Source organism: Mastacembelus armatus, chromosome 19, assembly GCF_900324485.2.
Source record: "Mastacembelus armatus chromosome 19, fMasArm1.2, whole genome shotgun sequence".
NCBI lineage: Eukaryota > Metazoa > Chordata > Actinopteri > Synbranchiformes > Mastacembelidae > Mastacembelus > Mastacembelus armatus.
In genome coordinates this window covers 12,934,253-13,222,610 of record NC_046651.1, presented here as the reverse complement: position 1 = coordinate 13,222,610, position 288,358 = coordinate 12,934,253, and the positions used below count along the sequence as shown (strand labels likewise).

Below are 288,358 nucleotides of genomic sequence, written 5' to 3'. Positions count from 1 at the left end.
GAAGTTATTATCTCACTCCCTCATTGCATTAATGTTGCTGTTTCATTAATTCAATTTTCTTGTTAGTCCTTGTAACCCCTGAATGTCTGCTCATCATGAAAGATTGCTTTCACTGGTTGACAGTTCAGAGCAAAATAGTAACCCTATTATCCCCTGGACATTGATAAGCACTGAGGTATGTGTGTGTGTGTGTGTGTACTGTAAGTGTGTGCCTTGTGCTTCATGATCTAAGGGCAATAATGACCCCAGGGCAGCAGGTACAATCTTGTTTACCTCAATCCCCTGTAGACTCACACCTTTCTGTCCCTTGAGCCCTGATCTGACTTCTTTATCCTCACCTCAGTCACCTACCTGGTCCCTTTCTCTAATCACAAACCATCTCGCCGCTCTAAAGCTCCACGTTATCTGGAAGGGCAAGGCCTGTGATACTAGCTGCAATTAACCTGGGGCCTTGTTACCAAAACACTCAGTACAGCGAGTCAGTCTCCATGGGCAAATAGTACAAATGAGGCCTTGCTACCTCACATCCATTAATGATGTTACTAGTGATGACAAAGACTCTAGATAACACAAACACACCTTACAGCACCTACAGTACTTGCATATTTCTTACACATCACCGAAAGTGGAAGCTAAACCCTTAATAAAAACATAAATTGCATTTTCTCCATCCAAAACAGCAGGGTCAGGTGACATTTCGACATAATGTTACAAAATGACACAGACATTATTTTAAATCCCTTTTCCAAAGGTGGAAGGATTGCAAACAGAGGCTCCTGCAGCTATCTCTCCTCACAGCCAATCCACTGAATGACAACAGACAACTACAGTGATGCAGAGACAGGCAGACAGAGATGGATGGATCGATAGACGACTGCATATGCAGACGTGCCTATTGATAAACTCCTGCTGACAACGGGCGAACACTTTGGGCTCATCAGTGGAAATGTCAGTCATGCTGACCATTAGTTTGCATGCATTTCAGGTTGGATGTCCTCAACCTGTGACCGTGGGGTACCAAGGCCAGCCCACAAGGCCCGTAACATGCCAAAACACTTTTCTATCACTTGTCAGATTGCATTCCACTTGGTGTCAGTCCAGGCTTCTCTACTGCTGTATGTGACAAAGACTAAGACAGACAATGATGAAAACATAATGTATGTGAGCAACTGAAATTGGTCTGATGCTGCACTTCCATGAACTCAAAGGACAACAAAATGAAAAATATTTTTGAATTACAGCTGCAAGTAATAATTATATTTATCAGCAACTTATACACAGTTGATATCAACTTCTATTAAACCACCATTTATTTACTAAGACATTTCAAAGTGAAAAATGCCACTGACCAGTTTAATTCTGGGGGCATCTTAAAATTTGTTATGTCTGACAGAGCAAATCCCAAAGATGTTCCATTCACAGCGATATAAATAGAGAATCTGAAAATCTTCATAGTTTAAGCCCATGCATGCTTTGTATTTTGCTCTTGCTAAAGTAGCTATAGCCAATACCAGTTATATTAACAATTAACTAAATGACTGTAATTTGAAGGGGGACATTTGAAGTGACAAACCCATAGCATCTAAATAATCAGACTGCTCCCTCAGGAGCTGCTGGAGACTAAAACCAGATATAAGGATTTTAACTTTGATTCAGCACATGGCCAGAAACTCAAATCCAAACAAATGTGAATGTTGTTTAGTATCAGATCTTCACTAACAAGTTCGCTATATCGGCTTAAAAAGAGATGATTGTCAGTGTTCCATTTACAGTTTATTTTTGCTAATAACAATTGTCCAAAAAAAAAAATCTGTTATTGTATTTTGTCTTCATTTGGTCAATATCTTAAATACTAGCAGCACACACCATACTTTAAGGTGTCACTGTAAATATACAATAAAATACCAGCATTGTCTTTTTATATGTCAGGTAATGCAGCATGCATTTCTACTCAGCACTATGTTGTACTTGACAAATCAGCGTAAACCGACGGCCGTGCTCTAACAGCTGACAGGTAATGGCTCATCATTGTAAGCACTCCCAACTAGCTCCAGAGAGAAGTCATGTTTGTATTCTAACAAGGCCATTCTGGGTTGGGAATGGCAGTCAAATCTAAATTCTGCTCAGGGAGCACAGAGAAAAATGCCTGATGAATTTGTCAATACTGCAGGAGTGATGGACCTCATATGTGTGTAATGGACTGGATGCTTCTCAGTACAGATTGCCTGTCGAGATAGGAAACTATAATGAATGGCACGGAGGAGTATGGTTGTAAAAAGATAAGGCTTTTTACCTTCATTTGAAATACACAACATTATTTGTTAAAGTCCCTATTCTTTTTTGTTTTTAAACCGCAAACCTTTAAGGGTAATTTACCGGTAGAATACAGTTTGTGTACTATTGTTCTAATTGATAATAACTGGAAGAAATACAGGTCTAAACAAAGCAATACAAAACGTTAAAATACTGCAGAGACCAAACCAAGTGGTTTTTACCTCCTATTATAAAACCACTGATATAAAAAAACCTTTTAGAGTACAAGAAAATATATCCAACTTAGATTTGGATACTGTGCAGAATTAGTCCCTTAATTTAAAAAACTAAACTAAACTAAAAAAAAAAACCAAAACTAATCCTTCTAGAGACTTTGGTGTGTTTTGAATTGGGGATGGGGTTTCTTTACATCATGTACCTTCAAGAACAGTGCTATCTAAAGTTTATTGACAAAGCAATTAAATGTAGCAAAATTCTTCAAATGTAGCATAAATTTTACACAAAGAGCATAATAACTGGATTAATATCAGAATCAAACACTGAATGACTTCATGGTTACAGTTTTTGTAGCAAGGTTTAACAGGGGCAAGTCTGTGAAAGGTAGTTTTAGTAAAAACCTTGGATGAATAATAGACTGCTTCCCAAGCAGCAGCACTCTTGGTGGTAGGAGGTTAATATTCTCACATGTCATTAGGTCTGCTGGCTCGACTGATGGCTCATTGAATCAGGCAGCAAATGATTTCCTTATGCTGCAGAGGACAGAGCACTTCAAAGGGAAGGGGCTGAGGTCAGGACAGCACTCCGCTTTGATTAATGACCGGGGCTCAGCAGAGGTTGCCTGTAGGTAAGAATGTGCCTGTGAATTGGATGTGAAGGGGACCGACTTTTAAGCTAGATTTGACCCACCTCCAGAAAAACTTGCAGATACCATCACATGGGGTGCATTGATGGTTTATGACTGAAAAGCTTGCTGGCCCTCTGGCTTATACAATAATAAAAATGAGAGTTGCTGGCTGACAGGCTTACCTGACATCACAGTTGTATTAAATCATGTATTAGCTGAATAATGAACACTGAAAAAGGAGCCATCAGATTTACTGTAAATTTCAATGTGAATAATTTAACTTTTAGAGCATTCAGTTAAGTGACAGAATTATTTCTATTTTCCTTCATGAAATAAAATGTATTATTACAGGCAGTATATTGTACAAGTTGATTCTTAGAAAAATAAGTGAGAATTGAATCGTCTGATTGTTTAACTGGAATTAGGTTTTAGGGGGATTAAACACACCACCACCTGGGTTGTCATTCTCCCGGGCCCCATTATCACCCTCCTTATTAGTTTTTGACTCAGCAGAACAAAACGTGACCGCCTCAAACTTTGATCTCTCACGCGCTGACACAAATCCTTTCAAGCCTCCTGACGTTACTCTGCTAATTAGCACTAATTAAAAGGTCTCCAGCTGCCTTGTGTGCATTTTTTTTGTTCTTCAAAAACACATTGTCCTCACAGGTGCATTTCCTATGTTTACTGCGGGCATGTCACTCACATTCCTTCCCAATTGTTCACAAAGCATGATCAAGGAGATTATAACTATTGCTTAGGGATAATAAAGGAGTGCAGTGGCCAACTTATTGCCAATGGGAATCCATTATAGAAGTTCAACACATCAGGGAAAAGCTTTTGGTTGACTCAGCCAAGGCAAAGGTCATGCATGACAAAAGAGTGAGTTTGACAAAAACTACAATTTTATCTCTGTTTTAACAGAATAATAAGCTTGTTTCTCCATCACTTCTGCAAATGTCGTTATAAATGTTTCATTTTTCTCCAGAATCTGTACATACGAGATACTGGAAAACTTTCTATATTGTTTTATCTTTCATGACAACTTAATTCACGCTACCAATGTGGCTATATGTGAACTTCCTGGATGACAGACATCTTCCTGCTGCCTTACCTCTCCTTTATTTCTAAAAACTGATAGCCATATGAGAGTCGATCTTGCAAATTCACTTGCAAGTCAAGGAGCTCATAAACATCATTAACCATCATTTCCCAGCCCACTTCAGTTGCATGCGAAGTGTTCTTTATTGTGTAATGAGCCAAGAATCTGAAAAGATTGCCACTTCAAAGCCTCTCTTGAAAGATGTCGCCCATGCAGCCTGCTGACATGTCAAGCTGGGATTAAACGTCCCCCCATAATCATTTCTTTGTTTTCAAATGAGCCTATTGTTTATCTGCACCTTGGGTGACAGCCATCAAGGGCGCACTGCACAGCAGAGGCATGGAAGTGGCAAAATAGATACTTCATGTGTTTTTTGGAGATTCACTGCAGCCCATATTCAAAGTTTTTTGTTTTTTTTTTAGTTTGCAGATGTTTTTAGCTCTTGTAAATTCTAATTTACAATTTGTAGTGCAGCCAGGATTTTCTGCCAAAGTAAAGGCAGTTTAGGAGATTTAGGAGAAGAAAATTTTGATATGCATATAATTTTATCCTTCCATCACATTCCATTTCTTGGAGCCTAAAGGAAAGTGTAAAAAAAAAAAAAAATCTGTGCAAAACTCTTTTGTCTTTTCCAAACCTATTTATGCTCAATTTAAAGCACACAGGAGTGGCTGTAAGTCTCATTCAAGTCTTTGCTCAATTGTTATGCAGGGAGATGGTCTTGTCTTAGAAAAACTGGCCTTTGTCCGAGACCAGCAGTGTGTCATCAGCAATGGGCCTCTAGTGAGGAAGGGACATTGAGCCTGGGGAGCAGGGGGGACTCTTCTCAGGGCCTTTAAGAACTACAGTAAATCTTCAAACAATTTATCCAAACAAAGGCCGCTGTGTAAGGAGGGAGAAAAGACACAGGAAACAGATGAATAAGCAACATCAATTACCAGGCCCTGACCTTGAGAGCCCTAGACCAAAGCACATATTTCACACCAAATAACTGCAGATTGGGGCTGACAAGTCTGGAGTGGAGGTTACCCACCATGTATTTCTTTAGGGCCAGGGCAAGTAGGGAAAGAAAGGGAAGAGGACACAAAAGGGAGATGGAGATGGGAAGAAAGGGAGCTATGAATGAAAGATCACCATAATAGATGTCAGTTTATTTTAAAATGAGACTAAATGGCTCAGTCTGAGCGCATCGCCTGACGAAGTGAAAGATACAAGTGGACTGCCAAATCAGTTGATCAAAAGGAAAAATAATTCAGAGGAAAACCACTGGGACCACTCAGATTTGAAAGAGCCTCTGAGAAAAGCTGTCCTCATAACTTATGCTTCATTTATACAATACCATCCAGAGGGTAGATATGAGCGGTCGTAAAACACTTACAGCACATTAGGCTCAAATTTGCAATTAAGAGATGAAGAAATGGCAAATATTCTAAATTTTTACAATAAAAAGTCATATGGTGAAAGTAGTAACACTCAGGAAATGTATCCTGGGTGAAAATGCTTTTTGGAAGTTGTAGTAACACAATTTGGCCACTATGGCTAAATTGCTTCACATGCCAGGAGCACTCCTATGAGCTTGGAAACAACAGGCTGATATTAAACCACTGAATGGCCTATTAATGCTCTTTGTAAACACTATATAAACAAACTGACTAACAACACACCGTCCATGTTGCCATGCAGTCATACTGAACAAAACAAGACATTCATGCTTTTTACATATCAAACAGGGCACATCACTTCAATTTGAATCATGCCCAGTTAGACAGTGACGCAGAGGTGCAAACCCTAATGTGACTACTACTGCCGGTAAAGTACAGTAAAAGAGTATACCTCGATGATGCATTATTGTTTTATGTCAGAATTACAGTAGTAAAAGAATTTGTCAATTAACAGATTAATTTACAGTGGGTACGGAAAGTATTCAGACCCCTTTAAATTTTTCACTCTTTGTGTCATTGCAGCCATTTGCCAAAATCAAAAAAGTTCATTTTATTTCTCATTAATGTACACTCAGCACCCCATCTTGACAGAAAAAAACAGAAATGTAGAAATTTTTGCAAATTTATTAAAAAAGAAAAACTGAAATATCACATGGTCATAAGTATTCAGACCCTGTGCTCAGTATTGAGTAGAAGCACCCTTTTGAGCTAGTACAGCCATGAGTCTTCTTGGGAATGATGCAACAAGTTTTTCACACCTGGATTTGGGGATCCTCTGCCATTCTTCCTTGCAGATCCTCTCCAGTTCTGTCAGGCTGGATGGTGAACGTTGGTGGACAGCCATTTTCAGGTCTCTCCAGAGAGACAGTTGGGTTTAGGTCAGGGCTCTAGCTGGGCCAGTCAAGAACGGTCACAGAGTTGTTCCGAAGCCACTCCTTTGTTATTTTAGCTGTGTGCTTAGGGTCATTGTCCTGTTGAAAGGTGAACCTTCGGCCCAGTCTGAGGTCCTGAGCACTCTGGAAGAGGTTTTCTTCCAGGATTTCTCTGTACTTGGCCGCATTCATCTTTCCTTCAATTGCAACCAGTCGTCCTGTCCCTGCAGCTGAAAAACACCCCCACAACATGATGCTCCCACCACCATGTTTCACTGTAGGGATTGTATTGGGCAGGTGATGAGCAGTGCCTGGTTTTCTCCACACATACCGCTTAGAATTAACGCCAAAAAGTTCAATCTTGGTCTCATCAGACCAGAGAATCTTATTTCTCATAGTCTGGGAGTCCTTCATGTGTTTTTTGGCAAACTCTATGCAGGCTTTCATGTGTCTTGCACTGAGGAGAGGCTTCCGTCGGGCCACTCTACCATAATGCCCCGACTGGTGGAGGGCTGCAGTGATAGTTGACTTTGTGGAACTTTCTCCCATCTCCCTACTGCATCTCTGGAGCTCAGCCACAGTGATCTTTGGGTTCTTCTTTACCTCTCTCACCAAGGCTCTTCCCCCACGTTTGCTCAGTTTGGCTGGACGGCCAGGTCTAGGAAGAGTTCTGGTCATCCCAAACTTTTTCCATTTGAGGATTATGGAGGCCACTGTGCTCTTAGGAACCTTGAGTGCTGCAGAAATTCTTTTGTAACCTTGGCCAGATCTGTGCCTTGCCACAATTCTGTCTCTGAGCTCCTTGGGCAGTTCCTTCGACCTCATGATTCTCATTTGCTGTAACATGCACTGTGAGCTGTAAGGTCTTATATTGACAGGTGTGTGCCTTTCCTAATCAAGTCCAATCAGTTTAATTAAACACAGCTGGACTCCAATGAAGGAGCAGAACCATCTCAAGGAGGATCAGAAGAAATGGACAGCATGTGAGTTAAATATGAGTGTCACTGCAAAGGGTCTGAATACTTATGACCATGTGATATTTCAGTTTTTCTTTTTTAATAAATTTGCAAAAATTTCTACATTTCTGTTTTTTTCTGTCAAGATGGGGTGCTGAGTGTACATTAATGAGAAATAAAATGAACTTTTTTGATTTTGGCAAATGGCTGCAATGACACAAAGAGTGAAAAATTTAAAGGGGTCTGAATACTTTCCGTACCCACTGTATTTGCTGTTAAAAAAAATGCCACACACTCATCGACTCTGCCTTCTCAACAATGACTATTTGTTGTCATTAGCAATGTATCATTGTAAATTAAATACTTAATGTAACTTAAGTTTTGGGCTGTGTAGCAGACAAAAAGTATTTAGCATCGCATTGGACTCGGACAAATTGTGACAGTTAACAGTTAATAGATTAATCAAAAAAATAAGTGACATTAATGCAGCCCTACTGACTAGTTAATAGTTTATGAACAATTTAATTAATAAGAATAATCAATAGATTAATTATCTATTTTCTAGTATGCATAGCTCAACAGTTTCTGTATTGATTGTTTTTGAGTTATAGCAGTAATGCTCAATGAACTGCTAATAAAGTACCTGAGCACTGCAACTAAACCTGAGGCTATTAACAAAGCCTTTGCTCCCCAGGAGCGTAACTGAACACTGACTGAATTAGTATCACTCTTTAATTACAAACCACCTTAAATCAGTCTTGAATCTCAGTGAACTTTTATGCTGCGCAGGCCCTCGTCTAACAATTTGTGTGAAAAACTAAATTAACAACTGCCTGGTTCTGCACTGATTGTCAAAACATTAACAGAGGCCCTGGACATTCTATCGCTGGAGGGGTCCAAAGTGTAAGGCATTACTCACAATAATGCATAGGTTAGAATCATACAGAACTTACTTAAAATTCAATCCACTTTGGCATCATTATCATGTATCAACATAATGAATGACTCCTTCAGAGTATGGTAATTATAATTTGATAAATCATCAGCAGAAAATTAACTAGATGTCAAAACATTCATTGGGAAGGGTGATGAATCGAGGATGATTGTGGTGATGAATTGTGTTAATCTGCACAGTATGTATCCAGTGAAATGGCTAAACAGCCTAAGATAGATGGGGCACACAAGCTGCAAGGTCAGACCACAAAGCTGCAAGAAGGGTATAATAAAAAAAAAAAAAAAAAAAAAAAAACTGTGGCTGTGTGCATGTTTTACTTTAGTAATATCTTTCCCTAGATTAGTATTGGCGTCATAAATACCTAATTAGTATTTGCTCCATAAATTCTAATCTGTTGAGGTGTGTGCAGTTGAGTGATCCACTGGTGAACTGAGAAAATTCGTGAATGTTTTCTGATACCCAATTGACACTGATAAACATTATAAATGGCAAACATGAGGATTTGCTGGATGTGTTTAACTGAATGTGACTTTGGACTGCTGGTCAGTCAAATAAGCAGTTTAAAATACAAACAGTGATCTTAGAACCTGCAATGGACATTTCTTTACTATTTTCAGATATTTAGAAAAGCACTGGATTAATGTATTAATCAGTATTTTGCTGGCCACTCATCTTTGCTGCACTAGTACCTTAAAACATTGACAAAATACTGGTTCTGTAACCTCCTGTCTACACACCCATAACCAAGATGAAAATGTGTCTGAGAGTTCAAATATGAGTCTAGATATTTATCACATGTGCCAAAACCAGATGGAGGCAATGCATTCATCACCGCCATGGGTCAATGAGGTAATATGTGTTCCCCACAAAAAAGCATCTCCCTCTTCCTAGCATGTGAACTGGCCTCAAGTGGTGTTTGCAGCAACCACCTTTATCACCTCACTTCACTCCTCCTGCCTCTCACCTACTGTAGTTATTTTTAAAACTTTTGCTTTTATCAATACTTTCCACTCTGCAGCTGAGGGAGATATTAAAACCACAGCAGGGCAAAGAAGGGCGTTTCTGACACTTGCACTCTCATTTTTCAGGCCCCTTCATAGGCCCCTTCATTGACAATGAAAAGATTTCACAATAGCACCAGGCAGAAACTCATTCCACCAGTCATCCATCATGCTCAGCCCAGCGGCCGCTCTACTGACCTAATCGGTAATGCCTGGCTGCATGCTGGAGACTTCTTAAAGCCCCACCTCCCTTCATTAGGCATAGTTAGAATGAGACAAGTCACGGGCCTAAACTGTGGTACTGGGTGGGACCTACATGCTTTCAACCCGTTTCCATTTGAACAATATGATCTACATTGTTGTTTTTAAAGAGGCTGATGTCCATGGCCCTCAATCCCAGGAGAGACTGAAGTATTTCCATCCACACATCGAGATGCTGTTGGAAAGGCATTAGGAATTTCAGATTTTTCATGATAAAAAGATTTATCCTTTCATGTATCCTTAGGGAAAAAAAGAGTACAACAAACGGGCAGAAAATACACACCATTAACTATCCAATATACAAACGGCACATAAAACCACACCAACTGAAACAACAGCAATAAATATTTCACGGCGCTCCCAACAGAGATAATTTGTGTTTCATTTCAAAGTTATATTTTTTCTGGGAGGGGGGTACATATGCCTAAATCAGTCTCTCGCTGGCTCAGAGGACTTCTTCAGCAGTTTTCCCACTGAGGGGCTGTAGGTAGAGGTTCAGCCAGGTCGCAGAGCTGCTGAGAGTTTAGATCCCACTCTGTGGCTCTGCCAGCCCTGAGTTCAAGCAGCACTCTAGTGAGTATTAGTTAATGCAGAGTGGAGGGGTGGGCAGGGGGTCTGGGAGTGCTCTCTGACCCTACACTGGCTGTTATAGTGAGATTATTCCCTAACCCCTACAGCTGAGTTTTCTGGCACATTTCTCTGCATTGCTCCTTTTGCTTCATCTAGTACAGCTGTCTAATGTGACCTGTCTCTAAGTCACTGATCTTTCCAACATTAGGGTCAAATTAAGTTTCAACTGAGATCTTCATTGTCTTATACTTGAAAAGAATGCAAAACATACAAGATGTATTCTCCTAATGTGGTGCCAATACCATTAGGAAAGGAAATCAAGAAGCACTTGGGGCAATGGTAGTTTACATAAATACTCAACTTTGGCTTTTTCTTTCTAACTAATTGGGCTGAATGTCTTTAAAGATATTCAAATTAGCCTTAAGACAATAGGCACAGAAAAGACCCCAAATGAACCCTCAGACCAGCTAAAATCTTGGAATGTAAGGATTTCAGAAGTCCTGTCAATAAGATGCCCAGAACAACCAACACACTTACAATAGCACTTGAAGAACGACCAAGAAATAATGAGGGAAAAATAACCTCTGACTTAAACTGGGGAGGGGAGGACCACAATTCCTGTCTGAAATGGTTCTGTATTGTGCTCTGATGTGCCTTGCTTGGTTTGTAGCCACAGGCGGAGTTGTTGTTTGTGGGTGCTACTTGGCGGTGATGTTGAGGCTGTGTAAGATCTGCTGATGGGCCACAGGGTTCTTGACATACAAGCAGATACAAGAATGTACGGCATTATCAAAGCATAAGTATACAATCTAACTACTGCCCTTATTCTGTATTTGCTCATTAATTGATTCATTTCATAATCTCCTTACCTTTGCTGTTATTTATTGTCCTTTCGGTTTTTATGTGGCCAATTATAGGTCGGAGGTTGTGGGGACAAACTGAAACTTTACTTTCAATGCTCATGTTACAACTTTTGTTTTAGCAAATCTTTCAAAAGCATATTGCATTATTTCACCAGCATGTGTGTTGGTACATCTGTGTAAATAATGACTTCACATACTAAATCTTTTAAAACGCATAGCTTGCATTCTTAATTGATATGCTGGTTGTTTCGTTAAGTTGGGGTCTCCTCTGTATAAAGAGTTGGTACTAAAATGATCTGGAAAAATGTGTTCTCAAGTGTGAGCAACAAATATTCCCCAACCCCTGTATAGTTAGTAATGCTCATATCCTATTATTCTGTTAACTATCAGCAATTATCTCCCTGTCAAAGCTGCAAGTGACAAATTCTCCCCATATCCCGTCTGGCAGTATCATCAACCGGACATGAGCTTCATGTGATGGAAACTAAATCACTGGCTCTGCTCACAGCCCTGTCAGACAAATGGGGTGTCTTGGAAAAGCTAGGCCCATCACTCTGGGCTGGGGAAGGAAAAAAAGACTCTCCCTCCCAGCTGACCTTTTTTATTCGCTGAGAGAGGAGATTAAATACCACAGACTCTGTATGTATGGTCTGTTTCCAAAATATGAGAATTATTAATGGCTTTTGCGGAGGGCCCGTTTAATCTTCTGCCAAGTTGCAGTCATCGTTTTTACCTTGGGCTGGGTTTTTTCTTACAGATGGTCCCAGAAAAACAGGAACTGTGCTTTATCCTTACAGCAAAGGCAAAGGAAGTGCGTGGGCAGCAACTGGGCGGCAATAATATGACAGAATAATCATCCCTCTTGAGGTGACGTATCACATTATGATGCTAACAGTATTTTAAAAATGTATAACTCTGTGTGAGTGGATGCTATATATTCTATATACCTGGCAAAGACGCCAAAGACACAACAAATGAGCCGCTGTGAACGCTTAATTGTTTCACACCTCCTCCACAGGTTTTTCCCTTTACTCCATGATCATTTTCACCAACTGAGGATTAATATCTTGTGGTGTTATAAGCAGTGTGCTAGTTTGGACCGGAGATGCGAGAAAGCACACCTGCCCCTGAAGAGCGCATACCTACAGCCACATGCCACTTTTCACACAGAGGCCACAAATCAAGTCCCACGGCCAGGATGACGAGTCAATCACAGGAGCATGACACAACTAGTAAATTATTGTCGTCTTTTTGACCTCCTGGCCCATTGAACCTTGGCTAAATAAATGACCTCCCTAGTTGATTTTAAAAAAAAAATTTAAAAAAAAGTTCCTTTGTAAGTGCATTACAGTATTTGCATCTCAGTGAAATTAACTCTGCTGGCTGTGTCAGCAACTCTTTTTACTGCTTTACAGTTTACTCCCCTTTCATTCTACTTTAGCCGCAAATAACCAAGGACATTAGTATTATGCAACTTGCTAAGCCTAAAATAAAAAGAGAGCTAAGTCTAATGATGCGACTATTAATTGTTACAACTACGAAACAAGTCACTGACTTCATTATGGATAATGACTATACAATATAGTCAACAGGGTTCTTTTGTGTATAAGATGAACAAGCACACTACTTTAGTTTTGGCTTGGACTCATTACCTCAGATATGACAACAGGTCAGATTGAAGGATGCGTCATTCATCGGGGCTGTGGCTTCTCACATAGTGATGAGTCACTCGATATGTGTATAGCTTATCAAACAAATGGCTGGTTCAAACTGCCATCTGGCTCATTATATATGTCTCCTCTCTATCTAAATATTAAAAAAAGTTGTATGCTTAGGATGAGAGAGGTGTGATCTTTCATTATCAAAGTTATAAAGTTGTAAAGAAAAGCTCTTTTAATCAGTTCACCAGAAAAAAAGACAAATACATGTAGGAACAAAAAGCTTTGATTAAGTTGCTTTGCTGGGTGCTTTGTTCAGAGTTTAGCAATTTGGAAAGCTACTCTTCCTTGGAATTAAAGTAGTCCCGGTCTGGTCTTTTCTTTGACTCAGCACAATGGGGGTACATCTCCCTAAAATTGCATAAGGATCTTGTGGCTGGTCATTGGGCTTCTCTTACCACCACAATCTGACCAGGTGACTCAAAAACATTCATGAATGAATTAAGAAATCCCTCTAACTAGAGCCCACATTAGCTTTGACCTGTCATGAAATACAATGCTACTAATGTTATGGCACCTTCATGTTTCCTTTGAAAAGGGATTGATATAGTAAATCCAACACCAACAGAATCTGCATGTTACATAATGGTCTCTTTGCCCTTGGCATTCAGTGAGCTCCAGCAAGGAATCCATACTAAGGGACATTCATGACCCAGTAGGATCCAAAATGTAATTAAAAGCTTCTACCTTTCTTTAGAGGTTTCTCCTTCCATCTTTCCCAATATATCATCCACTCACACAAAGAACTTCAGTAGCATTTTCTCTCTGACCTTGGTATTTCTTCTCAGCCACCAATTATTGATAATTTTCTGGCGATGGTGCCTCTCCTCATTTGTCATGATTATTGCTGATTTTTTAAGCTGTCATCCATGAGCATGGATCAATGGTTGTCGACTTCCCTTTTGTCATATTGGCAGCACAAACAGCCCTTCCTCTCTAAATGAGGCTTCTCTTGCTTCACTATCTATTAGCTGTCTGTCTTAGTGGGCACTTGATTCTTTTTAGGTCAGTCTATACATTGTTCCTCCAATCAATCACGTTTTTCTATCATGCAGGGGTAGGGAACTAGCACATGAATGAACAGTGTACTATATGTATTTTCTAAAGTCTTTAATATATAAAATTCCACACCTTTATGCATACAGCAGCATTTCTTATCTCCCAAGGTCAGTGGAGGATTTCTTAAAGATAACAAGTCTGAATTCATGCTGAATTGCATTTGTAATAGGACAAAGTTGACAATCCAATTGCTCAAGTGTCAAATATTCCATGTAATAAGGGTTGTTCTGTGAGGCTGATTAATGAATTGTCACAGCAAAAGGACCCAGTTGTAACTGGTAGCAGCCACTAGCAACTGACGACCTGTCTCATTCGACTACATGATTTGTACCTGTAGCCAGGCCAGTAGCGAGCCAGCTTCACCCAGCTCTACCACGTCTACACCTATTCACCATATTCCGTTCTTCCTGCCTCGACTGGCTGAACAGGTCTGACAGGCGGATTCCTTTTCTTTTCAATGTATTAAAAGGCACTTTCCTGCTCTGACAGCCTGCTCTGTTCTGCCACCTTCTAGCTGGGGCTTCACACTACTCTGGGCAGCCACTGCATCTTGACAGACCACTGTCACTTCCCATCATCCTCTCTGTAGATCCTGCTCTCCCCCCTCTAAGCACGCAGACCCACTTTCCAACCAGTGCAATTATTTTTTTTGACAAGCCATCCATCAGCTTTAACTTTAAAGCACTTTCCACTGATACCCATTGTTACAGTTCTGTGCCTTTTTATGCAGGCGGCAGGAGAGAATATGATACCAGACATTCAAGCTACCCGACCATGTAAATCTACTTTGTTCTCTTCTTTATTTCCAATTTTCTGTTCCATTTTTGCCAAATTATGCATATTTGTTGTGCATAATATGCCCTTGTCAAATCCAATTAACATGTCCTAGCTTGCATAGTGAGAAAAGGTTATAATTTGCGGGTTGCTTGAGGAGCGGGGGCTAAAGTCAGACTTAAATGAGCAGCTTAACTCTATTGACTCTGAGTCATAACACAGTGTTGTTACACTAGAATATGAAGGGATATACTTGCGCTCTAGTCTACGAGTCTTTAGATTCAATTATTAAAAGCTAAACATCTTCGGCCCTAGACTTGTTATTTTTTGTACATTCAAATGGACATAGAAGAGAGCCTTTGTGGCTTAGGGCTGAGTCACCACGATTAACTGACATCAATACTAACATGCAGCCAAGCTGATCCATCTTGCCCTGCCCTATACAATTAGAATGACAGCTTAGAAAATTTGGTCTGATGCAGAATCTGTCTTATGCTGTGACGAACCCTAATTACTATCTCAGTGTGAGAGTTAATGATGAGAGGTGGGAGCAGCATCTGCGGGACTCGAGGGGACGCTCTATCCTCTCAGCATGTGACATTTGCTATGTCCTAACAACTGGCCCACCTATGGCCCTCAGTGGTCTACACTGCTGACATGCACTGAGAGCACTGAGACAGTAATGTATAAGCAGGCTGTAGCCTTCTGCTTATGTCTTGTGCAGTGTTCCTTTTGAACTGCATTTTCATACAAACAGTGGGCATAAAGTTGCAAAACATTGTACTGTAATTGCAATTCCCAGAGCTCAAAGTGGCCAATGCCAATGTGGATTCTAGTTAGACTCATTTACTTATTCATTCATCAACATTCAATATTTTCCTGAATTTCCTTTTATCTAATCTTATCTCATCTCATTTTATCTTATCCATTAGCTACTTGGACTTAGAAAGCAGTGGAACTGTAGCGCTTACATGTTCCTGCAAACAATCTACAATAAGAAAAGTGGCTATGAATGACCTAGATGGTCCAAACACTCCCGAAGCCTGTTAACTTATATCCTCTACCCTAAGAATTCAGTGATGCTTAATAATTAAGCAGATAAGATATAATGAGAAAATTAAGTCTATGATTTGCAGATTACTGGCTATAACTGTTCAGTACTGTGTGTAATCTTGCCCTACCAGTGCTGACATGTTCAGTCTGCACATTGCATAATTAGCTATGGAGCTAATAACACACAGGTTGTCACAGCTGTTAAAGACAGAGAGACATGCTGCCCTGAGTGACAATATGTCAGTGATTGTCTAACAGATGAAACCGTGGATATTAATAAATCAAAGTGACCCCTACCTCAAGCCAAACAGATGCAACACCTGGACATGTAAATATCTGAGTAATTAATGCCATAAATTTAAATCAGAAAACCTCCAACTTAATATCCATGCTGCAAGTGGAAGCAACCATTTGCTTTAATGTAAAAGACAACTTTTGTATAAAATCTACAATGCTGGGCAAGCAACTGAAATCCTACACTATTATTTCTTTTCTCTGATTATACATAGTATATATATATATATATAAAAGAAGGAATGGTGCAGGTGAGAATTGTGTCACAGTGTCAGCAACAGTGGCTGGCTGGCAGCAGGGGGTTAACCTCCTAGCTGCTGTCAGTGTATTAATCACCACTGATGTGTGTTGTAAAAGGACTGCTGCAGGAAATAAAGACACCATGGTGTCAGCTGCAGTGCCCTGATGTGACTCCATCAGACAAGAGGATGCTTATTGACAGGGTGAGAAGGGGGGGTGGACAGAGAGAGGGAGACAGAGGGAGCAATCAGTCCTCGAGTCAGTCACCTTGGCTCTGACGCAATGTCATGAAAGTCCACACCATTATTTCCCCCAACCGCACAGGAGCATTATTTAAACTCAAACATATACCAGGAGCTGAATGTCAGCAGAAGGGCATCCACCATCCTGCACGTGTGTTGTGTACATATACTGTATGTACACAACCTAATGCTGACATAATAGGTTGAATAATAGAAAATCTATTGGTGAAAATTCACAGCTGTGTTACATTAAACTTGTATTATAATAACTTGTATTATTAAATTAATTATTTTAGTCAAACTAAAACTATTTTTATTAATATTAACAATAATTTTAATCCTTTTTCAAGAGTTCTGAACATTTATTGCTTCCACATTCTCAAACACAGCTGATGACTTATTTGGATAACATCTAGTGTTATTTACCCTTATTAGTCCCACAATGGGGAAAAATTTCATTACCCACCCAAAGTGCACACACACACAGCAGTGAACACACACCTGGAGCAGTGAGCAGCCATTGCTGTGGCACCAGGGGAGTGTTTGGGGGTTCAGTGCCTTGCTCAAGGGTCTCACCTCAGTCGTGGTATTGAAGGTGGAGAGAGGGCTGGCTATTCACTCCGCCCCACCGACAATTCCTGCCGGTCCTGAGACTAGAACCCGCAATTTTCAGGTTACAAGTCCGACTCTCTATCCCACGACTGCCCTATGTTATGTATTACAGCTTGAAACTGGCAACAATTACATTAATGTTACTAATCCCATTAATGTTCTGTTACTTTGGTTTGTTGCTGTCTTACTGTGAGTTGGACAGATGGTCTCTTTAGTGGGCTGACAGGTCCAGGATATGAAGAGGAAAAATGTGACTTCAGGTAACTCCAAAGTTGTCTTATTTAAACTGTAAGTTCTTGACTGGCTAATGGCGCAAACGTTAGCCCCTAGTACACCTACAGTCAGGATTGGCCTCCTTTTTAGTGTTGCAGCATGAGTAACTGAGATTCTGAGGTCGATATGTCTGGAGTGCAGTGTGCAGTGCCCAAGGCTAAACCAACCGCTGGATGGTGAGTAAACCCCGGCCGAGCTCTACCACTGCTTGTTTGTTGAACTACAATGACTTGTTTTCTTTTTCAATATGTGCTAATTACAATAGATGCACAATGTGGGTGTGGACAAAGAGCAGTTGCACATTGTCCTGAGCTGATGCCAGGATGAAACACCCTGAACACATCATTGTGGGAAATAATAAGAGTTGTTTTTTCCCCATTTTCAGGCATGGTTAAAAAAATAATCTCAGATTCATCTATTATAAAATTGTTTGTTTTGCCTTTATTTTACTTAATTGTAAAGTGAATACATGTTGGATTTTTTGCTTGTTGCAGCAAAACTGTCAGTCTATATATCAGTCTATCGCAGAGTTTTTTTGCACTCAATTAGAAACAAGATATTCATTTTATTTGAGTACATTTTCTATGGTAAATGACTAACCAGAAATATAATGACGACAGCTAGTAGTTGCCCTACATTGCGTACCTCTTGTAAGCACATTCACACAGATCAAAGCACTGAAGCCCTTCATCACATACACATTGACAGTAGACATGGGCACAAAGCCATGCACTGACATTGCATGACCACTGGCATTTCAGGCAGCACACACAATTTACCTTAACTGCATATTCCTGCTAAATGCTCTGGAAACTTGCCCACTGCTCAACAAATACAAATTAAGTTTTATAGATGCTTGTATTTTAATGAGCAATAGCTTCTGACCGCACCAGTATTCACAGTAATAACATGTTCCTCAGAGGTCTGATCATTATTATATGCCTCAAAAGTTGAAATAATTTAATTTAATCCATTTTATTTCATTTGGCCACCAAAAAAGCAGTTGCTTGGAAATATTACATGAGGGACAAAAATAAAGGATATGACTCTGGAGAGGTAGACTCCAATAAAAACGATTATAAAACTGCGTTGGCATGTGACTTTAAAGCACATAAAAATATGTGAAGAGAGGAATGAACAAAAGTGAATGCTTAATTTACCAAATTATGAACACTGGCTTCTGGCCACATTATACTGTTGCAAAAATTGATATAAAGAAAATCCAAGTGAGTTTTAAACAGCTTAATGCATTGGCTCAAGATAGTTAATGACCACAATGCTGCAGATAAGTTAGTCAAATGCATTGTATACTGAAGTCTGATTATGTCTTAACAGTATGTAGGTGATCACCAATTCTTCTGTATGTATGTATAAACTGATACACAACATTTGCTTTATTCGTGTTTGTGTTTTGGCTATACTTGCATTACATTGTAGAGTGGCTATCACCATTTCATACAGAAGACAGACAGAGACAGAGACAGAGACAGAGACAGAGACAGAGACAGAGAGAGAGAGAGAGAGAGAGAGAGAGAGAGAGAGAGAGAGAGAGAGAGAGAGAGAGAGAGAGAGAGAGAGAGAGAGAGAGAGAGAGGTGTTATTATATAACATTATCCTAAAAAGGCAGAGGCTCTGACTTCTTTGACCCTTCTTGGTAGACTACCTTTCCAAACTGCTGCAAAAAGGTGGGTTGTTTAAGAAACAATTAGGAGCTTACACAAAGCAATTTGCAGGCAGTCTAACTCCTCAGGCTCAGCCAGTGAAGGCCCTTTCAGCACTGATTTATCACACTGTCGCCTTCACAAGGCAACATAATTAATAGGAGCATGGACTTCTAATTCCACCCGCTTCCATGGCCAGTGAATTCCATTTGATTTATGATGGCCGAGGACTTTGCATTTTATCAGTTCATTCGCTCGTTATTTATGCTGATGACCAATTTCAATGGGTCGCCATCATCTAACTCACTACTAATCAAAGAGAATTAGGGTTCACTGCATTATTTAGAAGCTGCTAATTTATCTTCAGAACAAGGAGAAGAAACACTGGCATGGAAGTTCAACATGCAGTAACCACACAGCTCTGCTTTTAGCTGCAGCATCAATGTAAATGTATTCACAGTTTGTTTAATCAAGTCTAAATGAAAAAAATGAACCGATTTTTATCCCTTATTTAATGGACTGTTGGTTTGACTATATACACATGCAAGGTATTGGTATCTAAATTGTATTGCCTGTATACAATCAATTAGCACTGGTTTCTAACTTAAGATAAGTTGTCAGTGTTTCCTGTAAGCATCAAATCCAGCAGAAGTTACTCAAAGACAAATCGCAGAAAGCAAAATTTATATTTCCAGGAGTCTGATTCACAAGAGCAGATGGTTCATGGGTTCTTTTGCAAAAAACTACAAAACCAAACACATCCACTGCATAGTGGAGCTCTAAAGTGCAACTGGACTAGAACAATTTTCTCCAGTAGCAACGCTAAACAATAAGAGTGAATTATGGTCCTGCTGAAATAATGGCTTGTGAATGGCCCACAGATTAATACAATGCATTATAAGAAACAGAGATAAATAGGGTCACATTGCAGCTCTGTTTGTTAGAAAAATTACACCTGTTCCAAGTGTTATGAACCTGCAAATGCTATTCTGAAGGTTAAATTGTGTATTACTATAAAACAAATTGAGATGGAGAAAACGGTTGGCAGTGGGACATTATTTAACGTCCTTGCAGGCAGTGCTACAAAAGGGTAGGATTAAGATGCAATAAACCTTACAGAGTCAAAGAAAAATAGCCCTTGTAAACAATGCAACAAAGAAACGAGCTGCTTCACAGCACATGCAGTAGGTTTAAGGCTTTACATAAGTCATTTTAATGCTACAGCAAACTTTCCAGACAGGCATATTAGATTCAAACACACCTTTAGATTAAGATTTGACCTTCCTACGGTAACTGCAGCACGGAGCTGAATAAAAGCTGCCACAGTCATTCGTATTTTTTCACCTGCATGCTTTGCAGAGGGATGTTATCTGCCATCATTCTTATTATGTTTAATTATTCAGCACAGTGACTGATAAGGCGTTCATTGACAAAATGAATCATGCTGTTCAGCAGTGACACCCACCACTGTAGGAGATGCACCACCATCGACCGAGCTACATCCTCCCTGTTCACAAGGTGTATCATTTATCCACAAGGTAATAAGATGCAGAATTTACACAGGTATGTCAATAGGCATGTCGATAGAAGGACACTTAGCATCTATCATCCAGAGAATCAATGCCATTTTCCAGCAATGAATCCCAGGAAATGATAGCTTTCAAATAAATGGTGGAAAGAGAAACACAACACTCCTTTGGGAGAGATGGACATAGAAGTGCTCAATTTCCCTCTTTCTAGCACTCCTCACTGCTCTGTGCCCAGCTATCTGGTTCGATGCAGGAGGTCAGAAGACATTATAAGAAACAAGACATAAAGAATCTCTGGAGAGTGTGATGTACAAAACAGACAACTAACTTTGAGGAGAGATTGACCTCTTTATCGATATCTGAGATGTGAAAACCTAATTAAGAACCAAGAGTGAGATAGCATCTATTTGTTTTGGTAAAGAAAGCTGCCAGATGCTTTTGAGTCCTTCACTCAAAGGGGCTGCAAAATAGTGCACATGCAATTACAAATGGGCTGGGACTGATTATTCTTTGGTTAATCACACTTGCATTTCCTTAAAACATCAAAAGCAAAAAATACTAAGGTGCTAGTGAGTGCACCTACATGGCTTAGCAATAGTACAATGGATTGTTTGGTAACTTATGGGATGCCAATTTAACTAAAGTAGCTTCAACTGTCTTTGGCATTCCAGACATTTGCCCAGACCTGCCTGCTCTTTGCTATAGTATGCAAATCGATTTTGAAGTGAAAAGCAGGTGTTTCTGCTGCAACTGTGCCATTACTGGTAGAGATATGAATGAGAACAGGATAAGGAGACAGGGTCAGAACTGGTGGGAAACAACAAAGAAAATAAGGCAAAAGCAAGCAACTCAACATAAAGATGTTGCTAAAGGTAATACTAAACTGCTATGCTACACTACACCAATTAACTATTGTTAGCTAATTCAGTAATTCTAGTATTATTGCATAGTGCAAATTGCCTTGAAGATTTTGCAGAAATAAGGCTTCTCCAAATAACCAGCATGTCACAATCCACTTGGGGTGACTGGCAAGTTGCTAAATCAACATCAGATCTACAGGACATTAATGATATGATGACACACATGATTTTTATTCTTTGTATCATCAGTCTAGACATGGTTTGAACCCATGTGCCTGTTAGTGACAGTTAGGAATGCTGTGGCAGCTCATTAATCACCAGGACAGCCTGAAGGAGCTATACTTAATCCCATGATGGTACCCTCACTGTCCTCCACCGCTACTGATGCTCGTAAAAGAGAGGGAGAGAGCAAAAAAGAAAATGATTTACAAAAATCAATCATTCTGTGATAGTGCTCATCGCCTGTAACACTAGCAGCCTGTCTTTAGAGCCACATTTTAAAGGGCGCCTGCTGACAACCACACTTGATTAAGGGCTGTGGCTCCCTAACCTTTCCTTTTAAGAAAGATTGTCACTGACTGACAAAAACTTTTTTTTTCCTTTCCTGGTCAGTTCAAGCCAAGGATATTGGCATTCAAATTTGTGGCCGCTACTGTGAACAGATGTCACCTCTGGCAACTAAATGTTACGGCACCAGCAGGCCCACTTTGACTCCTGGGGCTAAACAACATACCACCACAGGGCTTCAGAGGGGGCATGGGCAGGGGGGACAGCTTCAACAAGTGAGCACTTTACGAGCCTGCCCTCCACAGTCCTTTTCCCTTCTCTGCAATTATCATCAAAGAACATCTGTTTGATGTTCCTCAGGCATCCTCTCCTCACAAGTGTCCTAGCCTCACCTTGACCTATACTTTCAATTGTAGTGGCTGTTATGACTAAAAATAAACAGTGGAAAGAAGTGAGGCTACCCTTTGTGTGAGCAGGGCGTTCTCCCTCGCTGCTGCTGAGAGGAAGGATATCCCCCAACGAACACAGCCACTTCCTCCTTCTGCTCATAGCTACTGACAGGTACATGAACACCAACCAGTGCATCTGTGGTATATCAGATGTGAAGTAGAGTCATCAGACACTGTTTCCAGCCATTTAAGTTGATCCCACTGTCCTTTCACAGCTGTCACACTCTGAATGACCTGTCGAAGAAAAGCTCAATAGTTCCTGGCAAGCAACCTGATACACAGCAAGGTTGTGGTTTGTCCTGTTTCTGTTCCTTAACTACAATCTATATCACAAGGCCATAGATGTCACCAAATTAAATACAGAGCATGCTCACACGCAATCGACTCAACGATTAAATGTAACTTCACAACTAAATCAATTGTAGAAAAGGTGCATATGTCTGAATTTGTTCATAGTCTTTCACAAGATACCTTGCACTGCTATGTGACAACTGAGCACTCACTGCAGATGTTACCTAGTTCCCATCAGTCACTCAGGTCAATTAACAGAGTTATGTGAAATATGGCACTTCCCCACTGCAAGGAGCATCCAAAGTATAGCAAGACTGACTGACAATATGATATACAATATGTGCAGACATACAAAAGGGCACAAAAGGCTGCACTCCTCTTTTCCTCAATATTAAAAAACTAAAACCTGTACTGGAGTTTCCTGTACCTGAATACCTGGGTATTGGGCCATGTCTGCAAATGTTTCTTCATTTTCCTGACAGGACGTGTTCTAGTTGGTGTGTTTGTCTGCCAATTACATCTTCTGGTAAGCAAAACTTACAATATATTTCAAAATAATAAATTTTGTTCTTGTATATTCACCAAACACAGCACATCTTAGTTCCTATTCCAAAAGCTTAAAAGCACTGCAAGATAATTTTGCTGTGTGGTGCAGTTGATATATCCAGAGGGACTTCTCAATTATAAAGACTTTTTTTATATAATGGAAGGTGATAACACATAAATGTGTCCCAATGGAGGACACCAGCTGTGATCCTGAGAAATCATCTACAACCAGTGAGGCAGATGTGACGACTTCTCTTCCAGGAAAGTCGAGAAATCATCAAGTGACACTGTGTACCTTGGTGATCATGAGTCCTCACAGTTATCATCACTGTAGACCAGACTATATCTAATCAGACAGGCCATAACAGTGCTACGTCTCTGATCACACCCACATCAAATGTAAGCCTATTATTGTCCCTAATTTCTGTCACTTGGCTTTTGCACACAAGACTGTTTAGCATTTCTGCACTGAGCCAGGCAACACAGGTGGAGCCAAAGTGACAGCATTACAGATGACTGTAATTAAATAACGCGTAAGACTATTGTGCTTTGTGCTGTACTTTTGGAAACTGGACTCACTCCAAACCATCTGTGTTTATCAAACGTCAATGGGTTGCTAATGTGTAAAAACAAATACAGATATCCTGAACATTACATATGCTTGTGCTATAGCTCTTTGTTTAGAAATCCCTGGAGAAAATTGATGGTTATTCTAAAATTATTTCAATCACAGAGCAGGGCCCTCAAAAAGTTGGATTTGAACTTGGAAAAAAGGACAAAGCACAAAGGGTGGCAGAGGCCCTGATAACTATGGTGGGAAAAATAAAACAAGAAGCCAATTATATCTGTTTGTGACTCATCTGCTTGCTATGGTGGTGCATTTAAAATGCGACAAGCTGGAGAAAGGTTGTGGCAGGAGGGGTTCACATTTAAGACGGTCAGCCTGCTAGTATGTGCTTTGTGATGTCTCATAAATCTTCCTCTATCTTCTCTGTAGTGATGTCAGAAAGGGATGAGTTGCTCCACGACCCACCCCACCCCTTCATCTCATTCACATGTCTATCTGCCTGTTATCCATGCCCTTGAGCAAAGATTACTGATGCCCTGCCTTTGATATATGACACATCATGTGCCACATTTCAGCCAATGAATTAACCCAGAGAAGAAAAATGCAACCCGGCTCCTGTCAGTTCCCTGAATTCTTTTGTTGTGTTCGTCCTTGCTGGTATTGTAGCTGTGAGTGCTGTGGCTCAGCTGGTTCATCAGTGAAGTGTTATCTGACCTCCACAGTACTCTGCATTGTGTTGTCTTTGTGTGCGTCACCTCACATCATACACACATATCATTCAGAATTTGATTCCCAGTGGGTGTGCTCATATCAAGAAAGCAAGGTGCGAAGAAACTCAAGATAATGGGAATGCATTCTGGGAAGTACGCTAAGAAGCTAACAATCATTATTCAACAACAGTTCAGTAGCACATTAGATATTGCTAATACAAATGCAGTGCAATCGGAAAATATTCTGACCCCCTCCATTCATTTTTGTTATGTTGCAGCCTGATACTACAATTGTTTCTCATTAATCCACAATTAGTACCCCATAATGACAAAGTGAAAACAGAATTTTAGGAATGTCCGTAAGTTTATTAAAAAGGAAAAACTGAAATATCCCATTCACACTTTACTCAGTACTTAGTTGAAGCACCTTTGGCAGCAGTTACAGCCTTGAGTCTTATGGGGTATGGCACAGCAAGCTCTGCACATCTGGATTTGAGGATTTTTTGCCATTCTTCTTTGCGAATCCTCTCAAGCTTGGTCAGGTTTGATTTGGACCGTCGGTGGACAGCCATTTTCAAGTCTCCAGAGATTTTCAACAGGGTTCAAGTCAGGGCTCTAGCTGGGTCACTCTAGGACATTCACAGTTGCCCCTAAGCCACTCCTGTGTTGGCATGGCTGTGTGCTTAGGGTTGTTGTCATGATGGAAGGTGAATCTTCGGTCCAGTCAAGGTCCTAAGCACTGGGGAACAGATTTCATTGAGGACATCTCTGTACTTTGCTCCATTCAGTTTTTTGATGAGAGGTATCTGGTTTCCTCCAGACATAACGTTTAAAATTGAGGCCAGACAGTTCAATCTTTGTTTCATCAGAACAGAGAACCTTCTTCCTCACAGTCAAACTTCAAGCAGCTTTTGTGTTTTGCTCTGAGGAGAGGCTTATGTCTAGCCACTCTGCCATAAAGTCCAGATTGGTGGAGGGCTGCATTGATGGTTGTCCTTCTGGAACTTTGTCCCACCTCCCCACAGGATCTCTGGAGCTTAGTCGGAGTGACCACTGGGTTCTTGATCACCTCTCTTACTAAGGCCCTTCTCTCACAGTTGTTCAGTTTGGACAGGTGACCAGCTCTTGGAAGAGTATTACAGAGGCCATTGAGCTCCTGGGAACCTTCATTGCAGCAGAATTTTTTTGTAGCCTTCCCCAGCTCTGTGCCTATCACCAATCCTGTCTCTGAGCTCTGCAGGCAGTTCCTTAGACCTGGTGTTTGCCCTGATATACACGTCAAGCCTTCTATAGAGAGGTGTGTGCCTTTCCATATTATGTCCAGTCAATATAATTTACCACAGGTGGACTCCAATCAAGGTGTAGAAACATCTCAGCAAGAGAAATGGGAGGCACCCAAGCTAATTTTAACGTGTTGTTGCAAAGGGTCTGTATACTTATGTAAATGAGATCTTTCAGTTTTTAATTTTTAAGAAATTTACAGACATTTCCTTTCATACATTTGCAAACTTTCTGAATGCACTGTGGTATTTGTAACCCTTTATATTGTAACTTCTAAAATGCTTCTAAATTTGGTAACACTGGACCTACCTATTTACATTTAGTTCATGATAGAAGTTCAGATTATATCATTACATTTAAGCAGTCACATTACACTGTCGTGACTAGGCAGACAGAGAGGAAATGAAAACCACCTTCTACTTAAATGATATTGATTAAGCAGATGGAGATATATACAACCTAAACTGCCTGTAGTAAATTCACTGACAGTGAAATAAGGTATTAGTGTGACAACGACTTCAGGAGCAGACACACACTACAGAAAGGTTCATAATAAATAACAGAAAGCTGTTGTTGGAAAAATATGGGGAAACTTACAGTACATGCAGCACAGCAGTAAAGTGCCTCTTCACCACTACAAATCTTACATCAGTCTCAAAAAGCTGTTTGTATACTGTTTGTTATTCTTTTTACAGTTAAGTCACCTGCCTGATACCTTTCAGCCATTTTCCACAGAAACTGTCATACATGCCAGCCATAATATATGGCTGCACCAATGAGAACAGCTGTAGCTAATCTCCATCCTCTCTCACCAGGAGCCTAGTGCCTGTCCAGCATAAAATAATACATCAGGATTAATTGATTTCCTGTCAGTCTCATGGAAAAGAAAATACATTTTATGTAGTCTGTTTCCTGCAGCATTATAATTTGTACATGACAAGTAATTTAAGATTTTTAATTATGCATGAGAATGAAAAACTATGACAAAATGTGCTGTCACCTGGCTCAAGGCCACAGCTCTGGCCTTTGCATGTGCTGAGACAACAATAGCAGTAGCTTAAACACATAAATAATATATTTATGTCTTTGATAACTATACATCTCTGTCTAAAAACTAGTATTAGAGTCTCAGGGTTAAGGGCAGGAGTTGGTCATTTGTCTTAAACTAATGATGTTCATTTGGAGCACATGAATCATCAAACTCACACACACACCCTGATGCCTAAAAGTCAAGAGCAGGAAAGCCAGGACTGCCATGATTCCCAGCCTGTGACAGGAACACAGTGGATGTGCTAATGAAACTCTGAAGTACTATGTGTAATCATTTGGTCCCTCAGAGTATCGTTGCTTTAGACACAGAAAATATTTTAAAATCTGTTGATGACAAAAGCCCTGGCCTCCTAAGACAAAGAACAGAAAAGTAAAAGCTCCACCGCAAAGATTTACGTACAACTGTGTTTGTGCTCAGCTCCTTTCATTGTTCACTGGATTAATGAGTGGTGGAGAGAATGAGCAAGCATTTCCCTAAGTCAAGCTAAACTCGAGCCAGAGAAAGTGCATGGGAGGGAGAGCGCAGCAAACAGGGTCATCAGTAGGCCAGGGTCTTAAATCAGACCAAAGGCCGGCCCTGGTGTCAGCTTAGGACCAGAGGGGGAGGAAATTCTCCACAGCATTGAGGAGGGGCTGAAGCGAGGCCTATTTGTTGTGGATTTTTTTTTGGCATTACCAGCTGGGCCTGAAAAAGCAGCTGGACAGAAAGAGGCTACAGTGTGAAAGGCCTGAGCACATGCCTTTGGGTAATGGGGAACTATCAGTTATTCACTAACTCATACAAATGGCACGAGTTTAACGAGGTAACCCGTTGAAAATGATTACAGGCTTTGTTCATTCAAGAAAGCTCGAAAAAGCTGTTTGAGTGATTTATATGACAGCTGTTGTTTTCTTACCCCCACAACTGCCTCACATCTGCAAACTGAGTCTGAAACTGTCTTGTGCCTAAAATTACGACGTGATAAATTGCATCATGAAAGATTTAACTGTTCCAACACTAAACAGCATTCACAAGATAATACAGTGGTATTTCACCACAGATAAAAACAGCATATCTCCTGCTTTGTGTGACATCTGAAAGCATTTTAGGACCATTTAGCGTAACTCTCACCATCCTTTTTGTGCTTGTAGACACATACATCATCTCTGTGCCATCTTTCTCACTTGGTTTTATCTGTTTGTTCACAACTACCATCTACATGGAAGGAAAAATGCATACATGCTTACATCAAGCATGTCCCTTCCAGGGGATCAAAAGCAAAGGGTTGGCTAACAATGCAATATCTAAGGTTAAGAACACAAACATAATAAACTCTTTGAATGTCTTATTAAATTTTCAAGACGCATTACCTGCCATTATTCACAACAGGATTGAAAGTGTTATCAGGACACTGAACAATCTGCTTTGAGCATCCTGCCACTGGTGATTCATAGGGAGGAAACAACTATCACATTTTCCAGAGTCACACAAGCAGCAGCAGAACACCGGCACATTTCATGTACTCAGATGATTGGTTGAATAAATTGCTTCCATCCTGGCTGCTGTTGACACTTGTGGACAGTTTTAATTGTCTTTGTTCCCTCACTCAGTCTGTATCTCCAACTCCTTCCTACCTCTCTGGAACACAAGGCCACAATAAATTAAGTTCAGACATTGGGCCAAACAAGCTGTACAGCATGACTGTGGACAAGGTCTCTAATGTTTTGTAAATGTTTCACATCTGCTAGGAGTTCATGGCGTCTGCAGACTATTTGCAAAATATTTATTTTCTCTGAGCACATAATTGATTATTGTAGGTATTACTAATGTTATTAATGTATGACTCACCATCAATATGTAAACCTGAAACAGTACTGATTTACTTCACAAAACATGTTTTGAAGGAAACATAATTTCTGCCTGGAGCATAGTCATGGAGATGTCAAGAGCCTGATAAGAAGCTCTCTAATGTCAGTACACAAAACATAAAGCTACAGCCAGCAGTCAGTTAGCTTAGCTTAGCAGAAAGACTGGAAATAATGTGGTTTTATAGGGATTATGTATTCGACTGGCTTCTTGGCTGAAGTCTCTTTTAATAAATAAAACATTTCATTTATTTAGAAGTGCAACAGATTTTGTTCTGGTTTGGACAGAGCCAAGCTTGCAAACTATGAATAAACCTAATTTTTACAACTTTACAAACAGATTTTTCTTCAGATACATATATAACAACAAATCTTGTGTGCCAATCATAATTTAAAAATGCTTTTTTTTTTTTTGCTCCAATGTTAACACAGATTATTGCTGTAAACAGAGGAATAACATAAATAACTTCAATCATGTGTGCAGTTTCTGTATTAAACGACCTGTCAATCAGTTTGAAAGTGACAGCAGTTTGGTGGTGCAGCTGCTTTGTTTACATTTGTATTATGAGCTGTTCTTTTAATGCGTATCTGCTGTAACTATGTGTCATGTACCATTAAAGCATAATAGAAACACAATGAATAACTCATATACCTGCAGCCTACCTTTTCTTTTTTTTAAAGCTACTTGGTTTATTGATATACAATCCATCCAGCTTTCTTTCAAAATCTGAAAACAATCAGTGTGCAGCATAGCACAATGCTGAGGCATTAATCACAAAAGGCAGCACTTTATTCCCCACAACTACAGGATTGTTGCAACAGCTGCTAAGCATTCTGCTAACACGAATGATTTATGGCTGTGGAGCAATAATGATGAGACAGAGTCATTACCATATCGACAGGCTCCCAGATGGATTATCCACATTGATTACTTCATGGCCTGTTGATAAGTATTTGTTTGAAACACAAATGGGGGAGAGAAATGTGCTCAACCGTCCTGCTTTACACAGCCTGCATGAAGGAACCAACAACCACAAACTGGTATCATCTTAGGGTTAATATCCAGCTTTTCATACTCTGTGACCTCAAAGTTGCCAGATCAAAAGAAATGAGAGGTAAATAGCCCTGATGATGAGCAACAGCAAAGAGAGTTCACATGTGTAAGATTTCATAGCTAATCACAGACTGCTTTGATTCATGGTGCACCTCGCTCCACTTGCCGTATATCAAACGATGCTTTTTTTCCTCTCGCCACCCAGGATTCTTATCCTGCAACCCACCAAGGTCAGTCGAAGGAAATGATACTGCTACAACATAAGATTTATGAGGGATTCACTCCCGTTTGCCTCCCTGTTTACAGAATACATTGACTTCCATCCAGGAGCTGCCTTCGTCCCTAGTGGTTTACAGAGCAGGAGCCCATCTATTGGGTGTCACACAGACCATGAGCCCAGCGGCTTCTCTCGTCTGACAGGTGCTAATTGAGAATCAAACACAGGTTGCACCCAGTTTAAACCCCTAAGCTTCTCTTTGCCCTTGTTTTACCACACTGACATGGGTAAACTGGGGCAGAGACATAAAAACACAAATCATGAAATGATATGTCACTCCACAAAAATGTGAAAAAGCTAAAAAAAAAAAAAATTCACTAAATATGACCAGTACCAGCTATGAAAACATGCAAAGTTTTTATGAAATTGCCAGGCAGAGTCAAAAAAGGACAAAAACCATTTTTCAAAAGGGAGAAAGCTGAAACATGGCAGATGCTTCATTTCTAAAAAAGGAATAAATAAAAGTTTATTAAAGTCTATTGTGTTGACCAACTTGCTGAACTGACTTTGGTGTGAACCCATAACGTATTCGGAAGGTACAAAGTTTTAAAAAGTTTTATTTACCCCAGTCTGACAATCTGTCTGAGTGAAAAGAGATTGTTTGTGGTCAGATTAATTGGAAGTGAGGTTCAAAGGGTGACTGGCCTTCACATGTCCTTGGCAGGTAATGAAGGGATAGTGAATAGGTGCAAGTGCATCGCCACTCATCAGTGACAGGGTGATGCCCTGCCCCATGCACGAAGAGGAATGGGGTTTAAATTGCTTCCATCTCCAAGACTCTGATTAATGAGAATAGTTCTAATCGGAGTTCCTGAGGCCAACAGCATTAGTCTTAATCTTCCAGGCCCCATCCAGCAGCAACACTGACATTTAATGTAGTGCTAGTACAACGGTAATGAGAATTCATACCCCAACAAGGGACCAAACTCTTCTACCCCCCAACAGCTCCTGGATTTGGGAAGGTTATTGGCCCTCAGTTTCGGGGGTTATTAGTTCTCCTCAGGCCATGGGGTACCTAAAATATCTTGGGTTTTACAGTCCAGTTTGAGGCAGTACAAATTAAACTGTGTGCACACAGGCAATTTAAAGCTCTTTTACACAGCCTAAATGCAGTCTGCAGCAGAGCTGAAGAATAAACTGACAAAGTTAATTGAGAACAATTGCAATAATCAAATTCTTTAAATGCTAAAGGTTTGCTGGCCCCGGTTTCTAAAATATGAGGATTTGGTGCTTTTTGCACTAATTTATCATTGTAAGCAAAACAACCAGAAAACCCCTTTGAACATGCAGTAGCCACTTTTTCACTATTGACCACAGAGCAAAAGGTGTATCAGTTTTGTTATTTATTTTTATGGTAGAGGTCAAAAATCAAAGTAAATGACAAATTACTGAATTTGTAGCTGTATAGTTGAGATGTGTATTTGTACATGTGTTTGTGTGCGTCTGTGTACGTGTGTGTAAGGCAGGTTTACATTAGAGTGTGTGGCTGCAGGTAATATGTATGAAATTGACTATATGTGAAAAGCAGGCAATCATAAAACAATTGTGTAAAATCAGGCAACCCTCTATCAACTGAATGAAAGCCATTCCTGTTGTCGGGTGCAGTTGTACCGATACAAACAGTCCTCCTGTGCTCAGTTAGCAGTAAGTAAATTGCTCTGGGATTTGTATTGCCGGAAAGCTTTAGCAGGTAATTCCTCTCTGTCTTTCATTTTGTTTGTCTGTGTTAAGTTCCCACTCTGGCCCCATCCATTCTCACATCCAGTTCCCGGCTTTGTCCATCCATCAATGGGCGCACTTTGTCAGTGCTGACTTCATCCTGGCGGCTGCAATCACATCCAAGCAGGGCCTGAATGCCACCGGGGAGCTTTTTCACCTCCCATCTGCATCTCCCCAATCTGCTGACGGGGCCCCTGACATGCAGTGTTTTCTATTGCACAGGCAAGCAAAAAAACACTAATGCTGCACCTCATTTCTCCAGACCACTCTTGCTTCGCATGGCAAACGGAGACAGAGAGAGAAAGCGAGAGAGTTGGGGAGAGGGAATGAGGTGAGATTGAGAGAGGCAGGAAGGTAAAAAAAAAAGGGGAACATTTTCAAGAAGGATTTGTTCGGGTCAGGCTGCAACTCAATTTGCCTTTTCTTCTCAAATACATCAATAGGGATCCTGGGTAGAAAATGTATCACTAATTAAGGCTTGATAAGCAGCAAGTCAAATGTACTTTGGAGAGAGAAGAGAGAAAAACAAAGAGAGTAAGTCTGCTATCCCACAAGGAGGCTTCATTGGTTGTACTAAAGATCCAAAGCTATGTAGTTCATAGGGTTAGGGCATGATAGCGTTTTATATTGTATCCACTAAGCAAATCTAAAAAGAGAAAATGACTTTAGCTTTCAGCAATTTTAAGTAGAACTGTTGGGCATTTTACTTTTATTTGATCTCTGACCACCAGCAAACATGATGCTGAAGAGCAAGAAGTGGAGCTCCTTGGTTAGTTACATTTGGGCTGGGTTTTAAAAAAAAAAAAGCAATTTTCCGATTCAAATCGATCTTCATTTGAAAGATCCCATATTGATTCATAAAATCCATGGATCCGTTTTTAAATATATGCCATTTCCAACATGCTCTGCGAACTAATAGCGTTGCGATACCAATCATCAAGATTAGTCCACGTCTGAGGGAGAACCAAAAGGTGACGGAAGCTACAACAGTAAGAGCACCGTCAGGCCTGAAGGTAGATGTGTGGCAGTATGACAAAAAAGTGCTCGACCAAAGTAAAGCCATATACAAGCTGTGCCAACTCGAGGTAAAAAATTGTTGAAGTACAACAAATCTCTGAAACCATTCGAACATATATCATTCAGAAATACTCAACAAATCAGCAAAGATGTCCAAACCCAACCAGGCACTGGAGAAGGCATTTGCAGTCAAGTTCCCGATAAATTCTCCACCTGCCCAAAAAACACCTGAGACAGTCATGGCATTCATATGCAAGGATATACATCCATACACTGTGGTTGAAAATTATGGCTTTGAATCGAATCGAGACCTTGTGAATCAGAATCGAATTGATTCATTAAAAAGGGGTAGCAATACCCAGCCCTAGTTGTATTGGACTTAATCACGTGAACAGGTCAAAAATATAAATCAGTGTACAGAATACAATACACCCAGACAAGCACCCAGTTTTCTTTTCTGGAGCATGTGCAGTCGGTGCGCTTGTAGAGCAGATAGGCTACACAGTCATTTAAATGGTATTTAGGAGAACATAGGAAGAATGCTGGAAATATATTATGACTAATTTAGCTATAGGGAAAAAAAAACACAAATCCACTCCAATCTCTACTTTCCATCTACAATGAAATACGGTTGACCAGATTAATAATATGAGTTTGAGCTGTTTAAAGGAAACCTGGTTGACACCAACAATTATCTTTAGAGGACAAATTCACACAACTCCATAATTCGGACCGGTTTACATGATTGAGCACTAATTAGACTGCAATGGAGGGTTATTAATAGGTTGGACCTTCCAGAATGATCTTGTTATAAATGGGTCCTGTCAAGACTTTCCTCAACCTCCAAATGAGTATTCTCACTTCACTGCCCCCAATCCCAAGCATCAGCACCAACGCCGAATAACAAATGATTGTTATTAACTGTATTGTTAGCAATGTTGCCCGAGAACAAACAAAAATCCATAAATAACAATTTGCCAAGGAAAAATGAGCCTTTAAATAAGACAGATACCAAGCTGAGCTGTGGTAAATGACATCTGAGGGCCTGGAGAGAAAAGGAAGTGGCTGCTGTCTGGGTAGAAGAAAGAAAAAGAGGAAGGACTGATACAAAATGTGATCCAGGGAATGAAAAATTGGCTGCTCCGACCTGCCCGGTGCTTCCCATGCAGGGGTGTAATGTTATTTGCAGATTACAGCTTATTCCACACACACACACACACACACACACACGAAAATCCCCCCACCAAACACTCAGCTGAGAGGGCTTAAACAACAAAGCGGCTCCTGCTCAAGTCATTTACCCGGACACAAAGGCAATTCCTCATATTAATTAAGCACTGTCACCGACATGCTTGCTCACTCTCGCCAAGCACATGTCCGTAGCTCTGATATGTGGGCTAAGTGTTTTCCCTGATGCTTCACTCACAGCCTGCTTTTCACATAAAGCCTCTAGTGGGAGCCGCTGTTTACAGAGTCAGTTCCACTTACACAAATCCCCCTGCCGTGTAAACAATATCCACGACGACTAAACAGAACCCGCTGCTCTGTTTACCGCATGAAAAATGTTTATCCAATTAAGTGACATTTCAATAACATAATCCTAAAACCATGAAGGCTTTTAACAAGATTACATGACCTACAGAGAGGCAAGAGAGTCACTTGTTTAGTGGGATGCGGCTCAATAATATTAAAAGGAGCAGCAAAATATGGCTGTAATTACTTTGAGTACAACCATCCCAGTGACCGGTGCCAGTGGACAATAGCAAGACACACTGCATGTCTGTAACTATGAAATATAATATTACAAAACTGCCTTTTAAAGCAAAAACAACCTTATTTTTGAGTCAAGGAAATATTTATGTGAAGAACACACATTCAACTTCTGGAAATGTGGAAATAAGCATCTGGAAAACATCAAAACATGACTAGAAACCGATTTTAATGAAAATGTCAACCATTTTATGATAACGCCAAGGTGCTCAACTCAAGATAGTGCATCAAAATAATGGGACACATAAAACTGAGGCCCCACGTTGTGTGCACAAAACAAATATGAAGAAGAAGGTATCAAAATAATGAAAGATTGTTTATGTATTGTGGCATGAAATGGGAGTGTGTGAGTGAGGCAGCGGCAGGGGAGAGGTGATGGTGACGGATGGACAGAACTGACAGTGCGGTATTCATCCTGCACGCTAGAGCGCACGTCCTGCTAGTGGCGGTCGACAGAGCAATAAATCACAGGCCCTCCATCCTGTATCTACAGCTTATTACATCCACCATGACAAATAAATAATAATCCCTGTCAGCACAGCCCTTTGCTCAAGGATTGAGACTGAAAGCGTTTGCTCATCACTCCAATTCCTGAGTGAAAATACCAGAGTAGGGGAATTGAAAGCCATGGTTTACTAGCCCTCTGAAACTCTGAAAGAAACATGGAAGAAACAAGGCACATAACACTCACAGATCTGAAAAATATGAGAGGGTGTGGCAGTGTCCAGAAGAAGCACAAATGTTATGCTGCTCAGCAGTCACCATAGTTATAAACATCATATTGTCAATAATAGACAGTAAAGTAAAAGAATTTTAAGTAGATGTATTGAAGTGTCAAAGGTTAACGCAATGAAACACACAATGAAAACTCATATGCTGAAAAAGACTCTAGATTTTTGTGTGTAGAAAAACTCTTAGGATAGTTGGGTCGTTCTTGGGGAATTCATGACCTCAGTATTTAAGAATCCTGAGATGAGCTTTGGAAGCCTTATTGTATAAACCTATTAGGAGACACTGTAGCAGAAATTTACTGTTGGGCCTTGCTGACATATTTAGAAAAATGTACCATCTGAGATTAGGATAAACACTGGTCTGAACTCAGTTTTCCCACCCCGTACTATGTATTGCTAAACACCTAGTGAGATGCAGTGAACCAAGACTATGGCCTTAAATTGCCTATTTTTCCTGACTAGCAATTTACCATTTTTTTCAAATAAGTAATTATAGTTGCCACATAACATGGGGTCAAAGGTACAATAATTCCAAAAGTAATGTAGTGTATTACAAACGCTCAAATTTGTACATGAGTAAATGCAGTTAGTTACTTTCCAGCATTGTGAATTTCATAAATAATAAATCTTATAAATCAGTTCCAAGGGCAGAGGACATCAGAGTATAAACACATATCACTGTCAGGTTTCAGCTAAATCAAATATAATTTTCTATTTGGATATATCCAGCAGTTATCTAATTGTTTAATCAATGAATGTGCTGAGCTGCTGGCTGTATTGTTCAGATCGATACAAATTGATTTACATGTGTCTGCAGAGGAGCACATCCTCCTCGCTGCTCGTCACCCTCTGCGCCTCCACCTCCTTTCACATTATTTAGAGGATGTGTGCTGTAAAGCTCATTTCAAGCCTTTGTCCCTCATGCCCTCATGTTTCTGTAAATTGTATAAGACCATTTAATCTCCCTTAGATGAGGAACCATTTACTTTGCGCCATCCCTCAATAAAAATTAAAAGCTCTCATAAAAACAGGAATGAAAGTGGGACACCCTCAACTAAATCAAAGAGCGTTGTTCTTTCAAAAGACGCGCCTGAACACTTCATGGGCATGTTTTATTTTGACATTTGTAGATGTGAAATGCAGATGAGGGCCTGCTGTCATAAAGGTTAGTGAACTGTAAATGGAGCACTCCATCTTCCCTCATAATAGGTGTAAAATTGTAAACATGCTGAAGAATGTCCTGCAGCTCCTTCAGCAATTGTATAAATATTAATCATAAAATCGCTCGGCCATGCTTAATCATGATTATTTGACTATACTGAGCTCTGAGAGGGAATAAGAAGGTCATCAGGAAAATTATCAGACCTGTCTGATAAAACACGCTGCCACTACCAGAACTCAGCAACTGTACACACATATCTATCTCAATATTACACACTATAATACGAATCTAAGAAGATGACCAGGGATGTTTATTGTCAGATTGTACCACCAAGACCTGAAGCCCAGCAGGTGTCTGACTGTGTGACCTAAAACGGTACATCACCGCGAAAAAGACAGAGCCCAATTAACATATTTTTGGGAAACTGTAAATCTTTCCTGAGCAAACAGTGTACTTGAACTCACAGGAAAGGCCCAAATTCCACACAGGGAGAGAGTGAATATTTTGTGCAGTAAACCACGTGTCAGGCCTTTAGCTTGCCCTTGACAGATATGAGTTAGCTGTTGTCAGTCCAAGTTTGTCTCATCACTTTTAGATCTATGATCTTAAGAGTTATATCAGATTCTCATTTGGCCTTGTGGGTTAGCCTAAAAGTACTCTGTCATACCAGGAATTCCATTTATTTCAATGTAATATCACATTGAATGGACAGAGCAGACAAGCACCTGGGTGGGAGAAGCCTGATAAATATTCGTTTTGCACTCCTTGCCCTGTTACATTACAGAGGTTGGGAGTTCACGCCCCACTCTTCAACTCTTCAGGCTGGGCTTTGAACTCCTGACCCTCTGGAAGGGGGGAGGCCCTCCATGCACAGTAGCTACATTTACAAATGCATGCTGACTCCATGCCAGCAAAGCAGAATCGAGAGGAGTCTGATAACATCTCACTTTAGAAGGAGCTGCTCAGCCAGTCCTTTGTATTTATGGGTAAGTCTCATGGTTACCCTCAACCATAAATCATGTTAATTGGTTTACTGATAAAATGTCTGTCAGGCCCCATTCACATAGTGCTGTGGCACCCCCAGTTACTGTTTAATCTTTGTCCTGCAATAGTTCATCCGTTTAACTGACAGAGGTGAGGAGAATTGGAAAAGGGAGTTCTCCAGCTCACAGCACTGCAAAGTGTGATGCAAATGTAAGCAACTGCGGAGTTGACCTGAATGATAAATTACATAACTTTCACTAAAAAACAATTGCCAAGCGAGGTTTACAAGTCAGCAGATCACTTTTCCAGGTCGTCAGATGTAGTTTTCCCAATTACAATCAATTTCCTCAGACAAAATAGTCTTGTTATTTGTCATGCACGTCTCTCTGGGGTTGGTCTGTGGTTTGTTTAAAGATGACAATGTCTCACTCCTCAGACCGGTGCTAAGAAATAAAACTCAGATGAAAAGATGCCTGGGTTAAGACTTCTCAGAAAATTATATTGACTTTCTGGCAAGGACATCGAAGCCCACAGGACTAAACTGTCCCTCATCAACAGATAGACCACACACAGGCTCTCATTTACTTGTCAGATTAACATTAGGAGTGACTCTGCTCGAGGCCATATGGCAAGAAACCAAGAACAGTACCTGGAGGAAGAACTATTTGTCTTAGAAAATGTCAACGCTCGTTAACTCTCGAAAATCAAGACATTAGCGTGCAAGGTGTAGAAAGACAACTATGTTTATCTTCCCGAACATGATGACTTTATGACAATTTAGCTTCTACTGTGAAACTTTCCTAAACTTTACTTTATTAAATGCAAGTGGCAAAAAGGAAAACAAGCTGTGCTGATAGTTCATAGTTGCAAATAATTATACATAAGTTGCTTTCCAAGTGGACCGTGTGCCTCCATAAGGAGCTGAGGCAATGCAATGCAATCTACTCTTATTTGGCTGGCGTTGAGCGTTGCATGATTAATGGTTTGAAAGGATCTAGAAAAAAGGTCAAATGCAGAGTTGGGGACGGAGCAGCAACGCAGGGTAATTAAGACAAACATGATTAATAACTCCAAGCTGCCGCTGTGTTCTGTAAACAAGATGCAGCCAGATGGGATGCATATTTTGAATATTATACATTAGCTTTCCAGAACATAAGGGCACACAGCTATTCAATGCACTTTTAAATAAGCCTAATATTAATGTTGTTAAAACACTGTAATCGCTTGTGATGTATGATAAGAGCGCATCAGTGTAACAAACTTTATACCTCATTGAACCGCACAATCTATCTAAAAGTAGCATTACATTAATGACTACAGCAATAAAATAAAAAAAGTCATTGGACTTAATTGTTTCCAGGTTTTAATGTTTCCACAATATGAGCAGCAGATAACATGAGTAGAGTATAATAGCTCTATCATGGAGACTTTCAAGACAAGCTGTGATTATGGTCCTGACTGAAAGGGGAAAAGTCTCCCACTCTTACTCAATCCATTATCTCGCCTACTCTCCTCTCTCTCTGCCCACCAGTGAGACTGACAGTATAGAGGGATCAGGTCCAGCTTCCAGGGAAAGTGGGGAGACAGGTGTCAAAATGGTCCAGCAAGCAAATCTAACCCTCACTAATCAGCCCTGTTGTTCCTCTACAATCCATGTCTAGTCTGTGGCTCTCGCTCCGTATGAAAAACAATTACGGCGGTTTGAAGTTGAGCGCACACTAACTCACCTGTCTCTTCTGATAAATGTAAAGATGGAGAAACGAGAGGAGAGAAAAAGATGGAGAAGAGAGCAGTGGAGGAGGAGGCAAGGGATGTTAAGAGTATATCACTTCTCAGTTGTCCAAAAACAGCAGGGATACATTTGAAGATGTCGGCTCAGGTGAAATGACTGAGCAACAGCCAGAAATATGAAACCATGTGGCATTGTAACACATGAAACCAACAGGATGAAAATTATGTTTCAATAGGTCTGAACTTATTAGTCCCACTAAGGTTAGGCTTCCAGTTTCAACTGTTTGCCAGTTTATTCGTTATGTAACCTAAGAGTGTCAAAAATGTCCATTTTTAAACAAAAAATGAAAAATTTTAATCCTAAACATCTATGTCTATGTAGAAATCCTCACAATCCTCAATGCTCAACTAGTAGACATCAAGATGCAGAATAAAACTTTTTTTAAAATGAGGTATTCTATGTTACTAAATTTACAGTACATCTGAGATAACATACAGAAATGCCATCACAAGAACAAAAATGAAAAGATAGTCAAGCAATTATCAATATCCAAAAGCTTGTTCCTTTACTTCAAAGAGGAATTATTCCAAGTGGGAGGAGGAGGATATGTGAGCTTCAAAGAAAGTGAGATGGACAAGGCACCACACACTCATGTATTGAAATAATAGCTGACAAAGATCCTCAGCATTTGTGTCAGTGTAATGTTCAGTGGCACCAAAAGCAGCACCACTACCACAGGCTCTGGTTTAATTCGTGGTGATGGGCCTGGGACTCTCTGCGGGCCGAGGAGGCCCACTGATGCGGGCGGCAGTCGGCCCTAATGCACCGGCTTGATGGGAGATGAGCGAGGGGGAGCAATCGCAGCCAATGGGCACTTGCTGAAGTAAGACCACAGTGACAGTTAGCAGCTGTGAGAACTTTCATTCTCACTCAGTGGGAGTCGGCGCTAAGTAAGAATGTTTTGAGAGGTTTGACAGAGGGGTGTCACAGCGCTGTGATTAAATGGCAACTACATGCAGACTCAGCAAGTGGCTGCGGGTGGACAAAGGAGTTTGACCGGTCAGAAGGATGGTGATGAAATTTACAAAACTCTTTGATCCACTTTTCATGTGTTTGGTTTGAATCCAGCTAAGTCCAGTCCAGTTCTGAAGACAGTACAAGTTACAAGTAACATTTGTTTGTTGTTTTTTTTTTTTTTTTTTTTTTTTGATCCAGTGCATCTGTCAAAAAGACTCTCAGGTGTGCAAAACCTTTACCAAATATATTCCCTGCTATTCCCATGCTAAAATAAACAATGAACTGTTTCCAGCATGACATGACATCTTCTGCAAGTCTTAATTTACCTCTATGACACAGCATATCACCCCAGTATCATTCCACTCAAAGTTGATAACATCATGGTCCAGCCCTATTCAACAGTTGCAGCTGACTACACTCCAGTGTGAGCAATCGAACCCCCCAGGAAAAAGAGCCAGAAAAAAAAAAGCCAGAAATCCCTGAGTGGGATGGCTTCACTTTCAGGGTCAGTAGACTTTCCAAAGTAACAAGCTGAGCATATGCCACAGCAGTTCCCCTTATGTCCCAAGAAAGACCCAATTAATTCATCAATCTGTACACCTCTGTCACTGCCTAGTGCATTTTAGCTCCTTGCCAGCGGAGCTCCATCCATTACCGGCCAGGTTATTCAGCTCTCCCCCAGCCTGCCTGCCAAACAGCCAGTCAGGGTGGCTGCTGGGTAATTACACATTGCCTTGACAACGCACATGATTGTTTTCCTAGCAGTATATTACTTCATTAGTACTTCCCAATATGCCGTATTTTTTAAATGTCACTTTTTTTACCGAACTAAGTCCAATCTCGACTCGTCTGTATATCATAACAATCATTAATAACTGTCAGTCGACAGCATCAGTTCGGCACTCACGCTGCCTCATTAGCATGGCCTAGCATTTGTTCTGTGGAGAGGCTGATTATTTTCTACAACAGGCCAGGCCAATTACTTTAGTGAAATGGTATCACATAAATCAAAACTTAACAAGGTGGCAAATTTGAAGTTATCAGATTCCAAGAGACACCGTAACTAATATGTCACTGTCACAAGAGCTCTCTGTAGATATGCCTTCACCATACCAAATATATCATCCCACAGGATCTCGGAGGCCTTCTTGAGGAAATTACCATATTCAGAAAAGTGGGAGCACAAGTGGCATGAAAATGTAAACGCTGAAGTTCAAGCAGGTTCACTTTGGGCAGTGGAGGGGTGAAGTGAATAGAAAGAGACTGATCCTGCTGTAATGTATTTTCAGGACATCCTGGGCAATATAACATGTCTGCTTTCTCTTGCAGCTTAGACCTCTCTTTTTACTCTTTATATGATGATGTTCATCCATCACATCATGACAGCTACATCAAACCAACAACAAACATGCAAACCCAGCAATCTAAAATATGCTGACGCCAAACACAGACATATAAATACAGACCACTTTAGCTCTGCTCTGAGTGGCTTTTTTCTCTGTTTTAACTAGATTTTCCATCTACTGGGAATTCCATGAACCCAGAATGTGTGATAAACACTTCTGTCTTTTAGCCACTGACACGTGAGCGACTGCAGAAGCTGTGTAAATGGGTTTCTGTTTGTTTGCCCTTGTTTCTGCTCCCGCAGCTCACAGGAGCTACAGTATGTACTGTACAATGACCGCTGTTAGTTAGAGAGGGATTACCTTTGACTAAAACATTGACTCATCTTGATATTATTTGAACCATTTGTTTTCCACTGTCTGCAGCAACGCATTCCCTCATTTCTCATTTTTAAGTGAGGATTGAGGACAGATGGATGCAAACTCAAAGTTTCTGATCTTTAGCAGAAGTTATGGAGCGTTATCTTTGGCTGTATATCTCTGCTTTGGCAGCGCTCCCCTGGTGATGAAGGATTAACCACCGCAGCTGTCTCTTCCCCAGGATGATGCAGTGCACTGCTCCCCGACACGACAGCATCACTTAATCTTAATGTCCGCTTCTCCAGCGTGGCCGCACAGGACAAAGCCAATCAGCATCACATGCCATGGGGATGGACCTACAGCTTGGCCCTGGAGTTTCTCACCCTCACAGGCCTATTCATCAACTTCAGCCACACCAATCCCAGAGTTCTCCTCTCGCAAACCACAGCTGAGCCGGCCAGTGATATATTGGACAATGAAAGGGGGGGGGGGATGCTGGCGCGAGCAAGAGAACACTTATCAGATTGCACATTATGCACTGCTTTGTGTTCCTGAAAAAAAAAAAGAGGGAAGAGAAGTAATGAATGCACTCAGCCTTCCTTCAGCCCAGACCACCTATTTACTGTGTTTAAAGAGATATCTGCTCAATAGTGCTCTAGCATTAAGAATGGGGGAGATCTAGAATAATGATCACTGTTCATTTAGATAAATTGCACTCAAGGAATCCATTTGTAAAGCTCTGAATTCAGCTAGAAGCAAAGGAGGGGACACTTCATTTGTTCAGCATCCTCCCAGTCACCATTACTGGGTTTACAGGATTGGCATGCATAGCTATTCAGGTAAAATTATGCCATAATCTCATACAGACCACAGTCTATGCAATAAAAACACAGAAAGGCCATGTGTAACACATGTTACACATTGACCTAAAAGGAACAAAATGGTCTTTTTTTGGTTAAATGATATTAAATATATAATACTGTTGAAAATGGAACACAGATCTAGTCGCCAGAACACGTGGAGTGCATGCAAAGTAAAGCAGATGCAGCACATTGCTCAGAAGATGAATTCATGCAATATCAAATAAGAAAAAATAGATACAGCTAATCTTTTAAAGTCAAAGAAGTTTGATCAAGGCACAATAATAAAAAAAAAAAAACGGTATCTCTACCATATCATGAACCAACCTCATAATGTAAAATTATGCTAAACAATATCAAGATGATAGTCTTCCCATAGCAATAGAAGTACTTCGCCAACACCAGCCATCAACCCCCATTCTGAACCTGATAATAAAGAGATGACACTTTTATGATACCATAATTAACAGCGCTCTAGGATGAAATTAAATCAATATGCCCATCTAATATCATTTTCTCTAGTTATGCAAATCAAACATTCAAAGCCCTTGGAAAGTGATATGAATTGCTTTCACATTTCAGTTCACACATATTATCATATCAGACCTCTTTGGTTTGATGGCATGGAGGACGGGGGGAGAGTTAACGATGAAAATGCACTGAGGAGAAGAGTGCGACTGACTGCTGATTAGCTCTCAGAGACAACAGGATGATAATGTGAGTGCTAAATTAAAACAATTCTACTTACTTCTAAAAAAATAAATAAATCACACCAAAGTTGTGGATCAGTATGGAAAAAGAAATCTGTTCAATGATATCCCTCTGAATTAAACATCTCTGCTACAGAGTTACAAACAGCCTTCCACACCATAATGAGATAAATTATAACTTTTAATTCCCCAGAATACATGCTAGCACCCTTTTTAGCAGCTCGGTATCTCTGCATTGGGAGGTGAGGTGAAAGTATACGGCCTTTCCCTTTATGGATATGAGACAAAAGGGAGGCCAAGATGGCTGGGCGCAGACAAGGCAAGCAGCGGTGGAGGGGGAGCCTAATGGCCGTGATTAATGACAATGGGCCAGAGGAGAGCTGGGACACAGGCGCTACATACATCATCCCTTCTCATCAGTCTATGCACCTCTGTGGCCTCTTCGCTGCAAACCAGCACACTACAGTAAAAAAAAAAAAAAAAAACACCTCATCTACTCTCATACCACCAAGAAGCTTCTCATATAGCACGATTCTTTTTGGACTTCATAGATGATAGCTGAGCAGGGAAATGACATGTAGATATAATGATATAATGAGGAAAAGGAAGATGGCTGTATGTGTGATCACTCATGTTTTTCATGAACTGAATGCTTCCTGTGCTTAAGTCATTTTTCCAAGGTCTAATCATCCATATGGAGGGAGATGAGTTATTGGCTATTTATGAATAGAAGTGATGATGAATGGAGCTGCATTTATCTGCATAAGTAACTCAAGGGCTTGGCACAGAGGATCAGTCGGCTTTAATAAACATAGTTTGCACTCAGGGGCAGCACTTTTTTTATGAGGCTCAGTGAATAGACATTATGTGGCCATCATCAGTTCGTCGTATTCTCTTGAGGAGAGGACAGAAAATAGCTCTTGTATTTGTAATAGTTTTAGAGTTTAGAGTTTAAATTACTCTGACCAGGCTCACCAGCATAATTGTAATCAACTCTACACAGGGTTTAGTTATGACCAATTAATGAACTACCTTCTCATGGGAATTATAAGACTCTCAGGGACTTGCGGTTTTAATTAGGACGCACCTTGTTGGATCCTTGTTAATGCTTTCAACTCACCAAAAACATGGAAAATTAATCCCCAATTAACACCATGGGAAGATTTGGCCATAATGGAACTGCTTTCTGCATAAAATGATAAAAATATCCAATATGCAAAAAATTAATCTTTATTCTATAATGGCAGTACCAAGTCAATATCCTGTACACTCCCTGTGGGGCCAAAACAAGTTCAGCTCCTTCTGACCTCTACTTCCATTCACAACAATCTGCGAGCTGATTTATAACAAAATGACCCATCTGTTACATTAGATTTATGTGTTTGCTGTACAGCCTATACACCTCAGCAGTTGCATCAGTTATATCTGACTAAGCTTGTTGTGTTTGACTTACCAAGTTTTCTACATGTTCAAAAGAGTAATGACAAACTGAACTGATAACCAGGGGACGATCAATACCAAGACAGACTAAAAGGAAACCTCCACTATCCAGACTCCTCAGCTTTCTAGCATATTATTACCAGGATATTGACTAGCAAAACTGGAATCTATTAAAACTGTAAATGAATGTTGTTTTCCCTTGGGGGTGCTGAATTTATTAAGAGAATGATTGCAGTTTTTAAATTTGAACACAAAAATTCATTCCTCCCTTGCAAAGAAGCTCCTGGAACAGCAAATTCCTCCACAGCGCAGCAATCGTTGTACTGGGCAAAGCATAGTTAGTCACAGAATGTATGTTTTCCTAGTATTCATTCTAGAGATTTTGTAGTCTCGGAGATACGCTAACAGAATAGTGACTTTGAATTCCTGCATTGAGACAACTGTAGGCAAATGCTGCTTTAAAGCCTTTACTCCTCAGTAATAATTTCAACTCTCCACAGTGACTTCTAAAATGAGTTGACAGGTAATTAGTCATTATTCCAGCCACGTTTCAAAAACGTTTGTTACTGGCAGTGGTTGGAATTGAGCTTTTTCCCTCTTCTCGTCATCTACATATTGCTTATTAAATGCTTGATGCACAAACAAGGCATCTTACGCAAAACCAAGGTGCCTTTTGTCTTACCAACTGCTTTCACTTCTTTTCCATGGGTGCTGTGTATAATTAATATCTCAGCAGTGCCAGGGGTTGTCATTTTTCAAATGGTTTCCCTGGAAATGTTCTACACCTCTTAATGGCCCTGCTAATGCTGTAGCTGTCATGTCTTGGACAGCTGCACTTTTACAAGACAAACTCAGCTGTGCCACGAGCCTCTCTGTGGACTTACTCACTCAAAGGCTTAGAGGCTGGTGCTGCCAGCTGGTGATAGCACACATAACATTTGATTAAGCTTTACCTTGTGTCCATGACTGGCGAGTCACCTTCTAATAGTGTCCCTCGTGTACCAAATATTTTTTCCTATTTTCTGATAGATGACAGATTGGCCAAATGACCCCAAATACAGATGAAACCATAAACACTTACAGGGGACCTTCACTGTCTAGGCAATGAGCTAAGGTGACATGGATAAGGCTGCTTACCGATTTTAAAGAGTAAAAAGAAAATCAATTTGTTGCAGTGTAGTCCCACAAAAAATGTACAGTATTTTATACTAGAGATCAGCTGTTGGGATAACTAAAGTTCTTTCACCTGTACCTTAAAGCTGCTGCTGGTGGTCTCAGGGTAGGATCCAGAGAAATCTGAAGGACCATAAGATGATAATCAACCTAGAAGAGAAGAACATACTGTAGTTGATTACCTCTTGTGTGATCTAAAAATCATTTGAATTAAGCTACATGAGAGGCTGCAACACTGGTTGAGCTGTTCATACAACACATGGACATAAAGTAATCAAACTGTGCAAATTTGGGGAAGAATTAAATGTTTAATTATTTGTTGTTTTGTGGGTTTGCTGTTTTGCTTTTATGGTTTCCTAGTGTATTTTAATTATTTGGCACAAAATGGAGAAACATAGCATGCATTATGGAAAATCATGGCACCAAACCACCTGGGACGCAATAGAAGGTCTAGGAGTATTATAGATTTAAACTCATAATGCCAGCAGTAACATTACCACAACAACAAATGTGACATCACCTGCTAACTTGTCATTGAGGCAGTATGAATGAAGCAAACAAGCTACACAGGGTGCACTCAAATTCAAACAAATTACAGTGCTGTCACTCATTGAAAATGTTTTGTTTGTTTTTAAAAAACTGAGAGCCCTACTTGCAATCTGGAGTTACAAACAGCTATTGTCAGTTTATTAAATGCAACTACCCAAAAGGATCCATTAAAATAGTCAAATCAATTTGTTTTCTTTACTCAGCCAACAAAAAAAAAAAAAAAAAAAAAAAAACACATCCAAATGTCAATACTCAGTAAAATACTCAAAACAACTCAACTCACAGGCTGTAAAAACTCAAACAAAAAATAATATCCTTTGTGAACCCATCTGCTTTCTAACCATCCGCTTTCAATTAGTATTAAGTGATATATCTGGCCTTTCACATACAGTCCTGAAGAAGGCTCAGCTAAGATTCCTCCATCACAAAACAGAAAAACAAAAGACCCACTGAAGTCCAGATATGCCAGTTGTGCTAAGTAAATCACAATGGAGTGATATGATCGCTGGGGAAGCACAAGTGCTGCTATTTTCTTCATTTCAAACACTATCTCTCTATTCCTTTCCTGAAAGCAGATATTGTTGACTGTGAGATGGTTATCATAACTCATGCAAGTTCAACTTGAGTTCAGGACAAACACTTCTTATGCTTGTTACTTCCTAATAAGATGACACAGCACAGATAAAGTCACTGTTTGGACATGTGGCTCATGCATGCAGTGTGTGTGTATGAACAGCAGCGGGATGATGGAAATAAAGAATTCATTGTAACACTCAGGACTTGCTCGAGGTTAGAAGACCATGGAGTAGTGTTTATCATAAATCAAGAAGTATGTGGTCACAGGACATAAGACAGCAAAACACATCAACAAGTCTGCATTAAGGGCACAAACCTTGAAAATGTGGCTCTGGAGGCTTGAACTAACAGACAAAAACTGCAAGCCAGAGTTGGTTTATGTCTCTATCTTTGTTTGAAGCACAGCATGATGGTGGCCCTTCAACCCCCATTTTCCAGAAGCTTAGACCTAGTTGTTTGATGAGGGCTTATCCCTCAGCTGACATATTATCGTTGGACAGGCCTCTGGCTGTGCCAAAAGAACAAGCTATGCAAAGGATTAGCCTGCACACTCGTGCTAATGCAGTCAAACTGTCAGAGAGATCAAAGCTACTCACTCCAGATTAAGACCAATTAAAGTAGGTGGCCCTACACAAATTAATAGCTGGAGAACTCACCTGTTAAAAGGAGGAAAAACAGTAAGACGCTTTGTTCTCCCTGTTGAAGTGAGAAAATGTCTAGCTTTCCTGTTGTCAGTCAGTTATGTGTTATGGCAAGCAGTCAGCAAATAAAATCATGTTTCATGAGGTTATGTAAAACTACTGTGTTTATTACTCTGCAGTTACACCCACATGAACTCAAACTATCAGAAGTGAGCTGTTATGTCCAAATGCTAACATGACAGTTGGGATTGCTCCCTTTAATGGAGCAATTTAATATAATTGGCACTTCGCTTGAAGGCCACCTTCCTATTAAAAAGGCTTTGATTTGGCTTTTACAGGGCTGCACATTTTGTTACGTAGTGCACGTACCCTGAATAGTCTACAGCAGCTGCCAAAACCATTACATTTAAACTATAGCGAGAACATCTCTCTAAAGGGTTGATTCACCCAGATCACAAAATATATTATTGTCACTACAGAAACAAAGAAATATATACAACATCTGGGTATATTGTATATTTACTTAGCGGGATCTAGCCAAACAGATGAAACTGCTTTTATGTGAGAAAGGAGTCTTCTACTGTCACATCAATACAATTGAAGTGAATTACATTTTTCTTTGCTGCTCAAGGTTTAAAAATTAAATTTAGAGATCTCTATAGGAACATCTCTTTCCAGAAAGATTAGAACTACAAAAGAAACAATGCCTATTAAATGTGCACACAGTGTCTCTGGATGATCTAGAGTTACAGGAACACTGCTTTTCAATTACCACTACTGTATTGGGCTAGTGACACAGTCCAGCTGCTCATATCTCAAAATCTCTGCACATGAAACAGACCGCTTGATACGACCACAGCTGAATAAGAAAGCGTTCTTGTCTGCAAGTGTGTGATCTTGGTAAACTGAACCTTTTCTTTACTGCGATGATCAAAATTTTTGTTCTCAAAAGAATTTCCTTTCGGGAAGATAGTCACAAAGAGATGGGCTCTTGTGGTAGTGAAGAAAGGGTTAATATAGTCCCAGTTATTACAGTAATGTGAACATCTCAGATGGAGGCATCTGAACCACAGCTGGTCAGATGCAGGCTGCGGGTCATCTGAGGGCCAACGGAGGCTCTGCTGATCAAGGCCTCTCTCGACAGGGAGATGAATGATGACTGCAGAGTAAATGCCAAAACTATAAATTTCATCCCACACTGACCCAAAGCTCCTCTCAAGTTTATTTACATTTTCACATAGCATCTACCCTCGAACGTCAGTGTCAAAGGATCTCAAGGTAGGATGAATTAGTGATTGCAGGGAGTGCACTCTAAAACACACATTGCTGGAAACGTTCATTTCGCTCCGACATGTCTGCTGCTGAAGAGCAGACTGAAAAGATCTTTCATTAACTTGTCTTTTCTTGTTACTCGCGCTGAACCTTGCTTTCAACTTCATCCAGAATAGCTGAGTAGAACCGGGTGCAATGTCAAAACTGTTCTTCAAATACGACTTTGTCCCATCAATTGCAAATACTAATGAGTAAGTTTTGCTTTAAAAAAATAAAAAGAAGCTGAAGCCAGACACATTTTTATATGTGCAAAATAAATAAATAAGCTCAGCACCCCATGGTTAACTTTCCAATGGGCTTTGCAGAGAGCTCTGTTTGATCTGGATGCCTTAGAGTCAACTGTGTTTGGACAGTCATGGGGTGGAGCTGCCAGGCTTTTAACTGCTCCAGAGAACACAACCCACCACAGAGCAGCACATAGGAGTCCCTCTGTCCTGAGGCTGGACACAAACTATCAACTGAGAGAATGAGAGAGAGAAGCACAGTGGGATTTATTCCTGTGCAGGCCTGGAGGCTAACATAGCAGAGCAACTAAAACAATGAAACTGCCCTGAAGATGCTTGTGGCATGACTTTAAAAAAGCAGTTCATTAGGTCTACGCTTATCAACTGCAGATGAAGTGATACAGCTAACCAAACTAAAAACTGGTTTTAACTCAGATCTGTCAAAGCAGGAAAATATATAGTAGGATATAAGCCTATATTCAGAGGAAGTAAAAAGTCATAGCTTCTGTTTCTTGGTGTGGGAGGCATGCAATGGCTAATTAGAGAGAACAAACATGCTTAAGTTATTACTGAAAGAAGGCAATCTGTCAAAGGGTGGCTGCCCTGCCATGTTACAGACTGCTGGTGAGATCATAGAGTCAGATTCTGCTCGCAATTACTGCTGAAGGACCTTGGATGCAGGCAGACGGCCATTAATCCTGCTTGTGGCCCTGGACAGTTTGACATGTCAAAATCCCCACTGTCCTCCATACCACAGTTCTGAGAAAAATATATTACAGTGAGCAAACCACACCAGAGGAGTAATTGATGCTATCATTAATGTAATTTGGTTCACTTAAGCCAGCAGCATGTAATGACTTACTTACTGTACTGTAATGCTGTGGAATTTAGGAGACTACAGAAATTTACTATATTACTGGAGTGGGGGATGAAAAAAAAAAAAAAAGAGAGTCATGATTTTAAACAATCAATTTACTCAAGTGGTTTATTAAGTATTCAAAGTGGCAGTAAAACAATGCTGGTAAAGGTGGAGGTAATTTGATCTAAATCATATAATGCTTGGTATCTTAGTCATTATTAGAACAGTTCTATTTTGCAGTAATAATTACATTTTGCAAGAGAGATGTTGGTTCAACTATTGGTTTGTGGTACTGTAGTTTGAATAGTGCTATGTGGATGAAGGTTGCTCTCCCAAAATTTTTTTGCTAAATAAATTGAAGCTAAATAACAGAAACTATAGACTATACTGTACAGCTGGAGTAATTTACACATCTCTGAACATAAATAAAACATTGCCTCAATGAAAGGAGAATTTTTTGTAGGACTATTGTATTAGATAAGTTTTTGAGCAACTAATATACCGTACTGTAGTAACAATAGACTCCCTTTAAAACCTCTACTCATTCTTTGTTCCCTTCATAAAAGCATCTTGTTTACCACGCAAAGAGTGTGGTTTCATCTGAGTGAAAGCAACACAGTCACATGGAGAAGAAAAGGGCTTCAAAGGAAGAGATTCATCATCATGTGTCGCCCTCTCGCCCACACTACACCTACACATTGCTGTGATCAGGTCATTTAGCTGTTTAATGTGGTATGACACTTTACCCCACCTTAAGCATCTTTAAGGCAGTGAGTTACGCACAGAGTAATTTCAGTGTCAGCAAATGCCTCCGTTTTTTTTAACCCAGTGTTGTACAGTAAACGTCCTAAACATACAGGAAAATGTTGACGCAATCTATAGCTGTAAACAGCTTCAAATTTGAATCTTTGAGGAGGATAAAGTTATTTTCTCAAAAAATGAGATACGTTTATTTCATGAAGACTGGAAGTTAATAAAAAAAAAACTGCCATTTACTGATAAACATTAATGAACCTGTAGAAAATAACAGCATGTCAAAATCCACTTGACATTCCATGAACTGTGATACAAAACATTTTGTCATGCGTCCAAATATCTGCATAGAGGGTCATGTTATGCCAGAGCATCTGTGTCCAAACTGAATAACTAGCATGACTCCAGTGCAGATGGTCACAGGATGTGACCACCTCGTATCGCCTGTTCCCATCCATCTCGCAGTAAATAGCTCCTTTGACACCCTGTGCCCACTTTCTGTCCAAGGAGCCTCACATTATCGCCACCATTTTGAAAACAACACAAGTAGGGACAGATGAGCACAAGCCCTTTTCTTAACTAAAGCTGCAAACATCACACTACACAACACTTCTACCCATAAGAACTTTTGACCCATTTGTGGCAGGATCTGAGTCACAAGTTAGTCCTCTTGATATCACTCCTTTCAAATATTAATGTCCAACTGCCCTTCTTCATGGACCCTGCTCAACAGCTAAATCACATTTACAACTCCTGTCAAAGGCAGGGATGACAGACAAATTAATCTTCCCTTCACAAGTTTACATCTTGGGCATCTGGACTGCTGATCTTGCCCTAACAAGCGCAGAGGTCTCGGTGAGCTGTCTTTTAATGTTGATGTGTTCATGGTTGGAGATGAATGGCTCTGTCATAGGAATCTATTTATACAGCAGTTATATAGCAGTGCCACCAGATCCAGGACACTGCACCTCCCTGAGACGAGCACCAGCATCTGTTAAAGGAAATCAGCCAATGACACTTCTTTGGATTTGGAGCACTGTTCAGTGTAATGTGTGTCAGCTGCTAGAATGTAAAAAAAAAAAAAAGAAGAAGAAAAAAGACAAATAAGCGTATATTTTGTTTTCTCCAACAAACAATACTCTTTACTACAAAGCACACAAAAGATCTAATAATTTTATATCACCTGCTATATAACAGGCAACAAAAACCCAACCCTGCTAATTTTCCAAACCCTCACCATACATTTTTTTTTTAAACTTTCTCTTTCATTGCAAATGTTTACAATAACATAAGGGCTATTAGGTTGCAACTAATAATTTAATAAATAAATACTTTAATAATCCCTAATAAAATAAACAACTTTTTCATTGCCAAACTGTAAAGTCATAGGGTACCAAACTATAAAGACTTCAGTCACACAACTAAATGTCCAACACTGGCAAACTGAGATAAACATTACAATTAAAAAGACAGGACCACCAGGACTGCAGAACTCAAGCTTATCATTTTCAGCCCACCCTCCTCACTACCTACCACACGCCCTCACCGCATCACATGAATCACAGCCACCACCCTCCACTGCCTCTGCAACAAAAGATGCTTTGAGGTCATGCTCCTCTTCTTTGTGCCCACCACAGCGCATTAACAGAAAGAACAGAACTACTCAAGACAAGGACAGCTTAAGAGGAGCCTATAATGAAAGGGCATCCCTCATAAAAGAAAGTACATACTATTATTGAACCATGCAAATAAATTGGGTTTTAAGAGCTTAACAGTGTTTCCCCAGGTCTTAAATTCAAGGTGATAGTACATTAAACAAAACAAAAAAAAACAAAAACAAAAAAAATCAAAGAATTTGACTTTCCTCGCCAAAAAAGAAAAAAAAAAATAACCATCTTCATTGATGATAATATGCCTGCACTTTAAGCTGTACCCCCTTTTATATTCATCACCCCAAGAATCCTCTGTGGGGGTTTAAAACTTCAAACAGTACCTCATGAAAAAGTCAGGAGGTGTCAGACATGTGTTCCCCCTCCTCACCCCCAAACCCGCTGGTTTGCCAACACCAAAGCTCAGAATTGATTTTGTGTGAAGGAGGACCAGCTCCACCCCCCGTCAGGGATCACCTGCTCAATGCCTGCCTGTGGCCATGACATACCACAAACAATTAGGGAAAGACAGCTAAATATTAATAAGGTATCAGTGGGTTTCAGAGTAAACATCTGTATCAACCAGTGTACAACAACTGCAGAGCATGTTTTGTATGATATGATTTCCTGTCAGAACATCTGAAGGGAGTTAAATTGTTATGGTTACCTTTCCTCACTTACTCCACACGGGTGATCCGTGTGCATGAGCTAATAAAGTGAGGTTTATCGTAGATTCAGAACAGATTATGTGAGGTAAGAGCACTGTCCTACAACTCAGCAGGCTTTAAAGTTAGTCCAGCTGTACATAAAAAAAAACGATCATGCAAGAGCCAAGAGAGATAAAAGTCTGAGGTGGCATTCTTGTATAGTGATCTATTTACGATCCCCTTTATATTAAACATTCCTTCCTGGTCGTCTGCATAGACTCACTGTGGCAGGCAATGGTAACACTTGATAACTTGGCATAACCATCTGTGAAGTATTGAGATATTACTATACTTAGAGTTACTTAGAATTTCAAGACTGATTTGATTTACACATTCAAAATACACTTTTATTCCCCCACTGCCACACGTGAGATCATATAATCAATAACATTAGTATGTTATTATGGTTCCATTCCAATAGCCCTTTGAATGAGTGTGTATAACAGCAGGAACCAGAACACCTGAGAAGGATGCAGCCATCATTAAGGTAATGACTTACGCCTGTGCTTTTAATGCTATGATATATTAAAATGCCTGCTACAGGAAAGGCCTGTTCTTTACCTGCTGCATTGATAACATTTCTATTAAAGAATAAATCAAGTTTATCATGACATTGGTTTCTTTAAACTTTTATTTTCATTGTGTTGGCCATTATCTCTCTTCACTCACCAAAGAAATTGCAGTGATTTGGGAATATGGTTACATCACTAAAATGAAAACAGATCATGAAATATAAAGATGCATATAAAAACTACAAGTCTGACTAACTAGGGCTTTTTTTTTTTTTTTTTTTTTAAATCTGATCATGAGCCATCCTCATGGCTGACTTTGTAACTGCAATACGCATATATTACAGCTTGCTGGGAAACTTTGATGCATGACATCCTCCATCTCTATGTTTGCCAACTTGATACAGACCTCTGTGTAAAAAGGATATATACAAGATGTTTCTGGCTGTGACTAACCTCTCGTCTAGCAACGTCAGCGTGTTACCAAATCATATTAACAACTTTGGCGATTACAATGTTATTATTACTGAGTACTAAAATATGAAAATAAAACCCAAGATCTAATAAACCACAATGATCATTATAGACTGAAATTAGTGTTTGCCAAATGTGACTAATGACTGCACCAGTAAGCCTCTATGTGTGAATGACTCATACTTTATATACTTTAACTTATTAATAACCATCACTTAATCAAAGCTGGAAATAAAATCCTAATTACAAAACTCGTATTTAATAATGTGTTTAAGTGCTAGGAGCACAATTGTGCACTATAATAAAACACCCATAAAAACACAACTTAATGCAGTTGATTCCAAGCATTAGTGTTAATGCCTGTTAATGAATTTGACACTTATTTTTCCTACTACCTACTACAGGTGCGTCATTTGTGTGATCAAGAATGCAATATTTGTCTACAGTAACTGACTCAATAAAAGCACCTATGAAGTCGAAGAGAAGCAAATTTTAAAATAAATTAATTCGGGCTGCAAAACAAGCAGCCATGAATGTGTTTTGGAAGACAGGTTTTAGGAGTCTGGCGTCTATGTGTGAGACATGACTTCCTTATTTTTAACAGTGGGCACTTCAGCCACTGGCTTCATGTCAACCTCCCGTTCTAATGGACAGCCACAAAGCTGACAGGCCGTAAATCAGAGGAACTATAGAAAGCCATTAGTCCAGGGATGCACAATAAAAAGCGGTAATGGTCTCATAAAGCCTGCAACACCACAGCAGACATTCTGATTCTGTCTATTAAGGGCTGCACAGAGCCTTGGATGAGTGAAAATAAGAAAACCATTTTTCTTTTGTGCATTGTTGCCTGGGGTCTCGTGCTCATGATCAATGTACAGTAAGATGCACTGCACTGAGAGCTATTTATTTACACTGTACTCCAGCTGAGTTAATATTAGAGGAGAATACTGTGATTATGAAGTGCTTCTATAGAGCTCCACGTTACAGACGCCTCATTGATTTACTACGAGTCGGTAATAAATGCCAGATGTGCTCAGACTGCTAGCTATAGCGTCAAGAACAACTGTTTATATTAGTTGTAATGGTGAGTACAATTCTATCCTCAAATCCTGTCAAACCATGCTCAAGAGACATGCTACCAAAACCACACCAATGTATTTTTCTCACTTTAGCCACAAGTCCAGTGGTATCAAGACATGCAGTCAGCTTCATGTTTAGTAATTGCTAAGCATCAGTATATTAACCTGCTCACTGAGACAATGGTGAAATGTTGATACTAAGCATGTACAATATCAGTGTCAGTAAGAATAATCACTGTTATCCCTAAATGTACACTGCTACCCTGACTAACCCACAGTCGTCACTGAACAGTTTGACTATTTGAGTCTGCTGAAACTAGTTTCTACTGATGAAATATCTCCTCTTATTCCCCCAAGCAATTTTCCAATCTTTGGAGCATCATACATGAAATTCCAGAAAAAATATTACAGATAAACACTCAACACATATAATAAAAACTATGTGGATAGCAAATGTGTTTCTTTTTACATTTGGACAGACCAACCTGTTATTACGTTTACTGTTAGAAAATTCTCTCTGAATATTCCTAGAATTTGACAAATAAATATGCTGAGCAACACTGCAGCTACAGATCTGGAATGTGCTGCATATAAATGGCAGAGACTGAGGGTGGCTCTCTGTGTTCAGTATAATAAATTTTAGTTAACAGAAAGAAGCTTCTTAAAGCCATGTCAACCTCTTTTAAGGCTTCAAAAACCAGATGCCAAATGTCTAAATAATTTCAACTACGAATTCACCAGATCAACCCAAATTTCTCCCCACAAAAGATAAGAGTCTCCTGAGTGACATTTCAACAGGCTGCCCCTAACTTACAGCAACACTGAACTCGCCTGGAGACAATGACAATCTCCTCTCTGTCTGATGTCACTTCCCATTTCCAGGACGACTGCTATCTGCTACTGGCTTCTGCCAATAATAGCTCATCAAAACAACACAACCCTTCTTGGCATCAAATAAAGGCAGCAGTCCACATCTGTGCCACTCAGTTGTCAATTAAGACTCCTCTTCACACTGACACTTGTGACTTAAAAGAAACAGTCGAGAATGTGATGAATTTGAGCCGACAGATGAGAAGGCAGTACGCTGTGTTGCAGTACCATAATGCGCTTGAGATATGGATAACAACTGACACTACTGGCAGGTCTTATGAAGTTTGATTTCATTTGTCAGGGTCTTCTACTTTGTCTTTTAGCTCGCTCACTCCCTCGCTCGTCAATCATTGTGGTAATAGCTCATTCTGATAGCCTGAAGACATTCACATTCACTTCCATATAAAATGCAAAGCCACAAATTTACCAGGGTGCTGCTCTAGGCTGCATATCTAAATGGCATGTGTTGTGTCTGATATGTTATATTGTAAATTTATTGCATGTAATATATGTATAAATGAAGCCAAATGAACCTGGTTTTGGATGTCCACAGGGTGTTCTGATGTCTGAAATTCACACAATTTCCCAACTTGGAGATTAATTCATATCATATAAAGCACAAACGACAGAGAAATAACCATCAACCTTGGTATTTGATCACTAAGTAGACAAATGGAGCAGTAAGTGTCCAAGCCTGTCTCAGCGAATACCTTGCATGCTTGTCTCCAGACGACCACATGACGCTAATTCCTGACTGAAGCGCTCCTCCTGCGTATCCCTAATCCAGCCTGTGAAATGTGACAAGATCATTCTTTAGGCCTGCTTTAGTCTGAATAATCTGCCCATCACAGACATTCATCCCGACCTGCACAGTGCTTCCAGTGTCATAACACGCTACCTGTATATTTTCACCCTGGCTTAGGCTCCATAAATTAAATCTAGACAAGTAAATGTGGGGGATTAGCATCTACTGCTACATGTGTACACATGAGGAGAATGGTGATCTTATACTGTACTTTGTGTGGTTTCTTTTTACCTCATTGGAGTTGCAATACTTTAAAGAAATAAAGCATGCTAAAATACACTTTTAAGTTGATTAAATTATTAGTGGGTTGACAGAAAATGTATCAAAAACAATTCTAATCTTCATTAATTCATCAAGCACTAAATCTATCCATGCATTAGCTATTTACACTTCCATACTGAATGCTAAGAAAACATTTTTCATTTTCTGACTGGATTAATCAACAGATTCAGCAATAATAAAAAATAATCACTAGATGCCACTATGAGAAAAACATGCAAAAGCAAGTTATGTGCCATAAACTTTGATGCCAACAAATGCAGATCTGATTGAACTCCTTGTTTTCCTAAAGCTACTAGACATCAACAATACAGTAGGTTTCACAGGAGCTTCTTGAAGTTTCCACAGAGTTCTGCACCAGCAATATGGCAGCTGTCAGGTTGAATTGTGCCACTGGTTCCACTGCTAACAGGAACTGCAGGTGAAGTTAACGCTTCTCTACAGCATGACTACAACCCGCCACGATACTCACCTACATGATGGTAAGTGGACGACAGCATATAATCTCCATAGGCTTTACTTCCTACTCCTGACCAGCTTTAACTAATTGAGGAGACAAAGTGAAAAAGACCCTTCAGCACCGTGATCTTGGCTGCACCTCAACTTTTCTAACGCTCTCCGTCATGCTGCGCTCCTGTCGCCTGACTTCCGGCAAGAGAGTGTAAGTTCTTCATGTCAGCTCCAAGTTGAGCTCTTGCAAATGAAGTCAATGCTACAATATCTGACACATATTTTTTTGGGCCGGGGGGGGGGGTATCTTGGGTTTAGTCGAGGGAAATGGGTATGACTTCTAAGTATCTGAAATGTCCTGTCTTAAACACATAATATCTGCTAATACTTCCTGACATATTCTCCTATAACCTCTCATTCTGCGCCAGGTTCTATGGGGCCTTTTTCCCCCTCTCTGGACGCAGAAGAAAAGCAGTCTATTTTCTTGTCATATTTGGTTGAAAGGCAACTCTCAACTTGGAGCCTAATTTCCTGCACTTTAAAGACAGTCCACATGCAAGGTGCATTACCATGCTATCAAGGTGATGAGAGCAATTTCAAACTGCCAGTCAATCAAGGAAATATCAGAGACTTAATGTCTACTGCAACCTGTCACAGGCTCCTGTGAAATGGTAGAGAGCGTAATCTGAGTCTTATTCACTCAACACCATTTACTTGTCATTGCAGCTCTCTGTTTTACTCTAGACAGTTGTTCATAATGAGATGTGGATATAATATAACCATATATATATATATATATATATATATATATATATATATATATATATATATATATATATATATATATATATCCTATAGAGAAAGAGAGAGAGAGAGCGCACAACTTAAGGGGTCAGGCTGGGGCAGGTTTAAAACTACAGTATATACAGTATAAGGGGAAAACAAGAAAATGTACAGCTGCTGCACATCAGAGAACAGTTGTATTATAAATTCCATAGGTACAGCCTGAGTATGAAACTGCTGCATCTCATGATCCCACAGTTTTTGCTTCACCGACAGCAGTTAGTTAAGGCTGTTAATTTCCCGATAGACGCACCACTATGGGTGACATGCTGGGGCTGTACTTAACCATTATTAATGTGACAGGCCTCAGTGCAAAGCAAATCAATTAAACACGAGCAATCACCATACTGTGGATAACGGCCTTTTAAGACTGTTTTCATGTGACAAGGAGGTCCTCGATCCAGGCCTCTGCGCCAGGACCTGACAGGTCAAGAAAGCGGCATGAAACAATAGCACCTTCTAACCATCATCTCCCCTTTTTACCTGTCAGATCCAGTCGGCCTGTCTGGCTGCAGACGTGGCGCGCCCTGCGCCGGCTGCCACAAGGTGAATTTTCATGTCATGTCAAGGGAATTTCTTATTCCATTTGCTAGACATTATAATGCCGCATTTATCGACCATATCCATTTTTTTTTTTTTTGAAAGCTATATGCCAAAGGCTTTTGCACCTGGGTTTTTTGTCATTTTTTAATAGTTTCAGGTCCTTTTTTGATGTTTTAATGTACATGTTCAAGTCTAAAGAGAGCATAATAATAAGACTGCAGCAGAGACTTACCTTCATCATGATTTGTCGCTCGCAGCCTCCAAAGTGCCTGAAAAAGAACAGCAGATCTCACATGAAATATCACTTCTATGCTTGGGGGTCATATCATTTTATAAAACAAACACAGAAAAAGGAGCTACAGTTTTGAAACAATTAAGAGTGAACAAATACTGTCATATGTATGAGTTTGTCTAACCTTCCCTGTAGTGCAGATTAAACTTAGACCGCAGGACAGAATTACAGAACACACATTATACAATTATCCATTACCCAACAAAGGCACAACAAAGCAGCTCCCTTCACCGTGACTTTAAATGGGAATATTTTCAATATTTCATTAACTCCACTGAAAAACTGCAGTTGGCTCTAAAATACAAAGCACCGTTTCAACACAAACACACAACACTGAATATCAAGACTAAAAGTTAAACCAAGTCTAGTAAAGCGCTGCAGGTAGGTGGAGGAAAAATTCCACCCACCAGTTTAGCTCATTTCTATTTTATATGACACTAAATAAATTCAAAGAAACACTTTAAGAAACAGGCTCTGAACTTCCTTTGAAGACCTAAACATGATTCTGAAAACAATTGACAGATTTAGTGCTCACTATTTGCCCAGTGTTTTATCATGTACTATTTTCTTTGACCAAGATAAAGTTATCCAAGAGATTTTAAGGATCATAACTGTGTCTAATGAACACAGTTTTAATTTTTTATGGAAAATATATTATTTAAGTGCGATAAAACCTTTACATGTTGGATGTTGAGAACAAACTGGTCAAAGACAGTGGTTAATGAAGAAACTTTGCATTTTGTAAAATAGATTCAGTGAACCCAATCTCAGTTCACCTTTCTTCTCTATTTGCTACAGTTTTTCTCATATCACACAGAATTTATGACAGAACCCGAGTTCTATTAGAATGAACCACGTAAAGAACATATTAATCATTAATATTTACATGTAAACCCAGAAGGAGGATTGTTTTCCACATAATCACTGACATGAGGTTTGCAGCCCTGCTTGTAAACGGTTGCATTTGCACGGACTCTGGGTGATTCATAAACGTGTCCTTGTGTGAAATACTAGCGGGGGGATTTCAAGCTTTCTGTTTAAAAGTAATGAATTACAGCGACGAAAAAATGTGCAGCCATTTAAGGATAATGCCGAGAATTTGGTGTCTGCCTCGGCGAGCCATCCATCACGTCCACAATAAAGGAGTTTTTGCCTGACGGTCGAAATTTATGGTCGCCCTTCTCTGCCCTAATAACTCAAAGCGCTGTGTCAGAGCCTGACAGCCGTTGCCGAAAACAGCACCTCTGTTATCAATCAAAAAACACTTGCATATGTTTAACTTTCGCCTGATCAGCAAGACATTTATAGGCTATTGAGTAATAAGATAAGTGGATCTATTTCGATGGGAAGAAATGTGGAAGCTTTAATGATTAATGGCAACCACAAGAGAGGGGTTTTTATCGCTCATGGAATAAAAAAGAAGGAATTTTTGGCTTGAATGCTGTGGGAGTGTGGAAGAATATTTTTAATTTCCAAAACAAACAAACAAAAAAAAACACTTAAAAACGACTTGATATTAAATAGACATAATTAACGCAATTAAGGCTCTGTAAAAAAGAAGAAAAAAAAAGAAATCCTCAATTCTCACCTCCAATTAAACAGATGGCAGTTTGGGGTTTTACTAGACAATGTAGACTATAAAAGGCCTAAGTGATGATGGAGGAGTGAGAGGGAGAAACAGCATCTCTTCTCTCCACGTCTTTACAGTAAATGACCTGAAACTGACAGAGAAGAAGCAAAGAAAAAAAAAATATCTGCAGACAGCTGACAGATAAGTGGCGTGAGGGACAGGGAACTGACAGATGACAGGCTGTGTGATTGAGAAAAAAAAGTTTCAGAAAATGTGAAACATGGCGTGGATATCGGTGCGGATATATGTGATCTGAAAGTACATCCGTTCGTTATTTTTTCTGCTTTCTGAGTCAAAATGTATTCAAGATCGGCTGTCGTGCAAAACTGTTTCCTATACATGGCCAAGTCATTCTGCGCTTGAACTGCGGTCTAGTTATCCAAATGAACACAGCACTAAGTTGAATTAAGAACGATGATGAAAGTACAATAAATGCTCAAATGAGACAATGTGTCCAGTATCTTACAACCAAAGCCTTCCGGCGTCCGTCCTATGGAATAAACTGACGTTAATTAAAACATATCTTTTCACTTGACATAAAGAGGGTTTTGGTCATCTTTATCCCCTGGTTACCCTGGATCCACCTTCCTAAAAATCACACAGGGCGCAGGATTGGCGCATGCGTCAAAGCGCCAATTACGCACAAACGCAGATAAAAACTCAAAATCAAAAGCGCTCGGGAGAGAGTGAGATATGAAATAGACACCCGTGTGAGGAGGAAACGTCACAATCCGTCTACCCTCCAATCACTTCGGATATCTTTTTGATTGGGAGGCGACAAAGGCTGTGATCTGTGGACTAATTCAGGTGCCGCTCTACTCGAGAGAAGGCGGAGTGATCCCTCCTGCCTATGACGGACGTAAACCGAGTCCGCTTTCGGACCCGCAGCCACTGTCAGAGCGACGTTGGGGATGAAGCAACGCGGCTGTGAAACGCACGGATTCTGCTGACACACTCCGCGTCTCTTAAGGATTTAACAATATTTCCTTTATCGCTGGCTTTAAGCGTCTGGCGTTTTGAGTGCTGGCTTTCTTTACTCTACACATGTATTTCTCAGCCATTTCCACGAGAATTGGGTCATGATCACATCGCCCACGGTCTCTGTCCTGAGAAATAGCACGAATACAACGTGGGAGAGAGGCTCATCTTGGGAGAAGGGTGCAGTGAAGATCGACCAGCTATACGTCCACAACTCCATTTCTCCCGCAGACCCTTCTCGCCAAGCTAGTCGTCTTCCCATAAAGGTTTTGAAAATGCTCACGGCTCGGGCAGGACACATTTTACACCCGGAGTACCTCCAGCCTCTACCGTCTACCCCTGTCAGTCCCATTGAGGTAAGCACTACGAGGTTTTTGGTGAAAACGTTTGCGCGCACACAGGCACTCTGAAATCACTGGAAACCAAAGCTTCCAACCTTCTGTCAGCGGGTGAATTTTGTTGACAAATGTGATCAGTAAGGAGTTAAAGATTGTAATTAGACCATACAATGTAGGATATTATCCGTTGGAGAACATAACAGCCTTGAATACTCTGATAATGTAATTATTAAACCTGAATCCGAGTTGGTTTGTAAAGATTTTTGGTGATCTTGTTTCTCTCCATTAAAATAAAGTGAAGTGTCGAATTTGGACCCACTTTAAATATTAATGAGCAGCAAAGTGATGGCCATGTCTGTATTGTCGTTTTGGACGTGTGGCAGTCGTACTATCATCTGTCTCATGTAAATCCGCAGTGTGTGTACGTTCTCGCTTTACTTCTCTCTATTGTGCTGAGTTGTTTTTGAGTTTCGTCCCCAGATAAGTTTATGCGCAATGCGTAAAACCTGTGCGTATTTACAACAAAACACATGTAGGCTACAAGTGTTTTATGAATTTTATTAATTGTATTTTGTCCTTTTTCACAGCTGGATGCCAAGAAAAGTCCACTGGCTCTTTTGGCTCAAACATGCTCTCAGATCGGCAAACCGGACCCGCCGTCCTCCTCTAAATTGTCCTCTGTGACCTCAAATGGATCTAGTGACAAGGAGACGAAATCAGGTCCACTGAAAATGAGCGACATTGGAGCCGACGACAAGTCTAGCTTCAAACCTTACTCCAAATCGGCAGAGAAGAAGGATTCAAGCAGCAGCCTCAGTGGAGATAAAACCAGTTTCCGGGTGCCTAGCGCCACCTGCCAGCCGTTCACCCCCAGGACAGGCAGCCCCAGCTCCTGCACCTCAGTCTCTCCACTGCCGTCTGATGGCAAATCGGGGGATAAGGAGGAAAAGAAGGAGTCTGACAGCAATAAAACCAGTACGGCTGAGAGTAATGGCAGCCATAGGATAAGTGGAATTACCTCCGATAGCAGCCAACACCAGGAGAACACATCTGGATCCAAGACTGTTACATCAGACTCAGCGTCTGTAACCTCATCGTCGTCGTCCGTTCTCGGCTCAGGACTGGTGGCCCCTGTTTCTCCCTATAAGCCTGGTCATACAGTTTTCCCATTGCCACCTGCTGGTATTTCCTATCCTGGAAGTTTAGCGGGTGCCTATGCAGGTTACCCGCAGCCGTTCCTCCCTCCCGGGATGGCCCTTGACCCCACTAAATCCAGCAGTCAGCTTTTAAGCGCACAATTCGCTGCTGCCAGCACACTGGGCTGCAGTAAAGCAGGAACGAGTCCCTTAGCTGGAGCGTCCCCACCGTCTCTCATGTCTGCAAGTCTGTGTCGAGACCCCTACTGCCTGAGCTACCACTGCACAAGCCATTTGTCCGGTGCATCCAGCGCTAATTGCGCACATGACTCTGCTGCTGCTGCTGCGGCCGCCACGGCGCTCAAATCTGGATACCCGCTAATGTACCCGACACACCCGTTGCACGGTGTGCACTCCTCGGCCCCGTCTTTCAGCGGACATCCCTTATATCCTTATGGGTTTGTGCTCCCCAATGACCCCCTCCCGCACGTGTGTAACTGGGTGTCTGCTAACGGACCTTGCGACAAGCGCTTTTCCTCCTCTGAGGAGCTCCTCAGCCACCTGCGGACTCACACGGCATTTGCTGGTACGGAGAAGTTGATATCTGGGTACCCGGGGTCATCTCTCGCCAACGCCGCTGCCGCCGCTGCCATGGCTTGTCACATGCATATGCCTCCCAGTGGCAGCCCCGGCAGCCCCAGCACGCTGGCGCTCAGAGGCCCCCATCACCCCCTCGGACTAGGCAGCCGTTATCACCCTTACTCAAAGAGCCCCCTGCCCACTCCAGGCGCCCCTGTCCCGGTGCCCGCGGCCACCGGACCATATTACTCCCCGTACGCCTTGTACGGACAAAGACTTACAACAGCCTCGGCCTTAGGATACCAGTAGAGACAAAGAATTATACATTTATAAAGGAACTTTAGGCCCAATGAGTTTTATATTGTACTTCTTGCAGGGACTGGATCCGTGTGGGGATCAGTGTATTTATTTGCGATAGCTTCAAGCGTGATTAAAATAAATAATAACAATAATATAACTTTGAAAAGCCTCAATGTGCATTATTTTACACAGAAGAGAACACCAGGTTATTTTTAAATGTGTCCACGAGCCTTTTTCTGCAGAACGTCCTTAACCAATAAGCAACAATATGGCTTGAATTCTTAATGCTGAAACAACTGTTGCTTTACTGTGATTAGAGGGCTGCATGTGCTGAGTGATTTGACAGAATGATGGATGTAGAAAACTAATCAGAGCAGCTTCTTCACATCTATCACCGATTTATCTTGTGGAGACAAAAGTTTTATCTGGATGTCCGAGGTCTATTTTTCATTTCAGACAGGAGATTAAAATACATAACTAAACTCAGTTATTTAGGTCAAATGCAGTCCAAAGTTATTACATTATAAAGACATTTAAAGAACATTTTTTACCTGTAGTTTTTCTATACGCTGTAAATGTCTATTTACTATAGTTTTTCTAGTTTTAGTTTTATTCTGGGACATTAGCTTGGCTGTACAATGAGACTGTAGGCTTGTGAAAGGAAAGAGTGGGTTCTAACCAACGATGTATTATTAATTTATTTAGCTGTTCCACGTTTTGTTTTTGAGGCTGTGCCAAACATAAATACTTGAACACAGTATAAAATTTAATTTTACAGTAAACGGTCACAGCTAATTCTAACTCATTTCTGTTTTTATCATTTTGGTTTTGTCTTTTTAATGTTTTGGTGCTGACATAAAACTGATTTTGCATTATCTGATTAGATAGAAAACTAATTATATAGCTGTGAAATCAATGCATGATTTTCTATTTAATACAAAATATCCTAGATGAATGAGGCTTCTATAAACATGAATGCTTTTCATCATCTTCTGGTGCTTACTGGCCTTGGTGCTATGGGTATAGTGTGTGTGTGTGCGTGTGTGTGTGTGTGTGTTCAGATGCAGTGTGTCTACTGTATCTTCTCAATCATCAGGTCGTGGGTTATCATTTCATTAACGAAGACAAACGAGCTACTGATATCAGTGGAGAACTGGTTAAACAAAGATTTACGATGACACCAGATGTGAGATGTTTCCAGAGCCTCTGTGATTGCGGTAATGAAGCCATGAAGCAGAGAGCATGAAATAAAGTGAGGCCTAACCATTTAATCAGCCCCTTAAAACAAATCAACTAAATCAAGCCAACAGTGTCATTATCCATCCTCAGTAAATCAGGCTGTTCTGCAGCAATAAAATCACCATCATTAACGGTCAAATGTCATATTCATCACATTCACCCATCCTTCATGCAGATGAGTGCTAAACATAGCTCTTTGATAGATGGTAATAAAGCCCCTAACCCACAATTCTAGCGCTGCAGCCAGTCAGCCATGAAGCCAGCATAGATCATATGTGATGCATCTTTTTTCATTTACAAACAGCACATCCATGTGATGTTAACAAATGGGATTAAGACCTGTGAACATTATTTCTCACAATATAACTGATGTGTGACACTGCAGTATAAAATCAAATATCCTCTAATGATAAACCAGGCAATAAATTATTCAGTGGATTTAATTTTGTAGTACCAATTCATGCATTATTTTGAAGGAAACATAAATTCTGTTTGTTACATGTGGACTAAATTGCTTGTAAATTAATATTTAATTAGCAAGTCTTGGATTTTATGCTGTTTTCATGTGATACTTTTTTTTGTAAAAAGTATATTTTCAAGTTACAAATTTTAAAATGTTAATACTTTTGGTTTTTTTATATAGAGTGTTTCATTAAAATCAAGAATTCTTTCAAGCCATTCACACACACAAATTCACACTATTACAATCTATTCAAAATATCAGTGAGGGAAATGAAATATTGTCTCAATAACTAAAACTATCAAACATTTAACAGATATAAAAAAATGTAACATGTTTGTTATGGACTTAGATGAAGTTGTAAGCAGATACACAATAAATGTTTCTTATATTTGACTACAACTATAACTGCCCTGGTGGAGACCCCTGAGTAGAGGCGGCGGTATAAACAAATTGCATTGTTTAGGTTATTAGTAAGTTGCTTCAAATGATATTTTTGGAGTAATCAGCTCACTCAGGATTGTACTGTACATTATGTGAGCATTTGACAATGATTTAGACTGGGAGCATCAACGATCTAGTCTTACCATATATTTTATCTTTGGTGTTTAGATTCTAGAAATTTAATTAAGGAGGTCAAGAGGTCACCTAGGGTAGATGCTGAATAACATGGACTGAGTTAACTCTGTGTTCTCCGTTACATACGCTGACTCAACCGGCTTCACATAGTGCACTGTGCATCTGTCTCCTCAGGGTAGCCTACTGATCTTTTCCTCTTCACCTCATTCCCACATTAGAATGTAAAACTCTGTCAGGACATGGGACACTGGACCGTGTTATGACTCCATGACACTGGCCCCACCAGTTCTGCTCTAAGCTGTGTAACTGGCAAGACTCATGGCCTTTCACCTGATGGGGAAGAGATTAGAACAGCGCAGCCTGTCTCAGAGACATGTTGATTTTAAAAACGGTCACTCTTGCACAGCTGCATGCCACGTGTTGCACTGTTACGGGTGAAGGCCATGAACATCATCCCTACACTATCCTGATGTTCATCCAAAAACACCCACATGTAAGAAAATGGAATTTTCATAAGGAGGTTCATGCATGAAAAACAAGCAACACTTGGTACACATGTAGTCAATGAATGTAACACCATTTTGTCAGCACAACAAACCAAAACAAGGGTTATATATATATATATACAGTTATATATATTTGTGCTGCTTTGAATAAACCTTCCTTAGTGCTTATGTACTCTGGAAAGATGGTCAGATCTGTGTTTACAGACGCAAAAGGAAAAAACCAATGACCTTTTGCATGTTCAATCAGCTGAGAAGTGTGTCTTCCGTCATCGTGTGAAACTGGTGGTTTATTTTTGCAGGAGAAAGGCTTTTGCTTCTCCAAACACACTCCATATTTATCATCACTCCATCATTTCCTCCCTTTGACAGGCAAAGTAAACGGTAGGAATACAAAGTTAAAGCTGGGTTTTCTGAGAAGTTGACCTTTGGAGCTTGTCTTCTATTAACTCTAGTGAGGCATCATAAAAGTCAGGAAGTGGGCTTAGTACATTGAGATTATCTTAATGTGGATGACGTTCTAGTGTGTTTAGTGTATACTCACAGTAAAGTGTGTCTTTTTGAGTTATAAGCCAGCAGATGGGAAACTGAGAAAAGAAGAATTTTCCCTTGAATAGAGTCTGTCAACACACAAAGCAAAGGAAAGAGCAACAGAGAGTTAAACAGTGGGCCCTTGTCTTTCAGCACTGAACATGCCCTATAATTTACACACCACTGACAGGGGCCATTTTGAAGTCTGTCATAGGCAGCAAACGTTTTGTCTCCAAATGTCTTGCTCACAGTGAGTCGACTTTTGCTATGGTCTGGGTGATTAATGACTTATGGCCTTATTGTGTGGAGGTGGCTAATTAACTACAGGCTGACTGAAGACATGCACTAAGAAAACCTTCTCTGATAACCCCAACTTTTTCCCTCCTTGACTTGGCATGTGGAAGCTCTTACTGACAAATTTGCAAGAAGCAGACTAACACTGAGTAAGATGAATGGCCTCTGAGAACAGTAAACAGCCTTTAATTTAACAGTGTTTAAATGTATGACACACTGGCATCGTGCTTCCACACTGTTCGTGCTCTCTGGTTGGGAAACGCGGCCAAAGTTCCCCCACTGTTGGTTTAAAATTAGGCTTGGCATATTCATGGAGGGACTTTCATGGTGCTCAGGCTGGCAAACATGTGTTCATTGCCTCTTTAAGTTTTCCGCAGTCCCTTCAGACTGACATTCAGAGACACAGACAATCGGTTTCTTTAGCCAACTGAGCAGGAAGTCAATGTGAAGGAGATCTGATACCGTCATAAAGAAATAAAACTCTTTAGTGGAGCCAGCAAAGAAGAAGAAGACAAAGAAACCCTTATGTTGTACACTAGCATTAAAACTAAAGCCACATAAGCTGTTCCCTTAAGGTCAGCGGCAGGTTGTACCAGACAAGACTCACCAGAAATTGTGCAGCCATCCACTCCACTTTATCGTCCCCTTCCTATTATTAGGTTAGTTAACATACCGTATTGCCGTGTTTGCAGTCATGTCGACAGGATAACTTAATCAAGTTACTATCGAGCTCATGTGCTTTGCCCAGCGCGACAGTTTTAGTGCCAGAATTATTGCCTTGACCTATGAGAGGAAATTAGCTGTGGACACAAGTTGGAGAATTTTCTTCCTGGTGAAAAAATATTTACCAGAACAGTGACAATGATGGAAACTAGCAAGGAGCAAAAATGTTCTTTCAATAATGGTTCAGATGAAAAATGCCATGTGGACCCAAAGTGGTGCAAAACACATAATGCCAGCTGGCACACCATTACAGGTGATGGACATTTCACTTACCTAAGTCAAATATAACAGACTGCTGTTCATTAATATACAGGAATAGCTGTGGAATCAAGCCTGCCATCTGGTTAAATCAGCAGAGTAATCTACAGCTTGTGATTAGGGCCAAGAAGAAGGGTTTCTATTTAATCTTTTTCTGCTTTAAAAAAATTTCCATCTGCACCTTGTGGCACATCATTTTTCTTTAAGACAAATGGACTGTTTTCGTATGATCCAAAATTAGATCAGCAGAAAACAATCAATCTTGTAAAAGGCCTGGGAAAAGAATTGAGATTTAGATTCTGTGTTCTCTCCTCTTGTCTTTAAACGTCTCACCTCTCACTTTTCATTGCATGACTGCCTTTGCAGCCGTCAGCATTCTTCCCATGATGCTCTCTGCTCAGTGCCATGATGTAGTGTATACCAAGCCTCAGACTAATGATGAATATGAAAATGCATCTTAATATAGTGATCCCTTTTCAGCTTTGTTCCCTGTGGCACATCACAACAGATGGTGACCTATGAGAGTCTGTGACACCAGAACCAAAAACCACACTGAGGCAAAAAAGAAGACAAAATACTTCAAGTCATCCTGTCTGCAAATTAGTGAGATGACACAACTGTCAGGTGCCAGCCTCCTGTGACAGTTGTGCACCCTCGCCCCACCACATTACAGAAGCAGCGATGCTTTCACTGCACGACAAAAGGGAAATGGGTGCATGTTTTTTATAGGAGATCTGTCTGTCAGCTGGCTCTCAAGTCATAACAAATCACCAGCACTCAGCTGAGACTGAACATTCAGGGCGTCAGGAAGAAGACGGATGACCTGCAGGTCTTTGAAGTGCTCTGGCAGTTCAGATGGCTCAGCGGTGCTGACAGAGAAATATACACAACAGAGCAACCAATAATGAGAACATTAAACATTCCAGCCCCCTTACAGACTGACAAAAACAGCCTGGCCCCACATCAATCATTCACTGAGACATAACCTTGACAATTAGTCCCCTCTGATACTCCCCGTAACCTCTGGGCCTGCACTGCAGTGTGACTCCACTTAAGGAAGAGAAAACCAAAGAGCTTAATCTAATTCCTTAATTCTGATTGATAAAGACATAGTAGCGACAGAGACTGCATTATATCGTTTCAGCAAATGATGGATTCAGAATCAGTTGGCAGGCTCTTTGTAATGTAATGACTCTCTAAGGATAGATGTGAAAATTTAAAAAAAAAAAAAAAAAAAAAAAGCACATACTGTAGTTCAATTATTTTCCTGGCTGCTTCTGAAGATGTTTCAGCTAAGATCGCAAAAATGTATCCAGCATATGTTTATGGCGCTGCCTGCTCAAATATGCGTTTTAATGACACCCTACAGGGATTTGGAAGCTATATAAATACTAGTAGCAGAGCCAACATTTGCGTTTCAATATAGCTCAAGCATAGATCAGCATAAAACATGAATAGTTCTTTAGTGTGTGCCTAATGAGGTTACATATCTTACATCTGTATCTGTGTAAACATGTGCTAAATGTCAAGTCTGCTGTTAAAAAGCTCTATAAATTTTTGCTCACTAAAAGACTTAATATCATTAATGCACAAAAATGACTAGTCCTTTTTCTTGTGAGCATAGTCCTCATTATCCATGTATGGAATATTCTTTAGTCGTGGAGGCACTCTGCACTCCAAATCCAAAGCAGTTCACCCACAAAAAAAAAAAAAAAAAAAAAAAGAAAGGGGCCATGTTGTCATCACTCTATTCACTCTAACTACATAGTTACCATATGACAAATGAGCCATGTGAAATGACATTTCCCTTTTGCCTTCACACCTGTAGAGAAAAAGCAAAGCATCTGACAGATGGATGGATGGCAGCACCTCAAAACTACTGTATCGCCTTCTCATTTAGTGAAATGGAAAAAGCCGGGACAATGACTGTTTACAAAAACTACCTGAGACGAAGCTGCAGATTTCCAGGCCCTGAGGATGATAAATGACTTCACTAACCCCTGTGGGACTGCAGACCCAAATGAGGACAGAGCTAATTGCCGTGCGAAATACTTTGGCATGAATGGAAAGAAAATGCAGGCGAGCCGTGGCCAAAAAGGGCCCAGTTGCTGCTCTGAACTCCTAGTTGACTTTTGCTTACAAGAGTTCATGCAGTGTCCATAAATCATGGACTGCTTACAGCTGAAACTGGCCTTAGTCATCAACATGCAATAGGCTGAGTGACAGATTCCATCCTGACTACATTAGACCCTAGTTCAAATGAGGCTCCTTTTTTAAACTATTCTATGATCTTGAACCTTTCAGGAAATGAAAACCATATGGCTGAGGATTTCTGTGTATAATATAAAGCTGAGCTTGTATGGGAGAAAAAGACACAAAAAGGTCCAAAAAAAAAAAAAACATATACATTTTACAGGAAATGACAAGGGTCAATATGAAGTATCCTAGGCTTTTGATATCCTTAAAGTAGTGCTTAGATATGGCTTTATCCTGGGGCTATGATCTGCTGCACATTACTCGTTTTCAACTGACAAGAGAACGGAAATTTTTGTCAGCATTACACCCACACAGGTGAGCTCAAGTGCAAACTTTACAGTCATTTTTAGCTGTGTTCATGAATTGTGAACTGTGGTCTTGAACTAGACAACACTCAGAGAGCAAATACTTCCCCCAAGGCAGCAAAAAACACTCATTTTTATATTTTAATGAGGGAAAAATGTTTTAATTGCATTAGGATCCAGATCTAAATCAAAAATAATCACAGTGATAGACAGTAATAGCATGCATGTGCCAGATTATTCTCCGTTCCAGTAAGTGCAGTTGTCAAGAGGAAAGAAATAAGTTCAAATGTTTAAAGGTACCCCATCTCACAATGTTAGGAAACAATCTTCTTGGATATGTACCAAAAACTAATCACTTTCTACTTGGCCCATTGACAAACTCTATTCTAAACTCCAATATCTATTTAAATTTAGTCGTGTTTGATAGCATATTTGATTAGAGGTTTAGCAGCAGCGAGAATTAAGTGAGGAGAAAGATGGCAATATTTTATATTGCTGTTATCATCTACCAGTCCCACAAAAAGACCAAAGCTAACAGTGAATTAGCCTGTCCTACACTCTCAGTCGGCCTATCAGTGACACTTAGCCCCACGCCAGTAGGTGCCTAATAAAGATGTAACTCTTCTGGCCATGAATACTATGTACCCTTTTTTTTTTTTTTTTAAGGTTAAATTATTTCCTGAAATTTCAGGGCAGTGTAGATTTTATGAAACGTTACTTAACAAGAGTAAATTGCGTATTTGTTGTGCACTGGTGAGCATTTACACCAGCAAGACAGTGCATATGGGATTGACTCAAACTATGATGCCTTTATTCTTTATAATGAAGAAACATGTCACCTAATGGTGTCTCATTAATGTGTCTTCAAAAGCTTGCAGGCAACAATGGAGGTTTATGCCACAGAGAGATAATCTACATACACAGGATAATCTACATTAGGCTGTCACAGGAAATACTTTCTGCCTTTTCATGGGATTTGTTGACACTAAGAAAAGTGGGATATGAAAAGACTTATCCTTTATGTATGTTAAGTAAAACAATTGATATAGATAGATAAATAAACATTTGGATGAATTGGTCCTTTAAAACAATTGATGCAATATGACCAGTTTTATACAAACTTTTTACTGTATAATAAAACTTTTATATTGTATTTTATATGTATACTGTATAAAGATCACAAAAGATATTCTCAGCACGCGTCACATAAGAGCATGCATTTATCACAAGTTTTTTTAATCAGTGTGGTCAGCCTCCCCAAGTTCCTCCTGGGGACTCTCCTAATGACTCAGTTTTCAAATATATTTAATTCCTTTAATTTGTAATCTGTAGAGCTTTAGAGCTGGTAAATGTTTGCTTATGTGCCTAAGTACCAGCATGATTAGACCTTTAAAGTGTTCCTTTTGTAATCTATACTATAAAAGGCCATGAAGCACACTATGCTCAGCCAGTTAAGTACACATCAAAGAAACACCACAAAGAGCCCCATGTCGACAGAGAGCTGCACTACCACAACAAATGGTTGCAATATACTGGAATGCAGTTTATAGTAAAAACTAAGGTTTTGTTTTTAATAAGGGTGATTTATATATATTTATCTCAGGAATCTTTACCTCACAATAGATTCCTTATGTGAGCTGCAGTCAATTGTATTTTTAGTTTTCTTGCCACTATTGAGTACACCAATGAAATATTCCCACCTGCCCTTCATGCTGTAACATTATTTATGTTTGTATTTTATGAGAAAAGCTGGTGGTGACTCATTTTAATTCAATTGCATGAGATGGGGGCACAATCTGTTTTTCATGTTCTCAGGCTCCAGCTGAAAACACCTGCCCTGTTCACACAGCTAATATATTAAGTAGTAAGTGCCTGAGCAGATGTTGTGGTCAGCAGGGAGTCCAGGGCTTATAGAGCGCTCAATATTTATTGGACCAGATCAAAAGGCAATGACATGAGGAGTCTTTTCTCTTGATAAATCACGTTTTACATAAAGGTAGAAGCCAGAGCATGCTCTACCATCCCAGAAACACCTTTGCCAATTTGTCAGCTTCTAAATTGTTACAGAGGCCTGATCAGCAGGTCTTTCTACTTCTAGAAATGTATTGCCAACAAAGGAGAAACCTCTTGAAAAATGTGCAGAAAATACTAACTTTCTCTCTGGAAACTGCAACAAACTGGATTCTTTTATTTGTGTTTGCTTTGCAATCATTCCCAGAGATCAAAGCCAAAGCTTAGGGCCTCAGTGTCAGAGCAAGACGTCGATGACATCTCCCATTCACACCGCGTCTTCGCCTCACATCTCACATGCACTCAGTCGTCACATAACCACAACAAAAAGAGACGCCCCGAGTTATCATCCATCAAACCGAGCCTTTTATGGCCCATCAAAAGACAATGAACTGCCAGAGTGAAAAGAGTGTTTGCAACATGAAGTGACAGCGAATACTCCAGACACAGATTAAACAGTGTTGAAAATGAGAGAGCTACATAATGTTTGGGTAATTTGTGAGAATTAGACATTATGATTCATCTTTATGAAGGGAAGGAAACTCAGACATAAGCACAGCACGGCCCCCGCTCTGATAGTTCAGGCATCCCAATTTACTGTGGTTTTGAAGTATAAGCTTCATGCAGTTACAGACTGGAACATTTTGCATTCAAACATTGCTGAATGTCTTTAACGCCTCAGTTCTAAGGTATGAGCTACATGTTCAGATATAAAACAGACCTTTTATGCTTATTTTCCCTCAAAGGCATGCCATTTATTCCATCTACTATCAAAGCCAGGGAGGTTTAAGAATAAAGGAAGCTACAGGCAGCACAGTACATCATTGTGTGCAATAGAAGACTTCCAATACAAACCATCAACAGTTCTTTGTATGTTATCTTCCATGGATTATTCCTCTCAAGTCAACCATCAAGCACTATGAGCATGGCAACGCATGTACATAGTGTGCACTACAACATGCAGCATAGATGCTGCTTAAAACCATTTGGCAAAGGGTGAGTGAAAGGAAACACCAGCATGATTATACTGTATCCTGTCTGCTTCTGATTTACTGTGACAGCAAAAACTCCCTGTAAAACCATGTCATCAGGTGCTAGGACTTGTGCTGTGTGGGATACTTGATAGGCTTCAGGCTTTCACTCCAGAGTCTCCAGAGACACTGCTGAGGACACTCACAAACCCCATTACTATAATATACAACCACATATCTACTAATGTTGAATGGAAACAGACCACTCATGACGGGTTTGAGAAGTAGCAGCTGGGATTTTTTTTAACCTCGATGCTCGGGGTGGAGATCCTCAAGATCCCTATTATTTAGCCCTGTTGTGGAATTCAACCAAATATCTCACAAACTAGGGAACAGATTTCATTAAGTGAATAATTTTAAGGGCTAATCCAGAAGTTTTTTTGTTTTTGTTTTTAAAAGATCCAACATGTGAAGGTGCATGCTTGTTCCCATATTCACATGAACTACTGCACTTAAAAGTTAATTACCATGTATATCATAATTTTTCATGTACAGTATGTCACTTGGACATCTAAGTACAAACACAGATTAACACTTAAATTGTCTATTACTGTTGCAGCATAGTGCAGTCATGATAAAGGCATCTGGAGCCTTCTTTGGTGAGGAACAGTTGTTGCTTGTGTGCACAACACATCTAAGACTTCTTGTAATTAAATCATTGGCAGCAAAATTTAATTGTTTTTTGTTTCAACTTCATAGTATCTATAGATTTTCTCTCTGCAGGTGTCTGACAACATGCAGAAAGACAAGACACAGAGTACATAAACCCTATAGCTACTCTCTAACAGTGCAATGTAAGGGCTGTAAAAAGTTGTGGCTAGTGATGAAGCTGGTCAAAGTTATCTATCTGGCACAATGTGGTGTCATTCTCTGTTAATATAAACTATTTAGCATGTTATTTTGTATACTGACTTAATACAGTGTATTATGATTGGATTTCACTTTCGAACATCATGGCGGTGGTGATAACTTTTGTCTGTGTACTTTCTGAGTGAAACTTTTCCAGCATGATTGCATTATATACTGAAACCCTGCTTGATGCACAGCTTTCCGAGTCATTAGTCTAACCAGAGGGACTGTGCTCCACAGCGACTGCATTTGATCCTCCCTTGTGTTGTATATTAGAGCACCATCATCATTGCTTATTGCTTTATTGTCTCACAACAGATGACACTATGCACAGGTTTGTGTGCTAATTCAGGAACACCACTGAACTTTTCTGCATATGTTACTCCATTTGGTTCGTAACTTTCTGCTGCAAAAAAATTACATTAAATTAGTTAAGTATAAATTTGCTAATTAGACACTGCAATAAATTATTCATGATACTATCTTGGATCGTGAACCCCTTAAGGAATAACTGAAAATATACTTAACACTTTCATTAAAAGCTTCCCTGAATAGTGTGCAAATGTGGCATTTCTTCTGTCAGCCATTACATATAATTGATGTAATATATGTTTGTCTAGGGGGAAGAGACTAAAAAAAATTAAGTATAGGTATCACCTGAACACAGCACTCTGAGCATTAGGGGAGGCGTTATTCAGAATAAATGGATTATGAGGGAAACCAGCATAAATGACTCAATAAAACTGTTAAGCAGCCAGCCAGCCAGCAGTGGCCAACATGATTAATGGCACACGTTCCAAGATTGGATTTATTTTGTCTTTTATTTCTCCTTTAATGACTAGCCGCGAACAGCACTCTTAATATATCGCCCATGTTTCTAGATTACCGGTGACTAATGAGGATTCAAAATGGCCGTTATCTACATTAATGTCTTTTTATTTGAAAAGTCAATACTGCCTCTGTGTGCGTGTGTGTGTGTGAGAGAGGAATATTCTAGTGAGAGCAATCTGTTATAAGCCTCCCAATTAAAAGGGTTTTGGAAAGTATTAAGGTACGCTGGCATGTATATGAGTGCACAGGTGTATCGTTATATTTGTAATTTTCTACTTCTCATTCAAATAAGTACAAGTTCTTGGTTTTCCCTTTATCAACCTGATTTACTTATAAGTATATTTACAATGCCCCTACATATATCTGAATTATTAAAAGGACTCCAAGAGTATGTTGTCACCTATTTTTTCCACAGAGGATCAATGTTCTGAATTTGCGGGATAAATGAAGCTATACTTTACATGTTGCTGTTCAAAGAGGTTTTAGCTCAAGTAGGTACAGTATATTCTTGGTGGAGGGCTCTCACAAGGCCTTGTGCTGAAGTAGGGATATAGCTCAATTTAATGAAAGCGTCCAGCTCAGTAATGACCCCAGTGATTCATATATTCGTAAAGAAAATCAATCCCACATCAGCTAAGTGCAGAAATAGGATCTACTGTAGTCTTAAATCTTGGCACTGGGTAATCCACGCTAAACTGTAGGTTATATTAAACTAGAACATGGCATTGATGTGCAGAATAAGACAGATGAAGTTCATTACAGAGCTGAAAACAGGTATAGAGACAAAACATTGACTCCAATAATGGGCTTTGGAGAGAATGTAAAACGCAGGCCCAAGGCAGTGCTTCATCAGACTGGACTGTTGTGCCACCAGACTGTTGTTCTTTCCATCTATGATTTAACACAGCTGAGCATGGCTAGATGGCACCCGTGAGAGGACTTGATTTTCATGTTTGCCAATCTTCCTTTATACCTGCCCATGGTGATCATAAATACACTTTTATGCCTCCCGGAGAAATGCTTAAAGAAGCAGTTTGTCCAAGTCCTGTAAGGTCTCGCATGGCAATATTCTTGATGGATGACAGCAGCAAAGTTTAGAAGATACCCCGGAGAGTTTTCCAATCTCATTTGTTTGGGAGTTTTACATTTCAGCATAATTCCCGTTCAGCTGTATTTATGTGGGCTTTGGACTCCTCTGCTCTGTGTCCTTTGTTCCCAGTCTACTAATTAGGGAGAGCACCACCAGTGGCCATAGTCATCTCAAAGGACAATTTTGATGGGCAGGGGGGAGGAGTGACCTGGTTTACCCCAAAACAACATTTAAAAAGATTTAATAAGATCGGCAGGAAATGTTTAACATGATTGGCCAGTTGATTAAAGGCAAACTGTTTTTGGCCAGTTTACATTTTTCATCCTCAGTGATGGACACATTGCCATAGTTGGGCAAAATCTAACAAGTGAGGCAACAATTATCATCTTCACTGACTTATATATTGTATATTATTGTAATATAACCTCTTAATATTGTCCTAAAACATATATAGTGACTAACAGAAGCTATTGTGATAAGGAAAGGCAGCAAGGAAGGAACAGCTAACTATGAAATTTATTGTATTAAATGGAGGTATTTAACTGCTATTGAATATCTTTATGTAGCAACTGATATATTCAGAAAAAGAAAAAGAAAAAGTCCCGTTTCAGTTTTGTCTTCAGATCATCTGGAATATTCCAGGTATCTCATTTGCAAAACCTTTAAAAATTTCAGCATTATAAATAAGACATAAGTGAATTTTAACTGGTGGTAAAAGGTGACATTTTGGAGACACACATCTTAACCTTTTTTTTTAACCTTTCTTTTAGAATATGTGAGCACTCTCTAAATAAGTCACGTGCTATAATTTGCTTTGTCAGTGCATTGATATTAAAGACACCCTGTAGAGTTGTTGAGTACACAAAGTTGTGTTTACATTCACTACACTCACAAAAATGAATTGTGCATATCCTTAACCCCAACACCTCATGCTGCCACTGTGCTGTCAGTGTTAAACTGATAGCAAGCAAACAAGCAGTGAAGTCAAAACAGATGTTTAACACATCAACACATCATTTGGCATTTGAATAATCCTGAATAGACTATATCAAGATAAATATTTCTGATATGAAAAAAAAAGCAACAAATCAAACCAACAAAGAGGTGGAGAACCACTGCTGTAGAAGGAAAAAAAATCTCCCACTCCTTGGGATCAGAAAACCCTTTCCAAAGATATTAAACCAAACTATTTTTAAAATGAACAGTTATTTCTCCACCCTGATATTTCCATGATTCATAAAAGTATTGACACATTATTAGAGAATTGCCCTAATTTCTTCTGTGTGAGCTGAGCTAGAAACAGCGGTGCTTTAAGCCAAATGAAAAACCGGCCAACATGGTTACATGGTTACACAGACGGAGTCACATTACAGTGCCTTATGCTTTCCCAGTCAATAACAAGATGATTGGTTGGCAGTGGCATGTCTAGTTAGCGGGACATTGTTGCGCTTGACATTTATCATAGCTCTAGGGTTGTGAACTCGAAGCTAAACAGCAACTGAATCATTAAATGTGAACGGCTGCAGCATCGCCGACTCTGCGGCACTGACATAAGTGTTTTCATGCTGAAATGAGTGACTAACTTCCGCTAAGCTAAACACATCTTTATTCAAACTGGGACATTATTCGCTAAGAGGGACATGTAGTCAGGGGTTGGTAAAAACAATGACAGCTTTAAAAAGAAGATTTTTGCTGCATTTGATATTAATACCAATTTGTGTGTAGAGGTCAACATGAAACAATGATTTCTATTTAGCCTGGATAACTTTGGCATAGGACTACTCAGATCTTGTGCCTATAATACCACTACTACTACTTCAAATAATAATAATAATAAACAACACTAAAAAGATTTGGCATAAAAGGTCAAATTGTCTGCAACTATATAAAACAATTACTCCAATGGCGATCGAGCTCATTTACCTTTCTTTGGTAATTTACCTTTCTTTGGTAAACATTATGAATCCAATATTGTTGAGTTCTAGTAGCAACATCATTTGAGGACATTTATATTGTGGAGGGAAACTGGTAGGTTCAGTTATCAGATAAATTCATTCAGAGTGCAAAATTTGCAGTTCAATAAAACAATCCAGAAGCTCAATTTCCACTTAAGTTTAAGCTAAATAGGATGCACAATAAAAACATTACACTGGCCTTTCATTTAAAAAAAAAAAAATCAATAGCTAGAGGACAAAGAATCTATAGCCATCACTTAATTCTCTTATCTGTGTGATTTAGGGGACAAGGATGATGTTAAATAACTGTAAATCCTTATCTTTGACTTTGTGGGTGGTTTATGGCAGTTTCAACAGCAGTTCAGAGACAGAATGTCCATACCTTGTGCCAGATATACAATTTATGGCTTTATTACTCTTTGTCTAAAAGACCAGAGAAATATATAATTGAAAAGAAGAGATAGCAGCTAGCTAGTGGAGGAGCTGGAGAGGAGAATGCAAGAAGTAAGAATCATCATTGCTAGAGACATATCACCGCGACAGTTTTATGGCTAAGGAGCCAAAGCTCTGATTTTTGGGGCTCGTTTTTATAAAACGAGTGAGATCCAATTTTCTGATTCATCTGCAAACAGGCCAGATTGAGTTTAACATTCTGATGGCAGGCTTTAAACTGGTCTACATGAGAGTGGAGGTCACTGAGAGGGCTTGGGGAGCTGAAGTCATGAGTTTACGCATGCTGTCACAGGCCCACTCATATTTTTGCCCTCAGTGACAACAAGCCTATTGTTCTCCCTGATAAGGCTCCAGTGTGCACAGTAATGGGAATTAAGCAAGGCATAAGTCAGGGAGAAATTGGGTGACAGCAGATCAATAGATAGTGCTGAAGCCTCTGGAACCATTACTGAAGAGGACCTCTTTGTTTGTCCACTGGTGGAGAGTTAGTGGATGCCTGCTTCAGAATTAACTGTCGAAACTAAGAATACATTGACCCCATAAGAGAAGGAAAGGGTGCTTGGTGACACAAGTTCATTAGAGTGACCCATATGCTTTTGAAAACAGTGGGATGTCATTATGAGATCATATCAAGTTCTTGTTTTTAAAAAAAAAAAAAAAAAAAAAAAAAAAACACAGGCAATTTACTGTCTTTCCAGACAATAATGCAACCAATTTAAGTTACTACTAAAATTTGTTCCATTATCCATCAAGCTGTCAATTATATTTTTGATAAAGAGGCTGATTCTTCTGAAACAGTAATAAAATATATATATATAATCTTTACAATGGTATCCAGCAATGCAAAGAGTTCTAGTTTTATTTGGTGTCATCTGTTTTTAAATATTTCCACCCACACCCCAAAATGACAATACACGTATAGGAACTTTTGTTTATAATGCTCACAGTAGTGAAAAAAACCACAGCAAATCTTTGGTTGGCACTTAAAGGAATAATTTGTTTTTAGCTCATCTTTCAGAATTATGATAACTTGTGTATTTTGGTAAGTTGTTTTAGTATGCTGGCTTCAGTGTTGTTTGGTCTGTCCTGTTGCACTATGAAACCAAACCGGCTGCATGGCTAACTACATGTAACAGAAGTTATGCCCTACTGGAATTTGAAAAAAAAAAAAAAAAAAAAAAAAAAAAAAATCACATTTTCTTAGCAATGCTGTTGATTTATTATTTTTGTTTACAGGATAAAGTGTCTTACTGAGCGCATGAGGCATATGTTTTTGTGGTCTGGGAAAACTGTACAGCATGATTAGACACACTCTGCAGCTGCACGCTCGAGCTAGAGAACAGAAATGCCTCAGCCCTAATCTTTACAATGTTTGAAATGGTTAGCCAGAACATGTGACAATGCCAATAAAGAAGATTCCCTTGTTAAGTTCTTAAGGCAAATGCATATTGTGACTATCACTTTGAGATATTCCCACTTAATTGCACAGATAATTTGTTGTTGCATTGCATTATTCCTGCCCCATAACCAGACCCCAGCTGAGTGAGCAATGTTCCAATGATAACTACAGATATTAATTAACATACCACGAAGGCAGCACATGTATTTTCACTCTAAATAAATTCCAAGCCATCAGGTTGTGATTTAATTATGAATTATGTAAATGGATGCCAAGAATCATTTAAGGCTATCCACTTTGTTATCTAACCAGAAAGTAGGCAGGAGAGCAGAAAGTAGGCATATCACAACGATAAGGATTTACACATTTGAGTGATTTCAGTGACCTGATCACAAAAAAAATAAATAATATTGACAGGTAACAGACCACAGATATTCTTTTATTGATAGTAACGGGCCATATTTACCCATAGTCTGAGTTTTTAAAAGTTCTCTATTGTGTACATAAAGATCCCAGCACTTCAGACTGCATAGCAGAATGACTCAAATTTAATGTGCTTTACATTGAGGTTCCACACAGTGTATTGTGACACTGTTGAATGTGCCAAGGAGAGGAGTTGTTTTGTATCTTTTATCTAATGTTATTATTCAAGTCATTTACGAAGCAAAAATGCCAAAAATGATCTGGGCCAAGCTGCCACTTTTGTTTTACACCACTGTAAACTGAAAAGTAGTTTTTGGACAAGCTGGAAAAAAACAGTACATTGAACACATCTCCATGGGCTCTGGAAAACATCTGTTGAGCATTTTCTTTGGTATAGTTTAAAACCACTGAACTAGGGCTGCAACTAAGGATTATTGTCTTTTAATTTATCACAAAATTTGCTGATTAGGCCTTTGGCTTACAGAATGTCGTTACACACTCCCAGACTCCAGGATGATTATTTTGTCTGACCAAAAGTATAAAACCTGAAAGATATTAGTTTACTATTATGCAGGACTATAAGAAGATATTCACATTTAAAAGCAAGAACTAAGATATTTTGTCATTTTTTCTGAAAAATTGACTATCCAAACAAATTATTAATTTTCTGCTGATGGATGATCTATTAATTGACTTATGGGTTCAGCTCTACTCTGCACAGCTGCCCACATCATTAATACATTCAGTAATAATATCCTGGTGGACATGTAGCTCACTGACAGCTGTAACTAAGAGGCACAAGTATTTTATAGCACCCTAAAAACAACAAGCATAACACGAAGAATGACTGGCTTATACTTCATATATACGGACACTGCTTTTATTATTTTGTAGTGAAATGTATATCAGAGTATAGATATCTACATCTTTTTTTTTTAGCACTTCTCATCTTGTCAAGTTGATGTAGTGCCAGGAACAACGAGTATATTTGGTTTGAAGAGAGCTGTCAAATCAAACTGTCAGGCTGCACTTTTTGATGGAATAGTATCGCTCACTCATCTGTCAGTCAAAAAAAAAAAAAGACTGCTGCCAAAGTCAAATTCAAGAGTTGAGAGAAGCGGACTTGCATGACATTTCATTGTCAGGGTGGGCAGAGTTCAGCCCCGATTTAAAATTTCGCCGGCATGTTTGCTAAGCAATAAAGTGTAAGAGCGAGTATTGTGAATGATAGTCACTTAAATCATAACAACTGCTCATTACGTTTCCTGTAACAGAATATTGCCTCATCACACATACAAAGAAGGGCTACACATCTAATACACATTAATCAACCTGGCATGGGACATCATAAAAGTTGTTTTTTTCCCCATGGACAGTAGACTCGAGTCAGACCGCCCTAAAAAAATTCAATCATCAGTAACAGTAGACATTGTTCTGGCAAACCAGAAAATTTCCCGACCCAGGGAGTGTGTCTCTCTGCTGGATTGTTATGGTGTTTACTCACACAAGAGACTTACCCTGAGGCAAGTTCCACTCTTCTGTAGACCAGCTGTAAGCGTTCCAGCCCCCTGGAGGAATACTCTATCCTCCCCTGCTGTCTGAACTCTGACAGTAACCAGTCGCGTCAGGCCAGCAGCCAAAGATGCCTGGGAACTGGAGATCAGTGAGCAGAGAGCATCAGTTAGCAAGTTATCCATCAGGTACAACATTTAAAGGGTGATTTCATTTCGAAAACAGCAACTGGTCAAAATCTTTTATGCTCTATTCACTGCACACAGTTATTGTCTGAGTACAAAAAAAACTGATAATGCTCATTGAACAATTCTGTGCATTCCCTTGTTCATTAAATTGAAGATAAGAAAATAAAGGAAAAAGGTGTGTGTTGTCTACATTAATCCTGATGCTGAGGTCATTGGTTTTTTGCACTGGGAGACAGAAACCCTTGAAATATTTTAGTTTAGGACTAAGGAGAAAAAGTATGGAATACAAGAAATAAAACATATAATTCCAATTTCTATTCATGAAAGCTGATTAACAACAGCTCTGAGTGGTGGATTACTGAATAAAAGCTTCATTCTAACAACTGTAAACTGTATCCAGCTTTTAGCAAAAATGGCCCAGTGTGACGCAGTAAAAACATTACAGTATGGCGCTGTAAAGAAATACGCAACATGTATTTTAAGTGCATTCTGCTCACCTTGGTTGTTCAGATGATACTTTTCCTATAGCCAATTATTTACAGCACTTATCTCTGCACTGTAGTAAATAATGTGATATGTCTCAGACCCCCTGCTCGTGTGTCTCATGAAGATGTAATCAAGCAACAGCCATCACTGTGGCACATACACATACAGTTTGTGTGTGTGTGTGTGTGTGTGTGTGTGTGTGTGTGTGTGTGTGAGTGTGTGAGTGTGTGAGTGTGAGAGAGAGAGAGAGTGAGTTTGAGATGGACGGCCAAATTGAGGCGGTTGCGTCACAAAATTCATTTGTCTGAAGAACTGACCCCCTTTAAGGCAATTGTAAACACATTTCCATATGGCCAGACTTGCCAGAAACACACTCGGACTAGTCTTGTATTAAAGGTCAACCATATAATCCATGTGGATACAACAAATGCTTGCAGCAAAAAATACTCAAAGGGCAAAGAATGATGGCTTTGGAGTAGTTTTGGCTTAGAAGATGTAATTATCAATCAAGCACCAAACTATTGTCCTTAAAATATTCACTGCAGAGAAAACCAAAATGTCAAACACCAGTATAGACATGACAACACTGCCCCTCTGTGTACGAACATTTATATTACGTCTCCACGTTTCTATTGAGCATTTAACTTTTTATTTCATCCAGGAAGCAAAATGTATGTTATCTGCAACTTATGATATGGATTTATAATAATTTGGATACTATAAAGTTCGTCCCACTGACAAACTGCAAAATTATCCTCACTAATCATGACAAACAGTACAACTCGTTTTTTTTTACATTTTATTTCCAATAACAAAGCAAACTAACTTTTGCGTCGCTGCGTTATATTTGGAACTGGTCTATGAAGTCGTGGACGCGCATTACACTGCCTGTTAACTGGCCACAACACAGTGATCTGTATTTGTTCCTCCTTGTTATGTCACAGCCCAATCAAAAGAGCGCAGCAGGTCACACGACTCTCAATATTTCACCATAGCTGATCATATTTTACGCTTCGTTTACGCAGGAATTCAGTCGCTGTTTCAGACCCAGCAGACAATCCGGTTGAACGGAATTTTTAGGTGAGTTGCCTTTTCATGTCATGGGAATTTGGATTTCACGCTCAACTATTTTTTTCTTTAAGAGAAAACGCCAAGCTCACTGATTTATCAAGGTACATGTTCTACTTTTATCAAACATATCGTGCCATGTGGTTGCCATTAACGGAGTCGTTACACATTTAATGTGTAAAGTAATCATCAAATCCTGCCTTTCGCTTTATCCCACGGGAGCTTCGCCTTTACTCGAAGTATTACGGTTCAATGCTCGATCAACACGGAAGAGGTTGGCGATCATTTCACCGTGTGATAACAAACCTATGGAGAGTAATGTATCGTAAAGAAATACTGCTTGGATCCATCACACTGGGAGTTGTGTTTGTCGCTGGTTATTTCTTTGGTAAGAGCAGCTGCGAATAGAATAATGATTTGAATTTAAAGCTTTATAACAAGAGAACCTGTAGTGTGTTAGCGACAAGCTCGCTATTTGTCACACACTGGAAACTGGTTTTACTTTCTTAGTATAATATCTATTGTTGTTTATTGAGAACTGGCAATAATTATTCACACAAAGTAATAAGTGATGTGAGTTATGAATTAACTTACAGACAAGACGAAAATGCATTTCTCCCCTCAAAGTCTCACATGGCTTCATTTCAATCATTAAGTGAAAGATTAGAGGAGAGTCCAAAAAGATGACAACTCATTTTTGTTTTACTCGATTAATTATCTCATGACCCATTGGTGCACATGCAAACCAGGAATGTAGGGACAGAGATATCAGATGAATGTGTTGGTCTAGACTGGTTCATTGCACTGTCCTCAAACTAAAATGTCTTACAATTTCCAGTACTTTTTTGTTTTGTTTTGTTTTTACACAGATCTGTTGCCTAGAATAATTGCATTAATTTAATCTTAATGTAAAAAAAAAAAAAAAGATGTCAACTAGATCAGCAAAGTTTCCTGAAAGATGAATTCATTTGGATCCAATGCTATAACCATTGGTCCCATGACAATCATGATCATGTTTAGGATCCTTGTACCTTTTCATTGTTTATGTTCACCCTCAGGGAAAAAGAAATCTTCCAGAATGAGCATCTCCAAAAGTCACTGCAAGGGAAAAGACAACCCACTGATGAACTACGTCCTCAATCACTCCATGAGGGAGCATCCGGTCCTGAAAAACCTCAGGCTGGTAAGGATGCCTTGATGTCTGGGCTATTGCTCTGTTCTGTCACATTTAAGCAATCAATGTCATAAGATGCAATCATGTCTCACACTAATCTGTAAAACTAATGTAACTGGCTTCCGTTTGTTGCTTTCAGAGGACGATGCAACACTCTTGGAACAGCATGATGGTCGCCTGTGAACAGTCACAGTTTATGGCCAATCTGGCAAAAGTAATAAATGCCAAGAAAGCATTAGAGATTGGTAAGATGACATTTTCCATTAGAGCACAAATTTTATAAGTCCACTTATTTAGACCTATAGATTCAGTTTAATACATTTCTGTCTGGTTTTAATCTGATTTTTGTGGGTACTCTGTACACTCAAGTATATTTATATTTATACATACTGTACAGTCTGACACAAACTCAGTTACAAGCATACGTTATAAGGCCAAGCAATATTTTCTTTTCAAGAGTGATCTATTTGGAGAACTCTGGTTTCAGATTTATTATATGAAGTCAAAGAAATCAGATTACTGCAGAGGGCCACCAGTAACCCAGCTCCCTAAGTGCATGTTAGGCACCCTTGGTGTGCAAAAACATTGTTATTTGAAGTTAGTCTAACTGCATGTGCCAATTGTGCTCTTTGCATTTGTAGGTGTTTACACAGGTTACAACACACTGAATATGGCACTGGCTCTACCTGAAGATGGAGTTGTAGTGGCATGTGATATCAATGAAGATTACACCACCATAGGCAAACCATACTGGAAAGAGGTATTCACGTGTGTGTATTGTTGTTAAAACACTGTAGGGTTCAGTATATGATGTGTACTGTTACCATTTTGTTCCCATAAGTGCTGATCGATGCAGAGGATTCTCAGACATCTCCGACGTAACAGAAGTACTGTTGTTCTGCTTGACGCATGGCCATGCATCTGAAAAAGGATGAGATGGCAGTGTTCGTCTTTTGTGTGATAAAACTCTACTACTACACCGTACATTTGTTGTTTATCAAGCAGGAATGCTAAATTGGCTGGTTTCAATCTCGCAGACTTGAGAATTTAGAAATTTCTCAACTGTCTGTGGGTTTTCAAACAGCCAAAGAAGACAAGCAAAGAAGACTGTATCCACCGTACATATGAACATTGATTCATCATAATGCAGAAAATAGAGAAATGGGTTATTGTAAATATCATTTATGCATAATAAATTCAAAAACAGAATACACTGCTGCATAAAATACTCCTACTCATATTACTTCTTACTGATTGTTTCGTTTCTTTTTGCAGGCTGGAGTAGAGCAAAAAATCGATCTACGGATACAGCCAGCACTGAACACTCTGGGTACAGTCATACAGCTATTCTCATAACTTACTGCTCCAAAGATTTTAAAGGAAGATGTAAGTTACTGTACAATTTTCTGAAGCGAAAGTGCTGAAAGTCTTAAACTTTTCTGCAACAACATCGGTATGTCTCACATGGATGAAGATGATTGTATCCCTAACCTTTCTACTACCTAAATATTTCTAACTTCTCAGCAATTATATAATAAAACACACAGCGTCTGTTTCTCGAGTGGCATTTCTAAGTCATTTGCAAAGCCTTTAACGACATTGTTGACTGGATTGGAATTGGAATTGGATTGGAACATAGCGCACACCTGTGTTTTAGCTAACCCCGTAATGTTTAGCAACACAAAACACCTGTCGAAACAAAACCGCAGCGAACAGCGACCATACGTTCTTTCGTACCTGGAGTCCACCTGTCCTGCGTTTTAAACCCATTTTTCTGTTCTTCTCTTAGTCTTTCGACGTCTCCAAAAGCTTTTAGCTGCGACTTCTTTCTGAAAACGTGCAGGCGTGTTCTAGCATTTCAACTCAGCGTTTTCCCACCTGGCGACATAACCGTGAGTGACGTCAGGTGAAGAAATCCCAAAGGTGATCACGGAGATCACGTGGGATGACGTTTTGATTTTTCTTTACTTAACATTACAAAACATTTGCTGTAGTGTTAGTTAGAAACTGTTTATTCATTGCCTTTAAATCATAAAAATGTTTAATAAACAAAATAACATAAATAAATAAACTGTTGTTTGGGGGTTAAAGTTCCGGCTTGTGGAAGTGAACTTATTTTTACTACTTCTTGGACTAGCTGTAGACAGATAGTGATGTTACAAATAAATGTTCATTTATTTATTTGTTTATTTTCAGAGGATCTCCTTGCTGCTGGTCAGGCTGGAACATTTGACTTTGTCTTCATCGATGCAGACAAAGTTAACTATGACAAATACTATGAGAAGTCTCTGCAGCTGTTGAGGAAAGGGGGCGTCATCGCAGTCGACAATGTAAGCACTTTATCCAAGGCAAACATTTCACTTCTCACAGTAGGATAGTACAAGCTCTTAATACTATAAACACATTTTTCCTACAGGTGCTGTGGGGTGGGAAAGTGCTGAATCCAGCCCCTGATGATGTAGACACTCTGGCCATTGACAAGCTGAACAAGAAGTTGCATAGAGATGCTCGCATCAACCTGAGCATGCTCACAGTAGGAGATGGGCTCACACTGGCTATCAAGCTATAGGTTGGGTGTTTATTAAGTGGTATGATTTAAAAGCTAATGCTAGAATGCTGTCTATCTTTTTAATGTTAAGTGAATTAGTATCTGGTGTTTGTGGTGGTAGTTTAAACATGTATTTAAAATATGTATGTACCAATTAGTAAAACTTTATTACTTCATGATCTGTAACTTATAGATATTTCATTTTACAGTTACAAGAGAAGGTGCTACATTTGAATGAAAGCATAGGGTCATTTTATTATAAAAACAAACACTATGTGCCATTCATATTTGGGTGCATCAATATTTAACCAAATTGCTTCATGCCATTCTCCTTGTTGTCTTTATTATGCTTTCTGGTCAAATTACAGGTTGAGCTAAAGGATGATTTCAGGGCTGAAATGCAAAGGTAGTCACATGCTAACACACAACTAAGTTCCTCAAAAATGGATGATTCACTCAGATATTCTGTCACTCACTGAGGAAAATAAAATTGAATTTAGTATCTTACAACTCAAACAGATATTTAAGGTAGTGAATGTCTAAAACTCATCACACATCATAATTATTGTTTCCTCAGGAGACACAAGAATAGCCAATATATTGCCAATAAGTCTTGACAAACAAATTTTGTTGGAGTAACTCTTCCAAATGCCAGAACATCACTAACAAAATATGAATAAAATGTGCAAATAAAACAGAGTGAGCTTGAATAACATTATATTCTACTGTGCAAAATAGTTCAGATTTACATTCTACATCATTACACTTCAGCAAAATAACAGGTTTCTCTTTTTTGGAACCACTCCTGGATTGTCAACAAAGGAAATTTGCAAATTAGAAAGAAGGGATTTCATTATGGAGGATAAACTGGCAGAAGGAGTAACTGATAAATATATGTAACTGCTACGCAACTAGTTATTGTAACCACAGTGAATGGTTCCCATCTTAACAGTGCTTGAGGACTCATCTGCTCTTTTATTTGTTTTGGCTCCATCTCTTTAAGATATCTTTCCTGATGACCAGACAGGAATACTCAGGGTCAGATTCAGCTGTTATTCTCATTTATATGAAATGGCAGAGCAAGTCTTCATGCCTCCAACTCCAGGCCCAGACCTAGTTTGTGACCACCAGCATTAATATTCTTCCCATCAACCAGTGCAGAGAGGAGAAGTTTCATACCTGAAATAAACATTTTACACACAGTATATATTTAAATTGAAATCAAGGTCAGTGATGTTTGGCAGTTTTCATCTGTTTACAGTAAAAATGGTTCTTACCAGGCCGCAGAGTCTGGGTGTAGCCAATTCCTACCAAGCTGGCATTATTCACCTTAGCCTGGAGAGAAAGCATTAATTCATTGAAATATAAAACACTCAGAGAGTACATCTGCATCCATAGCAACATACAAATACACAGTAACAGACTAATGAAATAATATATGCACCACTAGTAGGTCATCAGAAAACAGTGGAAAAATGGTCTCATGATGTAAAAAAAAAAAAAAAATTTATAAATTGTTGGATCACTTGTTCCTTAGCGCATTTGCCTAATTTTCCCAAATATTTTACTGAACTGTTTTTATTTAGGTTTTGCAGAAGTATGCAACCTTTCTATCCACCAGAGATAACAATGTCATTTAATGTCACTTAGCACATCTTTGAGATTCCCTGCTGACAAGCATCATTTAAAACATAATTTCCATGGAGGAAATATGAAGAAGACACCTACCGATATGGAGGCACTGGAATCTAATTGATATTTGGCAGCAATTCCAAAGCGAGTACCATTGCTCCCTGCTGTCCAGGCAAGATTCACAGCGGTTTCCAGTTTGTCATTTACCTTCTGGTAAATAGATCCACCAAACTCTGAACCATCATTTCTGAAAAAAGCAACAAATGTGCAAAAGACTTTTCATGTCAGTATCCTTCACTTAATGAGACAAAAATGTCACATAATCAGCAGATAAGTGAGTGCTCTGGAAAGATATCTACATTCTGTTTGGTTCAAATACTTCTTGATCCTAAAACATACACATTTGTGTGGAGCTGGAAGTCCCCAGTCTTGTAGCCAACTGCAAAGTTGCTCCGGGTCATCTTGGATTTGGATGAGTCAAAGGTCATCTGGTAGCCTGCCAGCCAGCCCTCATACCCAGCCACTGCTGCTCCATGGATAGTAGAACCAGCAAAATCTAAGTCTACGTCAACACCGAGATTAACATATTCCCTTTTATAAGCTGTTTTGACCTTGCCACTCTTCTTGCTGTGAAATTTTAAAATAATAATAATAGGTTAGAAGAGTGCTTTATGCAAAGACTGCAAGTCATGGTTTTCCAAATAACATTAACTGTAGCTTACCCAGTATTTGGTGAAAATGTAGTTTCAAAAGTAAGTTTCAGCCCTTCTGTGATCTAAAAAGAAAAAGCCACATATAATTTAGAGCTGTGTCATTAGTGGAACTATCAGCAGTATAATAGAGTATTCAATTTACCTGATCCTCAACACAAATTTCAGTCCCAAGTGTGTTTTCTGTGGTCCACTTCTCTGTGAATGTTAGCCCATACTCAGCCCACTTGTACTTAGTTTCCAGGATTCCAGTGACTTTGCTGTTGTCAATATTGGATGTGCCAGATGTTTTAAATTCCTGAAGTGAATACAAGAAAAAATAATAATAAAACATTACAGTTTTGATCTATCACTTGCAGTTAAAAAAAACATTTATTATTAGAGAATGATTGATACCAGATTTGAGGCCAAGATGTTTTTTTAACTACAACATGGAACATAATATCATTGTGGATTTCTGGCACAGCAAAAGCTTACCAGCTGATATATATATATATATATATATATGCTAATAACATTTTATTTATGATAACCTAATATCAGATGTGTGTCAGATGCCTGACAGAACACTACAATGTCATACAGTATATCTATAGAATAACAGTTAAACTCACCACTCCACTTGAAGACTTGGTCTTCACATCAAGCTTAACCAGTCCAAAACCTGCAAGAATGACAGTGAGGAACTACTCCAGACTACTTTTTTGAGGATCAACACACAATGATTAAAAAGTTACCATATCCCTTATTGAAGATGTCCTTTGCTGATTTTCCAAGGTCTGCATACGCTGGAGGAACTGCCATTATGCCTGTCATAAAAATTACATTTCATGTAAATTGTGACAAAGAATTAGAAATGTATTTGTTAATTAAAACTAGGCATGTACAGAGAACACAGAACAATTTGGTGAAGACTTTAAAAGACAAAGAAATTTTAGGTAAACTGCATAGAGCCTGCGCCGGGCAAAGGTGCTCACAGGCTGGGTAAGGGCAGGCTGGGTAAGTCCTGGTCCCCTGGTAGCTGAAAAGAACCAGCGAACCAATTGGGACTGATGTACAGACCACGCTGGACAACGGTGCTCACAGGCGGGGTAACGTTGGCTGGAAGTCCGATACCTTGGAAGTAGAACAGAACCAGATAACCGAGGGGGACTGGTGTACAGTCCATGCCGGGAAACAGTGCTCACAGGCGGGGTAACGTTGGCTGGAAGTCCGATAGCTTGGAAGTAGAAAAGAACCAGAGAACAGAGGGGCACTGGTATACAGTCCATGCCGGGGTAACAGTGCACACAGGCGGGGTAACGTTGGCTGGAAGTCCGATCGCCTGGAAGTAGGAAATAACCAGATAACCGAGGGGGACTGGTGTACAGTCCATGCCGGGAAACAGTGCTCACAGGCGGGGTAACGTTGGCTGGAAGTCCGATAGCTTGGAAGTAGAAAAGAACCAGAGAACAGAGGGGCACTGGTATACAGTCCATGCCGGGGTAACAGTGCACACAGGCGGGGTAACGTTGGCTGGAAGTCCGATCGCCTGGAAGTAGGAAATAACCAGAGAACAGAGGGGCACTGGTATACAGTCCATGCCGGGGTAACAGTGCACACAGGCGGGGTAACGTTGGCTGGAAGTCCGATCGCCTGGAAGTAGGAAATAACCAGAGTACCGAGGGGCACTGGTGTACAGTCCATGCCGGAAAACAGTGCACACAGGCGGGGCAAGGACGATTGGAAGTCCGATCGCCTGGAAGTAGAAAAGAACCAGAGAACCGAGGGGCACTGATGTACAGACCAAGCCGGGCAACAGTGCTCACGGGCGGGGTAACGTTGGCTGGAAGTCCGATCGCCTGGAAGTAGAAAAGAACCAGAGAACCGAGGGGGACTGGTGTACAGTCCATGCCGGGAAACAGTGCTCACAGGCGGGGTAACGTTGGCTGGAAGTCCGATCGCCTGGAAGTAGAAAAGAACCAGAGAACCGAGGGGCACTGATGTACAGACCATGCCGGGAAACAGTGCTCACGGGCGTGGTAACGTTGGCTGGAAGTCCGATCGCCTGGAAGTAGAAAAGAACCAGAGAACCGCGGGGGACTGGTGCACAGTCCATGCCGGGAAACAGTGCTCACAGGCGTGGTAAGGACGATTGGAAGTCCGATCGCCTGGAAGTAGAAAAGAAAGAGAGAACCGAGGGGCACTGATGTACAGACCATGCCTGGAAACAGTGCTCACAGGCGGGGTAACGTTGGCTGGAAGTCCGATAGCTTGGAAATAGAAAAGAACCAAAGAACCGAGGGGCACTGGTGTACAGTCCATGCCGGGGTAACACTGCACACAGGCGGGGTAACGTTGGCTGGACGTCCGATCGCCTGGAAGTAGGAAATATCCAGAGTGCCGAGGGGCACTGGTGTACAGTCCATGCCGGGAAACAGTGCTCACAGGCGTGGTAACGTTGGATGAAAGTTCGATCTCCTGGAAGTAGAAAATAACCAGAGTACCGAGGGGGACTGGTGTACAGTCCATGCCGGAAAACGGCGCACACAGGTGGGGTAACGTTGGCTGGAAGTCCGATCGCCTGGTAAGGACGATTGGAAATCCCGGTCCACTGGTTGTGATGAAGAACCAGAGAACCAAGATGGACTGATGTACAGACCAAGCCGAGCACCAGTGCTCCCAAGCGGGGTAACGTTGGCTGGGAGTCCGATCGCCTGGAAGTAGAAAAGAACCAGAGAACCGAGGGGCACTGGTGTACAGTCCATGCCGGGAAACAGTGCTCACAGGCGGGGTAACGTTGGATGAAAGTTCGATCGCCTGGAAGTAGAAAAGAACCAGAGAACCGAGGGGCACTGGTGTACAGTCCATGCCGGGGTAACAGTGCACACAGGCGGGGTAACGTTGGCTGGAAGTCCGATCGCCTGGAAGTAGGAAATAACCAGAGTACCGAGGGGCACTGGTGTACAGTCCATGCCGGGAAACAGTGCTCACAGGCGGGGTAACGTTGGATGGAAGTCCGATCGCCTGGAAGTAGAAAAGAACCAGAGAACCGAGGGGCACTGATGTACAGACCAAGCCGGGCAACAGTGCTCACGGGCGGGGTAACGTTGGCTGGAAGTCCGATCGCCTGGAAGTAGAAAAGAACCCGAGAACCGAGGGGCACTGGTGCACAGTCCATGCCGGGAAACAGTGCTCACAGGCGGGGTAAGGACGATTGGAAGTCCGATCGCCTGGAAGTAGAAAAGAACCAGAGAACCGAGGGGCACTGGTGCACAGTCCATGCCGGGAAACAGTGCTCACAGGCGGTGTAAGGACGATTGGAAGTCCGATCGCCTGGAAGTAGAAAAGAAAGAGAGAACCGAGGGGCACTGATGTACAGTCCATGCCGGGCAACAGTGCTCACAGGCGGGGTAACGTTGGCTGGAAGTCCGATCGCCTGGAAGTAGAAAAGAACCCGAGAACCGAGGGGCACTGGTGCACAGTCCATGCCGGGAAACAGTGCTCACAGGCGGGGTAAGGACGATTGGAAGTCCGATCGCCTGGAAGTAGAAAAGAACCAGAGAACCGAGGGGCACTGGTGCACAGTCCATGCCGGGAAACAGTGCTCACAGGCGGTGTAAGGACGATTGGAAGTCCGATCGCCTGGAAGTAGAAAAGAAAGAGAGAACCGAGGGGCACTGATGTACAGACCATGCCGGGAAACAGTGCTCACAGGCGGGGTAACGTTGGCTGGAAGTCCGATAGCTTGGAAGTAGAAAAGAACCAAAGAACCGAGGGGCACTGGTGTACAGTCCATGCCGGGGTAACACTGCACACAGGCGGGGTAACGTTGGCTGGACGTCCGATCGCCTGGAAGTAGGAAATATCCAGAGTGCCGAGGGGCACTGGTGTACAGTCCATGCCGGGAAACAGTGCTCACAGGCGTGGTAACGTTGGATGAAAGTTCGATCTCCTGGAAGTAGAAAATAACCAGAGTACCGAGGGGGACTGGTGTACAGTCCATGCCGGAAAACAGCGCACACAGGCGGGGTAACGTTGGCTGGAAGTCCGATCGCCTGGAAGTAGAAAATAACCAGAGAACCGAGGGGCACTGATGTACAGTCCATGCCGGGGTAACAGTGCACACAGGCGGGGTAACGTTGGCTGGAAGTCCGATCCCCTGGAAGTAGAAAAGAACCAGAGAACCGAGGGGCACTGATGTACAGACCAAGCCGGGCAACAGTGCTCACGGCCGGGTAACGTTGGCTGGAAGTCCGATCGCCTGGAAGTAGAAAATAACCAGAGAACCGAGGAGGACTGGTGTACAGTCCAAGGCGGGAAACAGTGCACACAGGCGGGGTAAGGACGATTGGAAATCCCGGTCCACTGGTTGTGATGAAGAACCAGAGAACCAAGATGGACTGATGTACAGACCAAGCCGAGCACCAGTGCTCCCAAGCGGGGTAACGTTGGCTGGGAGTCCGATCGCCTGGAAGTAGAAAAGAACCAGAGAACCGAGGGGCACTGGTGTACAGTCCATGCCGGGAAACAGTGCTCACAGGCGGGGTAACGTTGGATGAAAGTTCGATCGCCTGGAAGTAGAAAAGAACCAGAGAACCGAGGGGCACTGGTGTACAGTCCATGCCGGGGTAACAGTGCACACAGGCGGGGTAACGTTGGCTGGAAGTCCGATCGCCTGGAAGTAGGAAATAACCAGAGTACCGAGGGGCACTGGTGTACAGTCCATGCCGGGAAACAGTGCTCACAGGCGGGGTAACGTTGGATGAAAGTTCGATCTCCTGGAAGTAGAAAAGAACCAGAGTACCGAGGGGGACTGGTGTACAGTCCATGCCGGAAAACGGCGCACACAGGCGGGGTAACGTTGGCTGGAAGTCCGATCGCCTGGAAGTAGAAAATAACCAGAGAACCGAGGGGCACTGATGTACAGTCCATGCCGGGATAACAGTGCACACAGGCGGGGTAACGTTGGCTGGAAGTCCGATCCCCTGGAAGTAGAAAAGAACCAGAGAACCGAGGGGGACTGGTGTACAGTCCAAGCCGGGAAACAGTGCACACAGGCGGGGTAAGGACGATTGGAAATCCCGGTCCACTGGTTGTGATGAAGAACCAGAGAACCAAGATGGACTGATGTACAGACCAAGCCGAGCACCAGTGCTCACAGGCGGTGTAACGTTGGCTGGAAGTCCGATAGCTTGGAAGTAGAAAAGAACCAGAGAACGGAGGGGCACTGGTGTACAGTCCATGCCGGGGTAACAGTGCACACAGGCGGGGTAACGTTGGCTGGAAGTCCGATCGCCTGGAAGTAGAAAATAACCAGAGAACCGAGGGGCACTGATGTACAGACCAAGCCAGGCAACAGTGCTCACAGGCGGGGTAACGTTGGCTGGAAGTCCGATCGCTTGGAAGTAGAAAAGAACCAGAGAACAGGGGGGCACTGGTGTACAGTCCATGCCAGGAAACAGTGCACACAGGCGGGGTAAGGACGATTGGAAACACCGGTCCACTGGTTGTGATGAAGAACCAGGGAACCAAGGTGGACTGATGTACAGACCACGCTGGACAACGGTGCACACAGTCGGGGTAACGTTGGCTGGAAGTCCGATCCCCTGGAAGTAGAAAATGACCAGAGAACCGAGGGGGACTGGTGTACAGTCCAAGCCGGGAAACAGTGCACACAGGCGGGGTAAGGACGATTGGAAATCCCGGTCCACTGGTTGTGATGAAGAACCAGAGAACCAAGATGGACTGATGTACAGACCAAGCCGAGCACCAGTGCTCACAAGCGGGGTAACGTTGGCTGGGAGTCCGATCCCCTTGAAGTAGAAAATAACCAGAGAACCGAGGGGGACTGGTGTACAGTCCATGCCGGGAAACAGTGCACACAGGCGGTGTAAGGACGATTGGAAACCCCGGTCCACTGGTTGTGATGAAGAACCAGCGAACCAAGGTGGACTGATGTACAGACCACGCTGGACAACGGTGCTCACAGTCGGGGTAACATTGGCTGGAAGTCCGATCCCCTGGAAGTAGAAAAGAACCAGAGAACTGAGGGGGACTGGTGTACAGTCCATGCGGGGAAACAGTGCACACAGGCGCGGTAAGGACGATTGGAAACCCCGGTCCACTGGTTGTGATGAAGAACCAAGGTGGACTGATGTTAAGACCAAGCCGGGCAACAGTGCTCACAGGCGGGGTAACGTTGGCTTGAAGTCCGATCCCCTGGAAGTAGAAAAGAACCAGAAAACCGTGGGGGACTGGCGTACTACTCAAACCGGGCAACGGTGCTCACAGGCTGAATAAGAGCGGCTGAAAATCCCGGTCCCATGGTTGTGACAAAGACCCAGATAAACAAAGGGGAGTGGTGTACAGCAATCGTGTTTACAGGCCGCGTAAGTGTGGCTGGAAGTCCCGGTCCCGGATGGTGGGGAAGAACCACATAACCGAGCAGGACTGTGGCACAGTCCATGCTAAGCAAAATTGCTCACAAGCCGGATAAGTGCGTTTGGGGAATAATTGAAGAGTGAATATATTAAGCAAATAAATAAATCAATGAATAAATCCAACTAATAAAATATTGGTGCGAAGGGCATAGAGGGAAATTGACCGTACCTTTCAAAGGCTTAATTGGCTACAACCTGACCAGATCTACTGACTGTTGTTTGGGTGTTATTTGCTGTCCATCATCATTTATTCCATTCAACTGTTAAGTACTGTCCCTAACATTGAAGTAGTTGTATTGCAGGTCAGCTGCAGTGTACTGTAGGTTCTCCATTGCTCACTCTTTAGGCTGTCACGGCTCCTCAAGGTGATTTGCCTGAAACACTGCGGTTCACCTACTATAACAAGTGAAATCTTGCTAAAATTGTGACAATTGTGTGAAACTGACAAAACTCTACCGATGTGTCGAGGGGTCTTTTCAGAAAGTAACGGGGGAAATTTTGAAGCATCTTCTGTGAATGTAATCCATAAGCTACGCAGTTCAGGGTTGTACGTTCATAAAGTTGTGACTCTTTGATAAGAAACAGTACAGTCTCTACGAGCCTGCCACTCATGGATGGTTTCTGAAGGAGTTTGTAGACATGAGTGTGGTAGGGGGCGTTTTCTAGCTGGTAAACGGGACCTTTGACAGCTATTTTGCCGACATTCCAACAAAATGTAACTCAAGCCACACTAGGTCTGTTACTCACCGAGTGTTGCTGTTGTTGTTGATGTTGCTGACAATCCGGTAAATAACAAAAGCGACGGGAAGAAAAAAAAACCGCTCAACCCGGTGTAGGACGATGGAGGAGACACCGCAACAAACGCCGTCCTGACCTCGGCGCCGCAGGACCCGAAAATGTTGTTGTCTATTTTTGTGCCTGTATGAAAAAAATAATAAATTTGCTATTCAAAGCCAATAACTATAGTGTGTGTGTTCTATTGTCTAACAGCAAAGAAATACAATTCTTGATTTAAAGTCAACATTTTATGCCAATTTATGCCACAAGCAACCGGCAAGTAGAGGACCTCTAAATCACCATGGTAACCAATACGCCAACGTACAGATGTATAGACGACAGGTCATTCATCTCTTATACACCGTCAATGGTTTCAACCAGTCTGGCTGACAGGCACTGGGCTGGTCAGGCTAATAGGACTGTCATGTGTCACTAATCCCCAGTACCCTTCCAGCACATACACACAGCCCAAAAGGAAAAACAATACCAGCAAGAGCAACCGGCTCTGACCAAAACGAGAAAACGTCTCTAATGCACATTAATTATATAATTGTGCATTAAGTGTAAAAAAACAGATTGAAAAAAACTCGTGTTTCATTTAAACTCTAATAACTTTAATGATGGAAATGACTGAACGTTACACATTGTTTTAAAAACAAATACACAGTTAAGAGCAACTGTAAACATTTCCCCATGTGCATGTTGAATTATAAAAATATAACATTTAAAAAAAGAAATAAATTAACATCAAATACTTATAAATTTCTTTTTAAGAACAGTTAATACAGGTTAGTGTCAATTATTATAAGGGAGACCTCAAATGGTACTTAAGCCTGGTCATTTACCATACATTATAAAAAGCACTATACAGTACAATAAACATGACTGGGACATTTCCACACAGAGAAATCTATTTAACACTCAATTGGCAAATGGATTTATATTTAAGACAGCTGGAATAAAATCTTTCACACTTTTGGCTGATTTTTTGAATGCTTCTTTTGTAAGTATAGTAAGGAAAAGGCGGGGTATGCAAACAATATAAACACAGGAGTCAGGGCATGTTGATGCCATTTATCCCATGATGAGCTATGAATTTCTTTGCAGGCATTTACTAACATTGTCAAACATGAGCATAATTACAAGCAATGCAGAAGACTTTAATATTTACTGATGAAAAATCAGTGTATTTAAAAAAAGCACGTGTAAGATAGAAGTTTATATATTGCTATAACAGTGGTCCACATTTGTTTTAATAAATTACAATGTGAAAGGTAAGAAAAACTTTCAGTCAAGAATCAAGATCCAAACCTTGAAAAAACTGGGCATTGTAACTGCACAGCTAATGGTAAACTGCTATAAAGCAATAGATATACTACAGCCTGAGAATGTTTTGATGTGGCTTCCTTTTATCACATGCTATTTAAATGTGAAATTTTTAAGGTGGGAATGCCAAATAATGATCTTCATGCAACATAAAACAATAACTCTTTAGTGGAAAAACAGAGCACCCAATGAATAGGACATATCCCCACTGTGTTCAGCTTTCAACTCACTCACAGAATTTAAGAGGACTTTTAAGCAAAGTTTGGCGGATTTTGTTTAATCTGACTAAAAATGGTGATGGGAAACAGGCTAGACGTTAACTACCAGAATATAATTGCAATTCTGTGTATCCCATCAGACCTTGGTGCTGACAGGATCACATGAGTTATCTTTGATGATGAGGATACTGCAAACAATGACACTTGGCAACTTGACAAAACAGACAAAATAGTACAGGCTAAAATGTCTCTGCCAGCACCACTGCTGCTGTTCCTCATCCGATCATCCTCCTCATCACAGCGGGTCTAGAGAAGGGCCAGCAGTATTCGTTAGGAACGGGCCCATTGACATTGCACTCAAAGAAGGAGAACATGGGGAACCAGATGCGGGCTCGTCGACTCTGTTGGTAGGCGCGGGTGTTGGCTAGAGTATGGTAGTACAGGAAGAGTCTAGTAGTGATGTAGAAGGCTATGAACACGTCAATGGAGTAGTGCTCATGTGCAGCCAGGATGAAGAAGATGCCAAAAAGATTGAGAACCCAGGACAATGTATGAATAAAGTTCCAGCTTCGTGGTGTGTCTGTGTAAAACAAGCAGAAACAGCAGTTTTGAATACCTAATTTAAATTTATATTTCACCATCCAGAAATACAGCATATTTTTGTATCATAGATAACTTCTTTCCAGTTTAGATTGAGGCCACCTAATTTTTCATTTTCACTTGTATTACCAAAAACAAGACACTGGAGGGCAATAGAGAGACAATGTTAACAAATGTCTTTCTCCAACTCTCTTCCTAATGATTTAATATGTTAACTCACTGATTGTCACTGGTTTTAATAACACCTCATAATTTAATGTCCGTTTAGTACTTCAAAATGTTGTGTCACAAAGAAAAAATATTCAGAATTTAAGATAAATTTTGTTTAATGTAACAAAAATCTGACTGAATTGTGAACAGTAAACTTTGGACAAAGTTCTGAATAAATATGTCTTGTGAAAAGAACCCAAGTACTACTTGACAAATGTATCTTTAAAATAAAATTAAAAATACCTTAATCATGTCACAATCTATATATAAACACACCCCTTAACATAAAATCTGCCAGATTAATGCTTAATTTTTTTTATCTTGAAAATGACATTACACCTTAATGGTAACATTGAGTGTTTAAGGGGCTTTTGAAGTATAAAGTTACACGGCTCTGTTCCCCTCTGAATGTACTACTCACACTCTGTGACAAAGAAGTTGAGAATGGTGAGGACCACAGTATGACCGCTGAACATGTAATCACCACATGTATGAACTCCTGTCAGAGTCATCCCAAAGCCACTCCAGATGGCCACAGCTCGCTGTAGTTTAGCCCACATGTCACCGTATATCTAGGTGGAAAAAAGTAAAACTGTTAATGTTACTCTTTCAAAGAAGCAGAGATGTAATGTTTAAGATATATGTCTTACCTTTCCTGAGCACTGTAGGTGCTGCCCGGGCACAGACAGGGAGGTGACAAACATGGTGATACAGCGCAGCATGAAAACCGTCCCCAAGAGACTGCACATGCGCCGCAGAAGGATGGACCTGCAAGTCATAAGAAATAATTACCCTAAGTCTTCCATTTACGGGAGACACTAGGAGTATCCTGCAAAATAATCCTAATGAAAACACTATATATGTGGAAGACTGTTAGGACTAGACCTGTGTTTATGGAGGAGTAGAACAAGCAGCCAGATGTTACAGAGGATCACTCCACATGCCTCAGCCATGGCAAAGGCCCATGGTATTCTAGGCACACTGGTGAAAAGGGAAAAACAATCATCATCAGTTTTTCCACACACATTTCCCTGAAATCAGCTGTCCCAAGACATTCCATGAAAGAGCTGGTCAAAAACAACAGGTCACACTACAAGTAGGTCACTTAAAAAAATTTCTCAAAGATCTCTTTGAACCACAGCTAGCCCATCAGGAATAACTGAGGACAATAATAGAAATAAGCTACAAGGAAGTAGGGCAGTTATAATGCCCACCATCTGCTGTGATAGTCTGGCAGTTGATAAGAACATTTTTTTTTGTTTCAATCTGTCTTTGGCATTTTAAAGGTGGGAAATGTTTTGTTGGTTTATGGGACAGTTTAGACTAAAGTAGAAGAAGGAATAGGAGTGTCCAAACTAAATATGAGCTCTCACACACTCACCTGTCTAGGAAAATATCAGGGAGTGGAGGGTATGTGCGCATGTCTGGCACCCTCTCGTGCACTATGACCATGACAAAGGATGTGAACCCAAACACAAACACCACATAGATAGAGCTAAGCACTGTCTTCCAGTACTCTGGATCCAGACGCCTTGTCTGCTGCTTGTACTTCCCATTAGTGTACTGGTGATACTCCTCTCCCACTGGTGCTGTGTTAGTGCTGTCACAGTCTCTGCTGGGGTCTCCATTACACAGCCAGTCCAAACTGCCTCCAGACCCTGTAGGAGAGTGACCATCAAAGGGAAGACCAAGCTCCTCCAACACGTCGATGTTCTGCTTCTGTAGTTTGCGGATGGACACCATAAGCCGCTTGATGTCCCCCAGCACCTTGAGCTCCAGAGGTGGTGATCGGAGGTCATACTCACTGAGGGCGAGCAGACTGGTGCCGTCCAGGCGGTGTTTGTTGCACAGCAGGTCCACATAGTCGCAGAAGCCCTCTTCCTTCAGCCACTTGGCAACATGTTTGGGCGTCCAGCGGCGAACACTTAGCTGGATCATTTCCTCCTCACTCTGAAGGCTGGAGAGAAGAACATCACATTTTTTCCCCCTCACTATCAATAGTTATGGAAAGTTAGTCAGTGAATCAGCAACACTAAATATAAGAACGCACCATAGACGGCACATAACTTCACACTTACAACATAACTTCACACTTACAATAAAGTGGAGATCATTCACAGGCAGGCTGAGTATACATGTCAAGCAAATACACAAAGACGCACACGTTGGCATGTTTTAGCAAAGTTTGCACAGTGTACACCACACCCTAACCAAGTAGGTGAAGGAGCAGGCACACTCACCAAGAGACACACTGACCTCAAGACCTTTGCGTTAGTTATGGACAATAACTTGTTTTTAAAATTTACAACTTAACAATCAACACTGTCCTACAAAGTGAATCATTGTAGTTTAATCTTAAATCCAGTGTCTGTCTCTACAACCAGTTATTGCCACCACCCCCCAAAAAAAATCCATATTCTCACAGCGTCTGCGTTTTGTAAAGTAAAAACCATGCACCTGCAACAACCCACATTACTGATAATCAATAAGAGCCGGAGCAGCATCTTCTCGTCTATCACAACAACCCTGCCCATCAGGCTAACCCAGTGCTAGCTAACCTAACAAGCTATTTGTTAGCTGGATCAATGCTTGCGCTTAAGCTCACTCACCCGAACTGAGACGCAATAAGACGATACGAGGGAGTATTTATTCAGCTAGCTAACTAAATGGCATTTCAAAAGAGCCTGCAAAAATCGTTTTGGCGGATGCTGCAATAACACAGGCTTGCTGGAAATCATTTCGCTTTGCCTTCGCCCTGGTTAGCATTGTGACATTGTTGACAACGCACAGCGGTAATGTCCAGAATAGATGCGCATGTCATTTCCGAGCTCATCTCCACCTGCTGGTGAAAAAACTGCACTGCAGCGTCTTTAGTTCCGCAGTACAGGGGCTGTAAAAGCAATTACATCTCTATGCAAGTAAAAGCCATAAAATGAAAAGTCTCGGCTGGACAAGAAATGCACTTCTTAAAGGATTAGATGTGTGGGGCTGACCAACATTTAGAATATAGGTCACTGCTTTAATTTTAGATCAGAAACACCTGTCCTTGTCACTACCACTATGGTTGTAGTAAAGCCTCAACAGAGTTTGAATATAAATCCTGGGAGAAGAAATCACACAAATGAGTAGGAGAGGAGCACTGTGCTATATAAGTGACTCCAAATGTACATATAGTCAACAATGAGCAATGTGGAGGGAAATAAGTCAACTTCTCCTGTCACTCCTGCTGTGAAAGACTTGGTAAAGGTTTTATATGGAGGAAAACGATTTGGCAATCATGTGGATGAAGTTTGGCCTAACCTGTTCATTGGTGACATGTAAGTCTCTGACATTGTTCTTCACAACTTATAAAATAAAATCAAAAAAGATTTTGTTTCCTTATAATGTATTTCATGATAATTGCTGTCCACGTCATATGCAGAACCGTGGCCAACGATCGCTACAGTCTATGGAAGCTGGGAATCACTCATGTTCTGAATGCAGCTCATGGGAAGATACACTGCCAGGGGAGTCATAATTTCTATGGATCCACTGTGGATTATTATGGAGTGCCTGCAGATGACTCACCGTCCTTTGACCTCTCTCACTATTTCCTTCCCTCTGCTGACTATATTCAGAATGCACTTGACACAGCTGATGGTAAATACCCATCATGTTGTTTTATTATTGCTCAGTTTTTATGTCAGACTGTCCCTCATCTTCCCCTGGATAAAATCTTTTATTCAGATAAAGCTTTACTCTCATTATAATCTTATTCTTCACCAGCTCGGGTTTTTGTCCATTGTGCAGTTGGAGTAAGCAGGTCTGCCTCCCTTGTCCTGGCCTACCTAATGATCCACCACCATTACACCTTACTAGAGGCCATCAATAGGATCAAGGAGCACAGGTGGATTTTCCCAAATATAGGATTCCTCAAACAGCTCCGGGTTTTGGATATGAAACTGCGTAAGACATCATGACTACACAGAGAACTGAACTGATATTCTAACTTAAAGAACCACAAATTCAAATGCCTTTTCACAAAATATTGATCCTTATATTAATAGATCAGTGTAATCAACTCACCCTTAGGCAGAATCAATTTTAAGACTGAATGTGAGACAAGGTGATTTATTTAACCTTTGTATTGTGCTGAAAAGAAAAAAAAAACATATCCATTGTGATGTGGGTCATAAAGTGCATTCACAAGATGTTTTTTTATGTGACCACAAAAACAAATATTAACCTTAAAAAAACCTTAACAGATGTAATTTTGCTGTAACCAGAATAATTCTGTGACTGTAAGGATGAATGTTTGATTACATAATAGGTATAACCATATAGAGCATTATGCTTTATGAGTTTTAACACTTTTATTAATCCTGTCTATGAAGGATTTCTCTGTGTGTATGGACAGTTAGCAAATGCTTTTTAATACACTGTAAGATTTTGTTGTAATCTAATATCTTTGATTAAAACAACTTCTCAATTCATATTAACATACTGTATCAACTGACCCTGCATACACACATCTAGACAAAATACCACTGCATCTGGACACACGTTCACCTGCAGGTATGGATGATTTTCTTCCTGTGTTTGTGTTTCTTACATACCCAGGTGGGATTTTGTCTAATAGAAGCAAAAGCAGAACATTAAATAATCCATTAATAAATGTCTCCAGGTCAAAATGTCCACAAGACCTTTATTGACTGATGTTGTACACAGCATCCGCATTGACATTTTACAATACATCACGGTGCACACATTTTATATACACATTTATGACCCTGAATGAGGAAAAGTCATTACATTTCATAGCGTAAGAAGGAGGTTAATTATGTTTTTCTTCAATTTAAAAGCTGAGATGGATAAAATTGACCTACAACATAACAGAAGGGTTAAAAGCGACATTTGCAGCAGTGTGAGGGCTGTTTGATGTCATGTGCAGCCAAAGGCAAAGCTTAATTTTTCCTCCTTTTCATCCAATTTGCTTTCAGAATATATTTATGTCAGAGCAGTAAAGCGGCTACATGAAGCTGTTTTCTTTTCCATAAATGCTCCATTACAATGTGATGCACAATAAACACTACACTTAAACTTTTTGTCCACAATTACATCCAATTATCACGACTTTATGGAATGATTCATCTCTGTTTGAGGCTTATTAAATTATAGTCCCACAGCAGTGTGAAAAGCAGAGCCTGGGTTGTGCTGTTTGTTGTTCTGCCCTCTGCAGGGGTAAGACTACACGCTAGGTTAAGCACTAAATTGGGTAACTGTTCAGTGCCAGCAGATAACCACCTGCTCATACAGATCATCCTGAGTCGGTGTAGATGGGAATTGCTTTAATACAACAAACATTTGGACCAGTAATCAATCCAAGACACGGGATTTGGAATTAAAATGGCAGCCCTGAAAGGCAAGAGAAAAGAATATCTAACTGTGAAGGATCTGCAGAAGGTTTTGGACTCATGCAAACTACATCTCAATCAAATTGATGAGGTCTGGCCAAATGTATACATAGGAAATGTGTAAGTATACATTTTATTTTAAATTGATAATAGATTTTGCTTTGCAAAGTCATGTGAAACCTTTTACTTTCTCTGACTGAGCCCCTGCCACACATTATATCACTTGAACTTATTTTGCTGTGATGCCTAGCGTTCACAAGTTTTGAACCTTTTTCTGTTTCTTTGTCTTGCTAGGGCAGTAGCCCAAAACAAGAATGCCTTGCTGAAATTAGGTATAACTCATGTATTAAACGCTGCTCACTCCAAGCGAGGCAGCATAGGAAACCAAAGCTTTTATGGCAACGACTTTGTGTATTGTGGCATTCCAGCAGATGACTCAACACATTTTGATCTGGATGTTTACTTCCAGCCTGCAGCTGATTTCATTCATAAAGGTCTGAAGTCCCCTGATGGTAAGACTCCTTGATGCTTCTTTTTCACATCAATCATCTTTTTTTTTTTCAGTTTTTAATAATATAACTGAGCAGCTATGAAGAATTTCTATACAAAATCCTCAATAAATCCATCTACTCAAATTTTCTCATCATAACTGTCCTTTCAATGTCACCTATCGCCACAATGTAATACAACTTGTAATAGTGTGTAAGTGTATTTTCAGCCAGCAGTAATAATAAGGGTCTTACCTTGCAGAATTTAAGTCTATAATGTGGACATGGCTTTTTTCGAAGCAGCTATCAAGTAGAGGACGAGTTGGGATTAAAGTGGCAGCTGGGCCCAGTCTGCAAAGGGACCTTAAATGAACAAAGCCAAAGAATTATGGGTACTATTTTTAGTTCACAGCAGGAAAAAAGAAAGGACACAATGTGAAGCGGGCAGTCATGTATGATATTAATAAGACTGAGGCCTCTCACTAATCCTTCCTTCACACCCCTCTCTCTCTTCATCTTGTCTGTTCTTCAGGGAAGGTTCTGGTGCACTGCATCATGGGAATGAGCCGCTCATCAACCTTGGTCCTAGCGTACCTCATGATTTACCACCACCTTGAACTCAAACAGGCCTTACAAAAAGTGATCCAGAAGAGAGCCATCTACCCCAACAGGAATTTCCTGGCATTGCTATTGGATCTGGATCTTCAGCTGACAAGAAAAAAGAAAACATGTCAGATCCTGTAATCAAGGAAAGTTTACACTTTTTATCCACACATCCATGTGGTTTCTAGGGATGATGATGCTGGTCAGTCTGTTGGTCCAACAGTCCAGACTGAGATATTTCTACAGCTAATGGATGGTCATGAATTTAGGCTCGACTAAATGGCTGCATCTATGTTAGACTCTGATATACATTGAAATTAACATTGAAAACAATTAGAGAGCTATAACTCCACTGCATTTGTTTACACTGCTTAGCTTTCCGTTTTTATTAGCATGTTAAATGTTGACATGTAACATAATTACCCACTTCAGGTTATTCTAAATATTAACACAACATGTTAAACACTGGCATGATAATATATTCAATGCACCATGCTACAGCATAGCTTCAGCATATTAAACCATACATATTAACACTAGGGAAATAACAACTAATGCCAACAGATTTTAACATCCATTAAAACATAATAGACATGTTAACATGCACATACATGTTAGCATTCTAGACAATGTATAGCTGGACCTACTCTACTGACAAACTCCGTGTCAGACTGGAGGAAAGATGCACCAAATCAATGTAGATCAGCTGAGCCTGAAAAGATGGGCCCAAGATGTGGTGGTAACAAGACAGCCTTTCCTCTTGCACCATACTGGCCGAACTAGTGGTGAGGATCTAACAATTACTTGTGAATCTGTCTCCACATTAGAAATTCAGTTCTATGGCATGGTTTGTTATGAGCTGAATTACCTCTTCATAGACCCTTTCTTTCTTTTTTTTTGAGGGCAGTTGTACTAAACACACAGTTTCTTAACAAAAAGACAACTGGTTTCACTACAAATCAAAACATAATGTGAAGTGAAAATAGAAAATGGTGATAAGCTTGAGATTTTATGACGATTTGTGTATAAGTATGTCTTTACCTCTCATTCTTGTAAGATTTCTTTATCTTCAGCACTTCAGATTTTGTCACAGCAGAATGGACCAAATGTCTTATTGCAAGGTTTTACAAAGCTTCATATTTTAGTAGTCTCTGTAGATGAGAAAAGGTTTCTGATAGTCAGCGTCCAAACTCAAAATGGGAATCAACCTAAATCATCTTTTTCTTTAATAAGACCAACTCATCAGTGTTAACAGAATTAAATTCCTTTGGAGTGAAACCTGTTGAGCTGATTATCAATGTGCATGAAACGTCTTCTGGTCTTTTGTCCATGAAATCATCTGTGGAAACATAAAGAATGTCAGACCCAATAAAGGTACAAACTTACTGTATAGACGTTTCAATGCAATGATTTCTACCTTTATATTGAAATATAAATGCACACTTGTGAACACTACCAAATATTATGATAGAGAAATAGCAACATGTGAAATATTAAATTGAATGAAATGACATTTTCTTTGCTGGGGTTACAAAAATGTCAATAAATGGATTTTATCTATGCATATAATAATAACTTTATATGATGAAAAGAAATGTTTGTATAGTTGTACATGTCTTTATATTTATACATTTGTGTAAATCTACTTGACATATTTTATTTTTAGTCACAACAGAGTATGTTTTACAATTTTGAAATGATGTGGTAGAAGATACTAAGAGAAACCTTATATTAATTTGTATGTTTCTATTCACTAAATGATGCACAAGTAAAGAGATCAGAAACATCCGACTTGACCAAATGGCCAGGTGTCGATTTAATCACATTTTTCTGTGAAGAAGAAATTCTGTACAGAAAAGCTCAAATGCAGCAGCACTGATTAATTCTCTTTCTGCTGAAAACGCGGCGTCCTATCCTCCCTCCTGTGCTGGCAGCTCGGGTAACCTTTAAGGAATGCAGAAGATGATGCCAGGATTATTTTGGGCTGAGATTCAGATGTTAAAATAGCAAAAAAGGTTGCAGGGTAGATTACCAAGGAGAACGCAGACAGTTGTGTTGTCGACCTACATGTAGCTGTTGTGCAGAGACCTTGAAAAGCAACGTTTCCAGCTAAGGCAAGTCTCTACTTACAATGTGTTCTTACAAATCTGTTCCAGCTAGAAGTCTGTATTGTAGTTGTAATTTGAGGATAATATAAATACAGTATAAACTACAGGACGTGGCGTTATTGTATTGTGAACCTTTGTTTGCAGGATAAACATGTTTATAAAGCACTTTTGTACTGTGATGACATTATATTGCTTGATCAATTATCATACTTTCTTTTATTCATTTGCTCACAAACCCAGACAAACCACATTTGTAAGCGTAAAGACGAAAGCGTAATTCATAAAACCACCAAGAAGAGGCCCGGAGGAGGTAAAAAAGCCATTTTTATTTGCCCTCTATGTTAACTGTGGGCACTTTCCCATACATAGCATCTTTAATTACACAGAAGTAGAGCAGGGAGGACAGGTTAGCCTAAGGGGAAGGCTATGAAAGCAGCGCTGCAACTCAACATGTTCACCAGGGAAATCAGTTCTCTGCCCTGACTGTGAGAGTGAGGGAAGGGTTGTACTTATAGATCAATGAGGAGAAAGAAGAGCCTCCAGGTACTCTGGGCACATGTTGTACTTGTGCAAAGATACGCTTTACTCTACCTTGCAGACACACACTCATATGCATGAAACATATGCAGGGTCAGATGCAGCTTTTCTTGCATACACGTGCTCTGAGTCACACACATGCAACTATAGCCATGCAGAGATAGAAAAAAAAAAAACAACATTATGGTGTTTGAGTGCACCTCCATATGCCACACTAGCTTAACAAAAGGTCACTGAAACAGATTTGGTCTCAATGACTCATCCCCTGTGGACACGACAATAAGTCTCCAAACCCTGAGTGCCAGATTACGTCTCCACACACCAGCAGAATGCAAATAACAGGCTGCGCTGCCATCAAATTTTTTACTATAACAATCCAAACACATCACTTGTATGTCCCAAGCCTAGAGCAGAATCACACAGCTGCTTAAATGGATGCTAATGTATACAATATGTATAATATACGTCTCTCTAAAGCCCTGTGTGTAAATTGTAAATGCAGAGGTTAGACCTGCCTGCAGGAAATGAAAAGCTGATGTTTATAAGACTTGAATACCAATCTTATGTGTCTCTGGAGCTAAATAAAGCTACCACTGAACTGTGCACTGTAGATAAAATAATGAGAGCATCATAAGATCACTTTATAATTATGTGGTCTTGAGGTCTTTCGCCACTATAGAATGAACTGTATACCTGATGATTTCATTAACAATGAGATTAACACTTAAATCCCACGTTGTATTGCTCTCAAAGTGCTCTCACTTCTGTTAACCTTATTTGAAGTTATCAGTGGTGCTATTTAATATTCATAGGAAAATCAGATAGTGTTTGGAACCATATCCACAACTCCTTTTTTATATTGATTGCAATTTGAGTGCAATGACCCGAGCAATGACTGAATAGATGGTGCATCTACCTGACAGGTTGTAAAAAGTAGAAGTGAAGCATCCAGACATGCCCAGAGGCCTCAGCTGCTTGGCAAGCCCTGAAGGGGCAGGCAGCAGGTATGAGACTCCCCCAGCTTCAGAGCTCCAGAGGCTAATGTGGACAAAGAAAGGGACTAGCAACCATCTGGATCAGGTTCACCCCAGAATCTACATAGGAGACATGTGAGACTGAAACAATAAATCCAGTTTATTTCTGTATCACTACCACTTTAAAAATTAATGTAATTAATTGAATTGAATTTAATTTAATTTAATTTTTGGTGGCCTGGCTTTCGACTGCCTATTTTCTTCAATACAGCTACTACATGCAGTACTATTACATACACTTCTTACATACAGATAATTCTGCTTTTCTCTTTAGGTATGCAGCCAAAGACAAGAGGACACTCCAGGCTCATAACATCACCCATGTACTTAATGCTGCTGATGGGAAGTTCAACGTGAACACAGGGCCCAGCTTTTACAGAGACACCAAAATCACTTATCATGGAGTGGAAGCTTTTGACATGTCATCCTTTAACCTGAGTCCTTTCTTTTACCCAGCGGCCAGTTTCATCAAGAACGCGTTGAGCTCTCCTACAGGTGAGGAGCTCTCACTGTCATCATTTTTACACATTAACTTGGGGGAGATGTTTTTCTTCTTCAAGGCAAGGTACAGAAACATTTGTCAGTCAGTTCCTATTACAGCATCCTCCCAGTTGTATGAGTCATTAAAATGCAAATCAAACACTAAACACAATATCAAGCTAATATCATCCCCCCCATGGTAATCTTCTCATAAGCTCAGACCTTGGCCAGGAAAATTGGTTTTAAATGGATTGCCCTGGTAATTTGTAAGCAACACTTTTATTGGACATGGAAATTACACAAATTGTGGCCTGTGCCTGCTTGGCCTGTTATGCAAAGTCAAGTCTGTATCTGGCATGACAGTAATAAGATGAAGCCTCCTCCTTCACATGCTGGCTGATCGGGGGCTCCAGTGTGTGGCAGGGCCTATAGTAATCCCCGGCAGAAATACACAGTCGCCAAGACAGTTCAATTACGCGCTCCTCTGCGCCCTAATCCTCAAGCCTGATAAGGGACCAGGGATTACCCTGTGTAGAAACATTTGTTGCAACATTGTTGAAAACTTATAGTCGGGAGTTAGAAGTGCTACTCTCTGTGATGTGAACGGTTTTTAATCCACAGAGAAGTAACAAATTAGACAGAATAAAGTTTACCACAATAATCCAGTCATTGCATGCTGTAACTATAGACAGAGAGCTGGTAGGGGATGGCTAAGTTCTGAAAAAAAAAAAAAAAACCTAGAAAAGTGAAAGTGATGTTTTGTTTCAACTGATAGGTAAAGTGTTTGTCCACTGCGCAATGGGTCTCAGCCGCTCGTCCTCCTTGGTCCTGGCCTACCTGATGATCCATGAGAACATGACACTGGTGGACGCGATCAAAGCTGTCAGCGCTAACAGGAACATCTCCCCTAACAATGGTTTCCTGGAGCAGCTCCGAGAACTGGACCGAAAGCTGCACTGCCAGAGAACATCGAGGAGCTTGACTGGCAATGGGTGGACTTAGGATAAAATCATCCAGAAACCTGGGTTTCTATATTGCATCCTTTTATTATCTGCCTTTTAGGTTATTCTTTACTGAACGATATGTAAAAACATTCATGTCATTTATTTCTTTGTAAAATAAATTTTTGTGAAAAAAGTAAGTTCCTTTCACGACATTAAAAGATGCTCCTGTGATTATTTCATTTTTTTATAATTATTATTATTTTAGCATGAACAAAACATGTAAATACTATGAAAAGTAAATACTGAACCTACTGTACTTCTGATAAAATAGAAAATGCATTTGCTTGTTTTTTAGAATAAACTACTGTGTAAATGAACATTATAAATGAAGCAATATGGCACCAGATGCAACACATTATCTGTGTTTTTAATAGCGCTTGCGTGGGGTGACAATATCAGGCAGTTTAAGAGAAAATAATAACACCAGTGTCAGAACTCTAAGTCCCAACATTAGGTACAAATTGATGTGGGTTTAACTGACTCAGCATGGCAACCTGACAGTAATTCCACACCATGTTTTGTAATTACACTATTACAACTGTAAGCACTGCTGTGCTTCAGGAGTTGAAGTTGTCCCAACACAAGCAGCCAGGCTCCTGTCACACTGATCTGAGGAATAAATAGTCCAAATGTTCCTGCCCAGACTCTGGCATCTTCAGCTGTCTCATTCCAGCAGGGCTTAGCCTCTGAACAGCACTGATATCCAGCTCAGATGGAAAACAGAGTTAGCTGCACCAGTGAGGTTAAAGTTTAGTTTTGCTCCTTTACAAATACTACAGGAATTAAAACTACAGCACAGCAGAAACAACTTCTGCTATCTGCTAACTGTTGCATTATCTAACAAAGAGTTGAGCCGAATATCATTTGTGATAATTATATGACAATGACACATGCAGATATGAGCCCAGAGGAGGAGCCAGCGTATCAGACACCGCCCACATGCGATCTGCTCAGCCTTCTGCTGAAGAACAGACACCCCACTGGAGCTGTCAACGAGGTTTGGCCCAACCTCTACATCGGAGATGCGTAAGTGGCATTCTCACTCCGCTGCAATATGGTGATCTGATTGTGAAAGTGTTGCAAACAAGTCCTGTATTTGGCCAACTGATGGGACAAATATGAAATCTGTACATTTGACTCACCACTGATACATGTGCAAACATATGCTTACAGAGCTGGATACAGGCGAAAAGACCCACTAAATTCTACATTACTCGTTTCCTGTCTTGTGTCATTACAGAGCTACAGCTCAGGATAAATCCCTTTTGGTGAATTTGGGAATAACACACATAGTGAATGCTGCAGATGGCCCTCAGCACATTGATACTGGGCCATGTTTTTACAAAGGCACCAACATAATGTATCATGGCGTGGGAGCATCAGACTGTAAAGATTTCGACCTAAGCCCATTCTTCTCTAAGACGGCTGAGGTCATTCATGGTGCTCTGACTCAGAGAGGTATGAGTCCATTTGAGACAGACAAATACAGATGCTACAGAAAAGCATCCAAATTTGAATGTCTAATAATGTGAAGTGTTATTGCATTTTGTCTTTATAGGCAAGGTGCTCGTCCACTGTGCTCGAGGAATCAGCCGCTCAGCATCTCTAGTACTGGCCTTTTTAATGATCAAAGAAAGACTCACCATCGTGGAGGCAGTTGAGGCCGTTCACAGGCACAGAAACATTCTCCCAAATGTTGGATTCCTGAACCAACTCTGTCAACTGGACTCATCCTTGGCCCTGCAGAGAAGAACGACATAATATTAGAAGGTGGTACAGCCTCAAGAGGTGAAGATGACACAGCCCTCAGATAACTTTAATATATATATATATATATATATATATGACATATTGAAATGAAGTTATTGTCCAACAAAGGAATTATGTTGAATGTATTACTGTTAATGTGTTACACTGGTGTGGTCCTTTAAGCTTATGTCTTACACAGTGCAATTGATATCACAGAAGCTATTAAAACAAATGTAGCATAACTGCCAAAACCCCCCACTGTACTTGAACAACACAGACAGTGTTTGCCTATAAATAAACAATGCTCCACTTATTTATTCAGATTTCTCAAAATACAGTGTCTTAACTGCTGCAATCCTGCGCCGTACTGTTCAAACTGTGATGTCTAAAGAGGCTTGATACAAGATGACAAAAATATGCCAGCATGATTCTGAGCGTGTATACAGATTCAGGTCAGACTTTGAAAGGAGATGAAACGATGAAGCCATCTTAATAAGAAATGCTCTCCAGAGCACACTGGGAGACAGAGAGAGAAAGATGCTGTCAAAATAAAAGGAATTGGATATCACAGGTTTAATGATTTCACTGTCAGAATGAATGATGGCAGAGTATGAAGATATGAGGGAAAAATAAAGGGTTCTGATGGTGTGAAAACTCTGTCTGACATGTTAGCAGCTTCATCCAGCTATTCTGCAATACAGTCATCATCACACTCTCACTTTGGGGGCTTGCATTTAGATCACTGAATGGACCATGCATATCATATAATGGAGAATCAAAGACATGTGCCATCCTGCGAAAAACCTCATCTGTCTAACAGTCTGACACATTTCACTTCTCTTTTGGCCCTGAGAGCCTCCAAAAGATGCAGAGTGTCTTTAACGGGTGTTGTGAGGCAGTGCTACACAGTTTCTACTGGCATCTCTGAAGATATGCAGAGAGGCTAAAAGAGGCCGACACAATTTCAAGGAATCGCTCATACGGCTGGGAAAATGCTCAGAGTGCCCTGTTCACTCCACTGAATATGGGTATCCTTTGGCAAGCGTAAAGTTTGGATAAGCACGGCTTCCTGCCAGCAGCGGAGATTAAAGTTGTGTGTTTAGAAGTGGATGGCAGGGACTGGCTGGGTGGAAGTTTTCCCCACAGGCAGGGAACATGGCAGCTAAGGTCAACGACCCGCCACATCACAGCCCTAAAAATATCCCCTGCATTTGATGCCTGTCACAGAGCGGTTATACAATCTGTGCCTTGACTTCAGCCTGCCAGAATTAAACCTTACCATGTTCTGCCTTTAAGGACTGCTTCACAACAAGCTGTCAGAATGATGAAAACAAAATTTGGAAGAGTGAAAACAAAGGACTTCAATCTCTTGGTGAGTGGTTTTGGAAATGCATGTGAAAACCAGAAACCAAAACTGAACTTTTTCTTGATTGTAGAGGCAAAAAAAAAAAACGCAAGTGTGGTATTTCTTTTTCCCCTTAAGCTAATAAATCATGTGTGAAAGGAAACCACAGTGAGAAAACGGCTTCTCACAAGTCAGACTGGCACCAAGATAAATGTGACAAAGGCAATGGAGGAATCCTGTTCAAATGATGAATATGTCACACCTGAGTGCTATGAGCTGGAGAAAATCCTCAACCGTGGGAGTGTGGTTTACACTCATGTCAACGAGGTTTGGCCTAATGTCTATATCGGGGATGAGTAAGTAAAAAAGTATGAAATTATGAAAGTGAATAAAATAATAGAGAACTAAATATAATACCTAGATCATCTTCCTGCAGAGATACTGCGAAGGACAAGTACAGTCTGAGAAGATTGGGGATCACACACATCTTGAATGCAGCAGAGGGGACGTGGAACAGTGTGGACACTGGACCTAGTTACTACAGTGACATGGACATTATTTACTATGGTGTGGTAGCAGAAGACGTCCCAACGTTCAACCTCAGCCAGTATTTCTTCTCTGCTGCCCAGTTCATTGAAAAAACACTGAGCAATCCACAAAGTAAGACGACACATAGTTAAAGGTTCATTTCACCCATGTGAACAGAAATGACTTAGCGGTTTAAAGTTGTGCTTGAGATACTAACATCCACCAGTGTTCTTTGATTTAGGTGACACAACTGACAAAAACAAGAAAACGTGCCATGTAACTCCAATATAAGTATTTCATGGTGTTGTGATTTTTCTCCAGATAAACTGTTGGTGCACTGTGTGATGGGGAGGAGTAGGTCTGCCACGCTTTTCCTTGCCTACCTCATGATCTGCGAGAAGATGACGGTGGTCGAGGCCATTGAGCACGTGAAAAAGCGCAGGCGGATCATCCCCAACTGGGGCTTCCTGAAACAGCTGAGAGAGCTGGACACGCACCTCCTGGAGAAAAGAGACTCTACAGAGCAGAGCTGATTAGCGGGACAAGTGGGGCACGACGAGCATCAGGGTCAACCCTTGTGTCACTGGAGGCATATTCAAGTAATAAAAGTCTAGTCCAGTTAAAAGTATAAAGTCACTGGATACAAATAAAGTTTGCTCATACGAGGCAATTCGATATTAAGTTTACAGTATATATAGAGCAAATCTCAAGTTCAAGTCAAGTTCAGGTCCCAGGACACTGACCATGAAACAGCACTTATGAACAGTTTCCCCCTTAATGTTCTTCTTTCAACATAACCGTGACCAAGTCCTTTTACTTTTATTGCACAATTCTAATATTAAATATTTGCTTGTTTTAAAGTTTAATGTCAAGTTTTCAGAGTGAAATCTAAAGCATCAGAGCCAAAGTTTATTTTCCCTTTTTGCTTACACTTTTTTTATTTTAACACACTCTTCTGCCTGGATTATCATAAATTTATCACTGCTCTATTACTGTATTTTCACTTTGAGATACACCTCAGGATAGTAAATGTGTCAAATTAAAAGGAGAACAATCAAGTACATGGTCAATCATAATTTATTCTTATGCTAAAATGTACAGCATTTTAAGTGACTGACAAAAGGAGAAAAGTCATAAATACAAGAATGTCATTCTGTCTGATTTTTGTGCACATAGCCAGGTATTTCCCCCCTGTTCTTACCAGCAACTCTGTACAGGTACAAAGGCTACAAAAGAGCAATATAAACAAAAACACAAGTACAAGTTGCGTTTTACATGCAATCCATTAGCTTAGTTTGGTCTATTCACAGGCTCTATTCTTCTACACTTCGGTAAAATATAAATCCAACATTTTATAAAGATAGAAAACAAATCTACAGATGGAATGAAAACGTAGCTTTAAAGGCATTATGTAAAATATCAACTTTGGACTAAATTTATATTTTCTTTATTGTTATTCATTATAATCATTTAGTTCTTTTAAATTCTGCCACACTTCTGGACATTTTGAAATGTTTTAGAATTTTCCGGGTACAAACACTGAGATATGCTTTGTTATTTTGACAGAAGTCAGTCTGCTTTATTAAACAGAAAGCTGCCTCGAGGAGATCTGTTACAAAAGACTTCAGAATTATACATACATAGCAATAAAACCTCTCAAACCAAACAGAAAACAGGACTAGGTTTACATTATTTTTACATTATTAGAATTAACAAAATATAGTTTCATCTTTCTCCCTGTGGAGGGAAACCTAATAAAGGCCAGATATCTTTAAAATGGCTTGCTATTAAGCACAACACTTGTACAGTACTACTCAATGCACTGTCACTAACAGAGACTGAAGCATGCTAGTTGTCACTTTACAAAATAAGTACAATAATTTAAATATACAAAGGCATGAGTATAGTACAAACTAATTGTCAGCACTGTTAGACAGGTACAAACAGCCACTAACTCCACTTGTAGCAGGCACATTAAATGGCTTCATTTGAGGCTGCTACACAACTGCAAGACCACTGATGAAATCTCTACCTTTGAGCTCTGAACCCGCCTGCTCTAAAGACACATCAGAGACACTAACACTAATTAAATAGATTTTCATCGTAATGATGTAAGGCTTCCCATCTGTAGGAACAAAAATACTTTTTAACATTATCTTCAAAGTTTACTCACTGATGAAAATTTTTGCATTCTTTCCAAGTGCTGCTGCTGGTTTTTAAGTAATAAACAATAACAAAAGGACACCAAAATGAAAACAAAAAAAAAAACAAAAAAAGAAAACAAGGCCAGATCAGTGCATCTTCAAACAGCAAAATGCACGTGAGAAGAACCAGCTCAGTCCCGCAGTCAGTTACCGCCTGATGAAAGGCCCTTTCAGGGACTGCTTGGACATGCCCGTGTTCACGTAACCATGGTGACCAGCTGGAGTGTACACCATGTTGCCATGTGGTGGAGCCTGCATGGGCTGCTGGGGGTATGGCTGTGTTCCCATCATGCCCATCTGCATAGAGTACTGGGGTGACTGGTTCATATAGGCATGGTTGCCATGGTAGCCGCTGTTCATCATGGGTTGGCTCATGCTGTAACCATTCATGGCATTGAGAGAGGGCATGTTCATGGAGTTGACATTGTAGGCTGGTGCCGGCATGATGTTCACGCTCATGTTCATGCGGGGCATGGCAGCCAGCGTCCTGGATGGTGCCTGCATGGCCACAGTCTGGGGTGGCCGAGCGTACATCTGCTGCTGGTGGTGGTGCGACAGCGGGGCCGACTTGGAACGGGTGGAGATGTGAGTCTTGGAGGCCATTTGGGGCTGGATCCGTTGCGAAGATGGGATACCCATGTTGCGCTGCAGCATCATGGGCGGTGGGGAGCTGAGATTCGGGGGCGGGGTCATGGTGGCCTGCACCTGTGGGTTGGGGACTCTATGTGGGGTCTGGGACAAGGAGACCAGGCTGGAGTGCTGTGATGATAGCGAGGATGTGTTTGCATAAGATGTGATGGGATGTGAGGCAGAGTGGTTGAAAGGCAGCGAGTGAGGGTGGTCAATGAAAGTGTTAGTGAACTGCTGCAGTTTGGCTAGACTCAGGCCAGATGACTGAGAGTAGTGCCCACTGCCATACTCCCCCTGGTGGTTGATCCTCTCATAAAGGGTGAAGTTTGGGTTGCCAGATTCAGGAATGTCTGCCAGCTGCATGGTGGTGGTAAAGTTGGGGGGTATGGCGCACTGTGCCATGGGCTGCTGCTGGCTGTGCTGACTGTGTTGATTGTGAAGGCTATGCTGTGTGTGCTGATTGTGCTGGCTGAGCTGATTGTGCTGCAGGTGGTGATTGTGGTGATGACTATGCTGGTTGTGGGGATTGTGTTGACTGTGCTGGCTTAGCTGATTGTGTGGACCGTGCTGATTGTGTTGGCTGTGCTGATTGTGTGGGCCATGCCTGCTGTGGGAGTTGTGTTGACTATGTTGGCTGTGCTGGCTGCGCTGGCTGTGTTGACTGTGCTGGCTGTGCTGGCTGTTACTGGGAGGCCTCTCCACCACCACACAGCCCTGTGGCGACTTGACGTTGCAGTGCGGCGGTGAGCTCAGGCTGTTCTGCTGAATCATTCCACAGCTGCCAGGGTTGACGGCAGCCATTTGCTGGCTCACGGCACAGCTGCTCTGGGCCAGGCCACTTGGGGGAATGCTGCCGTAAGAGCAGCTGTTCTGGGAGGGGCCTGCCCCACAGATGCTGCCCCCCATAGTGGAGTCGTAGCTGCTGGGGTTCTCGTAGTTCTCAGTGGTGCTCTCAATGCTGCCTAGATCACTGAAGCCACTGTCCACTACTTGCTGCGAGTGATCCGACACTGACGGCACATCCATCATTGGGCTTGTCTCCATGTTGTGGAGCGAGGGCACAGAGATGGCACTGTGGTCGGGGCTGATCTGAGTGTAGCCGCTCTCCAGGATGGATACAGCAGGGCTGTTAACAGAGCGTACCGACTGGCTGGGATGTGACTGTGCAGAAGAAAGGGGACTGCTGTGGTCTGACTGGGGGCAGTCATCCAGTGAGGTGAGCTGGGGGCTCTGGGCCACATGAGCGTAAGTCTGTAGGCTCCTACAGCGCTCCTGGCTCTCCACACAGTCCTGGAAAACATTCTCCCGCTCAGTCTCTTGCGTCAGCGACTGAACAGCTTGGGCTGTCTCTGAGTCGATCTCTGTGCAAATTGGGGCATCCTCCCTCAGCACGGGACTGAGTGTTTGCCTCTCCACAGGGAGAGGAGGCGGGTGATCTAGACAAGGACTGGGTGTGCTCTCTTCCTCTGACTCTGAGTCTACCGGGTTATCAGAGTCTACTGCTGATACAGAAGCGACTACTACTGCTTCAGTTGGTCGCGTTGCTACTGTTGTTTCTGTTGCTGCCTCCTGGAGGATGTCTGCAGTTGTAGCTGGTTTCTCTTCACTACATGGTGCTGTGGAAACCTGCTGACTCAGCTCAGAGTCATTGTCTTCTTTTGGATCTAAAAAATGTGGGGTGCATACCGGCATTTCTTTCAAACTCCGTTCCAACTCACCCTTGCTGCTTTCAGGTTCTGCCATTTTGCTGTGACTGTCATCTTCATCATCTGCATCCTGATCCTCAGTTTGAATTCTCTGCTCATCCTCCTCATCTTCCTCATTGTCATTCTCCAGTGATACAGCACCCTCAGTGCTGTGCTTCACATCTTTGGCTAAGGAGTCTTGCTCGTGTTCACTCTCTTGCTGATCATCTTCAGGTGCTACTGAAGAATCACCTCTGTCCTCCAGCCTGGGGGACATAGTGCCAGGAGAGGCGGCCAGTGAGCACACTGGAGAGGCCTCTGGTGATCCTTCGGGGGAGCTTGACTTCTGGGAGCCATGGTCAGCAGGACTTGGGGGCTCACTAGGGAGTATGTCTAGCCTTATGTCTGGACTAGATGAGCCCCTGCCTGCTTTTCTGTCCTCATCTGCACTAACAGTAGCCCTGTCTGCTTCTCCCTTTGCTTCTTCAGTGTGAATATGGTGCTGCTCTGCTTCCATAGGGGTTTCAGGCGGTGTATACAGGTTGAGCTTGAAGCCCATTTTTCGTTCATTCTTTAGTCTCCATTTAGGGGGTCCACGTTTCACTCCTTTGGGCCATCCTTTCTTCCGTTTCACTGGACGGGGTCTGCTCCGTATGTCACCTATTGATCAAACAAACAAAACAAAAAAAAAAAAAAACAACTACTGTAAACTGTTGTGCAGGAGAGACAAAATAATCTGATATAAAGCTGCTATATTTTATAAGAAAGTCCAGACGCAAATACCTTCATTCCAGTGTTCAAGATTGTCTTTCTGTGTATTTTTCTCCAGCCTCGGTCGACCTCTCCGCCGCTTCATTGGTATAATCGGTGTCTTGTCCTCCTGTTCCTCCTCCTCCTCATCACCTATCTCGCCCACTCTGCAGGTGCGCTCCAGCAGGGGCATAGGACGCTCATCTTCAGAGTTGTCAAACGGCTCGTTCAGCACCTCTGTTGTCTCAGAGATAGTTTCAGTTGTTACACTGCTATTTATTCGCTTTCTTTTACGCCCTCTCTTCTTGAGCACAATGGTCCTCTGAAACACAAAGAAGAGAACAACCAGTCAAAACAGAATGAACCATAGTTTAGAGTAGGATAGCAAAGACTGAAAACTAGGGCACAAGGTGGATGACCTCCATTAAGATATAGCAGATATTCATTGTCTTTTGTGTGACATGTAAAATGTTGAAACCACACTGTGAGACTAAATGTTTGAGCAATGCAGCCTGGTGTGGAAAACCACAAATGAGACCGGCAGAGTTAGCAGAAACCACAGTCTATATTTTACATTCTCCAGTTGTTTCCCACTGGCTGCCTAAAACTCAACCGCTCTCCTCTCTGAAATCCCTCAGAAGAAGAATGTGAAATCAATACTGTAGCTAATGCACTAAATAAACTCAAACAGCCTCTGTCATTCTTTTCTGATTTCCATAGTGTTTTTGTTGAAAAGGTCTCCCTGACATCTTGCAGTCTGCTGTAATATTATCTCCAGCACAAGGGGGCAGTGCCATATAGTCAGAACAAATGTGAGAAGCACAGAGGAGGGCAGTAAATTAACCATGACCACTGACAATAGTACAAGGTTTAGCCAGCACAGTCTCGACACCAGCAGTGAAAACACAATCTATTATCTACAGCTGCAGGCACACAGGGAGACTCCAGATGACAGGAGGAAGCCACTGAACCCTCCACTGAATTCATGAATATTTATCAAACCTTTCCATCTCCCCCAAGTACACAACATGGTCTCCAATACAGGAAAATATCTAATGATATAAAATTCCACTTTATCCTGGAATAAAATTCCAAATAATCAATGAGATAATCCCACCAGGGAAACAAGGTGTCTTCTGATGACGTAAAAGAAGCATGATTCACTTCAACAAAAGTCACCTTTCTCTTAGCTGCAAGCATCGCATGGGCTTTTGTCAGAATAGGTGGTGAGCCATCAGAGTCATCGTCATTGTCGTCACCATCAGCTTCGTCATCACTCACTTCCTCCGACTGCTGCACACATCTGGTCCAGGACGGTGCAGGACGTCGTTCATAGGTTCTGTAGGGAACCTTGCAGTGGACCTTGGTGAGAGGTTGCCTGCTACTGTGAGTCATCATGTAGCTCTCTCTCTCCTCCTTCTCCCAGCAACTGGCCTGCTCCTTCAGCCGCTCAGCCTGGTAATTAAACAGACAAGACACATTATCTCTGGGAAAGGCACACGCACAGCTCCAACATCTGAGCAATGAGGCTAATGGGAAAACAAGAGATTGGAATTAACATCATGACAAATGAATCACTGTAGGTTTCTCCTAATAATAAGAGCAACGTCCTCATTGGATGTCTGCCCGTCATGGGAGAAACATTTCCGTTAAGCAACCGTGGAAAGATTGCATTACATGGAATATTCAGGACTATCAATTATGTAGTGAACTGATTTAGGGCAATTTTGCACAACATTAGATGCCTGCTGACAGAGAGAATGCCTTTCCCATTAACAGCCTTTAGTTGAACTCTGCAGCTAATCAAACAAACATTCAATAACAACATTGCAGACAAGTGTAAACAAATAACTAATATCTCTTGATTGCACATGGAAACCTACATCCATTTCTGCCTCCCTCTCCTCCTCAGACAGGACAGCGTTGAAACTCGTGGAAGGTGTCCAGCGCAGGGCGTCTGGGTCCACCTCGTTCTGACGTGGTTTAGCCCTCAGCCTCTCCATGTGCCTCTGAATCAATCGCTCCCGTCTCATCAACACAATCCTGGGGCACAGCAGAGAAAAACCCATGAGTTCCTATCTACAAAAGCAAGAGCCATGCCAGGTTAGTCAGCAGGCAGACAGAAGGTGATGTGTGGTTAAATATGAGCACAAAGATGAGCTCTTTGGAACAGCAGGTGCTCCATGTCCTTGGGGGTGCTTAACCTGACTTACTTCTGTCAATATTCAGCGGCATTAATGGATACGCTGTTAAAAATACCCACTGGCCTGGATAAGTCAGACAGCATACAGAAGCGGCAGCACAGGCTGAAGGAGACTGCAGCTCGGAAACTGACCTGCCATCCTGTCTGTCAATCATGCCGAGCTGCTGGAGAGTAGCGGCGATGTCGTGTGGACACATCCCAGTGGCCCTGCTTATTCCTTTAACACTGATGTGTTTATCTGGGTGCTTATAAAGGTACTCCAGTATGACACTTTTCCAATATGCCAGGTAGGATAAGCGACCCAGATCTGACAGCGGCTTCTCCGGGGAGCCGGCTTGTCCTTCTTGCCTGGTGAGAAGGTAACCTAAAAAGACACAATTCAAACAAAACAAAATGCTTTAGTCAAGCTAGAAGCTGTTGCTGGGTTATTTTAGATCATAACTCAATCCCTACACCATATCCCTTATGGATTATATATTCATGTAAGGATGTGACACTGAACCCTTTTAGGGATTTCACCTTCAAATAGTATAAAGGGAGAAAAGGAAATCAGTTTCCTCTCCTTCAACCTCTGTCAGTATCTCATACATGCTGACAAGGGCAACAAATAAGGCTGAAAGAGGGAGTGAAGTGAAAACAAAGTGACAAAATGAAACAGAGAGGCAGCTGAATGTCATGCTCACAAGAGACTGCACTTAGGAGAGATAACGAACAAGAAAAAAAAAACCCTAATTCTAATATGTATCTGTGTGTAATTAGTTTTATAGCGGCCCTGTCAAGGGTCATCCATTATGAGCAGCATGAAATTAATTAATGCCTTTTAATGTGCACCCACTACCGAGATCCAAACAAGCAAATCTAATCACCAAACAGTGAACACATAATATTCCAGTAATCATGACAATATTCATTAGTAAAGCTAAGAAGAGGAGCCTGTGATAACAAACACTAAGTGATTAATATTCAAATAAATTGATTGAAAAAAGTCATATTTCATTCTTTGCTCTTTTACAAGTACATTATCATTAATAAAGCAAAACAAAAGAGCCACTCTGAGTCCTGTGAATTATGATTTGAAAGAAACATCTTTCACACAGGCATCCACTAATGCTCTACTGTTACTGCTACCTGAGATAAAGTATTTCTCTAATACAATTCAATATAACAGAAAATCTTAATCTAAACAACTTCCAGCTCTAAAGCTACATTTTCCAATAAAGCCTTCAAAGAGCTCAGAACTCAGCTGTGTTCAATCTCCCTTAATCCCTGTCTTTGTTATCAGCACACTCTCAATATCACAGATCCTCTCGCATCTCTGTGTCTCAATGGCTCCCAAAGTGAACAGGAAATCAAATGCTCCATTACTGCCCTCCCTCCCTGCATTCACTCTCTCTTCCTTCCCTTCTTCACACACAAACTCGACAGAGACAACTCCTGAACATAATAAAACACAATAATGACAAAAACTGCCTGACTAAACACAGAAATCCACTCAAGGCAGCAACTGTTTTCATGAGTGGACTGCAAGGCTTTAAATATTGTATGCGATGCTTTTGCCGGACTAAAACATAAAAGCATCCAAACCTCATCACAAGTCAAGGAGAGAGAATTGAGGGCATTTTCTATGGAAACGCTCCTAAGGCAGTGCTTGGGTGAAATACAATTGGCCATCAAATAATGTATGCAGCCAAAATGTAAGGCTTCTCACTCCTAATCTTCTGTGATTGCCTAAGCACTGTACACAAATGCTCTTGATTAGACCACTTCAAAGCTTAACCAAATAACAGCACCTTGCCACAAGCAACAAATTCACCCCTTAATCTGAAATTTTTTGTAATGACCAATGAAAAAAAGAAAAAAAAACACTCCAGTGGTCTAAAAAAGCATTAAAGAACTTACTGAAATCAATAAGGAACCTTCCAAATCCTTGCCTTTGGTACTGAGGCATGATCATTATGCAGGAGACATTGTACTTCTGCTGGCAAAGCTTTTCCTGAGGGAAGGAGAAACAGATCAAGTATGTCAGAGCTCTGCTGAAGCTGGCAATTTACTGCACCTGCCATTGTCCTTGTCTAGAGCTGTGCACATGCGCAAGCACGCTACACACACAGAGCGATGTGCTTTCAATAAAGAGCATCACCCTGCTCTGGATTATGGCTCCATCAACTGATAACTATAATTTTGTCAGTTACCTTGTCAATTACATTTGGATTGTTTGATTAATCATTTTGCTGTTTGACTGACTAACAGTCCAAAACCTAAGGATAACTCATTTACTATGACAGAGACGAAATAAGCAAATCCTCACATTAAACAAGTTAGAACCACTGAATATTGTTGCTTGACTAATTGATTAATGGAGTGATCGTTTAAGCACTGCTGTGAATAAACTAAATCCATGTTACAAAAATTACAGTAAGGTCTCTCTGTATTGGTATGACCATTCAAAAATGATGTGTGGTAATTTTTCATTTCCTTTATAATCTCTCTGTAATTCTTACCTTGGAGAAATAGCCCACAAGATGACAGCCTTTCTCATCATTCTTTGTAAGTATGTAGAAGAGGAAAGGCTCCACATCATAATACAAGGTTTTGTGATCCAGGAAAAGCTTGGCTAACAGGCAGAGGTTTTGGCAGAATAGTTTGCTGACATTTCCATCAACCTAAACATGGAATAAAAAGAGCAAGAGGACACTGTTCAGACAGTTCCCATTTTTTCCCTCCTCCTCCCTGAACCCATTCAGTGGAATCTCAGGCAGCATACAGTTATTGCTTTATTGCTGTAAAGGGAGGCTGACCTCAAATACGGAAAGGTTGTCCTTTCTGTAGATTTCATTGGCTGGCGGGTGAAACCAACCACACTTCTTTGTGTGTCTCTGGAGAATATTTTTGCTTCTCATGTACTTCAGACAAAACTCGCATAGATAAAGCTTTTGTAATCTAGCAAAGACAAAAGGGAGAGCTGTGATTTGTAATTTCAGCATGGACAAAGAAATAAAACACAACTCCAGTAACAAAGAAATTACACTTATTTGTTGTGTAAAATTAACAGCACCTTGAATATTCTGGTGGGTAGGGCGAGGAGTACCACGTCTGAATCTCATACTTTCCAAATTCAATGACTGCAGGGCATCGAACGGAGTCTGTATTCAGAGATCCAGTTCTCTGTGAAAAGATTAAACAAGGCAAACTAATAAATAGAATGACCCAGATAACTCTATGTTAAAGTGTCTCATATCACCAGTCAAGTCCATTTGTGAATCATGATTGTGGTTCACAGTCCTCATGTAAAATGAAAGACAAAAGGATAAAATCTGTTGTTAATGTTGATCTTAATTCTTCAAAGGAGTCAGACATTACTGGCAGTGGAGTTGTAGTTACCCTGCAAAACTGACTCATGTGTTTGAACTCTGTGTTTATATTTGTATAAGATGTAAATCACCACATATGTTACTGAAAGGCCATGTGTATATGCGGGTATTGTACTGCTCATATTAACCCACTCAATTAACTTCAGAATATCAATATATCAAAATAAAGTTGAATTCGAGGTGTTTAACCTTTTTACCCAGTCTACTCACTTGTGCAGCGAGTTCCTGGACACGTGTGAATGTCTCAATGTCCTCCTCTGTGACATGGTCTCTGGACATGGCTGCAAAGTCCATCTGGGTCTCTTGCTTCACATGCATCTCCCAGTTGTGGCCTGTTACAGTCACAATAACACAACATCAGCACATCAGATAGCACATCAACACCAGCCGTCGTGAAGCAGCCGTGGCTGAATAATTTCATAAATGCATTCTATGCAAATGTGCTTATACTGTGAGTACTGCTGCTGAGCCTGTTTGAGGCCGTGTCTCTGAGGAATTTCATAATGTATCATCTTTGCATGTTTATATGAAAATCCCTAATGTAATGAAGTGAAACTAAATCACTCTAATTGCGTAACCGCTTTCATGTGCTTAGTCATCCACCAAGACAGTTTCCCATGAATTAAGAAGCAGATGCAGAGAAGGGAGCGAGTGTCGACATGAAATGCAACTGATGTTGAAAAGCAGGCAGTAATTTTATGAAAGACATCAACACCATGACTTAACCACCAAAACAAAAACTCATTACAAGTGGAAGTGATGTGTCATTAACATATTTATGGAAATGTTCTGCAGGGGTAAGTAGTGTTTGTGCAGTATATTGTTTAGAACTGCTTGAAACATATATCCATTTGTTTTTCCTATGTGTTATTTCTTTAAACTGTACCTTCACTCCTGAGAACAGTGAAATGCAAGGGTTACTGCACTTCTGGCTATAATCTTCATGTCAGCTCTGAGTCAACTTGGGTGGGTGAATCACTGGGTTGTATGTGTCTAATGATCGCTGGAAGTGAGGCTGAGTGGAGACAGTGATTTCAAGAGTGAGGGTGGGATGAGGAAGAGTGCTGATGTGACTACAGCCTCTACTAGGTAGTGATCACAATGTGTGCACTACTGCAGAGGGTCAAGGACAGAGCAAGGAGCAACATGAGGGAGTTAGTGGGCCATGCACTATGACAAAAGCCAACGGGCGAGAGGATGGATGCCACGTAAATCTCGCAGCCAAGTCAAAACGCAATGAAACTGGGTTAAGAAACTAAAAGAATTCAAATTAGGCAGAAGATTAGTAGTCTGTTAGAATGTTGAGGGTTTCTTCTCAAAGAAAAGATTAGCTCTGGCCTGGAAAAAGTAACTGCGAGTATCAAGCTTTACAAAAATAAAGAAGAAGCTTAAAGGTGTGGAGACGCAGGTCTTGGCTAGAGTTTCGAGCCTTGCTTACCATGATTATTCTCAGGCTTAATTCGTCCGTCTGTCATGTCTGCCTTTCCTGGTGAGGGGGCTCCCTTCTGAGGGCTCACTTTATACCTCAGCCTGCCTAGTGTCCTGTGCTTTTTAAGGAAGGGGTTACGTTTGAAATGACTGACCATCTTAAATGGGTGTCCTCTGGGTCGGCCCGACCCAGCAGATGTGGAGTGCAACCTATTTTTATTAAACTCATTCTTTCCAAGTCGCTGGGGCCCCGAAACATGGGGTGAATCCTGTTTATGGTGCATGCGCTTAGGCGGCGCATAGCAAGGTAGTCTCTTTTTCCGCGACTGTCCCTGAGTAGTATAAATGTGAGAAAGTCCGTCAAATAGTCCCTTAAGTTGGCTGCTATTGCAGAGACTACTCAGGGAAGGAACACTAGACTGGCTGGAAGAACTCTGGGGTGAGTTAGCAGAGTTGGAGCTGCTGGACACCTGCAAGGGGGGGCTAAGTCCTGGCAATGTGGGAGCGGAAGGAAGTGCTGAGGGTGAGGGGAGTATCTTTTGAGTGGCGTCAGCAGCAAAGGCAAACGAGTCTGGTGGCTTGGACAGTTTGGACGGACCCTTGTCTCTAGAGTTTAACTGTATGGCGGGCGACTCTATGGCTACTGCTCGCGAGCGACGGCCCACAGGGGAAGGGGTAAAGAATTTGGAAAGCCCATCAATAAGCCCTTTGGTTTTCTTGTTAACGGTGAGTGCAGCTGGGGTGGAGGTGGGCGTGAGGGGGGGAGTGGTGGTGGGGGTGGAAGTGGTGAATTGGGTGGCGTCGACCGCACAACAGGGGCCTGCAACAGCCAATCTGTCTCTGGCGTCCGTCACAGATGCAGCATGACCAGATGAAGGTGTGGAACAGACGGTAATCTTTTGACCCCTACCAGGTGACCCCCTTCCTCCAAGTGCTACCATGGAGCCGTCACCACTGGTTACAGACCTGCAAAGACAAGCACAACTGATTAAACAGAAATAAAGATATTGAAGGAAACATCTTACTGCCAGAAGCAAAACTTACCAAATAGGTGTATTTACTCAGGTACGCCATTATAATTTTATGCTTCTCTCTACTTTTTACTCCACTATCTTTATACTAAATTTGCAGATTGGGATTTTGCAGGCAAAGCACATGATGGTCTTTTAAAATATGATGTAGTGTTATGGATTAACCCACCAAAGAGCATATAGTGGTGAAATGCATCTTGTGCTGCATACACATTTGTGCATTTATAATATTACTCCAACAAGGTAATGCATAATTACATATTGTTCAAAAGAGGAGCCAGTGAGTCATGAGTACATAGATGATTTCACTGGTGCTTGTACTTTTGGTTGCTCGGTGTGTGCGTGGCTCTTTTTTTAGTTGTTTTGACCATTGTTTTTATCTGACACTGTTCTCACCAAAGTAATTGCTCAGAATTGCAAACACAGAATGTCACACACAAAGTATTTCAAAGTTGAACCAGTAAGTCTGTAAACTATGATAGATGTTTGCAACTGACAGCCTGGGTAATAAGTTTACTGACACAATAACCTGAGGGGTTTGTTTAAAAATATTTCCATATTTGAGAAATTAACTTGTGAATGGATTCTTGTTATTACCAATAGGAATTTCAAAACCAAATTGTCAACATTTTGATTACTGTAAACTTACATTCTTTGTTTGAGCTTATTTCTGGGCCTTCCGATTGGCTTTGCATATCGACGTTTGATCTGGTCGGCTTTCTTGTGCAGCAGTTTCTTTCCATTCTCCTTCGGCCTACAGACTTGACAGATCCAGGTTCCTGGAAGGTGTCCAAATAAAGAGAGTACTGTTTGGGTGGGTTCATCAATTCAGAGGACAAAGAGTACATTCATTTGAAACATTTCTTTTAATACCGAGAGCTGGCGAGAATCCCACCAGCTCACAATGACAATCAATTACTCAGCACAAAGCGAAAATCCATAAGAAAAGCACTGGGTCAATTCTCTGTCCACTGGAATAGACTTTGTGTCAGCTTGTTGAGCAAAACTATGTGACTTGTATGAATTGCCTGCCAAATGTCCTACTACAGTACGTGCGCCATCATTACAAGCCTCGCTGTAGGGTCAGTACTGTAATCCAGAGATAGCAAATCTCCCCAGGGATGCTGGAATAATTTGATATGCATGCAAAGCTCCTAATAAGCCACCGCCGCCTCTCTGTGTGGTGAGTGACAGCCCCAAACGGCCGTCTGTAAAGAAAAGGCTTTGAATTGACAGCAGAGAGGAAAACAGAGAAGGCAGGCAGTGTAAACACCTCACCTTTTGGCATTCTTGAAAGCGGTGGGTCGCAGCATTCCATGTGAAAGCCCCGATCACATGAATCACAGAATAGCATCTCATCCTGAAAAGGAACAGCAGGCATGTGTAAGGGATGTCCCTGTTGCACACATGTATGCCCCCCACTCCCTTTCATTTGAAGTCTTTTGGCAAAATAAGTCCAATTGTGCACAAGAGATACTTTACAAATCTGAGGGAAAACCAGCAAATCCTCAGGGATGCACAAAATGGATCTACCTCCAAGTCAACAACACAGAAAATGGTTTGTGTTAAGATGTATGCAACATTATACTTACAGCATTTTTCCCCTGTATTCGACAGGAGCTGCAGGTTTTGCATTCAATGCACTGCCACCGTAATCTCTTCACATTTGAGGTTAATTCAGGGGAAAACTTCAGACATGATGGATGCCCTTCAAAAGCAATTGACAATGCATTTTAGCATGACACATTTTTACCAGTGTCGACAGAGCTAAAGACAAGGCATTCTATTTGTTCAAATAGTAAGGGTAAATATTACATCACCAAAAACAATGGTAGGCCTGTATGTCCGCAACACTATTTCCCCTCCGCCACAAGTTGTGTCTAAAAACAGTATGATCAAACATCTGAGCTGCTAATTACAGATAATTTGATCTTAATGAGGCTGAAACAGTAGCAGCACTCATTCTAATGGAAGCCGATCCATGAAAGTCATGTAAAAGCTTGCCTTCTCCCTCACCCAGCTCCCTCTCATGGTTGTAAAACAGCTGTTTTACAGTGAGAGCACAATTTGTGTACACTACGAGCGGTTAATGAAAACCACCTCGACGCTACTTAGTCAAATTTGAGCTATAAAAATGTCACCAGGAGAACAATTCCTTACGGCATTTAAAATAATTGTTCAAACATAAATGACTCCTTGGCAGAGGTAATTTTATGGTGGGTTAGCAGTTTTGTCTGGAACAAAAGAACAGTAAAGGAAATGCCACCAATCTGCAGCAGGGAAAAGGGTTGATCTTTGATCCGCTATGTGTATGGTGCACTCTCTAAGAAGAATCTGAATTGAGTGAAAATGACTTGGGTGATTTTAGATTTTTAATGGCCACTTATGGAGCATCTGCCCTTCTTGAGCCCGCTGAGGGTTGCAAGCAATTTGGATCCCTTCAGCCACTCAATTTGAACATTGTTCTTCCAATAAATCCCTTAAATGGAAGTGAAAAATGGAGGAGCAAGAATGTGATATCTGCCTAACTGATGCTGAAAACTGCTGCTTCCAGGGTTGGGTAATATGAAGACACTTTAGCATTCATACTGAAGTAGGCTTAATATCTCTTGTTTGCAGTCAGTGTTAAAAATCAATGAACTGCTTCATGGAAAAATTGAATATAAAGGCTTTCTTCAAACTGTTTCTAGGATTTTTCAGGTATGTCAGGAAAAAAGAAATATGCAAGTTATATAAAACCTACAACTGCTATCATTTTATAATTATGTGATAAAATAAATATGTATCTTGCATATGATATAAAGTTATCATGACCATTCATATCACCCAACCTTACCTGCTAATATTACCATTTATTATTTCGAAACAGTGTAATGATACCAGTTTTTCTTCTGACAAAATGTAAAAATATTGTAAAGTTGAAAACTAGAAAAGATTCTTGACATTTGTCTGACACAGTCCATCACAATGAACTAAAGATTGAATATTCTATATGGGATGTCATCTCATGTCAAAATTTTCAGGCCTGTTCACTTTTTGTACATTTTGTTGTGTTTTATCTTATTTATTTTTGCCCATCAATCTGCACACAATAATCCATACTGACAAAGTGAATACATTTTTTTTTAGAACATCCACCTGAAAAGTGAATCATAGCAACAGTCTCAGGTTGTGTGCACTCTGGAGCAGGTTTCTGGCTCCTCTTTGAGTTTGCTTGCATTCACTCTCCCTGTCTCTGCTGCTGAGAAGCATCTGCCATAACATGATGCTCCGACCTCCTTGCTTCACCATAGGAATGGGATTAGCCGAGTGATGAGCAGTGCCTGGTGTTTGCCAGACATAGTGCTTGCAGCTGCCATATGCCTTTTACTCAAAGTGTCTTCTGTCTAGCCACTCTGCCATAAAGGCCTGATGAATGGGGTGCTACTGAAGTAAGTCCCTATTCCAACAGGTTCTCTATGCAGAGGACTTCTGAAGCTCTGTCAGAGTGACTGTTGGGCACCTGACCAAGGCCCTTCTTGCCTGGTTACACAGAGCAACCAGACAGCCTAATGTAGGAAGATTCCTGGTGGTTTGAAACTTCTGAGACAGAGACTGAGACCAATGTGCATCTAGAAAAACAGGATTTAGGAATAGCTTCATACTCTTGCACTGATCTATACTTCCTCACAACAGCTTGGTTTTTGTCCTAATATACAGTGTGAATTCTGGGACCTTGTATACACTGGTGTTTGCGTTTCTAAACTTTGTCCAAACAAAAAAATTCCAATAGGTGGACTTTAATCAAAGAGACATCTCAAGGATAGTTTAAGCAAATAGGACCTGCATCTGGAGCTCGACAGCAAAGCAGCTGAATACTCTTGTAAACTGGCTATCTCTACCGTAGTTTTGGATATTTGATTCACTGTTCTATTGACTGTAGCAAAGTTTTAATGTTCAATGTTGTCATTTTATGTATTTTTAAAATGAAAATTACATCTACAACATAGGTGTGTCAAAGGGGTCTGAACACTTTCTGAACATACATCTCCTATCATGATGATTTACAGTATAATATCAAAAAGCTACTCTTCTTAATTTAATGATAATGATTTCAAGCATGATCAGCCACCTCTACTCCACATATACTGCACACTGACACTGGTCATTTGAGCTGTGCTAACATATGAACAGTCTAGAATACAGTATGTTAATGGCTTGTGAGAACATCCAATCAGTAAAATGTTACACAAGGCTACTTACCACTGCTCCCACAGTCTGCACAGGACAGCAGCTCTTCTGGCCGCTTGTCCCGATTTGACTCTTTCGTTCCAAGACAGAAACTGCATATTGGGATGGGGTCAACCCGGAGCTGGGTGGGAAAACAAACAGAGACAAACTGTTTAAAAAACAGAAATGGGCACAGGCTGTGTATGCAGCACATGAAAGCCTGTTTGTTTTTTGGACATTTTATCATGTCAAGCATTTTGAGATCATTGTAGACATATTGCTGGTTAAGGCAAGAAGATAAAACCAGTGTGTGGATTTAATGGAACAGCCACAAAAATATGAACTGGAAGCATAAGCTCAGAAAAGGAAAAAAAAGGAGTTGAGTTCTCACAGACTAGAAATGAATAATAAATGAATCTCATCCTCAGAGATATGCTGCATTTGAGATCCACCTCCTTTATCCATTACATCTGAATGGGTAAGTGATCTTAGTAATCATAGTTTAAGGGCTTAATCCAATTCTTAAAGCCTGCACTCCAGTCTGAAAGGATTAACCAGCATGTAATCAAATTACCTCAATAATAAAACATGCTCTCATTGTTACTGCCATGATCCACTGTAAATGTAGCAAGTCTCAGAACAAACAGTCATTTATGAGCTTATGGTTAAGTTCAGAAGAAGTAAAATATGAGCTCAAGGTTTAAGAGGATTTCCCCATTGATCATTCAGACTGAAGAGAGGCAGAGGAGACTGGGAAAGACTTTGTATCATCTCTTCACACAGCCAGACAAAACCTAACCAATCTTAGGCCAAAATCATAACCAGACTAAACTCAGACTCCCTTTAAATATGAGATCATATACACAAGCCTCTAGAGGAGCATCAAACAAACTGCTGCCTTCTTTCCTGCTTAAGAGGAAGTTCTTAACGGAAAATAACACTCACAGGGTGTGACCATAAATAACCCACCTCATCATCAGTTTACACACTAAGGCCTCGTCAATTGACTGGGGCTTTGAAGGGCACCCTGGGGATCCCTGTAATTAGTTCCTGGTACTATGACACAAATCAGCATCATGACCTCAACCAAATTTGCAAACTCCACATCTCTATTGGTCCTCACCTCCTCCTGAAAGTTGAATTGGGGGAGATGGTGGTTTTTTTTTACCCATACAGGAAGTAGGAAATGCAGCAAAGAAACAGTGAGATTTTAGTCATTTCCCTTGCTGTATCAACACTGTGACTCAGAAAGAATTGTTGATTTTCACATTTCTCAGATTATAGGAATATAAAATACATTTTGTTCAGTTATAAGATAAATCAGACCATATTTGCCCAGGGCAGAAACAGACAGGCAAATATTAGCATTTGCCCTGTTATCACAACCTAAAAGATGCAGCCAGAAGCATGTAAAAACAAGGCCTTATTGTTGTAATTACCTGAGAGTTATTACTTGTTTATGTGCTGTAAAAAGTATGTGTGTCATTTTTATGATGTAGTCTGGAGGGGCAGACTGAAACCACTGCATACAACACTCTTCTTGTGAGGCTTAAAACTCTGATTTTGGCCTAACAATAATCATAAATATCGTTCATAAATAACAGTGACACAGGCAAAAAAAAATGTATGCAGCTTGGAATTAACAGAACATCAGTGCTAATGTGCAGGCTATGCATAATGCTCCTCAAATGCTCATAACTGATAGGCAAGTTTTTTTAATGATCAGTCTTCACTTCATAACATTGTCTCCACTGACTGAAGTATGAAGTCTAATCCAGGAACTGAAGAATTCATTTCCATCAGGGGCCTGGTGATTAAAACCAATGGCAATTTGCAATCTGCACAGCACAAAAATGTGAAAATAAAGAAACAAGCAGCTGAAAAAAATGCTGATGATTTTCTCTGGGTTTCTAAATTAAGTACATTACAGGAAATTATGCTGCTTCAAAAGAGCAGGCTGTCCTGAGTGAGGGGGTGGGGTCCTATTACAACACTGCTGGTAGAGAGAGAGAGAGCTCAAGTGGTTGCATAACACCAGGAAAAAAACTCTCATTCCTTGCCTTTGTTCCTGCCAGTCTCTTCAGAATCTAATAAAACTCTAAACCAAGACTGCTCTTTTTTACCTCAAAGTATCTTCCTTATTCTCAGCACACACATATATTTCGTTGTGCTTCAGCAACTGAGGTGTCTCATCCTTTGAAGTGAACAGTAAACCTGGACTGGGCTAGGTGATGTCACCAGGCTGGGAGCAATAGGTTGAAATGTTCCAAATGGAAAACAGCAGGCCTTCCTCAGCTATGAGAACTATCACAGGACACTGTGTCTCTAAACAGTTCTCAGTTTTACTTTTGGCCTGGCCACAGACACAGTCACAGTTGTGGCTGCAGTATCAAGGTGTCACTTCCTGATTATTCACTGTGAAACTGGTGGGGAGCAGGGTGACATCTTTATAGCCTGATGCTGCTCGCCACTTCAGCTGCATAACTTCTGCATCAACTATTAGAATGCACTTCTTGATAAGCCTCAACACGCGATGTGCAAAAAGCCTTCACAACAAACGAGAGAACTCTATGATGCACTTGAGAGCCACACAATGAATACTATTTTCCATGACACATTTTCCTATGCTTGACAGCATCTTAAAATTACAAAGCAAGTACAAAAGTACTGTCGTTTAACAAGTATTTGGCTGCAGCATACATTACAGCTAGACACTAGTAACAGGGACACAATCTCTGCAAACTATAGAACCACCCCTAAGTTGCCACAAGCTGCAGAAACAATGGGACCTGGAAGTTTGTTTATATGGTTTTATTTCCTCTCTGAGGCATCTCGGTTAGTAACAAGGTCGTAACAGCTGCATGTAATCTGAGAATATTCTGTCCTACCACAGCAGAACAGAATACTAGTCTTTGCTCATGCCCTTGCAAACTACCAATAGAATCTGCCGATTCTGCTCACCATTGCTTTGTAACTTACAAGACAACCAGCCACATCCCTTAAGGTCATCAGGCTAGAGTTACATAACCTATGGGAAGCCTACAGCAGCCTGCCTTCCACGCACTGTCAGCATGACTTTCTGATTATCCAAGCTTTCTTATTATGGAGACCAAGAGAAACACAGTGCCAAAGGGGCTCACTCTAGATGGCGTTGTTTCTGACCAGCCAAGCTAGAATCTCAAGATTAGGACCATCATGAAATTCCTATCAATCAGTGGCAGCCCAGGATTTCACCCTTCCTCCTTGGTGATGATCTCCTGGAATTTACTGCTGAAGTTAAAAAAAAAAAAGCCTTAAATTCTCACAAAACAAACTTTAAGTACATGTTAGAGCTGGATAAGAAGACTGAAACTAACACATTAATAAGAGAACATGTTTGCAGGAATTTTACTATTCTTGTCACTTTCTTTAGGTTAACAGCAGCATAAGGCACAGCAAAGGTCAGGGTGACACAGGAAACACCATGAAGTAATGGAGTGAGAATGCAGAGGCCAAGGTGTGTGTATACCTGTTCTCGCTCATGAGGGAGGAGTGTCACTGATGACAGGACCATGGAGGAAGTATTTGGACATCTGGAGCCCCTTGCCTCCGTACTGCCATGGCTGAGCTTATAACGTGGGCCATTTTTTAATAACCTGCCGTTGTTAACTGACCGCTTAGCCGCCAGCCGTAGCCTCTGCTGGAAAGCAGGGTTATCAACAATGTTTGAGAGGTCATCCTGATTCCTCAGATACCTCTCAATATTCTTTAGTGAGGAGCCATGGGTATCATCCAGGCCCTCAATGGCCCTCTTAAGCATTTTATTCCAATCAATATGGCGCAGATCGCTTGAATTCCATATAGATTCCTTTGATGGCACAGACACGTTTGCAGGTGGGATTGATCCAACTCTCCCAGGATTTCCTGGGTCCTTGTAGGATGCGCTCCCCTTATTTGTAACCTTGAGAACAGAGCCATCATGAACACTTAATTCCAACTGCTCAAGGACAGTCTTCTTGTCCAGTCCATGCGAAGTGGCTACTGCATGACAAATTCTCTCCTCTGAGGGCCTCTGCTTTTGCCTTTTGATTTTCTGTATTGCTTCAAGAATCCACTCCGTGTACAGAGGGTTTGCAAGTTTTACCATGGCTGAATAATTAGACTCACAAAAAAGTGATCCATACAGATTCCCCCTTTCTGCTGTAGAAAACTGGGTACATCCACATCCTTCAATTAGGTCCAAAAGTTATGTTCCACGCCAGCATCCAAACATCTCTTCTCAATCCTGGGTATCTGACACTGAAAAGTTGGCACTAGTAAATTCCACAATGGTACCAGCTGACCTGGGGCCTTATTTACTTAATCCAAGATCAAATCTATAGGGGAAAAAAAAGGAATGCAAGGAGTCAAGTACATTTTAAAGTTACAAGCTCTCATGCATTTGTTGGTTATTCACATACTATTAACTATCTTACAACATAATGGGTGTAAATGCTCAGTCAGAGGAATGCAGGATTATTAAAATGTACTGAAACACGAGAAACAGATGGATTAAAACACATGCAGGAGCTGTCATGGCTGCTAAAGAAATGAGACTTAATCCACAGTCTGACAGTATAATCCACACACAAAACCAGATGTCCATTTCAAAACAGGATATTTCGTACAACTAAGTTTTCACGCTATGACAGGTAGCTAGAAACTTCTACCGAGTTCTGGAAAAGTATAAACACTCTGCTTGACAGATAAATATTTTCGGTTTCAGATTCCTTTTCGGTGTAAAGTTAACATTTTTTCTAAAGCGCGTCATTTCCAAAATGTCACCGTAACATTTAGTGGTCTAAAACCCAACGAAGTGAGAAGAAACACACACAAAAAATAAAAACATCGTACGTAAAGTTTAACCGTTAGTTGTCCGCACGCGACTTTTGACAGCTCGCGGTCCGCAGCGACAAACTGATCGGCGCGAGCTTTAATGACAGATGTATAATCGATGCTGACTTTCCTGACAGCTGCTGTTGGACGTTATCGGCACGTCTGCAAATCACCACCGAGCCGTTAAACGACGGAAGAAACGGGCAATAACTACGTTACAAACCAAGAGTTGCGTTCCGCTGAAGTGAGCAGATATATGACAGCGCTGCCAGCATTACTGATGTCACCTAAACAGTCGCCATTTTGTTACAATGTTGTAGTTTACATGAATCCGACATGACGCTGATTACAATCCAATGGAGTCTCATTAAACCTTACCTACACTAATGTGCCCTCCCTAGCAACTTCAATATTGGCTGTAAAGACAAGATCCGATTTCTGGTTTGATAAAGCACATGTCAATCTTTATGTATGAGCTCACTCTAAGAGGCACGGCACTGGCTGTATGATCTGTCACTTCACTCAACTGACCCGCCTCTTAAGGTGCCTTCAGTGATGAAGTGATATCATTTACCCCCCAACACTAATATGATCTGAACTTACAGCTCTAACCTACACACACAAACTACTCGGTCATAAATACGCTATAAAAGTCGCAAACTGTTTAAGTAGTAATTAACTGAGATAAATATTTAATCTCATTTGCAAAGCGTTTAACGCCGGCCCACCTTTACTTAGATTCCTCCTTGAAACAGTTGGTTACACTTGAAAGTGATTTAGATCATTTTAGACTTTAATTGGCTGTTTGTTAAATCTATCATTTGTTTGCATAAACCCTGCAAAGGCTCCAGCGCTGATTTAAAGTGAAACACATTTAATTTTTAAAAAAAAAAATAAATTCCAGGTAGCATATCCAAGACTCCTGCAGGCTAAATGTGTCTAAGCTATCGCCTTTCCCCGTCTTTATCTTCCTCCCTGTTTCATTATATCGCCGAGAGGAGCCGTAATTCTCCTGCTATTTAACATTTAAACTATGTGACGTTAAACTGAGGACGAGAAATAAATGCCCGGTTGAGCTAAAAAAAAAAAAAAAAAAAGAAAAAGTAGGTTTTCTGCTTCGCTTCACGCCTGCCAGTAAAATTATTAACGTCCTGTGTTGCGCTGTGCAATGATGGCATGACCTCTTTATCACCATTAACTATCAAATATCTCCAATGAGGAGAAATAGTGAGCCCTGGAGGGAAAAAAGATGTCCGGGGGGGAATACAAGTTAACACGACTGCTGGGAGAGTAGCTCCTTCATCACTGCTTCTCAATTATGTATCGCTAATTTCTCTGCCTCAGCTCCGCTCTCCTTTTCCATATTATATTAGGAAATGATACACAGCCTGCTCGGATTTTCACACCGTTTTGTTAGATGTTAACACAAACCGACCCACCAATCTAATCTGCCGCCGCCGTGGGCGAGAAAACACCACAAATTAACGCCAAGTTTCATGCAAGGATGAACATATAACTAGTATGAAAGAAAAAAAAAAGAGGGCACAGGCTACCGTAAATATTTGCTGGTAGTTTACCTCTTCAAGTTTTTCCCCCCCTCGGATACTCCTCTTCATTATCGGGGAAACGTCGAAGGATGAATGTGCAGCGACATATCCGAGCGATTTCGTGGGATTTGATCTCTTACAACGAGGGCTGAAAAGCTTGCGCCGAGACATGGAGAGGACCTGATAACAACTAATTGAAAGGTTAATCTACATAGCAGCCTGTGACAAAGTGGTACCCTCCCCCTTCTTCTTCTTCCACTGTAGACATCCCTACTTCAGTGTAGTGGAGCGGACCGTCGCCCCTTTAGTGCGCTCCTACAACGATATTGTCAATTTCACTTTTCCCCCCCTCCATCAACATATCCAGTGATGAGCCAAGAGGAACATTTTTACACTTTATGTTTTTGCTGGATCAGTCCATGCAGTCCACCTAACATTTTATATCATTACACCCCTATTAATCCCCAGTGGGCTTTTTTTTTTTAACTTCCATTAATGTGCAGTTGATCTAAACTCAAATGTGATTGCTTTTGACATACACACATAAATCCAGACTTTTATTTTTAAATGGGCGATTTCTTGCACCAGCTAATATTACCCAGAGCAGTAAGGGATATTATACACTAAAACCCTAATCTGCTAATTAACTTCACCATGCCCAAGGAAGAGCAGTAGTTGTTAGTAATAATGTAGATCATTAAATTTTCAGTCTTTAGATTTGTGCTCCCCTCGCTCATTCACTATCTCTTTAGCAGCATTAGAAATGCCAGAAAACTCATTTTTCATGCAGTAATACAGATGTAATTAGAGGGATAATTGGTAACTTCCCATTAGATTATAAACACATACAGTACTGCACAGGCAGTGTTAAAGGGATCTCAAATAAAAAACTTTTAACCCCTTAAAAAGACATATTTGATACATAATTTGATTTGATTTTTGCTATTGTACCACATCTTCAGATGCACTGCTTATTATCTCACTGATCTTACTGACAGATTTTATTTACTTGTATGTGTTTGTCACATATACAGTGTTACGGTACATTCAGTATCTTCCTGCCATTCAGTGCTTGATTTTTACTTAGATCTGATGACTGACTTGTGCCTAATAAAAATGTTATCTCATTTAAGGGCTGGAGAAAATGTTGTTAAAGCAGGTGAAATGTGAATGAAGAGGGTTCAGATTTAATACGTTTAGGGCTGGTGTCATGAAAGAGGTACTGACCAGACCTGCCTGTGTCTGGTTATAATGAATGCCACCCTGGGCCCCAGCAGGTCCTCCACTGCTACATGGGTCCAGGGATAATTTGAATTGGAGCATGTGCCATTGCAATCTGCCCATCCCCCTCCTCAATCCCTGCCAACTGCCACACTGGTATTCACAAACACTGCTGCCCATCTGCGGGGCAAAACACTGGCCAGGGCCCCAGTTACTCCTTTGCCTGCATTCAGAAAAGCAGACTCTGGTCGTGAACCCACTATTGTAGGCAAATATCACAAAGTCAGGTTTTTTTCCCTCTCCCTACTTCAGTGTTGTTAACAGTGTATTTAACTCAAAACAGCAAATGAAAAGAGATTTTGTAGATTGCTGGTACACAATAAAACTGGCATTAAACATTTTCCAAATGCCTCAGGCTCACTCGCTTAACAAAACAGATAACATAGTATTGTAAAATGTAAATTAAATGCACACATTTTATGTTTGTTTTGCCACCTCTTGCATTCATCGAGCAAAGCAAAAGTTTACCAGGAAAAGTGAGAAAAGTATGTTTAGTAGTTTCCTTATTGTGGCAGGCATTCTCATTACTTAATCATGGCTCCCTCTTTTTGTGTTTGTGTTTTGCCATCTGTCATCTTGAGAAGCAAATGAACCAGCTGCCATGGAGTGTGATCTTGCCCAATCAGAAATGTGGTCCTTTTCAAAGCGCATCTGTGTGAAACCTTAAAAAATGCTGATGAAAAAAAAAAGTGTCTCAAAGTTGTTAATAACATTTTGGCTGGAGAATGTTTTCACCTAGATGGCCCCGATTAGCATAAATGCATAAACTACACTTCATTACAAAAAACTCAGCTTTTGTGCAGGAGGCATAAAAACTGGATTCCTCCTGACATGTTCACAGAAAATAAAAGAAAATATGATGTAACAGGTTGTTTTAGGTGAACAAAAAATATTATTCTCAATCACATTGCTTTGTAGAACAGACAAGTGTTAAATTGTTTTTCACAAAACACTTGAGACACTGCCCAACACTTCTGCTGGCCCACAGTCAGTGAAAGGGGGTGGGATGGGAGGGGCCTCTTCTCTCTGATCCTTGTCTCTAACCCCCAGCGATAGCACAGCTGGGTACGAAGGATCAGCCTAATTTTCAGGTCCCTCTAATGATCGGCACCAAGAGTAGCCACTAATCCCTTAACTGAGAAAAATGATCTCCTCCAGCCCTGCAGTGCAGAACCAGACCCTAAGAGTCCGGTTAGGATGTAACGAGAAAGAGTGGGGGTGACTGAGCGGAGCCAAGATACCAGGCTGGTCATGGCTGCCCCCCTCCCCCCCCAAACCCCCTTTTAATGAACACTGTTGAGCGGTCCAAAAGTGATTAACATGAGGGGCTTGTGTATTCCACTATTATATAGGAAGACACACAAACCCTGAGTGTTGTAACATTGTTTTGCATTTTGTTTTTTGGGTGTGTTTAAAGAGGCTGCTGGTAAAACAAATGTAATATGTTGAAACTGACTGACGGCTTATCTAAGTAGGATGAGTTTCAGATTTTGATTTGTAGAATAACAAAAAAAATCCTTCCCCTTAAAACTGTCACTTTTGGGAATGGAGTGCCAACCGTAATGATACCCCCACCACGAAGTCTGCAGCATGACAGCTGAATACTAAAGGAATACTCAACTGAAAATGTATTATATTTTATGGCATTTTAGTATCACAAAACTGGGTTTGAAAGAAGTTTATAGCTGGCTGCTTTGAGAAGGATGGCATTCCTGGTTTACACCACAAAATACAGTTTTTCTGTGTCATAGCATTGCCTTCTTAGCTTCAAAGCTCTAAGGAAAGTAGTGCAATTAGTGATTTATAGGTGAAATAATACGTTTGGAACATATTGAGCATGAGGATCAATATGAGAGAAGTGGTGTATGTGGCAAGAATGGTTTGAGAAGTTTCTGTGGATGTTTGACTGGGTTTCTTGGCCTTGACTCCGGGTCATTATTAGAATTGACCATGCAGGAGCAAGACACAAACTTTTCAGATTCACATGTGTATAGAAACTTCTAAAATCTATCCTTGCAGAATAATGTGCTTCTCCACCAATCCGATCTTCAGTATGGTGCAAACTATCACTGTGTTCCAAATAAATCACTAAATACAATACTTGCAGCAAAGCTGAGGAGCAGCGATATTGGGACAAAGAACTTAAGATTGTTAATGTCTATTGGAGCAACTATGCATCTGAAAAATGCACAACATAGGGTGGAAAACTGAATTATATCACAGTTGTAATTTGAAAAGATTCTGCAGAAGTGGGGTTATGGTTTGATGCTTTTTTTCCACCTTTCAAACCTATAGGTGTTCCATTTTTCACAGTCAAAAGATACATTATATCTGAATTTCTCACTTATACACCACCCTGTTATTTCAACAGTTGATACCAAATTGCTGAATAATATTAAAACATCCAAGTTGCTAATTAGAGCTTGGTAAAACAGCCAAGCAGCAATCAGTTGTTGCAAATAGAAAAGAAAATGTACATTAAATCTTGAAGCTTACATATACAAGTATCTTATGGGAAAGACAAATGTGCAGTGCTTGAATGCATCAGTGAAAGTCTGGCTTCTCTGGGAAGGTGCATCCGACTCGTCTGATGATGACATTGGCAGCATAGTGTCCGGCCCGGATACACTCCTCCAACACCTGCTCTTGGACCAATGCAGAGAGGAATCCTGGGTAGACAGAACAGCAGAGGTCAACTTGTAACGATCTATTGAGTTTGGGGTGCAGTAAGTATTAACATGAGCCAGGTACCGATGACATCTGGAAACAGGACAATGCTATTTCATCCACAACAGAACCCAGATGATGATTGTTTAATGTGGTGCTGCGATCACCTCATACAGAGTGAAAACAGCAAGGCTGATGTCACTCTCATATAACCTGGAGACATTACTATGTCACATGGGTGGCTTGGATCAAAGGTTAATTGGGAATGTACACAGAAATCAAGCTGTGTGGAGGATCATTTTCATGCTGTACCTCCCACGAAGGCGTCTCCTGCTCCGTTAGTGTCCACAATATTGTTCTGGTCGATGTCCAAAACAGGGAACATGGTCACCCTCTCCCCTGTGGTCAGGACACAGGAAGAATCATAATTAAAGATGGGCATGAGTGATACCTCCCCCCAAACAAAAGTTTGGTCTTATTATGTTTCAATTGTAACTTGATATTAGAAAGCTCAGGTTAATTCACACAGCAGGGCTCTCTTATAATTAAAGGAAACTGAAATATTGGATTTTTCCAATTCAGCATGGAGATGTTTTTTGTTTTGACAAATTAATAATATGTAAACTAGAAGATTAAAACAAATTATTCAAGTCTTGTTTCAGCAAAAATGACTAGGTAAATTAGATGTTACAATAATAGACACTTATGCAAATAAACTACTAATGTCTTGCAGTTGCGTAATATAAATGTGCCAAAAGCAACAGATTAACAAATTCAAAAATCCTCAATGTCTATAAAGCTTTAGGTGAGTGCTCTAATAAATTAAAGATAATGCAAGAACAGTTACTGTGAGTTGTTTCAGTTCAAAAAGGAATCCATTAAATGAGTGCCTCTTTATTATCTTCAGTGGATTATACTGCTTCAATTATCAGTAGCATATGCACTTCAAAGAGACTTCCAGTTTAAAGGAGAGGGGAGCAGAAACAAAAATCTACCAGATGACAAAGTCTTGAGGTGTAGAATGACATTAAATCAGCAACTTATGTCAGAACAATCTAAACCACACACAAAATCTTCAAACAATCTAAGGCTCTGGCATGAAGCTTCAAAAAGGTGCAGGAGACAAAAGACTGACATGTGGATAAAAGGAACATGAGGAGGCTGACAGACCTCTTATTGAGGAAAAAAGGTTGGGAGTTTAAGGAGAACTTGAGAAAAAAGAAACTACAAAAAAGTTGTCTAATGAGGCTCCTTGCTAATCCAACAATGGCTCACAGAATATCTGAGCCGCAGATAAGACACCCCATCTTATCAATTCTTGAATACATTTCTGTTATTTTCCTACAGGGCAAAAGATGCACAACCTGCAGCTGAGCATATGTTCAACACCTGATATCAAGGAAATTACTGTCAGATGCTGACTGTGAGAGAAACTCAATCAAGTTGTGGTTGAAAATGACATCTTACCAAGCAGAATGTGACTGTATAACAGGTCAGAAACCAAAGATGTATCAGATAATGAGTTGGGTTTGTATAATGACACATTTTCTCTTTAAAGAACGCATCTGATTGTCACTTTGATAATAAATTACAATAAGACAAGAATCCTTTTAGGATCAGCTAATTAGTAGCATAACGACATTGCTTAATTAATGCCACAGATGAAGCCTGAGAATCCTCCTCCCTCTTGAAATGATTAACAGCACATGAAAAATGTGCCAATAATGAATTACAGTTTGTCAGTAATTCCACAGTTAAGAAACTCAAGTTCTTAGATGTGGTTGTGCTTATGCGACACACGTTGTGGTTATAAAACCGGATGCTATAAATTTGAAGCTGCTGCACTTGCTCAGCACAGACTCTGCTGTCTACTTGACTTAAAAAAATTACTTAATAGAAAATCATTGTGTGTAAATACGGTCATGGTAGTTAAAAACTCAGAAGTCAGAACAGGAGTCTTATTAGAAACACAGTTTGCAACCAGATAACCTTTCTCTCATCTGTGTGATAACACTGCATCTAAAGGTGTCAGAATTCATTAAACAAACAGATCAGAATCTGTGAGATCTATTGCTATGTTGTGGCAATTAACAGTTCTGTTTTTGGATTCCTGTTAAATTCCTTTAAGTTCACTGAGAATGAAGGACTGTTTTACTGTACTCCAGCACACACTGAGTCAGTTTTGCTTTGTTGTGTCTTAGTAACTGTTTTTTATGTTTATTTACTGTTCCCTCCAGAAATTTGTAAATGCAAATCTCATTGTATTTGCTAAATGTCAGTTATTGTTCAGTCTTCATTGTTTGGTTTTTTTCCTACTAATTAGTCAGTTTGGTCAATATTACCTGCAGTTTTTAGAAAAAAATAACCGCATTGAAAACACCTATATTAGCTGAAGTCACAGTTTCCATAAATGTCCTGGAAAGTGTGGAAACAACTTTGCTGGAATTACTTGCACATACTTTGACTGAAATGTATTCTTGTTTACTCTACTGTTTGTACAGTAGGTGAAATGCCAAACTGTAATGTCTCAACAAATACTGGTTGGATTGCAACTCATTTTATTTTTTCAGATATTCAAGGTTTATTTAGGGTGACTGGGATCTGCTGGAGCCTATGCCCCGGACAGGTCACCAGTCCATCACAGGACCACACACAGATGAACAACCACACACACTCACACTCATTCCATTTAGAGTCACCAATCAACCTGACATACATGTTTTTAGACTGTGGGAGGAAACCAGAGTACGTGAAGAAAACCCACACAAGCACAGGGAGAACATGCAAACACCACACAGGAAGGCCCCCCCCCTGGGTTTCGAACCAGGAACCTTCTTGCTGTGAGACGACAGTACTAACCACCAAACCACCATGTTGCCCATTCACGGTTCCCAGAAGATGAATTGTAATGATTTTAGTGATCCTGTTACTTTCAACTAGTTCCATCATAAGGTGTTGACTGAAATATCTCAAGCGCTATTGGATGACTTACCATAAAGAAAATGTTATAAATATTCATGGTCCTCAGAGGATCAATTCTAGTAACTTTGCTGATTCCCTGATGTTGATGTTTTACCAGACACTAAACTAAGACAGTGGATATGACAAAAATTTACAAAACATGAAAATGGGATTTTGTATTTCAGTATGTAATTGATGCAGTTTACAGACATCCCATATTTCTTTTGCTACTAATCAAATTCAAAGTTTGTTCTCTGCTGCTTGGGGAAAGTTCACATAACCTCACTGAGGCACATTTTTCAATCTGACTGACATGTTAACTCAAGTTACACTCAAACAATTCCCCAGCCATCTGTAACAAAGACCTCACTGGCAAATCTCTGTCGTGGAAATGGTAATCATAAAAAAAAAAAAAACTCCTGCCAAAATGCTCTGACTTTGTTGATACTGGCTTGTAGATCGCCTCAAAACATCACTTTGCTGAACTCATTTCACAATTCACTGTAATGAGATCAGCAACATTGTTTTCAATTAATAAAACCCTGCTGTACTTTTTTTTTTTTTTTTAAGTAGAAACACTAACAAATTCTTGTTCCTACAGTTTGGTTTGACAAAATGAGTGAAGCAGCAGACTGATGGTGAATATGTGGGAGGGTGGTATGGCGGTGCTTTGACAGGTAACCTGCAACAGGAAAAAAAAAACTAAGAAAAAACTCAAAGGGATTCAAATACTTCCTTGCACTAAGCTGTAATTGTGTGCTTTTGTTAATTCACCCTTCATAATTCCCTCATTACAACTCTTGAATGGTGGTGATTAAACTTAAGAAATTCTTTCAACAGGCGTCTCTTTGAAATGAGAATCAATTAAGTCATTTATTATTGGCTATTCTTTCTCACAATGCCAATTCACAGCACAACACTGGCTGAGAAAATGCTCTCATGCACAAAAAGCGACTGTACATGCAAATAAAACGACCTCGGCTTTATTGGAAAATGAGCATATGGAGTGTAGTTTTGACTCGGAAATTAGTACACGCTTCACTTGCTAATGTTCCGCTGCTCACTCCTGTTGCTTTAAAAGAAAGCAGGTGGATCAAATAGGTGTCAGATCATCAAAATTAACTTTGATCCCATCACACATTATAATCTACACAAGTAAAACAATTAAGACATCATTTTAAACCCCAAGCTGCCAAGGGACTCAATTAGACATGACTATTTTGTTAAAAGGCATGAGCTAAAGTACGCATAGTTTAAGTGCAACATCTTTATGTGAGAAACTTCCTCGAGAATACTTCTTCTGGAACATTTCCTGTTGCATTTCTGCCAAACTCTGAGCCTCAGAGAGGAAAACAACATTACCACTTTCTTGGCAAACACGACAGGTTAGGAGTGAATTGACATTCAATCTGTTTCCCTATCAAAACCAGCATCTTTGTTCACAAACGAGTTAGGGTGAAAAAAAAAAAGCATATTCCTGGAATTATTCTAACCACAAGCAAAAGATCATCATCAACCAATATCCTTTTAGGAAGATATAAAAGAAAACACTTCATTGTGAGACGCCAAGGGAAAAAAACAGGAGGTCTTTCTGACAGTGCAGGCTTTTAATTGATTTGTCAATTACGAAAAATTTAAAAAACAGCATGTTTTTTAAACAACAATTAAAATTCCATTAAGTAATGTTTAATGTAATTTAATTTAACTTTGGTAACAATGAGAAAATTAAAAAAAAAAAAACAAAAAAAAAAAACTAAAAAGAGAGTTTTATGCCTTGAAGCCAGTATTTGTTTCCTTCTTTACCTCGAGTGATTAACATGTATAGATCAGGTCTTGTTTTTTCAAAGTTAAAATCTGCTTGCCTTGCCCCCTTGAGAGCCCTAAAACTCGCTGAGAAGCAGAGTCAGGCTTTATCAAGTCCTTATCAGCGATTAGAGCAGCAACCCCCGCTGAATGATCGTTTATTAGATCTCCTCAACGTTAAGGTTCAGGGCACAATGATCTTAATTACTGCTTTAATGGGTATATAAGCAAAAGCCCACTGTAGTTCAGCAGTTCAGTGGCAGCTAAATAAAGGGCCATTTCCCCTGTTCCCAGCTCTTAAAAGGCATATTTGAAGCAGTAGTGTGATGAAAGGCTCCAAATGAAGGACGGGGAGAAAAAAAAAGAACAATAACAAATTGACATCTCTTTTTGGAGAATTATACCATGGGGGAAGGCATTCTCCCATCCTTAATCACTATAAAATGGTTTAACATGACATGCAGAGGCTGGCAAATGATCAAATCCTGACAGGAGGACAAATTGCAAACAAAATGAGAGATCAAGTTTATTAGAGCGCCGCCTCTGGGAAATGAAAATCTTTAATTCTCTTTTTACATTGACATTTATTTGGCTGGCATGAATAGCAACGTTCCCACACTCACATACACACACCAGTTCTGCTGCACCTACTACTGTAACTGCTCCACCGCAATGATAGCACAGTCAATGACATTTATCATGTTTGCCTTTGTAGATGACATCTGAAACACATTGTCTTTCATCCCGCCTGCATTCATCATGTATTTTATATAAAGTTCACAGCAGCGCACAGCACTGTCTTCATGCAGGAGCAATGAGAGAAGCAGGTAGGAATTATCCATCACCTCCAGCACAATGGATGGATTCCTGTTAGGCGTCTGCTTAAAGATTTCATTTCAAATTCTCATGAAAGGAAATTCAACTCCAGACACTTTGATAAAAACAAAAATTCAAATGATCTTGATTAAAATATAAGAAATTAAGACTAGTCAATAAAACTAAGTATTAATGTTTATTGACGTAAGGTGGAAACATATTGGTATATCACATAATACTGTTAATTTAGTTTAAAAAAAAACTTGTTTAAATTAATAATTCCAAGCAAGTATTGAAGTCTTTGTTCTACAAGCTTGAAGAGTTTTGTCTGATGTAATGCACTGAGGAGCAGCAAGCACCAGCAGCATATAATATGCACCAGAGCTTCCATGTCTGTTGTTTTTATTTAAAGAAATGAAAGAAATACTCCAGAAAATCTGTAATTTTATCACATGTTCCCAAGATTTATATATATCTTAGTTACAATATCATGACTATTAGTGTGTGTTTCCAGTCAGTGGTATGGCTGTCAAATTATGAAGGGCTACACAAAGCAGTTGGTGTGGGTGTCCTTTAGGAGTGGAACTCACTAGACTGAACATCAGTTCAGTTTTCACATGTAATATGTGATTTTGTAAAATATTATTCTTAACAGTGTGATATTAATTTCACCTAAACCATGCTGATTTACAATCTATTCCAAAAAAATATCATTGGGATATATACAGTTAACATAATAATAAAGTATTAACAAGTTTCTAATTTAATTAAATTTGGTCATTTGGGGTCAGTGGAAACTGTGTAAACACAACACTGACATATTACTAATGTATAAAGTTACTGGGGTTAGTTTGGTTCATAGTCACTTAATTAAAGATCCACAACATACAGAGAAATATTGTTATTTAGGGTTGGACCCACCCAAAGTCTAACTCTCCTCTTAGCTCTGCTTTTGGTCGCTTGCTGAGGGAACTGGCTGCTGTTTGGTTCTAGACACGCAGCTTAAAATTAGTTTATCAGGGTTGAAAACAACTGCATCCTGTGGTTGTAAACAAAGCTGATTAGTGAACCAAAAACAGTAAAGCTGTGTCACATGCACGTACACACATTTTATCGATTGTTAATATGAAATATTGATTACAGAAATTAATCTTTATTATACCAAGATAGATCTCTTAAGAGTCCTGGTGAAAATGGCAACAGAGTTAACACAGTTAATTATTGATTGCCATTATGACACACTGTATAAACCATCGGCTCATAAATACTCTTGCCATGAGGAAGGAACTGAGGACACTGAACACACGAGGAGACAGTGTCCTGCAGTGCTAACAGTCCTGCTGTAGCTGTGCTTCTCTGCAGTCCCCAGTGATGAGTGATATGTGAATCTTAACCTGAGGCCATCTCTCCCCGTGCACAACGAGTTTGAATTGCAAGGGCAATGAGGAGAGACACCCTGTAGCTCCTAACAAAGGCAAAGGCTCCCAGCAGTAATCGGAAACTATGGTCTCTCTCCACAACACTTAAACCTGCAACCCTTGCTCAGTTATGATGACACTGCTTTTTAATACCCCACTAACAAATATGCCCTGTATAAAAGGAAATTGGATTGATTTGAAGACCAGTGTTGTCAACCTCTCCCCAAGGTCACTGTGCCAGCATTTTGCAGGAAAAAAGGGCAGGATGTATGAGCTGAAGCATTAAAAATTGCTGAGGACTGGCCTGGAGTCTGTCCAAGACAAAGTTAGAAGTACTTCACAAATCAATGCCTGCTCTCTGCATCCCCCACACTTCTTTTATGCTCTGAAATGACAGAATGTAGTGCAAGCATTCTTTTTTTAACATCTGGTGTCAATATTGGAGGTTAACTTCAAAGAAATTACTGATAGCATCTATTTAAGGCTGTGTTCTGCAGTTTGGAGATATGAGGTTTAAATAAAGGGTAAAGATGTCCAAGAGGGGCCAAGGTTGGGATGGCTCCGAGTGGTACTTAAGTGAAAATATGTGTAGATAAGCGGTCCAAATGGAAACCAAAAATGGCCTACCAACAGTCGCAACAGTGTCGTCCTTGCCCTGGGTAAAGACCACCATTCGCTGCCTCTTTGTGTTCTCCTTGGGGAGGTTTTGGGTCTTCTTTGCAATCTCTGCAATGTCATCTGTCTGTTAAAAAAAAAAAAAAAAAAATCACCACTGGGTGAGCATGTTAAGTTGAATAAATGCATCACGAAGAGCAAATTCTCAGGAGTTAATCAAAGATCAAAAGTGTGGTGGAGAGGTCAGATTTTTCCAACCCTGGCAGACAGATCAAGCGATAATGAAACCAGATGGGCTATGAAACCATTCTGAGAAGAGATCAATAGAAGCACTCAACGATGCTTCCATGCAGTTTACACAGGACCTGCAAAATATTAGAATGTCATAGTCCCTAAGTGAGATGAAAATAAGTGTGTGAAGATATGCTGTTGTCAGATAAAGCTACTTCTCCGAGCTAAAGGGATAGGTGGTGCGTGTACTGTATCATTCTCTCCCTGAAACAGGCCATCTCTCCTCAGCATCTGCACAGAATAGATATTCTCGCCTGGAGACAACAAAACTCTCCGGAGTGCTTGCCTTTGATCATGAGAGGGATAAAAAAAAACCCACACCTGTCAGTGCTACTTTATTATTAACTCATCATGATGTACTATGAGCAGGTGGAATGTCTTTATCGCCGTCTCGCAGTGGGGTGGACTCTGCTTTTCCATAATATAGCACACTGAGGAGCTAGCATTAAGGGTCGGAGATGCCTCTAGCATCTGTATCAAAGCTAACACTCAAGCACCTTCAGGGTGAGCAAATACTGTGGTTATGGGAGTAATCAGATAGATAGGCTCCAACCCAATATCACCAGCCGCGCTGGCTCACTCAAACCAATGAGCTTTTACACCTCTAAATGTTTCCCAAACGTCCTTTAATCAGCACTGAGAGGTCCGGGGAGACCCTGGGCCGAGGAAAAATGGGTGTAACACTCTAAGTAAGTGCTAATGGTGAGGTTAATACAGAGGCCGTTAGCAGGCGATGGTGAAAAAAAAAAAAAAAAAAGGCAATTTGTCACTGTGACTGGATGTAACCACAAGCACTCCTCCAGACACTGAATGCAAAACCGCACAAGGCTTGAGCACATTGTCACCCTTTGGTTTTATGTTCACTGACATAAAAAAGGTGCTCTACTCAGGTTTAGGAGCTAAAAGGTTCTAAGGGCCAGAGGTGATAGGATAAGCATCATGGCTGTTGAGCAGGGCAAGCTACAAACACACACACAGTCACACACAATGACAGCTTGCTCCTTTTTATATAAAACACTTACCTGACAACTTCATATGGCAAAACAATGCAGAAAAATAATGTTCAGTGTGAGAGCAAGAGAAATGAATTGGCAAATGATATGGTCAATTTGGTTTCCTGCTGACAAATGGCAATATTTACGATTGTGAGGCAATTGATCAGACATAAATCAACAAACCGTGAAATATGAAAGCTTTACAAGGGTGTTAAATTGTGTCTCTGCATTGAAGCCAGTGAGAAACTGATCGTCTCCACTGCAGGCTGCTTGAGAAAAACAGCCAGGGAAAGATTCAATTAGAGCTGCGTTGCAGATAGTTCTTTGAGCATTTAAGGGAAACAGATCACAATCAGGCAACTGTGCTCAGATCTGATGATTGCTGTTTTGGAGAGGACATGGTTTTTATCTTGTATTTATAGAGAAGTGCTGCTGTCACTTTTGTTAGTCATCCATAATGTGATGATAACAGTGTTTCAGAATACATTCAAAGTGCATCTGGCAGTGTTTTTGTGGTCAGACACTGAAAAGTGGGCAGCAACTAGAAGAATATCCAATTATAAAAGCGCTATACTGACCAACTAACTTGACTGAATTTATATCAACCTCACTGGCCTTAAAAAAGTCAAACTGCAAACAAAGACACACTTCTGTACATTCGGTATAATTTAATAATATATATTTTATGACTATAATTAATTCTTTATTAAAGGTAATTAACATAAGTATACTGTTGATGTGCTGCAACTCTTTTTATTGGCTTATTATATAATTAGATTACATATTATTAAATTGTCTTATTATTATAAAATGCATTCATTTTATTTAACATGGATTAGATCTGACAAACAAAGATCCCTTTGTGATGCAAGAGTCCATCCTTTGACAATCTCCGTGACAACCGAGTACACTTCGCCATATGATCAAAGCCATAAAATGTGTATGAAAGCTCTGGAAATTTTCCAGTAAGTGGAACTTGTGCTAAGAATAATTTATTTCCAAGTTCTGTAATGAATATTGAAGTTTGTGATTTTTGATTATTGTATGTGACACATATGGCACATATTTAACAAAAAAAACCCAAACCCTATTATTCTAACTCCAACTGTATCCCCTAAACTAGTATAGTTGGCTGTTTACACTATGCATGAGAAATTCCTTCCAATTTAACCAGTGTTATAATGTATCTGTTAAAACAAAGGTTCATGTATTTGTATACTTATTAATATTTTGATGACTTGTCAGTGTACAACAAAATTACGTAGGCCAGTTCTTATAATACACAATAAATTTGTCATCAGAAAGTGCCACAAGAAGAAACAGACAACTGTGAAGGAAACCTCTGAACTACAACCATCTAGAAATGCAGTAAGTACAGTACACACCTCTGATGTTATCTGAAAAATCACATTCATCCAATGCAATTTTGCAGCATTCTGGCAAATCAGGTTGACAGGGAAAATGTCAAGGAATTGTACCTACTAGGAGAGTCTACATTTTGCCCTTTGTGTGTGTGTGTTTTTTCATGTGGCCCCCTCCATCACCACCAGTGCACCCCCCCCCCCCCCCCCCCCCCCCCCCCCCTTCCTTTTTTCTGCCTTCATTCCTTCTCCTCTCTTAAACCTGTCACTGCCATCAGGATTGCATTTCTATTCCAGTCACGTTGATCACACCGTTAGTGATTCTGGATGACAATTATTCACACAGAGCAGAGCCATTTTCAAGTCAGCTCTACCTTTGAAAGCGAAGGCACTTAAAATACCTGAGCCCATTTTGAAAAACTCACACACCGGCTATTTGTGTTTTTGATTTCACATTGAAAAAATGGCAGAAGGAATATGCAAAATGGAAGTAAAAAATAGACTAAGAGAAGATCTATTTTACACCTAAGAGACAGCCCCACTTTAAAACACATAGTGTACATTCTATGGGGTAACGAGAACTGTAATTTTCATTTCCATAATCTAAAACCACAGGTGGCTGTAATTTGGTTATTAAAAGACTACAGTGTGTTTCAGTGTGGTGTAATGCTATAGCAGTGAAGGGAAGACATACAGTATCATCCCTGAGTGCAATGAAGATAATGAGGAGGCTTTTTAACCAGGCAACCTGATGAGCCCCGAGCCTGCAGAGAAAGGCTTGAAACCATGCCCAACTTCTCAGCTTCCCAAGAGGCTTTTCAAAATTCAATAAATAACATCTGTAGGCGATGTTGGGTGCAGACCTAGCAGAGTGCGTCATAACAGAGAGCTGGCTGAACAAAGAAACCATGACGACTGCCAGGTTTCCATAGCAACTGCTGCAAGGCCTGGAGAGTATAATAGCACATCAATCACTGTCCAAAAAGAACTTCATTATCAGCAAAAATAAGCATTTAGGATCTGTTTAGTGTGCAATTGCTGGTCAACTCACCTCAAAGCCCATCTCTTTGGCAAATGTGGCCGCTTCCTAGAAAAGAAACACACACACACACACACACACACACACACACACACACACACACACACACACACACACACACATAAATGAGCAGTTAATTGCAGAGTCACAAACAGAGCAGAATGTCACACTCCAGACGTGAGGTAAAGACATCTCGCTTCCCTCTGCTCCTCACATGCATGGCTGTCACTTGAGAATAAGTAACCTGAGTTAGTGTTGCTCTGCCAACTCCTGATTTAATAGGCATGCAGCCCACCCATTTAATCCATTGCCCACTTCATCTCATCTTACCACAGCAGCGTGAGATAACACCACGTCAGCCTCCAGCCACGAAACCACCACTGAAACCATGAATATGTACTGGTATGTGGGATTCCCCAACACTGCAGGCATTCAGCCCCTGCTATATGTTGCTTTGGTTTCCTAACAGGTGCACTTTAAAGGCACACTCCAGTGTGTATGGAAGTATTTGCAATTCAGGATTTTTAATTATGGGGCTTTGGGACAACATTCAAGAGTCTGCTAAGAAAGCAACACGTAGTAAAAGAACAAATAAATTAAATAATGGAAGCCAAGGGGGACAGAAAAAAAAAAAAATCAGAAATCGCTTGCATTTAAAACATTTTAGTGCATCCAAAATCTAGAACATTGTATGTGATGGTCAGCTGTGATGCTCATGTTACTGGCAAATGGGGAAAAACATGCGAAACCACTGGTATGATCTTTTAACTGATGACAGAAGCTGTTGCTTGTCATTTGAGAACGACCCCACAAATCATGACAGACAACCTTGTGCACTAAATTCACTTTTGACCCCAGATGAGGCAATAAGTTGATGCTATGATTCTAAATAATCCAATTATCTGCAGAAGGGGGGCTGGTGTTTGGCTGACCTTGGGGAGAGGTTGACAACCTGGTCCTCAAACAGAAGGGGAGGAGATGACATAGAACAATAAGGTTACTGGTCCCTGGAGGAAAGCATGGCTCTCTGCCTTGGATCAACATTACAGTGCCAGCAATATGTCAATTCATCTCCACCCCCACCGTCTCCTTACCGAAGCGGAGTGCCTGGTCAATTAGCCCCTGTAGTCAAAACACAGTTTTATAATGAGTAAAGGTGAGTAGCCTTTTCTTTTCTCCTCCCTTCACCTCTTCAATCTATCAAGGACTTAGGTCTTACATTTGTTTTCATTTATTTACAACCACATATCGACTTTTCTCCTCAGGCACCTTCCATTACCAACGTGCACCAGGCATCTCATAGGGATACGAGCAGCTTGGAAAATGTCTTGTCAAAACAGTGATATTTCATCTTAAAGCATTTAACAGAGGCATATGAATGAAGACTGGAATAAGATGGTGCTGTTGAGCAGCACATGCCTCTCTCATCCTTTGTCTCTCTCTTGATAGCAGCTATAATATTTGTGAGAAAAGTCTTTTGAGAGACTGTGGGTGTTAGAAGAAAAGATAATTGAAGTGATGTCTATGAGCCACATGTGTACAGTGTAATCTCTTTTAGGAATTTATTAATTTCTATGAGCTGTTATGAATGCCAACATCACAAATATTTCATAGTACAGGCTCAGCTAAACCTAATATATTGGCATGATAAATACTGTATGGCGGTAAATATGCAATTACTGAGACGACACAGGCAAGCCAATAAAACTGGAATGATAGGCAATAAAAGTCCTTATTCCTTAAGGAGCTTACAGCATTAATATTCAAAAATCTTATGTTTCAGGCTGTGCATGTTTCACATTTGCCGTGTTCTGTTTTGGTATGTTGGTAGACAGTTTTCAAATGACGATCCATGTGCTTCTACAGCTGTCGCCAACAATGACAAGTGCTTCGAGTGACATCTGGGCAAAATCCTCTTGTGCTCAAAAAAGCATCTCGTTTGTTCGGCGATTGCTGTGATTGCATGCTCGCCTTTGATGATCCGCTCTGAGTCTGATTCTAAAGGAGAAAGGACTGTTACAGATTTTGGGGCCTGCAAGTTCTCCTCCTCCTCCTTGGGCAAACAAGGTAAAAGATAACAAGGCGGGCTGAGTGCATGAGCCCTTTGCAGCCATAGTTAGTATAAAGCTATCAGAATGTGTGAGATGTTGCTGCTGTCAGAGGCTTAAACAGTCAAAGGGATATTTTTAGAGAGCTTAAGCTAATAATCCAGAGCCCAGTCAAGGGGGCGGGAGTCTACAATGTCTTGCCAAGCAAAATGAAAGAGGAAACATACACTTCATGCAAGGGACAGTTTCCAAAGTGTCACACAGTGTTTTCCTTGACACTATAAGTGACAGGAGTCAGCGGCCCTGGTTTAGAATCTGCACCTTCAACAGTATGTGGTTATTCTCTGTGAAATGATCCAAACTGTATGGATGCTATGTTTGTTTTAATGGGCCAAAACAGCCAAATCAGCATCCATTCTTTATTTATAGAAAAGCTAAGTGGGCATTTGGGGATCTGGAGGTAAATGCAAAAACAGAAATGACACTTTGCAGGTATTTGAAAATACAAGGATCTTTGAGCCTGTAGCAACAGCTGTTGAGGCTTGTATGTACTGTACCAATTCCACAGTAAACTTAGAAACTAAGTTTAAATCTACACTAACTTGAGAGTGGTGAAGAGGCAATTTTTTTACCCTTAATTTTGATATAGCAAACACTGGCCAATTTACACATCCAATAGACATTTATTTAGAGCTTCTGGCCACCAAGTAAATTTAAGTTACAATTTCCTTCTAGCTCTGTTTTTGGGCTCCACCAACTTCTGAGGAAATATTTACCTGCTAAATACTCAACTATGTTCACTAGCTAGTCGCAACTGAAAAAACAGATGCAAGAGCTTTGCAAGTGAAGCTAAACTGAGGTCAAAAGGTTGTGGGTCAGGGAACCAATACATTAAGCTAAACATTAGCTACTTTAAATATTTATAACCAATAGACATAACATAACAAAGTAAACACCATACATGTATTTTATAACAGACATTTCCTACTGGCCATAACATTTCATGCAGACAAGAAATTAACAAAACTGGAGAAGTTATTGGCTCTCATGATAAAATATTCCCAGAAACAAACCAAAGCAAGCATTTAGTTTTTTTTTTCCTCTGTGTAACAAGTTGTTGAGCATATGTCACAGCAGGAGTGAGAGTTGAAAAAAAAAAATCCAATTTCAGTGTTTCCCAAAGAATCTAAATCAAAGAGCAAACCTCAGTGCTAAGGTTAATAAAAGTTGATAAGCTGAAAAGCGTAACTCCCCCAGGCCATTCAGAAAATAGGCATTTGCTTGACCGTGTTAGCCCAAGCTGATGCTGAGGCAGAAATTGAATTGTATTTGACACTGTGTGGTGGGAGGTGGTTTCGGGGGGGGGGGGCACGACACTGAGGAGGGTATAGCCCTGACAAGTTATTTACAACAACACCTCTGTTTTCTTCTTCCTTTCTGGGTATTTCAATAAGAGCTCATTTTCAAAGACACCGGGGTTTTTAGCCAATCACCATGTTAGGAGAGAAATGACTTCTACTTATGTAGCAAATATACCTTTTTAACAAACTGTCCTAACTAGAGCCAAACAAATTATCAGTTCTGGACAGATCAGGTGGAAATCACAAATCACTTACTGTAGAAACCTTTGAAACTGAGCATGACTGAGTCATGACATCTCAAATAATAATTCAGCCAATTATCACTCTCACTACATATACATATATATGTATATAAAACACTGGCATATGACATGTTTTCCTGATTCCCTGTGTGTATGTGTAAGACATCAGTGAGGCGAGTCAGACAGCTTTTCATAAATGCCCAGTAAAAACAACATCTGGCATTCATCTCAAGCGTTACCAGGCAGATTACTACAGCATACATTACAGGGTGGTGGTTGGGGGTGGAGAACAAATAATTAATCATGGTGAAGCCATCAGTGGGGATTGTCAATGCCCTTGACTTGGCCTTGGGGGTCACAGACATGACTCCTCCTCGATGTCAGGACGCCAGACCCCAGTATGACCAGGTGTTGCTGAAGAGGAAGCTGCCACCTCAAAGATGTGTGTGCCGATAACGGCCACAGGTGATTATTAATACGATCATGAAAGCTGATAGCACCTCACTCATGCTGGGTGGAAGGAAGGCAGCTGCCTGCTACTGTGCAAGACAGATTAGGAGGAATAAATCACCTGTGCTGAGCCCTCCTGAAGCTCCCAGGAGAATGCAGCAATCCTGCTGAAGCATGACATGGTACCAACATGAGGGTAAACACACACAGGAACAACACACTCCAAAGAAGTAGGAGTCACTTTTACTGCCTCTGGGAATTTGCTCAACAACAATTGATGGCATTTCACTTTAGTCTATCCTGAGCCATTAAGTGGCATGTTTCATCTCTACCTAGTTATTTTCTACATTTGGGTGTGATCATACAGGTTTAATCTGCAAGTCAGCCTGTGTGTTACTGACAGATTTACATCTGCTATGCAGAGACAGTTTAGATAGATTCCAAACTAGGGCTTCCGCTAACTCCCAAATGCATTTCCTCAAATTTGTCTTCTTATCAGCGTTTCTCTAATGTCTTGAAGCCAAGTTGTGAAAAAGCACATTCAAAAAACACCTGCTAGCAATTCCCTTTTTTTATAACTTCATTATTTCTCTCCTTTATAAAACTCTGTCCACTGTTCACCAGATGGTGTATTGTTGCGAGATAGATCATTTACATTTGCAGTACCTTCTGCAATGTATAAGACAGTATTAATTTTCACCTTCTGTCAAATCTCTCTGCTTGCCACTGGCTATGTTCATTATATAACATACTGCTTTGTCAATGTGTCCACTGTCTCTTCTGCTTACAAATATGGATGTCCTGAAGACCTTTTTGTCCCCAGTCCAAATCCATTTAAATTATTTGTTGATCTGATATATATCTGGTTATATGTATACTGTATTTTTGTATATTGTTTCCTACACACTACTAAACTTACAGTAAGCCTACAGTGAAATTAAAGCTGTTGACTCTGCTTTAAGAAAACATAGTTTGCATAATGTTTTCCTATAATATTCTGTTTAGTGTTTTGTTATTGCGTTTTGTAGACCAGGCTTTTCTGTAGAGGCGCAGCAGTGTGACTCTGTTGTGGTAGGATTTGGATAAGATTTGAACAGTCTGTCTTCATCTACAGTATGAACACAATACTCAAGTTCATTTGTAGTTTTCAAATGACAGCAAGGCTTTAGGGGTTTAGTTTACCTGCAAAATATCACTGGGTGAGATGGAAAATGACTGATCTTTTAGAAAAAAAAACAGCTTTCTGCTGTTTATTCTTTTTCTATTCCATGGTTAGGTTGTTCTCAATACTTCAGCTGAACTGCTTTAAGGGAAAGTGATGGAGAATTTTTCAAGCTGGCATTCAAAACAGAAGTGGAAGTGGATATAGCTTTATATAGCTGGGATCAGCCTCAGTCCCAATTTTGTGGATTTTGTCAATTCAGAACAACCATATTGAGAGAATTTACTTCTAGTTCATTCTGGCCTCTGTGGCATAAAGCTGATGGATGATTTATTAAGTAATTTACTTCATACATTGGGGAAAATGATTGCTGTATGTTTTTTTAATACAGATAGACAAACTCCTTAGAATTAGCAGTGTTGAACTTAATTACTCTAGCTGTACATACAAATTAAAAATGACTCATAAGTGGAAAATGTAAAATGAAATCAGAATCACAAAAATCAAAGATGCCAAAAATAACTGCAGTGAACACTTCCCTTTAAGTCTGTTTTGATGGGAAACTTGAAAGCAAGTGCAGGACTGACCTCAGCTTTCATATGACCCATCTAAACCATGCCCTTGCCTGCCAGTCCATTACACACCTCTAGCAACAGCTTCTGGTCCCATCTATCTCAGTCTGCCTACAAGGTTAGGAGAGAGGTCTCTTAGCAAGCCCAGAGGGACAGCAGCAGCACCGACAGCACAGGTCCAAAGGTTAAACAATCGGAAACATGTGCAGTACATAAATATCTCAGCTGATAGTAATCTCGGCATGGGAAAGCAGGGCTTGCATAAGGGGCTCAGAACAGAGGATGTAACCTCAGATAAAGCAGGAGGGAACAAGCAGGCATTCAGCCAGTCTGGTGGGGCTAATGGAAGCTGTGGCAGCCGTAGTAGCAGCTTTGTGCTGGGGGGAGTTAGTTTTCAGACTGATGGCCTTATCAGCACTAAGGGCTTCTATCACACATCTCACCTCTGGGCTCTAACAAGGGGTCAGTGCACGACGTCACACTACCAGCGACTGGCTATCTGTCATAGAATGACACTCAGTGACAGAAAATAGTGAATGACCTGTTTGGCTCAACAACCAAAGCTAATGTAGCAGCTTTTAACTAGCTCTTCTAACTCTCATTTCTTTTACCTTTTCTGCTGACCTTAGAGTTTTAGGATTTTTAACACATTTTGCATCTCAAAATGCCTCCCACAGCTTATATGATGGCTACAATAAGCCTGGATCAAAGGATGAACATCTTCTGACAGTTTGAGTGCACTGCAATTATAAAATGACCAATTAATGCAATTAGGGCCCCAAAATTTACCTTAATATTTTATGGAAGGAAAGATGAGCTGGTAACACAACATAAAACTTCAAACTTTTGCTCCAGTGTTGATTGACTGTCTGGAAGTTTGTTTGGTCAAGGTCCACTGGACTGAATTTTTCAGGATGCAGAGCTTCCACAGAAGTTTCTTAGTGAAGCAACTCAATTGAAATTTTGATTTTGGTGCTTTGGGGCACATTTCAGGGTCAATATGCCAATTTATCTTAAAATTTATGTGATATAAATAATATGTTTGTGTGTAACAACAAGTTAGGGAATTGTTTAGTGTGGAACTGAATTGCTTTGCCTGTAGTTATAAACCTGCTTCTAGAGCCTTGAAAAGCTATTCTCTAATCAGTGATGGGATCCTAGATAAATATACTATTACAGTATATGCCAAAGTTATAACAATACTAGCTCATAGTGTTTGAGACTTTTGTGTTTTGCCTGTGCTCTTTTCTCTGTTTGCAAGTGGAAAGAAAAAGTTAATATCAGTTCTCTTCCATGCACATACGAGAATGTCACTAAACAAGAACCTGACCCTGAGCCATTTGCTTATGTTGTAAGTGAATCAAACTGGATAAAAACACAGCCATACAGTACAGATGAATCAAAACAGGTTACTTTTTGAGCTGGAGCTACTATTTATTTTTAGTTAAAGATGTTTTTTCTAACTTGATTTAACACTGTGGAAAAATACAAAGAATCCTAGTCTGTAGTCACTGTCGCGTCGATCATTTTGCAATTTGTTGTAAACGTGTTTGCACAATTTAATTTTACTTCCTTGTTTTCAGTTTTATGTAAATATATGCATGCACATGTGATATTATTGCAGCTGTTTTATTCTGTGCAAATTAAAATTACAATGATTTTTTTAAAACACTGGATAAAAAACTGCTTTAAAAACTCTTGATGAGGCTGAACCTAACTTCCTTGCATTAGTTTCTTGCAGCCTATTATCCCGTAAACTCAATAGGCATTTGGTTGCAGGCACTGCAAACAAAGGTCAAGAAGCAAACAGCTTTTTTCACTGTGCTGAGCTGCTGAGAACAGTGACCATGCCCTCCCGTGTATAATAAACATATGAGCATTTGGCTTGCTCTATTTACCTCCTAATGAGAAACAAAGATATGCTCTGGAGGGACTTGCATGCTTCAGACAATGAAAAACCCAGGCAAGGAAAAAAAGCTCTCAGAATAATTCAAACCATTTGTGTGCACAGGGGACATGAGCTTTGTCTGAATAAATTGGCCATACAAAACTGAGATGATGTCCAACGTGTTATCTGTTGATGTGGCATAAGATGGCCATTTGCCAGATGAAAAGCAGCATGGAGGGTAGTGGCCCTTCAACAAGGAGACTAAATCATTTCACATACATATGGTTAAGATGTAATAGATTTTGCAGGGAGAGCAAAATAACTGCACAACTTTTCTACAGGGAAATATAGGGATGATGTACTCAATAAAAGAAAAATAAAACAAACAATGTACTAGGAAAAGCATTGTTTTATTTACTATGAATAATAAGCAAGTTGAGATAGTGCAAATAATGTAATTAGTTCCATTATGCATGCAATGAGGTAAATTAATGTAGTATTACAGGTGAGTAGATTCTGCCTTTGTATTCTAGAGGTTTTTCTAACTATGAGGGAAAAAAGGGGAGTCCTCCAGATGACACTGGAAAACATGACTGTATTGCCTGGACTGTGGGAACACAATCATGAGTAGACAAAGGCCCATCCTCCTGCCAACTCAGTGTGGATAAGAGGATTGGAGATGGGGAAAAAGCAACCAGCCAAACTCCTAGCAGTAGTGATTTGGGAGGGGGAGGACAGGCGTGAGGGTTGTAAGGGTATCTGGGAAGCCTGTCTGTGTTCAAACTTCTGCAAGTCCTTCCAGCAACAAGCTGATATCCTGCACTCTCTCCTGCTGTGACAGAAATACACCAGCCTCACAACCAGCAGAAGCTGGGCACTATTGATCTGCTCCCAACGCAATATCTCCTCTTACATCCGTAATTATTCTCCTTCAGAGGAGTCCACTGTGTGCCCTGGCTGCCCAACTGGCTGGCTGGCTTTCTGTCCGCCTCCTTGTTAAAGATGCTCTATGGTCTCACATTTCACGTTACACTGCCAAACACCCCCCTCTCTTAACCCCGGCATTTTCAAATATTTCATGGTTCAGTCCCAGGGTTGGGGAAGGCGGCTTCGGCACGGCGCAATTACAGTGGTTAGTTGGACTCCTCTGGTGGAGCCATGCTGGCTCCCAGAGTACCATGACTCGCAAACAGACAGGCCAGGAAAAACAGAGGAATGTTGGAGAGATCATTCCTCTTCTGCACTAAAGCCTCTCTGCCTATATGCACACACAGCAGAAGGCTGATGGTTTAATTGCAACAGTGCAGTATCTTGTAGTGACACTTTATGTGACCCAGCAAAGTGGTTCACCAATTTCTTTTACCTTGTGTCCCTACACAGTGAGACTACGTCAATTTTAGCAACAGAAATAGGACAATTTTCCTCCTACAAATGAAAAGTTGAACAAAATATACTTTGAAATAAAATCAATTTTCAGGAAGGCAGCCCGATTAAGCTGGTTCATACTGCAGTGCAAATAGTGCATTTTAAAAAGTTGGGTTTAAGCCATCATGCTTTATGGCCAGCTGTATTGTATTGTTATTTCAGCAGCAGTAGTACTAGTTTAGTTTATATTTACTGAAATAAAACTGAAGGACAACACAGTTTTCAATAAGACTGTTCTGGCTTTGAATGGATGAAGGGAAAGGGAAGTGAGTCTGTGATGTCTGAGCATGAACCGTGATCTGATGCTTAACAGAAAATCTGGACTCCTAGGACAGTTAGGAAGCCATTGATGGTTTTAATGCAACTGACTCATGATAACCTTGTAAATTCAACATCAACAAGCCATGCAATAGTTCATTTTAATTTCAGTCTTTTAAATTATGAAATATTTTGGTGGGTCCTGACTTTGGGTTTGGAAACATTGATCTAATAATAAACAAAAATAAAAAATAAATGAAAAACCAAGCCAGCTTTTTTATTTAGTAAATCATCACAGCTAATGTGCACTATGATTCATCATACAATTCTGACTGTACATCACACTGAAGGTCAAAGTACTTGGGCGCTGAACGGAAGGCATGTGACTCATCACAACAGCACATTCAATTAAAATTCAGTTGTGAAAGAAACAAAGGAGAGCAGCAGCTAATACTTCATGTCTTTTCCTCCAATGACACATTGCGATTGTTACGCTTCGCTGGCTTTAGAGATGGTTCTGTGTTCATCCTCCCAGTTGGCCTGTGGGGCCTTGTGAATAAACACATGGAGGTTAATGTCTCATGTTCTTCCCTGCACTCTGCAGACAGCTCTGACAGGAGTAGAGAGAGAAGAGCCTTAAAGGAAAGCTGTTTCAGTAATACGCTAATCTGGCTCTCACATCTCTTTGTTTTAGGCAGTGAGACAGGATATTTTCCCCAAGCTACCATTGAGAAACACATCTTGGGTCCGCTGTGGGTGAGCTGTCAAGAGGAAATTCTTCTCCTATACTTTTTTTTTTTGCAAGAACACCACTCATACCCTAAGGGGTCTTTAGTGAACTTGCCATCACCCACACATACTGACAGCAGAGAGCATGCACTTTCACGGTCCCACACACGTCACAAAGGCGATAAACAGCCATGGACTTCACCACAGAGATACGGCTTCCAAGCAGTCTATCAAACAGACAAAGCCAGATGACGAATCTGGAGAGATGTTAAGAAATGATGCCATATTGCTCATGTATCTCCTCCGCCTGCCTATTTTTTTCATCCACACAAATATACAGACACACATATATATGCTTGTACACCCACTTCAGCTTGTCCTGGAAAAATCATTAGAGCCCCCACCACCCAACACACACACACACACGGACGGACGGACACACACTCACTGCATGCAGATGGAGAAAACTACGGCTGAGAGCCAAAATGCCTGAGGGGCTTTTCATGACAATAACCTTCTGTAGAGCTGCTTGTATCCCTCCACCTAGATCACTGAGAGGTGCTGAGGGATGGATGGGAAAATAAGCGAGATAACCATACAAAATATTAGGCGAGGAACATTCACACAAAGTACAGAGGAGGAAGAAATCCGTGTCATTTTGCTCTCACGGCCTGGAGAGATGGCAGGCTAAATGCTCTTTTAAAACAGCTTGAACATTGAAATGATGATGGCTCCTTTTGCAGCAAAGCACATTAATACATAGCTGAATGCCATTTCCACTTTTGTTAAATGGCTCACCTATTGAGTATTCAATTACAATGGCTTTCTCTCGTTTGGAAGACGGGACTGGGACCCATATAAATAAGCTCCCTCTGTGTGTGTGGAGCTGCAGAATGCATTGGATAGCAATGGAAGGCATGTGGAGTCCCTGTATGGGGGTGGTATATAATGTTAATGGCAGAGGAATGAGGAGGTTGTTGCATATTGGCTGTGGGACAAAAAAGCTCCTCATCTGAGGTACCATTTTGTTTGGTACCCAACATTTTTAAACCTTTTGCACATATTAAAAAAGAGCCTGAGCAAACAAAATGATCTAAATTGAGAAAGTCGTGAATCTAAAATCCCACAATACAAATCCGCCAGTAATCGTCCAGGCCCCCCCCCCTTTGTGTGATTTATTTCTTATGCTCAAATAGCAAAAGCAAATTGTGGCTAATTTTATCGGCAAATCCACTGGCATGTGGCTTTTCCAGCGGTAATGATTCTCTCATTCGGGCCTAATTAACTGCAGCCATTAAATGGAGGGAAATCTAATGCCCTGGGTTCCATGTCAGGTAGTCAGAGGAGGACAGCACAGGAGGACTCAATTAGGCCTATGCTGTTCCCAGGTTATCACACGACATGTTTGCCAATTAAGTGCAGTAGCGTCTGATGTCTGTGTCTCTCTGTCGGCACCACCTCAGAGGCCCTGGCAACGCAGATACGGCGTCGCTAGACTTTCCACCCCCCCACCAGTGAAGGAACAGACACTACACTATGCCCCAAAAAGGCAGTAATTATAGGATGGATGGGAGACTGTTATATAAGTGTGAGGCTGCCGATAGGCCAGGCAGGTCCCGCAGATGCCAGGTTTCAAACAAGTACCAGCAGGATCGAGTTACAGCAGAATTACTCAGGGTAGATTCAGTCAGGAACACAGACACATTTCAACATCAGAAGCAGGCAAAAACAAGAGAAGAATTAGAGGTTATTGACATTTTTTGGAGTCTGTGGTGTTGCATAACTGTTACAGAATTTCAAATGATCAAAAGTGTCTAGATCCTAGTCATGACAAATAATGCAGCACTCTCTTTTCAAAAACTTCAATCTTGCCCAGAATTATTATTCGTCACTTTGAAAATATGAGCTCTTACAGCTGCTTAAAACATATTTCCCCAAGTGTTTGTAGCTCTGTATCGTGACTCAGTAAGTGTGGGAGAGCAAGGCAGAGAGACACAGACACATTAGCCCTCCCTTATGGCACATTCTGCAAGGCTATAGGAGTCAGTCTACATGATCCTGACTGTCACTGACTTGTTATGAAAGCATTGCAGGCTAAGGCTGATACATCACTTTGGGGGTGGAAGTTGAGGCAAGAGGAGGGCCAGGGGGGCTGGAGGGGGCGAGTGTGGGCGAGGCGGCCCTGTTGCCTGTCACTCACCATGCACCACTGCATGACCGCCAACCTTGTCTGGCTTGTGCACAATGGGAGGTCTGGGACTTGACTGTATGAGCAGTCATTCCTCACTCCCCCGTTGCAGCAGCCAACACAGAGAAAGGCCAAAAGGAGTCAAAACACTCCGGACAGACATTAGTCCTATATAGACCTCGCTGCTTGAGGCAGCTGAGTGGTGAATATCGGCTCTGTTTCCCACTGAATCTATTATTTTGGCAGTCTTAGCCAGGTTCAGTTCCTGACAGTCTCCAAAAGATAATCTCCTTCAACAAACATACATTGCAATTATCCAGAGTCATTAAACTGTAATGACTTGAGGTGTGAGCAAACTTCTTAACCAAACAGTTACACTACCACCCACCTTAAAATACATAATGCTTGCAAAATGTACACCGTGGTTTAGGAGACAGAATCGTTCCTCACAGCAATTAGGGAAGGAGAGAGAGGTGCATATGTAAAAGGGAGGTCTTATGTTGGGAGAAGAAAGAAAAGAGGAAAAAGCTGAAGTCAGCAGCAGCAATAAATCCTCAAATGCTGAGCAGTTTCTTCCATTTCTGTCCAGGTCTGTGGACCCCATTTCTAACCCAAAGACAGGGCTCTGTTTTGTAGCTTTAGCAGTCAGGAGGAAAATTCAGTCCAGTGATCACCCCCCCCAAATGGACAGTTTGTCCAGGCAGTGCATTAGAGTCAAGTTCAGCTGGTCTGTTAGAAGATACTTCCCAGCACCACTGTGGTCTGTGACCACAGCATGACCTCCAACCAGCTACTCACTTTCACAGAGCCGAGAGAAATCAATAGATCAACCGGCATGAAATGGTGACGCAATTGAGATGAATGATTACTGGGCTAATTCTTATTCATCTCTTTATGGGGCAGTGATGAGTGGGAAGTTAAATTGATACTGAGAAGAAACGAAAGCAATGAGTGGAATGAAACAGTGGCTAAACAAGGTGAGAGGATACAGTATTGAACTAAAAAGCACTCAGAGTGAGTACATAACTTCGCCAAGGCTGCACATTTGCATTTAACATTTTAAAAAATTCTGACATATATAGTTTGCATCTAATTCTAGGTTGCACATGACACACGTTAAAAACAAATATGTTTTTTGATAAAACTCCTGACAGGAAAACAAACTGGAGATATTTCTGATCTATTATATCTGGATCTCACCAAAAGAATCAATTGGTTGATTGTCACTGAAAACATAACCTCTTTGTAGAGGAACAGGGAGTTGGCAAACAATAATTGTCCTAAAGGGGCCTGAACATATCTTTTTCACTTACCGTCTCGTTGCCAAACAAGATGTCAACGTAAGGCATGACCTTCATCAATGGCTCTTTAAAGAACTGGCTGATGAAAGGTGCTGAGAGGTTCATGCAGAAGATTTTGTCGTTTTCCGAAGCGTGCTTCGCCACCTTGAGGATGGACTCTGGTGAGACAGTCAGGAAAAATCCCTAAAAATGAGACAATAATTTTTACTTACATCAGCTTTTCAGCAGTTTAACTGACAAATAAATTGATTTGTACAATACTATTGTACAGGCAGCACTTTCTGTGTTTTGATGGCAAAAATGGGCCAGAATGGACTGAACTGGAGGCATCTCTGGATTAAAAGACTATTAGTTTGAAGATTTTGGACAACAAGGCAGTTTTAAGATGACAAGGCTTGGTATTATTGAAATAACAGAGAAGCTAAAAAGAAAAAAAGCAGTGTTAGTGCAATTATTTGAAATAGTTTCTTAGAACATACACAGAGGAACAAAGAAGAGGAAAAAGGGCAGATAAAAATCCATCTAGGACAAAGCCTGTGGCTGAGCTCCAAGGCTAGTACTGGAGGAAGCAACATGCACGTATCCGATGATAGGGCGAACAAAAGTCTCGTCTGGACTCTCCTTACTTGGAAACAAGAGAGGCAGGCCCACTCATTGTGTGAATGAATACAAATCAGGTAAGAAAACACCTTTGTGTTTCAGGTGGAAACCTGAAGCGAGACTCTCCTGCAAGCCACACAAAAACAACCCTCCTTTGATACTGATCTTCTTAACCTTGTTTTTCAGCAACATGCTGCTCTGTAAAACCACTGTGTCACAATAGGGGCAAAGGGGGGGAAGAGAGCAAAGGAAAGTTTCAGCACAGTGATACATTTAATCTGGCTGAAAAGCTTCCATTGTGGGTTACAGTGCAGTTCTCATTAAAGCACTATGACATTTGCAGCAACACAGGAGAGACCTCTATAAAAAGGGTATAATACCCATGAATAGAGGGTGACTGTGTAGTCAATCAAATGTACAAGGCATTACAATACAGCTGTTCTAGGTGAATTCTTTATTAAACATTCAAGGTGTCATTCACTCTTTAGGCAGAGACTCTCGTTCCTTTACAATACTGTACCTCCTGGGTTGTTTTAGAAATGTCTTTAAGTTAAGGCCCAGGTTAGCAGCTGTGGTTGGTGTGTCACGGTACCATCTGTTGATGACTAAAAAGGTGTTTTCAATGTGCCCAGAGCACAAAAGAACCTCACTCTGGGCTAATGGCCCATCACTGACCCTGACATTTTTCTTTTGCAAGCGTGCCAACGTGCAAGAGGAAGGGGAGATTGTTTTCTGACACAAATGGTCTTTTTTGGTAGCTGAAAATATACTGTCATGGTTACCATAATGTTAACGATGATCAAAGGCTGGCAGCTCGATCAAATATCCAGAGGGGTGATGAACTTGAAAAGCCATGCCACAGCTTCTCTAATCACACGCTGGTTCAATCTAATTTAACTTTTAACCTCACTACCACTGCCAGTGCCATCACATTAAATTACTCAGTACTATTAAACATGAACTGACTCCTGAAAGAATTAGAGTGTCTAGAAAGCATTCACACCTATTCACTTGTTGCACACTCTACTCCATTATAGATCTAATTTTATCAATGGATAAATTGACACTTGTTCACAACAGAATACACTCAATAATGCGTTATGACAAAGTGAACATGTTTTTTGAAAGAAATTACTCTTTGGTGTGACATCCTGTTTCCTTCTTATTTTTATTGATATGTATCTACAAACTGAAATGATTCCACCTGTGGCAAACTGAACTGACAGGATACAGTTTAGAAAGACACAAACCTGTATATATATGATCACAGTACAGATGAAGATAAGGGTATAAAGCCTTAAAGTGTGTTCCCAGGAGTACAGTGGCCTCAATAATTATAAAATGGAAAAAGTTTGGAAACACCAGGACTCTTCCTAGACTAGGCCATTCAGCCAAAGTGAGTCACTGGGGAAGAAAGACTGTGGTCAGGGAGGTGACCAGATCTTCAGAAGAGAATGGAAACCACTTTGAGTAAAAAGGAATATCACAGTCTGCTTTGGGTTTGTCAAACAGCATGATGAGATGAAAATTTATCCCTCTGGCAAAAAACTCCCAGCGCCGTCTATGTCTGACAAACACCAGGCAATGCTCATCATCTGGCTACGACTGTCCCCACAGCAGGGTAAGTAGCAGCATCATGCTATGGAGTTAGTTCTCAGCAGCAGAGACAAGAAGACGAGTCAGAGTCAAAGGAAGGATGAATGCAGCCAAATATAGAGAGGTCCATGAAGAAACCCTGCTTCAGTGTGTGTGTGCGACCTTTCAGTATGACAATGACCTGAAGCATAAAGCCAAGACAACCCTGGTGTGGCTTTAGGCCAAGTCTTTAACTGTCTGTGAGAGTCCCAGCCAAAGCCCATACTTTAACCGCACACAACATATGTGGAAAGACCTGAAGGTGGAAGTTCACAGATGCTTCCATGTGGTTAGAAAATGACAATGGTGTCAAAATACTAAAATAAATCAAGACAGACATGCAAAAGACACGCATCAAAAAATTATTTAAGAAAAAAAATCTTTAAAACTCAACATCATTAGAAATTAGACTTTATCCTAATAAGTTTCATAACTGACAATGGAAGCCACAATTAATCTAGTAATCAATTTAATCTGCAGGATTCAAGAGTATTAGTTTTAATTACATGTCAGGCCTAAGTATGCTATGAAACCAATACCAGAAAACAATGAAATGCATCTAATGATGATGAATAGAGGAAACTTAAGTCTATATCTTTTAGCATCTGACATACATAATCAGCCTTGAAGCACAAAGGTTAAATGAAAAAATGAATTCACTTTTAAAGTAATGCTGCAGGAATCTCGTTCATAAAAATCATACAGTTGACTTTTTCCAATGAGCTCCAAATGTTGTGACTTAGTGGCTTGTGGGGAAAAAAGCCTCAGACTGAGCCATGTAAAATTCCAGTTCCCATCAGTAGTCTCTGCTGACTACGAAATAGGAGAAGTTAAGTCTTTAGTGCTGCAGTGCAGATCATGTATCAAGAACACCAGATCCGGTTTCCCAGGTGTCAAAGAGCCCTGTGAAGTGGGGTGACTATCACATTTCCAGGTCAAGATGATCAAAGTGCTGAATACACTACGTGCGATTTCCATCCAGCCAAAACATTCAATAAAGCATTCAGAAATGCCTTTTCCTGGCAGACAATAATGCAGAGTGATGTTTGGCCATGTCAAGTGGTAATTTGAGGGAAGAGTTGGAAAGGCAGGGCATCCATTTTCAATGTTTACCCAAAAAAGAGGAATGACTTCCACTTCACTCACAGAAAGAAAATGTATAAATGCTACTCTGAGATGAAATTAGTGGTAATCTAACCATAGAGGTCCTAACTACACAGCAGCAGCACACTATCACACTTTGCCTGCTTTGTATCACTGTTTTCCCTGGGGCTGCTCACATCTGAAAAGCTGGGTGTGATGGATGGCATGGTGTCACTGGGCTTAAAATAAAACTGGACATCTGAAGGGTAAAAATGATCTATTTTGGGAAGGGCATTTTCATTTGCACCAGCAGCAGAGGTGGTCATGGAGAAGTAAAAGCTTTTTTTCCAGGTCTATTTTAATTCCTCCATCACCACCTCAGCGAAAAGAGTAATTACAGCGCCTGAAATCATAAAATTTCATCAAATCCCCAGATCTCTGACAAGTTTATTTATACAACTGCAAGTATCTCAGAGGATTTTATGCTCCCTCCTCAAAAATTCCTCTTATCAATATTTTTATTTTAATGACACTTGGATAAAATGACCATGTATCATGTGAAAGGGGTTGACTGTAGAGACAAATATCGACCTTACAGTTTGACTGCACTGATTGACTAAATAAGTGCCAGCATATGTGAATGTTTATTTCATCACTGTTGCGACAGAAGACAGTAATTGTCCACTGATAGCTTTCCACAGTTGTAAAATCCTTTCAACCCGTATGTTTTGGTGTCTGATTATTCTTCAGGGGTATGAATGCCCCTGGATTGTATTTCATCACCTCACCTCTACCTGTAGCAACACCATCACACCCCCTTTCTTTATCACAGTATTATTTTTCAGTCTGATTACAGCATAAGGTTTCAGTCACAGAAGAACCAGCGCCTGTGAATATTTGCACCCATTTACTTAAGTTAGAGCCTGAGCAACTGACAGATGTGTTTGGACTCATGAGTTGTAAATCCAAATCAAACTGTTGGCCAATGGAAACACTTAAGCACTGTGTTTTGAAAATTACAGTCATTATTCTAGCTGTGTGTCTTCACCTGCTCTAGTGTAATGCCACATCATTGCCCTGACAGATACTATTCACAGTTTGTGTTATGTGAGTTTCACAGTATTTGTTTCTGATTCCAATTGGAACAACATCTTTTTGGGGGATGAATGGGAGACAGTTTCACTGGAGAGAGGAGGAGCAAATGTGACATTTATTCAGGTAAGGATAAATGCTGATGAAGGGAAAAATATAAGGGAACACCTCACAAAGAGCAACACAGAAGAAGCCTCCCTTACAAAGCAACAGAGGGCTTTATGTTTTCACCAAAATATAGCATACATCCATGTTTGCAAAGAGACTTTGTTTCAAGTTCTTCTATAGAGGTGTTTGTTATAGTGATAAATTTCTTGTTGTCAGGAAAGCCCTGTGAGCTAACCAGCAGTGTTTCAAAGCTTTTCAAAAGCCGCCCAGGACATGCTATCCCTGTCATTACCATAGACAGCCCCCCATCATGCTCTCTGGTGCACAGGGTTCATTACACAGAATTAGATGTCACACAGATCAGAGCGTGCGTGATACCACACACTGCTCTCCTCCTCAGTTATCTCTGGAAAGCACCGTTGCGAGGTGGATCGATAGCTGAGGTTTGGAGCTTCATTAGCTCAGTATGACTCCATCTCCATCAAGACACCTCTGGCACGCTACGCTAGTGTTGCGAGATATATTTTACTCCACAATCCTGAAAGTCCTGCTGTTTTACACACTACCACACAGGGACAAACAAGACCTTCAAACATGATGGGGGGTGGGTGGGTGGCGGGGGGGGGGGGACTCTGTGTCAGTTTCTGGCTTGATAAACAGGAGAAAGGAAGAGGACAAACAAACAGAGGTAAGTGATTAATGGTGTCACAAAGTGAGTGGAAGAAAAAAATTACAAGGATGAAAAGAGCTCATTTAAAGCTTTTCATTTCAAAGGCAAAATGAGTGGGGAAAAGGCAAAGCAACTAGCATTTTCCCAATGCTAATGATGTTTTGCTTGCATGGAGATGGCCAGTTGGTTTCATTTAGAAACAAGTTGAATTAATCCAACACAGAAGATGAATGTGTAACATCCTCGCGACGTGATTCAGCATTCCCTGCACTTTTAGGATGTTTGATCTGACTGCAAGGCAATTCAGCTGCGCCGATAGCATCTGCCTCTTCTTCTTCTCGCTTCCATTAAGAATCATGTTCTGGTGAAGCTTATCAGACATCTAGGAATTCATCCACTTCTTCTGAGCGAGCTGGAGGGAGGCCAACTGTACTGGAAACAGAAGGGAGGGCTGTGCTTTTAAAGGCTGCTTGGAGATGAGGAAAGGGGGCTATCATGTCAGCCGGGATCTCCAGGGCAACATAAATGTGCCACAAACGTTGGATTTAACAACTGGGCAGAGACATCACTTACTCTCTGCTGCTGTATTTATTTCGAAAACATTTTCTCTGGTTTAAATATTACCCAATTTTCAAGCTGGTGGATATTTTTCCCCGATGTCATGAAAGTCTCTTGAGATGTACTGGAAAAAGAGATGCAGCTTTTAGGTTGTGGTGATAACCAAACGTACCTGTAAAAGTTGTCTTAATGAGCATGGATAAAAAAAGACATTAAAGCCAACCACAGAACACTTCAGGGCAACACGTGTCACTCTACCAGCCGGCAATTTGTACAACCATCAGAGACCATAATTACATTAACCTTAGACACCTACACTCTGTAAAGTAATGAAGGAAAACACTTGCATGGAAAAAAATAAAATTAAAAAAAAAGGTTTTTAACCCCAGCTTGAGGTTAAGCTTTTGTTGGCATCACAGTGCTGGAAGAATTGGTTTGATCTGAGTGGTATCTCACCAAAAGTAATTTGAGATCAGCTTCAGGGTCTTTTCAAAAGGCTGCCTTTTGCTCTCCTGTTAAGCTCTACAGTTTCAAAAATGTGTTGGCCAGGGGAATAGGCCAGCCTGAGCAGGATGCCAAGGAATGTACTTAAGATCTAAAACAGACAAGATTTAAAGCCAAGAGCATTTAAATGCCAATACTAATCCACAAAATAATTCACCGCATAGCACAAACTGACTTTCCATTACAGATACCATATGTTACCTCTGTGAAGAGATGAAACGGAAAAACGATGCCAGAAGAGATGCTTTCTTCTCCTACAACTGTGTTATCTTTGAAACAAAAAAGAAAACCATGGTTCTCTCTCTCTCTTTCTCTCTCTCTCTTTCTCTCTCTCCCTCTCTTTCTCTCTCTCCGTGTTCTAAAGCCAGTCTATGTTTCTACTCTCTCTAGTTCCTACTGTTGTTCTTGCCTCCATCATTGGGAGATTAGCCCAGAACAAACTGTTTGGTTTGCAGGGAGTTAAAATTTGCTAATGCATACACTCTCAAGCGTCCTTGTCTGCCACACTGCACTTAATTAGCATTTTAGTGCGAGCAGTTCTCTCTCCTTCAGTACCTCTGAAGGGGAAACATCACTCCAACTTGCACAAATACACACACACACACACACACACACACTTTTGGAGTCAAGTTGAACTCCTGTAGTTTCTTACATGACTTGAGAACAGGATGGGGAATGGTAAGGGGAGTTTGTAGGGGGTCAATGGAAAATGGGATAAAAATGTGCAATGTGAAAACAGATGTTGGGGATCCAGAGTTGTCTCCTCTGAAACTGTCTTGAAAGGACATATTAATATATGGGTCAGATGTATAAAGCAGCAGTTCAGTGTCAGAGTGTCGACACTGCAGAGGGGTTTCTAGTTTCAGTGACTTGAAGGTTGTGCACAAACAGAAACCAAATCTCTGCAGACATTCCTGCTGCTGGGAAGTGAACATTTCCAAATGTGCCAATCTGTAGATGTAAATGAATTAGTGCACTTATCTTCAACACTAAAACGAGGAACTGAGGAGACAATCTTTCACTGTTCACAGTCACTCCAGTGAAAGCTAGCGCACTAGGTTGGAAAATTACAGGTAATTGCTGAAGCCATTGAATCCAGTTTGGTTTTGGTTGAAAGACTAAAATAACAAAGCTCTGATTGCTGAAAAGACAAGGGCAGGGAGCTCGGAGGCCCTGTTGCTAAGAGTTAATTTGATACATATTTCTCCCCCTTGAAATGTCTGAGGTACTGGCAAGAGACGGCGGAAAAAAAAAAGAGTGAGAGGGAGGGTGAGACCCCCGCTCTCCCTGCAAATACTATCCATCTGCCATATTACATTTAACCAGCATGAGAAGCTAAGGGAGCGCCCTTGCACAATATTGTGTGAAGGCTGTCAAACTCAATGCAGGAGCTCGGTGCCCACTGCTCAGAGCTGAGGACACAGGGCCGCTTAAATTCAGTCTAATAATAACTCCAGACTGTGTGTGCTCAGCACCAACAAAATAAGAGAACACGTGGCGGAAAAAGAATTTTCAATTATTTATGCATATTAAAAAAAAAAAAAAAAAAATCTACTGGTGGCCCCTTAATGAAAACGCCAAGCACTATCAACAGCTTTTTACTTGAATGCCAATTAAAGAATTCAAAATGAGTAGATATCATAAAAAGTTCATTCATTTTCTCTCATCCAATTAATTGTTTCACTACTAAACCAAACAGACTTTCCCTTTAGCCTTACACCTGCTGAGCTCATACTAAGATATCAGTATCTTTATACCTCAGCAACACGACATGATGCTTACACTCACTACTGGCATTGCTACAGCACTAAAATCAAGCTGAGGAAAACAAAAATCAATTGCCTGGAGGCAAGAAGTGTGAACTTTCATACCCTAAGCCCAATTTCCTTGAAAGTAGAGGTCCTAAATCAAATTAAACCAAGCCAATGCACCATGGAATTATGCAAAAAATGACACAGCTATATAAAATGACAACTGGTAAGAAACACCGTTGAGGATAGGAAACTTTAGAGCTTGTTTATACACTCCACATGTTTTAGTCTTCCTGGTGCTGTGATGATGCTATGACTCAATTCTGATTGCCTTTGTTTTTATTCAGGTCACAAGGGAGAAATATTGAGTGCACACAGATGTAAACATTCAAAGAGGAAGAACAGAAATAGTGCACTACACAGAAGGTTTACTAGTCTCGTCAATGCAAAAAATAAGTTCTGTAAAGGCTCTTTTGCTGCTGTGGTGTTTTGATCGTTAAAGAGACAGGGTCAGTTTCTGCCAAAACTTTAAACAGTCTTTACAGTTCACTGCTGAGTGAAGAGTTCTTCCCTGCCTGTGCACAGCTAATCACAGCTGATGGAAATACCTCAGTAGGACTGCAAACTCTTAGTGATCAAAAGGGGGGGAAAAAAAAAAAACAGCAGGGACTGAAAGACTGAAGGAGCTTTCAACTTTTAAAGTGAATGCATGATAATACCATTAAAAGTTGGCCATCGTTCCTGTACTTATTTTCTGTCTGTGAGTTGTTGTGAAAGCTATTGCTCTCCACTGGGCTAAACAGACATTTTCTCCCTCAAAGCACTCAAATATTAGTAGTGTTGTGTGCTAAGCGCTTCTCCCACTTGAGAATAGCATCTCAGGCTGAGATGGATATAATCACAGCCAGAAAGTATGAGTCTTTCCTGAGCTTCAAACAAAACCTAAGAATCACAAAATTCAGATGCTGCTGGTAGGCGTCAGGGTTGTCTGCCAAAAGCACAAGTAACAGGGTGAAGAAATGTGTTACATGTTAAATTAAAATTGTTCAGAGGCTTAACCACGCCGTTTGTCTTTGATAACTGTGACTGCAAGACGTATTAGCTGCAACGTGTTTGATATTACCTCTCTGTAGGACAAGATGACTAATACACATCAGGTACTTATTTCATGAAAAGGAGTTAAACCAGACTAATTTTATTTTTGGAGTTGTCCAATGCAAGGCAGACAGTTTAACAAAAAATTAAGCTGCTCGACTCCCAGGCCGACGGCTAAGAGAGGTTTCCATGGTAACAATCAGTGACACTTGTAGACCACTGACACCAACTAAAACCAACCCAAAAAACCTCCCAAAAAACAATGAAAAGCTCCTTAATGTGTGTTTTGCTACTAATAATTATGTGTTTTCCTCTAGTTCTAATATTTTTGTTGCATTCTGCACCAGGTTTGTGACTCACATAAACATTAATATTGATTATTTTCCAGTACATTTTGTTTTCTTGGTATTTTTATGGTCATATAAAATATTGCAGAAAAAGAAACCGAAAAGAAACAGGTTTTTTTTTTTTTTTTTTTTTTTTTTTTACAAATTTTATATGCACAATTTTAAAATGCACATACTCACTCCCCCCCCCCCCAAGGTCTCTCCCTTGTTCACTCCTTCAGTATTCTCTGCATAATAAACACTGCACTTACAGAAGTTTACTTTATAGTGAACATGAAATTGAGATTTTATGCACTTGCACCATCACTAATGTGCCCAGTAATTTATGTCCGTGAAAAGATAAAGCACTGTGGGATTTTTAGCTATGTAAGTGTAGTGTACATGCACAGATAGTTAATTTATACTTTGACATTAAGAATACTTTGGCATTAATTAAATACTACATCGTGCACAAGGTAATATATAAGGACTAACTTAAATGTTTAAAATTATATATACATGTATATATATATATATATATATATATATATATATATATATATACATACATACATACGTATACATATATATATATATATATACATATACACATACATACATATACACATATATATTACACATATATATAAGCTACAATCAGCTCCTACCTCAACATATGTTTCAACTTACTGGGCACTAAACCAAGACGAAGACCTTAAGTTGATCATAACTATGTTTGGGATCACAATATGATCTTCTTATGCTCTTTTTGGAGGAATGGATTTTAAACCTCTTTAGCCAAGACCAGTCACTCTCTTACCTGATTTATTATGACGAGAGCCTCTTAGACGGACAGGAGAGTCATCCTCAGCCTCTACAGCTACATCAATTTTTCTAAAACTTCAAAGTGCTTGAGATTTCTAAGTGGAATAGCCCAAATCAAACACAGAGGATGCAGAGCACTAAACAGGAGATATGTGATTCATCTCTCAATTATATACTGATGGTACAGTACAGTATGCGCCAATATTAGGTGACTGAAGAATATTTCTCTTCAAACACAAAGAAATATTAACAAAAATTTGGTATCCAACATGTCAGTCTGGTTGAAGAGTATCCATTACTTCATATACACCCACACTTCTTAGAGCTCAGCCGCAAACATGAAAAATTACCACTTAAGGGAAAAATAAACGTATAAAGCTGGTCTGAAGAGCAAGAGGTGGAAGGTTGGCTTCTAATTGCTGGAGGGGAGAGAAACCATGTTAGAGTAAACAAAGTCTGATCGATGGTGGGGATTATATCAGAAAGAGCCTTTGGCCTTTGGCCAAGACGAGCAAACACACTGGTCTCTGTCTCTGCTACAGATGGAAAAAAATAGCCAAGGCAAAAAGCTGGTGAGTTAAAAGCACTATATTTCACAGAGGGGGGAGCAGCTAGACCATAGTACAATGCTAGATATGACATGTAGCCAACTATATCACATCTTGGCTATTTGTATCAGACAGAAATGCCAGTAGATAAGAGAGCAGTGTTGTGAGTTTGATGGAAGGCTGTTCCGGCTGGGGGCTTAGCTTTAGGTCAGGCTATACTCCCACGGTGCTGCAGTGCTGTGTGTGAAAACTCTCCATCACCACACGCACAAGTTCAACCCGCCTTTAGCTGGTCACGGCCGGGAAGAAATGTATTCTGTATACTCCCGGCTTCAATATGGCAATTGCAATTCACATAAGCCACTTAAGGAAATCTGCAGAGGGAGAGAAAAAGGTATAAAACTGTGAGGGGCTTACGAGTTATTGGAGCTTTTTAAACATGGAAGCTCCTCGACAGACAAGGTTTTCTTTCTTCCAACAAGTCTTGTAAATGAGTTGACTCCATTGCCTTTAAAACCCCTGTAAAGGTATTAAATCTGGAATAACATAATTCATTACCTCTGTCTGAAATACGTTTAACTTGAAGATTCTTTGGTCTCAGTTGCAAGGATTTAAATAAAGCAAGTAAGTATGTGCAAAAGTGTAAGATATTCTTTCTGCGATGTCATTCAGCAAAAAAAGAAATACTAATGACTCTTGAATCCATGCAGTGACTCACTTCAATTTGTGATTTATATTAATGACCCGTGTATTGCTTTTTCCACATTCAACAAGACCTGTGTTCTGCTAAATTTCACCATAATATTCATGTCGATAAGCAGGTGACGACTTGGAGAAAGGACTGATTATATTTGCTAATCCCCAAAGAAATTAGGCGAGATTGATGAAAGCATGCATATACTCCACACAAAGCCTTGGGAGTCTCTAAAAGCTGTTACCATGGTGGTATCCCATTAGAATAACAAACATTTCCCCTGGATGTTTAACATCGCTTCCCAGTGAGCACAGCCCTCCCTAAACCTCCCCTCTCCCCCTCTCTCTCAAGCACCTGCCTTCACATTTTCCACTTCTAAAATTCCACCAGTCGCTTGGAAAAAAAAAAAGAAAAAAAAGAAATACGAAATATGAAATGCAGTTACATGAAAACTTGAGTGCCAAAAAAGGACTTTTCTTCAAACCTGTAATAACTTTCCATGGGAATAGGGAGAAACTTAAAAAGAATAACATTTCCCCTTGATTTTCTACTCCTACCACTTTTTTAAGCAGGCAGTGAATTTCCTGGAGTGATAAGGGCTTAGCCAATGTAATCCTCAGAGGACCCTTCTCTGGCATGCCAGGAATCAAGAAACCTTTCCCTCTCAAAAAAAAAAAAAAAAAAAAGTAAAAAAAAAAAAAAAAAAAAAAAACAGTGAGGGAGGCAACAGTAGGTTTGGGAACAAGGAGGAGAAGCAGTCAGCATTCCATCTCCCACACATGCTGGCGAATGCAAATTAGCATGTGTGGAAAGAGCAGCCGGACTTGCCTCAGCTGGAGATCAACAGAGGAATATTGATATGACAATGCAAGGGGCTTCCCTGACTCAAACAGCAGGGGCCACCGAGGATGCTCTAATTGGCCTCACGCAAGGAAGTGGAAGGGTGGGGGCTCACCCATAAATGTTTCACACAGATTGATTCATTATCAGTTTGCTCGACAGGCTGGGTGGGCCTCGTAAAAGTGTACCATCTTGAACTGGTAGCATGTAAGTCACTGTCACCGCGGCAGGACAGAATATATCATGTCGACCTTTCACTTCAGATATTGAAATGAGACCCAGAAACATGACTTGCCACACTGCAGGACTACTACTCTTGCATTTCAAAATGCAGGAGTAGAAAGACGGCGTGATGATAGGTGACAGTGCAAGGGAAAATATTAATAATTTACAAATGTCTCCTCTGTCAGGATGTGCCAAGCTATGATGTGCTGTCTTTTTTTATACAGCTGGCTGGAAAGTTTGAGGTATAAATATTCTCCTTATTAAGGAGTGACTTCATGAGGAGATTAAAAGGCTTTTCACCTGTACTCTCATGCAAAATAGACTGACAAAGCTATAAGTAAATCCATTTAATGACTTCCGCGCAACTTCTGTTTTGTATTACTGGTCAATGAACAGCTTCTGTAGCCTTATAAAAGATTTCCCATACCAGCTACTGTAACAGTTTACTGCAGGAGCGATCATGAAACTTTCCCCCACCTTTTAATGTGGTTAAACTGACTTTTTTGTCTCTGTGATAAATGAGCACAAATTATTCAATATCTCCCAAAACTAATTTGTCCATTAAAAAAGAACTGCAGGCACACAGACACACAGAGCTGATGAAGATCACTGGCAGCCATTTAAGAGTCGTGAGAAAAGCAGTTGAGCATCTCAGCTTCTCGCTGGGTGGTTGGTTACATGTGGTTGACACATTTGCATCTTCAAAGATGCACACAGACAAACTCAATATGTGTGAGAATGTCTGGGCGGCATGTGGAAAACCCCAGTCCTTCCTCTGAAGAGGTTTCCTCCCCCTCTCAAAGACTATACGACATTTTGTGATCCTTTATCTGTCAAGCAGTTGCTTCAACAGAGCGTTGTAAACAAGCTGCTTGGACTGGATGCACAGAAAACAGTTGCTGTATTTCGTGCAGCACTGTCTGCTCTGCACCAAACCTAAAAGGCGCTGCAGGAAACGACAAATCAGCAGCCATTACACAGCAACAAATATGACAGGAACAGTGCTGCACATTATTTGAGCTCCAAGACTCATTCACTCAGTGTCTCTTCCAATGAGCGTGAACAATGCAAGCAGAGTGTGCATTGTGCTGCAGAGCAGGAGACTGTTCCTCTGAATTGGGGCTAAATTACAAAAGAGGCCTGTGCAAATTAGACGTGATGGCTTCATAATACGTCTGAAGTGTCAGCTTCTCCAGAAACCTATCCCCAGGCTACACTCACTGATCCACGCTTTGAACTTCCAATTATTCCTGGCAAACCGCTGCAATCACTACACTGTAAAACAATCATTCTAGCATTACAAAACACAAGGATCAATGTTGACAGGGTTACCATCCTAAAGCATACTTTTGTTGCATGGTGTACTATATCTGCAAGGAACACATATCTGTCTTGGCATTAAACATAACAAGCGTGTTAAGTATTTTTATTCCTTTTAAATTCTGATTTTCAATGAGGTCCAGGAAGAAGATTAATATCTGAAGTGTTTGTAGTGGTTTTAATCCTGAGAGACCGTTTGTTGCAGGAGGAGGAAGAGGACCGGAGGGAAACAGCTGTATTTCAAGAGGAACCATCCAGAGCTGTGTTCCCTCCTGATATTCATTTGGTGAGGGAATATATTCAAGTGCTATCACAGTTCCATAAGATTACAGCACAGTGAGGACTCATAAAGAGGAACACAAATCCTGAACAGGATCTGGTATGTGTGCAACTGCTGAGCACTTTCATAATACAATATGACCTCTTACTCATGCATAATTCAGCTTGCAAAGAAATAAATTACCTTTGCAATTTGGGACACCTCCAAAGGTGCTACTGGGTGCCATTTGTCGACAGTGCGTTTGCAATTGCGAGCTCAACAGACTAAAAGAGAGGCTAAACCCATGTGGGATGACCTGGTCGAACACCTCAGTTGAACCAGAAAAAGTGACCACAACGGTTGAATAGAGTGAGACTCAGAGCAGAATGGAGCCTGAGGGAGAAGCCAGCAGAAAGAAAGAAAAAAAAAATGCTTCCTGTAAACACAGACGAATTATTTACTCACTAGGCTAAACATTAAAGCATCTTCTCATCCTTAATTATGTCTTGTTTATATTTCCCAATGACAGGCGAGTAATATACATAGGATGTCTAGTTGAGATGCATCAATATTGTCTCCTCAACTGCATCTGCTACATAATTAATACACACACTGACATGACATGGATATGATATGACAAGAGTATCAGAGGCAAAGAGTTAGAAAAAGAGCGGAGTGAATGCATTTTTCATGAACTGCAGAGCTCCCCAGCCAAACTTCTAGGCATAATATTTCAGTTTCAGAGACAAAAAGGGGCATGGAGGGCAAGAGAGGCAAATATGCGGCTGTATGAAAACAAACCTGGGATTTTATATGCAATGGCACTTATACATACTGATATGTCCACATCTCAGATCACACATCCAGAGGTCAACTATGATCAGCCTTGCATCTCCCTCAAGGCTATCGGTGGTGCTGTTAAAAAAAAAACTGTAAATGTGATACAACATCCTCTGATCTTTCTACTTTCATTGATGTCTAAACATCTGATGGGCTGTGACATTACTGCAGCTGCTGATACTTAATAAAAGTGAAGGCTGGATTTCTTTAAGGGTAGCATTTTCCATTTCTATCACTATTTCTCCTCCGATTGGTGAAGCTATAAATAGTCTTGATTTGTAGTTATGTGCAAAAAAAGAGAAATCCACCCAGGTGTAGAGAAGAAGTCATTTTGCAGTGTTTTCAGACAGGGCTGCTGTGTTCTACCACTGGGAGGGCAGCCTTACAGGGGCCATTCCTCCTCATTCAGAGCCATTACCACCCCACTGTCACTGTCAGTCTGTCCCCTCACCCATCACAGAGCCCAGAGCAGCCCCACAGCCCATCTCAAACCTCACAACTAAATCACATTCTACGCACAAACGGCCGGGCCGTGCAGCATCTCCTGAATCTAATCTAATCTGTCCATCTCCTGTGTCCCCACACAAGCACATCAACACACAAATGCACACGCGTGCACGCACACACACACTCTCAAAAGGCAGACCCACAGCTCAGCACCTCAATCGTACATTTCCGCCCTGTGTGGTGAAACAAGAGTCACTAATGCAAATCAGAAATCAGGATTTGCCTCCATAATTGGGGCTTTATCAGCTCATTAAGAAAAAAGGAGATTTCTCTGAAATAAGCGTACAATATTCCTATTAAAACTGCCAAAGGAGAGAACTCTTACAACATATCAACACAAGTCCTTGGGAGAAAGAGGGAAGCAGCTGTGATTGATAAGGTTACTATGCTGTCAGGTAAAAAAAACACCTAGGGGAAGCGGCACTTTAGCAGAAAGAACAGAACGAATGTTCTCAGGTGGCCCCGATAGCCACTTGTCTGCCCCACAGTGTTATAATACCCAATAGAAAAGGGCGCATCTTATTAAAAATTTGACAGATTTATTATAAGAGTTGTTTAACCTCTTCATAATCAAATCATGTTGGGGGTTCAAGGAGACTATTTCCCACTGAATTATAATCATTTTAGCTTGATTTGACTTCTCGGTGTGTGGCGAGATCTGGTTACCCCCTGCAGGCACCTTTCCTGTTTACTTCCAGTGTCACTCAGAGGCACATGTACATGGGGATTATTAAAAAATAATATGAATCATGGCACTTGTTGCACTTCAAGTCCTGTGCAAAAACACAATAGCAAAACTGCTATAAAGGATAAGGAAAATGATATGGTACAAAGTTGGTATTCCACCCTTCTCTGCTCTACTGAAATAGTCAAGCCTTTGTGGAACAAGCTGTACCACAAGCACTCATAGATCTGACTGGCAGGATACAAATTTATCAGTATTAAAGTGAGTGGGCAGAGCTGCATTAATTCTACCCTCCCTGCATGACAGACAGGGAGGTTGACATGCTGGCATACCGTGTTTCATGTGCAGTAAATTGTTGCAACTCAAAGTACTCAGAGGTGACATCGTAGATGAATGATGATGAACTAAGCGTATCATTGGGCCTATGGTGAGAGGACTGTCATTAGCTATAGGACGCTGATGATGGAATAACACTTTCATATTGCTGCAGAGGAAAAATAACCCAACACCTTCAGCAAAATCAATAGTTTGCACTGTGAGAATGCAAATACCGACTATTCTGGCTGCATGACACAGGATGATGCACCATTACTTATTCTGGCTCCATTCAATGTCATCATTAGCCTTTAGAGTGTCAAATCCGCTCAATAAAGGGCATTATTTCCAAAAGGATGAGCACTGCATTAATCCTTTTATGCTGCTTTCAGCAGGATAGAGTCTCCCATATCTAATATTAATGTGCTAGGTGTCAAGAGTGAGATGGCTAATCCTGATAACTCAGGATGTACAGTCAACTTTGCAGATGGCTATCTGCCCTGGACTAGCCCTCCTAATAGGTGCAGGAACAGGATGTGCTTTTAAAGCTGCACTTCCCAAACATCGTCTTCAAAGAAAACTATAATTTTCAACGGGGCTTTCTGAACTGAGAAGATAAGCCATAGAACGAGGGAGGACAAAATAAAAATGATGCTTGCCTCAGAGAGGAAAAATAGCTTCCTGATATAGTCCTAGCTCCCTCTTTAAAGCTGACACCTAGAACATACAGTTTATCAATTATACATGAAGCCAGAATCCATCTTCTGTTGGCAGCTTGTTTGGATCTGGCCCAAGCCCTCTGAGTGGTGAAATGTGTCTGGGAGCCCCCATCCCTCCTGTCGCCTTTTTCCACTTGCAGCCTGTCCTTAAATCAATCCCTTTTTAGGCCTGAATTTATTTTTCCTGTAACAAATCTGTCTTGGCAAATGATGTCACATAAGCAGTGAGAATGACAGCCTGATGTCTATGCGGGGAACATCAACCTTGCTCCAGCAGCCTCCTCCCAAGGTGAGTAATCATGCTGAGGAGCTGTGCAGTGTGTGGATGCCAGCCAGAGTCCAAACAAACCCAGAGTCTGTTGCTCAAGATAAACAAACCAATTAGGGGGAAGGCATGTTATTCCTCAGTTGGTGGGATATTTGCTAGATGGAAAATAATCAATGCATTCTTATTTCCATGGGGTGAAGCTGAAAAATCCTGAGCAGAATAAAATCTAAGTGGAGAGGGAGAGTAAAATTATTCATTAGAAAAAATAAATAATGGGACTAAACTAGCTACTAGTCATGTAATTAATCCATGCAGGCTCAGTGGAGAGAGGAGAGCACAGAGGGGAAGATTCATCATAGCTTTGTGCCCCTCGCTCCCAGGGATACATGCCCTTCTTGTGTGGATGAGTCAGCTTACATCTTCTGACAATTGTGAGCCAAGGGCTTTGTCAAGAGGAACCACAGTTATTGTTTTGATTGGTCCCCCCTTGTTAGTTTGGGAGCGCAAAATGCTTTCAAATGTGATTGCACAAAGCATCTGAAAATAAGGCACGCACATATAGGACATCAAAAGGGAAGATGTCTGCTTTTTATTTGCAGAGGACAATCATTTGGCACTTTTGCACTCTCCCTGGCCTTTCCTCTACACTGGAACAAGCAGCCCTATCAGTAATTGCTGGGAGTGGCCCCGTTGGCCAGTCGAAGCATTAGATGACTGGACTCACGGTGCATGACATTCAAGCTGGCCAATAATGTGCTAAACAAAGTGGCTCTGGCCTCCCCATCACAGGGCGTTGAGGACTTTGCCTGGTCGCTGTGAACATGCAGCTGCTCTGGCCACATTTCCACTCTGCCCCCTCAGGGCCTGGGCACCAGACTAACCACTGGCACAACAGTTTAGATGCTAAGGGAAAGAATGGTGGAGACTAACAACAGCACACATGAAAAATAAATCACAGCCAGCTTGTTAGCATGGCAGTAAGAGAGGGAAAAAGGAAGAGACAGACAGAGAGAGGAAGGGGAGGGGATAAAAAGAACTGGGTTAAGAGATTTAATGTGCTGCTGAAAATCTGACACTTGCCAGAGGTCCAAATGTTCCACCAGAGCAACGGCAGCCCTGCTGGCTAAGTCTCTATAAAGCCTCCAAAGCTGCTTATAATATACACTTGAGAAACAATAGATAAGGTCAGAGCACTAGCCTATGTCTGAGTGGAACCATGTATGAAAAACACTTTCCCACTACATGTACTAATCCCAGACATGTGAACTGAAACCAGCTTTTTACTGGCATAATTAATTGATTAATTGGTAATTAATTAAATTTTAAAAAATTAGATTTTTCGAGGCATTATCGAACAGGAATCATTTGATTTGGTTCCAGCTTTAAGAATTTTCAACTTTTCTAAGTTTCTAATAAGTTTTTTTAACTGAACAGTTTGCACAGTGTTGGTAAATTTGCATCCAGTGGAATTATCAGCCAGTAAAAATGGAAACCATGTACAGAGTAAAACCCATTGAATAGTTATTGATGAATAAACAAATAAAATTAAAATTGAGGTATGACAATAAAAAACTTTGCAATTATATAGGCAAATGAATTAAGTATTAAATCATTACAAAATATTATCCTCAGGAGTCATTAGTCTGCTTTAAAAAGGGAGAAGAAACAAATTTGTGGCAGTTTACAATGGATCCAGGCCAAACTGGCAGAAGGAAGATATGCACAGGCTTATTACAGACCATAAACAAATTACAGCGACATAAAAGGAAAAAATGAAACCTTGCAGAAGGAAACAATTCTCAAAGAACAGTGTCCAGCATCTGCCGCACAGAGATGCACATCTGTGGTTATTCTTTGTAGGCCTCCTTCAGAAACTGTCAAGCTGACCTGAGCACTGCAGATGGTTTGTGGTGAGGAGAATATTCCAGCAATATTTATTCAGTTGAGGCGTTATGCTCCAGTGTGCTAATATAACAGCGTCTGACACTTAACTCTACTCACTATCTTTGCCCAGGAGACACACTATCCTAAAGCGTCTGCGGTTCCATCATGTGAATCTTAATCAGATACTTAGCCAGTAGAGCAGGTTTTTACTCTCCCTGGTGAGAGTATCAACACATGGCCATCAGGCACAATTCACGGCCGCAAAGTGGCTATTTATTTTCTGCTCAGCATTACTTGACAAATAATTACTCAGTCTATTCAATTAAGATGTGGAACTTGCACAAATGGCCTCAACATCCCAGTATAGGAGTGAAATATTTTACAACTTGGTCTCATGAATAAAAAGAGACACGCACACACGCGCGCGCGTGCGCACCCACGCGCAAACACACACACACACACACACACACACACACACACAGGGATCGAGAGGACAATGTGATGGAAAGTAGAATATCATTAAATCTGAACGACTTCATCCCCTTTACAGTGAGACAGAGTAAAACAGACTTGTTGCTGGTGGAGCAGATGCACACAGTAATCCAGGGTGAAAGAACACTGTTTTCCCTGCTGAAGAAGTAAAACTGTTTTTACAAGGTAATGTGGGTGTGCACAGAGAATATCTGCTGGTAGAGTAATATGGACTACAGCCTGGAAGCCTGCCAGAGTCCAAAAACGTGCTCCCCTAATCCTGAAAAAGCAGCAGTTATTCAAGATACAGTTAATTCATTTGACATGTCATTTTTTTCTCCTCGTTGTTCAGATTAGGATGCTGGAAATAAAGACTCCAAAAATAAAACCAGCACAGCCCTGCCAACTTTCAAATTTCCCCACACTTTTCTAACAAAAAATAAATAAAAATAAATCACACAAATACACAAATCTAAGCCAAAATAGATGCAACTGACTGTGATGAAAACTTGTTCTCCATAATAATAAAATTAGGTAAACTGACATCGTGTAAACTTTCTGCACAGCTATTTCAAACATGCACTGTAAAATATTTCAAGCTGCTTCGACTTAGAAAGTTAGTTCCCCCGCTGCCCTGAAAACGTAAGTAAACTCAAATGAGGTTCAATAGTTAATTCAATTAGTTTTTATGAGCTTCGTGAAAAACAAACCCAGTTAAATGAACTTGTCCAACAGCACAACACTTTACAGTGTATTTGATTTTCTTAAGCTTAATGTAGATTCAAAAAACAACTTAATCATGCATGGGAGAAAATAAACAAATCAATTAAATACAGTACAAGTTTGAGATACTTCCATTTAATGCTAATTTGTAATTGTACACTATATCAAATGAACATATTGTACTACTTACTAAACTCTATTTATCTGACCACTATTTCCAGTTACCTTGTACAGGTAGATAAAGATTTCACATAAAGCACATGATTACTATGTAAACTATGATGCATTGCTATAGAGTACAAACAGCTTATAATGTAGTTTAAATTAGCTACATCTTGACCAGCTACTACAACACTCACCCGAAATAATAATCCACCAGTATAACGCAACTCATTACACATATATAAATGTTTTCTATCAGAACTACTGGAAAGATATAATAAGCAGCCTAATTATACAGGGTGGCCTTCAGCAAATTAAAACTTCTAATGGAGCATATTTACAGTACTATATTTGTACTTTATTCAAGCAAAACATCTGAAATCTTTTACCATCCCTGACATGAAGCAGTAAACGACCTAAATAAATCCCACAGTCGAATGAAAGCCACAGCGCCTGTGTTGTTTGGCCTCTCCACCCTAATTTACCATGCTCCGCCCACTCAGGCCTGCGGTGCTGTGGAGCTGGCTGTTCCTCCAGCAGGGCGGGCCAACCCATACGTCCCACTGGCACGGGACGCCCCACTGAGAGCCAATCACCAGGCCCACACTCCTGACAGCTCATTACCACTCAATTAGGCAGGTGCACCTCTACGCACAGGCTTCTGACAAATACAGCCCTCCCAGATGCATGTTTAACATGCAAGAGAATTATATAGTGACAGCAAACACTAAACGCCTCACCCTTATCACTTGATTGCCTCAAGATTGAAATCCTATAATTGGCCCAGGCCAGCGGGAGAAAAAAAATAAATAAGCCAATAAATATGATGCAGTCGGCTTGTAATTGAACAATTATGAATTCATATTCATAAGATGCTTGCTGGCAATTACAAAATGCCATCTGATTAGGCACAATTTGAAATGACATTGTTCCATGCTAAAGACACTGTGATGTCAGCCTAATAAAGAGAAAACACATCATAGCAGTTCCTTGTCCACCAACATGACCTCCAGAGATGGGAGACATGCTGACACAGAGGATTGGCCGGTGATGGACCGGACTTGGCACCCACTGCTCTTTGTCCCCCAAACCTACTGCTCACACTCACTCACTCACACAGAAAAATATCACCATCAAGAATTGACTTTCAGATTTTACCACCAGTGGGCACAGATTGTGCACATAACAAAACACAAGCAAGGCAAAAAAATGTTGATCCCTTGAGAACAGATTCTAATCAAGATGAAATGATTTACAAATCTATTTAATAAGGCTTGCCAGAAGTCAAACTTGGCATGTAAATGTGGTGGGGATTAAATTTCATCGGCAACCAAGACTGTAACTGATCGCCTGCAGACAAAGGGGGAGCCTGCCAGTTTTTTCTCCCCCTTCCACTTCTCTTCCCTCCCTCCCTCCTTCCCTCCACTGCCTGCATTTTGCCTCGTGATCCCTCCCTGGCTATGTGGAAGGACAGGGGCAGTGCAGAGTGGTGCAGTACATAGAGGAAAGACAGAAAGGGAGAGGGGAGAAGAGGAAGGAGATGGATACACAGGAAGGGAGGAATATTGGCGATACAGAGCAGTGGTGAGAGGGAGAGTAGCACAGAGGGGGCTGGAGAAGAAGAAAGAGCGGAGGCTCAAGGTCAGCATGAGGACAGTGTGGTCCTGAGTTGGACAGAGACACAGCCGCAGTCACCTCTGTGCTAATCAGCCCTTCGGCTGGCTGATGAGGTGTCAGTTGTGTGTGTGTGTGTGTGTGTGTGTGTGTGTGTGTGTTAAACCTCTCCCTTTGCTTTTTTGGCTGCAAATTGCATGGGCTGGTGGGGCGGAGTAACAATGTGTGTGTGTGTGTGTGTGTGTGTGTGTCTATGTGTGCCACTCTGGGGTGTAAGCAGGCTGACGTGCCGCTTGTGGTGCCAGTATTGCGCTTTTCTTTTTCTTTTGCCCTCCCCTTCGCCTATTTTTTCTTGCATATTATGCTATAGTGACTGAAGCTGAACTCAGCTTTCCCTGCAGTGAGGGCAAGAACACAACTGCCAATTAATGCTATATGCAGTTTGCCAATGTTAACAGTGTGAGGCATTCTACTTCAACTTGCTGTGCTATTTGAAAAAGAAGGTGGGCTAGCATTTTTTTTTTTTCTTGGGTGGGGCTAAAGTCTTGCAGGGATTGCGCTGTAGCTGAGGGCGTAAACGAACAGTGTCCACATCTGTGATCAGGTCTGTGACCTAACAGCACTGCAGCTTGTGTTTCGTTGGGTGGGTTTTGTGTATGAGCCCAGTTGGCAGAGACGAGCGTCTCCTCCGTCTATCCTTGGGTTATTTCTGACCATCTGTGCCCAGTCATTAACAGACCTTTTCACAGTCAATTGTCTTGTTGGTTCCCCTTCTTCATTTGTGTTACTTGTGTTTCACATAACCAGGAGATGGACCAAGTGCTTGTTTTTTTTTTTGTTTTGTTTTTTTTTTTTCTGTATGTAAGCGGCGTAAACCTATTTTATTAGCAGGGGCTAAGGAGAGCTGTGGAGCCATAGGTTAATGCAAAGTGGCATCACGGAAGATGCATCAAGCTGTGGAGATCAAATTACAGGGCAAAGCGCTCAGCGATAAGAAAAACAAGCCAGTAGCATGCTGCAGAATGTGTGCGTGCATGCTGTGTGTGTTTAGCAGCAAGTGTATGTGTGTCTGAGAGAGTCTGGAGTAAGAGAGAGGGGTTGAGGCAAAAAAAACAGCAAAAAAAGAAAGGGGGGGGTCCATAGGGGGCCAATGGGGGATGGGGAGGGAAGAAAAGTGAAAATGAGGGTGGGTAGGAGGTGTAGGCTAACTGGGCCAGCATGCACACACCACCTCCACCAATTAGTCACTCATCTCCCCTTCACACAATACATCAACCTCCACTTCTGATGATTACAATAGTCAGGGAAAGAAATAACTGTAAACATCACTGCCGCAGCGATGGCATTCAACCAAAAAAAAAAAAAGAAAAAAAAAAAGGACATATCCTCTGCTTGAAATGCATTTAGCTGTTCCTTCTTTCCCCTCACGCCTTTGTTATTGGTCTTTGTGCAATGATTTGCCTAAGGACCCAGATTTCCTAGCAACAGCCTGCCACCAAACATTTGGCAGGAGTTCAACACTCTCTCTCTTTGTGAGAAATGGCAGTGCTGCCTCCCTGCTCTGCGACTGCCACCAGCCCTGCTGCTGCTGCCGCCGCTGGATGAGCCAGACTGGCTGCAAGAAGCCTCTAATAATTCTGTTTTCATCCAATCACACCACATAGTAGCAGGCACCTTGAGCGCCTCTGCCAGGAATTATCAATCACCTCTTTAACATACAACCGCAGACACACATGCAAGCAAATAACATGCTAACATTTACATGTGTGTTTCAGTAATTACATTTACAGATCTGAGTGTAGTATTCCGCCCAGCAGTCATTTCATGAAAATCAAAGCACATTAATACACAGCAGAGGTTGTACAGTGAGAGAGAGAGGGAGAAAATGTACAATCTGGCTGTAAATTGGGTAAATACATCTGAGTACTCTCGACAAGGTTAATGGAGAGAGGAGGCCTCAGTGAACACCGGTCTAGACACACCACACAGTATTAAGTGGGAATAGCTGAGGCAGTGTAGCTGGCTAAGTACTTTAGAAGTGCGAATAGGACTCTAATAAAGCAAATGATCCCCCTATTTTGACAAAGAGGCCCAGGAGGGACGCTGAACACCACGTTTGAGATTCCAAGCACTGACAAACACCCATTTGTGGCCCTTCTATCCCCCCTCAAATCCCACGGAAGCTTTTCCCTGCGCGCAAGACTGTCGGATGTGGGCAAAACCCAACTGCCAATTTGCAGAGGATGTGCCGTGTTTGCTAATGTGAAACAGAGACTAAAAATGAGACCACACAAACTCTGGAGGATGGACTGACTGATCTGCTTTCTGGCATGAGCACTGATCGCTTTTTTTTTTTGGTGTTTGTTTCTGTGACTGGGCACTATAATACATGCATGACTGTGGGCAACAGGGAGAGCATTGTGAATTTCTCATGGGACAATATGCCAAGGAGTATATTGATGCTAGACTCTAATGCTGATTTATGCCAATAATGAACTGTTTAAAGACGTGGAATGCAGTGCAATTTCAGGGCTATCATCTTGACTTGAGATCAGAGAAAATGTTGATCTGCTAGAATCAAACATAATCCCCAAGGAGTGAAACATGATCATGGCAGGCCATCGTACTCCAGAAGCTCTAAGTGAAGACATTACCTCAGTGGTGCAGCTTGAGTGTGTGTGAATGTCTAAGCGCACATCTGTCTTCCTCAATCTGCGTGTGTGTTTTGTCTGTAAGTGGAAGATTGTGTAGGAGGGGGTAAAGCCGAATCAACTTGCATAATCAATTTTCACACTTTCACAGCACCTGTTGGCTTGTCTTCACGTTAAAAGAAATGAATGAATGCATTACATGTAGAACAATTTCACACTGTGTTGCAGCTTCATGCACAAAGACGAGGGGAAAATAGGGAGAATGGAGCTGTATTGTCTCAATAGGTAACATAGCTCATTTCACTCGACAAAGGATGAATGGATATATTGACAATGCAGAAGGCACACTGAGGCATTTCCTGAATAAAGCCTCTTAACATTTTGTCCTCTTCTGGCAATAGAGTTGGGGAACAGTCATTTTGAATATAGAGGGTCTCACTTACCGCAATATAATAGACCTTGGCTTTCTTCACCAGCTCCCAGTTGCTGTCCAAGTCCAGGTGTTTTTCCTTTTTGTAGCAGTTTGCTGCTGCCAGGTTAGCAACAAGGGACCTGCCAAGACAGACCCCATAAATCTTCTGCCTCGCTTATCATCCATCTTAATTTTGTCTCAAAAACATCCCTAAAAACACTCGGGCCCCAGACTTTCCTTTGTTCTTTCATGATATAAAAGGATGATAATGGTTTCTTCTATTGTCTAAACCAAGGTGAAATAATGTCACCTGGAGGTCTTTATTTTTAATTTCTTTTAAAACATGGGTTATCTCAAACACCAAAAAAGAAGAGATTTAAAGAAGCAAAGAGATTTTCAGGGACAACAATGAGCCATCTCTAACACGTTCATATAATTAGATCCCCTGGAAAAGTGGTCTATTGTTGAGAAAGGTGGAAAAACAACAGAAATTATTACTAAATGAACACTTAAGTTGAGCAATGAGAGATGGGAGCTAGAAAGTGAAGCAGGTGGCATTATCTTAACATAGCTCATTAGCCAGTCCTTGTGTGCTGTCTCTTTATGAGCAGCCATCAAATTGAATGCAACCATCATGGCTACTTAGGGGAAAAACTGTTAGGCGGCCATATGACAGGAGGGTGCTGCCACAGGAAGAGGTCCATTCTCACATGGTGAGAAAAAGCTGCTCACTGTGGTTCGAGTCAAAGAAAGGACTAACAGTTTGCTGCTAAGCTGATCAGCCAGTGATGACAAAGGGCACGATATGACAGTTAGATTGCGACTGCACTTGACCTGAGCTTCAGTAATGGACTCGAAGATAAGAACAATCATGAGACACAGAATGAGTTTCATTACAGAGGAAGTCAAACAGACATGAGCAAAGCACAGCACATTCAAATAACAACTAGATCTAATGATACACACATTTAAGATGTTAGACGATAGGCACCTGGGGAGCCAACAATCATCATTCCCTTTAGGAAGTTGCAATCTAGCAATTTCTGGAAAATTCTGGGCTTCACCATTAACAGAAACACTGAGATCCTGAAGGGACTGACTGAACCCTCGAATACACATGTAAGGAGCGAAAAAAATGTATTTCCTAATGCCTAATGCGATTAAAAATAGAGCATCTTCACAGACTGGTACTCAAATGGTCAGATCTGAGTATGGGGGTAGAGTTTTTTTCTTTGAAGACACTAATCCATGCCTGGGGGCTGTGACATACTGGCTACCAATCCTTCAAAGCCATCACCCTTCCAATCTGGCCCCGCTGGCGACCTTTCCTCTGGCCTCCTGAGCTGTCTGTTAAACACCTGTAAGAAATATTACAGAGCTCGTCTCCCTGAGTACGGCACCTGACCTTTTCAGGTGTCAGAGCCCACATCAAACAAGCCCACTAAGACCATTCAGCAGGCCCAGCTCCAGGGGCAGTCAGGGTCCAGGCGCTGACTGACTGACAACTCCAGTAACAGCAGATGAAGGGCTGCAGAGGAGGAGAGTGTTTAGAGAAGGAGGTTATTGATCCACACTTGGTCTATCATGAACTGGTGCCCTTACTGTTAGTGATGTGTGTGTGTGTGTTCATGCGTGTAGACTTTGACCTCTGCTGTCTCAGACGTGTGGATGATGATGCTAGCGTGAGAGTTGCCAGAGATGCTAAACCCCATTTTACAAGCGAGAAGGCTGACAGGTGAGAGCTGGGATAGCCCAGCCACCTCTAACACATTGCTACTGTCAACCTATAGATGAATGACAACCCACAGAGGCGGCTGAGAATGAGTGGGAGCCTGAAAAAACACACTCAGGCTGTTCTTTTTCCTTTTGATGTTTGAGCTGAGTTACGATTCCCTGTTATGACTTCCAGCCCTGAGGAGTCAACTGTCTGCCTGAGGATGTAAAAATGAAGCAAAATGACTCTTTTGAATCTGAGCCAGAGGGTCATTTCTTGGTCATGGCTGAGTGAAAGGTAGCTAACCTATTGTCCCCGGTGATACAGGCTGCACAGGTACCGGTTGGCTTCTCGTTTTGTTCGTAGTAATGGGCATCAACATGGGCTTCTTCGGCCTTCTTCTTTAAGATCTCCCCGAAATGGTCAGTGCCGATGCACCCAAAGAAGGTAGCCACCTTGTAGGGTTTCTGGATCATCCACTAAAAAAGAGAAAATAAAAACAGCAGTTGCAGTAAGCTCAGTTTACAAAATATAAGTCTGTTTGAAGGGTCAAGTTCAGCTAAGGCAGATGGCACACAAACTGTAGCTTCACAGCAAACATACTGCTTGTGATATATGAGGGCTGCGAGCTGTCATAAACAACCCAAGACCAATTCCACTCCACACAGAGGCACTATTCTCATCCAAGCACTCTTTCCTCTCTGTGTGCTAAAAACAGTCTCATCTCCTTATTTACACAAACCCCATAATTCAAGGCTCCATCCGACTTACGCAAACACAGGCTCTCTGTGTGTGAGAGAGAGAGTGTGTACCTGCTACCACAAGACACTCCCTGAACTGCTTGTTGACCATTTTTTGGTCTCGACAGTCCTGATGTACTCAGTGACTTTTCCTTGATGAGAGAGAGGGGCTGCTCAAATTCTATAGTGCTCAGGTTTAACCTCCAAAGATTTACTGACGTACAGTACGTGCTGCTGTTTGCTCATTTTATTGCAGCCTCCTGTTTTGTTGCTGACGGGGGCCCCTTGTGAATGAGATGTTGCTGCTTTCGGGGATGACCTGTATATGTGTGAAATTAATCATTTCACACGACCAAATAGCATCTCGGTAGGGGAAGAAAAATGCATTTTCATCACCCATCCTGAAATGCTCTCCCCTGTTATTTTGTGCTCCCCTGTCTGGTTTCCAGGTAACTAGTTCAGATGAAAAAATAAATAATCAAACAGAAAAATAAAATTACCCAGGAAAAAATTCATTACTTTAAGCAAGGTTCCTGTGTGTGCCAATCAGACAGCCTTGGATCAGGCTGCAAACACTGATTATTTTCACTTTCCATGAATCCCTGTGTTTTTTTTATTAAAAACTTCCCATCATAATTCCCCATAGAACAAGCTGGTATGTTGAGATTCCACATTTTTTGTACGCCCAACAGTCCAAAACCAACAGAATACAATTTTCAGTGTTGTGAAACAGAAAACAACGAAAAATCCTCACATTTCAAATGAATTATTATACGATGAGATAATGAATTACTCTTGATCTTTTGAGCACCAATGCCAGCACAATGAACGCTAACAACGCCGTATATGCCTGCTGGATCCAGGTCCACAAATGGACCTACCACATGTCATCTTGAGTCATATTGCAGTCATTCAGTCAGCTTCCTCCCCTCCCCACCTGGCTCAAATTCACAAACACACAAACATGTACACACATGCACATGTACACAAATCCACAGCAAGCTCTTCTTCCCTAACCTCTTGCTGCAGGCACCTCACACTTATCAAGGTCACTGACTCGGGTACACGTCAAGTCCAATCTGATTTTCCCTTTGCTGTGATGAGCTCCGAATTCAAGGTTAGGAGCTGCCGGCTGTAAATAATGACAGCACGGCCCCTCCATTTGCAGGCCTCTCAGGTGGGAATGGAGAGGGCCACTGAGGGGCCCCTGTCCCTCTGATGACAGCATGGTGAATCACAGTGAAACCACCGACCTCACAATCATAACCCCACACCCACCCTCCTGTATCTGAACTCTCCTGCCTCCTCCTTTCTCTCTCTCTCTCTCTCTCTGACCATCGGCTGTACTCTCACTGCCAGCTCAGCTTGTTATTTTACAGGGTCATTAACAGACACACATACACACCAACATGTGCATGAGTACACAGTGCACCCACGCAGGAAAAAGGCTGACATATACACACATACAGAGAAATCCTCTTTAGTGCCACAGCATAAAAACTCCCTCCCTTCCTAAAAATTCCACCCCTGCTTTTGCCAGAAGCTGTTCTCCTACTCTAATAAACACAAAGCGGCAATAGATAAGAAGAAAATGTCTTCATTATGAGCATGTAAAAAAACGTATCTTGCCATTTTTTTCTTCTGCTCTGTGGTGCACAGGAGCAAGGAGTTATATCAATTCATTTCCATCCGTGGCACCCTGCAGACAATCCCTCTCCATTCCCAGATTATGTGAGATAATACCTCCATTATGACAAAAGTGCTATTCGCAGGGTCGCTGAGAGGTCAACCAACCCTGTGCTGGGTATTCATGCTTAGTCACATCCCAATTATACTGCAGTGGCAGAGGCAGAAATTGGCAAATGTACATCAAGGCGCTTCATTACTGAGGGCCGCTCCAGTGAAATTAAGCAGCAGATGAGACAGAGTGAGATTTGCCCCCAGGCGGCATGTTAGACAGAAGAAGAGAGGAGGATGGGAAGAAAGAGGGAAACTGAAGTAACAGATTTTTCTGAAGGTGCTGGGAGCTTGTATCTTGCACAGTAGCTCATGTATATCTACTTAACTAAGGAGTATGCCAGTCCCCAAAGATTAATAAGTTCCCCTGATACCCAGCAGTAACATATCTCTAGGTATGTTTAGGTACAGAAGAGAAACCTAATACAAACAAGTGAGAAAAATACCCCTGAAAATCAGGGAATAGGATGCTGCACAGGCGTACTCGCTAAAGGCAAAGTGCTGATAAGTATGCATTATGTTAAGTGGAGAATAAGTCCAGCGTCTCTTTCTGTTTGGATTCCATTTACCCAAATAATCTCAACCCCCCCACCCACCAAAAACTGGCCCCAGGGCCCCCAGATAGCTATTAATTATGACATCTCATGGTTGCAAGGAACCCCACTTGGGGAGCTGACCTAGGCCTGCTCCTAGCAGCTGCCACCTTTCAGTGCAGAGGCAGCCGCTTCGCGTGGCAGCTTCCAGGAGGGCAATTACACAGCCCAGATGAGATGAGGCGGCTGAATGTTTGGGACTTGAGCGCTCAGACTGCCATTAGCACTATAAGCTATTACATTCCCTCTTACTTTTTTTTTTTTTTTTGGCTCCCCTCCCTCTTTCCATCTCCTCCCTCACTTGCCACTGTATATTGATGAAGTGGTAATGGGACCTCTAGTTAGATATTCCTTCTGTAAAAACATTGTCTTGTTTCTGGTCCCCCTCAGGGGTCAATGTATTCTCCTGGAGTTGCTGGGAATCATTTCTGCTCGATTAATGATGCAATTCCAATGCAATTCAGATCTACAGAAGACGCAGCACAGCGGGCTTTTGCTGGGAACTGATAGATGACAGTGTGTTATCCTGCAGCTCCATAACAAAGTGGGGCCTCCTGCACACCACCAGGAAGCCGGGTGGCCGTCAATCCAGGGTCCACCCTCTCACACTGCTCAGTTCACAAGGGAAAGTCTTCATTCTCCTTGCTTCACCCCACCAGTGGGCTCTCTTGAGAAGAACATGTCTGTGCTTAATGACAGTCACATTAATTATAGGCTTATCAAACCAAGCAAAAATTCAACAGGGCTATTTATAGAGCCCTAAAATAATAGATGGTGAGCGTACTGCACAACAGGGTGGCCTGTAACAGCCTCCACTCACTCCACAGCCTGCCTTTTAGAACCAGAGGCACAGACTGATATCCGTGTTTCTTTTTACTGTACAGTTAAAACAACTAGCAAACATCTGTCCATCAAGACCTGTCATGGTGAGTGTTTTTATAAAAAGCGCGGCGGAGCAGAGGGCCCTCACCACGAGCGCTGACATTGATGAGGTCTGGTAGCTTTCATTAAATCACTCTTTCCTGTAAAGTGCCAAGCATCAAAGCAACCGGTGGAGGATTTTTCATTCAATCAGGTAACACACAAGCCGCCCACCCTACCCTCCTCCATGTCCTCTCAGGGGCTCGAGCCTTCTGGTCAATAACTCCAATCAGTTCAATTTCATGCACAGTTAGTCATGTTGGGGTGCTAGGGTACTGCTCATGTCAGGGTTGCATATGTTGTTGTCGCTGTTGTTGTTTTGCTTTAATTTTTTATCTTCCCTGGGAGGATTGATAAGTGGGGTGGAGACCTGTACTGTGTAAAAGTGGAGACTAGCCAGGGCTAGCATGGTTGTTTTAACTCTGCCTCACCACAGCGGGCTCCCTGCCAAGCCATTAAAAGTCTCTGTGCTCTGCTTCAGTGACACAGCTAAAAGAACATAGCGCAGGCGAGAGGGAGAGCTGTAAATGATCAACACGATAATGAGCTGATTATCAGTCAAAGGCATGGATAAGCTCCCTCTCCAGTAATTTCCTTTCAGATCAGTCAACCACATTCTCCTCTCTGCAATCAACACTCAAAGGAGAGGCATAGCATGTAGCCCAATGGGAATCCGGCCCAATATGAACTTCAAATATCCAGATCCTCGTGGTGTACTGATCAGTGCCTGGCTCATGTGTGTATCACTACTTCAGTCTACTTTTGTAATGATTGTTTCATGGTGGTCATGCAGCCTTAGGCTCTGGCTATAGGGCAGTATAAAGATGGCCAATGTTCTACTGATGTTCAGATGTACAATACAGCATTTGGTGAATCATTTCCTCTTGTTTTGATCATTTCAGCATCATTTATTTTATTATTTTTTATTTTATTTTAACATCAACAAACAAGGTTAAGGTTTTTTAAATCTCCTTAAATAAAGACTTAGAATTTGAAGTTCATGACAATTTTTCTGGTGAAGGCATTTTTGTAAGTGAGATGTAGGTGCTTGGTCTACAGTGGAAAAAGCAGAGGCAGGGACCACAAATTTATTGTTCATCTGTTTCCATCTGCGCTTACCACATTTTTATCTCTTGTACCAAACTCCTTTACTTCAGCCAAGTGTAAAGACTTGGTGGTTTTTCAGATTTCTTTTTGAATTTGTGCTGTTTTCTGGTATTTCTGACATTGTGCAAATTGAAAATGAGCATGAAAACATTTGGCTTAAGAATCAATGATTGTTTCATTTCAGATCTAATTTACTGGAAAAGAAACATGCAAATGAAACAAATGTGTTGCTTTCCAAATACTTATGGGCTGTACATAGTATCAGCCATGTTTTAAACCTGACAAGCAGAAAAAACCCAAAATACAAATGACGCTACAAGAGAGAAGGAGGGAATAGATAATCTGTCTATACTAATCTCTGGTACACTGTCCTAGGGGAGTGATATTATACAACAAAGCACCAAAACAGAACCAAGGCAGCTCATGTGTCTGTGTACACATATGTGTGTCACAGACGGGGCAGCGGGTGGGGAGGTGACAGCTCCTGGGAACAGCCCCTGATGATAAGCATCAAACTCAATGACGCCCCGACACACTCCATAGGTTCTGATGTTAAACACGACGAGAATGTCCCCGACAGTATCTCTGCACCCTCTTCAGAGAGCTATCAAAGGGCAAGTTCAGTGAGCACACAAAATAAACCCCTCCCCACCTCCCCTCCCCACCACACACACACACACACACACACACACACACACACACACACACACACACACACACACACACACACACACACACACACACACAACCATACATATCTCAGTGCAGCATCTTCGCGCTGCATAGGAATCAGGGATGTGTCGCTGTCTCCAGGCGCCAAGTTTATCTAAAAAGGAAACACCTGATTTTTTTTTTTGGCTCCTCTTCATTCCTCGCCTCCCTTGTTAAACACACAACCTTGATTTTGTTTCTGTTGCCCGGGAGGGTGAATTATTTACAGGATAAACAAGGTGATGTTGTTTCAGTCAGTAAGAGCCAAACTCCCCTATCGCAGCAGCAAAGAAGCAGACAGGTTTACCTGGCAGGCATGAGGGCTGAGTTCGGATGCAGAAGTCAGAGAACATCTTCACAATGGCGGGCCATATAGTGATACCTATCTAGGGGATGGGGAAGTAGAGAAAATGCCTTCACACCAAATTCATGGGCTGGGAGTCCCAGATTACTGGTCTGTCCTATTTATTGCAGAGACGATGACTATAACAGCACAGGAGCTGATTTACTGAATATTTGTGCATGAAATGAGAATGGAGGTGTTATTAAGTGATCATAAAGTGGCATTTGTGTTTCCAGGAGTTGTTGCCATAAAGGTTCAGGCAGAGAAATCATGAGGGACCTTTGCAGCTAAAGCCTCTAATCCTACCTGTGGTCCGAGGACTCCAGCTGGTGGGAGTGCAGCTGTGCTCGGCCCTTGCACAGGTGAATCAGTTCTGCCCCCCACCCCTCTCGCAACACCCTTGTACACAGTGTGGTGGATTTTCACAGTGCTTTGATCTTATGGAGGTGGCAGTACCACCCATGGATATGGTGACAGCACGAATGATCCATGTTTTTTTTTTCTTTCCTCAGACACACACCAAATGACAGCCCCAGTTTCAGGGCTTAGAACAGGTCAGTCCCGGCTAAATTTAATGTGGCAGTGCGGAAAATTCACTTCAAAACATTAGCTGCTGGGAAGTGGGCTCTAATGAGTGTTATGGCAGCATTTGGTGACATAAATTACAATTAACTAAATAATGATTAAAAACATTCAGCAAAAACAACCCTTTGCCAACGTGATTAACTCTAATCTCACAGTGTATCCATTGCTTGATCACTGACAGAGTTCAATATTGTTTAACAGAGATTTGGGTACATACAAAGTAGAGTCTCTAAACATAAGTCACTGGCACAAATTCAGTTAATGGTGATCATACTGCATTATTTCAGGTAGATGCTTGCAGTTTTGAGGAAACCAGGCAAGGCACTTCATGTTCATCAGAAACAAGCAGACAAAACAGCTATGCTCCCAGCTTGACCTCTGACCCTGCTTGCATGTTTGCAGCAAACTGATTCACATTTACCATTTGTTTACTTTGACAGGGAAACAATGGGAGGATATGATTTGGCCCTTGGAGCAGATTGAAAAACAACATTCCTAATGTCTTTACGCACTGTAGCAAGATCTCACTTATCATATTACTCCTGCCTTTGTGTCCTTTTCTGCAGGGAAAGAGGTTTCTCTTCATGTTACCAGCTGGAAATATCAGCGATGAGCTTCTCTGCTTACTAAGCTCGTCGGTGTAAAGGCAGTTTGTGTGCAGATTCTGTGGCCGGCTGGCTGCACAGGTAAGCAGAAAATAGCTCTTAGCTCTGGCCTGACCTTGAGAGGGATGCCATTCAATCAGTGAGCTCGCAGCAGTAAAGGCCCTATCATTGCACTAATAGACTGAATCTTCCTCTCTGCCTGGATCATGGACAATGCATGGATGGCTTCCTCCTGCTTGGCAAGTTAAAGAGGCAATTTAATCAATAAATTAAACTGAGAAAATAAGCCATGATGAAAGACATACTGCTGCTGTTGTTGGGGGGGGGGATATAGATTGAACCTGTGTAACAGTCTGCACACCTAATTTAATTTTCAGTTTATAGACGTAACAGAATTGGATGACGGCAATTGACAAAACAGTTAAAATGCAAGACTGAACAGACTGTGCTCATGTTCTCATTGCCAAGAACGAACATCAGAGGTGGACAGAGTGTTCGGCGTACTTATCCCATCCCCAGCACCCAGCTCGGCACAGACAGACTCAACAGAACAAGGAGAAGATTTTAAGAATAGTTGCCCACTTTGAACTTTGATGTTGTGCAATCAAATCCCACCTTATCAACTGGCAGCTTAAACAACTTGTGTTATTTTTCTGATGGCTTACAGAGAGGATGTGAGGAGGAGAACAAGCTGGAACCATCCGAACTACTGGCTGCTGCAATGCATCGTGACAAACAACGGCAAAAAACTTGGGATTTATTGCTCTGATAACCTTCCAGATTTCTTCGGCTGGTGCGGTATGCCAGACAACTCCAACAGAGTTATGCATCATTAATCCCCATGAACACTGCCAGTGATAAATAATGCTCTGCGTCCCTATGAAAAATAAGGCAGTTATTACCAAACCATAAAGAATGGTATTCGTATCATCATTTCAAGCAGATAATAATGTGAAGATACGATGTTTCAAGGATTCAAAAGCACACTCACAGTGACAGTGAGCAGTATATTTCTGCTCTCGTCAACGTGCTGTTGGAGAAAGAACTCCCAATAAATAACAGCACTTGAGCAGAGCAAATCAAAGATCTTTATATCCATGCCATGCTGCTTGCAATACTGAGAAGACAATCAAGCTATCAAATACCATTTTGTACATAATAAACCAAGGTAAATAATGACTTAGCTTCATCTTTGCCATCATGAAGAGCATAGAGTACAGTAGTAGCAAATAGCAGAAAACTGAAACACAAAAATGTGTCTCATAGCCTGTTGCTTGATGTTTCCCACAAAGAGGAACTTATTTCACTCATCTGATAATTTCTCAAGGCTCAGACTTGAATCCACTCCAATAAACATAGTAATGCTATATCCCCTACAGGTGAAAATTCTTGGTGGTGGAGCAGTGCAAAAAGAAACTAGAAGGAACTCCGTTTGATATAGAGATGTTTCCAGCACCAGATGCTGTGGGGCCCTCTCTTGTGAGAAGTCAGGCGAAGATCACTTACGTATTGAGAGTTGGAACATAAATTCAAACCCTGCTATAAATCAAATATAAATTTTCTGCTCCCCTCACTTTCCTGGGAACGGCTGCAATAACAATGTCATTCGACTCTGCCTGGTTACCATTAATGCTCTGGATTTCATCCATGCTAATGATTTGGTCCGGTATCCAGTGCATTTTACAAACCCCACAGAAAAAGAAGGGAAATAGCACTGACCTATTTAACACTTTGCAGGTTAAGAGGAGAAACTAAGGTCTGTGGCAGATGTTCTTTACATATACAGTGTTTCCAAGCAGTCTCAAAATGAACTCTCCTTGCCAGATATAACACCCTATGCTCCAATAATGTTAATATACCGAAACTCTGCGGCTGCGACATTTACATTTCTAGACAGTAAAGTCCCTGAGCCAGAAAGGAGGACAATGCACTCCAGTTAAATCTAACTTGAGTGAAAAAATGTGATTTCTATTTAGATACTGTTGTGTGTGCCAACAAGCCTTTCCTTCTGCCAAAAAACAGAATTCGATCTCATTCAGTCTATTTTCTCCATGAAATCACAGTCTCATAATAATCTTTAAAAACTGAGCGTGGGCCAACACTGATTCACCTAACTCCCAGCCCACACTGAATATTTACTGGAATGGCTACATATCACTGTCTGAGCAGTTTTCATAACACAAATATATACAGTCTAGTAGCAGAACCCAATTCATATATTTGTTTCGCACAGTGTAAACAGTTTTTTAATTCCAGTGAAACCATAACCCCAAAGTGGAGCACAGGGAGCTGATTCTGGTTACAGAGACTGTTTAGAGAGAGCCTTTCTGGGTGAAGCACACTTTACTTTTAAGCAAAAAGCAAACCAATTTCAGTGCGGCACCTGCACCATTCTGCCCTGTTGGCTTTGGCAAAGCAGATTCAATGAGTTTTCAGCCAACACTACAGGGCTGTGTGCCTGTAAGAATTTGCACTGACAGAAGGCTTTTAGAGAAGAACCAAGGTCACCAGTACAATAACACAGCACATAGGATACGCTCAGAGCCAGGGGAAGTGCTCCGTCTCTCTCACACCCTTGAAATAAAAACCAATGAGTGCAGAAGGATACCAAGATCAACAAACTTAACTTCACTTTGTAACCTCTGCAGAAAGAGTAAATAACCATGATGCTAACAAGATGTACTTGTTCTTTTGGTGTTATACGTTTAAGTATAAACCAACTGTGTGCCTAAAAAAATCTTCAATTATATCTCAAGACTAATAGTTGTGGCTTCCATCTCTAATATCGTGTTAGTGTAATAACACCAGACATGCTAGTCTGTTTCAGGGGAAATCATTACGTACTGTAGCTGTCTTCAGAGACCAAGAAGAAACATTTGGAAGACAAAGGTTTATGAGTGTCATATATTTAATGACCAGAAAATATAAAATGTACAGTATGTTGGAATTCAAGCCAATGCAAAAAAAAAAAAAAAAAAAAAAACAAGAGTCAAATTTAAATAAATAAGCTAATTTTGTTATGCACTAAATTTGTAATCACTTCTGCCAGTGAGGTTGTTTTGGTGCATTTTGTTTTTCTATTACTGTGTGAGTTTGCAGCATATCTCAAAAATCTTGTTTACAGATTTCAGTGAAATTTGGTGAAAATGTGGCCGGTGAGCCAGAGAACAAGGATAAGGCTGGTGTTGTTCTGTGTTTTTCATAATGTCAACAAATCCCAGTCCCAGGCCCATTGGTTCCTAATGAACACATTTGGCGCTCTAGTGAGTATTTACTGCAGCAGGACGGTGTATGTGGGATTGACTCAAAATAAACCACAGTGCCTGTGTTCACGGTAATGAAGGAGCATGTCAGCCAGTGCAACACTGTGGCTGACTGATGTGTATTTAGCAGTTTTTGGACAACAATAGAGCTCTGTGGCTCTTAGTTCCGATTGGGATATACAGGTATGCCTACCTGTTAGTAGGATCAATTCATTGCTGGTGTTGGGCTTTTCATGGGATTAATACCACCAAAAACATGAAAAACCATCAGTTATCCAGAGCATTCTTACTATTTTCTCTGATGCTGGTCTAGATGCAGATACTTTTTCTACTACTAAAATAACACATTTCAAAATATGTATTATTGAAATCATATTTGAATAAAAATAATAATATAACAATGTAACATTCAGGGCTAAGAGGATTATGCAGCCTTGGCAGAGCAGTGCATTATCTGACTGTTTTCTAGCTTTTAATTGTTAACACTATTTCAGAGAGGTGTTAACTCAACTCCATGGTGTGTTTTCAGACTGCAGTCTGTGGTGTTATGTTGGATTTCATATAAGAGTTTCTGAAACATTTTTGCCTTCCTTACTTAAAAATACACAGTAACAACAACAAAAAGTAAGTTTTTGATTTGTAATAAGACAAAACACTTTTGTCTTTGACTATCACAGTATACAAGGGTTTCTATTTTTCTGGTCTGCCAGTGTACAGTCACTGTATGTGTAAGAAGATTTTTTTATATAATTGTTAATGATGGGAAATCCCCAGCAAGCTTTTCTAAAAGGCAATGAAATCGCTAACAGCTGCCAGCCAGGAATTCAGAAATGCCAAACCAGCACTTTGTGATTGGCATAAGGAAGTTACACCCACTTTGTAATAATATGTTTCTCTTTAGTGAGGTGCCAAATGGGTCGCTGCCAATACAGACATGACAGACTGATCAGATCCCACTCCTGTACAAAAACATCAGGCCAAGGAAAACTATAATTATTTGTCAGGTCAAAGTCAGATTGCTGTACAGCTCATAACTACAAATGAGATTAACTTATTACAAATCTCATAATCAAAAAGCCATTTTGATGAATAAGCCTTAATTATAGCTTCTTAACTTTACATACTTTTTTTTTTTTTTACACACTTCCACAACTACAGTAGTAGCCCTTCTGACAAGGTAATAATGGCATGCACTCAGTAATGGAAAAAATATGTAATGTTTTTCATTTAATAATTCCTAATGGGGAATAATTTTATGTTATTGTAAATGAATAATTACTGACTTTGGCACAGTTTAGCAGCATGATATTGTACTGCTTTGACTATGGTGACTGTTGTGCTTTGAAGAAATAACATCAAGCAAACAAAAGGACCAAACACCTTTCAGGAGAAATTAGCTCAAAAGACTGACTCTAGTCATATATCTTCTTTGACTCCACCACACCTGCTCAGAGCCATCTGTAATAAGCTGCTTTGTCTACTCTGCAGGTGTACTCTGTGTATTTACTCCAGACCCATTTACCACAAATACATGCAACTGTATGTGATGTTCCTCCAGCAGCCCAGTTTCTGTCTCTTCACTGCCTAATATTGCTAATCCACACCCAGTTCCACTCCCAGTCCTAGCCTTTATGACTTTTATTTTCCATAAATCAATTTTTGAAACTCAGCAATTACCCCACGCCACAGGGAATCAGAGGAAATCTATACAGTGTGTCAGAGGCCCTGAAGATACTCAGACATCAGTGCTGTCACTTTCTGTCTACCTGCGTCAAAACACAGTCATGGACTTCAGTGGTCAAAATAACACAGGTCTACAATAACCGTCTGTTTAGACAAGTGCATGAGAGGTGCCAGGTGGGGAAAATGAATAACATCAAAAAAAAAAAAAAAAATTATTCATACACCTGCACTGTCCTTACACAGTGTTCTAATGTATGCACACATGCAAGATTTTTACCTAAGCCATGCATCTTTGCTCTGTATCAAGTATGTACACTCTACTCTTCACCACTTTATATTAAAATAACTATTATATATTCATTATTATACTCACTGTCATAGATTACCTGATGCCCTTGTAATAACTTTTACATACAGGAAGTATTGCCTCCAAAGACTAGCAGTATTTCTACTGAGTGACATGTACAGCTGTACCTGAAAGACCCATGAGACAAAAACTGCTACATGATATTCTACTGTTGGTCCCACTGCTACTTTAATAGCAGCTTTCATGAATGGAGATTTAATTTCTTTACATGTTTACCTTTGCTTCATCCCTGCGTACCCCTCCCCTGTATCATCTCCCTTCCTTCTGTCTTCCCAGGAGACAAAGCAGGCAGGCAGCTCTAATAAACAGTGGCGTGAAGCCTTACGGTGATGGCGTATGCCGAGGCAACCGATGTGATCAATTATCGAGTGGCCGATTCTCTTTAATTAGAGGGTTTAAGTATTGAGTTAGCCTGGGTGGGAAGCTGAGAAGCAGCATGTAAACCAACCTCATTACACTGCAGTGATTCACCTCCCAGGAGCCGTGATCCACGCAGTGTTTACACCATACATTTGTTTCTGTGGTAACATGTCGAGTGGAGGAATGGCTCTGTGACAGACCCAGTTTTTTTTTTTTCTCTCCTCTCCTCTCTCTCTCTCTCTCTCCATTTTCTTTCTTTCACTCTCCCTCCCACTCACTGCTGAAGAGGCTGTCACACTGGTTTGCCTTTTGTTGTGGAGAGTCTGGAGAGGTAGCACAATGTGTCCTAGTTAAAGCAGTGCCCCATCTGCCCAGCATAATTAGACAATTATGCTGGAAGGATCCGTCATTAATTCCTTTGTGGTGGCCAATTTCGCACCACAAAGAGGTCTCAGGTTTAGTTTTTCTTTGCAGATCTCTGTTCATTTACCCTGCCCCCTGTTATCGTTCTCAAGTATTGATACCGTGGCAACTCGGGGCAGGAAAATATTCTCCTGCCAATATTGACTGGTTTGTACTGTTGTACTGAAAAGGCCAAGGGGAATATTGGCTGCTGTCTTGTGCCGAATAAAAACAAGCAGTTAGGAGACAGCACTCTGAAAACACAGGCAGACACACAACAAACAACCATAGTTAATGTACTGAGGTCCCATACACTGACAAAATATGCGTTATGTGGAATGATCCTAGTGCTGCACTGTGGGCTGCATAGACTAATAAACAGGGAAACCTTCACATTCATTATCAAAACCTCATCTGACCTGCTAAAACTCCAACAATACAATCTGAAATGGATTGAATACATATAGCCCCTTCATTACATCTGTCTATATGTTGCATCTGTTTTGTGAGATTAACGCCATCTAACCTAGTTAGGCAAACTAAGGCTAATATTTATAAGATTTCACAGCCACAAAAACACTAATTTATTATTGGTTGGCAAGTGTCTGCTTAAACTGTATCAACTTAAACATAGTCCTAATTAGCAACTTTCTAAACTTGTGATGTTGCTGAAAATCATTTTTTTTTAATTTGACAACCAACTGAAAAAATGGAATCCGGACTAATTAGTGTTAGATTTGTATAGTGTTTTAATATGCTAGCTTTAGCAAATTACCATAGTATTTAACGTTAATGTTAGCATGGTATATTATATGCTACCATTATCCCTAGCTAAGACAGCGATATTAAACATTTTAATATCTATTTTAATATGCAGTCAGTTTGGTAATGTTACAATCTGCAGTGTGCAACGCGTCTAAATATGACCTATTTAGAATAAACAAGATCCCCCATTATCAATCCATTCAATATTTCAGACCAGCCAGCTGACTGACTGCCATTACTATCTCTACATCTAGGCTGCAACCATGGCATATAAAAAAAAAAAAAAACATCAAAAATATTGTCCTTGAGGCACAATTAAAGATCAGTGGTGCACTGAAATCACTTCCTTTTTGATATCATATTGCACTATGATTACTTTTGGCCATTTCATCTGAGTATAACTTATCCACTATGTAGTGCACTCAAATGTAATAAAAATGTAAAAGCATACTTTTAGCCAAAACCTCCACTATGCAACAGAGAGCTATTGCTGGATGTGTTGCAACACTGCAACTCTCAGTGATACCACAAATTTCAATTTACTGTTCACAACAACAGCAAACTGTTGAGTGCTTATTATGTAAAAAACAGTGTATAAATGAAGGAGGGAGTCAGAGCACCAGACACCATCATACTTAACTAACCAGCCTTCCTACTTAATTATATAGAAGTGACAGACTGAAGTTCTACCTCAGCTTGTTATCTGCTGTTATGAAGCGACCTGCTGCTTGTAAAAGTACAATTTGTAAACTTCCTATTGAACATATGTGTTGTCACTTTAACTGTTTCACAGTTACACTGAGTAACTCAGCTTGACAGAGACATGTGGGACGATATCTCACAATGTAACTCAAATCTGATTAGAGCAGTGATCTAATCAGCCATGAATTCATCTGTGAAGACAAGCAGGCAAAGAGAAAATCACCACGGAGAATTCTGTATAATTATCAAAAATCTCACAGCGGTACATTAAAATTCTAATTACGACATATTATCTTAATTGCTAAGGAGATGCAAATCAAAACAAGGTTAACGCTGCTCCCTTAACATGCAGGAGAACATGTGGTGGGAACCTCTTCAATATTCACTGAATCAGCTTGACTTGTTCGACATGAGAGGCTGTCATTTTGTAATGCTTCCCCCTCTTAGGGGCGATAATCCTAGCTGAGAGCACAAGCACCAGTGGCGCAGCCGTGCAACAATGACACAGAACAAACATCTAATTGCTGCGCATTCATTTCCTTTTATTGTATTAAACAAAGCTGGTGACAGCTCATCGCAAGCCAACTAATGTTGCTGTCTGGATTGAAAATGTGTACTTCCAAAACATCGACGCTTCAGGAAGTAAGAAAAACAACCTTTTCTTAGTCTTACTGGTAACGCACTTTTTAGATAATCTAAACCCCAAAAGGGGACGTGCAAATCTAGCAAAACCTGGAGATAGTTCACTTTCTATCCAAATGACTACCGATGTACAATGTGCAACAAATACAGGAAAAAGAGAAAGAAGTTCTCAAGAAACTGCAGCTCCCATGGTACACAACAAATTGCTTGCCATAAATTGTATCTGACAGGTGCACACTGTAACTCTGCAGACATAAGACAGCCGGATGACAGCAGGCACAAGGGGTAATGGTGACAGGAGAAGAACATGCCATTGAACATGGATTTATGAGCAGGCCCAGGCTGAGGCGATCCATCAGTGGAGTCACATAGCATCAAATGTGGTCATGTTTAAGATACGTTTAGATGAGGCTTTAGGAGGTTTCAAAAGGTGCAAACACTCAAAACTATAAGAGATGTGAACAGAAATGTGCAATTTATTGCTTTTTATCAGAGGATACAGCTGCCACCCACAAAGGCAATTTTCAATCCAGTACAGTGTCTTAATTGGAGTAGTTACGGTTTGATAAAGGGCTCCCATTTCTGTAATTACAGCATGTGAGAACTCTAAACTAACTACAGCCATTTTTGAAAAATCACATTCCTGACAGAGAATAATAAACAAGAGGTACCCCATGTTTCGACCACAAGAGTTTCTCTAAAAACTGACTTTGGGACCGTGGTTGTTGGCATACTGAAGATTGAGTTTCTTACAGTGCAAACACCTTCATGGACACACAGTCTTTCCCTTGCTGAACAGAAATTAATGGAGACCCCAGTAGTTCCTTTTGGCCCTGGCCCTAGAAGTCTATAACGGGGCCGACAGCTCCACTCACTCCTGAGAAAGCAAAAGCTGCTCAGGGATCGCTTTACCACTCTCAGGGGCTCGAATAACCTGATCTTGAACTGATCCCGTGCACTGATCCTTTGCTATTGGGTTAGGAACGTGTGAAGGGGCCTGTTGAATGAGCTTGCTGGATATCAACATCCTCACTCCGTGTTGCTCCTGCCCAGCAGATTGTTTGACTTGATTAGTCTCTGCCCAAGTGTTAGACTACCCAACGCCAAGCCCTCCAGACACTGGTATCAATGTGTCAGAGGGAAAAGTGCTCTCCCATGTCTCAAGGTGGAGCCCATTACCCTGAGTGAGAGCACTGTAAGTTAATAGGATTTGCTCCCGATCAAGAGACTGAGCTATTTCCTGAGGCTGTTACAGGCCGAAGCACAAAAATAAATGTTCCTTTATTCAACACTATTAAGCATTCCCCCTTCCAAAAAAACTCCCCACCAGCAACCACTCTGACCCTACCCCTCCTTTTTCTCTTTGTTGGGATATCTGTTATTACTGCAGGAGGTTGTGCTCTCCCTCTTTTTTTCCTCCCAAGCAGCCAGTAAAAGGAAAAGGTTGGCACTTTTTGTCTAAAGGAGCCATTTGTTCAGGTGAAAATGAAACTTGCATGGTAAGCAGAGCCAGTTCTGTGGTTGGACAGGGGCAAGAGGGATTCCAGATTAATCATACAGACTATACACCATGAGGATGTTCATTGAGGAGTAATTGCCAAGGGGTTTTGTGTAATGTATTCTCCCCATGAGGTGAAACCTTGTAGTAGTGAGAAAGGATAATAGAGTAAGAGGATCATATAAAAATGTTTGCTGCTCCAACCTTTAACTCGGAGCTTAACCCTGACCTCGGATAGTAATTACAGAGTTAATTGCCAAGTGATCTGACGAGAAAGCTCCATTCAGCGATACTGCAGATTTAAGAGCCTCCATCTGAGGTGCAGCATATCACAGACTGTCTCAAGTCATTTACAAAAGAACACTTTATGGTCAAGTAGTGTTTGCTGTTTATAACTACCATTTGCTGTTCATTCATTCATTGTTATTATATCACGCACTGCCTTTCTGGAATCACATTAAGAATAATTTGTATTTTTTATATAATAAAAACAACAAAATCGTGAAATAGTGACATGTCCATCACAGTTTTAACTTCAAATTGCTTCTTTTGTCTGATTAAAAGTCAAAAACATACAGATGTTCAATTCATATTGATAGAAAAACACAACAAGCAGAAAATGCTCACAATTCTGAGTCTAAAGCTGAAGCCTGTTTGACATTTTGGCTTGAAATATTACTTGAATTTTCTTTTCATTGACTAATCAATTACTCTGCTAACTGTTGCAGCACTACATCATATCAAACTAGCATAATATTGTGTTATTGTTCTACAAAATAGTTATCCAATTTAACAAAACTAATTAAAACTTTTTTGTTTCACAGATATGAAGACTTTTTGTGTGGTGTAAGGCGTAAGACTGAAACACAGTTTGATGTAGCTAATAGATGATCAGTTTAGTTGTTTTCTGGGACTTTTGCATCATGAAATAGATTCTAACAACTGCAATCGCTGTAAACACTATAATGTTTATTGACTTTCTGTGAAAATAGAAACCACACTGTGTTATCTTATTTTACATGGAGCTGTCATACATAATGTAAGTTGTAAAAAAAAAAATAATAATAAAAGCACCAAAAATGGGTATCAAATTTTTGTATTATACATGCAAAGAGTCTTATCTGACACAATGTATAGCAATGTATAACAGTTATAGGTATAGATATTAGGTGACATCTGTTATACAATGTTAGACATTTAAATAGTAGAAAAATATGAATATTGTGAAACTTATTTCAGCGATGTCACTCAATCTTTACCGTGTTACCAGTGAGACAACACACAACTTAAGTTTTTATAACTCAAGCACGTTAGACAATATAATAAGCCTGACTGGGTGAAAAAATACAGACATTTCCTCTGGATTTGTTTAAAACCTTAAGAGAGAATGGAACTGGCGCATTTCACCGCAGATCTGAACACAGCTCACTCAGAAACCTGAATATCTTCAGTGAGTCAAATAGTTAAGTTGAGCTGGTGCTGCCATAAACCCGGTGGGAGAGCTTGGAATAATCTAGGCGATGTTAATGATGCAATTTATATGTGAGGGGACCGGTGTTTGGCAGGCTCTTTCCGTCTGAGCGGGCTGCACAACCCAGCGAGCTCCCAGCACCCCCTGCTAGATGGAGGGGGTGGAGTAGGAGGAGGATGTCAGAGCCCATGTGAAAAGAGGGAGCGAGCGAAGCACTGATAAGAGCCATTACTATTAGTGTCTGTCTGTCACCTGCTGTGCGTCATCCAGCCTTCTCTCTCTCCACATGCGCCCCCATCCCTGTCGCTCTATCCCCATCCGTTTTCCTGAGGCACATCACTTCAAATCTGCACTCACCTACACATTTTCCATCCTGTCACAGATATACTCTTGAAAACTGAGCCAAACCACACTCTGAAAACTACTGTGAGCTTTGTTTCGAAACTGTTATGAATTAGCAGAGGTGCAGACATCTGCCAGCATTTATTCAATAAACAAAAGAACTATAGATGAATAACTGAATTGGCACAAGGGGACACAATATTCTAGACATACCATTTCTCAGTTTTTCCAAGCAAACACAAAGCCTAATTTGGTATTTCATTTATTACTTGGCACAATACTACACCTCCTTAAACTTATGAACTCAGGAGAAATGAACAGTAATTGCAGGCTGTTCTTTATTTTCTTAAAACCTTTTTAACCAAAATATTTAAAGCTGTTTTTCTCAGTTGCTATGCAACACTTTAACCGCAAGAGTGGGAGCATGCTGAGAATGTGCCAAATAAATACTACTGCCACAGACACTCTGCGAGGAAATATGAGAGAGGGGCATCATTCAATAATCATACGAATATGCAGAAGAGTTGTGTGAAATGCACAAATGCACAATCATCCTTTCATTCATCAGCTGCTTGACCTCTGTCAACAAATGAGTCCAACCGATAGTTTGTTTAATGAACCATTGTTTACAGTCTGAGAGGCTCTTAGACCATACAAAGCCATGAGCAATATCTTTTTCATTGCTTGTGCACCAGATATACAAGCCTGCTTTTAACTGCAGAATAAAGGGACGTGGCAGCCGCACCAAGTGTCCTGTGTAAAATATCATTCTGTAATTTGACATGAGAACACTGCCAGATATGTAAACTACTGTCAGTTTCACAAGTCCTTTCAGATTTCACTCAGAGCTCGCCTGGAGCTCGGGCAACTGTACAACAGCCAAGAAAAAAGCAAGCAAGCCAATGACCCAGCCTTTCTTCCTGAGCCTGGAACCAAGGACTTAAAGCAAGGACACGTTATGCAAGATATCACATTTAATTCCACTGCCAGCCTCTGAGGCCAGATGATACACATTGAGTGCGTCTGTCTCTCGAGCCCTCAATGTTAATCAACACTCTTTCCAATGCATACTTATGAGTTACAATCTACTCCCCACGTCTTCCCTTTGGCAGCTTAAATGAAGTCACAAATTTGATGGCAAATTAACTTCAACAGGGACGGTAATATGTCACCTATACAGCAATCTGTGCCATTTCTTGCCAGGGCAACACAAATCTTGTGTATCTGAGAGGAAAATTAAATCAAACAAATTATTTTTGTGTGCAAGTCAAATTTGAGGAAACAAAAGAAAAAAGGCGTCATGCGGTGGGGCCATCAGCTGTTAACAAATCCTTCTGATGACAAAGCCTTGCATAATCGACCAGCCAACCTTGATCATTGTGATCACAGAGTTTGAGATTTAATGCATGCTGGTATTAGCTGTGACATACAGTCATAATACAGTAGACGTGGGAGGAACACATGCTCAGACTGTGTGTGTAAAGGGGAGGTGGATGTGGAACCAACAGAGATCTCCCCACTTCATCATTGAGTAAATGGCACCACAGACATGAGCTGCGACTTCACAGCTGCCTCATGGCGGGTGACATTGAAGCCCACGCATGAACACATCGCTCATCAAAGCGAATGAGGCGTTCTTTGCTTCTGCTGCTTGTGCCGAGGAAAACAATGGCAGCCCCCCCCCCTCAAGTGCACACTTGCACACCTGGAATGTCTACAATGAGTGAAGATGGGAATGAAAAAGGAAAAAAATCCATTTGGCTTCATGCATGACTCACAAGAAGCTTAACAGACTGTGACCTTCCACTGCTTCATAATGGGAAGGAAACGGCAAGACCCCGGTGCCATAAAATGGCTCAGAGCGGTGCTAACAGTGGTTCTGCAATTAACCTGTCTTAAAACAAACAAGAGGCTTTTGCTTTAACAACAGGCACATACTTGAGAGGGTTGCTTTCTGTGGTGTGAACCTCAAAAGCTCACCAGGGTTGAGGTTTTAGAGGTTTTAATCAGTCATTAGTGTGCTCATTTCAGCCCAGCAGCACTGAAATCTACTGTACGCAACTGCAAGCTCGCTCAACGTGATGAAAACCAAAACAAAAAAAACTCAAAACTCCTATGTAGATCCCAGACACTAAACAATGAACCACCATGAAATGTGTCAAAAGCCTCCAAGTCTCTTCACAAAAACCATTTGTCTTAACACTAAATCAAACTGTGAAAAGAATGAAAGTGGAAACTGAAAGCAACAGAAAAATTGTGAATGCCTTCTTTTAGTGTATAAACACTTCTTCCTAAAAGTTTAGTCTCATAGTTTGAACACAAAAGCTCCACTCTTTCTCCTTAACTGTCCTCTTTTCTCTTAAGTGGTACCAGACATAGGCATTCATTTAGTCCATTCAAATGAAGGCAAGTTGCTGTTCTTTATTTATTTAACAAAACGAGCTGTAAAAGCCAAACATTAGGTCATGGAATATTTTCACCCCAAGAAATAAGTCAGTGCCTTCAATGAGACATCAAACCCAGTTTAAGTATTGCCCTACAAAATATGAGCTGGCGAAGATCTTTTTCGAAGTCAAGTAGTGCTGTGGGATTTTTCTGTTTTTTAAATACAACTTTCAACAGTGTGGTGCACATGCGTTTCCAATTAAGAGCTCAGAGCCAACATCCAAGCCTGGGCCCCATTCACCCCTTTCCACGATTGACCAAGTCTGAGGAAATGTTAAACAGCCATCATAACCATAACACAGACTGCAGATTTTTCAAAAGCCTTCACTTTCTAAACACTAATTAAGACATCACAGTGAATTGATGATTGCACAAAATCTAAATAAAGAAAAGGGAACACAATTAATCAAAACTTTTTCAGATGCATTTATAGTTTGGGCACTTACATAAGGTAATTTGTCCCTTTGTTGAATGTGTACAAAGCCTACTTCTAGTGCAAAGAAATAAAATATGTCAATGATGTTGATTTGTGAGGATCATAATGAGAATGCATGGTTTACACGAGCCACTCCAAGTAGGATCTGCTTCTGCAGCAGCAGCAATAACTCCCTACGAGCCTGTCTCTGTTCAGACTTCAATCTCTCAGCCCTAAGGAGCTGTTGGAGGACTTTGATGTTCTGTCTAAATGAATTGACTCTGCTTCTTGATACAGCCCTCCAGTCCACTGACTCCCCCCACCGATTCTGTCACCTGTGATAAACACCATGCACGTTCAGCGGTACCACATTCTGGATCACATGCACAGAAAAGCCACAATTTTTCCCTTCAACTTTGTAAAAAAAAAATATGATTGTTGTTTCCAGCCCCACCCTATGTGAGCAGAAGCTCTTTGATGTGTGAGACTGTATGTGAGCAGGCAGCGCTGGGCTGGTTTTTGTTACCTTACAGCCCTGCAACATCCAGTAGGTAAGCCTTTATGTTGGATGCCCCTTCAGGGCATGGTGTTTGTTAGAGCCTGGGCAAAGGCAGCAACCTCCAACCTACTTCTATCATTGTAGTTTTTTGGTTTTTTTTAAAGAATCAGAGACAGAGAGCTCTGCATACAAGCCTGCAACTTTACTGACATGATCCAAACAAGATCTAAGGCTTATTGAGGAGCACTGGTGCACAGCTAAGGAAGTATAAATGTGTTGACACATCTACACTGGGACTTGTAGTTTGTCAAAATGTGTGCTCTGAATATGGATAAGCAGTAACAGAAGCCATGAAGCATGAAAACATTTTTTTTTTTAAACTAATGTGCTGGACTGAAGGCAGTACTGAGGGCAACCAGCTGATGACTAGCAAACACTGCAACAGATGATTTTGATCAAAGGGCAGGGCAGAGACGGTGGACAGAGAAAACAATACTTATCAGTCTAAGCTTCAGCTTGGTCAATTCTCATTTGACTAAATCCAATTACCATTGATTCTGCATCTTCTTAAAGCTGAGGTTTAGGTTTTCCTTGATAGTGCAGAAATCTTAACTTGTATGAAGCGGCAGTATTTAACCTATTACAGCCTCCGATGAAGCGAAGGAAAGTGCAAGTTCTACTGGCGAACGCATTGATCCTCCCACACCCTGGGTTTTCCCAGCATGTGCAGTGGTTCCTGTGCAAAGCCTCTGAACACTTCTCTCTCTCCTCCAGCGGCGACAGTGCTCCTGAGCAAACCTGCCCTGGATCGAGCATCTCATTTAGTCACTGGGCCCTTTGATGTGGATTCAGTGCTGCAGTGCATATCATTCGTGTTTGAAGGTTCAGCTTCCACAATACAGCAGGGTTTGAAGTTTCACATATTGCAGGTGCTACAATGTGATAATCTGGGAGCCGGTTATGCATTATACATTTTTCATAAAAGAACACCATCACCTGAAAGTGAAATGTGGAAAAGTCAGCGCTTCAAGGTATATATTGACAGAAACTGTTTCTGAGACTTCTGAGTGGGGGACGAAAACACTCTTGTTATCTTGAGCATTTTGGGATCAGCTCTACATCTTCCCTCTGAAGGGGGTAAATATCCAAATAAACAGAGTAGAATAACATCTGACTGGGGTCTGCCATGGCATTATAAGACCAATTTAGTTGACTGAACGCTTCTCACAGGGAACAGAGGGCGTGACGGCTCTTTCTCCAGCAAGGGCCTGCAATAAAAATCTCCTCTATCTGATTTCACAAGGGACTTGATACGCACCTTGGGGCAATTCCTTCAACGTCTTCTTAAATAAAACATGAAAAATCCTTGTCAAGGCCTACGTCTTAATTGAGGTGAACAAAACTAAATCCACGGCTTTAGCTAGTGCGACGCTACTAAAAGAGGAAATAATCTCTGTTGAAAATTTTGTGATTGACTCCAGTGCAGAAGTGATCCCATAAGATTTCTTATAAATCCATCTACATCAAGGACACACATTTTTAAAAAATGGGAGAGTTGGTGCCCAAAGAATAGTATCATGTTGGCAGTTAATGACTGTGAGTGACTGAGGTTTATGCAAACGCTTCTGATCTTGATAATTAAAGAGTGTCTGTATGGAGATGCACAGCTCTGTGTCGCTTTATAAAGGATGTTTACTGTCTCCAAAGCATGGAGATGGTGGCAGCCTGAGGGCCTGCCTGCTTTCTTTTCCCTCTCTCTGCATCTATCATGTACAAAACACACACGCAAACACACATATACACGCATTGTGTGCAAACATGAACTCTACACACTGTACTGGCATGTGCAAACAAAAACCCACACACAAGAAAGAGTCTGCGCTTTCACAAATATCAGCTTCTCAATTAGCCTGTGCACTCATTTCTCCTTGGAAGAGAATTATTTTTCAGCTGGATGCTTTTACTTTGTTTATTGTGAGCGAACCAAAGCCTTATCAGCAGCTAATCACGGCATGTCAAATTCACAGACTTACTGTAGTCACTATAAAAAAAAAAAAAGGATTCAGTGAATAATCTTCCCAAGTTTAGATTGCCATTTTAGATTTGGACAATCACCAATTTCTCTTAGATGCTTAAATCTGTCTAACAGCCAGGAAGAAGATCTGCATTTGTTTGATATAATTTGTTGTGACATGTTAATTGCATCTACTTGTAATTCTCTCTAATTGATGTTTGATATGTCTCAGGAAATTAGGCCAACTAGACATCACTGCAAATATTATGAACCCACTGCGCTTTTCTTTTTTATGGCAGGTCTGATAAATTCACAACACCTAAAACTATAATGTGTCAATGTGCTGTGCAGCTTTGCTGCAGTACTCCCAGGGCGGCCCAGCTGACAAGTCTAAGGTTACAAGCATATTACTGTGTATTCAAAACACATCCATGAAAGCTGCAGAGGGCCACAGGAGACTGACCTGAGCGATTTTCACTGAGTTCTGGGTCGAGCCACCGGCATGGTATTCAACTTTGTTCCTCTTAACGATTTCTTCAAACCTGAAATTAAAGCCAAATACAAAGGTTGTTACAAAAAAATAAGGTTCAAGATTAACCACACAGTGAATTAGACTAGTTCTGCAGATAAAAGCTCAGTGTAAACATCAGAAACAACTGCCTGTAACATGAGCAGACAACAGTTTCTTAACACTTGTCATATTACAACATGTGTAGGAGGAGTGAGAAGAAATCCAAAATCCATCAGGAGATGTTTCACAGGTACAGTTGCTTCAGGAAGCAGTCACACACCTTCACTGTGTGCTCACTTTCTTGCAATGCAATGAGCAATCAATGAAATTGCTATTTGTACAATGAAAAAATGAAATCGCTCATTTATAAAAATAGTCAGACCCTTTGCTGTGGCTCCAAAGTGGTCAGGTGCATCCTGTTTGCTTTAATTCTCACTGAGATGTGTGTACTTGATTGGAGCCCCCTGCCCGCCTGGACAAACTGAACTGATTGGACATAGTTTAGAAAGGCACACACCTGTGTATACAAGATCCAACAATTCATCCTCTGTGTCAGGACAAAAACCAAGCCATGAAGACCAGGACTCTCTGTAGACCTCTGTGATAAAAATGTGGTGCAACATAAATCAAGACAAGGATCATTCCTAAAGTTTTGAGTGTTCCCAGCAGCACAGTAGCCTCAGTAATTGTGCAATGGAAGAAGCTTAAAATCACCAGGAGTCTTGGTAGAGTTGACTGTTCAGCCAAACCGAGTAACTTTGATCAGGGAAGTGACCAAGAGGTCTTTGAAGAAAACCTACTCCAAAGTGCATGTGACCTGAGACTACAGTGACAGTTCACCTTTTAGCACTACAAAGACCCAAGCTTACAGCCAAAACCACACAGGAGTGGCTTTGGGACAAGTCTCTTACTGTCCTAAAGTGGTCCAGCCAAAGCACAGACTAAAACCACATAGTGCATCTGTGAGGAGACCTGAAGATGGGAGTTCACAGACACTTCCCATCCAATCTGTGATGCCTGAGAGGGTTTGCCAGAAAGAAAGGGATGAATTGTCCAAATCCAGGTGTGCAAAGCTTGTAGAGTCTTACCAAAGAACTCTCAAAGCTGCAAAGTGGGTGTGAAAATATTCAAAAGAAATTTCATAATAACTATTGGATGAATGTCATAAAATAATCTGTTACAAACATACAAATGTTAACTTCCCAGAAGCATGTTGGTTTGCTGATATGCCGGACATAATAAATTAAGCATATAAACAGATTCTTACATGTTAACATGTAAGATGTAAATAAAGCTGCACTAATCAAGGTCTTCAAATGAAATCAGTGTTTGTAATTTGAAAGAGGCAGAACTGTTACCATTTGGCAGCTGGACATTCAATTCATTTCAACCAATTGATATTTTTAGCCATTTTAACGGTTCATCAATTACTTTTACATATTTTGTCATTTATCAGTCACTATCTATTCCAAAAATCATCTAATTCTGATCTTTTAACAATTTATTTATTACTTGTAGCTTTAACTATTTAGACACATTTAGTTATATACAAACTAATTTCCAACAATCCCAATGTAAACACACATATACACATTCACGTACTCCCAGTAGCTGCAGAAATACGTCCTAGAACACATTTTGGGAATCACTAATTTAAGTTATCAAAAAAACAAAAAGTTTCCCTTTCTTTCTGAGCTGTAAAGAGGACAGCAGTATGTCAACTCAACATTATAAATTTCAAATTGCCACACACATTTTTTAAACAGTGTCATTACAAAGAAATTATTCAGATAAAACCCTTAAAAAAGAGGGGAAAAAAAGGAAGCAACTGCTTAACTTTGTTAAATAGGAAACTGGACCAGAAATGAAGTTTAAAAGAGGCAGGATCTAAATGTCACTTTGATAACAGCAAAGAGGAACATTGTCCAAATGAGTTTGTATTAAAGTTCAATAAGCGGTTAAAGCTTTTTCCTGAGGAACTTGTACTGTGTCAATGAGATGCAAGAAATTTAAGAACCTACTCATCCTTCATTTGGCAGCTATTTGTATTTTATACTTGGTGATGTTTTCAGAGCAATTACAAAAACAAGTTTTACAATTTCTTTGTGTACAAAAACCCCATAGTCAGATAAGTTACTTAGGGAGAGGCCACATCTGAATAAATGTTTGATGTCTGAAACATATAGCAAAGTCTAGAAATGACCATAACAGACTAAACACAATGAGTCAGAAAAACAGACAGACTTAAGCAAATGCGGAGTAAACAATTGCTGAGTTTTCAAACATAAACCACAGGAACACCCTTCAGTGTAAAGTAAACTACAGAAAGCAGTTCTACCTCTTTTGTATTTCCCCATCACGCTGCCATTTAAAACATCAATAACTTCAATACTTGGGCGTACCGTGATGCAAAGCTGGGGTATGCTCGGAGATGGAGTCTTTATCTGGGGGACTGCAAACATGAATAATGTGTATTCTCCACATCATTCACACAAACAGCCTGCCAGGGGGCTGGCTACATAAACGTGTCCACACTGCTAAGGAAATTGACCTAACTGCAGTCAAGATGATACACCACATTAGGAGGTCCTTGGCTTTTTTTCTCTGTAAATGGAAGACTGTCCATTTGTATGTGTATTTAGATCAGGGAAAATAAATCCAATGACATGGTAAATAGTTCAAGGTGCACCATACTATTCCCGATGGCATGTAATTCCACCTTAAATTAACTGAGTAAGACGCATTGTTGAGAAAGTGCTTGAGTGTAATCCCAAGGGGTGTTGGTTATGTAAAGGCTGTGCTACACAGTGCATATACAGTCCCTTTTTAAAAAGGGGAGGTCAAAGGTTTCACCTTTTGGGACGCCACCTAGAATTTTGGAAATTATGAATATTTCATTTATAAAAGTACTCATCGTATAAATATTAATAAATATACTGATATATATATGCGTTTATACATAAATATATATATATATTATGTATAAACACAAATATGTTTATCTGCAGTATGTCTGTGTAAAAATAAAATAAATATATAAAATAAAACAAATATATATATAGATCTATCTATAGATCTATATATATATATACACACATATACACACACACACAGACATACTGCAGATAGGAGTAATATATATGCAAAGTGCATCATGGCTTACCAACATATGTTAGCCAGAGGTGTTCAATACTTCAACCTGGTTTAACTAGGCATGGCCGAATTTTGAGTGAGTGTGAAAGTAACCTTTACTGCTTCAAAGAAAGTCTGCATATCATGTCTCAAGGGAAGAGGTCTACCCAGGGCAGAATGTTCCTAATAAAAAAAAAAACTTTCCATGCAAGTGGAAAATATGCTAACCGGGAAAAAAAAATCCTTCCTGAGACACCTGTTATGACTCCTTGACAAAGGAAGAATTTGAGCACTGTGGGTGTTTATAACATGAAGGCAGCCGAGGGACTCCAGAACCCATTTCAAATAGACACACAGCTTCTGAGGATTTCAGTTTTTTTTCTTCCCTAGAAGTATTTGCTCCACCTTTCAGTGCAGACAGCATGGGGCCCTGCTCTTGGACGCCTCGAAAATCCCATCCGAAAAGGAGCAGCTGCCTCGAGACCTTTACACCCTCTAACATCATGTGATCCCATAGTAGTGACACCATAAACGGCCCCCTTGGCCATTTAGGGAGAAAATCCCTTTCTATCTACTGCAGTATAAGCTCAGTTGGGGAAGGGAGGGAGCAGAGAAAAAGAAATTGTTTTGAACAAAATGTCCTCAACCAGTAACCTCAGCTTTTAAAACCCACTGGGGTTGCTCAGTGGAAGAGCAATTCCAACTATGCCATGCATTCCACTAATGTATGGACAGTGTGTTATTTAACATGTGCTTTACAAGAGACTGCCCCTGACAGTGGTTAAATACCACTCTTAACTACAGGCACTGTGCTATTTTTCAATTTCATACCTTCCTATTTCAGACTAATAGAGGCACTTATTTATTCAGCTTAAATCAAATCATATTCAAATTAGGGAAATTAGGCTACTGAATGCAGTATTTGTATTCAGAGGATATGACAGTCGAAAACTAAAACCTCTGCCTGTCCATGGCTTCACACATTCAAACTGTTGGGGAAGCTCATTCAAGTAAGGAACATCGTGTTGTTTACATTCCTGGGGATGGAGCCCCCACCGTTGTTTCCCATCAAGGGAAATATGAGAGCTTTCAAAGTACTACGAGTGTTCTCTGCCCCAAGTGACTCATGAGTTCCTCTCTCACCTCCCGAAAAATGAGCCAAGTAGATTATTTACATGAGGCAATAATTCAAGATTTGCTCCTCTAAGTCTCTTACATGGAGGGCAAGGTGAGCCCATTTACCCAATCCCTCTTTATTCTCCTTTGATGTTAGCCTATCTCGATAAGACCGGATGAGTGCCCTAAAATCCCCATCGAGTGATTTCACAGGAAGAACAAGTCTCTGTTAATCAATGGCTAGATTGGATCTGGATCCTCGAGAGTGGTCTGCCTGAAAGTCCTCCCAAGTGTTTGAGTGCACACCGGGGTAATTCATTGCTAATGATCACCGCAGCACCCACTCTCCTACATGCCGTTCGTCCTTATTTAATTGCCTCGTTCACGTTTAAACAGCTTACAAATCACAAGGACAGGCAGGGAAACATGATCAAACGGCCCCTATCACTAATCAGGGGAGGGCAAGGGAAGAAGTGAGGGGACTGGGGCTTCTTTCCTGCTCTCCCTGGGGATTAGGAAGGAGGAGGGCTGTACAGGAACAGTAAATTATCTCTGCCTCAACCATAGCAGGCAGGTACATTTAAACAGGCAGATCAATATTTCTCTCTCTCTGACAGGAGCAGAGAGGGGGCAATACAGCTAAAAGGCTTCAGTAATCCCAGTTTCAACACAGGCATCTGGAGTGGAGACAGGTTCCACCATTGATTAGATTCCCCAATCAGTGTGTGCATCCTACACCAGCCTTCCTTGGTAGTCTGGGGGCAGTACAAGGCCTGATGCACAATAATTGTTTCCATAGGTCAGGCAGAGGAAAAACAGCTCAGGGACGTGATGAAAGGGAGATGGAAAGGGTGAGGAATATTGTTGTTTTTCCCCCCAATTAAATTGTTTGTCAAACCCTTCACAAAGGGTTACACAGTTTATCTGTTTAAAATCAATACGCTCGTCTCAGTGTGAAAGCTTGTCCCGACACAAGACAGGCCCATTAATTATTCTGTTCTGTGCGCTATCACCACGCTGCTCAAGGTTGAGCCTTATCTTTTCTTATTTCAAATCAATAATTATCTTCAACCGTGCTCGCGCTCCCTCTCAGAAATAGATGTGCTTTTTATTCAACGCCTGTAGTGTGTGTGTCTCTGTAGCAACTGGTGAGGAACACAGAATGAATAGGACATTCTTATCAGTGGAACATTAGGGCAGGACGGGAATAGATGGCAAAGAATGAGGCGTATAAAAGTACTGAACACAAATGAGTCATGATTCAAACAGCGAGTGAGGCCTTGTTCCCGTCCTCTGACATCTTCTAACAGACTACAGAAGGGGGTGAATGTTGATTTGCACAAAAGCATTATGATATCGCCACTGTTCAGGTATCTCAATCCATTTGGGTAAATCCCTATTCAGCTGAGAAAACCCGTCTCTAGTCCCTGGTTGCAAACAAAACACCACGACTCCTGATGCAATGAGCTTTTTTGCATTATAGACTGGATACACAATTAATGACTGCACAATTACATGGTCATAATGGGTGAGTAATTGCATTAGAATGCAGAAACAACAAATGTGCATCCCTTTAATAATCGGCTGATCCAGTAGCAGCAGCAGCCCATTTGTTGGCATTAACTGAGGACTGCTGTTTGTACTTAATTAGGCTGCACTCAAGGATTAGGCAACGGGGGCAAAATCTGGTCACGGAGGATGAGTTCATATTATTTCCTCTAAAATGTCACAGGTTTTTTGCTTCTCGCTGCAGAGGCTGGCGTTGTTTGTCACACTGTACTGTGTGGATGTGGGAGAGGGAGTGTGAGTGTGTGTGTGTGTATGAGAGAGAGAGAGAGAGAGAGAGAGAGAGAGTGAGGATATGAAGGGACAGAGACATTGAGGAAGAGAGTGAGAAGAGGGAGTGTGTAAGCAAGGATGGGGCTTCTGGTGTTCTCTTGAGGATTGAGATTTGAAGCCACAGCACAAAGCCTTTGAGACATTCCCGTTATCTTGGAGGTTGATACCAGGATCTTGGTGATTCAGAGTGCTCTGTATGAATAATTCCACCAACACCCCCTACTGTGGAGACCATATGGCCCAGTGTGAACTTTAAACACATGGGGAGTGTTACTGCTCACCAGTCAGGCCTCGCATCTCTACCCCCACACAGGCTAGGTGTAGAGAAATGATCAGCACATATAATGTCCTGACCATCCTACCCATGTATCCTATGTATGAAGGCTGCTCCCATCAGTGGCTTTTCCTGTGTGGCTGCTGGGGATCAAAGAGTACTAAAAATAGCCCTGAGTGTGTTTTCTGAAGTGAACATACTGTATGTACTGGCTGAGATGCTCACATTTTAATTATAAAAACACTGTTTAAAAGGAGGAGATGGGTGGGAGGGTGGGTGGGGGGGGGGGGACGCCCACATGCACAGTGATGTGGATTATGTTTGTTACACCCCCTTTGACTTGTGAAGTTTCCTTCTGGCACCACCTGCTGGCAGCCGCCATCAACAAGGAGGAGGCAAGGACGAGTCTTAATTATGATTGCATCAGCCATCTCTTATGATGCAGCATTTATGCTTTAAATGCAAAGCAGTAATCCTGCATCATAGCATGTTAACCTATCTCATCAAAAAACAGTAAGAGAACGAGTCACAAGACCACCTTTTTTTTGGATTATTTGAAAAGTTTTCCTCTTTTATAATTCAAAAGGGCTAGATCCACATTTCTTTCAGTTGACTATGGCTCTGGTGAACATGTCAGATTTATGCAAGTGCCCCAAATCGCTTCATTCGTGCATATCAATAAAACATCAAGAGCAGAGCGGTTGGTGGCTGAACATGTTTCTGATGTCTCAATTACCAGCTGAGCACCATTAATCTCTGCTCTCTCTCTCTCTTTGGCGCAGAGGTTGGCTGATGGATGCAGGACCACGACCTTTGCCCTCAGCAGCGGGGGGAGCCGGATGTTGTCACCCCACAGCGGGCAGGCAGAGGTGAGTTTAAGTACTGTAGTACAGAACTCAGCCTCAGCAACAGACAAGGGAGGTTGGGGGGGGGGGGGGGGGGGGGGGGGGGGGTTGTAATGTGTCTACACACTCAGTCAAGCATGAGTGCATCCAGTGAAGTGGCACCATGGCAAGCACATGCAGCTTCTGCACGCATGCTTGCATGTCAACACACACGTACACACACGCATACACAATGAGTTTTTCTCCTCCTGACATACCAGCATAGCACCACTGGGGGTTTCTTGCACTCACAATTCACCGCGTTATATATTAAAAACATAAAAAAAAAAAAAAAAAAAGAGGGGTAGAGTCAAGTGTGTTTACAGAGCAGAGTTTATCACACATACACACACCCAGGAGCCAGAGTGTTTAGCATGTACTCAGTGAGAGAGGCCTTTGTTGTTTTCCTCCCAGTAAGCAGGCTGAGCTGCACGGCAGCAGCAGGGGTGTGTAAGATGTACACAGACAGCGGGGTGTGCGAGTGGAGAGGCACCTCCACTGATCTCCTGTGTCGTGTGATGATGTGTGTGTGATGTGTGTGTCTCAATCCAGCACTGATCCCCCTGAGTCAGCCCTGTCAGTGATATGAGCCTCCCACCCTCTCTCCCTCTCCCTCTTTTTCCCCTCGCCATCCGGAATGCTAATAACAGCCAGCCACTAACGCTGCAGCCCTGAATTATTCATGCAGCAGAGGGTCACACGGCATAATGAGGAGTTTACTCTCATTCTGGATGTGATTGTGACGCTGCTAATCTGCATTTAGCACAGAGAAAGAGAGAAAAGGAAGGGGGGGGGGGGTAGCGAGAAGGAGGGAGGAAGGAGGATGAGCACTGATGAACTTAATTGCTGTGAGCAAACAACCTCTGAAAAGAGTCACGCCATCATCCAGAGATGAGAAAGTAAACAATTAATTATCATTGGACAGAGCGAGTCATAAAACAAATGTTTGAACGAGACTAATATTCACAAGCCAGCTGACACCCCCACCCTCTCAGATGCGACAATACACCGACTGTGACAATGACTCACTCATTTGACACACTAATAATCATTAGCTCTAATATAATATGGTTATCAAGCCTAAGGGAGTTTCAGGTAGATGGTATATTATGAGGTGTACTCAACAACCTGTAGTGCCTGGTTATCCTGAATAAAATGTCTATCTGCCTACATTATAATCTCCTGCAGAAAGAGGCGTGTTTTCACTGTGTTGACATGTTGTTTCCTTTGGAGAGTCCTTGGGGTAGAAACAATAGGATACTGCTGCCCCCTGCTGGACATTAAAGGTACTTTAAAACAACTGCAATTCAGCACTGAATTCTTGGCTGAGAACAGGGTAAAATAAAACATCAACCAGGTGCTCACAATTTAAATGCTATAAAGCAATCAAAGATAAATTACATGAACTAAAAGAGATAACACTGCCGAATAACAACTTTACTTAGGATATACCATTATTTGTCTGATCATCTGAGATAATTATTTCTGCAAGTTACAAAAAGCCATTATGAAGTCTCTACCTTGCAGGAATCAGAGTTGTATTCTAAACCACATGATGGCAGCAGTGACTACAAAAATAAGCATGATCTGCAGCATTACATCTGAATTTAACATGCCTCAGCAAGCAGAGAGGAAGTTGCAGGCTGTTCTATGGTTTGTTGGTTTCCTTTCTCACTGCAAGATCAAAACACCCAAGCCCTTCAGTGAAAAAAAAAAATCAGCATCTGGTGAAAACAATCTTCAACTGCAGCTCACCAACCACAGTAGAAACAACCTCTAAATAAAAGCAGTACATGACCTGAGGGTTTACTGCAACATGATTCAAAAGCTACCACAACACACAACCCTGTATAAAAGTACTGAGAAGCAGTAGCTGCTATTTTTGGAGGAGAGAGCAATGAGTCTAGTGGTATGTGATTTTTGGACTATATATTACAATATGAAGTGTAACAAAAGTCTGGGGCCGGAAACGAACCAAGGACATTGCGGTTATATGGTATGTGTCCAAATCACTATGCAACCAGGACACCCAGGAAGTTATTGTTTTTTCAGCAGGCCAGATTTTCCATTAGTTTTCATTAAGTCTACAAGTAAGACATTTTTTGTAATAGGTTTTTTTGTTAAACCAACAATCCAAAACTGAAAGATATTCAATTTTATATCATTCAGGACTAAGAAATCAAGGTATGATTTGACAGCTTTAAGTAGTTTGTGTTGTTTTTATGATACAAAGCACAGACACAAAGCAGATCTTCATAATGCAAAGGCTAGAACCATCAAATGCTTGGCATCACGGTTTATCAAAATTGTGATGGATTAAAGTTTGGTTGTTCAACTGATCACTTGTTTCAGCTCTTGTTCTCACAAATAAAACTAATTGGAAAAAACATCAAAAGGCACAGTTAAGGCTCATTCAAGAAAACAAGTCTGCAGTCAATACTAACAGTTGCTGGTGGTTTCTACTCTACAGCAGGCAATTTCTCAGGATTATATGGACTCTGCTGTGACTAGATAATTGAATTCAGCTCTGGCCACAGTGCACTGCATCCAATGATCTCTCTCCCACCAGGGTGATGGGGAAAAATGAATCGCGTTACACTCTGTAGATTCAGAAGTACAATAAAAGTGTTAGTTGACTAGACTTGTAAGTCTGTTGTGGCCTTTCTAGAAATTGTGCTATTTGTCACAACACTTCAGCCACGTTCTCCTTCTTCCTGGGACCAATGACCTTGTAAAAAAAAAAAAACTCTTTACATCTTGTTAGATTTTTTTGAATGTAACTCACCACAAGAGATGAATAGAAAGTTTTTCATAACATACTACAATACTGCTATAGGATAAGGAGATTAAAAAAAATGTATGTACATTCAGATAAACATTGACAGACAAGATAGTGAGTTTGCGGCTGTGTGCCGTACTGGTAGGACATGCAGTGAAATTCATTGTGCTGGGAATTAACCACAAAAGCTGCATGTTAATCCTGGCCTGACCTTGTGCAAAATGTGGAGGGAACAGGGTCTGTGAGGCTAAAGATAACACCGCTGCCTTTGTGATGAAGCAGAACAACACTGCTGATGATGCTGCTTTGTGCCGCTGCTACCGCTCAAGGTCACACGTTTCCTTTTGTCAAGTAACAAGACCTGACAAGGTAGCCTATTGTAAGGTACAGATGATCAGATCTGTCTTTATACTATAGAGGAACTCCTGTGGTGCTTTAGAATTGTGCATGACTGTACTTACTACAGTTTTATGCACCAATCAGTCATCGAACTGACACATACAACACACTGACAACAAGGCTATTTAAAAAAGGAAAACTGAAAGTTTCTCTCTCATATTTTCTGCTAAAACACATACATGACCTCTGGTGCACAACATTTTCATCTGTTATATTCTCAGTTCACACAACATTGTATTTCACTGTCAAATCATGTAATGTTATATTAGCAACAACAAGAACATGTGTCTTTATCTTTGTATATGTTTAGCATCTAGCAGACGACTTTAGCTCACTTGTGTAAAGCTTTGCAAAGTATTTGCTCATGCTGACAAATCTCAAAATCAATAGTCACTTAATTTAAGCCTTAGTATTTCTAAAGAGTGAAGCACTGTGCTCAGGGACACAGAACCATGTTTTCGAGGAAGGCTATAGTATTACTGCTGCATCTGTTTGTGACTTGCAGGAGGGAGGGTCTGGAAAAGGAACTCTGCATGCTCTGCAAAACCTTCTCTAAAATAAACCATTTATTTAGTTATTCTAATGGCCTGTAGTTAATCATGGCCTGCAGATGTCTTCACAGATCTACTATTTAGCCCTCAACAGAAGTAAACTCAGATGTACAGTTTGGCACAAATTTAATAGGAGGAATGTGGGCATGTGGCTCCCACTTACAGAGGGCTGCTTTATGACATGGCTATTTTAGGCACAGGTTTGAGCACAGGGAAGTGTTGGGTATGAATGACCAGTGTGGGCCTTATTTGGTTCTGCGTAATTTTAACACCTTGCATTACACTACTCATACATGTGGTGTGCTGGTTATGTTTTGACTCACAAGGCTTCGTGTTTGTCTTCAGCAAGAATCTGGTCATTAGGCTTCAGTCCAAACCTTTTAGAAACGAATAAAAAAATAATGTCAGCACAGTTTGGTCAAAATATGAAGATATCAGCAGAGACAAATGAGCTGTTGAGACTTACTTGTCAAGGAAATCTTTGTCTACGACAGCTGAAATGTCAAGCAAGGGATTTCCCATCCCAAAGAGCATGTTTTCACTGTAGGGGGACAAAAACATATTGTATTATGCAGACTCCCACTCACCAGCTCTGCAAGAACAGAGGAAAGAAACAATCAGCTAGGACGCAAAAAATAAATAAATAAATAATCTGGCTCTGATTTGTTGGACTAAATCACTTAAACCTCCTTCTATGTCTCAATGGTGACTCTGTTATCTGACTTTCTATGATCAACTTATATACAACACATGAGAAAATAAGCTACAGAAAGACATACAAAAGCAGACCTATGAGCTCATAGCCACTGAGAACGTTCACGCCTCAACTTGCCAATGAGAAAGATAAAACTGACAGTAATGGGATTTCGTTTTCCCCCATTCAGAAAAGCATAAGTCAATGAAAAGGTGAAACTCGGCACAGTAAAGCATTCTCTGAACAAATGGTGTGTGTGATTGCTCTCATCTACAGGTTTGTGTAGCTTACATTCATTGAAAGCTTTGGACAATGAGTTCATAGTCTTAATGCTTAAACAGGAGAATAGACTGTACTGAACTGCTTGTACTGAACTGCAGCATGTTCCCCATGACCCTTTCATCTAGAGAATATTAACCAGCACTGCAGTCAAATTTTACTCCAGGCAAAAGCATTCATTCCACGTTATATGACTTTCACAAAGCCCTGAACACAAGTGTAGTGCATGACTGGTTGAGCACTCTGAGATAAATGATTATATCAATGGATGTTACACATGATACAGGCTCACTTTAATTTGTCCTAATTTAATAATGAGTATAAAACTCTGACATTAGTGTTTGGAGTCATCTGACTAATTTAGGCACTTTTCAAACAGCATTTTAAAAAACCACAACCATAACATGAGAACTGGTCCCTGTAGAAGCTCCAGGAGAAATAATCATTCAGATCTTACCTTGGAGTTGGCATGATGTCAAAAATATTAGCAGCCTAACCTGATGATCAACAGCTTCCTACTCTCTGTCAAAGCAACGTGCTTTTTTCACTACAGGAACTGAAGCTGGGCTTTGGCCCACACTGACTGGTTGGTGGGGCAAGTGGGCAGGTCTTAATGCCTCTTAGACATGTGATTGGCTACACAACTTCCAATTATCGTATAGCTTTGGATGCTGCGTTTAAGTTCAGTGGGAAAGAAGGTAGACCTGGTTATCACAAATATCAGCCACAAAGCAATAAAATGACATTTAAAGGCCTAAACTTTATATTTTTATCTAACACAGCTCAGTTATAGCAGCTTATATATAGAAGAATTGGCATTTTGCATATTTGTTCAACTGATGACAATAGAAAGTACTATTAATTTTTGAATAGAAATATTATATATACCAAACTATTAGAAAATCTACAATTAGTATGGCTTCAGCTATGTTTTGAATCATTTAATGTGTTGCCTATGTTTACACTAATCCAAATAAAGTATATCACAATGACAATAAAGTGATTCGTTTTTGTTTTTTTTTTTAATTTAAATCATCTTAGCTTTGCAATTTTAGGAGGGCTATAAAGTTTGAAAGCATTAATACAGTATTGTACAAGGATCATGTTAACCCTATTCTAGCCTCCCTCTCCCACTGGAGATCCATCCATCCATTTTCTATACCCGCATATTCCTTAACCAGGGTAGCCTATCCCAGTTCTCTTTCGGACAGGTCACCAGTCCATCACAGGCCCACATATAGACACACAAAGACAAACAACCTCACACACTCACACTCACTGCTATGGGCAATTTAGAGTCACCAATCAACCTGACATACATGTTTTTGGACTGTGGGAGGAAACCAGAGTACCTGGAGTAAACCCATGCAAGCACTCGGAGAAAGGCTGGGTTGTGAAGGCAACAGTGCTAACCACCATGCTGCCCTTCCACTTCATATGTCATTTGAAATTCTTATTTCTTGTAATAAACAGTATTGCCCCTGCTGTACTACAGAGCTGAGAACAAATGATCCTGCCTAGCACTGGGTGCAGGACTAGTGCCACACCAAAACTATGCAAATAATGATCCTGCCTACCACTGGGTGCAGCACTAGTGTCACTATGCAAATGGTCTTTTTCATGTTTTGAATTGTCTAAGTAGAATAAGCACAGGAGCTGCTAAAACATTAACTCCTGGGAGGTGTTCCAGGAAGCCATGCTAATGTCACACTGAGGCAAAACGCACAATGCCAGGACTCAAAAGCTTCAGTCATCAATAATTATACACATGCATTTCTCCTATTGTGACGTGTCACAAAAGCTTTTTCCTTCCTTGAATGATGTTGCATGTTGTCAGTGGTTATGCCCCACAGGTAGGATGTGAGTTAGAAGAGAAGGCTGGAGGGAGATGGATGAGGTGATCCAAGGTATACCTAGTGGTGAGAGAGTGGTGACTGGGGCAGACTTCAACAGACATGTTGGTGAGGGAAACAGAAGTGACGAGGAAGTGATGGGTAAGTTCGGTATGCAGGACAGGAATGCAGAAGGACAGGGTAGACTTTGCCACAAGGAAGGAAATGGCTGTAGTGAACACATTTTTCCAGCAAAGGGAGGAGCACAGGGCGACATAGAGTGGAGGCAGGAGCACACAAGTTCATTACATCTTGTGCAGACGTTACAACCTGAAAGAGATCAGTGACTGCAATGTAGTGGTTGGGGAGAGTGTAGCCAGAACGGTGAGGTTACAGGGAGTAGAGGTGAAGAAGGTGGAGGATTTTAAGTACCTAGGTTCAACAGTCCAGAGCAACGAAGAGTGTGGAAAAGAAGTGAAGAGACGTGTGCAAGCAGGTTGGAACGGGTGGAGGAAAGTGTCAGGTGTGATGTGTGACAAAAGAGTATCAGCAAGAATGAAAGGAAAGGTGGACAAGACAGTGATGAGACCAGCAATGTTGTCTGGTTTAGAGACAGTGGCACTGAGACAAAGACAGGGGGCAGAACTGGAGGTAGCAGAGCTGAAGATGTTGAGGTTCTCTCTGGGAGTGACGAGGATGGATAGGATCAGGAATGAGGACATCAGAGGGACAGCTCATGTTAGATGTTTTGGAGAAAAAGCCAGGGAAGCCATATTGAGATGGTTTGGACATGTTCAGAGGAGGGACAGTGAATACATTGGTAAAAGGATGCTGAGGTTAGAGCTGCCAGGAAGGAGGCCTAGAGGAAGACCAAAGAGGAGGTTCTTGGATGTAGTGAAGGAGGACATGAGGATAGTTGGTGTGGGTGAGGAGGATACAGAGGATAGGGTTAAATGGAGGCAGATGATTCGCTGTGGCGACCCCTGAAGGGAGCAGCCGAAAGGAAAAGAAAGCAAGTCAAGTCCTTTAAACATGAACTAAAAGCGTGACTACGGTGAAATTTAAGTTTTCCTCGAGTCAAGTGAACGCCGCAGTGTTTACTTTACATTATGCAAAATGTTTGTGTGTTTATTGCCAACAGGAGTCTGGAGCTGCCTCCCAGCGCTCTAAATACACCACTGACAATATCACCGCTTTATTTATTTATTTAAAGACACTATTTACTTATTTATTTTTTTGCAGGCTAATTAGCGACAGGTCGCAATAAAAGCAGCTACAGTTGATGTCATGTGATGATGAACCCACCCTCTGCTGTTAGCCGTGGTTAGCACAGCTTTGACCAAGCCCTCGGTATCGAAATGCTGACTGAGGTTTTCCCTCAGTACATGAGCTGATGTTTCGCTCAAAGGTCCGAAGTGTTCGGCTCCTGCAGACAGCTCACCGCCCCGGCACAGACGCTAGTGTTAATTCACACGCAGCTAAAGCAGCTAGCTACACCGAGCATCACGCTTCGGACACCACAAACACTGTCGGGTTTTTACCGTAATGTCGTTTTCCTCCCCGACGACATGTTTGGTTCTCCCAAAGACATTTAGAAAAAAAAAAAAAAAGAATCAACGACGGGTGTGTCTGCGATGTGTGGGTCCGGGAAACCACCGCTCACTGCCGGTGAAGAGAAGCGAGAGGCTGCGGCTTCGTCTCACACAGATGAGGATGAGTAAATTGGTCAGTGTGCAACCTGGAGAACAGATGAATGATTATTTCCACGCAGGGAGCGATGTTAACTAGTTACTGTACTTTCACCTGCATATGTCTCATGAAGAGGAGGAAGATACAGCCCTGATTATGTCGCATTATCGCATGGCTTTACCTTTCACCTGTATCACTTTGATCAAACTTCACTGTCTGCTCATTTTAAAAAAACCTGACCAGCCAGAGTTCATAGATACACAACATTTCATACCATTTATTTATCTCCTAAAATGTTATCACAGTGGGAACAAAACTGAATACTAATATTACTTGGGGCCCTCACCCTCAAGAAGGGCCCACTAAGGCACAGTATTGTGTCCTTCATTAAATTAAATCTACCTGTATTGTAAATGATCCTTGTGTTAAAACGTGGTGCATATTTTCTAAATACAAATCTGTGTTTTCTGTCAACTGTCCAGTTAAAAGCAAAACTTTACTCTGCCTAAATAAACATTTTAAAAATGGCAGAAAAGAGTGAGGGACCCCTAGTGGACAGATTCAGCCATGGGCCACACAATGCGTAGAATATATTGAGGCAGACTCAGTGCTGTAGAAGTAAGAAGTAACTATTATTATACTATTTAGTATTGTATTACATACATGGTATAATAAAGACAATTAGCTGGACTCTTATGCTTATGTCAAATACTTGTTTACAAGCTGAGCAAGGAACCAACATCCTTACAGTTCAGGCATTTGTAAACGAGAGAAATTATAGAGCCAACACACCACAAAGTGCTATAAAATTCTTTATTACAAAACTATGAATAATGCCTAAGCAAAATGTTCAGGCCCATTTAAACCCAACTAACTTGCATAATTTTGATATCATCTGAACAATTTTTTTTTTCAGGAATTGCATAGAGCATAATTTGATGTAATCTGGTGGAGTGGGTGTAACTTTACAGAAGTATCATGTACATGTGGGGGTTTTTTTTTTAAAGAATGTACAAATGATCAATTGCAAATTAACAAGGCACAATAGTTGGTATTAGAAAATGTACTTAAAGGCACATCTACACCAATAGTCTTCATTTCAAAATTTCAACTACAGTTGCCACAAAAATTGACCGTCGTGTTTAGCCTAACAAGACCAGTTGAGACAACAGTAATAACATAAAATGAAGATTATTTTCACCAGCTGTAAATGACGGTGTGCTTCATCTCATTCCCTTGACTACCTAGAAGTGTGCAATTTATGTCACAAAAGCAATTGAGAACAACAAAAAAATACGTACATGTACGGCTGTGTGCACTGTGTAGAAAAGAAAACTAAGCTTTGCTAGATTACTGTGAAAAGGAGTACTTATTTTGGCAAATAGGAGTCATAATGCAGGGCAAGTTTATAATGTCTAATCTCAAAGCAACATGTGAAACATAAAAAATATCCAGAATTATCTGAATTCAAGCTTACAAACTGTTTTAATCTTGCAGTTATTTCTTGAATGAGCTTGTCTAAAATACTAGCACTAGCTCAAATACGCATTGCTACCCAAACTGTACTTTCAAAGAGCAGAAGGTCTTTGGCAGAAGAAATAAGGAAAGTTACAATGCATTACAATATGTAAATTAAGGAACAGTGTTTCTCTTTCACTTGTGATAATAGAGAATTGTGTAAACAGACATAATACCATTGAATATATTTAGTGTGTGCTGAATGTAGGCCATTGTTGTGCTTGTTAACAACTCATTACTGTTATGTGCTTATCCTAGCAAAGGTGAAATAATGACAATGATAATAAAATTCAGTACGAAGACATAAAAATGCCAAGAAAATCTTATTTAAATTTAACAACCTGTGGTTTGTGTCTAGATGAGACAGCACACATTGCACCTTACTTTGTATGAAATCCAAGCTCTAATCAATATATATATATTCCTGGGATTTGTCAAAATAAGCTTCAAAACACATTTTTACACATTTTAGACACTGTTCCCAGTAAGATTTTAACTCATAACTCGCATGGAAAGTCCCATTGTTTACATTCTACCAGAACAGCAACTGTTACAGACAGGACATGGGACTAATACTTAAACCTTGCCCATATTAGGGTGATAGGCACTGATATCATAGCTCTGATGAAGTATAAATCTGTCCTTTTAGTGTCCTCCTCGACAGCTGGACAGAACCAGTATGAAGCAGACGAACAGCACCCCTTCTCTTACTGGTACCAGGGGGTCTTCCTGACCCAATGGAGGGTGAAACCCGCATCTGTCCGGATCTTAATGGAAGCTGCCTCAGCCTCCCTGACTGTCTCCTTCACAGACTGCATCAGGTTTTGAGCATTGTGGACCAGCATCTCAGTAGCCTGGTGGAGGATAAAAAGATGATTTACAGTGGTGAGGGAGATTGGATTAATCCTATTCCAATGGCTATTTTAGGAAAATAATTAGAACTTGTGACCTGACACACTCAAAGACTCAACTCACCTGCTCTGATTCCTCTTCACTGATGTTAGTACGACCCAACATGGTGGCCTTGACTGTGGACAGGATTTTGAGCTGAGTGCTGATGGTGGGAATACGCTCACAAACCTGAAATGATCAGAAAGTCATGCAAGATCAAATATTTGAAATAAAATAATAAAATCTTACCATAGTGAAAAGCTACAGCTCAACCTAAACAGGAATGAACTTGCCTGAAGCAGGTTGGTCCGGATGCGCTTGTCAGTGCACTGCTTGGCCACCTCCTTGGCCAGTCGTGTAACTTCATCAGAAGCCTTAGCGATGTCCTTGGCGCACTGGATGAGGGCACGCTTGTTTCCACTGCCACCACGTACCAGACGTGACATCTCAGCCATGAGCAAGGCCATTCGTTTGGCAGCACCAATGATGTCATTACCCTATGAAGTACAAACAGGAACATCATCAATCTGAAAGCACAACATTTCAAAGTAAAAATCCATTCCCGTGTTTACAGTTGTGACTTACTTTGCTGGACCATTTGCGGGCTTCATCGTGGAGCTGCCTGGCAGCTACCATCATGGGTTCATTAACCATATCACCAGCCTTCTGCTCAGGGAACTCCTCATCTTTCTCCTCTGGAGGAGGAGGCCTGGGAGGAGGAACCTCACCTTCTGGTAGTGGAGGTTTAGGTGGTGCTGCCTCATCATTCAGCTATAAGGACAAATGAAAGAAATTATTTTGGGGTTTATTTTGGACACTAATTCCTAACAGTAAGCTATTTAAACGATGTGAGGACTTACATTAAGCTGATCCAGCTCAGGAGGAGGTGGTGGGAAGTCTGGCTCCTGAGGTTGGAAGGCCTCCCTGACCTTTGCCACAGCACCAAGAATTTTATAACCTGAGTCCAGAAAGCCCTTCTGAAGACCTGATGATTAAAGCAAACAACATTAACACTAATGAGAATGTTCTACACACATGTTAAGTATAATCTTAAAATCTGTCACCATCACCGGCTTACTTGGATCCTGGATATTTCCGGCCACAGCCTTAGCGCCCATCACCATGGGAGAAATTGTATGGCTCAGTTCATCAGATGCAGCCTTTACTACCTCCCTAAATTTAGGATCCTCAGAGTTCTCCACTTCACGCTTCGCCACCAGGAGAATACGATTGGCTCTGCGAGCAATGCTTGTGGCACCAGCAACGAGCATCTGAGGTTGGTGATTGGCCATCGCCACACGGCACTTATCCAGGTCCTTTTTGATGGCTTCCTCTGAGGCATCCAGCAAAGATTTGGTATCTATGGCCTCGTCCACTAAACCTAAACATCCATAATATGTCAATGTAGGGAATGACATGAGGAGATGTAGAAAAATGACATGCAAGCGGAGAATTCACATTGTGTTTATGGCACCTCACCGGTCATTTTCTCCACATTGTCAATCCATTGATTCTTCATGGTCTCAAAATGTTCATATGCGGCTTGGTTGCCAGGATTTCTCAGCAGAATACGAGCAGCAGATACCACCTAAAAAACAATCCCAGCCATTAATTTCCAGTCCAATGACAACTGTTAAAGGCTTGGCTCAAGAAGCAAGAAACACTTAAGCTCTGTGAGTCACAGTGCAAAGTCGAGGGCAGAAACAAACGGAAACAGATATAAACACTAAACGATTACATACTTGTGGTGTTAAGTCTCTTGTCGACTTAACAGCAGCCTGGATTCCCTCCACTGTACTCTTGTTGGCAGTACCGACAGCAGCCGCCTTCTCTGCTGTGGTGCCAAGCTTATTGGCGTGGTTCTCAAAGTTGGCAGCCCTCTCTTCAAAGACCTGCACATAATCAAATAAAACAAATCCAAATGGTTTGTTATTAATATAAAGAGAAATATAACACCACTCAGAGAGGTTCAATGCTGTGGGATCACAGTTGGGAAGCAGAGTGACATTACCACTGACCTCATCTCTGTTGGGGGCATCCAGAGGAGCAGTAGCAGCCACTGCCAGTAACTTGATGGGGGTGGTGGTGTCACTGAAGATGTCAGACACCTCCTGAGTCATCGCCTCTTGCATCTTCCCTTTAAGGTCCTGTGAGAACAAACAGATGTTGCAACTAATCAATATGCTCGTGGTGACACACTGAGATTACTAATAAAAATATGGTCTTACTGAGTTTTAACACCCTCTGATGAAATACATACAACAATAATTCATTGTGTACCCCCCAAAAAAAAAAACCTTCAAAAGGGCTAAGAAAAAAAAAAAAAAAAAATCACAATTTCCCTAATGGCAAAATGTTTTGTCCAACCAACACACCAAAGACAAGACATTTAATAAAATTTCTGATCCTGACACCAACAAATGTTGACATTTATCGTTGATAAATGGCTTAAACCTTTAAACTGTTGTCAAAAATCATCTGTCAGTCAATATTATAATTATCTGCTTTCTCAGTCTAAAACTGATATGAACACCAAATATGTGTATCATGGTGACTTCCAATTCATCTGAAACTGTGATAAACCCCAAATTTTACTGTTAATACACTTTTGCCTAATTTTCACTACTTGACATTTTCCTGTTAAAGTATTTTTCCATTGTGCTTGTACTACATGTACTACAGTTCTATATATCTTCCACAACTGGTAACCAGCAGAGGGCGTTATTTGTCTGTCTCTGTGTGTGGATCCTGACCTGTTTCACTAAAACTACAGGTTTGAATGGGGCTGTTGAGTGTGAGCTGTCTTACTTTCAAGGCCTCCTGGAGCTGCTGAGCCACAGCACGCGCCTGAGGGGAGTCCCCTTCACCTCGAGCAGCCAGGTCAGCCAGCTGCGCCATGAGCTGCTCCACCTGCTCACATTTACCCAGCAGCTCCTGCCTATATGGGCCTGGAAGAGCGTTGGCCAGCCTGCGGCCTTCTGCCACCAGCCCGCGGATGGCTGCCTGGCCTGGACACACACAGGAAAATATTAAGACTTGCAAAAAACACATTCAAACATATACACAATATGATTAAGTTTTAGCAATTCAGACAAATTCAGATCTTCAAAGCCCAAGACATTTAATTGATAATTCATAAAAGAAAATCACAAATCTTCACATTTCAGACACATTTTTTTCTTGATATACTTAAAGGTTAACTGTTTCAGTACTATTTAACAATAAAGTGTGCTTGTTTATATTAGTGTTAAACTTGGCCACTTTCTGCAAATGCTTAGTATTTTACTGTGTTTGTCAGCCAATAAAACATGAGGGAGAGGAGTAATCCATGGAATTGAAGGAATGAGAAATTGTGTGTATAGGAAAGAGAGAGAGATGGAAGGAGGGGAGGACAGGAGCCAGACTCACCTACACCACTGTCATCCATTGTGGGATTGTCAATCCAGCGCTGTGCCTGCTCAATCTTTCCTTCCAAGTGCACAGCTGCCTTTGCAGGTCTGCTGTTGGCCACAGCCTTGTTGGTCTTGGACTGCAGGTTCTGCAGAGCTGTTGCAATTTGTTTAGCCAAAGCTCTGGCCTCAGGGGTGTCACCTTTACCCCTATAAGGAATTTAAAAATAAGAAATTCCTGAATTGGTGTTGATCATAAAGATATGACTGAAGGTAGACCTGGCCAGACAGTTAAAAATAACTATTAATCCGTTTGACTAAGAACAGTGTCATAATGTTAGTTAAGGCCAGATTCAGACTTTAGACTGTTTGAAATGAAAAATTCAAAGATACAGATCTTTGAATCTTTGTGGTTGTTCCACCATTCATATAAGGTGGAACAACCACAATATACTTTGTGGTTGTCAGCAACTTACTGTCTTCTCAGATCAGACAGCTTGGCAGTCATGGCAGCAATCTCTCCAATAGAGCGCAATATGTCATCTCTTTCTTTGGGATCCTCACACATGTCTGCAATCTTTCTGGTCTCAGTCAGCAGGGCCTTAATGTTCTCCTCTCCCTCTGGCCCACTGTTTGGGTCTGCCAACCAGTTCTGCAGGAGAAAGTTACACATAACACTTACCTTACCTTCAGTAACCTTCACTAAGAGATTTAAATTCATGCTTTATAAGACAAAAAACATATTACAATGCCTGAATTTATCCTCGGAGATTAATAAAGTTCTTATCTTACAAACACTAAAAATGACTCACTTGGGCAGCATCAATCCTTTTAGCAATGGCCTGCTTGGAGTTAGTCATGGCCTCCAGCTTGCGAGCAGCGTTTTCCACCTTGCCTGTCAGCATGTCAAGCCCTTGGGAAACCGCCTGAGCCTTCTGCATGGCAGCTGGGGATGCCCCCTGACCTCTGGTATGGACAAAAAAAAAAAACACTTGGATACCAGAAACATCAGCATTACTATGCCTTTACAGCCCCCCCCCCACTTCTAAGTTCCTTGTTCTCAAATCTTAACATGTTTGTTTACTCCAGAGCTTAAGCCTCACAATCCTCTTCTTTGAAAATAGCATTTCCTAACTTAAACGCTCTATTTCGAGATAAAATTCAGTATCTCTCAGCTTTCAGAGCAATAACAACCATGGTAGATCGTGAATTAATACCATACAGCTGCTTTTAATCTAGTGTGACTCAGGGTCCTGAGTGACCATCAGATTCATATCAGAAGGATATCACTTCCACTGTTATACACTAAAATCCCCTTCAATATGTTTAGTGCATTACATAGCAGAACATTATACTATTGTATGAAAAGAAGCATTTATCAATAAACTCCAATTATAATAAAATGAAAAAAATCCATGAAATAGCAGTACATTAGACCACTGTATGAAAGAGACATGGACTACCTGAAATATGAGAGGAATTATCCTGCTGTAACACAGACAAAAAAAAAAAAAAAAAAAAAATCAATGTCTTTCACAATGTGTACCTGGCTCTCATCTCAGACACCTGGTCAGTCATCTGGCCTAGGTTCTTGGCTGTGCCCAGGATATCACGACGTTCTTTACCAGCACACAGTTCACCAACTTTCCCAGCTTCATCAAGGATCTGTCTGATGGCCTGCTCGCCTGCATCCCCTAAAAGCAAACCATATTGTCAGACACATTGTTACTTTATATATCTATAGTAAAAGTCTAAGGATGTGATAAGTAGCTGAATGAATAAATTAAGGTAAACAGACATAGGGGTATTATCTTCATCACCTGGTTGAGCATTTGGATCCCTTAGCCAGTTCTTGGCCTGTGCCATCTTTGAGTCAATGAGCCCCAGAGCTCTCTTCATGGCCTCTGTGTCCTTTACATTGAAAAACAGAATAAATGAATAACTTAAAAGGAATCAACAAAATCGAAGAAAAGATGTTGATGTCCTTTCATCATGCCATACATATTCTCTCCATAAACCATGACATGGTTGTTACAGACACCAAATATGATGTCATATAATTACACTATATTCCACTTCAGAAATAAAGTCATGACTTGGAGCTTGGGGTGCATTTTTTCTCATTCACAGTTTTAGTTACATTATCAAGAAATGCTTCAGGCTCTCGTTACTGCTAAAAATCAAAGCCAATATTTAGTTGTTCTGTCAAGCACAACCATGTAACACATGCTGTTTCCATCATTTTTTTCAACCATCAGCAATGAGCATGACTTGTTATAAAAGCCAATTGGCTCTCCATTGTATCTCAATCAGAGTGGATGGAAATACAACAATCTGTCCAACAGCAGCTGACTCCACAATGAGCCCACCCATTGTTGAAGTCTGAGAAACAAAGCAGAGTCCTGCAGGACATGGAGCAAAGCAGGAGACCAGAGCAGGTGAATGAGTGGTTAAGTGAGCTTATTTTCTGTGGTACACTAAGAGAAATTCAGAGAACACAAGCTCTTTATAATGCAGCCTAAAACTTAATCACTGAGAATTTCAGTGTAAATGAAACCAAATAAGGACAAACTGTTGATTTTAAAAATATTCATCATAAATATAAATGAACCCCACAATAAAGCCATTGTCTGTCAACATAAAAGAGAACAGCAAGCATGGCTATTTGCATAATGAGTGTGGAGCGACCAAGCTAGGAAACTAACAGGAACTACAAAGATGTGAAGTGAAGTCACCAGAACTGTGTGGGTGTATTTGATTACTGTTCAGAATTGTGCAGCTACTGTCCTGTGCATAATCTTCTGGGCAGGTGAGCATGAAAAAGCCAGTGAAATGAAGTGAAAGACGGACAGATTAAGGATCATTGCACCTACATCGAACAGAAACATATATTCATAACAGACTAAAATCACACGTGCAGAATGGATTACCAGTACTCAGAAATTAACCACTGTGTGTTCAATTGCATTAGTAATTGGGATCATGTAAAGTGAGAGAGCATACTGTACTTAGTGTTGTGAAAGTGTTAGTGAAAATGAGTTATGATCAAACTAGGGAACATCTTGGATTAGAAAAAAAAATTCAACTGAATCCAGATTTTCAAATGTGTCCTCCTCCTATGGCCGTTAAGTGCACAAACACTTCAGGAGAGATGTGCTGATCGTGGTGAAAAGAGATTACCGCTCAGAGAATTCTAACTGACGAGACCCAAATCAATACTTCATGAGTCAGGTCAATCAATGACCAGATGGGCTGAGGACATGCAATGTTGTCTAAATGACACAGAAGGAGGTCACACAAATTTTGATAAAACCCCATGTTATGAAGCAAAAAGAAATCAATACAAATAAAAATAACAATATATGCATATATACATATGTATTTAAAGATCTCCGCAGCTCAACCTGGTCAGCTATTTTTATAAACACCATTCCAACAGCAGCACAATATTCAAACTGCTAATTTACCCTGTTAACTGTCTAACCTACCTACAGCCCTGCTAAAGAAAAGCACAAAATTGCACCACAAAGCACAAAACACACATCTGTCAGACATGCTGCTGCACAACCAAGGGGCAAGAGAGGTAACGCTTACCTTCTACAGGGGGTGAGGGGAGAAAGAAATGGTAAAAACAAAGGAAGAACGACATAAACAGATGTTTAAAAAAGTGAACAAAAATAAGAAGCTCAAGATAGAGCCATTTGGACTGTTAAGACAAGAAAGAAGCAGAATGTGCAGAGCAGGAAAACAACATAACCCAAAAGGTTAACCAGTTACAGTCAACAATTCCTCAGTGAAAGTAAAACAATGTCTACTTTAATAACTAACTGTATGTAAGCAAAAAATGAAGCAAAAAGCATTAACGCCCATAAACCTTAAAATGTGGTCATCGTAATGAAATAAATGACTTAAGAAAGAAAAAAAGACACCAGATGACACTAACATCACGTCATCTGTCCAGTCTGCAGTCTCTTGTCAAAGGCACTCTGGGAGTATGTGAGAGTAGAAAAAAACATTAGTGTTTGACTTTCAACACTGAGCGGCTCAAAGAGCAAAACCGCCTCTTTTCCCTTATGTACACTTATAATAGAGGTGTATGCATGTGACAGTGATGGCCACAGAATATAATTTACCTTGTTGGCCCAGGCATCCTCATCCCAGGATGTAAGCTGCAGCACCCTTATGATCTCATTTATTTCAGCACTCATCTTCTCAAATGTGAAGTTACGGTTCTTCAAGGCCTCCTCCACACCGTGACTGCCAGATGTCTTCGTAGTCACAAAGATTTTGATGCCTGAAATACAAAACAGAATTGATAATAAATAACTCAATATGCACACGCATATGTGGAGTAATTCTGTCTACATGAAAGAAATGGCTGATTACCTGAGATGAGGATGGGCAGCAGCTCCTTGACTGTGTTCATGGAATTGACCAGCATCACACGGTGCTCCTGATGTGTTAGTTCTTGCTGCCGCTCATCTATCATCTTCGCCATCTTTGTCATCCCTGGACAAAACAAACAAGAAGTCAAAAGAAATAAAATATATTTACTCCTGTCCATACAATGACAGCTATCCTGTCATTGTATCAGCACACTGACCTGGTCCCAGGTTCTTTGTGTATGTGATCAAGTCCTCCATAGACTCCACCACCTCTGCCACTGTCAGGTACTCCAGGATGCCTTTGCACACTCGGATTATTTTGCGAACCTTTGATAATGTTGGGATAAAACAAGAAAAAAAGCTAATTCACAAACATGTGAACAAATGTGGCCTTCACAGAAAAAGGTGATTATGCAAACACAGCCCCCACAATTTGCCCATCAGATTCCCTCTAATTACACCCTGATAATGCTGCCTACTGACATTCCAGCCTCTTTGTCCTGCTTCATTCCAGCTTTACGTGGCCTGCTGGAGTCTACTGGCTCCACTATACAGAGTGATCCCTGAGCTGCATTGGAAAACATGATGACACCAGACAGATGACTGCTGCTGAGTCTTGCTGACTGCTGCAGACAGCACTGGGACGCCTGATGTCTGCTGAAAGAGAGCTGATCTGCAACTTTTTTTATTTGCTATCCATCCCTGAGAGAATAAGAAATATGGTCGTAATTGATGATACTCTTGCCTGGTTGGTCAGATTTAACAAGTATTTATGTATAAACTAAGGAGAGCTCCACAGGCATGCCTGCTAAACTTTTCTACCTAAATTTAATGCTGTAGTTCAATGCACTGCAGTTTGCTTTAAGTTGAATTTCTTTGAGGAATAATAAAGTCTATCTATCTTTCTGTCTATCACATTCTGATGTCTACTGGCCAGTCTAGCTGAGAGGAAAAAAAAAAAAACACACCATTTTGAACTCATAATTTATTAATACACTGGGAGAACTCCAAAGGTAGAGAAACCAATTCCTCCACTGTCAAGGCTCTCAATAATCCATCACTCAATTCACACATGGCTGAGGTGTACTAGAAAACACTGACCCTCTAAAATGGATGATATCTAGCTGTGTCACTGGATCGATATATCATTCCTGTAACAAAACCTGCACTCTGACCCACTTGTTCAGAAAACAAGATCTGCTGACAAATAAAACAATAAATAAATAAATGAATACCTCAGCCTCATCAAAGGTCAGAAGCAGGTCAGAGGTCCCAGAGAGGATGCCACGGGAACCATCAATAAGGTAATCCCGAGCAGGCACAGAGTATGGATCAGCTTTCAGCATGGAGGCAGCCTGCACCAGCTTAGTGCATGCATTCTCCACTCTGTGAAAGCAGGAGATGATTCATTAGAACACCACTTAACTGCAAAAACTGTCATGTTAATGAAACAACCCCCTTCAAAAAGCCAGATGGACATTACACATGGAAACAGCAAACTGCCTGCAGCAGAAACTGATGGAAGCTTAGGGAAACAGCTAGCCTACTCTACTCCTACAACTACTGTACTCCTACAACACATCAAAAGCTAAAACAACTATTTTGCATGTATTTAATCTATTTAAACACATAAGGATTCTAATTTGATTACAGTGCATATTAGATTTGACCAAGTGTAATCAAAAGTAACACAACATCGACAAAATACATATATTTCAGCTTAAATGAATAACTGAAGGGATCTAGAGTACACACGGGTGGTTTTCTCTAATCTTTCTTAACACTCTGGTCAGCAGCTTCCTTCCTGAGAGTTTGTGTGATTAGCAGCTTCCTCTATATATCAATACTGATAACAAGCTACAGCATAGCATGCATGAAAAGACCTGTACAAAGCAAAAGCAAACTTTTTTAGTAAGCAGTGAATATGTTTTTAGAATCCAAATATAAATTCCGATATAAATTTGTGAAGTTCCTACAGATACAAAAGACAAGTGTTTTGCTAGGTGCAGGAAATGGATGGTAAAACTACATTAAAATCAAATGTTTGTGTGTTTGGTCCTTTTTGATGATTTACAGATTCATTTAGTAAATTACTCAAGCATGAGATTTGTTTTGTCATAAAGCCTTCTGAATTAATAAGTGAATGGGCTAGCCATTTCATTTCAGGGTTTTCGTAACTAAGCAGGACATGGGGGGAACAGTAGAATAATGTACTATTTTTTGTCACTACACAAGAAACCAATGAAATTAGCTGTGCCATACCTTAAATAAAAGAATTGAATTTAGATGCCGTTGGGGGTGCTGCTCAAAATGAAAATACACTAAAAGCCCAATGAAGGAAAGCTGTAATTTGTTACTGTTGGCAACATAAATAAAACTGGCTTGGCATTGGCTCATAACAGAGACGTGAACTTGCTCTCAGAGGACCTGATGTGGACCTTGGAAGGTGAAGCCCCATTCTGGCTGGCACTGGCTCAATGTAACTGCAGTAAAAACTGCAGGCTCATTGTGATGCAATGTCGTATGTGACACTATAATATCATAACAGCCATCTTGCACATTTAAATAGACAACAGGCCTGGATCAAACAAGAACTGCTTGTTCTCGTTCTGACAGTATACATGTTTGCCTACAGACCAAATTATGCTGTGGTAACAGGTTAATATTACTTCTATTTTCCACTTTCTTAGGCAGTGCAAAGAGGCCAAACAAGAGGAGCTTAGTTTCCATTCTTCTAAAGGAACAAGTTTCATGACAGATAAAGGCTAATGTTCACACAGGCTGACAAGACTATTTGTGTGCCTTTGCAAAGCCAGCCAGCAGTGTCCTTCAGCATGTACTAGCAACAAACAGCCATGCATTAACCGGAGCCTGACAGACACTATATTTAGTGAAGGAAATGCATTCCAGCACTTGTGCTGATGGATTACAACAGGGTGACGATGTGACTTTAAGGCACCAAATATGTTGATCTTGATGACCTGTGCCTGCCAGCCTGTTTCATCTCTAACTCTGGGAGAGCTCCCTGGACCTGCCCTTTCCTTCCTCAACTGTCTGGAGTCTCTTGTGTAGTAACAATCAATGAAAGGCTGTGATACACACAAGACATCTCTCCTTTTCAACATCAATATGTATACTTGCTTCTTGGTACCTTCGAAGTTTTAACATAAACGAAAAGCAGCAGCAGCCAGAGTATGGATGTATGAGGACATGTATGTGGCCCGTAAGATAAAGGAGCTCCTCCCTGTGCAAAAAAAGTATTTACAATACACCAGGCCAAGGCACTGGGGCACTTAACATGCCATGTCTGACCTTTGCCTGGGCACAATCAGCCATTACTGCAACAGATAAAGAGAGAGAAGAACCAAAGAGGCCAGTGGGTTCCACATAATATAGTGAGAGAAATACTACATCTCATTACATTTGACACGTTCGTCACTGTATGAATTTGAGGTGTGTGAAGTGGTGATCTTATGCTTACTTGATAAAGGCTGGTGGCATGTCCCTTTTCATGAGCTGGTCTTCTGTGGTTTGTACCGTCTCCTTCCCTACCTGAAAAAACATATACAGTATTTCCTGAATAAACAATCAAAATGATGATCCAGTACAATCAATAAGACATACAACTGATATTTGCAAGAAATCAGATCACAAATTAAAGTCATGAAATGCTATTTTGCATGTATAATATAAAATCTGTGATGCAGTTACTAATAATTTAAAAGCCTATGAAAATGATCTCTTTTTTGTTATTATTTCGTCCATGTAATTTATTGTTTTATCTCTTTTGGTGTTGCAGTGGCCAGAGTCTGTGCCAACATGCACTAAGGGAAAAATCAAACTGTAGTCATTACAAAATCAGCACCGATTTTTTTTTTTTTTCAGTTCTCTTTTTTTTTTTTTTTTTTTTTTTTTTTTTTAATAAGTGGCTGCGGCATATATGTGTGATAATGCATTCATTAATGTGAAAATACTGTATAGATGAAAGCTTACAGCAGATGTCACCATGGTTTGTTTTCCTCAGGTTCATCTTGTCATACTGAGGCACATTCTGAGGTAACAATGCTGATAGGGAAACAGTATTACAGGAGAACTGATGTTTGACTTCACAACTGACAAGCTACTTATGGAGTATGATCTCATAAAATGGTAAAAAAAAAAAAAAAGACATCAGACCTGACCAAACAGACTGCAGTGGAGACAGGACACACCCACCACCCCAACCTCAGTCTGGTGACTACTACATCAGTCATGAGGACTTTGTATCAGTCAACATATAAAGCTTCAGCACCAAGTTTCAAAAGAGTTGCAACATTTTTTACTTGCTCAGTAATGTTTCAGGTTTACAGCAATTCCAAAGCTTTTATGCAACTTAAGAACATATTCTATATATCAAAGCTTGTCATATGTTTGACTAAAAACTTTGTTCCCACAACCTTCCCCCTAACAGAATTTTTCAAGCTAACAAATCAACTGTTCGTGGGACGCCACCCTCAGCAGTTATAATGTGTAAAGCAGCTGAATGCCTCCTCTGCCTCAAATGCCAAAATGACTCACCTCCCCCACATTTACTTCAGCTCTGTAGCGAGGCACAACTCACCCACATCGAGGTGCCATGGGTGATAGATCACACACTTATAATGGGACACGAATCACACTGACTGGGTTAAATGAGCTGCATTACTGCCTAATTGGAAAGTATGAAATTGTTTTTACATTACTGTAACAAATGTATATTACCATAAGAGATTACTTCACTGTGACACATATTTAGTTCCATTGTATGTAACATTTTAATCACGTTGGACTGTCTTGATCTTTGCTGCACGTCATGTGCCAGATCGGTCACATGCTAAAGCTAGTGAAGCTTTAGTCTATTTTCATTTTGGACAACAGATGAGAAACCAAATGAGGCCAAAAAAGTACGTTTTTTGTATCTAAGTCAAATACATTAAAAATTTAGACCAACCAATTGAGAGACAAAGTGGGAAATTCATTAATTATTGTTTTTTGTTTGTTTGTTTTCTTTGTAGGATGTAGTCTTGATGCTGTGGTGAACAGTCCCTGGGAGCTCATCACAGGGCAATAATAGTCTCTTTCCAGACAGCTGACGTGGAGGTTGAAATGGAGCAAAGCAGACATAGAACTATTGCCTCGCTGTCTTTTCATTGGGACTTCAATTCTAACTAGTTGAAGAGCTTTAAACTTACCGTAAACTTTCACCCACTGGTTAATCACTTGATTAACTGATTAGTTGCTCAATAGTACAATTAATGGTATAGATAGTAGTTTGGGGTATCAGTTAAACACTATCAAATATGTCATAGCAAACTAGCATTTGCTGATCATAGCCTGTTACATGTGAGGATTAAGTAGCTTTTTTACATTTGTACATCTCTCATTTTTGACTGTTGTAAATTATTTTCTGGACTCCAATAGCTTGTGACATTGTCATATTTTTCAAATTATATTAATCACTTGACTCAATATTGAATGAATTAAAGTTTACTTGCAGCCATAACAGTATTTTGACCTTGAAGGTTGCTTTTTATATAGCACTGCAGTGCAGTTTTGATTGAAAAAAAACCTACATTTGCTTGTGTAATTCTAAACAGAATTTCTAGGGAAACACCAAGATTTATATGACAAAGTCAAGTTTAGACATGAGCTAAGCTGAACAAAGGAGAGAAGACAGACTGACAACCCTGTGGGCCAAAAATGTGGAGGCCAAAAGTTGAGTGTGAGCTGCATTTAACGAACACTGAGTCATATTCTCCCTAAGGTATGAAGCAGGACCATAGAAAACCAAACAGACTTGAAATTCTTGATTCTGTATTTAATAGGTCATCACTGTTTTCCTATCCCTCCCCTGTCCGGGGTCTCTTCCTGCGGTCTGAAGTCCAAAAACAGTCCAGAGAGTGCGAACAATTCACTGCAAAAATAGAACAGTGACCCAAGTTTATAACAGTTGTTGTCAAGCAGTTTTTGATGCCTTGCCTTCTGTGCTCTGTTGTGATTTTGAGCCAAATTTTTACAGAAATATCAAAAGCTTAATCTCTAACATAAAAGGTGGGACAAATGTTCAGTAATAGTTTAGAAGGTTGTAAAAATGTCCATCTTCTGTTCCCAGAGACCACATCTTGAAAAACAAATCCAAAGAAAGATCATCATATTAGAGAACCTAGAACCAGCTAACATTTGCAATTTTTACTTGAATGAATGAACTCAGTTGATCACCAAATCTGTTCAATTACTGTTAGTGTCTTATTGCAGATTTTTGCCAAACATAGATGGAAAGAGGAACACAAACGTGTCTTCTTTTAGCACATTCTTAATATGCGTTGAATCCCACAATACAAACCACAACTAAATATTCCATTACTTAAGGGATTCCAGCAAACCGCTTTGAGGAAGGGCAGCTGTTCACTTCCACCTTCTTTTTAAAACCTTTCACTGAATCAGTGTCATCTTCCAAGCTGTCACATACCACGCTACTGGCTGACAGTCTCATTTACCATTTGTGTCTGGAGTGGAAACACTGACACTCCTTTTGCCATCCAAGAGTGCTGTGTAGAAACCATGTGTTGTGAAGTAGCTTGATAAAGTGGCTGCTCCTTTAGAACAGACTCAGCTTTGTTGGCGGCAGCCTACTTCGCTGCTGGGAGAAGAAAGGACACTCTGAAAGCCTTAAAGATCCCAAGACACAGCCTGCCATTCACATGTTGGGTAGTTTTAGCACAATGCTGCGTTAGTCATGGTGACCACAGAGATCTATGATGGCAAAATTCTGGCAACAAATGTCACTGCTGCCCTTAGCAATGTCCTACAAATAAACTAGATGCAGATTCCCAGCCTAAGCAACTTGGAATGAAATCTGATGAGACATGCTAACACAAACAGCACTGCATTAGCTCTTCTTAATCAATAGCCTCAGATCCAGCAGTGCTGTTTTCTGAGATATCAAATGGCATTTTACAAATAATGACTCAGAGTAGCATCAAACAGGTTGAAATTAAGGTCAGTGCCTTTATCGTGCATCTGTGGTGTCAAACATGACTTAGTTCAGGATGTAGCTACATATTGGGTATCCAAGGTGATGAAAGTCACAAATCAAAGGGCCTGGTTGGCCGTGGCCTGCTGGCAGACAGAATATATCACAAGCATCTATCTCATGTTACAGGAGCTTAGCAGCTCATACAACATTACTAGGGAGAAGCACTCATCAATGTGAATCCTCCTCTTAAAAAAAACAGTGACTCAATCTAAGACTTGTCATAGATAAGCTGTCATTGTCCACAACAGCCAGGATTGCTAAAAGTACAGTGACAACTTCTAAGACCTTACTTTTATTGCATCTGAGGGTGGGGGATGAAGGGGTAACATGACACCCAGTCATCCAATGAGGTGATTTAATGGACCACAAAACTTTTTAAAGCTTTCCAATGGATCTAAATCCCTAAATGTGTTGTTGGTCTGGTACTCTGTATTTAAAGCATTTAAACCATAATTTTAAATGTGGAACAAATTAAAGATTTAATCTATAAAGAAAGTGAATTGCCCATATGTGCAAATGGCCCAAATTAGTTTTCTACAAATTCAGATCAGGCCTGTCAGTGAACTAAGCAATTGTTGGTTACTTTGTTAACCCAAAACAGGGAAAACCAGCAGAAATCTGCGGAGCAATGAGTATTATTTGAAGTTTGACACCATATAGGTAAAGGTAGCACTTGAATTGAACCATTAGTTACCAATGGAGAATGCCTGTATGATTTCTAAATAACTGTATAATACTAGTTACTAGTACTGCCACACTGGAGTAACAGAACACAGTGCAGTGATTACAAAGTCCACTACAGGGAAAACATCTTGCATCACTTAAAAACTCAGTCTATAAATGCAATATTGTACAAAGCCCAGAAGCTATCCAGGTAATTTTTCTCTAAGTTATGCACATGAATTAGTAGATCAAAATGCTAGAGTTGCATGCTAAACAGGCTTCAAGTTTAGAGTATGGGTACCTTTTTTTTTAATCTCTATTCAAGCCCTGAAGGAAGATAAGTCCGTTGGACAATTTCATCAGATATAACTGCTTTACAGCACATCTGAGAAGGGAACATCTCTTCTACAATATAGTTAAGAAATCTACCTGGGTTGCATTCAAATTAATTGCTATGTGTCATTCATTTCAAGTAGAGTTTTAGAAAATATGACATCCTTTGCTCATTGTACTGTTCGTCACAACTTTCTGCCAAGGGACAGGGGTTTCCCTTCGCTGGCTCACACCCCTGTTACTGAGTGGGACCAACAGCTGCTGATTCTTCCTGACTGGGCTTCCTGCATTTCCTCATGATCTCAACACGCCTCTGCATCCACCTCGCCTAACAAACTTTCATCAAATTGATGACAAAAATACACAACAAATACAGAGTGAATCCACAACACAACAATGCATTTTGTGAAGACTGCGGAAACTAGTGCAACATTTCAGACTCTGTAGTCCTTTTTGTACAGTTGCCAAGATGAGGACCAGGCCAATCAAAAGATGAGGAGCGTGAAAAGATTTCCCTTGACAAACTGCAGGAAGCTGAACTACCAGGTAATAGGAAGTGTTTTCTTTTGTATGTTGTTAAGCACTTTAGTGAATGAACATGTTTGTTTCCCATCTGTAAAGGATTAAAGAGCCAGGGGATTGAAGTGACTGATTAACCAAAGTTTAGTATTTACTGTATTCATCCTAAAATTTAAGAAAGTTGACGCTGCTGGTAAAATTTTCCAAGTGTGTTGCTGAAGTTTTAGGCAGAACAAGCATATTAGCCTAAATCATATTTTTTAAGCAAGTCAGATTACAGTTTAGTCACATTTCCAGGAAATGCATGCATTTGGTTTTGTTGCATAAAACACAGTGATATTGTGTAACCTCGTCAACATTGCAGAAGATGGTCTTTTAAAAAAATCCAATAGTAACTGAACCAGTTTGTGATCTGCACATAGGAACATCTCCTTAAGTGAGCCTTGTGATCTGTGCAAACAGGAAGACAAACACGCACGACTTTATCCGTTCCAGCACTCTACATCACTGGCATTCTTTTCTTTAGCCAATGCCTATAAAAAGGAGCTATAAAAATAATGGAACACAACAGGCCAGAAATAAAAAGGGCTGGTATGGTCAACTCAAAATAATGACAACTGACACAAAGAACCATGTGGTTCTTCAATTTACCCCAGCACAAAATATTTAAACTCTTAGAATTGCTTAATATACAATATAAACACTTGTTTGGGTTTGCTTACTGCACAATACTGAAGGCATGGTCTCTTATACTGTTCCAAGCCAAAGCAACTCAAAAATTGCAGGCTTGTCTCTGGGAAGGCCCATTAACTGATAATCTTATTCAAAGTCTCAGGAAATTTGCTCATTCAAAGGATCGGCTCAGCCCCCCCTGAACCAGGACATATTCCTGATTTCTGGGAATTCCTCACATTCCTCTTGAATTGTAGTCCTCACATTCCACTTTAATTGTCGTCTGGCTCATTGTCTCAATCAAAAAACAATCAAGTCAAAGATGTTGAGCAGTAAAAAAAGGCTCTATTTGAATCAAACTGGCTTGTGGTCACGCTACACTTAAAATACTCTGTCAGTTTATGAGGGGTGTACTTTTATCTCCATGTGAAATGAAATGATAAGATTAGGCAGTGCCAAATTCATAATTTAAAAGGTCTATATATTTATCATATTGAGTTCAAGAGATCTCCTCTGACAACTTAAGCATAAAATAACATCATGAAAGCTTATCTTCTATTTCTTTGACAGGCAAGAGAAAGCAACCTGATGCAACCATCACAATAGTTTAACCATACTCATTCTTCTAGCACAAAATATTTTTAGTATTCATGAAGAAGGAAAGCTGCACCACACAGACAATGAGGTAAATTGATTTTCTTTGACACAGCCCCACTCTCAGAAAATCTGAAGAAATCTATTTACAGTCTCATCTCCTTCCCTTCAAAGGATGGCTCTTTCTACATTACTTTACTCTCCAATTTGAGTTTTACTTTAATGCACTTGTTTAAACCAAGTGAATTCCAGTTCATAAATCCAGATGTGAGAAAAGATGGCAACACAACACACTCTTTTTTTCCTCAAAATGTTCAATTGTCATCAGTAACAAAGATGTCAAAGAGCCACATAATCTATTTGTTTGTATGACTCACAGAACTTGTGGGACTGAACCATCTGATCCTTAACTTCAGTGAACTCATAACACTGTCCATGTTGCTACAGCAACTGGAAATGATTACAGGCCTATTCAGTCATTCATACCACTGTTGGAAATGTATGACCACAACTCAGAATCTCCAGAAAGCCTGGATCATTTCACTCAAGCTGGTTGAGGTTGCACAGGAAATGTTCACGTGTCAGGACATACTTACAAGCGCTGCTTTCATTTTGAATGAATCAGCACCAATGTTTAAACAACTTACATAGGGGGTTCACAATGAATGTGCTATAACATCCAACAAGAAGAGGAGCACAGTAATCAGTTGATTTTCAAAGGGATTCTTCTTTTAACTGATAGTTAACACAAAAAATATGTGTTAATGGAACTTAAAACATTATTACAATGTGTAATAATGTAAGTGGTATTTTTAACTTTATGAACTTCAACTCTGCAAATACATCTGTAACTGATGTTTCTAATTTTCTTTACCACCATTGAACCATTGTCATAAATCCACTAAGGGACAAACTAGTACATTGATCTACAATATTGATTTCACAAAACTGTTGCATTTTACATGTTGATATCTTTGCTATTTGTATTTACATCTGATTACAAAATGGAAAATAAAATTGTACACTAATTCATGTCAAAAGCTAAACCTTGATGTGAGTGCAGTATCATTAGGTAGACAAGGCCTTATTGCAACATATCACACCAAAAATAAACATAACACTCTCTAGTCATCTCTCTTTAATGCCTCTCAGGAGAAGAGGGTGTGGTGTGTGAAGAAATAAATGAAACACATGAGTTACCTATAACTTCAGTGGCAGCACTGAGGAAAAACTAAGGCACAGAATGAAGTGAACTAGCCTGAAATGATCCAGGATATAAAGCCTACTGAATAAATGGTAAGCAATCCTTCTATACAAAGCTTTCTTTGCTGACAGGAGGCGCCATGGCAATTGTCCAAATTTATCAACCAACAACTGGCTTACAGAGAAAGCAACACACAGGAACCAAGCATGCCTTAATATAGCTTCTACATCTACGTTTCCTCAATGCCACAATATCTTTTAGGCTCTCCTTGTTTTCTTTTTAAGACACTGTGTTTTAGGCTTGACTCTGAGGAAATGACACTGTCATATTCTTGGCCAGTGCAATGACAGTTATATCATGATTCTGCAGAGAGTCATTGTGGTTAAGTTCTTTTGGATTCTCAAAATACCTAAACCCACAACTGCATCTGGTCCGGGGGATGCATGTAATTTAATGTGTATGAAAGACATTCTGCAAATGCATAATTAATACACTGAAAGACTGTATAATTACTACATTACATGACTTTTTTATATCACAGCTTTCAACATGCATGACCTGCCTAAATATTACATGGTCAGAGCAGGGATTCCACATCAGGTCACATATTACAGCAAAACATAAAAATACCTGTTTAACTTCATTATGATTCATAATTCCAACTGCTCCATTCAGCAGCCCAGTCTGTAAAGGCCTTTTTATTACTTTTGGTAATGATATGGTAACTGATGCTGTACAATAAACTGTCCCCTCTAGAGCACCAACTATATAGCTTAGTGAATTAAGGTCCATGTAATCAAATATTCTGTATTTGAAATTCTAATTCACAGAAATACTCAAAGGCAATAGGTGCGGTTTGGTGAAGTCAAGTGAATAATCAATAAGACAGTAATTCCGTAGCCTGCTCCAGCACCTGGCTCGTACCAGCAGCGGTGCCTGACGTCGCGTCAATATATGGCAGTCAGCTAAAGAGGAGGCAGGGCATATTTTCAAGGGGAAAAGGGCGTCACTGCCCTTTGCCCCGAGTCAAACAACTTCATTATACTTCAGCAACATGCAAATATTCCTTTCTTGCATTAAATATAAGACCGGGAAATATATAATAGTGTTTTGGTAAATTCCGTGTTTCAGCAGCCGTTTATGGGAGGGCGGACGATGTGGGACAAAGAGCGACAGGTAGTCTACAACACCTACCTAGTTTGAGTAGGCTCTGCCAGATACAGTTTTATAAAGGGAATAAAGTTTACGTTGCTCACCCGAACAAGGTTGCTAACCGCCGCCTGAACAGCAGCAACCGGCGCTGAAAGGTCTGGGATAGCTTTCCCGTCAACTTCACCTTCTTCGTGCATTATCACCAGATGGGATATCTGCTGAGCCACCGGCTCCAGGATACTTTCTATCGTCTTCGTGTGAAAGACCGGCATGGTGAAAACTTTAGCCCACTATCCAAGAGAAAAATTACTAAATATCCTACCACCCAAAGCAGTGCTCTCCCAGAAGCCTAAAAACAACCCCAGCAGCTTTTCTTCCAGGACAGTTTCACTCTCCGCTGAAGACTACAACTACTCCTGAGAAACCATCAGGGTCAAAAACTCACAACCAGAGATGGGGCGCGAACAACCGAAACGTCAGCGGACGTTTTCTGCTTCTGGCCAATCAGCGAATCGAGAAGGCAACTTCCCTGGCGTCTGATTGGTCGCCGAGGTTGCCGCTCTGTATCGGCACCTCCCGCTTCCACACAGGCGAGTTTGCTAGAGATCCAAGCGCTCCTAAATTACGTAATAGATTCTCATGCCCTAAAAAGGGAAACACAGGTCTCCTGCTTGGGTGAGGTTGAATCCAGCCGCTGTAAATTACACAATCAAGACCAGATCCAGCGCCGGAATTGGAGTTATGATTGACAGGGAAACAGGCTGCAGACCTCCCTAAAAACAAACAAGATATTCCTAAGAATCATCAAGTTGGTCACTCCACAAATATTCCTTAAAAACGATAAAGATAAGGGCTATTTTTATCTTCGGATCAGAAATGGTCTGTTAGTTGTTTTTTTTTTTTTTTTTTTTTTAAAGGATTGTGTCTAAATATCTATTACCATGGATGCAGGATGCAGTAATCCAAAAAATAAACAAGTGAATTACTTGACCACCCATTATAGATAACACCAACTGTTGCACTGTTGTGAAAAACCCAGAACAAACCTTTGTCAAGAGTGGCCCAAGCCAAGATGACAGATTTTTTTCAGGTCCTTCTCCCTCTCAACCATGCACCCTGAAACAACAATATTTTTAGGATTGAAACTGCCAAGCAAACCAGCTGAGGAATTCCCACAGAATCCCAAGAGGGGCTGCAAGGCAGCAGCCTGTTGCCTAAAAAGGAAGAGACCAAAACGAAAGAATCAAGGAAGTTGTTTGAACTCTTGTGTAAGGGGCTGAGATGCTTCCTTTTTGTTTATGGAGTCATTTTATTTAAATATCAGTGAAATATAATCACGTTGAAAACCTCTGGATTTTGCAATGATCTAGTCCCTGTTTTTCACTGTGAATTATTAAAATATATAGTTTTTACATCTACCCTACTTATACTTTCCTAATTAATAAATCAGCAGATACCAGCAGCAATTATTCTTCAACCTGCATCTCTCAGAATTCAGATAAACTGACTTTCTCACAAAGACCATCCTCAGTATAGACACCAGATCTGGCCTGCTCTTTCCAGTTACTGACAAGGCCATCCTGTGTGTCAGTGCTGGAATGTGGGCTGGGCTACTCAAAAGATTGGTGGTCTAAACCTTCCCCTACTGTCTTACTCCTCCACTGATAACATGGGATTCCTGCTGCTACATGGAGGTGGGGCAATGTCCTAAAATAGTAGTGCAAACTTTCACAATCTGTACTCAACACCATAAATCTTAAAATTTTAGCACTCAGAATTGACTGAGTTCCATCAGTCTTGATGCTTTAAAACACATCACAACAGATAGAGTTTTAAGTCTTACTGAATATGACAATCCCCTTAGCAGAGCCCACTAAGTTTGTAGTGTAAGGGTTAATATCATGGCCCTGTTGTTAGTGGCTGCTTTTTTTTTTTTATTTCTTTTTTTCATCTCTCCAAAAAAGAGCAATTGGTGACACCTTGTGGGTGAAAGATGTAAATGCAGTCAGTGGGATGGCAACATGGAAACATTTAAACCTACAAGTCAATATTATAAGTGAAAAAATGAGACACTACAGTTAATTGTGGTCATCAATCACTTTCTGCAGGAAGTTATGAAAACTTGCAGCTTGATGGAGAATCTGTTACACTGATTTTTCTGACATAAAAAAGACTGAGAGAACTGCACGTTGATCAGTGGTCACAGCAGGTGTAGGCTATTTACTTTGACAGGCAAAGAAGGACAGTTGTTGGAACATCACTGATTGGACTGGAGCCGAAGTACATCATGCCTGAAAGGATGGACACCCAGAGGTGCAAAGTTTTATGTGATGGCACTACAGAGGAGTGAAAAACATTTAATAGTCATGATTAATAGATTAACAGTTGGCAGCACAACTAAACATGAAGATGGAAGCTTGTTTGGACTTCTTACTGAGGGCATATATACATATCTGTTTCTCTTTCTATATATAGATAGATATATATTAGGAGAGAGAGAGAAAGAGGAAGGAAGAGAATGAACGTGATGTGGTTGATATTTTTGTAATATCTTAAATGGCCACATGAGGGCATGAGTTCTGCAAATAAACATTTTCAAATGCAATTTTGTTTAAGTTTTGAAATATGCAGATTTTTCAAATATATTCAAATGATATATTTTTTAAATTTTGATTAATGCCTTGACTTATATTTAATTCTTTTGAGTTGATGGGTAAGCTTAGTCAGGCACTAGCAGTGGTTAATGTATCAGCATTATACTTGGTTTGTTTTGGTATTTTGTAACCCTTTAACAGTTTTGCAGGATAGAATAATTCATTAGTTATGGTCATTTCTTCTTTTGTCTATGATGTGTTTCAAACAATGATACAGGTACTGTAGTTTCTCTTCATAGATGATTTACTTCTGTGAAATTGTGTATATTAAATCTTGACAATGTTTTTAATGACAAAGATTAAAGAAGGTTTCATCACACTAACTATGTGGTCATCTCTGATTTAGTATATTGTGTCATCACTTGGAGAGACTCAGCAAGAAAGTACTGCTCGAGGTGTCTGACTCACTACCATTGTCATGTCCTGTGACAACAGCAGCATCAAAAATGTGGAGAGGACTCACAAAACTAGCCTCTGCTAATGCTACGCTCATGAAAATCCAAACTTATTGGATGACTCGTGTATGTAAATAAATTCAATGTGACTTGGTTTGTTCTGGGGTTAAATCTGTTGGTGACGTGGTAGAAAGATTTTCTTCTGAGAGTAAATGTACAAGGTATTATGTGTTCAGCTGAAGTATTGTAATGTATATTAAACATGAGCATCACATTTATCGCTTGAGTGGCTTCAGCATGCCTTAAAGGCAACAAACATTAAGCTTTAACATGCTGTCGTTTTGGCTTCCGTGTCATCAAATCTTTTTTTTTGTGTATCTTTTAATAAACAGTTTGACATAACTCTTCTCTTGGTTGATGAGGTAAAATTTCAAGCAAACAAAGTAGGTTTATTGCAGTTTTAGTAGGAGAGCAGTTAAATTACTGAAGATATTTTGTGTAATAGATGTATTGGGCAATCAGATCAGTATCTTAGCTTAGGTTAAGATTTTAAAATTGAACAGAGATCTGTCAGTTTTTGCTAAATAAAACAGAGCATTATTTACCTACACACTGAGTTTAGACAAGTGAGAGTTTATTCACCCAACTCATGTGGAACAGATGAATTTTACCAATATAGAATATACACCAAATTCATATTTAGTATGTAGGCTTTAAATTTATAATTTCCCACAAGCCCACACCAAGGCAAGCACACCAAAAAATCCAAACAGCTTAACTGCTTTAGATACATAGCCCTATTACATAATATACTATATGAGGCCATCTGGCACCATGAGTCCATTCTTTTACTGAACATCTCCAACTGCTGCAGAGAATACACCACATTAAAAATAAAAAGTGTTAGAGCAGGGTTAGCAGCAGAGAGACAGCAGTTAGCAGGGCACCGGGAGTTTTGAAAGACCACCTTATTGCTAAAAGTGCATTTGATGGACGTTAGGCCAGTAGGGAGTGTGTCATGTCAGCTCGAATTGTATGCTTGAACTGCAATGGTATTCTGTTGAACTATACCAGTTCCAGGGCACTTCTCTTGTGAATCCAGACTTGCCGTCATGTTTTACTGTGACATTTGAAGATTATATTTACAATGGGTCCACGGACTTGATGTTGTGTGCATCAATATGTTGAGAGTTATCACCCGACTCTGCAGTTACTCTGTGTGTTTTATTGACTTTTAGATGATTTTTTTGGTTTTATGGTCTACATATTGCTAACTGTCCCAAATAGACAAAAAAAAGTCTAAAAGTGGGTGAACTTCAAAGGGTCATTTAGCAGCATCTGGAGTTGGTGGAGACCAGACCCGAGCCAAGAGGAAAGTCAAGAAGGAGCATTTGTTGTCTGGACAGAAACATGATACCACATAAAATCTAATGTTGTTCAATGTGTGATAGACTTTAGCTGAATTTCAAATCCTACCAAAACCAACAGGAATTGTAATCTCAATGTTGTAATAACACTGAATTTACTTACAAAATTTGAACTGCCTTTTTAAAAGTTTTACGATTTTGTGAAGGTCATAATTTGGCTGATCACAGATGCCTGGAATTTGTCATCTTTGTCAATATGAATGAACTGTTATGTTCTGTCTATACCCACTGTATAGCACAGTCCTTTATTTGTTCTCTGCCTTTTCACATCTGCCAGCCAGAAAGTGCCCTCAGCCTTGATTCAGATGGTTAGTGAGTGTATGTTGCTCACTCTCTCCTCCCTCTGCTTCCTTTTTCTTTTTTTCTCTCAAGCTGTCTTACTCTCTCTCCCCCTCCTCTTCTCTAACTCTCTCCTCACTCTCTCAGTACCTCTCTCCTTTTTATCACTTCGGTCCTTTGCTCCACTCCCTCTCCCTTACTCCTACACTGCTCTATCACTCACTTACCACACTCATACCACTTCTCCCTGGGCACCATCTCCACCATCAGAGATCCTCATCATTTCTGCGTTTTGCCAGGTGGAGGCACTCCCCACAGTCACCATTGCCACCCCGGAGAGTTCCACGCTGGCAGCGCAGCCCCTTCCCCGGCTGAGCATCGGGCGGAAGACCCTGGTGGCAGCTGCTGTGGGGGTCATGCTGGTCTTGGTTCTGGTGGTCCTTATCCCTGTGCTGGTAAGCTCTGTTGGCACAGGCAGCGTAGACGACAGCACCAGCCACTATGAGATGCTGGGTACCTGCCGCATGGTTTGTGACCCCTTCCCCAGCACGGGCACGGCAGGAACAGGTGTGCATATGGGCACAGATACAGCAACTGCAGGCCTACATGTGGACAATGAGGAAGATTTGATTGATCATAGCATTGGCCCTCCACTGCCTACCTACAGTGCTAATGGTCCACAAGGCAAACCAGGACGCCCAGGAAAACCTGGACCCCCAGGACCACCTGGAGAGCCAGGCCCACCAGGGCCAAAGGGACCACCGGGAGATGGTGTGGACATAGTACGGACGGGGATACTAGGTTTAGGGGGTAAAGGAGCAGTTAGCACAACCACCTACAACACCACACCTCGGGTGGCATTTTATGCAGGACTACGAAACCCTCAAGAAGGTTATGATATTCTGCGGTTTGATGATGTAGTGACTAATATTGGTGGTAACTACGAGGGTGCGACAGGGAAGTTCACCTGTAAGATCCCTGGCACCTACTTTTTCATCTACAATGTGCTGATGAGAGGAGGAGATGGCACCAGCATGTGGGCTGACCTAATCAAGAATGGTCTGGTGGGTACTGCTTTTAACATTTCAAAATGTTTCTCAAAATACAAATAGTACAAAATCTATTTACTAATACCATGAGTTATGAACGCCCCCCCCCCCCCCCCCCCCCCCCCCCAATTTGTTGCCAGGAGAAGTGCCACTTCAGTGAAGAAAATTCAATGTAGCAGTAGTTAAATCTGAAACCTTTTACTGAAGTCTGGGATATAATTCATCAGATAAGATTTTGCATCAGAAAAACTTAAATGAAAAGGGAACAGTCTTTGTATTCATAGCAAACAGGCAGAATCCACCTGTCCTAAGAGATTCTGATGAACCAATGAACCAACCAGCGAAAATATCCTGACCTATTAGATGATAATCATAACGAAAATGTCAGGTCAACATAACCTGATATGAGTTAGAGTTTACTTTTTCACTCCTTCAGTTATACACTGGGATGAGCCTGAATCAAAATGCTCAGAGAAGAGTGTAACCAGTGTGCTGGCAGTCTAAAGTGAGTAGTCATGCATTCATGTGTATTGTGATTTCACATCTGACTTGGTCTGGTGTTATAATCTAGTAAATGACAATGCACAGTGGCACACTGCCAGGCTGTCTATCTGTGCATATTACACATCCAATGATGTACATGTTGAAATGAGTGGAAGGAGTGCATTGCTATCTCAACTCTGCACACATCAAAACACCGCCTCGGGTAGTGGCCAGTTCAAAGCTGGTGCCCTTTGAAATACAACAAACTTCATGGAGACATGACATGCTACTATGCGTTATCAGACTGCCTGTCAGGCACAGGCGTTTCAATATCAAATCATGATATTTGCTATATTCATGGATAATTTGGTAATGTCTTTAAAGCCTCAGGTGATGTCACTGATCAAACACTGTCTGAGCCTTGACATTTCCTATAAACATCTCAGCCAGACTGCAACAGCCTGTATCGCAAAAAGACAAACACCTGCACATTATCATGCTCCACTACATCCACTACAACAACCACATTTTAAACACACTATTTGTGAAGACAATAGAGATCAATTACTGTACGGACTGTACGGCAAATAGTTTACCACACAAAACATATTTTGCTGACATATTACGTCATATTACATATTACCTACAATGGTACAATGGTCATATTACATATTACCTACATTACTGTAAGGTGTTTTTCTAATTTTGTCTTTAAGGAACAAAACAACATATACTACAATCCAATATAACTATATATTCAATGGTTCATAATAGTCACAACCACCACAAATACAACGTGTATGTGGTGCGCTCTGTTTAATGAGGATGAATTAAGAACAAGGCAGCTCTGTAAAGTTGGCTTCTATCAAACATGTTGCCTACTATTTAAGCGCTGATTAAAATCATTATGCATTATGACAAACAACTTCAGTTGTGTTTATTTGCATCAAAAAGCACAAAAGGTGCAGAGGGAGTTGGTATGGAGAAATGAATGCTGCAATAATAACATTACAACAATATCGTATCATTGAATGGGAGCTTGACAAACCTTATTATAATAATTATTAGACAGCTGTATAAAAGAACAATATGGTCATTATTATGTATTTATTTGGACCAGGGGTGGCAATTCAGCCAAAGAGGGCAAAATGTCGGGCCACGTTCACTACTGCATATTAGGATTAAAATGACACAAGACACAAGTTAGATGATGTTTGACATTTACAACATAAGGGAGGTTACGATAGTAGTGTGAATGAAGTGCTTCATATGTCAGCAGTGGACATCATGCTGCTCCACTGGAGGTGATGCAGGAAGGGGAAGGGCGTTGAGGCCGCATTGCCCTCATGTCTCAGAAATCCATCATCATGCTGTCATCTGTTGCTCAGCCTCCCTTCTTGAACCCTGTGGCCGCTTGACATACACTTTTATACTCCATTGCCACTAATTGGAACCCTGCAATCCTATTTTTGTTCAAACTTAGTTTAAAACCCTTTGCCACAATCTGGTGAAAGGAGGGATCCCACTTTTATGGTGGACTGGTGAAGCTGCAGCGTAATAGCCAACCCAGCATCGCAGATCCTTATACAGTAGATTTGCTTTTATACACTTAGAGGTGTTAACAACACCTGCAAAACAACATCATACAGTTTCACTTTTTATACATATATATATACATACATGCAAGATGAGATGAATGTGTTAAATCTAACAAACCTAACAAATCTAACACCCTCAGCACACAATGACTGTCACATTCAGGAAAACATGGCATTTTTAGTACTGCACCAAGACAGAGGTGAATGTAAGAGTGGAGTATTAAGCAAAGGGGTAGCAATGTACTGCCATCGTTCCTTAGAGGCATACTGACTCATGCCTGACCCTTTCAGTTGAGTCATGAGTGGAAAAACAAGATATTCACCACAGGGGACACACTTTACACAAAGTCAAACTCTCCAATTCACTGCGCACTTCTTGCAAACATTGTTTTCTCAAAATATTTTTTTGGCATGTCAACCAATGAAAGTCCAAGCAATTCAATGTATGTGTGCATGTAATTCAGCATTTGCATCAATATCATCACTAACCTCAGCAATGTTATCTTAATATTGTCCCTTCATGCATTTTGCTAACATCTGTTTGTTAGGCAATGAATTATGACGGTTCACTGCCATTATTTTTCTTCAGCATTTTATTATTTACATTTTTTCCTACTTCTCTTTTTCTCTGTGTGTGCATGTCATATTCCAGGTCAGGGCCAGCGCCATTGCCCAAGACCAAGACCAGAGTTATGACTACGCAAGCAACAGTGTCATCCTTCATTTGGATGCAGGTGATGAAGTTTTCATAAAACTGGATGGGGGCAAGGCTCACGGAGGCAACAGCAACAAATATAGCACCTTCTCAGGTTTCATCCTCTATGCTGACTGAAGACCAGACAGGATGCAGCCTCAGAGGTGAAAGGTCACAACCAGAATACCTTCAATTCCTGACCATCATTTGGATCTCACTGTAGGGCTGATGTTGCCAATAGCCACTTATCCAGAACCAGATTCTTTTCATAGATGTTTAAGATCAGGATTGATTGAGGGATTGCAGATGTGGATCTGTGGTTATTGGTAATCGGCTTCCTCCTCATCCATATGATCCTTTACATACAGGGTGCCTATACCGCTATTCAGATGGACGTGAGCAACAAAATGCTGACAGTCACTGCCATGTGTCATGCTGGGGTGTAGTAACAATTCTGACGGTGCAGAAGGCAACAGCATCATTTCTGAGCTGTCATTATAAATCTAAGTCTGGGAAGTCAGTTGTGGCGACTGCATTATTTGTAAATGTGCAGATTTATGTTATACTCAAGTTTTACCATGTTCTTATGACGTTTGTATGATGTTGTGTCCAATGACTGAGATCAGTTTTATCAAAAGATACACAAGTTTGTCAAATACTGATGCCAAAATGAGATTATGATTGTTCTTAATGGTAGCCAGTGTCAGAAAATCTACTGTGTATCAATGTGATGATTTGGAAAATCACATCATATCAGCCCATTATATTTGACATATTATCAGCGTATAAACTATAAAGTTGCTATTGAATCTCGATATCTATACACAAAGTAGTGCCAGCACTGTGTCTACTGTACATTCTATTGTGTGTCTAATAAATAATATAGCTGTTAATAGATAGTTGTACAGTTATCATGTAATGGTTAATGTGCATGTTTGTAAAAATGCATTTAATTAATCCATGCATGCAACATCTGTCAAAATGTTCTGTGTGTTTCCCCAAATGATAAAGGCAGACATAGTGAATTTAAAGAAATGTTTCTATGGATAGATGTGGCCTTGAGGAAAATCTGTTGCTGTTGCTTTTGCTTTTAATGTCCATGATTTTTTCATTAAAATGGGGCTTTTGCATTTCCTCACACATTATGTGGTTAATGTCACTCACTTCATCTAATTTCTTGATCAGCTGTTTTGATCTTTCTTCTTCCAATGAAACCAACCTTTAGTCCTGTAAATGTGCTCAGCGAGAGGCAATCAACGCAGACATGATCACTGAGGGAAAGGGGAGAGGAAATCACAGCTGTGTTAAATGCCAAATGAAGCTGGAGATGATTGTGTTTCAAAATCAAAGAAGAGATGTGTTTTTTTCCCCTAATGGGTGTGGAGACTTTGAGATAGAGTGGGACAAAGTCAGGGGATGGGTGTTAGAACATTTCATGACAAAGCTTAGATCAATGTCGGAAAGTAATCCAGGGCAAATTAGGCTCGGCTGTGACTGTGACACAAGTGTCAGAGACAAGAAAATAGCTCCCAGGCCTAAACTGTGAAAACCAATATAATTTCTTCTGTTTTCTTAAGAACTCACTTTGATATTGTAAAATTCTTTGGACATAATTCTCCTCTGACATGGGCTACGTAGGGTCCATAACTGTCTCCTTCTTAGCTACAAGTTCAAGAACAAAAGTTACGATGGTGTCAAGAAATGTAAATATGGAAACCATCTCAATGCCACTTGAAGTGCAGTTAAATTCAGCATTTTCTGGTGAGGGGATGATAGTACACAGTTGATTAAAATGATGGAAAGAGAGTCGATACAACCACAGTGTGCTGTGTTTACTGCTCTATGTGATAAAGACTAGGAAGCCCTCTGGTCTAAACTTAAGTATGTCTTAAGCCAGCAGAATTCCTCCAGACACAATTAAGTCTCGGGGTCTGTGCCTGAGCAGAGGCCACCAAAGCCACAGGGCTGCTGAGCACATCGTCAAATTAGAAACTTCATGTCACAAAGTCAAAGACAAACGCCCCCGGTCTATGAGAAACAGCTTTCACTGCTGAAACCACTGGAAGAGAACACCGCCTGAGAGTCTACAACATCTGTACTTTTCCTGAAGTCCTCAGGAAGAAAGACGGACAAACTAAAACTATTCTTGTATAGACCACAAAGATTAAACCAGCAATACAAAAGCATTTACTTCAAAATGTATGAGTAGAGTGAAATGAAAACACACCGAATCTGCCTTTTTTCCCAAAACATAAAGTACTTTTTTGTACCATCATGTTAGCAAATAGTACAAGTCACTGCAATATAATGCAGAGATGAAAATGAAATCCATGTTTAGCCATCTACCCATCTATTTATCAGAATCACACCTTAAAGCAAGGGTCAATCCAAACCAGTCCATGCAAACCCTCTTGGCAGGTGCCATCTTTGCCTCACCCTGTAAAGCTGGCTGATCCTCACTCAAGCTATTGTGCTTGTATAAGCGACACAAACCCTTCCTGGGGGCATGTTTGGTTTTGATGGTGACTTTAGCTGAACAACCTCCCCAACGGGACACTCTAAGGCTGGTGTTTTAATTTGTGATGAAACAGCATCTGGACTTTATGTGATGCTTAAACCTTTGACTCACATTTCATCTCTCTGACTTTAAGCCAGGTCCACAGTTTGAAGATAAGCATTACTCTGAGAAGTGCTATAAGCTGCTTTTTGTTGACGTAAGCTGGGTGTCTTGGACTTGGCTGTGGGGGTGTTTTTTTTTAACATATATACATAAAGGGATTGGAAAGATTATGTCGCTTATACAGACTTGTTTTAATTTAGATAATCTCCAGCAGCAACTGAAGGAAATTTTGATTCATTCACTCCCTCTCACTCCCTGTCAGAAAAGTGGAATGGCTTCATCTTGACATTTGCAGGGGCCAACTGGTGAGATGTGAAGCTTATCAGGCTACTGCAGAGTGTATGTGCATGTATGGGTCATTTTACAGGTCAGTGTGCATGTGTGTTCATGCATGTTTCTGTAGCCTCTGTGAGACAAGAGAATGCTAGGCTTGGATGGAGTACTTCCCCTGAAATGTCTTAAACGACGTTAATGAACCCTTGGTGCTGTTATCTTGAGCAGCCCTACTTAACTCCCCAGGGGAGATCTAAATTAGAGATAGATGCTTTAACTGTCAAGCTAAATTGCCCTTTATGCTCATGTACTCTTCCTCCCACCAAATGTGAACCCACCTGCCCACGCTTACATGGACAAATGTTCACCTAAGAAGACTTCTTTCTTAGATTTTGACTTTAAGACTGCAAAAAAAAAAAAAAATTACTTGGTCGCCCGTCCGAGCTTGGTTATTTGGATGACATGACAGAAACACCAGTGGAGAAACCAACAGAAAACATCATGAAAAGTCATCTGTCATGCCATAGCAGTATCGAAATCACCCTGTGAGCTGCATGACGCTGATGTTTAGCAGGTGAAACGTTCACCACGTTCACATTAGCAGGTTAACACGTAAATATGGAGACATTTAAAAATTAGCACTAAACACAAGGTATAGTGGTGGATGAATGTCAGAGCTGATCATTTTTCAGAGATTAGGTTGTAATTTGAAGTATTATACAAATAAAATATTTGACCTGGTGATGATGCTAAGTGAGAATAAAGGGATCATCAAAGTTATTACCTGTAAAACTCAGGGAGACGTGAATCTGGCAGATTTCCTGCTGATTAATGGAACAGTCAACATTGTAGGCATTTCACTTAGAACTAGTAAGGCTAAAGACCTGTATATCTCACCTTGGAAACTAACAGTGGAATTGTATTAACGTAGACCCTTTTTATAACTGCACATTAACAGTCCTGTCTTGACTGCACAGGGAGAGCACTGTTAATCTGGTATACAGTATGACCTCAAAATCTAAATGAATACAATAAAGGGCAAGATTACAGGGACGTAGCAGGAAGTGATTGCTCTTTGTGAGACCTTAAATTTTGCTTCTATTGTGAAAAGGACAATGCTCTCATCAGTTTCTGCTGCTTTCTCATCAGTGTGTTTTTTCTCAGCTTTATGACAAAATGTTAAATAAATCTAGCTGCGGGACATACATTTATATTACGCTGACACAGTCAAAGTTTTTTTTTTTAAGCTGTCATTAAGTTACACCATTAATACTTACAAGCTAATTCCATACAATTTACCTGATTGTTATAAAAGAAATATATGTCTGACTTTGAGTATTTTTCCAAAACTAGTTCCAGGACACATCAATGTCAGATGACTTTCATATAATTGCACGTACAACAGATAAAGCAGTGTGCATAGATCTAGTTTATAGTAGATCAGCATGTGTGGACTCATATACATTACGATTTATCCTAGCACTCCTTAAGAGAACGTGACACCATGAAATACTTCCCCCACTTTTTTCACCACCATCATGCTTGATGTAGGGACTGTCCAGCGTGTCAGTGACTCAGCACCGTTGGCCTGGTTCTCTCATGGCCCTGACTGAGCCAGGGCTAACGCATAAGGACAGGTTGAGTCATATGGCCGGGGAAGCTCTGCCGGCGTGATGCCTGTCCGTTCACCTCACCACAGTCTTGTGGATGCAGCCTGACAACAGGATATGGAGGCGCTGCAAGTGTCCCTTTCCTCAGCATGACACTAGATGCTAGAGTTCAAGAACACGAGAGTCGTTACAGTTGCTCAGGCCACTTTACTCTACCCGCTGATGTCGAGCTGCATTTGTGACCTGTTGTGATAAGGAATGCTGGGCACATTTTTCATTGCTGCTCTTTTGTTTTTGTGCTTTAAATGATCAAAATCCAAATCAAAAATTATTTTTTCCCAGTCAATCTGACAAAGTGGTTGTAATCAGCTGATAATATTTCAGAAGATATACAGTATTATAAGTACTTGGGACTTTAAATACAATTACATCCTCGTGGACCATTCAGTAGTGTGTATAGTGGCTTTAGTATTTTTGCTCCAGAACACATTTGTGACTGCATTGTTGCTCTTACACAATTACCTTTCTCCATACACACACACACTCATACTAAAATGATAGAAAGTCTGTTTCAAAAGAAAACATTAACTGTGAATGTCTAATATTAATTGGAAAGTCGGTAAAATGGCACAACTGAATTGCTTTTAACAACTCCTGATGAATACTGAAAGCCTATAAACCCTCTAGGATGGACCATGCTGTTATGGCGATAAAAAAATTACCCCCTTGAGTAAAAAAATCAGACATGAAATTACAACTGACTAATGCAACAGTTATTGAAAGTTTGTTCTGTCAATTATTGAGTCATGGTTGAGGTTGGTGCGAAGCTATTTATTGTGTTTGCCTTTGCCCAAGCTGTTTTACCTTCCCTGTTGGCAGTAGGCGGGGGGAATGATGAAAAACCACTCAGACAGGAGATTCCAAAATGTCGACACACTGTGGTGCCGCAGGCCATCTCTCTGAACATGATGTTGAGATTATAGAAATCTTTACCCCCTGCCATCAGAAAATTATTTGCTCTGCTCCTGGAGAGGACCCACAACACACAATATAGCAGTGGGTTGTGCCTGCATCCATGCACTTTTACAAAGTGTAACAAGATAACTTAAGACTTTCACCTTTTAGCTTTGACACTTTCAGAATTAAATGCAATTTATATTCAGACTGAGACTTTGCCACCCTTCTCTGCCTGAAGCATTCACACTTGCTGGTACAGATATAGTCTTCCCTCCATGCTCTGCATCTGGCCTCTGTCTGTGTCTGAGGAAGAAACTGGAAAAAAAAGCACACTTGGAAATCTCTGCTGAACAGCTGGATGCCCAGTAAAGCATGTTACCCCCTAGATCACAGCAGAGCCAGATTTTTAAAAAAGCAAACCTAAGTATACACTTCTTCATGGCTCTGAATGCTGGACCCCCTTGGATTGATTTTATTACAGTGGGATTGTATGTATTCTACATACTGTATGTATGCATGTTAAAGATTACATTGTGTTGGTGATGTGCGATTTTGTGTATCATGTATGTATCCAAATGTGTGGCCATCCAGCTTTCAGTTCACTGCCCTCCACCCACTGCAGCCTGAGTCACTTTGCATTAATTCTGTAGTGGCTTGATAAAAAACAAAGGAGCAGACCAGTAGGGCTTTAGACAAAGCCAAGAGAGCCACACAGACTAGCTGGACCCCAGTGCCAGGATGATGTCACCACAACTGCCTGTGGGTCTGAATTTTCATGTCTAAGCTCTAATGTGAGCAAGAACAAGGTCACAACTGACTATTAACACAAGTTCATGATTATCTTCTTCTGAAGTCCTGTCACTAACATGCTGTTATGTAGGATCTCATTACATGAAGAATACCAGTCTTCAACACAGAATATTTGATTAAAAGTTCATAAACTCAAATGTTTATGTCAATGTGATGTATATTCATTACTGAGGAGGCTACAGCTGCAAAAAAAGATTAACAAACTAGTTAACTCAATGGTAATTCTGCCAATTTAATTATGCAGGTTACAGGTTCCAGCTTCTTAAACACAAGGATTTTACCCTTTTGTTTGTCATACATGTTGGCAGACATGTTGGAGGCATGACAAATTACGCTAATGAGGTTATAACAATAACAATTTCACCAGGATTGAAACAAATTGGGCTTGGGACTATTTTCAGAAAGCCTGGTTTGAAAAATGTGAGGATTTATCAGGCGGGAAGGGTCAAACACACTACAATATTTGTGTGGTATTACTGGACCAAGTGCTTTTTAAGCTTGACACATACTATAAACTAAAAGCAAGGATGTCTCAGCCTTTGTTACTTTGAAATTAATCAGATTTTAGACTGTCTTGTGCCTCAAGATCCCTCCAGCTGTCTAGACATGTTTTTAAACATATAAAAACTTCCACAAAGTAAATGACCTTGTTAAAAATTCTCCCTCACTGGATAATCCAGAATCTATTAATATGCAGATATTGTTCAAAACTTTAACTGGCTGGACAGAAGATACTCAGCAAGTTTCAATATCACGTTTGCTGAATTCTGAACCACGACTGGCTTCAAACTGGTTCAACTGCCATAAAATCATGTCATTCATATGTCATAAACCCAGATTGAAGCTCAAACATCGAAGTGAAGTCACAATAAAAAAACAATTAAAAAAAACACACCAACAAACTGACGCACTGACCATCTGACAGTTATTTTAAAACAGTGATTTAGGATGATTTATATTTAGCAGCTAATGTTACATATGTAGTGTATTAGTTACAAGTGCATACAGAAAAAAACATCCCAGACTTATTATTTATAGGACAGCTTCAAGTGTAAGAAAATATAGCGATAAATATAAAATCTGTTAATTTGTCTAAGTTCATACTGTTCCCATTAAAAAGGGATTGTCAAATACACTCTGTCATATACCTTCATTACACAGGCTATTAACATTGTCTCAATATATTCTGTAAGAATCAGATCCTTCCTATTCACCACTTCATTTTTTACAAGAGTTACGAATGAATCCAATTTAGAACATTCATTACTGGGAATAGCTCTGACATTTTGTATCGAAGGAAGATGTGAGAGTTGGTGCCAAATTAGTTAAAACCACAGAAACCATAGTGAATTCTGTGCATCAATAGCTGTTAAGAACGTATACCCTTTTACTTGTTAATTTGCTCTCTCTAACATTGGCTGTTTTACTTTAAAATCTATGCAATCACCCAAAATGTCTAATTCTGATAATATGATAAAAGGTGTAAAAGGTGCCAGGAAAATAAAATCTCATAGACTGACAACGCTGTTGAGAGGAACACTCTGAACAGCAAACATACTGAGAGCAAACTTATAGCGACTGAGCCTCTAAGGTATCACCTTCATATTTTAGTGGCTCTGAATAAAACCAATAGAAATTGCACACTGAAACCCTCCACACTAAAAAATATCTGGCAGTGCAAGTTATGTCAATAATGTAAGTCCATATTAACTGTTAACAGAACATGTCACAGCATCAAGCTGTAGCTGAAAATCATCTCACAGTAAATTGTATCGGTACCTCCAACCTCCCTCCACCTGCTTCTAATCACGTCCTCATCTTTGACCACTTGACATACCAAACCCTTCTCCTTGTGTTTCCTGTTAGGAGAAAAGTATCTTGACTGCATAGAGCAGTATCCCACTCAGACTGGCAGTGGCAGCAACAGCAATGACCCTCACCAAGAGGAAGTCCATCGAGTCCTCCAGCTTTGTGTGAAGCCGCAGGACCTGCCGGTGGGTGTCTTCCCGGCCGCCTGAGTTCTCAATAACATGATTGGCCAAGCCACGCTTTTCATTGAGCGGCATCTGTGCAGCCAAGCGCTGTTCTGCTTGCTCTTGGGTCAGCCCATCTCTCTGCATGAGGCGTGAGAGCTGAGTGGCAGGGTCACTGAAAAGGAATAGACAATGGAGGTTATTTATGGTTGCAGCCAGGGTGCCTTGTTAAAACATCCAGAGGCAGTGAGTCATGCTAATAAGGCACAGAGACAGCTGGACAGAGGTAACCAATAACCCACAAAACTGGGCATAATGGCCAGTTCCTGTCAACAAGAAACCACTGAATATTTAATAACTTAAAATATAAAACCTGCAAACAAACAGTCAAAAGCAAAAATCCAAAGAGATGGGAAAAAGTGAGAAAAATGAGCTGAAGTCTTACCAATAAACTACTACAGTGTGGTTGAGAAACTTAGTGAGGCGTCTGGTTTCAAAGAGAAGGGGCACATCCAGTACCACGTAGCGGTACCCTAGGGGATGGAAGAAAACGAGGAACACTGTGAAACTAAATTTATTAGTGTCAACACATTTACACTCTGAAAATGGTGCTAACACAAGTTAATACATTTTAAGAACATGCAAGTGTTGTTTGACAAGTGTATTTTGAGACACCTTCTTGAGTTGCTAAAGAATTATTATAGGGAACAGGAGTTATGGATGTTGCAGCATCTCCTCTTAAAGTTACTAAAGCGGCAAAATATCTATAATGCAACAATACTTCCTGTTTTTTTCCCTTTTACCTGTTTTACCTGAATATTGGGAATATTTTCAAATATCTCAATATTTGCACCACAGAAGGCAATACAAGCTTTCAAACCTAATGCTTATAACTTCATTGCAAAACAACCATGGCTCACTTTCAGTAAATTTCCTCCTATTGCTTGTCAACTGATAAATGAGGTGAAAGCGATTCCTCTCTCACCTCTGAGAAAGTAGAACACGATCTCTTTGAGCATTGCTTTATGGATCTCTGGATGGGTGATGGAGTTCAGTAGCTTCCTCTTTTCCTCACTGGTGAAGATGAGCTGACCCAGCTTCTGCCTGTCAATCTCCCCATTCTCAAGGAGGACTTCTGGCCCAAAGTGGTAGACAATTCGAGAATAGGCACAAGTGTGGGGCTCCACAACTGTTTTCAGGAAAGGACATTAAAATTGTTTTAAATAGTCTAATATGTCAAATGAAAAAAAATATTAAATTATTTATTTGTGGTCATTAATATATGTTATCACAAAGTGACAAACAAAATCAGTTAGTATATGACTTTAAAATGGGATACTAGCAAAAGAAACAAAGGTGGAGAAAGAAGGTGGCGAATAAAATACTTAAAACTATTTTTTAACAGACTCATCAACTGCCTGAGTGTAATTAAATAATTATTATAGGGGAACAGGAGTTATGGATGTTAGCCTAATGATTTATATTTTCTCCTATATACAGCTGTGTGCTCTTCACCTACTTCTGTGACCTTTTAATCTTCACCACATAACTAGCACATCATCATTGCAGCCAGCAGAGAAAGACTTTGTGATTCATGCACTCTCAAGGGTGTGTCTTAATGAACCTCCTACAGGCATAGCCTCCTTATGTCCAGGTCAGCATTTAACTATAACAATAATAAATATTATTACTCTAAGCATTCCTTGGTCATCAATGTGGGACATGTAGGTGAGAAACAGTTCTGACATCTGTGTGTGTTGACTAGGTCTCACGGATTGGAGTTGCTGACGCTTACATGCTACTTTGAATGAATTTGTATTCACTATGTACTCTCCCCTGCTGAAGACTTTGCAGGGCAGAGATATTGACGCACCTTTCCTGGCCACGACATCCGCATCAATAATGGGGCACCCAAGCTCTCGCAGCATTGAAGACACTGTGCTTTTCCCTGAGGCAATGCCTCCTGTCAGCCCCACCAGGAACATCTTTAAACAGAGACACACAAAGATGAATTCTGCCACTGTTTCGTCTCATAGAATGTAAATAGAAATGATTAATAATACACCTCTCATTCCAAGTTCAAATAGATCAAGGGTGATAAATATACAGGGTTTGCTATTAAAATGTACATTGTACAACTATTTATCCACACAAAACTGTTCTGTTGCTAAAAGAAGCACTTGGATTTTTGAGTAAAGTAAAAGCAGCAATAAATACCACAGGATAGAAAGCAACAGTTTAAGTCAAAGTCCCTTATTTACCAGTTCTACTTAAGGGACATCAAAAGTGTAATGAGAAAAATTACACATCATTTGCTAATAAATAGATTATAATTTATTTTAGTTGTAGTCTATTAATAATCAGTCTGTAAGTAAATAAGTAAAATGAGCTGCAGTTTTCACCTGGGATTTGCAGTGATGAAAATATAAAGCATCTTAAAATGTAGCTGAAGTACAAGTACCACAACTGTACTTAAGAACAGTAAGTACATGAGTACATGTACTTATTACAGAGGTCATTATGTGGGTTCAACAACACGCCCCCTCCGGTGGAAGTGCGGAGGTACACTATCTGTACAATTATCGCCAGGCTAATGTGTGTAGTAGTTAACCTGGTTTCACTGGTAATAAAGTCGGTTTTGAAGTTTAATAAAGAAATAAAGTGAAATAAATCCTGACAAGGCTCAGCTGGCAGCTTCCTAACATCTGAATCAACCCCGGACATAACGCGATGACTGTCTCCTACCTGAAATTCTTTATTACTGTTACCGAAATAGCCTCTTGTGTATTTTAACTTTACCTTGTCAAGGTGAGAGACTCCTTTTATGAAACCCGTGCAAAGTGCTGGAGCTGATAAACAACCAGGACTGCTAACAAGCTAACGTTAGCACGAGTGTAGTTCAAGTCAAAACGACCACAAATTCACAAACAAACGAAACCGCAGCCATTTTTACCCTGTCCTATCAAATATGCAGTCAGTTCACAATGTTACAGACAGCAGTCATTTTTGATAAAACTTAAAAGAAATGATTCGATCTCAACTGTTAACAACCTAGCAACTTAGCTTGACAAGTGCATCCTTGAATATCTTCCGAAGTCTATCCTATTACTTCATACATTAGTTCCGGTTGACATGTGTAACTTAAGTTTAAATAGTGGAAGAAAAACTCATGTCTAGACACGTCATCGTGTTTATTTCACAGGAAAAAAAAGTTTTCACATAGCACATACATGGCGATTTTTGCACTTCCTGAAATAGAAGTAATGTAAAGAAAACTATTTGTAGTCTGTTTAGGAGTGGGAAAAAACTAATCTGCTTTCTGATCTGTACTCTGTTTTGATGATGGCATCTCTGAAGGCAGGCTCGGGGAATTGTGGGAATGTTTGGATTTTTTCCCTCTGTGGACCATTTCACCATTCTCCCCTTCCTCCAGCTCCAGTCTGCCTCTCTTAACAAAATGGTCTATCCTGGACTCAAGGCTCTCACAGCAGGGACGCTCCAGCAGCGGTCGGTAGTTTTTCTGTCTGCTGCCTTCTATTAGCCAACAATGGGTAGCGGACACACCGCCTGTGGATGATCAGCACAATGTATATACCCATGTTATATAAAGTTATTCAAACAATTGATGTGCATAATGTAAACAAAATATTCAAAGGATGTATAAAATATAGAAATGTGAAGTTAGCAGGGGCCTATCACTTATGAAAGATTGTATTGAAGAGCATGTTAGTTATTACTGTATGCTAAAGATGCATGAAAGAACGTAATAATTCTGTGCTATTACTACCATCTTAAAAATGTCTTTTAAACTTCGTTAGAATTTGTCAGGTTTCTGACAGACTTTCACAAGTCCTCATTTATTCCAATGAATTTCTTACCCAAACCCTGGATCATCCCATGGAGGAGGTGGGTCTTGACTGCACTTTGAGTCCAGTGTTGTTGCAGTGAAGACAGGATGTGATTTACCTCCTCATCCTCCCGTTTCCAGCTCAAACCTTCAAAGTGGCAGTCGTATAGCACCAGTGGGTAGTCTACCGCCATGCTAGAGACATGAGAAAAAATGTTTAAGAAACATTATACTGATGTAGTTAACTTTACTGCTCCTTGTGATTTTGTTTAGAACATAGACTTTGAAATTGTGATTTTAATAGGTCCCAGTGATAGTACAAAAAAATAATACCCAACCCTCTTCAGCAGCAGTCAGTTCACCTGTACTGAGGCTTCCTGGGGTTACTCTGAACATCCAGCAGCTGATTAATTATCTCTGGGGCTTCCAGTTTCTGCCCAATCAGGAGAAGCACTGCCATCATGCAACGTACCTGCAGCAAATTCACTGGCATTAGTCAAAATATTCAGCATAATTTATTGCTGGGCAGAGCAGTGAAAATCTATCACTGCAGAAAAACAAGCCCGAGTTATTCTCTCTTGATACCTGGTGGTAGAGGAAAGCCAGACCTTTGACCTCAAATATAAAGAGATCATATTGGTCTGTGCTGGACATGTACTGAGGCTGCACAGGCTTGATTTCTGCTGACAAAATGGCCCTCTCAAACTGCAGGACTCCATTGCCCACATCCATTTTGCAGAGGTTGCGGAAGTCATGAGTGCCTTCATATCTGTTGTGTGTGAAGAAGGCATCAAATCAGAACTGTGGCTTCCAGGGGTAAATTTGGTGCGTTTGATTTTGTGTATTCACCCACCTTTTTGCAGCATCTGCCATCAGAGCCACATCCAAGGACCCTCGGGGGAAGTAGTAGCGATACGTGCGGGACTGACAGTCAAAGCGTGCACTGAAGCCCTCAGCTACTGGTGCCCAGGCTAAGATCCTGATGTCCTGGGGCAAGACTCTGTTCAGAATCTTTACATATGGAAGCTCAACGACAGCAGCTTTATTCCTCGCACTTATGTCAACATTTTCAGGGAGAGTAACACCCAATCCTCCACAAAACTGTGTGGAGCGCAGGTCAATAGTAATTACCTGAAAAGAAGAAATTTACTTCAGTACTTTATCACAATGCCACAAAATAAAATAACCCCAGAGTTTTTCCTCACTCACTTGAGAAAAGGCACTGACTCCTTTATCGGTGCGACCACAGCGGTGGTAGTTGGAGCTCTGTCGGTCCTGGATTAGCCGGGTCTTGAGCAAAGCTTCAAACAGTCTGGCCTCCACAGTGTTGTCTGTGTTCTCCTGAACTGCAAACCCCTGGTAGGCCCACCCCAGGTACGCCAGCCGCAGAGCCACATGGCGTCGAGGGTGGGCAGAGAAGTCAAAGGGACGCCCCTTGCTTACTTTCTTACCCTTTTTGCTGCTGCTCCCATCTGGTTTGCAGCCTCTCTCTTCATTAGGAGATGGATTAGAAAACATCTCCATGTCTCCTCCAGCTTCACTGCTCTCCTGCAGCTGGGCCCTGAGCATCTCCAGCTCCCCCTCCAGCTCCTTTATTCTCTGGACTAAAGTCTTTGACATGCTGCATCATAAATAAGACACAGAGACCATTAGTGGAGCACATACTGCTACATATGAGGTTAGCTCAGTTAGCTAGCACACTAAACATCCATTTAATTAGCTGCACACACTATTTTCTTTTACAATGTGAAAGCTGTTTAACTCAGCCTTCATTTATATCGCTAACTTAAGTTAACGTTACCTCGAGTGAACTCACGTTGATTATTGAACGCTACAAACAAAAAGTATTACTTCATATAGTAAAAGTTAGATACTGTATGAAGGTTGTAAATTATATAGCGAAGAAAATATTCACCTTTACCTTAACTTTCAGTCTCAATGTTGCTGATAAACGTCAGTTTCCAGTTAATTTTCAGACGAACACATTCTTCTGTTGGTGCTCACACGGGTTTGCTAAAGGGAGGCCGATTTTAAGAGCGGACTCATTGCCTTCTAAGGGATTCTGGGAAATGTAGTTTACTACTAAAAAGGCCTAGCATAAAGCGATTTATCAGTGGGTGAGAATCATGAATATGTTATGATTTTTTTTAAACACTTATTAAAAGTATGGTATTATTAAATAGAATCAAGACAATGCATTTACTATAATCTTAATTATTATCTTGAAAAATCTTGCATATTGTTTCCTTATTTTTTCACTTAGCTATTCAAAGATCTCAGTGTTGGGGACACAAAGGGCTGCAGAGTATTATCTGGTCCATGCTGAACTGTTCATCTATAACTTACAATCCTTTTCATAATTAACTGAAAGGAAAATCTTTTCAAAGGTTTTTAGTTCATATGCAAAAACACACAACACCAAAACAATAAGGGCAATCATATATTTATGAATCCTCTTCATTGTAAGCCTACAAATCAAATATCAGGAGCGATCAATAGGCTGAATCAGTTACATTTGTCAGAAATATTCATAGTGGAAACATGAAAGTAGCAGCAAGGTGTACATGGACATGATGACACATCAGAGAAGGTTTTCATAATTTTTTCGTTTTATGTCCCGACACAAGCACACTCCAAACATGACTCCAAAAAGCTGTAAGAGGGAAAAAGGTTATAAGTTGCTGAGTTAGAGCTGGTTCAAATAGGTTCTTTTCTTTAGGTGTAAATTCTAATTAATCCTGGATTTCATTATGCAGGGCAAACAGTATGAGTTATTTATTGTAATTCATGGCAGCCATTACTTAGCTTTCAAATGTCATTTTTTTCTCAGCCAAATTGTTTGAAAAATGATTTACATAAAAAGCGAATTCCTTCAAAATAAAATATTCCTTGATACCAAGGATAAAATATACAAAAAAACAAACAAAAAACAAAACAGTGTCCACTGTCAAATAAAATAGTTACATTAGAAAACAGCACAGATTTTGGATTTACATTTTAATACACCCTCCACTATTGAGTATGATTTATCATTTTAGCAGTACATTCCTATAAGTAAGACCAATATTACACACACAATGTTAAAAGACGTTATATACCGACAGGATACCTCTGTGACTCCAAGACCAATGCTAACAGCACTGCCCCACACCAGCAGAGAGAGCTTGATAGCCCTGATACAACCCTGAGGAGGAACACACAGACATTAAATACTGTCTGCCATTTACTCACAGAAGTGATCTGAAATAGCCATGAATTTGAAGTGGAATTTCCCTAGCAGACCTTTGTATGTATTTTCGTCATGTCCTTCCCACAGCCCACACTCTTCACCAGGCAGCAGGAATCCGGTACAGCACCCTGCGTTACCCAGCCCACACTCCTGGACCAGTCGGTATAGTTGTCTGCACCACAGCAGCTGAACTATAGCATAGTTTCATAGTTTATACAGATTGCACTAAAGTACTTATGTATTTGTAGACCTGTCCATGCACTGTACAATAGTCAGGTTCTTTGCTACTGGCCCTTTTTTTTTTCTTTTTCTGTGGATTACAAAGTATTTTTATTTTGGAGATGTGATATAATCAGCCTAAAGTTATCGTTTAACTACTACATATACAAGACACAGAAGTGGTAGATCAAATTTTGCCTCTGGCTTGTCAAATGAGTAAACCTTACCCTGGTACTATCATGCAGCAGGCTTCTTGCAAATACAAACCATAAAGCTCTATATGTCACCTTTTCCTGAATCCTCTTGATGGCACGTATCTTCTCTGGTCTGTAATCATAGATTACTGCTCGTGCCTCAGTGTTGATGGCATTACTCATCTGAAGGAGAGCAGTGCACAGAGAAAATAGGATTAAAATAAAATGTTTTATGTAAGTGTATGACACCTCTGTTATGCCTTAAGAAACACTGTAAATGTTCACTTTGATCTCACTTTAAAATGAGTTGCCCAAAATTTCCTTTGGGCAGGATTTAAATGTCTCACCCTGCTGTGGAATATGTAAAAGGCGGCCCCTGTGAGAACCTCCAAAATGATGATAGCTATCAAAAGGCAGATGAACTAGTTCACAGAGAAACGGAGAGGTGAGAAAGGTCAGGCAGGTCTCATCTTCTTAAATAACCCCTACTAATATATTCCATTGTGTTATATTGAAGTCAAATAAGATATGATTTGAAATGTTATGAAGAAAACTGTCCATGACATATCTGTTAAAACATTTCTGCTGACTGTTACCAACCACAAAAATCCAACACTGACATCTTTACTATCTATCAGACAATCTCAGACCTATTATGGAGTTACTTACACATTCCAGCATAGAAGAATTATTAATGAATGCCCCAAAATGGCCCAAGAAGGAGATGAGGACTATGGTGGCACCCACTGCAATAAGGACTATAGCAATTTTAGATAGGCTGTTCCCTGCAAAAGTGGCCATCTGTGAATAAGTCGAGTACTGCAGTGCTCCGATAGTAATGAGGGCAACCCCGGATTCCTGAAAAACAAGTACAAGAACAGGACATGAGAGCAGTGCTTCATATAGCAACATCAAACCCAGTGAACCCAGTTCAATTGATGATTTAATAGGAGTTGTCTGCTAACCTGCTGCAGTACTTGGCTAATAACATCTGTGCTGGTGGTCTTTTTACTTCCACTATTGGTAATTGGAACCAATTATTAATTTTATTTTTTGCACATGCAAGGGCCCCTTGCTGGTTCATCTGGCCATAAGTTGGACTGATTATTCTTAGTATTTGTTCTTGCTCCCTTTGCTTGGCCTGTCTGATGAGACCATCTACCATGAATGTGTATGAGAAGGTTGACAAATGTATGCACTCCCCAGCATTTTCTTGCATATAATAAAACTATTAGACAAGTGATTATAATTCGACCGGAGATACTACTTCAAATCTGTCTTTGCATAACCATGCATCTTCATCAGATATATCCATCCATCCATCCATCCATTTTCTACCGCTTATCCGAAGCCGGGTCGCGGGGGCAGTAGCCGAATCAGGGATACCCAGACTTCCTTCTCCCTGGACACTTCCTCCAGCTCTTCCGGGGGGACACCGAGGCGTTCCCAGGCCAGCCGGGAGACATAGTCCCTCCAGCGTGTCCTGGGTCTTCCCCGGGGCCTCCTCCCGGTGGGACATGCCCGGAACACCTCCCCAGGAAGGCGCCCAGGAGGCATCCGAAACAGATGCCCGAGCCACCTCAACTGACTCCTCTCGATGTGGAGGAGCAGCGGCTCTACTCCGAGCTCCTCCCGGGTGACCGAGCTCCTCACCCTATCTCTAAGGGAGCGCCCGGCCACCCTGCGGAGGAAGCTCATTTCAGCCGCTTGTATCCGCGATCTCGTTCTTTCGGTCATGACCCAGAGCTCATGACCATAGGTGAGAGTGGGAACGTAGACACGCCTGTGCAACATCGCGTGGCGTTCGGGGACAGTACCCCTGGATTGGCAGACCGGGGTGGTGGTTCCTCTTTTTAAGAAGGGGGACCGGAGGGTGTGTTCCAACTACAGAGGGATCACACTCCTCAGCCTCCCGGGGAAGGTCTATGCCAGGGTGCTGGAGAGGAGGATCCGGCCGGTGGTCGAACCTCGGATTCAGGAGGAACAATGCGGTTTCCGTCCTGGGCGTGGAACACTGGACCAGCTCTACACACTCTCGAGGGTGCTCGAGGGTTCATGGGAGTTTGCCCAACCAGTCCACATGTGTTTTGTGGACTTGGAGAAGGCATTCGACCGGGTCCCTCGTGACATCCTGTGGGAGGTGCTCCAGGAGTATGGGGTCCGGGGCTCTTTGCTGGGGGCTATCCGGTCTCTGTACAAACGGAGCAGGAGCTTGGTTCGCATTGCCGGCAGTAAGTCAGACCTGTTCCCAGTGCACGTTGGACTCCGGCAGGGCTGCCCTTTGTCACCGGTTCTGTTCATTACTTTTATGGACAGAATTTCTAGGCGCAGCCAGGGGCCGGAGGGAGTCCAGTTCGGGGACCACAGGATTTCATCTCTGCTTTTTGCAGATGATGTTGTCCTGCTGGCTCCATCGAGCCAGGATCTCCAGCGTTCACTGGGGCGGTTTGCAACCGAGTGTGAAGCGGCTGGGATGAGAATCAGCACCTCCAAGTCCGAGGCCATGGTGCTCAACCGGAAAAAGGTGGTTTGCCATCTCCAGGCCAGGGGAGAGATCCTGCCTCAAGTGGAGGAGTTTAAGTATCTCGGGGTCTTGATGGTGAGGCCATGGAGAAGGACTACCTGTCGGCCCCGAAGAAATTCTGGCAAACCGTCCGGCGCCTCAGGAGGGGGAAGCAGTGCTCTACCAATGCTGTTTACAGTGGAAGTGGTGAGCTGCTGACCTCGACTGGGGATATTGTCGGACGGTGGAAGGAATACTTCGAGGATCTCCTCAATCCTGTCAACACGTCTTCCATAAGGGAAGCAGGGGCTGGGGATTCGGAGGCTGATCCATCCATCACCCAAGCCGAAGTCACTGAGGTAGTTCGGCAGCTCCTCGGTGGCAAAGCACCGGGGGTGGATGAGATCCGTCCCGAGTACCTCAAGTCTCTGGATGTTGTTGGGCTGTCATCAGATATATCATCATATATATTTTTCCCAATAATATTATGCAAGACTTTTACTAGTTTTAGCATAATATGATTAATTTGGTGTATATTATCAATATCAATAAATAAAGCAGAAGCAGATTATCATCATTTATTTTTTATTTAATACAGTTTTTATTTTAATTTTAAATACAGCATAGTGTGAAATCCAATTTTAATTATTATTTTATTTATTATTTCAAAGTTTAATGTTATCCACCATTTTCAACCATGTCATGTATCATTTAATTACAGTACTTACCAAGAAGAGCACATTGAAGAAAATAAACCAGTATTTGAGGCTGCAACACTTGCACATTGTGACGACTTGATACAGGCAATCCCCTTCTTTTTAGAAATGTTTCTATTCTATTAAAAAGAAAAATGAGAGCAGAGAGACTGCTGCAGATTGTTGCCACTTTAGAGAGATGCAAGCTGAGCACATAAACGTAATTCAACAGTGAGGGTATCAGTCGCTCATTATGAAAATGAACAGGTGTCCTGATAACATTTGAATTCATATTGCTTATGAAACATACAGACTCTGTTTGAAGCCATAAAATATAAGTAGTCTTCATGTGAGAGCATCGTGACAGTTAGATTGTTTCTGACATGAATTTTACATACATGGTTTGGACTGGCCCTGTTGTATGCATTTAATAAATGGAAAATTACACTCTAGACTTACAATTTAGGTTTTTCAAGGTGGTAGAGGGAAAATATTTTGTTCTTTTAGAACTGAAAATTTTATTTAAATAATTCTTAAAATGTAAATTCTCCATATTATTTTCTGTTCCTTCTATGTTTCTGTGCACATTTAAACTATTCAAACATGATTAGCTTCACCAGTTAATCACACATCATCTGACCTTCATAAAATAATTGAGAAGAAAGTAAAATACTACAAAACTTTCTGTCAGGTGCTGGAGAACTCAGCTACTGGAACATCTTTCAGGCTTTCTTCCAGCCTTTTGAGGACCCAGCATATGAATCTGGAGCAACTGCAGGAATCATGATCCAACTCCACAGGCTGGAAAAAGACAGACCAAGGCCTCTGGCTGCATCACACTAACCTCAGACTGAGTGGCCATGAGGATACTTGTGACAAACTGCCAGGCTATGCTCCTTTCTTCTTATCTCTTTCCATTCATGTCTCTTTCTGTCTCCATCTTCACAGTGTTTTTCTTCTCAAGCCATAATGTATCTGGCTGTGAAGGACCATGCTGCTTTCAAATTCCCACTTTAACATCAGAAAATCTGTTCTTTAGTCTACTCTGTCACAGCAGGCTCTTTAAACATATTGGGAAAGATGATGAAAAACAGACTCAAGCTGAGTCATATCATTTTACCTCAAAAACTGCAATTATTAGAAAGACATAGGCTTGTATTTCTGGCAAGAGTGTGTAGTTTTGTCTTTCTTCCACTCAACACCCTCTGTCTGTCCAGGAAACCTTATTGCATGTTCTCATTTGACTGTAAAGAAATTCAGTTAGAAAAGATAAAGAAAGGCATTTCTGGGTTATAGCAGTTGAGTATCAGTTCTCACAATCGATGAGAACTAACGGTTTTAATTAGACTATTTTCCACATCTCCATCAATGTTGGCTGATAGATTTCTTTTTACATGATTTCTGCACTGTGAGGTGGGCAACCACAGGAGGGCCTCGTTTGACTGTACAAACACTTTCAAACTAATTACAACACATTCACATAATATTTGGTCTGCCTTTACTCCAGTTTTATGGCATGGTGGAGGAACAGAGTTTGCATGTGTTTGAAGAAGTTTTCAGGAACAGGATAAACATTATTAACACAGCCTGTATGTCTTTTAAGGACTATCTGGGAACAGGAAGTAAAAATTATTACCATAGTAGGAATACTATCTCATGCAGACAGCAGCTTGTCTGTCCCACTCTTTGCATTTCCTGTTTGGAATTCCACAAGATCCGATCAAAAACCTTGGATGACATCTGTCTGATAAGGATAAATGTATGAGAAAGAGGTGGGACTGTGAGACTGCACTATTCACTGTATGGAACATTAGGATTAGTTTACAGTAATGACATGATTGTACACATGACAAGTCCATATAAGGTAAAAACCTTATAAAATGTTCTGTGGTATCATTTGACCTTAAATGGGTCTTTTCTAAAGAGTGTGCTAATCTTGGGAATGTCTGTACTCAGTTGTAGCTACATATACACAATAACTACATATATATTTCAAAAATGAGTTATACCCTTTGGCAAAGAGCCTTAACCTTAAAACCCCTTTATCTCCACTGCCTTTTTTTTTTCTGTCGTTACTGTGCTCTGCCTTAAATCAGCCCTAAACCTCTTTATTTATTTATTGAATCATATCTGTTTTCACAAATAAAAAGGATAATGCACATATCCATTAAGTTACATTTATGTCTTTTCTTTATATTAGAGAGCTTAGAAATTGATAGCGTGAGTTAAGCTTCCATCATTCAAAATGCTTTTAGTGCCAGGAGACATGTTTGTGGTCTAAAGTAAATTGTTTGGCTCCCAACATATGGTATTACTTACACATACCAGACCCTCTAACAGTTTCCTTACATTCCTGCAAGGACAACCATAGAGTGAAATGTGTCCACAGAAAACCTCAACATAGTAACTTTCTTATTTGAGGGCATGTTTCAGAAAAAATATTATGCAACTATTGTTCAATGTCAGAATGTGGTATATCTAGGCAAATGGTTTCATAAGCTTACTGCACTCAATAACTAACTAATACATTATTATAGTGACAGTGATAAAATATTAATCCAATACTGTGAAATCATTTAAAATACAATAGATAAGTAACAATCAGGGACAAAATAAGAGACATAAGATGA

General features: G+C 40.7%; 16 protein-coding genes across 32 annotated transcripts; 8 read left to right on the top strand and 8 right to left on the bottom strand.

The window, feature by feature from the left end:
• The first annotated feature begins 61,873 nt into the window (after positions 1-61,873).
• On the top strand, positions 61,874-64,569 carry LOC113135725 (zinc finger protein 503-like). The gene is made up of 2 exons (XM_026315951.1): positions 61,874-62,449; positions 63,019-64,569. Exons 1-2 carry the CDS (start codon positions 62,195-62,197, stop codon positions 64,453-64,455), a joined length of 1,692 nt encoding a protein of 563 aa, XP_026171736.1. The 5' UTR covers positions 61,874-62,194; the 3' UTR covers positions 64,456-64,569.
• A 20,176-nt stretch (positions 64,570-84,745) lies between these two features.
• On the top strand, positions 84,746-88,932 carry LOC113135727 (catechol O-methyltransferase domain-containing protein 1). Of its 2 annotated transcripts, none has more exons than XM_026315955.2 (7): positions 84,746-84,901; positions 85,948-86,072; positions 86,203-86,308; positions 86,705-86,823; positions 87,339-87,393; positions 88,260-88,393; positions 88,480-88,932. In XM_026315955.2, the coding sequence occupies exons 2-7, from the start codon at positions 85,968-85,970 to the stop codon at positions 88,630-88,632; spliced, it is 672 nt and encodes a 223-aa protein (XP_026171740.1). In that variant the 5' UTR covers positions 84,746-84,901; positions 85,948-85,967; the 3' UTR covers positions 88,633-88,932. The 2 variants fall into 2 exon arrangements, with proteins under 2 accessions (XP_026171740.1, XP_026171739.1); XM_026315954.1 differs by lacking the exon at positions 84,746-84,901 and adding an exon at positions 85,125-85,277 and having other exon boundaries at positions 88,480-88,930.
• Positions 88,847-98,254, bottom strand: LOC113135726 (voltage-dependent anion-selective channel protein 2-like). Its single transcript, XM_026315953.1, has 9 exons — positions 98,123-98,254; positions 91,691-91,762; positions 91,568-91,617; positions 91,099-91,251; positions 90,966-91,018; positions 90,643-90,870; positions 90,340-90,490; positions 89,889-89,946; positions 88,847-89,790 (listed from the first exon to the last, which is right to left on the bottom strand). Exons 2-9 carry the CDS (start codon positions 91,755-91,757, stop codon positions 89,699-89,701), a joined length of 852 nt encoding a protein of 283 aa, XP_026171738.1. The 5' UTR covers positions 91,758-91,762; positions 98,123-98,254; the 3' UTR covers positions 88,847-89,698.
• A 490-nt stretch (positions 98,255-98,744) lies between these two features.
• On the bottom strand, positions 98,745-106,925 carry samd8 (sterile alpha motif domain containing 8). 3 transcript variants are annotated; one of them, XM_026315186.2, is made up of 7 exons: positions 103,116-103,317; positions 102,604-102,631; positions 101,888-102,463; positions 101,392-101,487; positions 101,157-101,274; positions 100,928-101,078; positions 98,745-100,276 (listed from the first exon to the last, which is right to left on the bottom strand). In XM_026315186.2, the coding sequence occupies exons 2-7, from the start codon at positions 102,618-102,620 to the stop codon at positions 99,972-99,974; spliced, it is 1,263 nt and encodes a 420-aa protein (XP_026170971.1). In that variant the 5' UTR covers positions 102,621-102,631; positions 103,116-103,317; the 3' UTR covers positions 98,745-99,971. The 3 variants fall into 3 exon arrangements, with proteins under 3 accessions (XP_026170971.1, XP_026170974.1, XP_026170973.1); XM_026315189.2 differs by lacking the exons at positions 102,604-102,631; positions 103,116-103,317 and adding an exon at positions 106,643-106,925; XM_026315188.2 differs by lacking the exon at positions 102,604-102,631 and having other exon boundaries at positions 103,116-103,316.
• Positions 103,432-104,978, top strand: LOC113135293 (dual specificity protein phosphatase 13). Its single transcript, XM_026315197.2, has 3 exons — positions 103,432-103,823; positions 103,928-104,145; positions 104,272-104,978. The coding sequence occupies exons 1-3, from the start codon at positions 103,687-103,689 to the stop codon at positions 104,463-104,465; spliced, it is 549 nt and encodes a 182-aa protein (XP_026170982.1). The 5' UTR covers positions 103,432-103,686; the 3' UTR covers positions 104,466-104,978.
• LOC113135292 (dual specificity protein phosphatase 13-like) lies at positions 105,739-108,380 on the top strand. 3 transcript variants are annotated; one of them, XM_026315195.2, is made up of 4 exons: positions 105,739-106,019; positions 106,194-106,231; positions 106,331-106,411; positions 106,920-108,380. In XM_026315195.2, exons 1-4 carry the CDS (start codon positions 105,892-105,894, stop codon positions 107,129-107,131), a joined length of 459 nt encoding a protein of 152 aa, XP_026170980.1. In that variant the 5' UTR covers positions 105,739-105,891; the 3' UTR covers positions 107,132-108,380. The 3 variants fall into 3 exon arrangements, with proteins under 3 accessions (XP_026170980.1, XP_026170979.1, XP_026170978.1); XM_026315194.2 differs by having other exon boundaries at positions 106,328-106,411; XM_026315193.2 differs by having other exon boundaries at positions 105,742-106,019; positions 106,194-106,411.
• A 639-nt stretch (positions 108,381-109,019) lies between these two features.
• LOC113135289 (dual specificity phosphatase DUPD1-like) lies at positions 109,020-112,286 on the top strand. The gene is made up of 5 exons (XM_026315190.1): positions 109,020-109,104; positions 109,339-109,408; positions 110,559-110,744; positions 110,944-111,164; positions 111,925-112,286. Exons 3-5 carry the CDS (start codon positions 110,590-110,592, stop codon positions 112,149-112,151), a joined length of 603 nt encoding a protein of 200 aa, XP_026170975.1. The 5' UTR covers positions 109,020-109,104; positions 109,339-109,408; positions 110,559-110,589; the 3' UTR covers positions 112,152-112,286.
• Positions 112,287-112,799: 513 nt separating this feature from the next.
• On the top strand, positions 112,800-114,611 carry LOC113135290 (dual specificity phosphatase DUPD1-like). Its single transcript, XM_026315191.1, has 3 exons — positions 112,800-113,179; positions 113,394-113,611; positions 113,712-114,611. The coding sequence occupies exons 1-3, from the start codon at positions 113,031-113,033 to the stop codon at positions 113,912-113,914; spliced, it is 570 nt and encodes a 189-aa protein (XP_026170976.1). The 5' UTR covers positions 112,800-113,030; the 3' UTR covers positions 113,915-114,611.
• Positions 114,612-115,114: 503 nt separating this feature from the next.
• LOC113135291 (dual specificity phosphatase DUPD1-like) lies at positions 115,115-116,833 on the top strand. The gene is made up of 4 exons (XM_026315192.1): positions 115,115-115,274; positions 115,386-115,603; positions 115,684-115,907; positions 116,097-116,833. The coding sequence occupies exons 2-4, from the start codon at positions 115,473-115,475 to the stop codon at positions 116,306-116,308; spliced, it is 567 nt and encodes a 188-aa protein (XP_026170977.1). The 5' UTR covers positions 115,115-115,274; positions 115,386-115,472; the 3' UTR covers positions 116,309-116,833.
• Position 116,834: 1 nt separating this feature from the next.
• On the bottom strand, positions 116,835-139,909 carry kat6b (K(lysine) acetyltransferase 6B). 7 transcript variants are annotated; one of them, XM_026315182.2, is made up of 17 exons: positions 139,694-139,909; positions 136,795-137,641; positions 133,320-133,428; positions 130,670-130,785; positions 130,356-130,437; positions 129,727-129,856; positions 128,057-129,012; positions 126,829-126,950; positions 126,303-126,412; positions 126,046-126,187; positions 125,749-125,910; positions 125,147-125,240; positions 123,380-123,611; positions 122,928-123,087; positions 122,224-122,499; positions 121,077-121,366; positions 116,835-120,956 (listed from the first exon to the last, which is right to left on the bottom strand). In XM_026315182.2, exons 2-17 carry the CDS (start codon positions 137,410-137,412, stop codon positions 118,127-118,129), a joined length of 6,429 nt encoding a protein of 2,142 aa, XP_026170967.1. In that variant the 5' UTR covers positions 137,413-137,641; positions 139,694-139,909; the 3' UTR covers positions 116,835-118,126. The 7 variants fall into 7 exon arrangements, with proteins under 7 accessions (XP_026170967.1, XP_026170964.1, XP_026170968.1 ...); XM_026315179.2 differs by having other exon boundaries at positions 139,718-139,909; XM_026315183.2 differs by lacking the exon at positions 139,694-139,909 and adding an exon at positions 138,364-138,507 and having other exon boundaries at positions 116,835-120,954; positions 121,078-121,366.
• A 1,867-nt stretch (positions 139,910-141,776) lies between these two features.
• On the bottom strand, positions 141,777-235,747 carry adkb (adenosine kinase b). 3 transcript variants are annotated; one of them, XM_026316062.1, is made up of 11 exons: positions 235,698-235,747; positions 231,818-231,892; positions 231,675-231,728; positions 220,330-220,408; positions 195,963-196,135; positions 193,974-194,082; positions 168,571-168,741; positions 154,947-154,982; positions 151,261-151,375; positions 143,948-144,034; positions 141,777-143,637 (listed from the first exon to the last, which is right to left on the bottom strand). In XM_026316062.1, exons 1-11 carry the CDS (start codon positions 235,745-235,747, stop codon positions 143,513-143,515), a joined length of 1,074 nt encoding a protein of 357 aa, XP_026171847.1. In that variant the 3' UTR covers positions 141,777-143,512. The 3 variants fall into 3 exon arrangements, with proteins under 3 accessions (XP_026171847.1, XP_026171848.1, XP_026171849.1); XM_026316063.1 differs by lacking the exon at positions 235,698-235,747 and adding an exon at positions 232,782-232,899; XM_026316064.1 differs by lacking the exons at positions 141,777-143,637; positions 143,948-144,034 and adding an exon at positions 148,867-151,018 and having other exon boundaries at positions 235,698-235,733.
• A 2,323-nt stretch (positions 235,748-238,070) lies between these two features.
• Positions 238,071-258,491, bottom strand: LOC113135300 (vinculin). Its single transcript, XM_026315208.1, has 21 exons — positions 258,324-258,491; positions 249,510-249,580; positions 247,264-247,414; positions 246,247-246,355; positions 246,030-246,152; positions 245,777-245,937; positions 243,464-243,554; positions 243,190-243,337; positions 242,456-242,609; positions 242,120-242,295; positions 241,663-241,853; positions 241,063-241,262; positions 240,273-240,401; positions 239,997-240,146; positions 239,734-239,842; positions 239,333-239,635; positions 239,115-239,239; positions 238,840-239,025; positions 238,548-238,751; positions 238,339-238,443; positions 238,071-238,217 (listed from the first exon to the last, which is right to left on the bottom strand). The coding sequence occupies exons 1-21, from the start codon at positions 258,489-258,491 to the stop codon at positions 238,071-238,073; spliced, it is 3,201 nt and encodes a 1,066-aa protein (XP_026170993.1).
• Positions 258,492-262,961: 4,470 nt separating this feature from the next.
• LOC113135639 (C1q-related factor-like) lies at positions 262,962-266,936 on the top strand. 2 transcript variants are annotated; one of them, XM_026315838.1, is made up of 3 exons: positions 262,962-263,003; positions 263,274-264,038; positions 266,757-266,936. In XM_026315838.1, the coding sequence occupies exons 1-3, from the start codon at positions 263,001-263,003 to the stop codon at positions 266,934-266,936; spliced, it is 948 nt and encodes a 315-aa protein (XP_026171623.1). In that variant the 5' UTR covers positions 262,962-263,000. The 2 variants fall into 2 exon arrangements, with proteins under 2 accessions (XP_026171623.1, XP_026171622.1); XM_026315837.1 differs by lacking the exon at positions 262,962-263,003 and having other exon boundaries at positions 263,391-263,541; positions 263,599-264,038.
• Positions 266,937-273,280: 6,344 nt separating this feature from the next.
• On the bottom strand, positions 273,281-278,135 carry dcakd (dephospho-CoA kinase domain containing). Of its 2 annotated transcripts, none has more exons than XM_026316192.2 (5): positions 277,841-278,135; positions 276,915-277,026; positions 276,027-276,230; positions 275,487-275,574; positions 273,281-275,216 (listed from the first exon to the last, which is right to left on the bottom strand). In XM_026316192.2, the coding sequence occupies exons 2-5, from the start codon at positions 277,024-277,026 to the stop codon at positions 274,931-274,933; spliced, it is 690 nt and encodes a 229-aa protein (XP_026171977.1). In that variant the 5' UTR covers positions 277,841-278,135; the 3' UTR covers positions 273,281-274,930. The 2 variants fall into 2 exon arrangements, with proteins under 2 accessions (XP_026171977.1, XP_026171978.1); XM_026316193.1 differs by having other exon boundaries at positions 278,093-278,135.
• An 80-nt stretch (positions 278,136-278,215) lies between these two features.
• pus3 (pseudouridylate synthase 3) lies at positions 278,216-280,946 on the bottom strand. 2 transcript variants are annotated; one of them, XM_026316190.2, is made up of 7 exons: positions 280,810-280,946; positions 280,098-280,509; positions 279,742-280,019; positions 279,474-279,657; positions 279,251-279,360; positions 278,920-279,083; positions 278,216-278,608 (listed from the first exon to the last, which is right to left on the bottom strand). In XM_026316190.2, the coding sequence occupies exons 2-7, from the start codon at positions 280,506-280,508 to the stop codon at positions 278,349-278,351; spliced, it is 1,407 nt and encodes a 468-aa protein (XP_026171975.1). In that variant the 5' UTR covers position 280,509; positions 280,810-280,946; the 3' UTR covers positions 278,216-278,348. The 2 variants fall into 2 exon arrangements, with proteins under 2 accessions (XP_026171975.1, XP_026171976.1); XM_026316191.1 differs by having other exon boundaries at positions 278,349-278,608; positions 280,804-280,907.
• Positions 280,947-281,469: 523 nt separating this feature from the next.
• Positions 281,470-285,818, bottom strand: LOC113135799 (CD63 antigen-like). Its single transcript, XM_026316091.1, has 7 exons — positions 285,762-285,818; positions 283,200-283,388; positions 282,878-282,952; positions 282,624-282,728; positions 282,171-282,308; positions 281,998-282,072; positions 281,470-281,541 (listed from the first exon to the last, which is right to left on the bottom strand). The coding sequence occupies exons 1-7, from the start codon at positions 285,816-285,818 to the stop codon at positions 281,470-281,472; spliced, it is 711 nt and encodes a 236-aa protein (XP_026171876.1).
• Positions 285,819-288,358: the final 2,540 nt, after the last annotated feature.

Bases quoted from the DNA above. Each gene is read 5' to 3' on its own strand.
- LOC113135799 (XM_026316091.1), bottom strand. From the start codon at position 285,818: ATGTGCAAGTGTTGCAGCCTCAAATACTGGTTTATTTTCTTCAATGTG. The intron at 282,729-282,877 runs GTGAGACATTTA...TTTTCTCTGTGC, and splicing joins TTTACATATTCCACAGCAGG to ACTGCTCTCCTTCAGATGAG. The intron at 281,542-281,997 runs GTATCCTGTCGG...TCCCTCTTACAG, and splicing joins TTGGTCTTGGAGTCACAGAG to CTTTTTGGAGTCATGTTTGG.
- dcakd (XM_026316192.2), bottom strand. From the start codon at position 277,026: ATGTTCCTGGTGGGGCTGACAGGAGGCATTGCCTCAGGGAAAAGCACA. The intron at 276,231-276,914 runs GTGCGTCAATAT...TCCTGAAAACAG, and splicing joins GGATGTCGTGGCCAGGAAAG to TTGTGGAGCCCCACACTTGT. The intron at 275,575-276,026 runs GTGAGAGAGGAA...TCCATCCCCTAG, and splicing joins CGTGTTCTACTTTCTCAGAG to GGTACCGCTACGTGGTACTG.
- LOC113135293 (XM_026315197.2), top strand. From the start codon at position 103,687: ATGAGCAATGTGGAGGGAAATAAGTCAACTTCTCCTGTCACTCCTGCT. The intron at 103,824-103,927 runs GTAAGTCTCTGA...CGTCATATGCAG, and splicing joins AACCTGTTCATTGGTGACAT to AACCGTGGCCAACGATCGCT. The intron at 104,146-104,271 runs GTAAATACCCAT...ATTCTTCACCAG, and splicing joins TGCACTTGACACAGCTGATG to CTCGGGTTTTTGTCCATTGT.
- LOC113135300 (XM_026315208.1), bottom strand. From the start codon at position 258,491: ATGCCGGTCTTTCACACGAAGACGATAGAAAGTATCCTGGAGCCGGTG. The intron at 241,854-242,119 runs GTAAGTTGCTGA...AATTCCTTATAG, and splicing joins CTGTCTGATCTGAGAAGACA to GGGTAAAGGTGACACCCCTG. The intron at 239,240-239,332 runs GTAAGCCGGTGA...TTTAATCATCAG, and splicing joins CGGAAATATCCAGGATCCAA to GTCTTCAGAAGGGCTTTCTG.
- LOC113135725 (XM_026315951.1), top strand. From the start codon at position 62,195: ATGATCACATCGCCCACGGTCTCTGTCCTGAGAAATAGCACGAATACA. The intron at 62,450-63,018 runs GTAAGCACTACG...CCTTTTTCACAG, and splicing joins CCCCTGTCAGTCCCATTGAG to CTGGATGCCAAGAAAAGTCC.
- LOC113135726 (XM_026315953.1), bottom strand. From the start codon at position 91,757: ATGGCAGTTCCTCCAGCGTATGCAGACCTTGGAAAATCAGCAAAGGAC. The intron at 91,618-91,690 runs GTAACTTTTTAA...TCATTCTTGCAG, and splicing joins CATCTTCAATAAGGGATATG to GTTTTGGACTGGTTAAGCTT. The intron at 89,791-89,888 runs GTAAGAACCATT...TGTTTATTTCAG, and splicing joins CACCCAGACTCTGCGGCCTG to GTATGAAACTTCTCCTCTCT.
- LOC113135291 (XM_026315192.1), top strand. From the start codon at position 115,473: ATGGAGGAATCCTGTTCAAATGATGAATATGTCACACCTGAGTGCTAT. The intron at 115,604-115,683 runs GTAAGTAAAAAA...ATCTTCCTGCAG, and splicing joins AATGTCTATATCGGGGATGA to AGATACTGCGAAGGACAAGT. The intron at 115,908-116,096 runs GTAAGACGACAC...ATTTTTCTCCAG, and splicing joins AACACTGAGCAATCCACAAA to ATAAACTGTTGGTGCACTGT.
- LOC113135292 (XM_026315193.2), top strand. From the start codon at position 105,892: ATGGCAGCCCTGAAAGGCAAGAGAAAAGAATATCTAACTGTGAAGGAT. The intron at 106,020-106,193 runs GTAAGTATACAT...TTGTCTTGCTAG, and splicing joins AATGTATACATAGGAAATGT to GGCAGTAGCCCAAAACAAGA. The intron at 106,412-106,919 runs GTAAGACTCCTT...TCTGTTCTTCAG, and splicing joins AGGTCTGAAGTCCCCTGATG to GGAAGGTTCTGGTGCACTGC.
- adkb (XM_026316062.1), bottom strand. From the start codon at position 235,747: ATGTCTTTGGGAGAACCAAACATGTCGTCGGGGAGGAAAACGACATTA. The intron at 231,893-235,697 runs GTAAAAACCCGA...GTCCCCCTACAG, and splicing joins GGGAGGAAAACGACATTACG to TGAAAACATGCTCTTTGGGA. The intron at 196,136-220,329 runs GTCAGTCTCCTG...TCTCTTTTTTAG, and splicing joins ACTCAGTGAAAATCGCTCAG to TGGATGATCCAGAAACCCTA.
- LOC113135290 (XM_026315191.1), top strand. From the start codon at position 113,031: ATGACAATGACACATGCAGATATGAGCCCAGAGGAGGAGCCAGCGTAT. The intron at 113,180-113,393 runs GTAAGTGGCATT...GTGTCATTACAG, and splicing joins AACCTCTACATCGGAGATGC to AGCTACAGCTCAGGATAAAT. The intron at 113,612-113,711 runs GTATGAGTCCAT...TTGTCTTTATAG, and splicing joins TGGTGCTCTGACTCAGAGAG to GCAAGGTGCTCGTCCACTGT.
- LOC113135639 (XM_026315838.1), top strand. The intron at 264,039-266,756 runs GTGGGTACTGCT...GTCATATTCCAG, and splicing joins ACCTAATCAAGAATGGTCTG to GTCAGGGCCAGCGCCATTGC.
- LOC113135727 (XM_026315954.1), top strand. From the start codon at position 85,142: ATGCTCGATCAACACGGAAGAGGTTGGCGATCATTTCACCGTGTGATA. The intron at 86,073-86,202 runs GTAAGGATGCCT...TGTTGCTTTCAG, and splicing joins TCCTGAAAAACCTCAGGCTG to AGGACGATGCAACACTCTTG. The intron at 86,309-86,704 runs GTAAGATGACAT...TTGCATTTGTAG, and splicing joins CAAGAAAGCATTAGAGATTG to GTGTTTACACAGGTTACAAC.
- samd8 (XM_026315186.2), bottom strand. The intron at 101,079-101,156 runs GTAAGACATATA...TTTTCCACCTAG, and splicing joins ACCTACAGTGCTCAGGAAAG to ATATACGGTGACATGTGGGC. The intron at 100,277-100,927 runs GTGAGTAGTACA...TGTTTTACACAG, and splicing joins CAACTTCTTTGTCACAGAGT to ACACACCACGAAGCTGGAAC.
- kat6b (XM_026315182.2), bottom strand. From the start codon at position 137,412: ATGGTAAAACTTGCAAACCCTCTGTACACGGAGTGGATTCTTGAAGCA. The intron at 122,500-122,927 runs GTAGGTTTCCAT...TTTAATTACCAG, and splicing joins AGAGGGAGGCAGAAATGGAT to GCTGAGCGGCTGAAGGAGCA. The intron at 121,367-122,223 runs GTGACTTTTGTT...TTTGTGTTTCAG, and splicing joins TGCTTGCAGCTAAGAGAAAG to AGGACCATTGTGCTCAAGAA.
- pus3 (XM_026316190.2), bottom strand. From the start codon at position 280,508: ATGTCAAAGACTTTAGTCCAGAGAATAAAGGAGCTGGAGGGGGAGCTG. The intron at 280,020-280,097 runs GTGAGTGAGGAA...TCTTCTTTTCAG, and splicing joins GAGTCAGTGCCTTTTCTCAA to GTAATTACTATTGACCTGCG. The intron at 279,361-279,473 runs GTATCAAGAGAG...AATTTGCTGCAG, and splicing joins TGGCTTTCCTCTACCACCAG to GTACGTTGCATGATGGCAGT.
- LOC113135289 (XM_026315190.1), top strand. From the start codon at position 110,590: ATGCCCAGAGGCCTCAGCTGCTTGGCAAGCCCTGAAGGGGCAGGCAGC. The intron at 110,745-110,943 runs GTGAGACTGAAA...TTTTCTCTTTAG, and splicing joins AGAATCTACATAGGAGACAT to GTATGCAGCCAAAGACAAGA. The intron at 111,165-111,924 runs GTGAGGAGCTCT...TTCAACTGATAG, and splicing joins CGCGTTGAGCTCTCCTACAG to GTAAAGTGTTTGTCCACTGC.